We start from the raw sequence: 288,358 nt of genomic DNA on the forward strand, positions 1-288,358 counted from the left end.
TTGTATGCGGTGTTACACTGTCATAAGGGCTCTGACTGGAACGTGTGTGAGACTTGTAGCGGTGTTACACTGTTATAAGGGCTCTGACTGGCACATTTGTGTGAGACTTGTATGCGGTGTTACACGGTCATGAGGGCTCTGACTGGCACATTTGTGCTAGACTTGTACGTGGTGTTACACTGTCATAAGGGCTCTGACTGGCACATTTGTGCGAGACTTGTACGCGGTGTTACACTGTCATAAGGGCTCTGACTGGCACATTTGTGCGAGACTTGTACGCGGTGTTACACTGTCATAAGGGCTCTGACTGGCACATTTGTGCAAGACTGGTACGCGGTGTTACACTGTCATAAGGGCTCTGACTGGCACATTTGTGCGAGACTTGTATGCGGTGTTACACTGTCATAAGTGCTCTGACTGGAACATGTGTGCGAGACATGTATGCGGTGTAACAGTGTCATAAGGGCTCTGACTGGCACATTTCTGCGAGACTTGTACGCGGTGTTACACTGTCATAAGGGCTCTGAATGGCACATTTGTGCGAGACTTGTACGCGGTGTTACACTGTCATAAGGGCTCTGACTGGCACATTTGTGCGAGACTGGTACGCGGTGTTACACGGTCATAAAGGCTCTGACTGGCACATTTGTTTGAGACTTGTATGCGGTGTTACACTGTCATAAGGGCTCTGCCTGGAACATTTGTGCGAGACTTGTATGCGGTGTTACACTGTCATATGGGCTCTGACTGGAACATGTGTGCGAGTCTTGTATGCGGTGTTACACTGTCATAAGGGCTCTGACTGGAACATGTGTGCGAGACTTGTACGCGGTGTTACACTGTCAAAAGGGCTCTGACTGGCACATGTGTGCGAGACTTGTACGCGGTGTTACACTGTCATAAGGGCTCTGACTGGCACATTTGTGCGAGACTGGTACGCGGTGTTACACTGTCATAAGGGCTCTGACTGGCACATTTGTGCGAGACTTGTATGCGGTGTTACACTGTCATAAGGGCTCTGACTGGCACATGTGTGCGAGACTTGTATGCGGTGTTACACTGTCATAAGGGCTCTGACTGGCACGTGTGTGCGAGACTTGTACCCGATGTTACACTGTCATAAGGGCTCTGACTGGAACATGTGTGCGAGACATGTATGCGGTGTTACAGTGTCATAAGGGCTCTGACTGGCACATTTGTGCGAGACTTGTACGCTGTGTTACACTGTCATAAGGGCTCTGACTGGCACATTTGTGCGAGACTTGTACGCGGTGTTACTCTGTCATAAGGGCTCTGACTGGCACATTTGTGCGAGACTGGTACGCGGTGTTACACTGTCATAAGGGCTCTGACTGGCCCATTTGTGTGAGACTTGTACGCGGTGTTACACTGTCATAAGGGCTCTGACTGGCACATTTGTGCGAGACTTGTATGCGGTGTTACACTGTCATAAGGGCTCTGACTGGCACATTTGTGCAAGACTTGTATGCGGTGTTACAGTGTCATAAGGGCTCTGACTGGAACATTTGTGCAAGACTTTTATGCGGTGTTACACTTTCATAAGGGCTCTGACTGGCACATGTGCGCGAGACTTGTACGCGGTGTTACACTGTCATAAGGGCTCTGACTGGAACATTTGTGTGAGACTTGTACGCGGTGTTACACCGTCATAAGGGCTCTGACTGGAACTTGTGTGCGAGACTTGTACGCGGTGTTACACTGTCATAAGGGCTCTGACTGGCACATTTGGGCGAGACTTGTATGCGGTGTTACACTGTCATAAGGGCTCTGACTGGAACGTGTGTGAGACTTGTAGCGGTGTTACACTGTTATAAGGGCTCTGACTGGCACATTTGTGTGAGACTTGTATACCGTGTTACACTGTTATAAGGGCTATGACTGGCACATTTGTGCGAGACTTGTACGCGGTGTTACACTGTCATAAGGGCTCTGACTGGAACGTGTGTGAGACTTGTAGCGGTGTTACACTGTTATAAGGCTCTGACTGGCACATTTGTGTGAGACTTGTACGCGGTGTTACACTGTTATAAGGGCTATGACTGGCTCATTTGTGTGAGACTTGTATGCGGTGTTACACTGTTATAAGGGCTATGACTGGCTCATTTGTGTGAGACTTGTACGCGGTGTTACACTGTTATAAGGGCTATGACTGGCTCATTTGTGTGAGACTTGTACGCGGTGTTACACTGTCATAAGGGCTCTGACTGGAACATTTGTGTGAGACTTGTACGCGGTGTTACACTGTCATAAGGGCTCTGACTGGAACGTGTGTTAGACTTGTATGCGGTGTTATACTGTTATAAGGGCTCTGACTGGCACATTTGTGCGACACTTGTATACAGTGTTACACTGTTATAAGGGCTCTGGCAAATTTTATGTGATGCTAGTATTCGGTGTTCAGTCAGGAAAAAAGTATGAAAAATTAGTGATTCTCATGGCCTTTGCTCATACTGTAAAAAGGAGCTTTAATTTGCATTAACAACTGCAGCAAATACTGCAAAACCGCATGTGAAAATAGCCTAAACGATGCAGGTAAGTATGTAATGTGACTCTTTTTGTGCAGCAAGGCATAGGTGGTTACTACTACATAGAACTGAGACTTTAGACCCTACCAGTGGGAACAATGCCTTTAATTGTGCCATAAAAACCATTTGATTTCCGCGTTATTTCTCAGTTCCTGTCTTAAGGCCAAAATAGTCCCTGTAAGTGGACCACAATCAGCTTCGTCATCGCAAAGCTTTCAATTACGAGCCTACTGGGTGTATCCAAATAACTGTAAATGCCCCCCGTCTGTGAAGATCCCAGACTGAGCATCCAAGCTCATTAAACCTGGATTGTCCCATACTAAATGGAGCCTTTTGATTTATTGACTTATTAAAAGCTGTAACTAAATTACTGAAGCTGGAACTAAAGCTTTAGATACATGGCAAATCTAAAAGGAGACTTAACGGGAGGGTGGATGGGTGTGGGAAGGTGGTAGAGTTACTCTTGCACAATGTCCATTACCTTTAGAGATACGGCAGGGTGTTGTGCATGTGTCCCAATCCAGGTTCCTGTGCGGACCTTCAGTTATAAGTGGCACATCTTAAGCGCATTGGCCAAATTCTGAATTGTTAGGGTATATTCCCATTTAGCGAAAACGAAGCGGATCTTCCACAATCGAATTTCATAGTCCACCTTCTAAACAATGACATTCGCAGCACTAAGTATGGCTGCAGCCATCACTGTGGGTCCCCTCCACTGCGCTCTTTGGATGAAATCTACCCACTTACATTCGGGCTCTTTTTAGTCATCTCTTACAATCTAGATCAAGTGACTGCACCATCAATGGTCCCGCGCGTACCTTCAATGCAGATTCATTTCTTTTCCTGAAATTTATAGTAATCCAGATAAAAAATATAAATTACAAAACATAATGGGATAATACTGTGTTAGAAGAAATTCGCAGATCACTTAACAGGAATCTGTCAGCAGATTTTTGCTATGTAACCTCAGAGTAGCATGATGTACAGGTAGAAACCCTGATTCTAGTTATGTAACACTTACTGGAGTGGAGTGCTTGCTTTAGTTGATAGAATCCCTGCTTTTTCTGTTGCATAAGTGCTCATAATGCAGAGCTGTGTATAAACCCACCCACACCACTGATTGGCAGCAATTTGGACTACTTGGCACGGGACAGCTAGTCCTGCAGTGATAATCTCCTGCTGATGAAACACTGATTGTATTGAAACTAGAGCAAGCAGTTGAGCAAGTGACACATCCCTGGAATCAGGATCTCTGCCTTACATTATACTTCTCTGAGATTAAACAGCAAAAAGCCGCTGACCAATTCTCTTTAAATCATGACAAGACATGGTACACATTAGTTCACACACGTCTCCATTTTGAAGAATGACCTTTTTGTGTCCTCTTAATAATGGCGCTTACAAATACATTCAAGTAACAGCCAACTTACATCAGACATCTCGATAGAACGATCGCACTTATTAGGGACATTCTAATGTATAAAAGGGAAAACAAAAATGGGCGCAAATGTAAAATCTACATTTAATAAAAAACAAAACAATATAATCTTGCATGTATATTACACTTAGTATTAAGTCTGGAATGGCTTGAATGGGTAAAATCTTACACTTAGATAAGTGTACATAAGGGCATACAGATCCTCTGCAGACACGGTTATTGTGCGCTCCTGGTATAATATATGACTGTACTGAACTCCGATCTACAGCCAAGTGAGCCTAATAAATTTATACAGTTTACTGCTGCTCTATTTTGACACCTCATATAAAAATATACCTTTTTTTAATAAATAGTTTATACTTTTTTTCTTGAAAACATCTCTTAACTCTGGTATAAACTGCAGCAAACCTCAGTGCATTGCGAAGAAACTTAGACTGCTGTTTTTGGTTACTGTGGGGATGGAAAATGATGGAAAAGTAGAATGAATATGTAAAAAAATAAAAATAAAAAAATAATAACGTTTTAAAAGAACTATGGGTTAAGACTTAGAAAATGTAGATTCATGTGAAATGTGTAAGCATTATAGGAAAACAGGGTAAATATTTAAGTCGGTCTCCGCCCTCAGACGTTATACCACCTATTGCGGGGGTCGACAAGAAATGCAGTTTCTAGGTATGGGCCTGGGGGTCTCACTTCCTATGTAGGTACGCCTGTATTTACACAGGGTCCGGGAGGGGCTGGTACACCCACAGAGATCACATCAGTCACTATGGGTGTAGCCACATTATTGGACAACCCCTTGAAGTGTTAGGAGACCACATGGCTAAATGGAAGCGTCATGCTTGCCCTGGAATAATTCCATCCATTTCTGCACAGGCAAAGAGTAGATTTCCGCATGGTTTATTTCCCCATTGAGGTACAGATGGATGTACATGCATAGGATGCCTCATGTAATCGGAAGCCACCAGTAATGCCAACCCAGCCCAGTCTAATGCCCAAGGGGCAATTTTGGAATTTACCAATCTTCCATAAATACAAATCGACAATATTAGAGATGATAAATTGTGTGAAGAACGGAGAAATAATATATAAAAGAAATTAAACGGAGAAGGATCCCTGGGCATTAATATGCCATTATAAATGTACGTTCTCATGAATATAAAAATGCAAAATTCATTTCTTCAACGTCAAGGGATGTGCAACGTTTTGCATAAAGGCGGCGTTATTGTAGAGCGCACATGCACCAAGAGATTTAGGCAGGTAATTCATCCGGACGCTTCGTATGAACATCCAAGCCCTTGCTAAGTCCTTGCAGCAAGGGGAATATATAAGAATCAGAAGTTGGAGTCCTCTCATCTTCTTCGTGGCCTTTTGGGTTCTTGGTGGAGAAGAATTCATGTATTGATCTTACGTGTAACATATTGAGATAGCACTCCTGGTCATTAGTAGTATCGGTGGCCTTGCACAGTGTAGCCAGGTACATCACTGATATACGTCAATAGAAGACAGTAGAGGGTTCAGTTTGTACTCCTCCAATCTTATTCGGGAGAGGCACCCGTTCTCCACATTTTTGTAGGATATCAGCGTAGGCCGCTGGAACTGTAGATTCTGAAAAATACAAGTAGTAATAATTAGCATTCTTGCAATGCTTTACCGTTTAGAGGGAAATGGGATAATCTTTTGTTCTAGATATCCTGTGGCCCACTGATGAGTCCAAAAATGCCACTGATCAACAAACAGCTGCACCAGTATAGTGGCCTATCCATACGGATAGTGGGACAGGTTGTAAGGCAGATTGGTTTTCAGTTTAAGAAAACCTCTGTTCCCTAGGTTATTAAAAAAAAAAAATACTATAATAAACCTCCAGATCAAATTGGGCCTTACTCAAACTCCCCAGGACCAGTTCAGAGTCTCTGCCACTGCTCCCGGTGTCCGTTCTTTGCAGCAATGATGTCACGGTGACTGTGGCAATAGAGTTTAAGACGACGACACAAGCCTCTCAGCTCGTTGATTGATCGCAATGATGTCAGCACTGTAGACAATAACAGACACTGGGAGCAGCGGAGGAAACCAAGTGCAGGACCTGGGGAGGGTGAGCAAGCCTCACTTAAAAAAAAACAAAAAAAAAACTGCAGCCTGAAAACTCTTGGTTTCTGTAAAGGCACCCATATACATTAGATAGCTGTCAGTCGAAGCAACGACCTATACACAAACGCCAAGACGAGCGCTCCTGTGCTCTCAGGGAGAGACGCTGTTAGATTTCTCCACGCCAAAGTATCAGCAGCTGAAATTCAATCAGGTGGGATCCTTCTCACCCCTGACATGACCTATCGGGGGAGTCAGGAAGCCCCCATATACTTTATAGACAGTCAAGTGACTCTGCCGTTATCACCAGGTTCAGCAGACTTCAGGTCCTCGTACACATCAGACTGAAGAGTTGCAAAGCTTCAGGGCATGCCGAACATTACTATCTGATTTGTTTTGATTTCAATGGAGAAAACAATGAAGCATGGTTTTTAATGGAGCATCTCTTTTTTTTCAAGGGGTATGGACACCATAGTGAATATCACAACTGGCATGACACAAAGGTGATTTCCTTAGGCCTCTTTCACACTTCAGTTTTTTGCATCAGTTATAATCCGCCAAAAAGGTGGACAAGCGGATCCGTTCTCAACTGATGTGAACGGATGGCACAGGATCCGTTTTTAGACGGATCCTGAAAATGAAGACATTTAAAGGAATCGCGGGAGAGGGAGAGAGGGAGAGAGGGAGAGAGGGAGAGAGGGAGAGAGAGGGAGAGAGAGAGAGAGAGAGAGAGAGAGAGAGAGAGAGAGAGAGAGAGAGAGAGAGAGAGAGAGAGAGAGAGAGAGAGAGAGAGAGAGAGAGAGAGAATTTTTTTTTTTTTTTGGTCCGGCACCCAGAAAGAAATTCGGGTTAAATCAGTGTTTGCAGGATCCGCCAGAGAAAAAAACGTTACAAGCTCCGTTTTGAAATTTTTGAGGATGGTGACGGACAGCAACTTTTGGCGGATCCTCACAAAAAACGGATGCAACGGACAGCAATCCGTCACAATCCGCCATTAATGCAAGTCAATGGGAAAAAAACGGATCCTCAAAAAAAATTTGAGGATCCGTTTTTTTTCAAAACCTGGCGGATTGTGACTGATTGTAAAAAACGGAAGTGTGAAAGAGGCCTTAGAGACTGGCCAATTAGTCATGAGTATGCAAAGCATCAAATCAAAATGTTAAAGTGAAGCCATCATCAGAGAATGACTTGCATGGATTTTATTTTTTTTTTTTTACATTTGACAACTTTGTTTTCCTTCAGATCGTGATCTTTATACATAAAGGCATCATTTGCAAATAACCTTGCAATTGTCACACAGGCTACTGGGGCCTTTATTGACTGATATTTCCTGAAAGAGTTTTCAGCAGACTCCTTATCATCAGAGGCAAGATGATATTGACTGATAAAGGATAGACCAATCACAATAGGCAATGCCACAGCTGACCCTGCTCCAGCTCACTTTACAATGACCCACTACAAAACATTGTGTTGGGCTCTGTGGCTATGTACATGTATTGTTTCCAGACATAAGATGTTCCAGCCTATAAAGGCCATAGCGGACAGTATGAAAATTGCAAGGTTTCTATTTTAATTGAAATTGTGATGTGGTAAAGAAAAATTGCCAAAAATTAAAAAAAAAAAATATACATTTAAACCCAAATCCTGATGTAAACAAGAGGCTATTTTCTGATGATCGTTTCCCTTTAAGATCCCCAATCAGAACAACACACTAAATCGGGCCTCTAAAGCGATAATCACAGGCAATTATGTGATCATTTTTGGACAATGAGCAGGAAACCTTGTGATCTGTTCAGGAAGGCAAAGTTATGTGGCGTAAAGTAGATCTGCACATAAAACATATGTCTCAGTCTTCATTACACAGTGTGACAATGACACAGCTGTGACGTGTGCACGTGGATTGGAGGACGGTCCATGTGTCGCTTCATCCGCTTCTGTGTGTTGGGCTGGCTACACACAGTCTTGACTGTGCAATGCTAATAGATAGTAACAGCAATATAGAATCAACTGTTTAAATGCCTCCTGAACTCTGGCAACCAAAAGTTACTTACAAAAGCTACTAAAATCAAAAAAAATTAAAAAAATTGGCAGATAATCAAAAAATGTTACTGCCTGCAGCTCCTATTCAGACTGATGTGTCCCCATAATTTTAGGCTATGTAAACAAGCCTGGTCTCTTTCATTCGTCGCCTCTTATTGCCGACTTTCTCGCTCTAGATGGATGATCTGAGCAGCTCTTGTGGAGGACACACTTTTTTAGTCCGATTTGTTTAGTTTGCCTTTACATTTTGTGATGTTTCTGGGGTTGTTATTGTTTTTATTCACAGTTGAACTTTCTACAACAAAAAGGTTTACTGTGCTGTAGTTATTTCCTACAATTATAGTCTACACTACTTAGGTGTTGGCTCTTAAAGACAAAATACATTTATCACTTCCCCACAGACAAATGTTTGATCCCTGGCCGTCCCAACACTTGGTGCAATGATTGCAATGCTTTATACACTGACCGAGCACGCCAAAGAGCAGCACTGCTCATATGAATTCCCACTCTAGTTATTGGTGAGGGACTTAGCGCTCAGGAATTTATCATCATTCCCATGTCTTTTGTGGGAAATCCCTTTTAAAGACACTGTCGTTGCCACAAAATGTGCATAAGACATTAGTACAAGCAACTATAAGAAAAGTTGTTTTGTATCAATCAGGGAAATCTAATTCTTTCTCCACTTATGAGCCACTACTCCTACTTCTCACCATACACGCTGAAAAAACTGCAAAAATCCTTTCCGGCCATTATTTGACTTGTATCCTGCACTTTCACCAGTTTTCACCTCTGCAAGCTCTTTTACTAACTTGAATCCATCTCTTAGCTAGTATAGTGCTTAGAGAGCAAAGCATAGAGAAACAGATGGATTCTTGCTCTTTGTCCATTTATCACATGCTCAAAAGGCATTAACAGCAGCATTGAAGGCCTCAAAGCATTACTGAGCTGTGTGGCTGTGCATCGAGCACTGAAGAGAAATAGATTCGCTGAAAGGTGCAGCGCTGTGTGTGAGTGTTCTGAGAGATCCTCTCTCCTCCTCCCCTCTTAATAGAGTTTATTAGACTGTCACCTGACACCTCACTGTGCTTAGTGCTCCTCACTCCACCTCCCCTCTCCATAGGAGGAGTAACCTGTCACTCAACTGTGCTGAGTGCTCCTCAGTCCACCTCCCCTCTCCAAAGGAGTAACCTGACAAGTCACAGTGCCAAGTGCTCCTGACTCCACATCCCCTCTCCATAGGAGGAGTAACATGACATCCCACTGTGCCGAGTGCTCCTCACTCCACCTCCCATCTCCATAGGAGGAGTAACCTGACATCCCACTGTGCCGAGTGCTCCTCACTCCACCTTCCCTCTCCATAGGAGGAGTAACCTGACATCCCACTGTGCCGAGTGCTCCTCACTCCACCTTCCCTCTCCATAGGAGGAGTAACCTGACAAGCCACTGTGCCGAGTGCTCCTCACTCCACCTCCCATCTCCATAGGAGGAGTAACCTGACATCCCACTGTGCCAAGTGCTCCTCACTCCACCTTCCCTCTCCATAGGAGTAACATGACATCCCACTGTGCCAAGTGCTCCTCACTCCACCTTCCCTCTCCATAGGAGGAGTAACATGACATCCCACTGTGCCGAGTGCTCCTCACTCCACCTCCCATCTCCATAGGAGGAGTAACCTGACATCCCACTGTGCCGAGTGCTCCTCACTCCACCTCCCATCTCCATAGGAGGAGTAACCTGACATCCCACTGTGCCGAGTGCTCCTCACTCCACCTCCCATCTCCATAGGAGGAGTAACCTGACATCCCACTGTGCCGAGTGCTCCTCACTCCACCTTCCCTCTCCATAGGAGGAGTAACCTGACATCCCACTGTGCCAAGTGCTCCTCACTCCACCTTCCCTCTCCATAGGAGGAGTAACCTGACAAACCACTGTGCCGAGTGCTCCTCACTCCACCTCCCATCTCCATAGGAGGAGTAACCTGACATCCCACTGTGCCAAGTGCTCCTCACTCCACCTTCCCTCTCCATAGGAGGAGTAACATGACATCCCACTGTGCCAAGTGCTCCTCACTCCACCTTCCCTCTCCATAGGAGGAGTAACATGACATCCCACTGTGCCGAGTGCTCATCACTCCACCTCCCATCTCCATAGGAGGAGTAACCTGACATCCCACTGTGCCGAGTGCTCCTCACTCCACCTTCCCTCTCCATAGGAGGAGTAACCTGACATCCCACTGTGCCGAGTGCTCCTCACTCCACCTTCCCTCTCCATAGGAGGAGTAACCTGACAAGCCACTGTGCCGAGTGCTCCTCACTCCACCTCCCATCTCCATAGGAGGAGTAACCTGACATCCCACTGTGCCAAGTGCTCCTGACTCCACATCCCCTCTCCATAGGAGGAGTAACATGACATCCCACTGTGCCAAGTGCTCCTCACTCCACCTCCCATCTCCAGAGGAGGAGTAACCTGACATCCCACTGTGCCAAGTGCTCCTGACTCCACATCCCCTCTCCATAGGAGTAGTAACCTGTCACTCAACTGTGCTGAGTGCTCCTCTGTCCACCTCCCCTCTCCAAAGGAGTAACCTGACAAGTCACAGTGCCAAGTGCTCCTGACTCCACATCCCCTCTCCATAGGAGGAGTAACATGACATCCCACTGTGCCGAGTGCTCCTCACTCCACCTCCCATCTCCAGAGGAGGAGTAACCTGACAAGCCACTGTGCCGAGTGCTCCTCACTCCACCTCCCATCTCCATAGGAGGAGTAACCTGACATCCCACTGTGCCAAGTGCTCCTGACTCCACATCCCCTCTCCATAGGAGGAGTAACATGACATCCCACTGTGCCAAGTGCTCCTCACTCCACCTCCCATCTCCAGAGGAGGAGTAACCTGACATCCCACTGTGCCAAGTGCTCCTGACTCCACATCCCCTCTCCATAGGAGTAGTAACCTGTCACTCAACTGTGCTGAGTGCTCCTCTGTCCACCTCCCCTCTCCAAAGGAGTAACCTGACAAGTCACAGTGCCAAGTGCTCCTGACTCCACATCCCCTCTCCATAGGAGGAGTAACATGACATCCCACTGTGCCGAGTGCTCCTCACTCCACCTCCCATCTCCAGAGGAGGAGTAACCTGACAAACCACTGTGCCGAGTGCTCCTCACTCCACCTTCCCTCTCCATAGGAGGAGTAACCTGACATCCCACTGTGCCAAGTGCTCCTCACTCCACCTTCCCTCTCCATAGGAGGAGTAACCTGACAAGCCACTGTGCCAAGTGCTCCTGACTCCACATCCCCTCTCCATAGGAGGAGCAACATGACAACCCACGGTGCTGGCAATCAGCCTTGCTTTGTCCACAATAGATTTTGGCAGTTTTTTCAGAGTGGATGGTAAGTTCAAGAGGTAGGAAAAAGGGACAAAATATTTTTTTTTTTAAATAAAATATAAATACAACATTTCTTATATTTACCTGTACTATTGATATGTACAATATTTGTTGAAATGACTGACCACAAGCTATGTGACCACGATCCGGAAGTAGCAGCGCTTTCGACGCAGCACATGTTCGCAAATTCCAAATCGCGTCCTTCTATAGGAACGCAGGTAAATCCGCATGTATTCACTGAATCATGAGGAATTGCCACATCCAGTACATTCTATTGATGGTCCTGGAGGACCTAACCCGTTAGTCCCAGCGCTCATGCCCTATATCAGGACACCTCTTCCTGTAGGAGGCGCCTGATCATTGTTGTGCTTCCTTGCTAGGCCCCTACTTGGCCGCCCTCTGTACTCTGGTCCCCTGCCTTGTGCTTCTCAGCACACACTCTGCTTCTGCCCTGTACTCTGGTGTGCTCCTTAGCACATGCTCTGCTTTACCCTTGTACTCAGGCGTGCTTCCCAGCACGCACTCTACCTTGCCTCATACCCAGGCATGCTTCTCAGTGCCCGCTATTCGCATTATCCAATACCCAGCATGCCCCCGTATACAAGCCCTGAACCCTGCGTATCCCCGTGTACTCGCCCTGTACTATCCTGTACTCAGCGTGCCCCTGTGTCCAAGCTTTGCATTCTCTTGTATCCTGCATGTCCCCTCCCGCACCTTGCTAGACACACTCTCTCGCGTCTGTGTGCTGGCCACCTGGTTCTTTATCCCCCTGGGTCTGCCCCTGACACTCCCTGTATAGGGGATGGTCCTCACTAGGTCAGCTCGCCCTGGGTGGGTTGGTATCACGACCCAGAGGTTCCACTCCTCCAGGAGTCGTCACACCCATCCAATGTGCTGTAACATCTGGCTGCTGCGGGGTTGATGTTGCATAAATATGCAGTGAAATTACAGTGAGGTAGAATTGTAGTTCTAATGATGACTCGTGCAGGGAAATTAAGAATTCCTGTTTCTATATAGAGCTCAGAAGGATTCAGCTAGTCTGGTTTTTAATCATGTGTGGTCATAGACCTATAGACCAAATGTAAAAGAGAAGAATTAACTGGGTAAAGACAAAATGCGCAATTGTAAGTACACAGGGCTGTATAATATGGTGACTGGAATATATTAAGAGAATAAAAAAACTTTCATGGGGAGGAGGTCTTCCTTATGTAGTAAGCAAAATTTCTTTGCATAGTTCTATTAGCTCAGGTGAATTGATCCACCAGTAGCCACACTGTTGCTGCTGACAGCTAATTTAAATGCATAATCAGACCTACTACGTTTTTTTCTGCAGAGAAAACCTGCTCAAAGAAGCTGCTTACATAAAAGCAGGTTTTGTTGCGTATTTGCTGCATTTTTGTTGGCCCCCCCAAAAAAAAAATCAAGATGCAACTACCTTAAAGATTTTTGCACCAAAAACGCAGCAAAACCTGATACCTGCGTTTTTGCACGTCATTGCTTTGGGTGAAAAAAACACTGAAAAAAAGCTGAAAGAAAGTGAAATGCTGCAGTTTAAAAATAAAAATAAGCAGCATGTGTGTGCATGACATTTCTGAAATCTCATAGCCTTTACTGGTACTGTAAAACGCAGCATAAAATTTGCATTAAAAAGCAAAAAAAAAAAACCACGCAGCAAAAACGCCACGTGTGAACATAGCCTTAGGGTTGAGAAAATCTTCTACACGTCTGCAGCTCAGTCCCCTCAAGAATGCAGAATACCAAGAGGGGATTCTATTAAAGCTAGCAGAATGCAGGTCCTGCACACAGCAGCTTGTATTCTGTGAATGGACAGAGGGTAACATACCGTAGTCTCAGTGGCAATGAGACAAAAAAAACACCCCATGTTACCCCTATGTGCCAGGTGTCATACCTGGCTTCTAAATTCTAAAAAAAGGGCATTATGGTGGGAGACTTGAGATACTTGAATTTCCCAAGTCAGCCCTCCACTAAGCCCCCTCATAATGGGAGTTGAGATAAAACGGCCAATGATGCAATTCCCTAACACAATAGTTACAACCCCATATTTACCGGAGCCCCCAAGCGGAGAACATACAGTGGACGAATACCAGTGCTACTTATGACAAACAGAAGCCACTAGTAATAAGAAGCAGTCTTCTAGCTTTGCGGAATTAAATCATTGCTTTCTTTTAGCATTCCTACAGAAGAGTAAGTCCGCTTTAGGTTTATTTACATAATTGGAATCAGTTTGTAAATTCAGAGAAATAAATATATATTTAAAAAAAATTCTGGATTGTTCCATCTATTGATAGGAATGTGTCAGGTGCAGGTGGAAAACCCACACAAGCTGTATTCCTGAATCTGGACAGTTTGCCAAACCATAAATCTACTACCGTAATAGGTTTTGGGATTTAAAAAAAATAAAAAATTTACAGTTAAAAAAGGGAACATCAGTTCCAATTATGCCGACAAACCAAACCTGATCTTATTCTTCCGTGTGATAATTCAGCAGCGGTACACCAATCCCAAAATTAAGCGTCAATCAGGTAGCGGAAAGCGCATTGGGGGCGGATTGGTTTCGTGATGATTTGGATCATGGTGGTATACCTCTTATAGTACATTAGACTCATCTGAGAACGTTCGTAAAAGGAGAGGTCTTACAGTCGACCGGGTAGTCTCTGAACCAACTGTTTTGGTGCACATTTTCTTCTAAAACAGTGATACAAACAACATAAAAATAAAGAGTGAACATGATATATAGACGATAAATGAGGATATGTTAATGGCTTTATGGAGGTCGCTTATGTTTTATGACACAATTATACTATAAAGAGCTCACTGAAAAGAAAGTTAAATGTGAGAAATCCCATCAGACGTAAACTTTGATATGCTATAGTGCACATGTAAAGGAAGTCCCGCTGGTCAGGGATCTTGGACCACCACCCCCTTAATAGCTCAAACCCCAGTTGACATTGTCCAGACATTTATAAAAAGCAAGCGGAAGCAGTGTTTTCACTTAGTCTAAAACTGAGACAACCAGAATGAGATAAAAAGTGAAGTTACAAACCTTAAAAACAAAAAATAACAAAATAAATTAAAAAAAAAAAAAAATTTTGAAAAAAAAAAAAGTAGAAAATTTGGAATAAAACATTGTCATGGCTATTGGTTGGTCTCAGCCTGTGCCTAAAAGGTTGCGTCAGATGGTCAATGACAATTTAGATAAAAGCGTTCTATATACAGTAGATCTGTTCTAGAATCACTGGGAGGTTCTAGATCCCAGGCTTCTCATATAATCTGCTCACAGGCATCACTGACATACATTTTAACGAATTCCCTTATAATCCATTACACAGCCCACAGAAAAGCAGTTCAAGAGGATAAACTTTTTTTGTTACCAAGTGAACTCAAAGGGATGGTGTCATCAGATCAATGTCCTGCTGTTTAAATCCGAATATTAATGTTACGTCTTTAAAAAAACAGAAATATTGCAGTTTTCCAACAAGTCCTAATTCCTGTTTTTACTGAAGCCCTTTCAACGGTCTCTCGATCACCACAGACAAGATTACAATGCAAAGTTCCACCTGTTTATGCAGTGTATAACACAGGATCCAGCATTCACAATCAGTGGCATCACAGCTCACCTCCTCCCCCTCTCTTCGCTATGACCTTTACCCAAATAAAAGCATAAGTACTGGTAGTAAAACTTCTATGCCAATGAATAGTGCCAGACACAGTCTATTTCTGCTTATGCTTTCAATAGGAAGCTGGAATTGAATATTAGGCTTGGTTGCCAGTGTGAAAATGGAAAGAGTTTAGATTTTTCTTGTCTAAATATACATGGTTATATCAATGTACATAGTTATATCAAAAATTTAAAAGAAAAATGTAAATGGGTCATGTTCTGAGGACACATTTATTTTTATGTATGTGACAAAATCTCTACCTCACAAGCATCATGAATGAGTATAACATGCATTAGCTACGATCAGGAAGATAGTAAAAGGGTTCCCTGGTAACTTGTATTTCATTAATTTAAATCCTTAGTAATTTTAGGCTATGGAGTCCAGAGGGCTGTCCTAATCAGTAACCGACACGTACCACAGTATGCAATAATGGGAAAACTGGCAATCTTTACGTAGGATTGCGCCACTGACTCCTAGGACCAAAATGAAGAAAGAATAGAAGAATGTATTGTTCTTAAACTTGTATCTAAACCAAACTAATGCTTACTATCTAGAAGGCAAAATTATAATTACAAGAACATCAATCAGCAATTTAATGGAAAAAAAAACTGGGATGGAGTAACTGTCATCTGCTCCATTTTCTTATCCTGCTGTCTCACTCTGGTCATTGGGCTCAAACGGAAGAAGCGTTGAGGGAGAACGCACTTCAAAAAAGTCTTAAAACGGCGAAACTTCTCCAAACTGGTAATTTTGTATAAGCACATCCATGGTGTGATCTCCAATATCTACATCCGATCGATAGGCAGGGGGAAGTGACAGGGAGCACGTTCTTTGGGAGCCGGTCAGAACAATATCAATTTAGTATTAAATAACATTAAAAGGCATAAGCATTTAGGAGTGCGAGTATGGGTGCAGATCCTATTATCGGGTCAGCTCTAATGAGAGCTCCCCAGCCATCACATTATAGAAAGCAACTAACTCATTAACTGACATTGTGAAAAGTAGCGGCTTTAAAGGTATATCTAGTTACTGCAAACAGCAGAAGAATAGTTGATGGCGCTTTGCACAACTGATATACATGCCAAATGGCTTTATACCTAAAACATAAAAACATTTTATGCAATTTCAGCTGGATTAATGGGATTTTAACCAAATGTGATGCCACTAAATGCAGAGACCTAAAAAAGAATGCTGAATGACTCTCCCATAAAGCCAATAAAACCTATAGCTTAATAAGTGAGCCTAGTCTGATATTCTAACCACGTTATTTTCTTGGGTAAGAAATCTGAAAGACCATAGGCAGTATAGCACTAAAAACATGTATTATGGTCATTACTTCCTAAATGCAAAATTAGAAAATGTTTTCAATAGTCATTATTACAAATGTCCTACTATGTCCCTTCTGTACTGTCTGTGTAACTCCTTCACATAACTGGTTGTGCTGCGGTTTCAGATCCGACAGTACACCACTTGTGGCCGTGTCTGTGCTTTTTTGCTTCCTTCTCCTGGTGTTAGAGGTGGCCAAAGGGAGAAGAGTTTGTACATTGCATATCACAGTGTGGATAGGTAGTAAAGCACCCAAGTCTTATGGGACAGCAGATCATTCAGGATGCACTGCATCAATGTTTGTCAGCAAAAGGGAGGACATCGCTGATGAGCTATAGCGACAGAAGAGGCACAGGAATGAAGCGGTGTTAGTCCACAAGAGCTAGCGAAGACAGAAGCATCCTGAATGCACAGAGGTCAAGTCCAGCATGTATTACCCTGGAGGGGCACACTCGTATGTGAAACATCCGACGGTAGGAGTAGTTTACAAACCGATCCTGAAACTTAGTGCAACTTACTAACCCTATATGGAAATCCTATTTCTCATGTTAAAAGCCTCCATAACTTTTCAGTTTCGTAAGAAGTTACATCTAAAAACACTTATGAAATACTAATAAAATGTGGCTGTACTCGTAGAGCAAATGACCATTAAGGAGTTGAAGAAATGTTGCACATACAATTGTAAAGAAAAGATTAGCCATTCATTTAGAAAAATGAAAAGTAGTAAGCCAAATTCACCTTAATCACTCCAAGGGAAACTGTGAGTACTGGAGGTTTGAGAAAGCATGAAGATAGTGGACGTTCCTGAGGAAGGCAAGTGTTTTGTTACCTGGTCCGAAGCAGAGACAGGGGGCAGGGAGAGAAGGAGGATCAGTAAAAGGAAGACAAGATAGTGAGAGGTGAACAGTCAGTAAATTACACACATAGAAGGGGCAAGCAGGGAAAGCACATGGATAGAGTACACGTTTTTTCTAAACAGATAGTGAGTTAAAGGGAATAGACATTAATACCAAAGAGACTACAGTGTTAGTCAAGCTGGTTAACCATCCCTTTCGTGACAAAGACAAGACAAACAGCTTGGTCCACTAGCAAGCCAGCCCAACAAGTAACATGTAGGTGTCAGGACAACACAATCTGCATTGGGCAGTTGATAAATACTAGATTTGAGGTCTAAATCGCTGTCATCAATTTCTTAGCCCTCTTAACTTTGATCATGACTAAATATTCAGTATTTTAGGCAAAGAACTCCTGAGGTGTCCACTGGGCGTTCAGAAATACACGATACGTCCTGTGTCAAGAACGACAACCCCTTCCTAAACGCCTCCATTCTGCTGAAGACCCAATGTCTACTGAGGTAGATTTCGGATTACACTGGAAACCTCAAGAAAGTTCATTTTGAGCAGAAGGGAAAGGTTTGCCTCAGGTAACACAGGACCCTTCATTGTTGAAGTAACACTCAGCAGACACTTCAGGAGGCATTTACATCACGTTAGCTAAAGCTGGAGTCACACATAGCAACTTACCAGCGACCCCGACAACGATATCAACGTGTCAGGATCACTGGTAAGTCGCTATGTGATCGCTGGTGAGCTGTCAAACAGACAGCTTCACCAGCGATTAACGCAGCGATGCCGAGCGCGCGGCATCGCTGTTCGTTAGCGCTGATGCCATGGATCCATGTAAAAAATAGAATTAAAATAAAAAATATTGTTATTCTCACCTTCCGACGTCCCGCGCAGCATTCCCGCCTCTCTCCCTCTTCTCCACGCTCCGGTCCCAGTAATCTTTTGCGAGAATGACTGCAATGACGTCCGTTCTCGCGGGATCGCGAAGTCTCACGGTCATTCTCGCAAAGGATTACTGGGACCGGGAGCGTGGAGAGAGGCGGGAAGATTGCGCGGGACGCCGGAAGGCGAGAATAACAATATTTTTTATTTTTTATATTATTTTACAGCTGGTCACTGGTCTCCCGCAGCGATGCGTGCTGACCAGCGGGAGATCAGCGACGAAAAAAAATGTCCAGAGGTTTCTTGCAGCGATCAGTGATACTGGCAGGGGGCCGGTCGCTGATCGCTGTCACACACAGCGATCTCGCTGGTGAGATCGCCGTTGTGTCACAAAAGTTGTGACTAAGCAGCGATCTCGCTAGCGAGATTGCTATGTGTGACGGGGCCTTAACAGATGGTTGTCTATGGTATGCGTTATTAGTAAAGGTAAACTGAAACATTTGTACTTCTTTCACTACCAGCTATGAAGTTCTGCTTGCAGCCTTGAGGGTCTAAAATGATAATTGATTCCCTTTATGCCTCTCCCTTCAGTGTAGTAACTGAGTCATTAGTAAATTCCCCACCATTTAGCTACAGCAGAAGCCATGCCGGTAAATGATCAAGTGCCTAGGATAAAGGAGACTTGATGTAACATCCCGTTATGTCACTGTAGTCCTCTGAGTTACGATGTACCACCTACAAGCAGTAGAACCACCATGTACAATACAGAGTACGTCCAGCCCCTGGGTTTGGATCACACACGTGAGGCCCTTCCCTTGTGAGCAGAAGCGGAGAACAAATAATAGAGCAAGGAACTGAAGCCGTCAGGGACAACTTCAATCTGACAATAAGCTGCTATCGGACTGGCCACTATTGGTGAAACAAACAATTGCAACATTTCCCAATAAAAAAGCAAATTTCTAACAACCTCCACAAGATTTAGAAGACTGTATTCATGGCCATGAGCGATAATATTCACATGACATGCCTCTTTTCTAGATCTTTATTTGGCAAACCCATGTTTGTGTTCAATGAAAAGTACAAGGGATTCGGCTCCTCTTACCTTTTGGCCCGCACGCCTCACATTTCTTAGAGTGATGAGCAATATTTCCGGATAAAGGCTTATAAAAATCAGCAGAATTATGGCAAGCCAAACAGACACCGAAGTCAGCATGTGAGAAAACACAAAGTACATTCGCTGCTGTCTGAGGAATGGCCTAGAAGACAACCCAAAGAGAGAAAGGTTAGAGCAGCTCTATCAGTGACAAAATTCACAGTCGGTTGGTCCAGCATGCTTATGGTGGAATCGGGACAAAGCATGAAAGTAAATGCTGCAACCCCTGCTCTGCAGGCAGTCACAATCTATCCATAAAGCTGTTACATGAGCTGCCGATCTCAAGACGAATTCTCTTCATGGATCTTCGGGAGCACACCGCCCCCCAGCCTCCTGGCTGTACTCCTGATTTGTGGACCATTGAGACGAGAAGCTTGTTTTCGCCGCAGATCCACAAGTGCCCTGCGGGTTACATCTACAGTCCGGGCACGGCCAGTGTATACCTACACAGATGCAAGTGGTTCTGACTGTGGTACATTTCTCTTTTACACAATAGTTTAATACAATTTCTGCTGGTTATATTCCATTTTTTTTTTATACATGAAGGTTTTTGTGAAACTTACCAAATGATTCCTCCCCAAAATATTGAGAAGATCACATAAAAAGCCAAAGAGCCCCATATGACCAAATGATTCATCCATGTCCAGTATCGAGTATCTAATGCAAGCTGGAAAAGGTAAAAAAAGTTACCTTACTAAAAATCACAGATCAGTAGAAAATTTGAGTCAAATATATTAAGTACTAAGTACATAGAGTAATAGGAAGGTAACGACTGATTTTACCCCCTTAAGGAACCCCAAAATAAATGGTAAATCATAGACTGTGATAATGAGGAACTGAATACCTGCAAATCACCACTATACCGGGACGTGCACCGCCTGCTCTATAACCAACGTTCAGAATCCCATTAAACCCTACATTAGCATATATAGAAAACGGTGTCCTTACCTTTAATGTGACTGTAAACACTAATGTAGTGAACACAGTTGTCCCAAAAGACCAGTTTCCAAATACCTGAAAGATCACAATAATCACAATTCATTATTTAGGAACAAAAGTTAGGCTGAGACTAGTCATGAGCGTATGTGCATGGATAAGGTGTTATAGGAGCATGCTCGGGTGCTAACTGATGGTCTTCGGCGTGCTCAAAAAATATGTCCGAGTCTCCGCCGCTGCATGTCTCGCAGCTGTTAGACCGTCACAACACATGCAGAGATTATCTGACAGACAGACAAACCCTGCATGTTTTGTGGCTGTTTGCCAGCTGTGAGACATGCAGCAGCCGGGACTCCAACATATTATTCGAGCATGACGAAGTCACTCGGTTAGCACCAGAGCATGCTCAGATAACACCTTATCCAAGCACATACTCATCACTAGATGAGACCCAAAGAGAACAGCTTTACATAAAAACCTGGAACGGAGGTGAAATAAAACTATGGTAAAGCTCTAGTACAGCATCTACACCAAATGTACTGAATCCATCAGGATAATGTCGCCACCACACATGCAAAGATTGCTCACAAATAGCTGGAGTAATATAAAGACTTCAAGGTGATGACTTGACCTTCAAACTTCCAGATCTCAATCCATTTTAAGATGTCCCGAGGAAGGTCCAATTCATGGAAGTCCTGTTCCCCCCTCCCAGTATTTATAGGGAAAAAATTATCTGAAAATGACCTATTGTTTTAATCAGATTTGTGTGTTAAATTGATTTTTTTTTTTTAAATTATTTTTGGAATTTTTTTTTTTTTTTTACATATCACAATCTGTAATATTGATTTAAAAAAAAAAAAAAAAAAATGTGCTTCACACCGGCAATTGGTTTCACATTTGTGTCTGTGTGCACAACTTTTGCGTACGCATGCGTCGTTTTGCAGTGTGCAGCGAACGCAACATGTTGCATTTTTTGAGGCATCAAAAATCCATCAAATATACGCAGGCATGCGCATGTGTGCGTTAAAAAACGCATTACTGTTTATGGGAATGCATGCGAACTCAAGGACATGCGTACACATGCGTTACTCAAATACATATAGAAATCCCATGAGACACGCCCATTTTTGTCTGGTGTCATATCGAACGCATGCGCATAAACAACGCAAACCCATGCAAAAATGCTTACAAACGCCCATCATGCGTAAGATGATGTGCATAAAAACGCTGCATAAACATGTATTTTGCATGCGTTTGCGCATGCGGATGATACACTGCGGACTAAACCGCTAATGGGAACCTAGACTTATTTATAAAAACACATTCCCTTTAAACAATCAACATGTGTGTGCATAGCCACAATGGTTAGAACCTGACCCTAGCTTTTGTATTAAAGCATCTAATGAGCGTGTGTAAAGGTCATTGTGTAGGGAGGGGCAGTAGGGTCATCTTTGACATAGCCTGCGGTGATTGATGCTGAGTTATCAGCCGTGTAGAGGTGTTACCTATAATTGTTTGCAGGAATACAAGGACAAGAAAACTGTAAACTCGTCATGAAAGAACTCGAAGAACGAGTCTAAACATGCCAGGATGCAGATATTGAGGAATACGAGTATTTCTAGTGGATCATGTTGGATTGTATCCCATTATACGTGGAAGAGGAAATTCTTAGTTAGAAAAAAAGGATTAACGTAAGGTGGCTGCAGGTGGACTTGTTAAAAGGAATAAGTTATCAGGTTTTTGCTATGTAATCTGAGAGCAATAGGATGTAGGAGCTGTGACCCTTATTCTAGCGGTGCATCACTTACTGGACTGCTTGGTGCAGTTTTGATAAAGCTCTGTTTTCTCTGTTGAAGATCTGCAGAGCTCAGAATGCAGAGCCCTGTATAACCCCGCCCACATCCCTGATCGGAAGCTTTGTGTGTACAATGTGCATTGCCAGCAAGCTGCACATCGGTGGTAGGGGTGGGGTTATACATAACAGCCTCACTGTGCTGCACGTGAGACCTAGTTCTGCTATCAATTTAAGTAGCAAAAACCTGCAAACAGAGTCCCTTAAATAATTGGTTAAAAGAGGACAAAATTTAAAACACTACACAATTAGACGCTGCACTGGCCTGGTGTGTTTACTATATATATAAAAAAATAAAAAAAGACATTAACTATTGAGATGGGTATCGCCCCCTACTTCTAGTGGACGCAGTGGCTTCGGTTTAACAATTGTACCTGCAGCACCCCCTACAGTAGCCTCTTTTTTTTTTTTCTACCCAAGAAAAAAAAATAGCTTTGCACATTGAAAGCAGAAAAATAGGATATTCAACCACAAACTAATCAATCACCAACTTTTCAGACACATTTTCATTCCAGATCTTTAAAAAATAAAAAAAGCTTCAAATAACATCAGAGAGAATTTTGCTTGATAATCCTGCAACGAGTGTCTTTAAGACCGCTTATGATTACCTTGCAGTGTAACTGCATCTTTGGCAACTGCTTGACAAATACAGTTAAGGAAAAAGATATATTATACAAAACGGATTACAGAAAACCTTTCTTGGATTTGAGTTTTTTGAAAACAAAAAAAGCCTTATAAATTAGCACCGTGTAAGTTATCTCAGAGACATCTTGCTTTGTGCCAATGAGATGTTGAATGAATCTAATGAACAAAACCAAAAGGAGAAGTTTACCATGGAGCATAAGAAAGCATTATGTATATATGCTAGCCCAAATATACTCTACCTGACCATTGCCATCCAACGAGGGATTCTGGAACAAGAAATAAACTCCAAAGAAAAATACTAGTCCTTCAAAGGCTCCCAATGCGGTCCAGTATAGAAAAGGCAACCACTGCAGCATTGCGTTATCGGATATTCTCCTGCAATGGGTATGAGAGCTGCGTTACTACAGAAAACCTGCATAATCCTCTCTAGGGCTATGTGCACACAGAGGTTTTTGGAATGGAAACTAAGCGAATATCTTCCAAATCCTCTTCAAAAATGCATAACTTCAAAAACTTGTGAGTTTCTGCACAGTTTCGGCAAAAAAAAAAAAACTGTATGCACATAGCACAAGGGTACGTGCACATGAATTAGGAGTGGTTTGGAAGCAGAAAACCTTTGATTCGCCCTCTAAAAATGTTCTACTCTATTTCCATCTGAAAAAAGAATTAAAATGACAATTGGATGATGATTATGTTGATGGAAGCACGATTGGGTCATGCTGGAGGCACGATGGGGTCACGGACGATGGGGTCACGCACTAAGTACGATCAGGACACGATGGATGATGAGGATTCTGCATTCTGTTGTAGACATTGACTCCTATAGGTTTCATATAAGTCCTATTTTCCTTGCACTATCTCAGCTGTCCTCAGCAACAGATGGTCTGCAGATAAAATGTGATTGTAGGGGATACTACTTGCAGGACTCCCCATGATCTCTCTAGGACAGTGCTCCAAATGAACACGTATAAATATAGCATTACATTAGGACCAGTATGCTCAGTATGGTGGGTGGGACAGTTATACAGGTGCAGGTTTATACTTACATATATAACTTAGGATTTGCTACTAGCGTTTCAATTCCGATGTGTTGTTCTAACAGACTATAAGCCAGGATCGGCATGGAGGTGAAGCAGATGTTGTACATGGTCAAATATGCAGCATCATAAAGGGGCTGAAACAAAGAGAAAATACAACAGTTACTGATTTTTCATACATATTAGAAATATAGCTAACAGTGGTACATTCATTCAGTGTGAGGATTTTGCAATATTTCGGCTTCTTGGACCTAAATGTGTGACAAGCAGGAAGATATATTAGAGAGAGACAGTAAAGGACACGGTCACACACTTTATACTGAAGTCATCCAAACCCACAGATATTGGTAGATGATCCTTTGTGTATGAGTGAAGCTCGACCGTCCCTCAACGGCTGATGGAGAGCAAACCATGAATCCTTGTCCGATCACTGCCAGAAGTGAATGGCCGCTTATTCCTCCCTTCCTATTTTTTCTTAAAATGTGTGCCTGGTAAACACAGGCCTGCATATCTAAAAGGGGATTAAGTAAGATAGCGGACAGAATAAGTAGCACTGTGGCCTTTTTTTTTTTTTTTTTTAAATTCATTCTGTCACTGGTCCCCCAAAATTTAATTAAATCAGCTAGGTTCCCTTATTTAGCTGTCCCTTCCTTTTTGGAAATGTATGGTATCTCTTTCTTTTAATTAGGTCATGTGATGATGTAGTGACCCCCCCCCGGACAATTGCATGGCTTTATACTCTGTTCATATCAACTACCAGAGATGCCTATATGATGCAATTTCCAAAACTGTAGCACTGAAGGTTTCCATGAGGAGTGATGGAGAAGGATACGGATAGAAATTTATATATCAAAGATAATGATGATGACTGCACAGTGCCTTCACACAGGGATAGTGTAGAAGATGACAGCTCAGACTCCATTTCTGTATACTGACAATCTATTAGTTCACTTAGGAGAATATGGAAGTAGGGATGATCACAATGTCCTCCCAGCTGGCAGTCATGGTACTGCTTTGCAGATTCAACATGAGATTTACAGCAAAGCTTAGAGGAATAACATGTAAAGTTGGAGGTTGCATGAAAGAAAACAGAAGGCTTTACTACTTGGAAGTACATGCATGTTCTCTAAGAAAAGTGCATAGTGTGACAATCAGGTTGGGGGATACAGTTTTAGAAAATAAAACTGGGAGTGTTTCTTTAACATTCAGCCCAGTGGTATCAGATGTGTATGGCTGGCACGGATTATTATTCACTTGCTTTCCTAATGCAAAATTATACAATTTAATTCTACAGTCTTAAAGGAGGATGAGTCATTGGATTTTTTTTTCAATTTAATCTGAGTTCCTCCTACAATTGGCGCTGCTCCACTGACTGTGAAAAATTTTTTTTTTTTATCTTTGATGCCCAAGGAAATAATGATGCAATTTTACCTTCATATACCACATAACTTTTCTGCAATTGTTTGCTTTATCTCCTCTGACGATAGCGGTTCAAATCACGGGTTATAGGAAGTTTTCGCCCCCAGTAATTTGCCCCCAGGTACATTTCGCCTCCAGCATTTCGCCCCTGGATGTTTCGCCCCCGGATGTTTCACCTACAGCATTTTGTTTCTGGATGTGTTGCCATCTGATGTTTCGCCCCTAGCATTTTGACCCTAGATGTTTCACCCTCAGCTTTTAGGGTCAGCATGCAGGGAACAAAACATCTAGGGCTGAACATACCTGGGGGTAAAATATACAGGACCCTAATTGCTGGGGATTCCTGTGGCTGCCTTTTCAGCAGCTCACCCAGTGTTTCTTCTGGCTGGAAGATGGGCACAGAAGAAAGAAAAAAACCTGTTCCAGAATCAGCGAAGCAGAGACAATTGGAGGAGGTATTCATTTTAAAGAAACAAAATCCAATGAAAGGTCCTCTTTAATGAAATATGCCCTACCATTCAGAGAGGGCAAATATTACATTTAGTTGAATGGTCTGCAAAATCTGAGACAAACCTGTCAGAGGTCTGCTCAAGAGGTGACACAGATAGAAAAGGGCCCCTGTGCAAGAACATCATATGGAACCTTTGTAGCCCCATCAGTTCATCACAAGGCACAATTCCACTTATTTTGGAGGTGGAAATGGCCCCCCTTAGATCTTGGACCCCTTGTGCAGTTGCAAAGGTTACACCAATGGTATGTCCACCCCTAGGTCTGCTCCTGGCCGACTGTAGTCTGAGCTCAGGGAGGAGAGATTGTACACAGCAGAAGAAGAGAAGCGATTGAAGAAAACTCAATTCACATTGGAAGGAAGCTGTAAAGTGATCTGTTTACACGGACCTAACAGCGGCACTGACTGGTAAAGTTCTCCTGATTAGCAGATAGTTAAATGCCTATTTACACAGGCAGACCAAAGTAAACTACGTGCAAAAAGCGATTTGTAATAGATCGTTCCATGTGCCTGGGCCGCCATGGCTCTTGTCAGTGTGAGTTATGTTTACACAGGACGATGCATCACAGAGAATCATGATCTTTTGGGCTGCACAAAGGATCATTCCACACGATAAACAAGTGTTTTGCTCATTCTTTGGCAGCCTACTTACATGGAAAGCTATGGTGCAATGAACGTTCTTAAGAACACTTGGGTATGATAATCAGTATAAACGCACACTGAGACTGCAGATGGGAAAGCACAGTGATCCTTCATGAGCTGTGGAAGGAAAATCACTCCAGGAACGAAGCTGTACTAATGACACTAGAGCTGGTGAAGGCAGCAACACCATAAATGCACTGAACCAACAATAAGCATTACTGGGAGGAATACCACCACGTGCGACAAGTCTGACCGCAAAAGAAACCTGCAAACTGCATATAAGGGGAATGAAGAATGCAGAATAAAACTAAAAGGTAGCTACTAACATGTCAAAACCATTTTTTCCATGCCGGGATTGTACATCCGGTATTATTTGTATCACTAGAGGACACCAATGTTTGGCACCAGAAGAACTTTTTTTCTTTATTTTTACAAGTTGTGGAGCTAGTACTTCAGTGCCATGAGAGAAGAGGTTACTAGACACAAAGATGTTACTCCCCTGTAACACTTATTTTATTGGAAGTGTGAGAGCTTGAACACCAGCTTCATATTTATTCCTCCTTGCCTCACGCTTGTAAAACTTCTAAGGTGACGTCTTACAATCTTTAGATAAGTATAGGACTGCTGAAGACAACGCACATATCAAAGCAGATCCAAAGCAAATCCACACCTATACAAATCTCTCACCGCACACCCAATAACCATTACCGCACCCTGCTGCCACGCTTATCCTTCATCGGTTCTTACACAATTACAGAAGACCGGTCACCAGATCAAAAGCTGCCTGGGATTGCTTTTATTTTTGTTCCTGTTGTTTTCTTGAGTATTCCAATTTTAGTGGGTTTTTTTTAATCCAAAATATGGTTTAGAGAGATGGGCCTTTTTATTTAGTGCTGCTTTATGTAGTCTTTACCAAGGAGGCATGGCTCACAGGGTTCTCTGGGGGCATGGTAAAAATCTTTTGTTGGAATCAAAAGTAACCATTTTTTTAATCTTATTTTATTCTCTCTGCCCTCCTTAGTATTCCTTTTTTAATCTGCTATACGGTTCCAGAGATGGGGGCCATTTTATTTAGTGCAAATTTTCATGGTCTCTACTAAGCGGGCGTTGCCAACAGGATCCTCTGGGGCGTGTCTTTAAGATGATTTGCATAATGACACCATGAGCAACATCCCTTTGGTAAAGACCATGAAAATCAGTCCTAAATAAAAAAGACCCCCCTATCTTTGGAATCATATGGTGGATTTAAAAAAAAAAAAAAAAAAAATCGGAACACTCTGGGGAGGAACAGGAATTAAATAAGAGCAAAAAGTGGTCCCTTTGACCTGGTGAGAGGAGATCTTTAAGACAAACTGAGACTCGTCTATAAAATATTAGTGGAAATCAGTGCTTACCTGTTGTGAAAACCCACAAAAGAACTGGTATAAAAACTGTGGCAGGATGAAACACAGGTTCTGCAAAGAGAGGAGTAAAAAGCAAATTATTCTACATCACTGGTGCGGCCTACGGCAGTGTCTTCACAAGAGAGTGGTGATACTAATGATAGGAGGCTCATCCATGGTTCCTGTATGTAATACACAGGAATCCACCTTACCAAGATCACCCATCTCTACAGTAGCACAGTTGAGAGCTGCAGCCATCAATGCCGGAAGAGGTCTACAGACACTTTACCATCAAAAGCAAATTCAGCAAACTTCCCGTAACTTTCTTGAAAAGTTACTTTGCTCATTATCAGAGCTGAGCTAATGAAGCATCAGCGATTAAAATTGATTTTCAGAGAAACCATCCTGCACAGCAGACGATCCATGGCTTACTGGGATTGATAATGTTTTGGTTTTCCTTGGTAATATTATGTAGGTCTTACCTTATAAAAGAAATACTGTACAAGGTGCGCTATCCTGACGTAGTACAAATGGCCGTGAGCTAAGAGAAGTTTTTTTAAGTGCTTGAATTTTGGCACGGCATAGTCGCTGTTTCTCGCAGCTTGGCGACCTTCTTTTCCTTTAATACCTGGAAGAAAAAGACAGATTTCGTTAAATTCTAAAACAGGGGGAAAACTTTAAAAAGCCCCAAAAAATAGTGTGTGTAACCACAGACCCTTACACAGCCTACCAGACCAAAGGGACAACTCTCATAGCAGTCTTTACACATACCGGTAATGGTTTTTATAAGTAATTTAAAAAAAGTATTTGTTGCAGATTTACGGTAAGCACTTTTTTTTTTTTTTTTTTTTTGCTTTACAAGCAGATTATACAGCAGATTTTTTTTAATGGATTTTACCTTATTACAAAAGGTGCAGAAACAATAGACGTGTGCAGTAATTTTTTTTTCCTACACTGTATTTAAGAGATTTGAGAAAGGCTATTTCCTTCTTGTTAACAAAATGTACAGGTGAAAGCCATGCTGATAAAAGAAGAAGAAAAAAAGTTCCACTCTCCCCAGGAATCCGCTCCCCGCATTGCACCAGAAGCGATGACATGCCAACACCCAGTCTCCTGGTCCCGCAGGCATAGTGGGTGGGCGACTGGTGATCGTCGTCACTTGTAGTCTGGTACAGATTACTGGAGCAGGGACTCCCAGGGTGAGAACAGCTTTTCTTTTATCAGCATGGCTGTTCCTCCATATATTTTGCATAAAATGCTATAAATATCCCTTTAAATTCCTGTACTCCTTACCGCAACTGTAATACCTTGCAGATTTTCTGCCTACTAATCTGACTTGAAATGTGGATCCACTAAGCTGAGCCTTTAAAAAGGAAAAAAAAAAACAAAAAAAAAAAAACACAACACACAGGCCAGAAAGCAACACTTCTGGAGCGATGTCCTACGACTCTGTATTCAAGTTTTCTGGGGAAGAGTGCTGTATCCCTGTGACGTTTCAGAACCTGTCACAATTACAGGCTGTGTTCACAAACGGCATTTTTTGCCCTAAGGCCTGTTTCACAATTCCGTTATTTTGACGGAAGGCAAATCCGCGCGAGAGAGACAGAGATAATTTTTTGTTTTTGTTTGCACGGCTGTCCGGAACGCTACTCAGGGGTTAAAAAGCCCTGCTCCAGCGAATCTGCCGGGCATGCGCAATATAAATTAGCGGAACGTCGCTCGGAAAAAACGTTGCAGAGTCCGTCCCATCCTCCCGTGAGACGCTAAGATTTTGACGGATCCGTCAAAAAACGGGTTGGACGGACGACCGTCAGTCAAGATCTGCCGCTAATGTAAGTCTATGGGGGGGGAAACGGATCCGCCCCTTTTTTGGCGGATCTGTTTTTTTTTTCCGAAAATTGGTGGATTTTGACTGACGTCAAAAAACTGAAGTGTGAAACAGGCCTAAGTTGAATTTAAAAAAAATCATATTCAAATTGGAGAGGCGGGGGATTTTTTAAGCTCATCACACCATGTCATCCGATATTGGAGCCGGAAATTTGTGTCGGGTGCCGGTCCTGCTGATGAAGCTCAGCCAAAGGTTCAAGGAAAAAGAAATAAGAGGCACATCCATCCACGATATTTAAAAATTTAATTCATGCTTTATTCAAGATTCATTAAAAACATGGAATCCAAAAAATATATATAAAAACCTGACGCGTTTCTGGTGTCCAAACGTCCTTAGTCAATGGATATGAGGGAGTTTGGACACCAGAAATACGTCAGGTTTTTATATATATTTTTTGGATTCCATGTTTTTAATGGATCATGAATAAAGCATGAACTACATTTTTACATATCGCGGACGGATGTGACACTTATTTTCTTTTTCTTAAATCACATTCAACACAAAGTAACCATGATGTAGGAACACAGGCGAATAACATTTTGATTAAAGCATCTTTACAAGTTACTGTCTATTAAAAATACTCTCCATTCTCAAAATTGGAGGCATTTTTACGGCTATAGTGTACCGCTCATTTCTTAGCCTACCAGCCACTGAGCAGTTCCAGAGTGGCAGGTTACCCAGGCAAAAAATGAGCGTCACTTGTGAGCTCTATACTTTACGGCCTGATCGAGGTGCTCTGATACTAGTTGGATGAGACCGACCTCCATGACGCTTTGCTCCGCCGATGAAGGAGAGGAAAATCTACCTGTGTTAGCGGTATGAGAGAGTGCTTCAATCAGGCCAGCAATGCGATCATGCTGCTGGTCCGAACTGACAATCTTCAGAACCACTACTGCGAGCAGGTAGAGGCATATTCCTGAAAGGGACATTAGAACAACCCTTGAAAAGGAATATTTCCACCTACAAGATCCCATACCAATATGTAGTAGGAGAAAAATAATAGCAAATACATTAATTAGAAATGTAATATAGTTCTTCTGATTCGCTATGCCACTTACCTTAAGGGCAAAGCTTTGCAATAGCTTAGGTATTCATAGTTACGACCACTCATATACTGACAGATACTGAGTAAGCTTTTAGTGGTCACAATCAAGGATAATTAAGCTTCTGCAACGCACTGCACATGGTGTAAGTGACATAGCTAATTAGAAGAACTCTACTACATTTCTAATTGGAGGTATTTGCTAATATTATTACTACTACACCTCCTACTTATTCGGATAGGATCTTGCAGATAGGAATACCTCTAACTCCCAGTCCATTCCTCACAATTGCCATAAATAATATGTACCCTGCTGTACTGTCTATACAGGGAGGAAATCTGTGTTCAATTCAAGAATCACTCAGGGAAAGAACTTAAAAAAAAAAAAAAAAAACAAACAAAAAAGGTAATTTCATCATCATTTTAATTTACAGCTCCAGCTATGGCGTACCGATCCCAACGTGAGCTTCTAGTATCATACTGACATCATTTGCTCCATCACCCACAGACAGTGTGATTGGGTTTCCTTTAGTATTTTTCACCATTTTAACAATCTGAAAAAAAAAAATAAAAAATACATTTTTAATAAAAAAAAATATCAATTATATCTTCAACGACCACATTTTTCCAGGAAGAGCAATACAAGGAATCACCTATAAAATATATCAATTTTTGTTCCCCATAGAGTATAGTACTTAGAGAATTCTGTCCGTCTTGTGTCTGCTACACACAAGATCACGGTGTTACGTCAGTACAGACTACACTCCGAGCCATTGCACACTGCTCAAAAAAATAAAGGGAACACTTAAACAGAATATAACTCCAAGTAAATCAAACTTCCGTGAAATCACACTGTCCACTTAGGAAGCAACACTGTTTGACAATCAATTTCACATGCTGTTGTGCAAATGGAATAGACAATAGATGGAAATTATTGGCAATTATCAAGGCACCCTCAATAAAGGAGTGGTTCTGCAGGTGGGGACCACAGACCACATCTCAGTACCAATGCTTTTGAATGTTGGTTGTGCTTTCACACTCGTGGTAGCATGAGACGGACTCTACAACCCACACAAGTGGCTCAGGTAGTGCAGCTCATCCAGAATGGCATATCAATACGAGCTGTGGCAATAAGGTTTGCTGTGTCTGTCAGCGTAGTGTCCAGAGGCTGGAAGCGCTACCAGGAGACAGGTCAATACACCAGGAGATGTGGAGGGGGCCAAAGGAGGGCAACAACCCAGCAGCAGGACCGCTACCTCTGCTTTTGTGCAAGGAGGAATAGAAAGAGCACTGCCAGAGCCCTGCAAAATGACCTCCAGCAGGCCACAAATGTGCATGTATCTGCACAAACGGTTAGAAACAGACTCCATGAGGATGGTCTGAAGGCCCGACGTCCACAGATGGGGGTTGTGCTCACATCCCAACACCGTGCAGGACGCTTGGCGTTTGCCACAGAACACCAGGATTGGCAAATTCACCACAGACACCCTGTGCTCTTCACAGATGAAAGAAGGTTCACACTGAGCACAGGTGACCAACGTGACAGAGTCTGGAGATGCCATGGAGAGCGATCTGCTGCCTGCAACTTCCTTCAGCCTGACCGATTTGGCAGTGGGTCAGTAATGGTGTAGGGTGGCATTTCTTTGGAGGGCCGCACAGCCCTCGATGTGCTCGCCAGAGGTAGCCTGAATGCCATTAGTTACTGAGATGAGATCCTCAGACCCCTTGTGAGACCATATGCTGGTGCGGTTGGCCTTGGGTTCCTCCTAATGCAAACAGTGCCAGACCTGATGTGGCTGGAGTGTGTCAGTAGCTCCTGCAAGATGAAGGCATTGAAGCTATGCTTTAGTCCAGGTCTGGGTGGGCCATCCGCCGCCTCATCAGGAGCATGCCCAGGCATTGTACAGTAGGGAGTTCATACAGGCACGTGGAGGCCACACTCAATACTGTGCATCTTTTCCTTGTCATGGTGTTTCCACTGAAGTTGGATCAGCCTGTAATTTGATTTTCCACTTTGATTTTGAGTATCATTCCAAATCCAAAGCTCCATGGGATATTCATTTTGATTTACATTGATAATTGTTATGTTTTATTGTTCTGAACACATTCCACTATGCAATGAATAAAAATTTGCAAATGGAATATTTCATTCAGAGATAACTAGGATGTGGTATTTTAGTGTTCCCTTTATTTTTTTGAGCAGTGTATGTCCGTATGTGTACATGGTGCAATCAGTACATGTGACACCTACATACCTGTGCTTTCTGCAATGGTGCCATACGACAACATAACACGGCTGTACACTTCTGACAGATCTGTAGAAATATGTTTTTATAATGACTGGAGCTGCAGTTAGAATTTAATATTAGAGACAAGGTGAATCCGTCAATGATCAGCCCATAATCTTGGCTTCCTGTCCAGCTCCTGAAACAGAGGAAAGTGAGGCTTACTCATGTGACGCACGGTATATAAAGCTCTGGCAAAAATGAAGAGACCACTGCACAGTTTTACAAAAATCAGCTTCTCTACATGTCTGACATCCATTCCAGTGTCAGTTGAATTCCAACCAGAGTACACTTCATTCTACTTAATGTGCTTCTGATTAGGTTATCACCCGAACCAAATCTTATTTAATGAAGGAAAGTATAAAAAACCCTGCTGTAGTGTTCACAATCCTCTTGCAATAGGACAACATGGATGGCAAAACAAGTGCTAGTAATATTTCAAAAGTAATTGGCATGGTTAAGGTTAAAAGTTATTTTTTCATTCCTAAGGAGTTGAAAAGAAAAGTCTTGAGTGAGGAAAAGAAGGGCTCAATTATGGATTTACTAGCAGAGGGATAAAGTGAGCGTCATGTTGCCTCCATCCATAAAATTTCAAAGACGGAAGTCCATTACAACAAGGTCAAGCAGCAGACATTGGGGACAACAAAGCTACAGATTGTCAGAGGGCAAAAAAGACTCTCCACTGACCGGGATGACAGTCATCTTATTCGAAGGTCACTCAGAAACCACAGGAAGACATCAAGTGACCTACAAAAGGAATGGCAAATGGCAGCTGGGGTGAAGTACACGGCAAGAACAGTTCATAACAGGCTCCTAGAGGTAGGGCTCAAGTCATGTAAAGGTAGAAAAAAGCCTTTCATCAATGAGAAGCAAAGGAGAGCCAGGCTGAAGTTTGCCAGACCATAAGGATTGGACCATAGAGGACTGGAGTAAGGTAATCTTTTCTGAGGAGTCCAATTTTCAGCTTTGCCCAACACCTGGTCTTCTAATGGTTAGATGGAGACCTGAAGAGGCGACAAGCCACAGTGTCTTGCAACCACTATGAAATTTGGTGGAGGATTGGTGATGATCTGGGGGTGCTTCAGGAAGGCTGGAATTTGGCAGGTTTTCCTTTGGGAGGGATGTATGAATCAAGCCGCATACAAGGTTATTCTGGAAAAAAAAAACAGGATTTTTTAGGTTGCTTACCGTAAAATCTGTTTCTCAGAGCCTTCATTGGGGGACACAGAGACCATGGGGTGTATGCTGCTGCCACTAGGAGGCTGACACTATGCACAAAAAAGTTAGCTCCTCCTCCGCCGTATACACCCCACCGACCGGCAGGAAATTCCTCAGTTAGTGAGAAAGCAGTAGGAGAAGTAACGGAATAGATTGAAAACAGAACGAACAACTCAACTGTAACCAATCGACAAACATAAGAACAGGAGTTGTAGAACATGGGAGGGTGCTGTGTCCCCCAATGAAGGCTCCAAGAAACAGATTTTACGGTAAGGCTGGTTTCACATTTGCGTTTTTTAGCGCTGGAAAAAAACGCTAACCTGCGCATGCGTTTTTTCCCCTATATTTAACATGGGTGCGCATACCTGCGCGCTTGTAAGCGCATATATGCGATTTTCATGCGCTGCGTTTTTTTGGGGTGTGCGATTGGATTTTCCAGACGCATCATGTTGCATTTTTTGGCCCTGCAAAAAAGCGCATGCGCACATATGCGCACGTTTTGCGCTAAAAATGGCCATTATAGCCTATGGATGCGCATATGTGCGCACTGGCATGCTCATGTAAGCGTTTTTTTGCATATGCGTTTTTTTTTTTTAACCATGGAATTTAGGGGTTTGAGTTAGAGTTAGGGTTAGTTAAGGGGGTTTAGGGTTAGGGTTAGGGTCAGGGTCAGGGTTAGGGTTGGGTTTTGGGTCAGGGTTAGGGTTTAGTATGGTTTGGTTAAGGGTTAGGGTCAGGGTTAGGGTCAGGATTAGGGTTAAGTATGGTTTTGTTAAGGGTTAGGGTTAGGGTCAGGGTTAGGGTCAGGGTTAAGTATGGTTTTGTTAAGGATTAGGGTCAGGGTTAGGGTCAGGATTAGGGTTAAGTATGGTTTGGTTAAGGGTTAGGGTCAGGGTTAGGGTCAGGGTTAGGGTCAGGGTTAGGGTTAAGTATGGTTTTGTTAAGGATTAGGGTCAGGGTTAGGGTCAGGATTAGGGTTAAGTATGGTTTGGTTAAGGGTTAGGGTCAGGGTTAGGGTCAGGGTTAAGTATGGTTTTGTTAAGGGTTAGGGTTAGGGTCAGGGTTAGGGTCAGGGTTAGGGTCAGGGTTAGGGTCAGGGTTAGGGTCAGGGTTAGTGTTAAGTATGATTTGGTTAAGGGTTAGGGTCAGGGTTAGGGTTAGGGTCAGGGTTAGGGTTAGTAAAGTCATGGTTTGGGTAGTGTGAGGGGCCACCTAAAAATGTTGGAAAAAAACGCAAACGCGGTAAAAACGCGCTAAAAACGCATACAAACGCATAAAAACGCTGCGTTTTTTTCATGCATGCTCATAAAAATGCTTGAAAAAAACGCAGCAGTTGTATGCTTATGTATGCGTTTTTTCAATGCGTTTTTTTGCGGGAAAAACGCGCTGCAAATAAAAGCAAGTGTGAAACTAGCCTAAGCAACCTAAAAAATCCTGTTTTCTCGTTCGCCTTATTGGGGGACACAGAGACCATGGGACGTCCCAAAGCAGTCCCTGGGGTGGGAAACAAACTTCCATCAGGCCAGTGGACTCACCACCGCGGCCTGCAGAATCCTTCTACCTAGGCTGGCGTCCGCCGAAGCATAGGTGTGGACCCTGTAGAATTTCACAAAAGTGTGAACCGAAGACCACGTTGCAGCTTTGCAAAGCTGCAGCGCGGAAGCTCTGTGGCGCACCGCCCAGGAGGCACCCACCGCCCGGGTAGAGTGCGCTCTGATCCCTGAAGGAGCTGCACGATGCTTGACCCGGTATGCCTCCAAAATTGCCGATCTGATCCAGCGAGCAATAGTGGCCTTTGAGGCTCGGTGACCTTTCCTTGCACCGTCTGGAATGATAAACAGAGAGTCTGACTTCCGCAAGGAAGATGTCCTGGCTAGATAGACTCTCAATGCCCTGACCAGGTCCAGCTTGTTCAAGGATCGCTCCCGAGGATGAGCTGGGCTCGTGCAGAAGGATGGCAGAACAATGTCCTCATTGAGGTGAAACGAAGATACCACCTTCGGAAGGAAAGAGGGCGGAGGCCGCAGAACTACCTTGTCCTGATGAAGTACCAAGAAGGGAGAGCGGCAAGAAAGGGCCGCTAATTCCGACACACGTCGGATGGAAGTAATGGCCACCAGAAAGGCCACCTTCCAAGAAAGGAGGGCAAGGGAAACATCCCTGAGAGGTTCAAAAGGAGGACCTTGCAGAACCCCAAGAACGAAATTAAGATCCCAAGGATCCACGGGCGCTCGGTACGGAGGAACCGTGTGAGCCACACCCTGAAGAAAGGTTTTGACCTGGGGCCGGGAGGCCAGCGTCTTCTGAAATAATATGGACAGTGCCGAAACTTGACCCTTAAGGAACTGAGAGCAAGCCCCGCATCCAGCCCTGTCTGAAGAAACGCCAGAACAGAAGGAAGTGAAAAAACCATGGCCGCAATGTCATTGGCCTCACACCAGGAGAAATAGGCTTTCCAAGTACGGTAATAGATCTTGGAAGAGGAAGGCTTTCTGGCGCGGATCATGGTATGAATCACTCGATCAGAGAATCCTGCCCATTTCAAAACCTCGGTCTCAACAGCCACGCCGTTAAATTGAGCGACCGAGAATTGGGGTGGCAAATCGGGCCTTGCGACAGCAGATCTGCCCTGTCGGGAAGCTTCCAGGGGGCGTCCGCGAGAAGGTTGACAATGTCTGCGAAGCAAGACCTTCTGGGCCAATTCGGGGCGATGAGGACGACTGGAATCCCTTCTGCCTTGATTTTCTTCAACAGCTTGGGAAGAAGAGGCAAGGGAGGGAACAGGTAGGGGAGCTCGAACTGTGACCAAGGAACGGCCAGAGCGTCGGCGCCCCCTGCCAGGGGGTCCCGAGACCTGGACACGAATTGTGGTACCTTCCTTTTGAGGAGAGACGCCATGAGGTCTACGTCCGGGGTTCCCCACCGACGGCAGAGCAGATGAAACACCTCCGGATGTAGGGACCATTCCCCTGCCGCGAGACCCTCGCGGCTTAGAAAATCGGCGGCCCAGTTGTCCACGCCGGGAGTGTGAACCGCGGAAATTGTTGGAACAAAGGTCTCTGCCCATTGAAGAATTCTGGACACTTCCGCCAGGGCTAAGACTCTCCGTGTCCCCCCTTGTCGGTTGATATACGCCACCGCTGTGGCATTGTCTGTTTGAATCCTGACAGGCAGGCCCTTCAGGCGCCGTTCCCAGTGGACGAGAGCCAGAAGGATCGCTTGTATCTCTAGGACATTGATCTGCAGAGCCGATTCCTGAGTCGACCATCGACCCTGAACAGTGTGATTGCGGAACACTGCACCCCAGCCGATGAGGCTGGCGTCCGTTGTGACAATCTGGGAAGAAAAGACCGCCCCGAGAGAATGAGGGGAGACGTCAACCACCAGTTGAGAGACCGCTTGATCCGGCATGAAAGACGAACCGGACGATCCAGAGACAGAGCCGACCTGTTCCACCTGGACAAAATGGCCTGCTGGAGGGGCCTGGCGTGAAAACTGGGCAAAGGGAACTGCCTCTATTGCTGCCACCATCTTACCCAGAGTCCTCATGGCTGTCCTGAGAGATGAAAACCGTGCGATCTGTAGTGATCGGACGCCCTGCTGCAGGGAAAGAATCTTGTCTTGTGGGAGAAATACCCTTGACCGACGAGTGTCGAAAAGAAGGCCCAGAAACACAAGGCGTTGAGTAGGGATCAGACAGGACTTTTCCGGTTGACGATCCACCCAAAACTGGACAGGGTGTCTAGAACGATTGCCACACTTAGGCGGGCCTGATGAAAGGAGGGAGCCTTGATCAGAATATCGTCGAGATACGGAAAAAGAACAAGACCTCTGATCCTCAACAAGGCCATCAACGCCGCCATAATCTTCGTGAAGACTCTGGGAGCGGTGGCGAGCCCGAAAGGGAGCGCGACGAACTGATAATGTTCGTGGTGAATCGCAAACCACAGGAACTTCGGATGTCCGGGAAATATGGGCACGTGTAGATAGGCATCTTGGATGTCTATGGAACACATGAATTCCTGCTCCTCCATGGAGGCAATCACCGAGCGAACCGACTCCATCCGGAAGTGGCGGAGGCGAACTCTCTTGTTGAGTAACTTGAGATTCAAGATGGGTCGAACCGCCCGTTCCTTTTTCGGCACCACAAACAGGTTTAAATAAAACCCTGTGAATCGTTCCGATTCGGGAACGGGCACAATCACCCCGGAGCTGAGGAGAGAGGCGATGGCCGAACCGAACCCCGGGATCAAGGCAGGATCCCGTGGCGGACGGGATTGGAAGAAGCGATCCCGTGGAAGAGAAACAAACTCTATTTTGTATCCTGTCGATACAACCTCTCTGACCCAAGCGTCCTCTACTGAGGCGAACCAGACGTCGCTGAAGAAAAGAAGTCGACCTCCCAATTGGAAGGGACCCACGGAAGACCGATGATAGTCATGCGGACGTAGACCGTCCAGATCTAGATCTGGGTGGTCTTCCCTGGGAAGAGTGGGACCGCCAGGACGGAGTGAGCCTGAAGGAGACCTTCTTTCTTTCCTGACGTGCTTGTGGCCTTTGCTGGTTGGAAGGGTTTTCCGCCGCATTGAAACGGCGGAAAGACCGAAAGGGACGGAACTGACGCCTTGGAGGAGGTCTGCGAGACTTGGATTGGGGGAGAAGAGAACTCGTACCTCCGGTAGCGTCCTTAATAATCTGGTCCAATTGGGACCCAAAGAGACGCACTCCTTGAAAAGGCAGATTAGTCAGACTTTTTAGAGGACAAGTCCGCCTGCCAGGCCTTGAGCCAAATTGTACGTCGGATTGCCACGATGTTGCTTGACGCCTGAACCGCGCAAGATGCGGCATCCAAGGAAGCAGAAAACAGATAATCCCCCGCATGGGAAATCTGATTGGCGAGATCGGCCAAATGCTCCGGTTGTACCTTATCCAGAATGCCCTGCCGAAGGTCCTCTGCCCAAGCGGATATAGCCTTTGCTGCCCAAGATGAAGCAAAGACTGGACATACCGCCGCAGATGCCGCCTCGAAGGCAGACTTTGCTAGGGATTCTATGATTCTGTCATTAGAATCTTTTAGAGACGCTACACCCGACAGCGGAAGAACAGTATTATTAGAGAGTCTGGATACGGGAGGGTCCACTGAAGGAGAAGCGGCCCAGTTGTCCGTGAGCTCTTTAGCAAACGGATACAGCACGCCGAGACGCTTTCCTCTTTGAAAGCGTCTAGTCGGATCTTCCCTTTCCTTGGTAAAAATCTTCCCAAACTCGGAATGAAAGGGAAACACCCTGGAAGGCGTTTCCGCCCATCTGAACGAAACCTCCTGATCTGAGGATTTCGCAGGAGCGTCAGTGATGTCGAAGGTATGGTGAAACGCGGCAATGAGGTTCTGCACCGTAACCTTCATGTTCGCATCCTGATCTGAATCCAGCTCTAAGACCCCTTCAGATTCGGAAAGCGCTTCACTTGACTCGGGAGAGGAGGCCCGAGAGGGAGACTGCTGGGGAGTATGGGGTGAGGTAGGGCGAGGAGAAGACTCCGCCTGGAGATCCTGCCTGGGTCTCTTGCGACTGACACTGGCTGGCTCAGATGGGACGCCCTGGGACGTGCTAGGTCCCGCAGAAGCTCCCAAGGGCAACTTATCCAGAACGGCTACTAGGGACCGAGACACCTTGGTGAGGTCTGCCACCGACTGTGATAGGGAGGAGGCCCAACCCGGCAAGGGGGGCTCACTCACCCCTGGGGCTATGGATGGCTCCTGAGCGGCGTCGGGATGTGCAGGGGAGGGCCGAAGAGCGGGTACGATCAGCCTTAGGGATAGACATTGTGAAAAACCTGAGGTAGTGCCGGAAGGTTGGGGGACAGAGGGCGGAGAAGGGTCAGTCTGCCGTGCAGAACTACTCACGGTCCGGTGTCCCCAAAAGCGATGCTGCTCGACCTGTCCGGGGATGCAGATCAGGGAGAAGTCCGGCTGGCCGTCCCAAAGAGGCAAAAAGCTGCTTGCAGAAACTGCTCAGGGGCTGGGGAGCCTCTCCAGCTGCGTCCGGCTGGCAGGCTGTGAAGATGGCGCCTGCCTGTAGAAAAGCGCGGGTCCCGGGAAAGGGCGGTCCTCGCAGGGTTAATAATTGCTGCCCTCTAGCCATAATATGCTGGGCAGGAGAGGGAAAGGCGGGGGGAGGGCCTGTGGAGAGCGGGAGTGAAGCCCGCTTAGTAGAAAGGGGCGGGGGGCGTGGCCGCGACGCTGCGGTAGGCCCGTACACAAGCCGGGGCCTAAATTAGTTGCAGCGGCCGCCTGTCAGCAGGGGGTCGGCGCGGAAGACGCGTCGCAACACCGGGCCGCGTCCCTGCCCAGAACTGCTCGACTCCAGCGCTACCCCTGCCGAGATGGAAAAAAGGGGGAAGCACAGAACGAGGCCCGTGAAGACCCGGGGCCTGCATGGATGCGGTGACCGTGGGGGGATGCGGGGCGTGCAGGGACCCTAACGTGGTCCCCCGGCGACCGCTCCAAGAGAAAACGCCGGGGGAAGACTGACATACTCACCCAGGCAGGGGGCCTTACAATAAAGGTACCTGAAAATCCCACGCTGTCTGTCTCTATGAAATCCGAGCCTCATCCAACCTTCAGGCTCTGGTAGGCGAGAGGGTGGGAGGCGGGGGGCAAGGACCGTCCGTGCGGCTGGCACCTACTTGTGCGAGGCTCCTGGTCCTGCTCCGGAGACCTATGAGGATACAGGGTGGCAGTACACGCCGTACTCATAGTCTCTTTGTGGGAGTACGGATGTGACTGTTCACTCCGTATCCCTCCGGAACCTGCAAAGAAACGACGCACACTGAGGTAGATATGGGTCTAATAAAAGACCCGTGTCCACCTCCTACTGACACTAAGCTAAAACTGAGGAATTTCCTGCCGGTCGGTGGGGTGTATACGGCGGAGGAGGAGCTAACTTTTTTGTGCATAGTGTCAGCCTCCTAGTGGCAGCAGCATACACCCCATGGTCTCTGTGTCCCCCAATAAGGCGAACGAGAAATGGGCATTAAACCTACCGGTAATTATGTTTCCAGGAGTCCATCCTGACAGCACCAGGGAGGACGTCCCTCGCCTCCTTGCAGGGACAGGAAGAGCACACAAGAGGTTAAAACAGTCTCCACCCCCATTCCCTAAGTGTTTTTCCAAGTATCACACCGTGGATGATGCAACTGAACAGTTTATTTACAGAAACATATTAAGACATATGACATAATTAATTCGGAAAGGGAACTGTCCGTGCTGTCAGGATGGACTCCTAGAAACAATTACCGGTAGGTCTAATGCCTATTTTCCAGGAAGTCCCTCCTGACAGCACCAGGGAGAATACCAAAGTATCCCCTTAGGGTGGGATGACTGCCTGGAGAACCATTCTCCCGAAAGCAGTCTGGTTGGTTAGATCACACATCTAATTTGTAATGTTTGCAGAATGTGTCCAACCTGGACCAGGTTGCAGCCCTACAGATTTGGTTTACTAAAGCCGCTGCTCTTTCCGCCCAGGAAACTGATAAAGCTCGTGTTGAGTGAGCTTTTAACCCTTCTGGGGGAGGAACCCCCTGAGAGACATAGGCTAAACTGATTAGCGATGTTATCCATCTCGCGATGGAGGCTTTTGAGGCTTTTCTCCCTTTGTTTTTCACCCCCAAAGAGTAGAAATAGGTTATGGTCCTGTCTCCAACCCTGCGTGGCCTTGATGTAATCAATAACTGCCTGGCGTACGTCTAATTCGTGCAGGGCCCTTTCTTTGTCATTTGAGGGGTTCTCACAAAAGGAAGGTAAAATTATTTCCTGGTTTAAGTTTTGGACTGACGCAACTTTGGGCAAAAAGGTGGGGTCTAATCTCATGATTATTCGATCCTCCCAGATTCAGAGATATGGGTCTCGGATAGATAGCTCCTGTATCTCACTTATCCGTTTTGCAGTGGTGATTGCCCCAAGAAAGCTACCTTCATGGTTTGATGTGAAATGGGCATCTCCTGGCTCTGGATAAAGGGATCTGAGCAAAGGGACCGCAGGACAAGACTAAGATCCCATAGGGGGACTGACCTCCTGACTGTGGGACATAACCTCTGAATTGCCCTGATAAATCTTATTACCCAGGGATGGGAGGCCAAGGGGTAGTCAAGAAAGGTGCTTAATGCAGAGATCTGGACCTTCAGCGTGCTAGGCCTAAGTCCTTTATTAAAGCCTGTATAGATAAATGAATTACTACTGCGCTTAGAGTCACTGGCATCTATTGTCTTACTCAAATGGATTTTGCTGCTGGAGTGCCTATATATACTTGAGCGCCACTGAGGTTTTTATATTATATTACTTTATTAAAGCCTGCCTGAAGGAAATCCAGTATCTTTGGGATGTCTGGCTTTCCTTCCGCTGAGTCGGGCCTGCCACAATCCAGACAGAATCTTTTCCAAATTTTGTGGTATATCGCAGAAGTTACGGGTTTTCTGCTGGCCTGAATAGTCGATATGACCTGGTCTGACAGGCCTCGAGCCCTCAGGATCTGCCGTTCAGGATCCAGGCTGACAGGTGAAGTCTCCCTGGATCTTGGTGAAGAACCGGCCCTTGGTGAATGATGTCTTCCCTCTGTGGAAGCAGGAGTGGTCGATCTTCTGCCATAATCCCCAGGAGTGGAAACCAGCTCCTTTTCGGCCAATAAGGTGCTATCAGTAGCACTCTTGCCTGATCCTCCTGAATCTTCCTGAGGATGGCTGGAATGAGAGCTATCGGGGAAAAATGCATATGAGAGAGTCTGCCCCCACTTCTGGCTTAGGGCGTCTACCCCTTCTGGATTGTCCAAAGGATTCAGAGAGAAAAACCTGTACGTCTTGGTATTCTTTCTGGTTGCGAAGAGGTCTATCTGCGGTCTTCCCCAGTGCTGGCATAAGTTCTGGAAGATCTCTGTGTTCAGCTCCCACTCCGTGGGACAGATCTTCTGCCTGCTTAAATAATCTGCCACTGTGTTTTGCGACCCTTCGAGATGGACGGCTGTTACTGACAGAACCGTATTTTCTGCCCAGGAAAAGATCTTTTTTGCCAGGTCCTGGAGTGCCCAATGCCTTGTTCCTCCTTGATGCTGGAGGAAGGATACCGCCGTCACATTGTCCGATAGAATCTTGACGTGTTGATTTCTTAGTTTGTCCTGATTTCTTCAAAGGGTCTCCCATGTGGCGTAAAGTTCCTTGTAGTCGGAGGAGGTGGACCGCATGTTTGCCGGCCATTCTCCCTGAAAAATTCTGCCTTCTAGATGAGCCCCCCCAGCCCCATTTGCTGGGGTCTGTAGTGATTATGATGCATGGGGAGGTGATCCAGGGGACACCTTCCCTTAGGTTTTGTGGCTGCATCCACCACACCAGGGATCTTTTTACTGCTGGAGACAAGGCCATTTTCTTGTCTAGGGAGGTCTGGTGATGATCCCAAGCGGCCAGTACTTCTTTTTGAAGGGATCTCGCATGGAACTGTGCCCATCGGACACAAGGGATGCAGGATGTCATAAGGCCCAGAGCGCGCATGGCTATTCTGATGGAAACGCGGCCTTTTTGAAGTTCCTTCATGCTGTTCCGTATCTTTGTCTGTTTTTCTGGTGGTAAGAAGGAAGTTCTGCTTCTGGAGTCCAGTAGTACTCCCGAAAAAAAATCTTTCTTCTTTCTGGTACTAGGTTCGATTTTTCTTTATTATCCAGCCCAGAAACTCTAGAACCTCTATTGTCTTCTCCTTGTGTCGCCGCAGTTCTTCTGCCGATCTCGCCACCAGGAGGAAGTCGTCTAGGTATGGAATGATGATTATTCCGCCATTTCTTAGGAACACCACCACTTCCGCGATTAGCTTCGTAAAGACTCGAGTCGCCAAGGCCAGACCAAAAAAAAGACACTGAAATTGAAAGTGGCAGGTCCGATTCTGAAGCCTTACTGCAAACCTCAGGAATCTCTGTGACACTGGGTGAATTGGCACCTGATAGTAGGCACTTTTCGGGTCCAGGGTACACATCAGGGCATTCTTGTCTATCAGATGGACTGTGGATCTGATTGACTCCATTCGGAATTTTTTGTACGTGACCCAGGCATTTAAGGGTTTCAGATTTATAATTGTACGGGATTCTCCGGAAGGCTGTGCGATGGCAAATAGGGACGAATAGTGGCCCGCCCCAATTTCTGCCCGGGGAACCGGAATTACCACCCCTACGTTTGCCAGTTCTGTCACCTCGACCCACATCTGGGAGTCGTCTTTTATCCTGCGGGGAGAAATGGACGAAAATTCTATTTGGTAACCCTCTGCTATTGTCCTCAGTACCCACTGATTTTTTGTGATCTGAGACCACTGGGAACTGAATTCTCTGAGTCGACCCCCTATGTTGGTATAGTCATGTTCTCCTGGATCTAGTACGAGATCCAGATGGGTGGGCTCTAGGTCTTCCAGCTCTAGAGTGGGTGCTACCGTAGGAACCCCTCTGAGAGCTCCACTGGTACCTATAGTACTGCTGCCTTCTATATCCCCCCGGGTCTACGAAAGGGCTGGTCCCTAGGCTTCTTTTCCTCAGGGAACCCTTTCTTTACATCAGATGCTTTTTCTAATATATCATCCAATGCTGGGCCAAAGACCTTTAACCCAGAGAAGGGAAGGGCACAGAGCTTGTTTTTAGAGGCTCCGTCACCAGTCCATGTCTTTAACCAGATGGCTCTGCGTGCCGAATTTGACAAAGAGCCATTCCGGGCGGAAATTCTAACAGATTCCGCTGATGCATCGGCTAGGAAGGCTGTGGCTGATTTCATGATCGGAAGTGAATCTATAATTTCCTCCCTTGGGGTTTTATTATATAAATGTTCCTCTAACTGGCCCAACCATAAACACATAGACCTTGCTACCGAAGTAGCTGCTACGTTTGTTTTAATTAAAGCTGCTGATGTTTCCCAGGCCCGCCTTAGTAGGTTATCCGCCTTCCTATCCATGGGGTCCCTCAGACTAGACGCGTCCTCAAAAGGGATCGTTGTTTTCTTGGCTACTTTTGCCACAGGGACATCAATTTTGGGAACTAACTCCCATTCCTTAATGTCCTCGGGGTCGAAGGGGAGCCGTCTCTTAAAGTCCCGGAATATCACGAGACGTTTTTCCGCCTCCTCCCATTCCTCCAGGACCATAATATAATAATAATAATAATAATAATAATAATAATAATAATAATAATAAATAAATTTTATTTCTATAGCGCCGACATATTCCGCAGCACTTTACATTTCAGAGGGGATTTGTACAGACAATAGACATTACAGCATAACAGTAATCACATATATTATAACAAATACCAAGAGGAATGAGGACCCTGCTCGCAAGCTTACAGTCTACGAGGAAAGAGGTAGACACGAAAGGTGGGTGGTAACGGTTGCCCTGATTGTATGGACCAGCCATAATGTTAAGTGTGTAACAGTACAGACACAGAGGGCTAATGGATGCATAAAGCATCTGGGAACATGATGCGGGGAACCTGGTTAAAGTAAAACTTTTGGCTGTGCCACACAGGGAAAGATTAGGTTAATGTGTTGAGGCGATAGGCCAGTCTGAATAAATGCGTTTTCAGGGCACGCTTAAAAGTATGGGGATTGGGGACTAATCGTATTGACCTGGGAAGTGCATTCCAAAGAATTGGCACAGCACGTGTAAAGTCTTGGAGACGGGAGTGGAAGGTTCCGATTATTGAGGATGCTAACCTCAGGTCATCAGCAGAACCGAGGGCGCGGGTAGGGTGGTATACTGAAACAAGGGAGGAGATGTAGGGTGGTGCTGAGCCATGGAGGGCTTTGAGGGTGAGGTTAATAAGTTTGTACTGGATTCTGGAGTGGATGGGTAGCCAGTGTAATGACTGGCACAAGATAGAGGCATCGGTGTAACGATTAGTGAGGAATATGATCCTGGCTGCAGCATTCAAGACAGATTGGAGAGGGGAGTTTGGCAAGAGGGCGACCGATTAGAAGAGAGTTACAATAGTCGAGACGAGAATGAATAAGAGAAACAGTAAGAGTCTTTGCGGAGTCAAAAATAAGAAAATGTCGAATTCTAGAAATGTTTTTGAGGTGCAGATGACAAGAGCGAGCCAGTGATCGAAAGTGGGGGGGGCAAAGGAAAGCTCGGAGTCAAGTATGACCCCAAGACAGCGGGCATGTTGCTGGGGAGTAACAGTGGAACCACACACAGAAATGGCAATGTCGGGTATAGGTACATTTGTAGAGGGAGGAAACACAAGGAGTTCAGTCTTTGACAGGTTCAGTTTCAGATATAGTGAGGACCAACGTTTAGACAATCGCTGGTGTTTTCTAGAAAGGCTGGCGTGATGTCAGGAGAAGAAGCACATAATTGGGTGTCATCAGCATAGAGATGGTACAGAAAACCAAATCTACTGATTGTTTGACCAATAGGGGCAGTGTACAAGGAGAAGAGGAGGGGGCCTAGAACCGATCCTTGAGGAACACCAACAGTAAGGGGAAGGTGAGAGGAGGAGGAACCGGCAAAAGATACAGTAAAGGAGCGGTCAGAGAGATAGGAGAACCAGGACAGAACGGTGTCCTTGAGGCCAATGGAACGGAGCATAGTGAGGAGGAGCTGATGATCCACAGTGTCGAATGCTGCAGAGAGATCCAAGAGAATTAGCATGGAGTAATGACTATTTGATTTAGCTGTTAGTAGATCATTAGAGACTTTAGTGAGGGCAGTTTCAGTAGAGTGTAAAGAGCGGAAACCGGATTGGAGAGGGTCGAGAAGAGAGTTATCAAAGAGGTAGCGGATAAGACTGGAGTGGACCAGGCGTTCCAGGAGTTTAGAGATGAAGGGAAGATTAGAGACAGGTCTATAGTTAGCGGCACAGTTTTGGTCGAGAGATGTTTTTTTTAAGTAGTGGATGTATGATGGCATGCTTACATAAGGAGGGAAAGATACCAGAAGAGAGAGAGAGGTTAAATATTTTAGTTAGGTGAGGGGTGACAGCAGGGGAAAGGGACTGGACGAGATGTGACGGAAATGGGTCACTGGTGCAAGTGGTTGGGCGAGAAGATGCAAGGAGCCTGCTTACTACTTCTTCTGTGACTGGTTCAAAATCAGAGAGTGAGCTAGATGCAGTGGGGAAGGGAGGACAGTGCATGGTATGAGGTGATTGGGAAATAATTTCCTGTCGAATCTGGTCAATTTTTTCTTTGAAGTAATTGGCCAGATCATCAGCTCTGAGCTCCATGGTGGGGGCCTGTTCTCTTGGGTTGAGTAGAGAATGAAAAGTGTCAAAGAGACGTTTCGGGTTATTGGACAGTGAGGTGATGAGGGTGTTGAAATAGGTTTGTTTGGAGAGCTGAAGGGCAGTGTTGTATGTTCTAAGCATAAACTTATAATGGATGAAATCTTCGTGTAGATTGGATTTTCTCCACAGACGTTCGGCTCGCACATGGTCGTTCACTGGGAATACTACTTTCCTCTGCGCCCTAAGGCCCCCGAACATCATGTCCTGTCTGGACTGAGGTTTATGGACCTCCTCAATCTGCATTGTGTCTCTGACCGCCTGAACCAGATTGTCTGTATCATCCGAGGAAAAGAGGCATCTTTTCCCATACTTCGGTTTGCTAGTGCCCAGCTCGCCTCCTTCCTGATCCGTCTCCGAGGAGTATGAACCTTCCTCCGAACTAAGCTCCATCTCCTGTCTGGTTCGCTTAGCACTGGGGCCTGCACTGGCTGGCTGTGGCTGAGACAAGGTGGCCACGGAAGCCTGGACCTCCTCTCGAATCAGCGATCTCATCTCCGATAGGAGGGACGGCTGTTCGCCTTTCATTACTTTGGCCGTTCAAGTGTCACACAGCAACTTCTTGTGCTTGCTGGGGAGCTTAACTCTGCATACGGGACACTTATTGGGCTTCCCAGGGTCTTTCTCCGCCTGTTTGGTCGTAGGAATGGGCGCTGTCAGTTGTGCCTTTTCCTGCGTAGTGCAAGAAAGGCACAGTCAGGCCCTGAAAGCTGTGATTAAAAGTCATGGTTATTCCACAGCATACTGATTTCTGAACTCTTCCCGAGTTAAAACATTAGTACTGTTGATTCTAAAGGATTATGAACTTGTTTTCTTAGCATTATTTGAGGTCTGCACTGCATTTGTTTTGTTATTTTGCCCATTTTTCATTTTCTGAAAATAAATACAAAATGAAGTGCTTGGAAATTCGAAGATAGGTTGTCAGTAGTTTATAGAACAAAAGAGCAATTTACATTTTACTCAAAAATATACCTATAAAGAGAAAAATCAGACAAACTGAAAACTGTGCAGTGGTCTCTTAAGTTTTGCCAGAGCTGTTCATGTTTATATACATATATGTGTGTGCACACACACACACATTAACAGTTGAAGAGATTTCAGAACTGAAAAATAAATGAAACATCTGGTTTGTGTCGCCATTTTTCCACCCATAATCCTTTTAATTTTACCTTTGACAAAGATGTGACGGCTAGGTTTATTTTTCATGGTGAGCTGGCATTTATATTAGCACCATTTTCATAGGTTTTTGTTTGCATTTTTTGGGGTACAGTGTCTAAGGAAAATGGCAAATCTGGTGTTTTTTCTTCATGCCATTTATCATATTTGCCAATTTCATATTTTATTGATTGGACTTTTAGTGAAACCAAATATGCATTTCTTAATTTGTGTCGAAATCTGTTAAATATTTTTTAAAAATATGTAAAACATTATCACTTTTATTGCACATGACTAATTTTCTTAGTGAACTTAGGGGATCTGAACCTGTGATCATTTTATTGCTTGTACTAATAGTAAACTGCTGTGGCCCTACGACTGTGCTTCATAGATATATCAAGATGACAATTACAAGATCTTCAGAAGGCCCCCCCATTTCTATGGTAGCACATTGGCAGCCCTCAATGCTACAGTGCTGTGCAAATTAATTGGGATAATTAAAGTAAAATCATAAGTTGGTTACCAGTCAGTGATTCAAACTGGTTTTAACTGCTTTGAACAGGTGTGAGTGCCTATTCAAAGCAGTTAAAACTGGTTTGAATCACTGACTGGTAACCAACTTACGATTTTACTTAAAAAAAAATGCTTTGTCCCAATTAATTTGCATAGCACTGTACTTAGCAACCAATTAAATGCCAATATCATAGATTGACAGTGGCATTTAAATGGTTAATAAGCAGTGATCGGGTGCCAGCTCCAGCCGCTGCCGTTAGGTGGCGTCTGTGTAACACAGCTTGCTCCATCCAATCGCATCCAATGTGAGACGTAAATAAATGGTGTGGTGCAGGTAGAGATTGAAAGAAAAATTCAGGTCTCTCACATCCACCAGTAGGGGACGCTACATGCATAAACATTATGTTGTAGACTCGGTCTTGTTTTGTATGAGAACAGTAGGAATCCTAACACTTAAATAAATGGCTTCAAAAGAGGATATGGAGTTCTGAATCAGAAAAATGATGCTCGGACTCATATTAAGAAATTCATCAGTGCAAAGTCCTGAAAATGTGTTTTTTTTTTTGTTTTTTTTTTTAACAAACTCATTTGAATATATTGAAATCCTTACCTTTTAACACTCCCTTTTATTTTGGGTGCTTCCTGCACCAGCTTTCGGTGGTACTCTAGGAGAAGTTCCTGCAGGCGATCCTCTTTTCTTTCATATTCCTCCACACTTTTGGTTGTCAGCTCCAGCAGTTCAGTGGTATTCTGAAAAAGTCGGCAGGCGTAACATGTGGACTTGGCGGTCTCCATTTTGTCTCCGGTGAGCACCCACACCTTCATGCCTGCGGCATGGAGAGCCTCGATGGTCTCTGCAGCTTGTTCCTGGAGCCTATCAAATGCGTCAAAAACAAGAAATAAAATTAAAAAAAAAAAGATTAATTTCTGCTATAGAGAAAAAAATAAAGAATAAAAACTACATTCTATGCATGTTGTCAATTAATAAAATGTTCTTATTGATCCAGAAACAAATAGGTCATCCCAGAATCTTAAATGGGTAAAATTGCAAAGGACTTGGAAAACCAAGCAGCTTTGCAACTTATCTTAGTAAAAAAAACACAATACCCAAGAATGGAGGGATTTTTAATTTTATAAATTTACAGCTCATTGACTTGGCTACTGGTCACCTCTGCAATAAATCAGAGGTATTAGTATACATATACTATGTAATGAGTGCAATGAATACAATCTCTTTGCTGTAGAGCTTGAAAGCGCTGCTCTGAACTTAGCTGGATCTGGTTTGCTTTACTGCTCTTCTGCTTCACATATGCTGTAGATGTAAACCATTGGAGAGAGCACAGTTTGGACCAGAAGTGGAACCAAGCCGCTCATTTGAACTGTCAATTATCAGAAGTGCACAGTACCCCCAGCAAGGCAGCCAAGTGGCAGAAGAGGGGGAAGTTCCTCAAGTACAAAGAAAAGGACAACTTTTTCAATGGTCAATGTTATTTCACACAACTTGTCCTCATTTAATAGCATTGATGAAACTTTGAAATCACTTGTTGTAGGGAAAACGTGTAAAATCCATAAAGACATCTCCGGAGAGGGACATATCATCCACATATTGAAGATATGGGATTAATTATAACTGGGGAAGTGATAAAAAGTTGACAGTTCAACCTCCATTGAAGTAGGACCTTCTGTCATGAACAGTTAATTACAACAGTGGATCTGCTGAGATCCAGCCACCAAGTCTAGAATTCGTATACTCAGTGGTGAAGAAGTACAACACCCGAGGCAAGAGATTCCTCTGTTAAAAGTAAATATCTCAGACACTCTGGAGCCAGTGGTCAGTGAGGAGTATTGGGTTTGCATTAATCTGATATTTATGGGAGATATATTTTCAGCATCGTGGTGAGTGACTAACATAACTTATTCAAGCACATCACTGTAAGGCTGGTCTAACACCTCCAACTTAATATCACACAAATGGATGATGCTATCCATGCCACGTTTTATCTCTACAGAAAGATAAAATCGTGATAGGAAACTTGACAACAATATCTCCTCCCTGAGACCTCCAGGGGCAGAGATATCCTGAAAGTTTGGGATCTCAATCTTCTAAAGACCTAGACTTCCCATGACCAAGAGAAGGTATGTTGGCGTAACCTTAATGTAATAAAAAACAGATTTTGTAATTTCTCAGACCTGGAAGATACAGCTTGCCGTGGTTCTGTTTGTTTTCCTAAAAGGAGTGCTTTCCTGCGCTAAGCTCTGAGCTATTTCCGTGAAACAGGTTTAGTACTTTTCTTTTGTTTTCCTTTTTATTATATGTACTAGCTGAAGAGCCCGGCGCTGCCCGGGCATAGCAACTAACTACGGTTAGTTATAACAAAATATAAGGAATATTACACACACACACTAATATATATATATATATATATATATATATATATATATATATATATATATATATATACACACATACACACACACACTGTTCCAAATTATGCAAAAAATATTTCCTCATATTTTCTCTAAATTACCTATATGAATTGCAGTCATTGTTATTTTCCAGTCATCTAATATTCTAGTATAATTGCAATGTTTTTGAACAAACTGCCTATGAAAACAATATATTTTTAAAAATAAGAAACACTCAAAATGCATGTTCCAAATTATTATGCACAGCAGAGTTTTCAACCTTTTTATTTTGAACAAAAAAATGGTCAATTGTGAAATTATAAGCATTATCAGCTTATTACAAAATGAAATCAAACAGTTTTCAAGTCAAAACTTTATTCTAGGTGATGTTACATTTGCACATAGGACCTCTTGTTCGAAAGAAGCTTCTGAACTCTCTCGTCCATTGAATGTCAGTTTTTGGATGGTTTGTGCTTCAATTGTTTTGCATGTGGACAGAATACCCTCCCAGAGCTGTTGCTTAGATGTGAACTGAATCCCGCCATCATAGACACTCCTTTTGATGATGCTCCAGAGGTTCTCAATGGGGTTGAGGTCAGGGGAAGATGGTGGCCACACCATAAGTTTGTCCTCTTTTATGCCCATAGCAGCCAGAGATGCAGATGTGTTATTTGCAGCATGAGACGGTGCATTATCATGCATGAAAATGATCTTGCTGCGGAAAGCACGGTTCTTCCTCTTGAACCATGGCAGGAAGTGCTGTTTTAGAAACTCCACATAGATTATGGCGTTCATTTTTACCCCTTCAGGGATCCTAAAGGGGCCGACAATCTCTCTCCCCATGATTCCAGCCCAAAACATTACTCCACCTCCTCCTTGTTGGCGCCTTAGCCGTGTTTTCATGGGGTGTCCATCAACCAGCCATCCTCCACTCCATCCATCTGGACCATCGAGCGTTGCAAGGCACTCATCGGTGAACAAAACAGTTTGGAAGTCAGTCTTCATGTATCGTTTGGCCCACTGGAGCCGTTTCTGCTTGTGTGCAGTGGATAGAGGTGGTCAACAGGATGGCTTACGCACAGCTGCAAACCTCTGAAGGACCCTGCATCTTGTTGTTCGGGGGGACGTTGGAGGCACCAGCAGCTTCAAAAACTTGTCTGCTGCTATGACAAGGCATTTTTCCAGCTGCTCTTTTAACCTGACGCAATTGCCCGTTGGAAAGAGTCCTCAATTTTTCCTTATCAGCCAGCACACGTGTGTGCTGTGAATCAGCTACATACTTCTTGATTGTGCGATGATCACGATGAAGTGTCTTGGCAATGTTGATTGTAGTCATGCCTTGACCTAAATACTCCACAATTTGTTGCTTCTCAGCAGCCGACACATCCTTTTTCTTTCCCATTTTGGCAAAAAATGTAGGCTGCTTAATAATGTGGAACATCCTTAAGTAGTCTTGCCTTTATTTGGACACACCTGTCAAACTAATTTTCACAAGTATATGCAATTGCTTTCAGTGATATAAAGAGCCCTGACACACATCACCATCAATGAGTTTAAATGACAAACAAAAAAATTCTAACCTTATCACTCCTAAACTCTTTTTGCATAATAATTTGGAACACAGTTTATATAGCTGAGTGTATAGCCCCGCCCACTCCGCATAGCCACATTCACTATAATATCCCACATCGTCTTGTCAGCCAGAGGCACCGGACTACTACCCCTAATATCCCACATCATCCCATCAGCCAGAGCCACCGGCCTACTACCCCTAATATCCCACATCATCCCGTCAGCCAGAGCCACCGGACTACCACCCCTAATATCCCACATCATTCTGAGCCACCGGTCTGCTACCCTTAATATCCCACATCATCCGGTCACAGCCGACGGACTACAACCCCTAATATCCCAAAATCATCCCGTCAGAGCCGCCGGACTACTACCCCTAATATCCCACATCATCCAATCAGCCTGGGGTCAGAACCAGAGCGCTGAGTGGAACGGTCCTAACTTCCATATCGGGGCTCCCTTTAAGAGGCCTGGGGTCAGTACCAGAGCATTTGAAGGCAATTGCACTGACTTCCATATCGGGATACCTTTAAGAGAGCCTGGGGTCAGAACCAGAACGCTGAGTGGAATTGCCCTAACTTCCATACCGGGGATCCCTTTAAGAGAGGCCTGGGGTCAGAACCAGAACGCTGAGTGGAATTGCCCTAACTTCCATACCGGGGATCCCTTTAAGAGAGGCCTGGGGTCAGAACCAGAACGCTGAGTGGAATTGCCCTAACTTCCATACCGGGGATCCCTTTAAGAGAGGCATGGGGTCAGAACCAAAGCACGCTGGATGGATTTGCCCTGACTTCCACACCAATGATCCCTTTAATAGAAGCCTGGGGTCAGAATCAGAACGCTGAGGGATTTGCCCCATCTTCCATACTGGAGATCCCTTTAAGAGAAGGCTAGGGTCAGTACCAAAGCGAAGCGTGGATTTGCCCTCAATTCCATACCGGGGATCCCTTTAAAAGGGGCCTGGGGTCAGAACCAGAGTGCTTAGTGGAACTGCCCTAACTTCCATACCAATGATCCCTTTAGGAGACCCTGGGGTCAGAACCAGAGCTCTGAGTGGATTTGCCCTAACTTCCGTACCGGAGATCCCTTTAAGAGAGGACTACGGTCAGTACCAAAGCGCAGAGTGGATTTGCCCTCACTTCCATACCGGGGATTCCTTTAAGAGAGGGCCGGGGATCAAAACCAAAGTGCTGAGGGATTTGCCCTAACTTCCATACCGGAGATCCCTTTAAGAGGGAAGATGTGCATATGGAATGGAGGATGTGTGATGGGGATATGGGCAGGGAGGGGGGGGATTCATTTCTGTCATGTGCTCTCTGCTCCTTTTTGGGGGGCAGACAATGGCTGGGAGCTTATGTTTCCGTGGATGCTAGATTTCTCCCACCATGTCAGTGTCTGCTGAGGTGTTGTCGAGTGGGAAAACTGTTACTCATAGCAACCAATCACAGCTCAGCTTCTTTTAAAGAGCTCTGGTGAAATGAAAGACGCTTAGGTGATTGATTGCAAGGAAAACTGTTGCTCATAGCAACCAATCACAGCTCAGCTTCTTTTAAATAGCTCTGGTGTAATGAAAGATGCTTCGTGATTGGTTGGGATACACATATATACACACACACACATACATTCAATTTTATATATACTGTATATAGATTGTTTTGTTCCAATTTTTTATCATCTTTGTTTTGTTTGTTTTATAAACACTTCCTAACTTTATGGATTAAATATATAAAATTTAATACCTCCATTCCTTTTGCTCTGTAAACCGCAACCCTGAAGCCATATGTTGTCTGCAACAATTGGTGATGTCAGCCAGTTCATTTTGTTTGGCAGTGACCGTATCGGGTACATTTTATATATATAAATTTTCCATGCACTGGATTCAGAGGTGTATATACCATAAGCTTACTGTAAGTTCCCAATAACTGGCTAAGTAGTGAAAGCAGACGCTTGTCAGCCAATTGTGTAATTGCCTTGACGATTGGAGGCATTGCTGGTTCGTGAAGAACTGGCAATGGCGAGGAGATATCCGTGGGATCTACAGGCTGTTCCCTGGCATCTTTATTTAACCTCTTACTGACATAGGACGTACTAATACGCCAATGTCAGTATCCCCCGCTTTGATGTGGTCTCCGGCGATGAGCCCACCTCAAAGCCGGGACATGTCAGCTGTTTTGAACAGCCGACATGTGCCCGCAATAGCCGCGGGCGGAATCGCGATCCGCCAGCGGCTATTAACTAGTCAAATGCCGCTGTCAAGTTGTGGCAGCTTCTAGCCTCCCATGGAGACTACTGAAGCATGCGGAAAATAAAAAATATAGTTTTTAAAAATATGAAAAAAAAATATATATAAAAGTTCAAATCACCCCCCTTTTGCCCCATTCAAATTAAAACAATAAAAATAACATCAAGACAGACATATTTGGCATTGCCGCGTTCAGAATCGCCCGATGTATCAATAAAAAAAAGGAATAATCTGATCGCTAAATGGCGTAGCGAGAAAAAAAAAACAAAACAAAAAGCCAGAATTAAGTTTATCTGGTCACTGCGACATTGCACTAAAATGCAATACCGGGCGATCAAAAGATCGTATCTGCACAAAAATGGTATCATTAAAAACGTCAGCTCGGTATGCAAAAAATAAGCATTCATCCAACCCGAGATCACGAAAAAAGGAAATGCTACAGGTCTCGGAAAATGGCGCAAATTTTTTTTTTTTTTTTTAGCAAACTTTGTAATTTTTTTTCACCACATATAAAAAAGAACCTAGATATGTCCATTTATAATGACCACGGACAAGATAAAGATCCCCAACTCACATCAGGACTACAAGATCCCAGGTACTTTCACCTGCATTACATCTAATGTGGTGTACTTAATTATTTGTACTAAATGTCCAACTGGGGGTCTGTATGTGGGGGAGACAGGGCAAAAGCTTAGAACAAGGATGAATGCTGATCGTCACACAATAAGAGAAAAAAGAATGGATCTACCTGTGGCAAAACATTTCTGTATCCCTGATCACAGCAGCATGGATATGAAATTACTGGTATTGAAAGGTAACTTCACATCTCAGAGAGAGAGACGAGTTTGGGAGTACAAATTTATGACGAATTTTGACACTCTCAGTGCTGGAATGAATGTGTCGCATGGATTTATGTCTTTTTACATCAATTAAGGAATTTCCTTTTAAAACCTTGCGGGGCAACACAGAACTAGACCCCAATCAGAGGACCATAAAACATCCAGACTCCTTATCTATGAACTGGTCCAATGTTTATATTTATGTTTCTCCCTCTCCCATATTGATAGTTCTGCTTCACGTCACTTGTCTTATCTATTGCATTTTTTCTAGGCTGTATTGTGCATAAATATGTGACTTCAGATTTTGTATTAGTCTAGCCTGATGAAGAGACCTGAGTAGTCTCGAAAGCTTGCAATGTATTACCATCTTTTCAGTTAGCCATTAAAAGGTATCAACTACTGAGGACTCTCAATCCTGAATATTTAGATATGTTTGGTGTCTTTGAACTCTTAATGACCTGGAGAATCATAACGGCTGGTCAGTTTTCGCATTTAGTGAACCTAGCAAAAAAGCCAAACAAAAAACAAGGGTGGGATTGCACTTTTTGAAATTTCACGTTTTCTGTTAACACGACATGGTAAAACCAATGTACAACTCGTCCCGCAAAAAATAAACCCTCACATGGCAATATTGATGGAAAAATAAAAAAAAGTTATGGCTCTGGAAAGAAGGGGAGTGAAAAATGAAAAAAGCTATGGTCATGAAGGGGTTAAAAATACTGGTGGTTTCTCTAGTAACAGTGCTCTTGCAATTCAGGGAGGCAGGCTCCCTACCAAATCTCGTCCCACTGCTCAGGGAGGAAGGCTACCCCCATCACTCAGGGAGGCTAGCTCCCCCCACCACTCAGGGAGGCTAGCCCCCCCGCAACCGGTCAGGGCGCTAGCTCCCCCCCACTGGTCAGGGAGGCTAGCTTCCCCCCCTGGTCAGGGAGGCTAGATCTCCCCCACCCCACCCAGGAAGTCTAGCTTCCCCCCACCCCGGTCAGGGAGGCTAGCCTAGCTCCCCCCACCCCACTCAGGGAGGCTAGCCCTCCCCCCTACCGCTCAGGGAGGCTAGCTTCCTCACTACACAAGGAGGCAAGCTCTGCTACCATCATCTTTGCCGAGTTTAATGAAGGTTAATAAATCGTCACTTCTGTAATTGATCCCAGACTGAACATGACAGCGGCTTTGTGCAGGAATAATAGTCTACGGTACAACAGATCTGCATTCTCCAGATGGTGATTGATCGGAATATGGACGATAGACTGCAGTAAAACAGCTCTGTACCGTTGCCGAACAGTAAAGCATGTTTCTTAGAAGAATTTAATGTTTCTGTGGCTACAGATCTTACAATTGCATTCTGTCAGGACAACTTTCCTTAGAAAACTAGCAGCACGGCTGTATAGGCCCTAATACAACAATGAAAATATCTCTTTTGTAGTACTAATCCAAAACGCCAGTGCAGAGAAGTAACGCTTAGCAGGTATACACAAAATAGCCTGGAAATAAATTGGGTCATGTGCCTCTCCTCTGGATGAATCGGCCCGCCCCAATGCACTTCCAGGCTAATTGGAATGTGGCTTCAAAATCGTATTTCTCAGATCTAGCCCAACAGTATAAAAGCGGCATCAATTTTAGTGTTGCACCAGGACCTACACAGCCACGCCGATAGTCTCAGTAGTAAAATTATACAAACAAGTTCCCGATGAAAAAATGCAATGTAAGATCTTTAGCCACTGGAACACTGAAGACTTCCAAGTTTCCTGATAATAATGAAGGCTGTAGTGTCAGACATTGTGCAATGAACACGAGAGCATAAAAGGCCAGCGGAAAGAGTCCCGTCACCAGAAATGAAGATACGGCTGGAATTTACAGACGTTGTAACTGAAAGCAGCACAAGGGATTGGTAATAAACGGGAGTCATTACGCTGCACACTACCCCATGTAGAGCGCTCACGTTACAGAGCTCACTGACATGGACGCCTGACTCACACTTCTTGGCCGTGCACAATATGACGCTGGGGATGGATCTCACCAGCTGATTATCCGCATAAGCCCAATGCTCCAGACAGCGACCAGAGACCACCTCTGCCTCGCCCATGTTCTATCATAGATGTGCAAACATCCCGTCTCCATAAAAAGGAAGCCCACAATAACACTGATTGCTGTTGCGAAGACAAGCATTTACTGCATGGGAAACAATGGCGATTTATGAAAGTATTTTCTGTACGTCAGAGGGGTTTTATAGGTACGCACATCGTATGTGCACTGCAAATACAGTGTGAACAGAGCTTTATCAATGTGCTGCACTGAATTACAAAGAAGACAATTCTTGAAATGCCTTGCAAATAAAATGTGATTATTTATATTTTGTAGTTGGGGGGGAAGAGGGTTTTCTGAAACCAGAAAACCCCTTAAACCAATATTCTGTATGAGCAGCCCCAGCATCACCAGTAGAAGCTGATTTTACTTCTCATACCAACTCTTACTGACCAGACCCTCACTCTAGGCCCCCCTACCTTTTAGAATGGCAGGGCGCTACATACACACCCCAGAACCAACCAACGTCCCTGTGCCATCATCTTACAACCAAAGCTCTTACACCACGAGCTGTGTCCTCGCCAAGGCACATTATACAATTAAGTTTTCTTCTGACAGATCAGCTTTGTGCAGAATCGCTAACACATCAGAGAACCTTGCCCTTTAATTAAATGGAAAGTGTCATTGGAAAATTATTAACTGTTTAGATCAGATTTTTGTGTTACATTTTTTGTTTTTTTTATTCTTGATTTTTTTTGTATCACTATCTATATTTTACAATGAACAATATAAAAAGCAGGGCTGTGGAGTCGGAGTCGTGGAGTCAGAGTCGGTGCTCATTTTGGTGGAGTCGGAGTCGGAGTTGGAGTCGGTATAAAATGGACCGACTCCGACTCCTAAAATATATAATAAATTGGGTACAGTAATTCAATGCAGGATGTGCTGAATATTTTTTCATAGGAGTTTGCGAAAGTTATGAAATGTCATATAAATGGCTGTTATATTCCTGATCTAAGGCTACATTCACACACAGCGTTTTTCCTGTGTTTTTTGAGGATACGTTTTTCAGCTGCAAAAGCTGATCATCTTTTTAAAAAACTGCATCACCTGAAAGGTTTTTGAGCTCATAGATAATGTTTTCAATAGCAAAAGCAGATTAGAAATCTGCTCTATCTATATATCCATATCTGTCTATCCATATCGTATCTGTACCAAAAAGAATGAAAACCGGGTAGTACACCAATATACACTCACTGGCCACTTTATTAGGTACACCATGCTAGTAAGGGGTTGGACCCCCTTTTGCCTTCAGAACTGCCTCAATTCTTCGTGGCAGAGATTCAACAAGGTGCTGGAAGCATTCCTCAGAGATTTTGGACCATATTGACATGATGGCATCACACAGTTGGCGCAGATTTGTCGGCTGCACATCCCTGATGCGAATCTCCCGTTCCACCACATCCCAAAGATGCTCTATTGGATTGAGATCTGGTGACTGAGGAGGCCATTTGAGTACAGTAAACTCATTGTCATGTTCAAGAAACCAATCTGAGATGATTCGAGCTTTATGACATGGCGCATTATCCTGCTGAAAGTAGCCATCAGATGTTGGGTACATTGTGGTCATAAAGGGATGGACATGGTCAGCAACAATACTCAGGTAGGCTGTGGCGTTGCAACGATGCTCAATTGGTACCAAGGGGCCCAAAGAGTGCCCAGAAAAAATTCCCCACACCATGACACCACCACCACCAGCCTGAACCGTTGATACAAGGCAGGATGGATCCATGCTTTCATGTTGTTTACGCCAAATTCTGACCCTACCATCCGAATGTCGCAGCAGAAATCGAGACTCATCAGACCAGGCAACGTTTTTCCAATCTTCTACTGTCCAATTTCGATGAGCTTGTGCAAATTGTAGCCTCAGTTTCCTGTTCTTAGCTGAGAGGAGTGGTACCCAGTGTGGTCTTCTGCTGCTGTAGCCCATCTGCCTCAAAGTTCGACGCACTGTGCGTTCAGAGATGCTCTTCTGCCTACCTTGGTTGTAACGGGTGGCAATTTGAGTCACTGTTGCCTTTCTATCAGCTCGAACCAGTCTGCCCATTCTCCTCTGACCTCTGGAATCAACATGGCATTTCCGGCCACAGAACTGCCGCTCACTGGATTTTTTTTCTTTTTCGGACCATTCTCTGTAAACCCTAGAGATGGTTGTGCGTGAAAATCCCAGTAGATCAGCAGTTTCTGAAATTCTCAGACCAGCCCTTCTGGCACCAACAATCATGCCACGTTCAAAGGCACTCAAATCACCTTTCTTCCCCATACTGATGCTCGGTTTGAACTGCAGGAGATTGTCTTGACCATGTCTACATGCCTAAATGCACTGAGTTGCCGCCATGTGATTGGCTGATTAGAAATTAAGTCTTAACACACAGTTGGACAGGTGTACCTAATAAAGTGGCCAGTGAGTGTATATTCTGTTCTATCTAAATATCTTGATTATTGGATCATAAAAATGATTAAATGTCTGAGGTTGACATTGTACTACAATAAATTTTTCACTTAAATATAAGCAATATATGTCGGAGTCGGAGTCGTGGAGTCGGAGTTGGAGTCGGTGTAAGGGAAATTGAGGAGTCGGAGTCGCAGGTTTGGCTTACCGACTCCACAGCCCTGATAAAAAGGAGATTTTTGTGTACTCACCGTAAAATCTCTTTCTCTTAGCCTTTAATTGGGGGACACAGAACCTTGGTGTTATGCTGCTGTCCACTAGGAGGCGACACTATGCATAATCTGAAAAAGATTAACTTTGGCTCCTCCTCTGCAGTATACACCCCTGGACGGCGTCAGCCTTCTCCAGTTTTGTGCCAAAGCATAAGGAGGAACGTAACCAAATAACATAACCATGCCTGTAAGAAGGCTACTATGTACGAGCTCAAGAACAATATGAGAACTCAACAGGAAACAACGGCCCGTAAGGGCAACAGGGTGGGAGCTGTGTCCCCCAATTAAAGGCTAAGAGAAAGAGATTTTACGGTGAGTACACAAAAATCTCCTTTACTCTGTCGCCTAATTGGGGGACACAGAACCTTGGGACGTCCCAAAGCAGTCCCTGGGTGGGAAGCAGTGGACGAATATTGTGCTGACAGTCCCCTAGACTTGGGGTACTGCCGCCTGCAGAACCAGTCTACCCAGGCTCGCATCCGCTGAGGACTGGGTATGAACACTGTAGTGTTTCGTAAACGTGTGTAGGCTAGTCCAAGTGGCCGCCTTGCACACTTGTTGTGCCGAAGCCTGATGCCGAATGGCCCAGGAGGCCCCTACTGCCCGTGTAGAGTGGGCTGTGATACCGGCCGGAAGAGGGGAACTGTTAAGTCGGTAGGCCTCATGTATGGTGGACTTGATCCACCTGGCAAGGGTAGCCTTGGAAGCCGGCAACCCCTTGCGACTACCTTCCGGAAGAATGAAGAGGGAATCGGATTTCCGGAAAGGTGCAGTCCTGGACACGTAAATCCGCAATGCCCTGACTAGGTCAAGCGTATGCAGAGCCTTCTCCACTCTATGGACCGGAACAGGGCAAAGGGAAGGCAGTGAAATCTCTTCGTTAAGGTGAAAGTTGGACACAACCTTCGGAAGGAAGGATGGTACCGTGCGGAGAACCACCTTGTCCTGGTGAAAGGCTAGGAAAGGTCGTCTGCAGGAAAGTGCTGACAATTCCGACACTCTGCGTAACGAGGTGATAGCCACTAGAAAAACCACTTTCTGAGACAGAATGGAGAGTGGAACTCCTCTAAGAGGTTCGAAGGGTGGAGCTTGCAATGCTGTCAGGACCAGATTGAGGTCCCACGTATCCATCAGACGTTTGTAGGGAGGAACCAATCGGGAAACTCCCTGGATGAAAGTCCTTACTTGCGGTTTAATAGCAATGCGCTTTTGAAAAAGGACTGAAAGCGCCGACACCTGACTCTTAAGCGAACTTAAGGAAAGCTTGGCATCTAGGCCCGATTGAAGAAAACCTAGTACCTTCGGGAGGGAATAAGGGAGTGGGACTTGTCCATGAGATTCGCACCAAGAAAAGAAGGCTCTCCAGGTACGATAATAGAGCTTGGCGGAGGCAGGCTTCCTTGCCCTGATCATAGTTGCAATGACTGCCGGTGAAAAACCTGCCTGGGTTAGAATCCAGGTTTCAAGGGCCATGCCGTCAAATTGAGGGCCCCTGAATTCTGGTGGAAGAACGGACCTTGAGACAGGTCGTGGCGGTCGGGTAGACGCCAGGGGGCGTCTGCCGTAAGTTGGACGATGTCGGCGTACCAAGTACGTCTGGGCCAGTCTGGCGCGATGAGGATGGTCGGAACTCCCTCTTGCTTGACCTTCCTCACGACCCTGGCGATTAGGGGGAGGGGTGGAAAAATGTACAGGAGTCGGAACTGGGACCAGTCCTGGACCAGGGCATCCGCTCCGAGCGACCGCGGGTCGTGTGTCCTGGCCATGAAATTGGGAACCTTGGTATTGAGATGGGATGCCATTAGGTCCACATCCGGGGTTCCCCATTGTTGACAGATCTGGTAAAAAATCTCGGGATGGAGAGACCACTCCCCCGAGTCCATTCCTTGCCTGCTGAGGAAGTCGGCTTCCCAGTTTTCTACACCCGGAATGTGTACCGCAGAAAGTACCGACCTTGTGTCTTCCGCCCAGCGGAGGATATGAGCCACTTCTCTCATCGCCTGGGTGCTGCGTGTCCCGCCTTGGTGATTCACGTATGCCACAGCCGTGGCATTGTCCGACTGTATCCGTATGTGCGAGGCTGCAAGCAAGTGATGAAAGGCTCTCAGTGCCAAGAGAATGGCCCTGATTTCCAGAACATTGATGGGCAATGTCACTTCCCTCGGTGACCACTTGCCCTGTGCCCTGTGATGTAGGTGCACCGCCCCCCAGCCTGTCAGGCTTGCATCGGTAGTCAGGATCTTCCATTGTCCTGAGAGGAATGGCTTCTCTCGTGTAAGCGAGGTTGGTTTGAGCCCCCAATGCAGGGACCTCCTGGTTGATGACGTCAACCTGAACTCCCTGTCGAGGGAGAAGGGGTTCCTGTCCCAAGATCTGAGTATGGCTAGTTGAAGGACCCTGAGGTGAAACTGGGCAAATGGCACTGCCTCTATTGCTGCTGCCATCCTGCCGAGGATTCTCATGGCAAACCGGAGAGATCGAGGAGGACTGCGAAGGAGTGTGCGAACTCCCAGACGGATGGCCAGTGTCTTGTCCTTGGGAAGGAGCACCAGGCCCCTGGTGGTGTCGAATACCATTCCCAGGAATGTTAGAGTCCGAGTTGGGATGGTCGACGATTTCTGTAGGTTGACTAGCCATCCCAGGCGACTCAGAGTGTCTAGAGTGATTGAGACACTGACCTCGCAGTCTTTGAAAGTGGGAGACTTGACGAGGAGGTCGTCCAGGTACGGGACGACTAGAATGCCTCTTGAGTGCAGGACGTCCATGGTGGCCGCCATGACTTTGGTGAACGTTCTTGGAGCCGTGGCGAGTCCGAACGGAAGGGCGACAAACTGGTAGTGGTTTTGGTTGACCGCGAACCTGAGAAACCTTTGGTGGGCGGGAGCAATTGGTATGTGGAGATACGCATCCTGTATGTCTATGGAGGCGAGGAATTCTCCCTGCTCCATGGATGCAATGATGGACCGGAGGGACTCCATGCGGAAATGACGGACCCGTACGTAATTGTTGAGCTGTTTTAGGTCCAGTATGGGTCGGACGCCGCCTCCTTTCTTGGGGACTACGAACAAATTTGAGTAGAATCCTCGGAATCTCTCGTTCGCGGGAACCGGCACCACAACTCCTGATTGAAGGAGAGAGGAAACCGCTTGGTGAAAGACACGAGCCTTTTCTGGTGGTGTTGGAGGAACAGAAAGGAAGAACCGGTTCGGTGGAACGGAAGTGAACTCTATCTTGTATCCGGAAGACACTATTTCCCTGACCCACCTGTCTTCTGTAATAGGCAGCCAGACTTGCTGAAAGAATAAAAGTCGGCCGCCTACTGGTGGGGTGTCTACCGGAGGTCTCGAGTCATGATGAAGTGAAGTTCTGAGGTTTTCCTCCCTTGGGTTTCGCTTGGCCTGCTGTCGACTGCCAAGCCCTGTCCGGTCGCTGCTGCGTCCGTGGGTTGTCTCTGCGTGGAGAACGGTTGCGGTTTTGCACTGGGCGCGAAACGGACCAGCCCGAGGAATTCCGAAAGGATCGGAATCGCGTCTGGTTTCTTCGTTTAAACGTGCGTTTCGGTTTTAGTTGAGGGAGAGAGGTACTCTTACCCCCGGTGGCATTGGCTATCATGGTGTCCAACTTTTCGCCGAAAAGTCTACCAGTAGAATACGGAAGTCGCGTGAGGGACTTCTTTGAGGCCGCATCCGCTTTCCATTCTCGCAGCCAGAGGATGCGTCGGATCGTGATGGCGTTTGATGCTATTCCCGCTACACCTCTGGCGGAATCCAGGGCTGCATGAATCATGTAGTCTGCTACCACTGCCATCTGGACCGCTTGGTCCGAGAGTTCAGGATTTGAAGCCTGAAGACCCTCCTGTAGTCTTTTGGCCCAAGCTAGGATGGCCTTGGCTGCCCAAACTGAAGCAAACGCAGGGCCCAGAGAGGCACCTGCCGCTTCGAAAATAGAACGAGCCATGCGTTCTACTTGCCGGTCTGCTGCGTCCCTGAGGGTTGAGCTATCCGGCAGAGAGAGTAAAGTCGGCGCTGCTAGCCTAGAAACCGGAGGGTCCACTTCAGGTGGATCTGCCCATTGTTTGGTGTCTTCCTGTGGGAAGGGGTACTTCGCTTCCAGATATTTGCGATTAGCGAATTTTTTGTCAGGCTGCGCAAACTGTTTGGTAAGTATTTTCTCAAACTCATCGTGATTAGGGAAGACCTTAGGTGGTTTTTGAACACTTTCGAAGCAAATCCTATGTTTTGGGACTTCCGGGGGCGACTCTGGAATTTTTAGCACCCGATGAATAGAAGAAATTATGTCCTCAACTAGCGCTGTATTGCTAGGGGGAGAAGGTACCACGGACCTGACCGTTTCATTATCTGAGTCGGAGTCACAGATGCCCTCCGAATCCTGTGCCTCACTAAGGTGATCCCTGGAGGGCGACCTGGGGCGGGGGTCTTCTGTGGTGGGGGATCCCTGTGGTAAATTGCACTGTCTGTCTGTGGCAGGGGACTGCCCAGGAGACCTGGAATGACGCTGTCTCTCCCTAGAGGGGGACGACCTTGTGCTATAGTGCGACTCAGGTGATCGAGACCTGTGAGTCCGCTTACGTCTGTGAGAGTCGGAAGCAGCATGTTCCTGAGACAAGCTGTCCGTTTGCTGTGTACCGTCCATAGCCGGGGCCCGACTCTGCAGAGCTTGCAGCAATGTAGCAGTTAGGTTGTCTATGGACTGTGACATAGCCTGAGACATCTGAGTTGCCCATTCCGGCGTGGCCTGTGACACTGAAGCGTCAGTAGGGACTCCCTGGGGTTCTGACCCAGAGTTCTGGATGCAGTCCCAGCAGTGCGGATACGTGCTGCCACTAGGGAGCGTGGCTTTGCAGGCTGTGCAGAATGCATAGAAACATTCCTGCCTGGTTCTCTTCCTTGAGCCCGGCATAGTGCACAGAGGCTGGCTATAAGGGATCGTACAGGGGTGGCTACGCAGAGGGAACCCACAGAAAGCCTTATAGGAAGTATAGATTCACAGCTGAGTAATGAGAACCCAGCTGTGAGCTTACCCCACCGGTGTGCCCCTAGGTCCAGCGCCGACAGATCCAAGCTCTGTGCCCCCCGGAGACCGCTGTGATGCTTCTCTCCTGGATCTCATCCAGAAAAAATGGCCACCGGGGCTCTGAGGAGAGGGAGGAGGGGGCGGAGAGCTGAAAAGGGCGCGCTGGGCTGTGTAAAAACGCCCCCTTTCTGCCTCAATCCGCCCCTTCTATGACACTCCAGTGTGCCATTTTGGTCATTAAGGGGGCGGGGAAAAGGCGGCGGCTTCAGCTAGGCCGAAGCCGCGGTCTAAATTTGAAGCCTGATGCCCAGGAGGGCTCCAGAGCGGCGCGGTAGTCCGGGGGGGGGGGGGGCGGATTTGTACCAGACCCCCCCAGAACGGTCGACTGGATAGCGGTGGGGGTAGCAGGGGTAGCGGTTTTTGTATGGGGGGCCCCTGAAGGGCTATGGAGCCGCTGCTGCTGCAGAGACAGGGACGCAGCAAAAGCCCTGTTTCTGCTGTGCCATCCAGTCCGCACCCTCCCCCGGCCCCCACAGGATCCCTCAGCCGGCCTGGGGTCCCTGGAAGCTGCGGAATGCTGCCTGATCTCCGACCCTACCTGAGGCGTCTCAACCTAATACCCCCTGCGGGGGATTAGGGAGGGTGCGTCTGTCACCGTCAGGGGGTCTTCATCCTCGCCTCAACCTCAACCCAGACCCCTTAAAGGGGTTGGGGAAGGAGGGGGGTCTCGACCTCGAACCAGGACCCGAGGGACTGGGGAGGGAGCGACATGGGGAAAAAAACCACCTCGACCTCAACCGGGTACCCCTAATAGGGGACCGAGGAGGGAGCCATGCCGGGAGTCTCGCTGGAGACCCACTTTTCTTCATCTGTATTTCCGTGAAAAAAAGGAAAAAAAAAAAAAAAACGGAAGAAAAAAGGTGTGCCTCCTTGCGACACTAAGCAAAAACTGGAGAAGGCTGACGCCGTCCAGGGGTGTATACTGCAGAGGAGGAGCCAAAGTTAATCTTTTTCAGATTATGCATAGTGTCGCCTCCTAGTGGACAGCAGCATAACACCAAGGTTCTGTGTCCCCCAATTAGGCGACGACAGAGTAAAAAGCAAATTTTACACTTCTGCTGTATTCTTTTGTTTGTATATTATGCAGCTGGCTGTTTAGAGATGAGCTAAACTGAACAGAAAAGTTCAGAATTCATACCGGACAGTTAGTGTCCGGTGATAAATGCCGAGCACTGAGGTTTCTTAGGAGAGATAGAGAGAGTGAGACAGGGAAAGTGAAAGCGAGTATATTTTCCAGCTCTTAAGTTTGGGTCTCCATTGTTTTCAATGGGGTTCGGTTCGGGTTCTGGTTCTCAAACCAAACTTTGGAATAAAGAAAAAAGGGGAAAAAGTCAGCTCACCCATTTACAGACCATCGCAAGGATACCAGTAGTGCCACATAGAAATATGTTCAGAAAGGAGGAGCAATTCAGCGTAGCGATGTTCAGTAAAATGTAAACTTATATTAGTAGAAAAGCATTGCAATGAATAAGGATCTCTATCCGAAACACGTTTGCCCATAACTCCCTGGTGCGGTTGTGACATTGAATTATCCATTTTATGCTTTTCTACTAATAAAAATTAACATTTTGCTAAAGACCACTATGCTGGATTGCTCCTCCTTTCCCAAACTTCCACGATTCCACTCTTCCCTCCTCTTGGTCACCCTTACTTTATTCTGTTCCGAGGTGTATATATACACGTATATATACACAGGGTGGGCCATTTTTATATGGATACACCTGGGTGGGCCATTTATAAAGTTGGATCCAAAATGGCCGACTTCAAAATGGCCGCCGTGGTCACCACCCATCTTGAAAAGTTTTCCCCCTCTCAGATACTTAATGTGCCACAAACAGGAAGTTGATATCACCAACCATTCCCATTTTATTTAGGTGGATCCATATAGATGGCCCACCCTGTATATATGCTCTCTGATCACATGTTTGGTGTTCAGGATATTTAATGTTCTGTAGGACTATCTAAGCTACCATACCCCCTGAGGAAGCAAGAGCAAAACTTTGCATGGTGCATAACATTATGGGTAAGAGCATTTTTGCTATATACACAAAAAAATACAAATGGCTGAATTAAATAATAGTGTACTGATTTGATAAAAGGTAATTGTAAAAGCAGATAAAAAACAATTGTAGTAACCGAGTGTGTGTGTGTTTATGTATGTCTCTGTATATACACACACACACTCTCCGTTAATACAATTGTTTTTTATCTGCCCTTACAATGACTTTTTATCAAATCAGTAGACTATTATGTAATTCAGCGATTTAATCTGGCATTTTTGCACCCATTATACAGCATTCACTGTTAGGTTATCCAGTCCCCTGAGGGGATCATACAAGCCATTTACTGTATATAACAAAGTCCATGCTGCACGGAGAAGAATTTATATTTCCATAATACCAAATACAAGCCTTATGAAAATGTGGTTGTTCTGTTAACAGGGTTTTGGGATGATGATCATGAAATCCCCAAGATGTCAAAATCTGATGACATTCATTTGGACACCTTTTGGTTTAATAGTACAGTATGAGAGAAATCAAAATGGATAGCAGTATCTTATTCAATTAATTGGAAAATCAGCAGCCAGCAATCAATACACCATGAGCTTCACGAGTAACGAGTGAAAACAAGGGCTCGGCGGTGCAGCTACACCGCACTAGTACTGCAGTATCTCCGGCCACACAGGGCTTATTAATAAAGCCAATATCTGCTCAGCGAGTCGATCAGGAAACACAAAGCAGAGAGATGGTTGTTCAGTTTTTATTACTGAAAAATACATAATATATGATAAAAATATACCCTGACTTATGTGCATTAGTCATCGCTATGAGAGCCAAGACGCAGATCTGTAAGGAGTGACATCATGGGGTGTGACCCTCCGCTGGCCCAGATGTCATTAGTCTGATGAGGTCATTAGCCTGGCAGCGGAGCGGTGTGCCGCCCAGGAGAATATCCGGTCATTACACAGACACTGGAGAATATCAGAATGTAAGACAGAATGTGATTTGGTCAATTTGTCCATGTTCTAAATATGTGGGGTTGGAGAAACCCTTCAGAGTGGGACATCTGCACCATCTAACACTTTTCAACAAGTTCAAAGTACTGCACAGCTGAGAGCATTTTTATAGGAACAGGACGCCATTGCACTTAGAAATGAATGAGCTTAGGCAGCGGAAGAAGTAGGCATTTGGTGCACATATACACCGGGCTTAAATGTAGATTATAAGGGTATGTTCCCACGGGCAGAAAGCAGCAGCGCTTTGGACACAGCACATGTCCGCTCCATCCAAAGCGCTCCTGTCTATTGAACGCAGGTGATTCTGCATGTGTTCATTGAACCGTGCGAATCACTGTGTCCTATACATTGTAAGGGTGACTTTATCTTGCGGAGACAGAGCTTCTCTGCAAGATAAATAGACATGCTGCGGTCTGGAGAGACGTGCCACATGTGCGTATACGTAGGGAAGCTGGAGGCGTCCCTGCACGCACAGCGTACAACCGGCAGCGTTTACTGATCGTGGCAACATTCCCTTACAGCCGTCCATTTACATAACCTGTCACACAAACCACCTGAATCAGGAGAGAAATCTATGGCATGATCCTGTGTGAGCCCACCATACTTATTCATTTACATAGGAGCTGTGGGGGGAATTTAGCAATGGATCCAAGAAAAGTCTCTTTTTGCCATTTTGCGCTACACTTACCACTTTTTAGTAGTGACAGGGAAGGTATGCTGGATGAAATTAAAAGTAGCGGATACGCCCTTCACAGCTCAACTATAATTTATGCCAGGAATTTGGTACAAATACTCTGGTTTAGGGCTGGCATAAATTCCTACACTTTTGGCACACAGAACGACATAGCCGAGCTTCTGGGGTCTCATTTTGATTTATCTAGCCATCTACAGGGTGGGCCATGTATATGGATACACTTAAAGAAAATGGGAATGGTTGGTGATATCAACTTCCTGTTTGTGGCACATTAGTATATGGGAGGGGGGAAACTTTCAAGATGTGTAGTGGCCATTTTGATGTCAGCCATTTTTGATCAAACTTCGGTGTAAACTGAGGGTCCTGTTCCAATTTTTGCTTTGCCCATTCTGCAAATTCTGGGCGCAGATCTGACATCAGTCGAATATCCCTTCAGTGGATATTAGCTACTCACAAATGGCACCCTTACAAAATCCAGCTGCTGCAGCATTTCAACGAGGATGACCCAGATCGGCACCCTGAATGTGCAGAATGTTTGCACTGGCCATGGGTCCCACTGAGTCCCATGTCCTTTCTCTCCCGGAGCGAGATGAACTTTTTTGCCGGTATGGGCAACTGAATAAATTCTTTACCAAGTCTGCAGCCCGATCCTTCACTGCTCCTCCCACCATTGTGGTCTCCAATGAACTGTTTGCTCAGCTTGAGGCTGACATTCCTTAAGTTAAACCCCTCTCGGCGCCACCAAGATATCATGGGGATCCTGAGCAGTATCGTGCCTTCTTGGAACAGTGCTTATGGTACTTCCAATGGCATTCTCTCTTCTTTGCCACTGATCGGGTAAAGGTAGGACTGCTAATGACCAACCTAACAGGAGATGCCTTGGAGTGGCTTAACCCACTCTGGGAAGCAGGGGATTCCATCACCTCGAGTCTTCCAGCCTTCATGGTGGCCTTCTGCAAAGCCTTCCACAAGCCTAGTACCGTGCCTCCTGAGAAGTCTTCCCCCCCAAACTTCCAGAAACGGACCAGACAAAGAAAACCTGAGGGTAAATCGTTTCAACCCCCTGTGACTGTCCCCGACACTCCTGTTCCACAGCCTGCCAAGCCGGCCTCCATTGCAAGATCCAAGAGGTCTAATAAAAAGGGGCTGGCAGACTTGCAGTCGGAATCTGCTCTTGTGAAGGAACATCCTGACGGTCTATGCCCTGTGAAGCCCATGACGGTTTCTCTGCCCTCCGGGAGCTTTTGTGTGTTTAAGGCTACTTTCACACGTCCGTCGGTGGCATTCCGGCTCCGTGCGGCAAAAAGATGGAGTGCCGGATCCAGCCGTGAATGGAGGGACCGGAAGTATATGCGGCGCATCTTACGGCGCCTGACACAGCTATGTTGCGGAGTCGCCGGGGAAGAAAAGGATCCACGAGCCAGTGAACAGGGTATGAAAAAGAGAGAACGGGGTATGAAAGAGAGAGAGAGAACGGGGTATGAAAGAGAGAGAGAGAGAACGGGGTATGAAAGAGAGAGAGAACGGGGTATGAAAGAGAGAGAGAGAGAACGGGGTATGAAAGACAGAGAGAGAGAACGGGGTATGAAAGACAGAGAGAGAGAACGGGGTATGAAAGAGAGAGAGAGATATCCGGGCATGCGCACAGGGTAAAACCGTGCATGCGGTGGCCGGATCAGGTAGAAGCCTGATCCGGCGGCCGGAATGTGCCATAGCGTAACATTGTCCCGCAGAGCCGGGAGGGCCGCATCCGGCCATGTCCGGCTTTTTTCGCCGGACAAAAAAACGCTGCAGCACCCGTCCTGTCCGGCCGCCGGACAGAGGAATTCAGCCGGATCCGGTAAAAACCGGAACAAACGGAAGCACATGCGGCGCGATCCGGCGCATGTGCTTCTCAATGACAAAAAAACGCATCCGGCGGTAAAAAAAAACGGATCCGTTTTTTTACACACATGCCGGATTGTGCCTGACAGCACAAACCGGATGTGTGAAAGAGGCCTAAGCCGCCAACCCTGCGGAGTCAGTGTGTGGTCTCTGTCGTACAGCTCCCGAAGTCAGCGTGGGCGTTGTCTCGAGGTGGCTGAGCACAGTCTAGTCCTGTGTTTGAGAACAGTCTAGTCCTGCAAGGACAACTACAGCTCCAGGTCAGAGCTTTATACACAAAGAAGTTTTTTCTTCCACTTGCTGACTGGTATGCCCATGGGTCATTCTGAACCAGATATTCTAGTACTGATTTATGTCTGGAGACCCAGCAAGGTGCTTCGCTTGAAACAACCAAGTGACAAAAGGTGTCTGGTACCCTTGCATCAGAGTCAGTCAGCAGTCTCATCGTCTTCATCTAGTCTGCTGGACGCCGAGTCCAGGTGTGATGACTTCTCCGAAGAGGGGTAAGTGGAGGCATTCTCTTCACACGTCTCGAGCGACTATACCAGTGACATGCCCTCAGGATTGTTTTCCCACTGATAAAAGGTTGAAGATGGATCCTGAGTGTATGTCCTCGGCTCCTCTATGGCCAGTGGGTGAAGGTTCCAAGACTGAGCATTACTCTTCCACTAACCTCAAAGAGGTGGTCCAGTTTTTTCTTGAGTAACAGGCTGAATGGCTCCCTGTATGTACGCCTCCAGCTTCCATGTGGCAGGTGGATGAAGAGGTTAGAACAGTGGCCTACGTATCTCCGTTTTTCACCCACCTGGAGGAGGTGGTCAAATTTTCTGTTGGACTTAGTGAAGGTGTTTTAAGTTTCCGGCTGCCGGTTGATGTTGAAGTCAAGACAGAAGCTCCCAACTTACTGCTTTCTGTCTACCAGGTGAAAGAGATCCTGGCCCTTGTATCTTCAGTGTGGGAAGCTAACCTTGCTGGGCACCAAGAAACTTGGCACTATGATTCCTGCTGGCACGCCTACTCCACCCTACCTGAAGGATGTCGTGTCAGTCTGGACCGTGTGTGGTCCCACACTCCTTCTGCAAGTCATTTTTGCAGGCTTGAGGAAGAGGGGCCGTAAAGTGGGGGGTACTGTAACAACCGTGCTGGCATTGCTGCATGGCCTCCCATCCCCCACTCACCAACTTGCTCACTGCTCCAGGCCATGCTGTGATTTCTGTCTACTGCCAGCTCCATGTTCTGTGCCTCTTGTCTCCTCTCTGCTCTGTGCATGTTTCCTGGCTGTGTGTATAGGGGGGCGGCGCCAGAACTCTCTGGTTCATATGGAATGTGCACCTGCCTGATGGGTCCCTGGCCAATCACCAAGAGCCCTCTAGTATTTAGGGCAGCTGCTACCAATAGACTGCAATGTGTTAACTCAGTTTCTTGCTGCTGAGTAAGCCAAGCCCTGTTATTGTGAGTTCATTTTCCCCTTCACTACTGAGGCCCAAGGAACTCCCTCTTCTGGTGAAGAAAGGTAGTGAGCCTGATTGTCAAACACCTGGGGCTGATGATGATGACTGGCTGAGTGGAGTTAATGACTGGATATAAGGCTGCCGACGCCCTTCTGGCCTGCGGGTGATTTCTCTGTGGACTTCTAGGAAACCAGTCTGATTCCTGCTCATCTAAAGCTAAGATTTCTGCTTTGTCTTTTTGCATTAGTGTTTTGTTTTCCTTGCTTTTCTGGATTCTGCCATTCCCTGCTGGGGTGAGCTGAATCTCCTTTTGCCTGTTGCTCTGTCTTCAGAATATTCCTGAGTACTGACATAGCTTTTTTGAAGCCTAGCGTCTTCAGGGCCTTTTTTACTGTCAGTTTGTTGGCTCTTATTTTCATAGGGTTTTTCACGGATTGCAGACAGCAGCCTTCCTGTCCTTTCCTATCTAAGCTAGCGTGGGCCCCATCTTCAGTCTATCTTTCTGTCTGTGTTTTGTTCTTTCTTCTTGCTTCACCGTCATTATATGTGGGGGGCTGCCTTTTGCTTTGGGGTCTGCTCTGGGGCAGTTTAGATTTCCCTTTCTGTCTTTAGGCTATGTAGTCCTCCGGCTGTGATCGAGGGGCCTAGGGCATCGTAGGAGCCCCCCACGGCTACTGCTAGTTGTGTTGATAGGTTCAGGGGTCTGCAATCCGATAGCTGCCAACTTCTCTGGTTTTCTGGACTTAGCTAGCATTTCTATTTTTGCCTCCTACGGTGACTCAATCATAACACCCTGTCCTATGTCTCGCCTTCTCTGGAGGCTTTACTCCTAGCGTTGCCTAGTACCTCTCTGTCTACCCTCCAGGAGGCAAAATATCTAAGTCCCTGTGCTATTACTCCTTGCCTTGTCTTGGTCTAAGCCTTGCTTTGTATCGGAGTATACATCGGTCCCTGTACTTTGTCTCGTACTATTTCTGTCACGGGCAGTAGGAGGAAAACGGGAGACGTGGAACCTGGGCCCCTGAAGTGCCCCTCAGGCTAAGGGGGTGCCCTGACTCTCCTTAACTTGGGGGTACAATTGATGGTAGTGAGGCCCAAGTCCCCGACCTGTCCCTCTCTCCTGTTTAGCCCTGAGCTCATCCCACAACCCCCTTCCCAGGAGATGAGACAGGGAATAAAGTGAACTGCACCAAATAACACACAAGGAAAAATAAAACAGACGCCACGGGGTTAAAGCAACTAAAAACCCAAACTTAGCTTTATCTGCTGCCAATGCTCCAAGCAGCAGAGAAAGGCACCTGATCAGCGTCCAGCAGCAACTCCACTGCTCCAGAAAAGCTGAACCCCCCTTTCCACCAAGTAGGTCCAGTCTTCACCAAGGTTGGTTAGCAAATGACCAGTATTACCAACAATGGCCTACAGCACCTGATGACCTTTTATAGGAAGGAGGGGGGTGGTCATCACCTGCTGGCTAATTAAACATGTAGTAACACCAGCAGCCACGGAGGGGCAAACCAGCAGCAGAGCAACTACAGTTGTAGTAACACCAGCGGCCACCGGGAGCAAAAACTCATATTAACCCCCCAGGGCCTGAAAGGAAAAAGGTTTCTATAAGAGAATCCTGACTGCCACAGATCTAAAAATGGATCATGACCGTTTCCCTGTCTGAACTCTGTCCTACCTTTATCTCTGTCTCCTTGTCTGTGGCTTCTTTCCTTGCTGTGTCTTTCCTTGTGTCCTCCCTGTTTGTGCTCTGTACCCTCGCAAGCTCTGCCTGCTCTATAGCCTTGCAGGCTCTGCCTGCTCCGTAGCCTTGCAGGCTCTGCCTGCTCCATAGCCTTGCAGGCTCTGCCTGCTCCATAGCCTTGCAGGCTCTGCCTGTACTTTGCACACTTGCGGCCCTCCTCCTGTGTGAACAGGTCCAAACCTGTCCAGTCATACTCCACTCTTTCCTATCAGTACCCGTATCTGCACCTCCTGTGTGAACAGGTCCACACCTGTCCCGTCATACTCCACTCCCACATATCAGTACCCGTACCTGCACCTCCTGTGTGACCAGGTTCAAACCAGTCACGTCATACTCCTCTCTCCTTCCAGCCTGCTCCAGTACCTGCATCTGCTGTGTGAACAGGTCTCTACCTGTTCTTTCACACAAGACACCTGCCCAGTGTCTCAGCCGTGCCTGCCTGGGTACCAGTCGCACCTGTCCAAGTGTCTTGTCCCCAAGTGGGATCAGCAGCCACAGTCAGACACCACCCTGGAATGGCACCTGGCAGCTACCTGCCGCACAAGCCTGACCTCACCATCAGAGGCTCCACCGAAGACCGAGGTAGCTGACATAGTCACGCCCCTTCCAGGGAGTCTGGTTTGTGACACAGAGGAGCCACAACCCCCCAGCTCACGCCATCCTGCCCAGGCGCAAGCGTGACACCCATATACTAATGTGCCACAAACAGGAAGTTAATATCACCAAGCATTCCCATTTTATTGACGTGTATCCATATACATGGTCCACCCTGTAGATTTTTTTCCCCCTCAGGCGTCAAAATGTCAGAGAAACTGATGCAGGAATTAATCCCATTGATGTCAATGGGATTGATCCTAAAAGGGGCACATCAGTTGTTGCACCGGATGGGTTTAGATGAGAATCAGAAAATGCTAAACGCAGCTGTAACCGGTAGAGGTGTAAGTTACTGACATATGGACACTCTCCATGGCGGACTCCATTGCTGGACCTGCCAGATCCCCACACATAGTATAGTACATTGTTTGTCATGTTTCATACACAACTCACCTGTCCTCTACAGCGGTGGCTCCAAGTAAGTGCATGCCGTCTTCTATGTCATCAAACACCCGGGCCAACTTCTCTTCTCTCTCCTGTAATGCCATTTTCGCCTCATCCAGCTGTTTGTTCATTTTGTCATACTCCTCTTGGCTGAGTTCTTTATATGCTACACAGAGGGTCCGGTATCCTTCCTAAAAACATCACAAAACGGGGATTGTTCAATGGCGAAGAATGCACTGAATACAGCTGTCTGTAGTCAGCAAGTAATTGGAACTGCTTTAGAGAAGATATCAAAAAATGCCAAGTAATTCACTGACACAATGCCATTATAAGAAATACTTCTTCTAGCAATGTGCAAAGCTGTCGGCAGAATACAGGCTGCTGTTTACAGTCATCTATAGTCTGCCACTGAAATCTAAGTCCAGATTGCAGTAACACAGAATTTCCCTGAGGATTATCAAGGTCTGATGATCTGTCAAATGAGAGTCCATTGGAACACTCATCCCCGATCTCAGCCCGATGTAAACACGTCCATATCAAGTATGGTTTGTTGGCAGCACGTTCACTTGTATAAACAGATAATAGAAACTGTACGGAGACAAACGTCTGAACTAATGAAGAATCGAGAGCGTAAGGCTGTGTGCACACGCTGCGGATTTTCAAAATCCGCAGATAAACCCGCAGGTCAAAAGACCTGCGGTTTTACCTGCGGATTATCCTGTGGTTTTGCCCTGAGGTTTATCATCTCCACAATGGAGGAGATGGTAAACTGCTGCGAAATCCGCAGAAAGAACTGACATGTCAATTCTTTCTGCGGTTTAGAAACTGCAGAAATTCCGCGTGGAAAATTCCACAGCATCTGCACTGCGGTTTCCATTTCCCATAGAGAATAATGGTACCGTACACTGCAGCAGAATCCGCAGTGTTTGCACACACCTTTACTTTGCACTTTCACAAAGATTGCTCCATGTTAGTAGAGATGTAACAAGTGCCAATCGACATGTCACGGCCTCAATTGGCACTCATTATGGGCAGATTACTTGCCTGTGTATATGGACCATATTGTAACGTTACTGTCAGCATCTTATCATACAGAAAATGCACAGTAGCCAGCTGTCAATCACTGAGAGGAGTCCGCTCTCATAACCAAGCGTCCGGTGACTTCTCCAAAAGCTCCTTACACAGGACAGAGTCTGACGCCAGATCCACTTTTGCTCATTATTTTGGCAGTTTTCCTGACTCACACAAGTGACTGCTTCTTATATTCCTATCTACAGAAACTCATGAAATACCCTGTAGTTAATGCAGAAGCAAAAAAACTTTCCTGCTCACTTATTTTGGCTACCAACAGTAGGATTGGAAGAAAATAAAAAAAATATGCACTAAGGGGATGGATGCTGAAAAGGTGCTGTGCAGTAAGCGTGTGCTTATCTACAAAGTTACAATCCTGTCTAATACGCCTATAATATTAATACATATCTCAGGGCTGCGGAGTCCGAGTCGTAGAGTCGGTGTCCATTTATAAAATGAACAAGTTCCAAAAATACATAAATTAAATAAATTGGGGAAAGCAGTACAATACAGCGCTGTAAATGTTTTCATAATTTAGGAAAGTTATGAAATGTTCTATAAATGTATTTTCTGTTCCTGATCAAAGGATCTGGGCTTTTAGCTTATATCAATCTGTGCTGCACTTTATGTACATGCTCAGTAGTGACCAGTGCTGTGGAGTCATAGATGAGATGAATATGTGCTGCTCTTTATGCACATGCTCAGTAGTGACCAGGGCTGTGGAGTCGTAGATGAGATGAATCTGTGCTGCCCTTTATGTACATGCTCAGTAGTGACCAGTGCTGTGGAGTCATAGATGAGATGAATCTGTGCTGCACTTTATGTACATGCTCAGTAGTGACCAGTGCTGTGGAGTCATAGATGAGATGAATCTGTGCTGCACTTTATGTACATGCTCAGTAGTGACCAGTGCAGTGGAGTCATAGATGAGATGAATCTGTGCTGCACTTTATGTACAGGCTCAGTAGTGACCAGTGCTGTGGAGTCGTAGTTGAGATGAATCTGTGCTGCACTTTATGCACATGCTCAGTAGTGACCAGTGCTGTGGAGATGTAGATGAGATGAATCTGTGCTGCACTTTATGTATATGCTCAGTAGTGACCAGTGCTGTGGAATTGTAGTTGAGATGAATCTGTGCTTCACTTTATGTATATGCTCAGCAGTGACCAGTGCTGTGGCGTCATAGGGGAGATGAATCTGTGCTGCACTTTATGTACATGCTCAATAGTGAGGCAGTGCTGTGGAGATGTAGATGAGATGAATCTGTGCTACACTTTATGTACATGCTCAGTAGTGAGGCAGTGCTGTGGGGTCATAGATGAGATGAATCTGTGCTGCACTTTATGTACATGCTCAGTAGTGACCAGTGCTGTGGAGTCGTAGATGAGATGAATCTGTGCTGCCCTTTATGTACATGCTCAGTAGTGACCAGTGCTGTGGAGTCATAGATGAGATGAATATGTGCTGCACTTTATGCACATGCTCAGTAGTGACCAGTGCTGTGGAGTTGTAGTTGAGATGAATCTGTGCTGCACTTTATGTATATGCTCAGTAGTGACCAGTGCTGTGGAGTCATAGTGTAGATGAATCTGTGCTGCACTTAATGTACATGCTCAGTAGTGAGGCAATGCTGTGGAGATGTAGATGAGATGAATCTGTGCTGCAGTTTATGTATATGCTCTGTAGTGACCAGTTCTGCGAAGTCATAGATGAGATGAATCTGTGCTGCCCTTTATGTACATGCTCAGTAGTGAGGCAGGGCTGTGGGGTCATAGATGAGATGAATCTGTGCTGCAGTTTATGTACATGCTCAGTAGTGAGGCAGTGCTGTGGGGTCGGAGGTGATATGACTCTGTGTTGCACTTTATGCACATGCTCAGTAGTGACCAGTGCTGTGGAGTCGCAGATGAGATGAATCTGTGCTGCCCTTTATGTACATGCTCAGTAGTGACCAGTGCTGTGGGGTCGTAGATGAGATGAATCAGTGCTGCACTTTATGTACATGCTCAGTAGTGAGGTAGTGCTGTGGAGATGTAGATGAGATGAATCTGTGCTGCACTTTATGTACATGCTCAGTAGTGACCAGTGGTGTGGAGTCGTAGATGAGAGGAATCTGTGCTGCACTTTATGTACATGCTCAGTAGTGACCAGTGCTGTGGAGTCATAGTGTAGATGAATCTGTGCTGCACTTTATGTACATGCTCAGTAGTGAGGCAGTGCTGTGGAGATGTAGATGAGATGAATCTGTGCTGCACTTTATGCATATGCTCAGTAGTGATCAGGGCTGTGGAGTCGTAGATGAGATGAATCTGTGCTGCACTTTATGTACATGCTCAGTAGTGACCAGTGCTGTGGAGTCATGGTTGAGATGAATTTGTGCTGCCCTTTATGTACATGCTCAGTAGTGAGGCAGGGCTGTGGGGTCATAGATGAGATGAATCTGTGCTGCACTTTATGCACATGCTCAGTAGTGATCAGTGCTGTGGAGTCATAGGTGAGATGAATCTGTGCTGCCCTTTTTGTACATGCTCAGTAGTGACCAGGGCTGTGGGGTCGTAGATGAGATGAATCTGTGCTGCACTTTATGTACATGCTCAGTAGTGAGGCAGTGCTGTGGGGTCGGAGGTGAGATGACTCTGTGCTGCACTTTATGCACATGCTCAGTAGTGACCAGTGGTGTGGAGTCGTAGATGAGATGAATCTGTGATGCCCTTTATGTACATGCTCAGTAGTGAGGCAGTGCTGTGGGGTTGTAGAGGAGATGAATCTGTGATGCCCTTTATGTACATGCTCAGTAGTGACCAGTGCTGTGGAGTCATGGTTGAGCTGAATCTGTGCTGCACTTTATGTACATGCTCAGTAGTGACCAGTGCTGTGGAGTCATAGATGAGATGAATATGTGCTGCACTTTATGCACATGCTCAGTAGTGACCAGGGCTGTGGAGTCATAGATGAGATGAATCTGTGCTGCACTTTATGTACATGCTCAGTAGTGACCAGTGCTGTGGAGTTGTAGATGAGATGAATCTGTGCTGCCCTTTATGTACATGCTCAGTAGTGACCAGTGCTGTGGAGTCGTAGATGAGATGAATCTGTGCTGCACTTTATGTACATGCTCAGTAGTGACCAGGGCTGTGGAGTCGTAGATGAGATGAATCTGTGCTGCCCTTTTATGTACATGCTCATTAGTGACCAGTGGTGTGGAGTCATAGATGAGATGAATCTGTGCTGCACTTTATGTACATGCTCAGTAGTGACCAGTGCTGTGGAGCTGTAGATGAGATGAATCTGTGCTGCACTTTATGTACATGCTCAGTAGTGACCAGTGCTGTGGAGTCGTAGATGAGATGAATCTGTGCTGCCCTTTATGTACATGCTCAGTAGTGACCAGTGGTGTGGAGTCGTAGATGAGATGAATCTGTGCTGCCCTTTACGTACATGCTCAGTAGTGACCAGTGCTGTGGAGTTGTAGTTGAGATGAATCTGTGCTGCACTTTATGTATATGCTCAGTAGTGACCAGTGCTGTGGAGTCATAGTGTAGATGAATCTGTGCTGCACTTAATGTACATGCTCAGTAGTGAGGCAGTGCTGTGGAGATGTAGATGAGATGAATCTGTGCTGCACTTTATGTATATGCTCTGTAGTGACCAGTTCTGCGAAGTCATAGATGAGATGAATCTGTGCTGCCCTTTATGTACATGCTCAGTAGTGAGGCAGGGCTGTGGGGTCATAGATGAGATGAATCTGTGCTGCAGTTTATGTACATGCTCAGTAGTGAGGCAGTGCTGTGGGGTCGGAGGTGATATGACTCTGTGTTGCACTTTATGCACATGCTCAGTAGTGACCAGTGCTGTGGAGTCGCAGATGAGATGAATCTGTGCTGCCCTTTATGTACATGCTCAGTAGTGACCAGTGCTGTGGGGTCGTAGATGAGATGAATCAGTGCTGCACTTTATGTACATGCTCAGTAGTGAGGTAGTGCTGTGGAGATGTAGATGAGATGAATCTGTGCTGCACTTTATGTACATGCTCAGTAGTGACCAGTGGTGTGGAGTCGTAGATGAGATGAATCTGTGCTGCACTTTATGTACATGCTCAGTAGTGACCAGTGCTGTGGAGTCATAGTGTAGATGAATCTGTGCTGCCCTTTATGTACATGCTCAGTAGTGAGGCAGGGCTGTGGGGTCATAGATGAGATGAATCTGTGCTGCACTTTATGCACATGCTCAGTAGTGATCAGTGCTGTGGAGTCATAGGTGAGATGAATCTGTGCTGCCCTTTTTGTACATGCTCAGTAGTGACCAGGGCTGTGGGGTCGTAGATGAGATGAATCTGTGCTGCACTTTATGTACATGCTCAGTAGTGAGGCAGTGCTGTGGGGTCGGAGGTGAGATGACTCTGTGCTGCACTTTATGCACATGCTCAGTAGTGACCAGTGGTGTGGAGTCGTAGATGAGATGAATCTGTGCTGCACTTTATGTACATGCTCAGTAGTGACCAGTGCTGTGGAGTCGTAGATGAGATGAATCTGTGATGCCCTTTATGTACATGCTCAGTAGTGAGGCAGTGCTGTGGGGTTGTAGAGGAGATGAATCTGTGATGCCCTTTATGTACATGCTCAGTAGTGACCAGTGCTGTGGAGTCATGGTTGAGCTGAATCTGTGCTGCACTTTATGTACATGCTCAGTAGTGACCAGTGCTGTGGAGTCATAGATGAGATGAATATGTGCTGCACTTTATGCACATGCTCAGTAGTGACCAGTGCTGTGGAGTTGTAGATGAGATGAATCTGTGCTGCCCTTTATGTACATGCTCAGTAGTGACCAGTGCTGTGGAGTCGTAGATGAGATGAATCTGTGCTGCACTTTATGTACATGCTCAGTAGTGACCAGGGCTGTGGAGTCGTAGATGAGATGAATCTGTGCTGAATTTTATGTACATGCTCAGTAGTGACCAGTGGTGTGGAGTCATAGATGAGATGAATCTGTGCTGCACTTTATGTACATGCTCAGTAGTGAGGCAGTGCTGTGGAGATGTAGATGAGATGAATCTGTGCTGCACTTTATGTACATGCTCAGTAGTGACCAGGGCTGTGGAGTCATAGATGAGATGAATCTGTGCTGCACTTTATGTACATGCTCAGTAGTGACCAGGGCTGTGGAGTCATAGATGAGATGAATCTGTGCTGCACTTTATGTACATGCTCAGTAGTGTCCAGTGCTGCGGGGTGGTAGATGAGATGAATCTGTGCTGCCCTTTATGCACATGCTCAGTAGTGACCAGTGCTGTGGAGTCATAGATGAGATGAATCTGTGCAGCACTTTATGTACATGCTCAGTAGTGACCAGTGCTGTGGAGTTGTAGATTAGATGAATCTGTGCTGCCCTTTATGTACATGCTCAGTAGTGACCAGTGCTGTGGAGTCGTAGATGAGATGAATCTGTGCTGCACTTTATGTACATGCTCAGTAGTGACCAGGGCTGTGGAGTCGTAGATGAGATGAATCTGTGCTGCATTTTATGTACATGCTCAGTAGTGACCAGTGCTGTGGAGTCATAGCTGAGATGAATCTGTGCTGCACTTTTTGTACATGCTCAGTAGTGACCAGGGCTGTGGAGTCGTAGATGAGATGAATCTGTGCTGCCCTTTTATGTACATGCTCATTAGTGACCAGTGGTGTGGAGTCATAGATGAGATGAATCTGTGCTGCACTTTATGTACATGCTCAGTAGTGACCAGTGCTGTGGAGCTGTAGATGAGATGAATCTGTGCTGCACTTTATGTACATGCTCAGTAGTGAGGCAGTGCTGTGGGGTCGGAGGTGAGATGACTCTGTGCTGCACTTTATGCACATGCTCAGTAGTGACCAGTGGTGTGGAGTCGTAGATGAGATGAATCTGTGCTGCACTTTATGTACATGCTCAGTAGTGACCAGTGCTGTGGAGTCGTAGATGAGATGAATCTGTGATGCCCTTTATGTACATGCTCAGTAGTGAGGCAGTGCTGTGGGGTTGTAGAGGAGATGAATCTGTGATGCCCTTTATGTACATGCTCAGTAGTGACCAGTGCTGTGGAGTCATGGTTGAGCTGAATCTGTGCTGCACTTTATGTACATGCTCAGTAGTGACCAGTGCTGTGGAGTCGTAGATGAGATGAATCTGTGATGCCCTTTATGTACATGCTCAGTAGTGAGGCAGTGCTGTGGGGTTGTAGAGGAGATGAATCTGTGATGCCCTTTATGTACATGCTCAGTAGTGACCAGTGCTGTGGAGTTGTAGATGAGATGAATCTGTGCTGCCCTTTATGTACATGCTCAGTAGTGACCAGTGCTGTGGAGTCGTAGATGAGATGAATCTGTGCTGCACTTTATGTACATGCTCAGTAATGACCAGGGCTGTGGAGTCGTAGATGAGATGAATCTGTGCTGAATTTTATGTACATGCTCAGTAGTGACCAGTGCTGTGGAGTCATAGCTGAGATGAATCTGTGCTGCACTTTATGTACATGCTCAGTAGTGACCAGGGCTGTGGAGCTGTAGATGAGATGAATCTGTGCTGCATTTTATGTACATGCTCAGTAGTGACCAGTGCTGTGGAGTCATAGCTGAGATGAATCTGTGCTGCACTTTTTGTACATGCTCAATAGTGACCAGGGCTGTGGAGTCGTAGATGAGATGAATCTGTGCTGCAGTTTATGTACATGCTCATTAGTGACCAGTGGTGTGGAGTCATAGATGAGATGAATCTGTGCTACACTTTATGTACAGGCTCAGTAGTGACCAGTGCTGTGGAGTCGTAGATGAGATGAATCTGTGCTGCACTTTATGTACATGCTCAGTAGTGAGGCAGTGCTGTGGAGTCATAGATGAGATGAATCTGTGCTGCACTTTATGTACATGCTCAGTAGTGACCAGTGCTGTGGAGTCGTAGATGAGATGAATCTGTGCTGCACTTTATGTACATGCTCAGTAGTGAGGCAGTGCTGTGGAGTCATAGCTGAGATGAATCTGTGCTGCACTTTTTGTACATGCTCAGTAGTGACCAGGGCTGTGGAGTCGTAGAGGAGATGAATCTGTGCTGCACTTTATGTACATGCTCATTAGTGACCAGTGCTGTGGAGTCGTAGATGAGATGAATCTGTGCTGCACTTTATGTACATGCTCAGTAGTGACCAGTGCTGTGGAGTCATAGTTGAGATGAATCTGTGCTGCACTTTATGTACATGCTCAGTAGTGACCAGTGCTGTGGAGTCATAGCTGAGATGAATCTGTGCTGCACTTTTTGTACATGCTCAGTAGTGACCAGGGCTGTGGAGTCGTAGATGAGATGAATCTGTGTTGCACTTTATGTACATGCTCAGTAGTGAGGCAGTGCTGTGGGGTCGTAGATGAGATGAATCTGTGCTGCACTTTATGTACATGCTCAGTAGTGACCAGTGGTGTGGAGTCATAGATGAGATGAATCTGTGCTACACTTTATGTACAGTACATGCTCAGTAGTGACCAGTGCTGTGGAGTTGTGGCATCGGAGGTATGGCTTACCAACTCCACAGCCCTGACATGTCTGGACTTGAGCAAGTATAAAAGTCAAACATACCAACGCATTCTGCTCAACGTGAACCTTAATGCGCTGAACCTCATCCCGGGTCACTCTATGAAACACCGACGAGTCGGCTCCTTTGCAGAAAAGGAAAATTTTGCCTGAAATAAAAAAAAAAAAAAAAAGTGAACAGATCACAAATGTGACTGTAACCAGGATTGTGACACCGAGTCCTAGTGTAAACAATGCATTAAAGGGGTTTTCCAGACAGTTTTGGGAAACTCCTATCCCTCAGCTGCAGTTTATACTGAAATAAAAACAAAGTGATTTATTCACCCTCCTTGGGTCCAGCATGGAGTCTCTACCGCTGATGGCTGCAGCGCTGCAGACAATAATGAGCTCAGTAATTCTTGCCTAGTTGACAGCACGAGCTGCAGACAGCCACCGGGTTCACATGATTAATAATTTTTTTTTTTTTTTAATACACTATTTTATTAAAAATTGTAGAAATAAAGACTAGAATAAAGCACAAGATGAACTGCTAAAAACCTAAGGATCTGCCAGGATCACACCGTAATGCAAATCAGAAACATGGGAAAACATTTAGAAAGCCAATAGCCAATAATATAAGGATACACAATGCTGTAACCCAGGGGGGGAAGTTCTCCAGGAATTTCAAGTGTACCTCTCCTATCACATAAAACCTGCAAAAAAGCATGGTCTCGCTGTCCCGGCCCCACGAACACAGCAAAACTGCTTCTGAGGCACAGTGTCTAATGTATCCAGCAATATTCCTGATTCTCGTGCTCTGTAACCTTTCACTCAGAGAGTGGTTCTTCCTCATCAGCATTCTGTTAGTACTATGGGTGCTGGGACTTCTTTTCCCATCAGATCCCAGCAAAAGTTCCCCTTTTTGGTGGTAGGGGTCTCAGAGGACCCCACTGTCCTGGAAGTTATCACCTGCCATGTGGACAGTTCTTTAATTGCCTATGGCACTCTTTTAGCAGAAAGTTCCATACAACAGACAATAGGGAAATTCATACAGTGCTTTTATTTCTACATCAATTATAATCTGCCATTTTCGTGAATGGGGTCATCAGCGGCCGTCCTGCTTTGCTGGAGCCAATACAGCTCACCTACTGACTCCTCTGTAAGGCGAAGGTCAGAACTATGAGGGAAACACCATGACACAAGCGATTGATTGCCTACAGTCACTGAAGCATTTTAAGTGCTGAGTTGTTTGCATTTTCTATCTTGTGGATAGGCGACAGCTTCTCATTACTGGAATATCCCTTTCAGGACTGGTTGCTGTATTAAAGGGAATCTGTCACCCCTTTTTTGAGATATCATATAATGCTATCATTCAGTTGTGTGTCACATAAGGATTCTCTTAGTACTTTTGCTTCCCCCTGACCCAGCACCTTTCATGCATAAATACCTTTTTTATATCGGTTCAGATGTATGTAAACTGCCGCTGTCCTGTCCGATGGGCGGGGCTTATTCACCTGCTCCCCCCCCTCCCTGTCTTGCTCTACACAAGAAGAAATGCGCAGAGCAAGACAGGGAGGGGGGGAGCAGGTGAATAAGCCCCGCCCATCGGACAGGACAGCGGCAGTTTACATACATCTGAACCGATATAAAAAAGGTATTTATGCATGAAAGGTGCGGGGTCAGGGGGAAGCAAAAGTACTAAGAGAATCCTTATGTGACACACAACTGAATGATAGCATTATATGATATCTCAAAAAAGGGGTGACAGACTCCCTTTAAAGATCTTTCTTAAGATAACACAATCATTTTTTTTTTATTTTAAAGCAACTATTATACATCTATAGGACCCAAAAAAAACCAACCCAACCTGGCAATGTGGTCAGCTGAACACGTGATCAGGGCTGTTTGTATTGTGCCAATCCCTATGCCAATGTTTGATTAACAGAAGAGTTTCCTTCTCCATAATGATGACGAGTATTACGTGCATTGATACTCCCCAGATCTACCTGTGTTTGTCCTAACGAGCACACTCATTCTCCGCCTCACCGGATCAAAGTTCAGCACGTGCAGAAGCTCGTACCTGGTAATAAAAGCAGAAACATTTATCAGTACAGGCAGAGGTTATACAAAGCAAACATGTCAACCTTCAAGCAATGCAGATATACACTGTCTAGAATTTAGGGGGGTTGTCCGAGCATATAATATTGATGATCTATCAATAGATTGGCGGGACTTTGACACCTGATGCCAGTCTGCAGCTTTCCCATAGAGAACAAAGGAGCACTCAGCCGCACGAGCGTCCCTGTGTATAGGAGTGAAGGTCGAGGTGGCTGAAGCATCGATTGTCCAACAGCCATCTAAATGTGTATCGCCAACTTTAGACCTCCAGCGATCTGATACTACGTCTACTCTGTTCAGAAAACCCCTTTAATTTACTGTGCAAGTTTTAAAGTTAGCTATGTTTTTGAAACTGGAGAAGTTGACAAAGAATGGAGAGGTGGTGAGCATACCCCACGGCCGCTCCAATCAGATAGGCACTGCAGGGCCCCGTTCTTTGGATCAGTGCTGGTCCCAGAAATGGAGCCACAGGGATACGTGATGACTGGAAATCTACATGCCAACCCTTAGAGCTCTCCAACATGCGTTGTGATTAAATTACTTGACATTTTAGGATATTTATTTCCTGTTAATAAATTAGGAAATACTGAGTGTATGGACGGGGCTTCCTGCGTTCTGCTGAGATGTGGATGCCGTTACATCCAGTACATGCAAAGCTCATTCAGATGAAGAACCTGGACCTCAGACTTGTATGTCGTGGCTACAGATGATATATGTCACTCACATAAATAATTATCCTGAAAATCGAAGGAGTAGAAATTGGAACGTCATAGAATTTATCATTATTTCCACATTGGAAAATCCCCCTTGTAAAGTTATATTTAAAGGTTTATTCTCATAGTTATAGATGTTGTCAGATGGCTCTTGTAAAAACAGGCACTTCTGCAATTTACTGCACTTAAAAATTTATAGGTATTCTTGAGATATTAACATTTTTCTTTTTACCTAGGAGACCGACCACTGCTGTTCTCTAGCCTGTATGCACAGCACTTAAGCTGACCGGGAATAAGTAGGTAACAGCGTGCTCCAGTAATGTTTACCAGCTGCAAAAGCGTGCTAACAAACTTAATACGAAAGAAGCTAGCAAGCACAGTGCTTATTCTGCTGTCTAGTAGAGGTGGTCTGTCTCCAAGGCAACAAGCTGTAAACAAAAAGTATTAATATTTCAAGAAAGACTAAAAATGTTAATAAGCAGTAAATGGCATAATTACTTGTATTTACAATTACTATCGAACAATATCCAGTGGTGAAAATGGGAATAACCATTAATCATATACCATCAGTACCATATATGCTGTTGGGGCTCTGACTAACATGATGACCCCTGTCCACCACTAGAAATGGCTGCAGCACTACGAAAGCAGAGTATACATACAGATAGTCAGCGACTGACCATATGGCCTGTGAAACAGCTGCTCCTGTAAGCTCTGCCTATGTGCTAAAGCGAGGAGAGACACTGTGAGGAATACTGCCTCTATGTCACTCTGTTTGCTCCTTGGGTTCCTCACTCATCTCATTACTATTTCTTCCTTTCACTCGCCATCCATTCGGCTCATTTCCCCTTCAAAATCTCCATCTCCGTCCATTTGTGTCCCACCTTACCATCAATCTGTCAGCTGTCACACTTGTCTCAATAGGTCTGCCTTATAATGATGACTGAGCACTACAGGAAACGTAAAGGAGCCAGTGGCCATCATACTTACACCTCCATCTCATTATTCTTATTTTTCACCCTCATGACATCATTTTCCGTTCCCATGTATGTGAATCCAAACCTGAAAGAAATGTAACGTAAACCAAATAATCAGGATCTCCATACGTCACACAGATTAGGCATGTAGAGTGAGGATCAGCCCTATCAATGCCTTAAAGAAGCGACCAAAGACAACGGACAGGGCAGCCCAGAGGAGGTGGAGGACGACATACAGGGCATCCCAGGAGGAGGACGACAGACAGGGCATCCCAGGAGGAGGACGACAGACAAGGCATCCCAGGAGGAGGACGACAGACAAGGCATCCCAGGAGGAGGACGACAGACAAGGCATCCCAGGAGGAGGACGACAGACAAGGCATCCCAGGAGGAGGACGACAGACAAGGCATCCCAGGAGGAGGACGACAGACAAGGCATCCCAGGAGGAGGACGACAGACAAGGCATCCCAGGAGGAGGACGACAGACAAGGCATCCCAGGAGGAGGACGACAGACAAGGCATCCCAGGAGGAGGACGACAGACAAGGCATCCAAGGAGGACGACGACAGACAAGGCATCCAAGGAGGACGACGACAGACAAGGCATCCAAGGAGGACGACGACAGACAAGGCATCCAAGGAGGACGACGACAGACAAGGCATCCAAGGAGGACGACGACAGACAAGGCATCCAAGGAGGACGACGACAGACAAGGCATCCAAGGAGGACGACGACAGACAAGGCATCCAAGGAGGACGACGACAGACAAGGCATCCAAGGAGGACGACGACAGACAAGGCATCCAAGGAGGACGACGACAGACAAGGCATCCAAGGAGGACGACGACAGACAAGGCATCCAAGGAGGACGACGACAGACAAGGCATCCAAGGAGGACGACGACAGACAAGGCATCCAAGGAGGACGACGACAGACAAGGCATCCAAGGAGGACGACGACAGACAAGGCATCCAAGGAGGACGACGACAGACAAGGCATCCAAGGAGGACGACGACAGACAAGGCATCCAAGGAGGACGACGACAGACAAGGCATCCAAGGAGGACGACGACAGACAAGGCATCCAAGGAGGACGACGACAGACAAGGCATCCAAGGAGGACGACGACAGACAAGGCATCCAAGGAGGACGACGACAGACAAGGCATCCAAGGAGGACGACGACAGACAAGGCATCCAAGGAGGACGACGACAGGCAAGGCATCCAAGGAGGACGACGACAGGCAAGGCATCCAAGGCGGACGACGACAGACAAGGCATCCAAGGAGGACGACGACAGACAAGGCATCCAAGGAGGACGACGACAGACAAGGCATCCAAGGAGGACGACGACAGACAAGGCATCCAAGGAGGACGACGACAGACAAGGCATCCAAGGAGGACGACGACAGACAAGGCATCCAAGGAGGACGACGACAGGCAAGGCATCCAAGGAGGACGACGACAGGCAAGGCATCCAAGGCGGACGACGACAGACAAGGCATCCAAGGAGGACGACGACAGACAAGGCATCCAAGGAGGACGACGACAGACAAGGCATCCAAGGAGGACGACGACAGACAAGGCATCCAAGGAGGACGACGACAGACAAGGCATCCAAGGAGGACGACGTCAGACAAGGCATCCAAGGAGGACGACGACAGACAAGGCATCCAAGGAGGACGACGACAGACAAGGCATCCAAGCAGGACGACGACAGACAAGGCATCCAAGGAGGACGACGACAGACAAGGCATCCAAGGAGGACGACGACGACAGACAAGGCATCCAAGGAGGACGACGACGACAGACAAGGCATCCAAGGAGGACGACGACGACAGACAAGGCATCCAAGGAGGACGACGACGACAGACAAGGCATCCAAGGAGGACGACGACGACAGACAAGGCATCCAAGGAGGACGACGACGACAGACAAGGCATCCAAGGAGGACGACGACGACAGACAAGGCATCCAAGGAGGACGACGACAGACAAGGCATCCAAGGAGGACGACGACAGACAAGGCATCCAAGGAGGACGACGACAGACAAGGCATCCAAGGAGGACGACGACAGACAAGGCATCCAAGGAGGACGACGACAGACAAGGCATCCAAGGAGGACGACGACAGACAAGCCCAGGAGGAGGACAACGGACAGGGCAGCCAAGAAGGAGGAGGACGATGGACAGGGCAGCCAAGGAGGAGGAAGACAGACAGGGCAGCCAAGAGGAAGAGGAGGATGACAAAGGACAGTGCATCCCAGGAGGAGGACAACAATGTTAAGGGCAGCCCACAGGAGGAGGAAGGCGGACAGGAAATCCCAAAGGAGGAGCATGACGACAGAAAGGGAAGCCGAAAGGAAGGAGGACGATGGACAAGGGAGTCTGGAGGAGGACAGGGTAACCTGGGAGAGGAGGACATGGGAGGCTTGTGAGAACAGAAAAGCCTGACAGCAGCCCTCTACAGAACACAGGAGAGCTTGGCTGACAGCTAGCTAATGTATCTGTGGTTAATGTAGTATAAGATCAATACACAATGAAACAAATGAAGCTGTATGTGATAAAGAATGAGATCCTGGAGGGTATCCTATATACAGTATATTATACTATAATACAGTTGGGGGGGGGGGGTATTTAGTCAGCCACCAATTGTGCAAGTTCTCCCACTTTAAAAGATGAGAGAGGCCTGTAATTGACATCATAGGTAGACCACAACTATGAGAGACAAAGTGAGAAAACAAATCCAGAAAATCACCTTGTCTGATTTGGCAAGATTTATTATTATTTACATGGCCCAATTCATTCTTTCATGTACATGGATTAGTCGTCCTGGTCCCTTTGAAGAGAAACAGCCCCAAAGCATGATACTGCCACCCCCCATGCTTCACAGTAAGTATGGTGTTCTTTGGATGCAACTCAGCATTCTGTCTCCTCCAAACACGATGAGTTTTGTTTCTACCCAACAGTTCTACTGTGGTTTCATCAGACCATATGATATTCTCCCAATACTCTTCTGGATAATCCAAATGTTCTCTAGAAAACTTCAGACGGGCCCGGACATGTACTGGCTTAAGCAGGGGAACACGTCTGGCGCTGCAGGATCTGAGTCCCTGGCAGCGTAATATGTTACTGATAGTAGCCTTTGTTACGGTGGTCCCAGCTCTATGCAGGTAATTCACTAGGTCCCCCTGTATGGTTCTGGCATTTTTGGTCACCGTTCTTGTGATCATTTTGACCTCAGGGGGTGAGATCTTGCATGGAGCCCCAGATTGAGGGATATTATCAGTGGTCTTGTTTGTCTTTCATTTTCTTATTATTGCTCCCACAATTGATTTCATCACACCAAGCTGCATGCTTTTTGAAGATTCAGTCTTCCCAGCCTGGTGCAGGCCTACATTTTTTTTTCTGGTGTCCTTCGACAGCTCTTTGGTCTTCCCCGTAGTGGAGTTTGGAATGTTAATGTTTGAGGTGATGGACAGGTGTCTTTTATACTGATAAGTTCAAACAGGTGCCATTACTACAGGTAATGAGTGGAGGACAGAGGAGCCTCTTAAAGAATTTACAGGTCTGTGAGAGCCAGAAATCTTGCATGTTTTTAGGTGACCAAATACTTATTTTCCGCCATAATTTGAAAAATAAATCTTGCCAAATCAGACAAGGTGATTTTCTGGATTTGTCATCTCATTTTGACTCTCATAGTTGTGGTCTACCTATGATGTCAATTAACCGCATCTTTCATATTTTTAAGTGGGAGAACTCTTCACAATTGGTGGCTGACAAAATACTTTTTTCCGCACTGTGTGTAGATAGATATACAAGTTCTTCATTGATTGATATAGTTATGAAGTAATACAGATAACATTACAGTTTTTGATTGTGACTTCTACAGCCTCATCAGTATTATAAGTGCATGAACATGTCATACACTGGGTCCTAAAAGTTTGTTCTCTGCACCATAGACAGGAGAATGTGCCCATCACAGCAGTTTCTGCCTTATCTGCAATATAATGGTGGTGCATTTCTTTTTTCCTCTCTAAAGCATGTTTTCTGGCGACAAAGTAAAATATAATATCCTACTGCTGTACAATGTGTCTTATAAAAAGGTGTTCACTATATTTTATGCTTTACCAGTAAGAAATGGTCTGTAGTTTTCTCTGAAGTGACCAGCAGGAGGAGCTACCACACTGCAGATTACCAATCCCCTCCCATGAACTATAGTAACCAGAGGTCTGACCAGGATTGTGAAAGCAGACAGCTGCTCCAGAAGCAGCATTGTGAGGACTGCTGACAGCGCTAATGACCCCACTAAACGGAAGCGAGTGCTCTTAACACCTCACGGAAGTGCTCATAAAGTGCTGCAAATGCATGTGACATAATTCCACTATACTTGGAGAATTTATAGAGGAGGCAATAAAGGCACCTGGAAATCCACACAAAAGACAACAGATCTGTACACATACAGCGCAGCTACTCTGAGGACCTCCTGCACGGAAACCACTATGGACCTCTACCACGTCCTCCATATACGTGTTATAGGACCTCCGCCACATCCTCCACATACTTCTCACAGGACCTCCACCACCTCTTCCATATACATCTTACAGGACCTCCACCACATCCTCCATATACAAGTTAAAAGACCTCTGCCACATCCTCCATATATGTCTTACAGGACCTCCGCCACATCCTCCAGGACCTCGGCCATGTCCTCCTTATACATCTTACAGGACCTCCGCCACATCCTCCAGGACCTCCACCACATCCTCCACATACATCTTACAGGACCACTGCCACATCCCCCATATATATCTTTCAGGACCTACATCCTCCAGGACCTCCGCCACGTCCACCATATACATCTTACAGTACCTCTGCCACATCCTCCACGTACATCTTACAGGACCTCCACCACATCCTCCACATACATCTCACAGGACCTCCACCACCTCTTCCATATACATCTTACAGGACCTCCTCCACATCCTCCATATGCAAGTTAAAAGACCTCTGCCACATCCTCCATATATGTCTTACAGGACCTCCACCACATCCTCCAGGACCTCCGCCACGTCCACCATATACATCTTACAGTACCTCTGCCACATCCTCCACATACATCTTTTACAGGACCTCCGCCACATCCTCCACATACATATACATATTACAGGACCTACATCCTCCAGGACCTCCGCCACGTCCACCATATACATCTTACAGTACCTCTGCCACATCCTCCACATACATCTTACAGGACATCTGCCACATCCCCCATATACATCTTACAGGACATCTGCCACATCCCCCATATACATATACATCTTACAGGACCTACATTCTCCAGGACCTCCGCCACGTCCACCATATACATCTTACAGTACCTCCGCCACATCCTCCAGGACCTCTGCCTTGTCCTCCTTATACATCTTACAGGACCTCCGCCACATCCTCCATATACATCTTACAGGACCTTCTCCACATCCATCTTACAGGACCACTGCCACATCACCCATATACATCTTACAGGACCTCCACCACATTCTCCACATACATATACATCTTACAGGACCTCTGCCACATCCTCCATATATATCTTACAGGACCCTCCGCCACATCCTCCAGGACCTCGGCCATGTCCTCCTTATACATCTTACAGGACCTCCGCCACATCCTCCAGGACCTCTGCCTTGTCCTCCTTATACATCTTACAGGACCTCAGCCACATCCTCCATATACATCTTACAGGACCTTCTCCACATCCATCTTACAGGACCACTGCCACATCACCCATATACATCTTACAGGACCTCCACCACATTCTCCACATACATATACATCTTACAGGACCTCTGCCACATGCTCCATATACATCTTACAGGACCTCTGCCAAATGCTCCATATACATCTTACAGGACCTCTGCCAAATGCTCCACATAGACCTTACAGGATCTCCGCCACATCCACCATATACATCTTACAGTACCTCCGCCACATTCTCCATATACAGCTCTGGCAAAAATTATGAGACCTCTGCAAAATATTCGTTTTGTCTTTTTTTTCTTTATAGGTATATTTTTGAGTAAAATGTAAATTGCTCTTTTATTCTGTAAACTACTGACATGTCTTTGAATTTCCAAGCACTAAATTTTGTATTTATTTTCAGAAAATGAGAAATGTTCAAAACAACAAAAAAATGCAGTGCTTGCAGACCTCAAATAATGCAAAGCAAACAAGTTCATAATCAATTAGAAACAATACTATTGCTTTAACTCAGGAAGAGTTCAGAAATCAATATTTTGTGGAATAACCATGATTTTTAATCACAGCTTTCATGCATCATGGCATGCTTTCCACCAGTCTTTCACACTACTTTTGGGTGACCTTTGTACCAAAATTTAAGCAGCTCTTTGTTTGATGGCTTGTGAATATCCATCTTCCTCTTGATTACATTCCAGAGGTTTTCAATGGGGTTCAGGTCTGGAGATTGGGCTGGCCATGACAGGGATTTGATGTGGTGGTCCTACATCCACACATTGATTGACCTAGCTGTGTGGCATGTTGCATTGTCCTGCTGGAAAAATCAGTCCTCAGAGTTGGGGAACATTGCCTGAGCAGAAGGAATCAACTGTTTTTTCCAGGATAACCTTGTATGCGGCTTGATTCATGAGAGACAGAGAGAGACAGAGACAGAGAGAGAGAATTTTTAGCGGCTCCCGGGACAGCATTTCAGAGTTAAAACTGCTCCCGGCTTTCACCTATCAGGCATGCGCAGTTAAATACAGCGGACCGTCACCCAAAAAAAAAAGTTGCAGTGTCCGTCTGGTCCGCCCGGGAGCCGCTAAAATTCTCACAGATCCGTCAAATAACGGCCCCAACGGACGACCATCAGTCAAAATCCGCCACTAATGCAAATCAATGGGGGAAAAAAACGGATCTGCCTCTTTTTTGGTGGATCCGTTTTTTTATAAAATTGGCGGATTTTGACTGATGACCAAAAACGGATGTGTGAAACAGGCCTTAGATAACGGTCATCCCGGTCAATGGAGAGTCATTTTCGCCCACTGCCAGTCTGTAGCTTTGTTGTCCCCAGTGTCTGCTGCTTGACCTTGTTGTAATGGACTGTAATGGACTGTCGTCTTAGAGATTTTAAGGATGGAGGCAAAATGATGCTCACTGCATCCCTCTGCTAGTAAAGCCAGAATGGAGCCCTTCTTTTCCTCACTCAAGACTTTTCTTTTCAACTCCTTCGGCATGGTTAAAAGTTATTTTTTCATTCCTATTACTTTTGGGATATTACTAGCACTTGTTTTGCCATCCAGCTTGTCCTATTGCAAGAGGCTTGTGAACACCACAGCAGGGTTTTTTATACTTTCCTTCATTATATAAGATTTGGTTCAGGTGATCACCTAATCAGAAGCACATTGAGTAGAATGAGGTGTACTCTGGCTGGAATTCAACTGACACTGGAATGGAATGGCTGTCAGACATGCAGAGAAGCTGATTTTTATAAAACCGGTCTCTTAATTTTTGCCAGAGCTGTATACAGGACCTCCGCCACATCCTCCAGGACCTCTGCCACATCCTCCATATACCTCTTACAGGACCTCCACCACATCCTCCATATACATTTCACATGACCTCCACAAACTACCAAATTTACGTCATACAGGACCGCCATCATGTCCTCCATATACATTACACAGAACCTCTGCCACTTCCTCCATACAGTACACATGATTGACCACTGCTGCATTTACATAGACTTTTTAGAGCCCTGATTCTTGAAATTGGTGGGAGTCCCAGGGGTCGGATCTCCAGCAATTGGCAAGTCATTCTCTGTTCCATCGATAGGGTATAACTTCTAAACTTAAAGGGATTATCCAGATTTGAGAGCAAAGTTTTCAATCACTTATGAATGATTACAGCGTACAGTGTGTGCACTGTCAGGTTTTCCTGGTACTGAAGGTACGAACCAGCGGCTACATGACTGCACATATGCGATTTGTCACATAGTGCTTGCAGACTTTTACTCTCAACCCTAGACAACCCCTAATAGGGGTATTAGGAGCATACTTACCAACAGTCAAGCCAACTGGCCCACAAAGTGGATGTGGCTGAGCTAACTTGCATTTTGGGGCGTTCTCGTGCACTGGGGGCAGGTTTCAGTGGTGCTTTAACTAGTCCTTTTTTATGTTGTAAATACTGGTAACAATAAGTGTAAAGAACAACTTATGGAGCTTATACTTGGACTTACTTTTTGGCTCCGTTCACGAGAGCGATTTCATCAGGAGAAGAGGAGATGTAAGAACACTGGTTGTCTGATGACACATCGGGACCGTCAGCCTGACACTCGTCTTTCATCTGCACTGTATGGCACAGACACAGCGCCCGGAGGAACAGATCTTCCCTGTCCTGGAGGGCATCAAAAACATCAGCGTGACACAGTGGCAAAACATATAAACTGTGTTCCAAATTATTATGCAAAAAGAGTTTAGGAGTGATAAGGTTAGAATTGTTTTGTTTGTAATTTAAACTCATTGATGGTGATGTGTGTCAGGGCTCTTTATATCACTGAAAGCAATTGCAGATACCTGTGCAAATTAGTTTGACAGGTGTGTCCAAATAAAGGCAAGACTACTTAAGAAGGCTGTTCCACATTATTAAGCAGCCTACATTTTTTGCCAAAATGGGAAAGAAAAAGGATGTGTCGGCTGCTGAGAAGCAACAAATTGTGGCGTATTTAGGTCAAGGCATGACTACAATCAACATTGCCAAGACACTTCATTGTGATCATCGCACAATCAAGAAGTATGTAGCTGATTCCCAGCACAGACGTGTGCGTGCCGATTAGGAAAAATTGAGGACTCTTTCCAACAGGCAATTGCGTCAGGTTAAAAGAGCAGCTGCAAAAATGCCTTGTCATAGCAGCAGACAAGTTTTTGAAGCTGCTGGTGCCTCCAACGTCCCCCGAACAACAAGATGCAGGGTCCTTCAGAGGTTTGCAGCTGTGCGTAAGCCATCCTGTCGACCACTTCTATCCACTGCACACAAGCAGAAACGGCTCCAGTGGGCCAAACGATACATGAAAGAGTATATGAATTCCAGGCTCTACCACACACTGAAGGTGCTCTAGGGGTAAAGAATCATAAGTAGACAATAAAGTAAACCCCAGCACTCAAATGAAGAGAAGAAGGGATGTATATGCAAAAGTGAATTTATTAATTGACACACTGCAAAGGGAACCTAACCAGAGCAACAGCACCAACGTTTCGGCATAGAGCCTTTCTCAAGGTTGTTGCATCACTGGTCAGAGCAAGGAAACATGGGTCTCAGCTGCAGTCGCTCCCCCTGCCACCCTCATTTGTCCTGGACCTCCACTGCAGGCGTCCATTCACTCTCCATAGTGACCCTATCACATCTCTCACCCATGCACACTCTGCAAATCGTATGGAACCTCACCTCTATTTGAAAATCCGGTAGTCCTTTGAGACCCATGCTCCTTGCTCTGACCAGTGATGCAACAACCTTGAGAAAGGCTCTATGCCGAAACGTTGGTGCTGTTGCTCTGGGTAGGTTCCCTTTGCAGTGTGTCAATTAATAAATTCACTTTTGCATATACATCCCTTCTTCTCTTCATTTGAGTGCTGGGGTTTACTTTATTGTCTACAAACGATACATGAAGACTGACTTCCAAACGGTTTTGTTCACCGATGAGTGCCGTGCAACGCTCGATGGTCCAGATGGATGGAGTGGAGGATGGCTGGTTGATGGACACCCCATGAAAACACGGCTAAGGCGCCAACAAGGAGGAGGTGGAGTAATGTTTTGGGCTGGAATCATGGGGAGAGAGATTGTCGGCCCCTTTAGGATCCCTGAAGGGTTAAAGATGAACGCCATAATCTATGTGGAGTTTCTAAAACAGCACTTCCTGCCATGGTTCAAGAGGAAGAACCGTGCTTTCCGCAGCAAGATCATTTTCATGCATGATAATGCACCGTCTCATGCTGCAAATAACACATCTGCATCTCTGGCTGCTATGGGCATAAAGGAGGACAAACTTATGGTGTGGCCACCATCTTCCCCTGACCTCAACCCCACTGAGAACCTCTGGAGCATCATCAAAAGGAGGGTCTATGATGGCGGGAGGCAGTTCACATCTAAGAAACAGCTCTGGGTCGGTATTCTGTCCACATGCAAAACAATTGAAGCACAAACTATCCAAAAACTGACAAATTCAATGGACGAGAGTTCAGAAGCTTCTTTCCAACAAGAGGTCCTATGTGCAAATGTAACATCCCCTAGAATAAAGTTTTGACTTGAAAACTGTTTGATTTCATTTTGTAATAAGCTGATAATGCTTATAATTTCACAATTGACCATTTTTTTGTTCAAAATAAAAAGGTTGAAAACTCTGCTGTGCATAATAATTTGGAACATGAATTTTGAGCGTTTCTTATTTTTAAAAATATACTGTTTTCATAGGCAGTTTGTTCAAAAACATTGCAATTATACTAGAATATTAGATGACTGGAAAATAACAATGACTGCAATTCATATACAGTGCCTTCAAGTAGTATTCAACCCCCTGCAGATTTAGCAGGTTTGATAAGATGCAAATAAGTTAGAGCCTTCAAACTTCACACAAGAGCAGGATTTATTAACAGATGCATAAATCTTACAAACCAAAAAGTTATGTTGCTCAGTTAAATTTTAATAAATTTTAAACATACAAGTGTGGGTCAATTATTATTCAACCCCTAGGTTTAATATTTTGTGGAATAACCCTTGTTTGCAATTACAGCTAATAATCGTCTTTTATAAGACCTGATCAGGCCGGCACAGGTCTCTGGAGTTATCTTGGCCCACTCCTCCATGCAGATCTTCTCCAAGTTATCTAGGTTCTTTGGGTGTCTCATGTGGACTTTAATCTTTAGCTCCTTCCACAAGTTTTCAATTGGGTTAAGGTCAGGAGACTGACTAGGCCACTCCAACACCTTGATTTTTTGCCTCTTGAACCAGGCCTTGGTTTTCTTGGCTGTGTGCTTCGGGTCGTTGTCTTGTTGAAAGATGAAATGATGACCCATCTTAAGATCCTTGATGGAGGAGCGGAGGTTCTTGGCCAAAATCTCCAGGTAGGCCGTGCTATCCATCTTCCCATGGATGCGGACCAGATGGCCAGGCCCCTTGGCTGAGAAACAGCCCCACAGCATGATGCTGCCACCACCATGCTTGACTGTAGGGATGGTATTCTTGGGGTCGTATGCAGTGCCATCCAGTCTCCAAACGTCACGTGTGTGGTTGGCACCAAAGATCTCGATCTTGGTCTCATCAGACCAGAGAACCTTGAACCAGTCTGTCTCAGAGTCCTCCAAGTGATCATGAGCAAACTGTAGACGAGCCTTGACATGACGCTTTGAAAGTAAAGGTACCTTACGGGCTCGTCTGGAACGGAGACCATTGCAGTGGAGTACGTTACTTATGGTATTGACTGAAACCAATGTCCCCACTGCCATGAGATCTTCCCGGAGCTCCTTCCTTGTTGTCCTTGGGTTAGCCTTGACTCTTCGGACAAGCCTGGCCTCGGCACGGGAGGAAACTTTCAAAGGCTGTCCAGGCCGTGGAAGGCTAACAGTAGTTCCATAAGCCTTCCACTTCCGGTTCATGCTCCCAACAGTGGAGACAGGTATGCCCAACTCCTTGGAAAGGGTTTTGTACCCCTTGCCAGCCTTGTGACCCTCCACGATCTTGTCTCTGATGGCCTTGGAATGCTCCTTTGTCTTTCCCATGTATGAGTGCTGTTCACAAGTTTGGGGAGGGTCTTAAATAGTCAGAAAAGGCTGAAAAAAGAGAGAATTAATCCAAACATGTGAAGCTCATTGTTCTTTGTGCCTGAAATACTTCTTAATACTTTAGGGGAACCAAACAGAATTCTGGTGGTTTGAGGGGTTGAATAATAAATGATCCTCTGAATAAACTTTTCACAATTTAAAAAAAAATTAAACAAAGAAATAACATTCTTTTTTGCTGCAGTGCATTTCACACTTCCAGGCTGATCTACAGTCCAAATGTCACAATGCCAAGTTAATTCCGAATGTGTAAACCTGCTAAATCTGCAGGGGGTTGAATACTACTTGTAGGCACTGTAGGTAATTTAGAGAAAATATGAGGAAATATTTTTTGCATAATAATTTGGAACACAGTGTATAGCGCTATGCCATGTCACCCAGGACTGGCAGATCCTGGAGATTATAGGAGGCTATTAAGCTCTGGTCACAATACAGAACGGGAAGTCAGGTCCTACAAATGCCCATTACCATTATGCCATCATATTCGGAGAATCTCACTTCTGTATTTACACCCTGAAAATTCTGCTGAACGAGTGAGATTTCCAGATCATGTTCTAGGGTCATGTTGCCTTATTGTGCATCCATTATTACACATCAGTGGTGAATACAATTTACGAGACTGAATTTTTTTTTTGATTCAGATATTCTGTCTGTGTTAAGACCAGACCCATTGAATAAAATTAGTCCGATATACGATCATGTGAATTTTTGCCTGACAATCTTTTACATTAGTCCTAGAGACCTGTCTTATGGGAATACAACATAGGAGACATTTCTGAACCTGTATCAACAAGTCCCGGCCATGGGTTTAATGACCCAGCTTCCACTATTATAGATCTCTTGATGCCGCTGGTTTAGGGTCAATAACGCAAACGAACTGGTGTTATTATATAGAAGATCATTACCTGTGAAGCTTTTCCATATACTCCAGCAGGACCATCGGTTACAGAGTGCCCGTCCACAGCATCGCTGTACTTGTAGCCATCTATGCAGCATTCAATAAACTCCATTGAGTTTTCGGTGAGCGTGCCAGTCTTATCGGTGAACACATACTCCACCTACGGAAATGGAATGAGATCAGTAGTCTTGCTAATTGTATCGTTAGGGTACAAGCAGTAATATATATATATATATATATATATATATATATATATATATATATATATATATATATATATATATATATATATATATAGTCAGTGTGGGGTCCCTTACTTAGGGAAGAGATCTGCATAGCGACGATCATCTCCTGCACCAGCCATTTTGGATGGACTGCGTCACAAGATCGCTTTTATAAACTGGACACTCACTTTAATGAATGTGGAAGAGGAAAGATGAACCTTTTCTCCGCATTTTACAGCTTCTACCATACCTGCCCGAGCTCTTCATTCAGGTCGGAGGTGTTCACCAGCGCTCCCTCCTTTATTTCCTCGTCGTACATCTCTTTATCCCATGCAATGAAAAACGATCCCAAAAACTTTTGCATTTCCACAGTGACATACATAGACACAGGAATGATGAAGTTGAACAGAACCATGAAGGAAAGAAAATCTGTAAAAATCTTCAATATCTGTAAACAAGGAGAAAAAAATACATATTAACCAGCGCTGTATGGTGCCATGTCAAAATATCAAGACTTTCTGAAATTCTGAAACCACCTGCAAATAAGCCCCCAAGTGCCCGCTTTTCTTAATTTATAAATGTTACCCTTTTGTAAAACCTTATGAGTTTAGCACAAATAATAGATATATCCACAACATAAGGGCGCACACATCGTTAAATTATCCACGTCAACAAGTTGTTGTTTTAATTAATTATTAAATTTACTTTAAAATTCCTGATGTGTGACCTATGGAGCCAATGTTATGTGGGATGGGATTTTTCATAAGTTAAAAAAATAAAACGCGGACTTATGTGTACAGATGTACAAAATGCTTGTGATGTAGAAAGGAGCAGAACTATCCGTCTTGCGAATGGGTGGTCCTACAGGATTTGTATGGATCCTCATCACCAGGGATCAGAACAATCCTGGCAAACCACGGAAGTGCCCCCTAAATCAATACTGGTACACCAATGATGTGCCCCCCTCAATCCTGGGAAACCCGAGTGCCCCCTCAAATCCATAACTATCCAGACCGAGATGCCATTCGGTGCTAATACACTATAAAAGGATACCTTAAAAGACTCCTTTTCCTTGCGAGTTTTCTCGTTGTACCATGGCTCGTCGTTGGCAGGATTACTCTGCCATACGTATTTCAACGTGGTACAGATGGACGCTTTGGAGACCAGGATGAACAGATAAACTATTAAAAAGGCATTGATTGATCTACATTACAAGAAGAAAAGAGGATTATTTTAGATAACCACTAAGTATAAAATAGACAAGTAAAACAAGATCATGTAACCTTCTATGTGGAAGCAGCTGGACTAAGAGGTCCGGCTTTGAGACAGCATAGGATAACCCTAAACTCTGTTGGTCACATATTGTGCTGACATCTCTACACAAATAGGAAGAACAATTATTATTATTTATTTATATAGCACCATTGATTCCATGGTGCTGTAGATGAGAATGGGTTACATACAAATTACAGATATCACTAAACAAACTAACAATGACAGGCTGATAAAGAGGGGAGAGGACCCTGCCCTGGCGGGCTTCCACAGTTTCCTCCTGTGTCAAGAAAGAAGGAACTACAAAAATCCAATTCCTGAAATATGGGGGAGATACATTTCTTCTGACGTTTTAAAAAAAAGGAAAATTACAAAACAGGGAAGTTTGTGTACTCACCATAAAATCCTTTTCTCCAAGCCCCTTATTGGGGGACACAGGACCATGGGTGTTATGCTGCTGCCACTAGGAGACCGACACTAAGTAGACACAAAAAAGATAAGCTCCTCCTCTGCAGTATACACCTCTCACAGCCAAACCAGTACCGTGACAAAGCAGTAGGAAATCAAGAATGTTATATAAGAGTATCCAAGCGTCAAACCAAAGAACATACTCAAGCCGTTAGGCCAACCGGGTGGGTGCTATGTCCCCAATGAGTGGCTTGGAGAAAAGGATTTTACGCTGAGTACACAAAAAAACCCGTTTCTCCTTTGCCTAATTGGGGCGACACAGGACCATGGAACTTCCTAAAGCAGTCTGTCGGTGGGGAACCGAAAGGACAGACCATCCCTCACGCACCAGCTGCCTAGAGATGCGCTACCGCCACCTGCAAGATCCGTGTTCCCAGGCTCACATCTGCTGAAGCCTGAGCGTGAATGCTGTAATGTTTCAAGAAGGTGTGCAGACTAGACCAAGTCGCAGCCTTACAAACCTGTTCCACCAATGCCTGGTGCCAAATGGCCCAGGAGACCCTCACCGAATGAGTTGAGTGTGCTTTAATCCCCGCTGGGATAGGCTTGCCTCTGACAAGGTAAGACTCTTGCATAGCCGAACAAATGCACCTGGCTATTGTGGACTTAGAAGTGTCGAGTCCCTTCCTGTGACCCTCAGGAAGAACAAATAAGGTGTCCGTCTTCCGGAAAGATGCCATCCCTAAGATGTACCGTCTGAGAGCCCTCAACAGGTCCAGAGTGCGAAAAGCCCTCTCAAAACTGTACTGGTGTCGGGCAAAACGAGGACGGACAATGTCCTCGTTAAGGAAAGTGAAAGGAAGAGACCACCTTGGGCAAGAAGGACAGACGGCCTGAGAACCACCTTGTCTTGGTGAAACATTAGGAAAGGAGCTTGACAGGACAGGGCAGCTAACTCAGATACTTGCATGATTGATGTCACTGTGGCAAGAAAGATCACTTTCCATGAAAGGTGGGTTAGGGAGACATCCTGCAGCGGTTCAAAGGGAGACTCCTGTAGACCACCTATGACCAAATTAAGGTCCCAGGCATCCAACTGCAATCTATAGGGAGGTACCACATGGGAGTCCTGAATGAAAGTCTTCACCTACAGCTTGGAAGCTATCCTGCGCTGGAGCAAAACAGATAAGGCAGAAATCTGACCATTGAGAGAACTAAGCACTAGGCCTGAGTAGAGACCAGTCTGAAGGACCTCCAGAATGGATGGAATGGAGAAGGCGAGAGAAGAAACGCGGTCCCTGCACCATGCAAAAAAACGTTTTCCAGGTACGGTGATAGATGCGCACGGACGCATGTTTCAGAGAGCTAATCATGGTGGAAACCACTTGTTGGGAGACCCCAGCTTGGCTTAGGACCCAGGATTCAATGGCCATGCCGTTAAACAAGGGGCCCCCCCGAGTTCTGGTGACAAATCGGGTCCTGGAAGAGCAGATCTGGACGATTCTGTAGTTGCCAAGGAACTTCGACGACAAGATTCACCAACTCCGCGTACCACGCTCGGCATGGCCAGTCCGGTGCGACTAGGATCACTGGGATCCCTTCCACCTTGATGTTCCTGATGACCCTCGGGAGTAACAGAAGCAGGGGAAACACGTACGGAAGGCGGAATTGCCCCTACGTAAGGACCAGTGCATCCACCTCAATGGCCTCTGGATGCCGGGACAGAACTATGAACTCTGGCACCTTGGCATTTAGTCTTGATGCCATCAGGTCCACGTCCGGAGTCCCCCAGAGATGACAAATCAGTTGGAAGATCTTCGGATGAAGAGACCACTCCCCCGAAGTGAGACCCTGGCGGCTGAGGAAGTCTGCCTCCCAGCTTTCCACCCCAGTATGTGAACTGCCGAGATGACTGAATGGTTCATCTTTGCCCAGCAGAGAATGTGCTTCAACCTCACACATTGCTACCCTGCTACGGGCGCCACCTTATGGTTGATATATGCCACAGAAGTGGCGTTGTCTGATGGTATTTGGATGGGGTGATGGAACCGCCACAGGTTCAACCGAATCACCCGGATTTCCAGAATGTTGATCAGGAGAAGTGCCTCCCGAGGTGACCAACACCCCTGAGCAGCGTGACGTCAAAAGACAGCCCCCCAGCTGAGAAGACTCGCTTCGGTGGGGACCACCAGCCATTGAACCGAAAGGAAGGATTTCCCCTGGGTGAGGGAAGACCGCAAAGTCCACCACCTGAGGGCTTGCTTGACCTGCGGAGACAAGCGTCACAGCTGGTCATGAGAGAACGGGTTAAAGTCCCAGCCTGCTAAAAGCGTGTGCTGTAGAGGCTGAAGATGTAGCTGGGCAAAGGGAACAGCTTCCATTGCTGCCACCTTCTTGCCCAGGACCCCCATGCCAAATCGGATGGAGTGAGGACATGGGAGACAAAGTGCTCGGGTTCCCTGTTGAAAAGCTAAAACCTTGTCTCGAGGGAGAATCACGAACCCACGGGAGGTGTCCAGAGTCATTCCTAAAAAGGAAATCTGCTGGGATGGGACAGGAAAAGATTTGTTTATGTTTATTAGCCAGCCCAGGTGGAAATGTGTATCCAAAGTGATCCGGACGCACTCTGTGCAGGTTTAGAAAGACGGGCCCTTGACTAGGAGGTCATCTAAGAATGGCAAAACGACCACGCCCCGAGAGTGCAGAATGGACATGAGTGCCGCCCTGGCTTTTGTAAACACTCTGGGATCGGTGGCGAGGCCGAAGGGCAAAGCTGTAAACTGGAAATGTTCCACGTGGTCGGCAAAGTGCAGGAACCTTTGGTGAACGGGAAAAATCGGGATATGAAGGTAAGCATCCTGCATGTCGATGGATACTAGGAACTCCCCTTTTCCATCGAAGTGATGACAGAATGGAGGGACTCTATCTTGAAGTGCTGGACCTTGACAAACTTGTTGAAAAGCTTCAGGTCCAGAATGCGCAGCACCGTTCTGTCCTTCTTCGGAACCACAAACAAGTTTGAGTAGAACCCCTCAAACCTCTCATTTTCTGGGACCGAAAGAATGACTCCGTTTTGGCGTAGCGAATCGATGGCTCAGTCGAAAGGCTGTGCCTGCGGCCTCTGTTTTGGGGGGGCGAGAGGGGAAGAACCGTGCCAGAGGGCTGGAATAAAATTCTATTTTGTATCCGGAAGACACCAGGTCTCTGACGCATTTGTCGTGAATGACAGATAGCCAGGCATGACGAAACAGGAGTAGGCGACCGCCTACTCTGTTGGTATCGACCAGATAATGCCGTGCGTCATTGAGCCGAGAATCTATGGGACCTGGACTCCTTAGATCTAGTTTGCTTGGATCGACTCTTCCATGGCTGGTTGGTCTTATACGAAACCTGGGAACCCCTGCCCCCATAGGGAGAGCCCTCCGATCTGGAAGAGGTGGTCACAGTCGGCCGGCCAGAGTTGCTGCGAAAGGACCGGAAATGCGTTTGTTGCTGATGGCGAAAAGGTCGCCTAGTCTTCCGCTGGGGGAGAAATTTACTTTTCCCTCCTGTGGCATCAGAGATAAGCTGATCCTGCTTCTCTCCAAATAAATAACCACTCTGGTAAAGCAAAGACATAAGGAACTTTTTGGACAAAGAGTCCGCTCGCCATTCCCTGAGCCAAAGTGCCCATCTGATGGTGAAGGCATTAGAAGCTGCAAGTGCAGCACAGTTAGCTGCGTCCAGAGAAATGCGTACTAAGTAGTCCCTGGATTGGCCAGATCTGCTGCTTCCGGGGGAAGGTTACTGTCCTGAATGGCTTTGGTCAGGGTATCTGGCCAAGAGACCATAGCCTTAGCAACCCATGCCGCGACAAAGAAGAGAGAGAGTGCCGAGCCCGAGGCTTCAATAACTGAGTGGGCAAGATTTTCTATCTGCTGATCCGTGGGATCCTTAATCGAGGATCCATCTGGTAAGGACAGGAGGGTCTTGGTGGCCAAGTGAGATACAGGTGGATGATCTGGAGGGGATTCAGAACATTCCTTCTGCAGATCCGGTGAAAAAGGGTATCTCGCCTCCAGAGGCTTCTGACCTGTAATGCGTTTGTTCAGTCGCTCCCTATGCCGCCGAACTATGTCCTGAAACTCTGCTCCAGAGTGCCGGCGGCAGTGCCGGGTATTAAGTGACTCGTCCGAGTTTCTCGCATGTGTGATCCAGGCCTAAGACAGGCAGACGAATGCCCTGACCTGTGGAGGGATCTTGAAGGGAATCAATCGCTTTGGCTAGTGAAGCCATGGACTGTGACAGTGATAAAGCCCACTCGGGGGACTAGGTGCACTGGGTTCTGTAGCGGCGGAGGGCTCCTGAACGCATTTGGGATCACAGGCCTTGCAGAGTGGCGTACTCTGTCCCTGGGGCAATGCAGTCTTGCAGGTGGTACATGAGATGAAAAACACTGTTTTGTCAGCCTTCTTGGATGTCTTACAGAGTAACATGTTGTACCCTAGAAAGTCCCTGATTCTGCTGATAAGCCCCAATAGGGTTAGTGAGCCCTATAGACTACTGCAAAGAAGGGCCAATAAGTGTCGCAGCTCAGAGAACTCACCCAGGTCCTGTGGCACGGTGGGGATGTTGCTCCTGGTGTACTGCACTCCTCTGTGGTGAAGATATCTGGGAACTGCCGATGGAGCTGCGAGAGAAACTCACAGCGTGCAGTGGAAGCCGGCTGCACGTGTAGAGAGGCGGCAGATAGAAAAAAGATGGCCGCCGGGAACTATGACAGAGAGAATCTCACCGAGAGATTAGAGCCGCTGCCACCCATCGTAAACAAGGTGGAGCTTCCAAGTTGCAGCCTAGCATAGGCTGAAGCCGGGGCCTAAATTTCCGAGGCCGGTCTGACCGCGCACAGGAGGGAGAGAGTGCCGTGGGGAATGTCGCTTAAAGCATGCCTACAGGAGCCTTCCGCCAGGGTTGCTGACCCATTCCTAAGTGTCCCATGCCCACGCTTACCTGCAGTGTGCGTCCCGGTATGGAACCACTGCAGGAGAAGATGAAGTGCAGGAACTGGGCTGCTATGACAGGTCAGCTGCTGTGAACGGTGCAGAAACCCTCCATCTTAGGGGTTAACTCACCCAGGATGGACAGGGCCGATTGTCTGGCTGTAAGAAGCCTGGATGCAAAGGGGGGTACATGAAGGTGACACTCCATGTTCCCATCTGTTGTTTATGTGGGGAGAGCGGTGCCCTGAAGGGTCCAGTTGCCCTTAAAAAGATCTCAAGCACACCGTGGTGAACGATACAGGAGGGGGTACGTGGAGGCGACACCCCAAATTCCCGCCTGTTGTAGGATTGGGGAGAGCGGAGCCCTTAAAGGGAACCTGTCACCTGTTTTGGCCGCTATAATATGCGGCCACTGCCTTGCAGGGCTTATCTACAGCATTTTAGAATGCTGTAGATAAGTCCCGGTCCTAACTGAAAGAGAAGAAAAATAAGTTTTATTATACTCACTCGGGGGCGGTCCGGTCCGATGGGTGTCGCGGGTCCGGCGCCTCCCATCTTCTTGCGACACCACCCTCCTGTTCGCTTCCTTTCTCCGGGCCTCGCACTTCTGCGCAGGCGTACTTTTCTGCCCTGTTGAGAGCAGAGCAAAGTACTGCAGTGCGGGAAAGGTCAGAGAGGCCCAGCACCTGTGCGCTGTAGTACTTTGCTCTGCACTCAACAGGGCAGAGAAGTACGCCTATGCAGAAGTGCTGGGAGCGATGAAGCAAGCAGGAGGACTGCGTTGCAAGAAGATGGGAGGCGCCAGACCCGGACCTGCGACACCCATTGGACTGGACAACATCAGACCACTCTCCCGGGTGAGTATAATAAAACTCATTTTACATATCTTGCAGGTCGGACCAGAGGCTTATCTACAGCATTCTAGAATGCTGTAGATAAGCCCTGAAAGGCAGTGGCGGCATGTTATAGCAGCCAAAACTGGTGACAGGTGCACTTTAAGGGATCCGTCGTCCCCTTAAATCCTTGAAAAAAAATTTGGAAAAAATTTAAAATACAAAGTATAAAACTATAGATGTGTTCTGAACACATGTGCCTCCTACTGACACTAAGCTTGAACTGGCTCGACTGGAGCAAGCATGTGGGTGTATACTGCAGAGGAGGAGCTACTGTAATACTTTTATGCTTACTTAGTGTCAGCCTCCTAATGGCAGCAGCATAACACCCATGGTTCTGTGTCCGCCAATGAATCGAAGGAGAAAAAAGTTATTTCAATAACTATTCTGTTCACTGGACAACCCCTTCCAACTGTTTAAGAGTTCTCCTTTAACAAGTACTGTAAATAATTTGGGAATCCTTCTCTTTACATCTCGTTCCACAAGGACGCTGGGCTTTGTGCAGTTCCACACCTCTTGCTTGAAAATTCACAAGGGGATACAGGCTGCGCTTCTAAAGACCACCGATGGTCCTCCATGGGGACAGGAGCCAGATATAATATTCTTCAAAGGACTTAAGTTCCCTTTTTTCCGTTCCGTTAAGTTGCATTTTTGCGGAAGCGCTTAAAAAATGCTTTAAAAACGCATCCCCATGTAATCCTATGGGATTCCGCAGTTGCTGTGCCAATGCTGCAGATTTTTCCGCTGCGGAATCGCATAGCGGTAAAATCTGCAACATGTCCATTCTTACTGCGGAATCACGGCGATTCCGCTGCCATAGGATTGCATTGAAACGCTCACTTTACGCATGTGGCTATGCCCACCATGCGTAAAGTGAGCGATTCATGTGTGGATGGTACCCAGAGTCTGGAGAAGAGGAGACTGTCCTCCATGCCCTGGGTGCCATATCCCTGTAAAAAAATAGAATTGAAATAAAAAAATAGGCAGCATCAATAGTAAAAAGTTGGTCACACTTGTCAAACACTATGCTTGACAAGTGTGACCAACCTGTCAATCACTTCTCCAAGTGATGCTTCAAATTTCTTGGAAAAGCGCAAGCATTCTGCAAGCTAAAAACACTTGCATAACGCTTGTGTTTTACCCGCGGCAGGGAGTTGCGGAAATGCTGCGGACAATTCCGCAGCATTTCTGCAACGTGGGCACTTAGCCTTAAAGCGTTGATGGGTTGTCAGCAGGATTGTGCACAGTAACCTACAGTGTCAGGTCGGCACTGTTATACTGATTAAAATATCTTGGTGATGAAATCTTGTGGTTGTTGTTTAATCTTTACTGCCAGCTTTGAGTTAATGATATGATCGAGATCAGGGGCAGCCTGTGGTGATTAGATATACATAAGACCACCCACAGGCCGCCCCAGAGCACGACCATATCATTAACTCAAAACGGAAAATAAAGATTAAATAACAAACACAAGATTTCATCGCCAAGGTATCATTGTAATCAGTATAATGGCGCCGACCTGACACTGTCTGTACGTTACTGTGCACAATCCCACTGACAGGTCCCCTTTAAGGGAGTGTACCATCAGGAAATGGCTAGTTGTTTAAGTCAGGTTTTTGTGTTACATGGATCTTTAAAATAAAAATGGCAATGATTTTTTTTTCATGCTTCGATCTTTAATTTAAAAAAAAAAAAAATATATAATTGTAACCCTGCAATTTTCACACTGACCACTGGGGATTTTTTTGACTCAATTCCTGTCCTTTCAGCAATAGTTTACAGCAGGGTCATTATCAGCAAAGGCAGGGTTATAAGGACAAGTAACATCTCTACACACAGAATCCACCAATCACAGTGTGAAATTTCACACCTGCTCCCCCTGCATTACAATGACCCTTGCACACACTCAGTAGAAAGTTCAATTCAAAAGACAGGGTCGGGGTCTGAGCATTGAAAATTGCAAGTTTCTTTTTTATTATTAATACAGATTGTGACATGTAAAAAAGATAACATAAAACATTGCAAAAAAAAAATAAATACATTTAACACAAAAACCTGATTTAAGCAATAGATCATTTTCTGATAACACATTCCCTTTAAAGTTGGTGCAACATAAATACAGGGAAACTGAACACTTGATCATTTCTGAGGGGCTGCACCACCGGACCCAGATTGCTCTCAAGGACAGGTCTCTGGAGTGTTTGTTATATACAGTAAGGTTCCCACTTCTCTATTCATCATCCATAGGACTGATGGAAAAAGAGTGCGGTGTTCGGTCCCAAGGATATGTGATAACTTGCATTTATGATGGACGTTCCTGACAGCTTGCATGCTTAGCACACTACTACTTATCCTTACTACTTGTCCTTGAGCTAATAAACAAGACAGAGGGAAATCCTTTAATTAGAAGTCTCCCGGAAGATTATATTGAGATGTCTGAAAAGAGAAAAAACCTTATCCCGGTCAGCGTTCACAGGAAATGCACAGGACAGCTTATCTGAGCAGATAGAAGGCCGGCGTCAGCAGCCGACACGGGAACATATTCTATAAAGTGCGCCAACGTGTCCCTCATACGGAAGCACACTCACTTCTCCACCGCCGAGCGCTTCTGGGACTTTCCTTGGTAGTTTAAAGCCATTTTGGTCTCCATGCCAGTGTACACTGCGACACCTGAAGAACATAAAAGGCACGAGACTGAACATAGGCCAAAATGCTGCAGAGCACAGATAAGAGGGCATTAACGCCGGGCGATTCTCCGACGCCTCCAGTACCAGCAGAGAACATATAAACCGTGCAGGGTGTGTTCCCAAGGGCAGCGTTAACTAAAATACATAATTACTTTGGTGTGACGGCTACAACGTTTTATTTTCTTCAGTTCTGATTTTCAGATTTCATTGCTTCTTGCAGTGATTGGGCTACAGAGGAAACGCCACCCAAAACATCTGTGGTGGCTCTGTCACCATTTCTTCATTTGACATCTTTAAAGGGGTATTCCCAAGATTGGAAGTTATCCGCCTTCTATGGGATAGAGGATAACTTCTAGTGATGAGCGAACGTGCTCGTATAAGGTGTGTTATCTGAGCACGATCGTGTGCTAAACTATGGCGCTCGAAAAATATGTTCACTTCCCTGCAGCTGCATGTCTTGTGGCTGTTTGACAGCCGCCACAAATACAGGAAATGCCTGTTTACTAGGCAATCCCCTGTCTAGAAGCTGCAAATCATGCAGCTGCAGGGCCTCAAACATATTATCCAAGCACGTCCAAGATGCTCGGATAACACCTTATCAGAGCACGTTCACTTATAACTTCTAGATCTCCTAGGGTCCGACCCCTGAACCACCATCAACCTGGGGACAGGGGATTTGTGTACCGACTCTTCATTCGTTCTTATGGAGTGCCGACATTCTTTCGACTGCAGCGCTTGGCTATCTTTGTCAGGCCCATCATGAATGAGTGGATCGGCAGAGCACATGTTCACCACCACTCTATTCACATGGGGATCGTTAGAGCTCCGGTTCTGAGGATCACTGGGTCCCAGTGAGCAGACCCCCAGCATTCGGAAAGTTATCCCCTATCACACTGATAGGGCACAACTTCCCCATTAAAGGTCCATCACACTCACAGGTGACCCATCACTTTGCCTGGCTCCTTATGGTGAGGATTCATCCATTGTAACCACTATAGCCTCTGAACGGCTGTAGGGGTACACATGAGACGAAGAGGTGCGATGAATGCAGCAGAGGTGATCAAGGGTTGAGGGGTTTTCTCTCCTTTTCTGGGACTTTATGAATTGGCAGATGTTGGGGCAGACTAGCGGGTAATCCGATAAAATCCTCAAAAAAATAAAAAAGGGGGGGGCTTTATTGTATGTTTTGACAGGGAAAGTTCTGCAATAAAACTGCATTTTTTTCGGAAACTGACATACTTGTGATGAAAAATATACCTGTACCACAGGGCAATTTCTGCATAGAAAATAGACACCACCGATCATCTTTGTGCTTTGGTGGCAGAAAATTGTAACCAATGAACAGAGCTGCAGCTTTATAGTGTAGCAGCCGCTGCTCAGTACTGCAGATCAGCTCCTATTGTATGAAAAGCTCTTATTCTATAGAAGTGGAGCTGTTCTACAGTACCCAGTAGTGCACCTCACAGCGCTGGTCAAAGTTTACATCCAGCCCCTGCCAGGACATATCACAGATGATTGCTGGAGACACAGGTTGCAAGACCCCATCAATCCGGTATTGATGATCGATCATCTGGACAATCCATTCAAGTCTTTTTTATTATATACATATAAAATATATATATATATATATATATATATATATATATATATATATATATATATATATATATATATATATATATATATTTTGTGTCCAATAATTCATTTGTATAAGCGGCACCTGGCTGAATTTGGGGAACATTTGAGTATAGTCTTCTCAGTAGGAAATATACTCTTGGGTGTAACTAATGCACTAATAAAACTCTCATTTTTGAGCAACCAGAATAGGCGAAAATTCTTTACACTTACCATAAATTCTCTTTGTATTTTTTAACGTAGCTCCTTTCAGCAGCAAATTTTCAGGTCCCAAAGATCTAAATAAATTGAAATAACAGCATGGTATTACGGAAAGGACAACAGTGAGTTACTGAAGTGACGGCACCATCTTCTAGGAAATTTAAAGGGGCCTTCCCATGATATCCATAAATGTCAACGACATGAGGCACCTGAGGCATACCCCTTCAGAACTATCACCTACTTAACATGAGGTAGTTATGTAGTTTCCATAAAATCACAGTTTATAACGTGAAACACAGCACACCGGAGAGGGGCGTCTGACCGGACCTATCAGAGGACTGACTGACATGGAAGACTGACTACTGCAAACAAACACTAGATTGACAAGAAAGGCTAGGGTCACATTTGAGGTCGACTCCGCAGCGTATCGTTCGCAACCGCAAACGCATGCAAAAACGCATGCATGCATTTGTGGTTGCGGACTATAGGCAAGTGCTATTTTCCCAACGAATTATCGAATTTACAGAAGCCACGCCCAATGGGCGTGTCTTATGTAAATTCTTGTGTACGCAAACGCAAAGCGTACGCATGTCGTTGTGCACGCTTGCGTTTCCATAGCCAGTAATGCATTTTTTTAATGCACGTCATCCGCATGCGGATGACTGCAGATATTTGATGCAGCAAAAAAATGCAACAAGATGCGTTCGGCGTGCCTCGCCGCATAACGCAAGACGCAACCGTACGCAAACGCACCCTAACGCATACAAACGCATGTCCCTGCCTACCCCATGTTAAGGACAGTCATGCAGAACGCATGTGGATGTATGCGCATCAAACGCAGCGGGGACTAAACCACAAATGTGAACCTAGCCTAAGTGGCATCCCACTGATACTATGTTTTCTCCAATTTGTGGGGCGGCATAAAACCGCTGACATATCCCCTTTTAGTGCTTTAAAAGTACAGTCTTGAACTGCCAGTTATGTCATCAGCATCACGAAAGGGGGGACCACATACAGTCCACGTCATTCGAGACCAGCAAGAGATTAGGCAGCGCATTAGGTGGGCACTGTGGGCTTAGTAGGAAAGTTAAGTTTTGTGGGTTTTTTTTTTTTTTTTTAATTATTTCTTACCACTGCCCAGCTTTTCTAAAAAAAAAAAAAAAAAAAAAAGAAAGAAAGCAAAGTATAACCCATATAAGAAATCAAATTGATCCCTCAGTCAACAAGGAGTTAACATCACCGCTATAATAATCATATGACAACCTCCAGAAAAGAAGCCTGGCCACATAATGCATTGTACCTCGCTTTGACTTCCTGATTAGTGTGGATGTTCATCCGACCAACAAACCTGAAAAAGAAAACAAACAAAAAAAGATTAAAGCTCAATCCATTAATACACTAACACTTTTTTTTTGTCTAGTTTGCTGTGGCTTTTTTTTTATCCATTTTCTCATTTGTGCCTAATTGCTCTTTTAATAAGGTGTTTTCATAAATTGTGCCTTTTAAAAACTTTTTCCCTGCAAATGCGCTCCCAAATCAGTCATCCTCTTCCCCAAGAGTGATTTTATTTTATGCAGGTCTGAAATTTTTGAGCAAATTTTGTGACCTTTTTGAGCAAAAAATAAGGTAAGAGGCAAAACTAAAGAAGCACTTTTGATTTTACGGAAATAATAATAATCTTTATTTTTATATAGCGCTAACATATTCCGCAGCGCTTTACAGTTTGCACACATTATCATTACTGTCCCTGATGGGGCTCACAATCTAAATTTTCTATCAGTATGTCTTTGGAATGTGGGAGGAAACCGGAGTACCCGGAGGAAACCCACGCAAACACGGGGGGAACATACAAACTCCTTGCAGATGTTGTCTTTGGTGGGATTCGAACCCAGGACCCCAGCACTGCAAAGCTGCAGTGCTATCCACTGACCACTGTGCTATCCACTGACCACTGTGCTGCCCGTGCATGCACTACGCGCGTCATTTTAAAAAATTGGGTTAATTTCATAAGGCTCTGAGAAGCTGTCAGATCAAGGCAGTCGGACTGGGACTTGTACCTAAAGACAAGTTTCAGAAAAGCATGTGGCCCATTTTTCTGCACCAGTTTTCTTGGTGGAGCAATCTAAGCGGCGCCAAGACTTTTGCTGTAAGATGCCCTTATCCTTGCATCACGCCTCCGGTCTATAACGCCACTTATTACTGGCTTATTCCCCTTGTTACAGGACGTGCATGTCACTCTTCATCCGTCCGGACTGTGCCGTTCTGACGTCACTTAGATCAACAATAACACTCTCGATATGACTGCCATCTGACTCACTGCTACTGTATCTCTGCAAATCCAAACCCAGCGTATCGGACCAGAGCACACACCCAACGCTGCGCTCTGGATAATCACAGACAATACGCGCTGATTTGTTTGCAGGCAGCTCTGGTATTATAGAGGACGAGGCTTGTAGTAAAACTGTGATTGGGACCTCGTAGAAACAATTCATCTGTTTGGGAAGTAGAGATTTCCCCAGAAGCAAAGCCTGGAAACCATGTACTTGAAACCGTCAGAAAATCAGAAGATTGTGTAATTAAAAGTCCACGAAACTGTGTAATTGAATGCTCTAGTTATTTTAATTAAGACAGGATTCTTAATTAAACGCTTTAAGACACAGTATTGTAATTTCTTGGGGAAAAAAAAATCTTGATGACTAAGGATTCAGCATTGAGATGGGAACCAGGGCACCAACCAAAATCCTACAAATCTAGGTTATGAAAGATTTCACATAGGAGATCTAGGGGATTTTGGAAAATTTGTTCAGCTTTCTGAACTTGTATTTACACTCAATATTGCATCACATTACGGCTTGTCCTTCTTGGTGTTGACATTTCAAAGTGAGGACATAGCAGGTGTTGCCAAGTTCTGAAAATGACGACATTTCAAGGAACCCAGCTCCAATCTTCGACAAGTGGAAGGGGTATAATAGCCAGGTGATAAGCAAATTTGTTTTTAGCGACATGAAAACAAAAAAAATAGTATCAAATTTTGGGGATGATTGTGTGCTGCTTCCTGTCCGTCGACTTGCCAGTCATCACCACTTGTCACAAACTTAAGGGCCCTTTACACATAGTGATATCGCTAGCAATATCACTAAAGCGTCACGGATTTTGTGACGCAGCAGCGATATCGCTACATGTGATACTTACCTCTGACCGGCTCCCCTGCTGGCTATCGCTCATCACGCGAGATCATCCACGTCCATTTCTCGTCGGCTGCTTGCTGCTGGTGCCGACGAGCGACGCGTGGACGCGGGCGGGAGGATGTCATCATCGCCGTGTCTGAAAGGTAAGTAATGACCGCTGCTGCGTCGCAGCATCGCTGTGAGATCTGCCTGTGTGGCAACTCACTAGCGACCATTTAGCGATGCACCAGCGATCCTGACTGGGTCATATCGTGGTCGGGATCGCTGGTGCATCACTAAATGTTAAGGGGGCTTTAGAGACCTTGGTTTATCACTCCGGCAGATCGCAAAATGTGCATGAAGAGATGTTAGCACCTCTCAACTTTGACTGTCCCATTAGTTGGGAGAACAAAGTGGAATGAATGAAAGAGGTGCACAGAGGTGAGCGCCTGCACAGATGGATCATCAGATTAGAAGAATGGTGAGACATGAACCATTCTGTACTGCAAGTGAAATTAGATGTTACACATCAAGGCTAAGGCAATCAAGAATGCACTGGAGGCTGGAATGGAGGTCTATCCAACGTTTGACTTGTACGCAATTACAGCCTGAGATTGATCTGGAAAGACCTTCACTGGTGATATTCCCCTGACTATGGTGTTGTGTAACAATGTATCATAGACTAAGGGTCCCGTTACACATAGAGATGCTCCAGCGATCCCGACAATGATACGACCTGGTAAGGATCGCTGGTACGTCGCTACATGGTCGCTAGTAAGCTGTCAAACAGGCGGATCTACTCAACGACGCAGCAACGATCCGGCGATCCGTGTAACGACCTCAGTAATCGTTGGTACCTTGTCACACAGCAGCTATTCTGATGACACAGACCCCGATAGGAGTGCTTCAGCGTTGCCTTTTCCACGTTCCTCTGCTCCGATTGGTGGGCACTACTGCACTATCACTACACAGTTTGCTTCTGAGTCGCTAGTGCACTATTTATTCATGGATCCACAGTCACTGACACGGGGACACGCGATTATAATAACTGTACATGTTAAATGTTATGACTGCATATAATTGATAGCTGACCTATAAAAGGAAACGCTACATAGATCTTAATGTGAGACCACCAATCGGAGCTGAGGGGGCGTTGAAAAGACAAAGCAAAATCACGCCTGCGTCCCTGAGTTCCGAGTCGCCAATGAGGGCGCTCGTCGTTATGGCGCCAAACACAGCGATGCATGCTGGCCAGCGGGACACCAACGATCAAAAAATGGCCTAGGACATTCGAGCACAATCGGCGATATCGCAGCGGGGGCCGGTTGCCGCTATGTGTCACACGTAGCGAGATCGCTGGCGAGGTCACTATTGCGTCACAAAACCTGTGACGTTTCAGCGATCTCGCTATGTGTGAAGTACCCTTAAATCTTCCCTCCAGGTGCACTAACAGTGTTACATTGATTTCGTCATGGAACCAGTGGTAAAACCATTTCTCCAAAGTGGCTCAGGAGACGTTTTTCAACATAACCATGCCAGGACATTTCCCGTGCTACTGACAGCAGCCAGAGCGGTTTAAGCCCGAAAAAAAGTTTATGACTCTGCAGATTATTTATTCTAAAGATCTGCAAATTGTGGTTATGTGAATTTGTTTACACATACAGTCATATGTAAAAGTTTGGGCGCCCCTATTAATGTTAAACTTTTTCCTTTATAACAATTTTGGTTTTTGCAACAGCTATTTCAGTTTCATATATCTAATAACTGATGGACTCAGTTATATTTCTGGATTCAAATGAGGTTTATTGTACTAACAGAAAATGTGCAATCTGCATTTAAACAAAATATGTACTGTTCGATAGTGTTTTACACAGATCTCCCGCTATAATTTCAGTCATAAATGATTTATAGTATCATTGTGGATTATCTATTGTATCTACTACTGTTCATCGATTTCTCCAGTTCCCACCGGTCCGTGCACGCAACACAATTGCAAGTTACTGCAGATGGTTGGGCTTCGAGTACCCTGTAGTATATAAGCGCTTATTTGTTGCTAAACTGGTTAGTGTTTGCTGCTATTTTATTATTCTTATTGTTATTGTTTATTTATATAGTGCCATTTTTTTCCACAATGCTAATTTTACCTGATGAAAGTCGTGAGTGTCCATTATTTGGTAAGTTGGAAAAAATATGGCAAATTGAGTCCAGTGCGTGAAGAGGAAATGGAAAAGTCTGCCAAAACCTCATATTCAGAAGAAGATATCCAACTGGAGAAAGCGCCCGAAGATGAAGACTACATACCATATAATTCGGACTATAACACGCACCGGACCATAAGTCACACCAAAGTTTTAGAGGAGGAAATTAGGAAAAAATTAACTGAAGCAAAAAATGTGGTCAATTCTGTACTGAATATCACCTATCTTGGTAAATATGGTCACCTCATCCCCATCCTGATACACATGGCCCCTCAGCCCTATCCTGGTATGCATGGCCCTCATCCCCATCCTGGTATGCATGGCCCTCATCCCCATCCTGGTATGCATGGCCCTCATCCCCATCCTGGTATGCATGCCTCCTCAAACCTAGCCTAGTATGCATTGCCCCCTCATGCCTATCCTGGTAGGAATGGTCCCTCTCATCCTTGAAGGAACGATCGCCTTCATCCCTATACTCTTATGCAGGGTCCCCATCACGTCCTAGCATGCATGGCCCCATCTCTATCCTGGTATGCAGAGCCCCATCCTTATCCTGGTATGATTGGCCCCATCACAGTCCTGGTATGCATGGTCCCATCCTTATCCTGGTATGATTGGCCCCATCCCGGTCCTGGTGTGCATGGCCCCATCCTTATTCTGTTATGATTGGCCCCATCCTGGTCCTAGTATGATTGGGCCCATCCCAGTCCTGGTATGCATAGTCTCATTCTTATTGTGGTACAATTGGCCCCATCCCGCTCCTGGTATGCATGGTCCCATCAGAAAAGATTAAAGAAAAAAAAAAAAATTACACTTACCTTCCTCCGCTCCCACGCAGCGTCCTTCTCCGTTGCCAGCAGCTGCTTAAAGCTTGTAAGCAGCGCATGGCAGGGACGTCATGCACTGCTCACAAGCAGAGCACAGCTGCCAGAATACTTGCCGGGACTGTGCACGCAAAGAGCAGTGCGTATTCGTTGCTATTCAGTAGCGTACAGTGTCAGCCACCAAATTCCTGCTGCTGCCAGCGGTAACGTATGCGATACTGAAATGAATATTCTGAATATTCATTTCTCTTAAGTACTGGCACACGTGAATGATTACTGATTATATTCAGACATTTATGACTAGATCTGGTCTTCAGGTCTTGGGGTTTTTACAAGGAAAGCACATCAAACTGATTTATTTCTGTAAACTGTAGACAAAATATGCAACCAAAAACCAGATAGTAAAACAACATAAAACTAGTGAAACTGCGATTATATGATTCAGTCATAACTGCAAGGTCAAAAATGTCTCATGTACACACGCCCTAAAGTACGGCCTTTTTCTGCAAAGTTTTAAGTATGTCTGATTCCTTTTCCTTGATTTTGTGGTAATGTCGATGGTAAGGACTCAAAGGAGACTTGAAACTCAGGACTTGGATGATAGGCTTGTGCACTTTGGCCAAAATATTCACTTTCATTTTTATAATTTTTGCAGAAAGTGGTCTACCCTTGTGATGCTGTGCTGTCAGTAAATAGTATGGGTGTCAGTAATGGGTGGTCAGTTACAATGAGTACTTCAGTTAATTGCGCTCTCCCCTTGTACATTCTTCATATATCATTATTTCTCATGCACTACTGGGCCATTTTTATTTTATTTTTTAAATGTAATGTATTTATTTAATTTATTTTTTAAATATAATTTTTTTTTTTTTTAACTGGTAGATATTGACAGCCTGTGTCTTCAATATCACACTAGTGGGGGTCCGACGATAGGAATCTCAAATGACCAGCTGCTTGGAGGTGTCGACAGGATGTAACCAGTGTACAGAGTCAGAATAACATGGCTCTATACACTTTGTAGAGGCCAACCTCTATTAAAGTGAATAGGAGCTGAGCTGCAATACCTGGGAATGGCCGCTACACAGTGAGCCACGGTGTTATTCAGTTTACATCTGGACAGCAATGCAAACAGTTGTGGGGTCCTCACCAATCTGATATTGCTGGCTTCTTGTAAAGGTCCATTTACGCTGCAACATTGTTGTGACCAACAGTTCCAAGCAAGGCTAGTTTCCTGATATTGTGTAGTCTTAACAGGTTGCCGATCACTGAGCAAACGCACATTTGTCGGATTAAATGACCTTTTGTGCTTCCCAAAAGATTATCATTTGCAGCAGCGCACCGTCCTGTGTAAACAGGACCTATGCTGCCAAGAACAATGGCATCCTGGGTGATATATAATAACCAACCGCCGATCAGCAAAGCAGAAGCTAATCGGTGAGACATTAAAGGCTAGTCTGAACGGACCTTAAGCCATCAATATCTCAATAGTGGAGAACATCTTACTGTGATACCTAGACTGCAGCTTACTTGTAAAGGTCAGGCTGGGGCTGTTCACATTCAATAGTGGCTGTGAGACTGTCCACTGCTTCATCATTACACAAAACGGACGTTTCCCGCACAGCATAATAGGTCTAATAAAAAGAAAAAATATATATAGATAATTAAGTGCACGTATACAACAAACGTATCAGTACTATGGGATAGTGAATTTATGTTTGCACTGCAGTTCTTTTCCCTGTGCACGAATCTTGCAGAACAGTGTTACTGGCTTTTTTTCCCCAGAAATACAATATATTGGACTTTGAGACTATTTATAGGACTGGTCTCACTTAATTATCAGCAGTCCTGTCAATCCTGCTAAACCCAAACGCTAAGCTTCCCTTCTATTTATAGGGCCGGCTGTGAATCCAAATTATTTTGGTTGCCAAGATTTTTTTTTTTCCAATGTGCCATCATTATTCAGGTTCCTGCCACGGAGAGCTGCAATGTACCGCTCTGCAGAGAGATGAGCGCGCTGCAGAGCTGATGAATTGGACACAACGGAGTCGCTTGGTAACTCGCTGACCTTTTAATAAAACATTTTGGAAAGGTGTATAGTGTGGAGCATCCAGGAAGAAAGAAAATGCTTATCTGCTCTCAAAAGAGTAAAAAGTTTTGCAGCATTCAGCATCATCACCGACATATGGACAGGACATCTGTCACTTTATTACCACCTGTATAAAGAGTCATAATATAGCTACGGGTCACATTATTAATTTCCTATTGATATGCATATGTTTTATTATTAATTTATTGGCTTTAATGAACAGATTATTTTCTTCTATGCATAATGCAATGTCGCTGGCTCAGGAAATGCTTTCAGATGGACAGCAGAATTTAATTTGATTAATACTTTGACTTGTCTCCAGAAGACCCACTTCTTTAGGGTCTGTCACTTAAGGTACTGTCACACTTAGCGATGTACCAGCGATCCCGACCAGCGATATGACGCGGTCAGGATCGCTGGTACATCGCTAAGTGGTCGCTAGTGAGCTGCCACACAGGCAGATCTCACCAGCGACATCGCTGGGGACGGGGATCGCTACTTACCTGTCACACCAGGCGATCCTGCGTCCTCCCGCCCGGCTCCACGCGTCGCTCGTCCTCACAGCAGGAAGCGCCACAGGAAGCTGACGACGAGAAACAGTCCTGGACGTTCTTGCGCGATCAGCGATAACCAGCGGGGGAGCCGGTTGTAGGTAAGTATCACACACAGAGATATCGCTAGCAATATCGCTATAACGTCACTAGTTATAGCGATATTGCTAGCGATATCTCTTAGTGTGACATGCCCTTTACTCAAAAACTGCATTAAATACCTTGAAAAAATCCCCAACCTCCCCCTAACCCCCCAGATTCTGCTGCTCTATTCCATTTTGCCATGCATCACTACAGTGTATAGATATTCACATTCATTGCTCTGGAGTGCAGTATGTGAAATCTCTGCTTGTAGTCTTCTCTTGGGGCATTTTCTTCAGAGTCTTCTGATAGGCGTGCGCTTTCACCTCTCCCTCTCAGACACTGCCAATAGCAGCTGATCCATTAGTCCCAGACGCTGTGAATGACAACGCATGGGAAGGAGGGGTGAAAGTGCTCCTTCCCAGAGAAGTCTCTAAAGAAACACACAGTTGATCTACAACCAGAGATTTCACATATCATGCTTCAAAAGTAACATGTGTGAATATCTCTGCAATGAAATGACACAGCGCAAAACAGAAATGTGCAACAGAATCAGAGGAGCTCAGCGACTTTTACAAGGTATTTAATGGTTTTGTTTTTAACAAGTGGCAGGTCATCTTTAAAGGGTTTGTATCAAGTTTTGTAGCTATTATCTATCCACAGAACAGCTTCACGATCACTGTGGGTCCAACTGCTGGGATCCTCAGTAATCCTGAATACTGGGCTCAGAAGAATCACATCTGAATGGCATGGAGGTCAACCATCTATACTCTACTCTCTATGGGACTGCTGGAAATAGCCGAGAACACTGCTCCATCACTGGCTACAACCGCTATGCAGTAATAGTACCTTGAAGTTAGACTCTCCGTCCAGACTCGCTGTAGTAACTGTACAGGTGCCATCTCCACAGCTGGAGGACAGAAGGATGAGGTCACATGGGAAGGTCTCGTTGTCCATCACTTCTACTATGTCACCAACCTTTAAAAGAAATAAGACAAACTTTTTTTTCACAGAAAATATCGAAAACAATTGCACTCCTGCCCTAACCCACTTCAGCAGCGAGACCCTAAAATGTGTCCACTCATGTCTGCAGTTATGTACATCTCTGAAGGCTACATGGAGCTGTCTTTTCAAGTCCGTGTGCAAATAATCAGATTCAGAAAATTTCCAATAATAGCCATAAAACTTTTTCACCCAGCCTGTCCTGTATGTTAGAACTTGTTACTTCCCCATCAGGAAGCGCTATTGTATGTGGCATCTGTCAGCAACTTGTCGGGTCTCTTGCCGGGCTGGTTGGTACCTGTCTTTATAAGATACCTGTGGATACTTGGTAAATGGCCAATGGATGCCATGTCATTAGCACCTGAAGTTGGATAACCTCTTTAGCTCAAGCCCAAGGACATCTTCATGAGTGAACAATGAGTTGTATTAGGAACTCTCTTCAAGGCTCCAGCAACCAAGACACATTTTATGGAGTCTATTTTTCAGCCCTTTAAGCACCCAAGATTTGCCTACATAAAAGATCTTTATTACACCTAAGCATATTTTATTCAGTATAATACGTCATAAGGGGAGAGAAAAAAAATATATTAAATCACAGGTTAAGGAAAACTTGTATCTCCAAAGCGTTGGAATTCTGATGGCAGAAAATTGCCAATTCAAAATTTTACAGCCAGTTATGCTCTGAGCAGAGGGATTTTGATTCACCGCTGAATAATATATGATCGAGAAATACATTATTAAACAAAGGGCAAACTAAAAATACACGTTCTACAGCAATAACTCATCTTTGAGATTTTCAGTTCTATGTTAACGTCAAAGTGTTCTACAGCTAAAGAAGGACAGAAAATAAAACAGGGGACATCTAAATCCGAGATCAGCCACCTGCGGCGCTCCAGCTGTTGAACTACAACTGCCAGCATTCCTCGCCAGAAGCAGACTGTGCATGTAGGGAGTTGTAGTCTGAACAGATGGAGTGCCACAGGCTGCTGATCACCGATCCAGAATACATCTGTATAACTATAAACTACCATGCAGCTCCCAGATGTAAAGCTTGGGGTCCACATACAGAGCCTGGAATAAAGCTAGAGAGGATAGGAGCAGATCATAAAAAAAATCCTTACCAATCAGTCACCTCTCAACCAATTAACAGACCAAGGCCTACATACACATGAGATAAAAACTGGCAGAGCCCGCCGACCATCTGATGTGTATAGGGGGCTCCTAACCGGTGATACTCGGGGAGAGACTGATCAGCTTGTTGGAATTAATACCCGATCCTTTTAGTCTCCACCAGCAGTGTTCTCCTCTTCCCCGGTATAAGCACATGGGCAATCGGCAGAGCCACCACTCGAGTAAGTGGGGACAGACGGCTAGCCATTTGTCTGGCTGACAGTGCCCTCATGGTTATGGCCAGCCTTACTGATGGGCCTTTATAGCGATTACCAGTGATGCTCTTCTCATAATGTATATTTTCATCTGCACGCCTGACTTTTTGTTAATAAATTCCACAAATAACTGGTGGGAATTTTTTTTCAACAAATTACTAATGGAATGAAGTAATAAAATTTCACAAGTGAACATCTTAATAGGGTTGTCCCATAAACAACTTTTATGACCGAATAACAGGAACTGGCTAAGTTAGCTGAGAATGGGGGGCTCACAAATCAGTGTGCAAATAACGTTACTGAGCATGTGTGACCACTGCTCCTTGTAATGTCTATGGGACTTATACACAGCTAATGGGATTGTTCAGCCTTAAGGCCCTTTTACATTTAGCGATGCACCAGCGATCCAACCAGCGATCCGACCCGGTCAGGATCGCTGGTGCATCGCTAAATGATCGCTAGTGAGCTTTCATACAGAAAGATCTCACAGCGATGCAGCAGCGACGCAGCGCACGATACTTACCATTCACACACAGCGATCCTGCGTCCTCCCGCCCGCCTCCACGCGTCGCTGGACGTCACAGCAGGAAGTCTCAGCAGGAAGCAGACGACGAGAAATGGAGCCGGACATTCTCGCGCGATCAGCGATGGACAGCGGGGGAGCCGGTCGCTGGTAAGTATCACACATAGCGATATCGCTAGCAATATCGCTATAACGTCACAAAACCAGTGACGTTTTAGCGATATTGCTAGTGATATTGCTTAGTGTAAAACCCCCTTTAAGGTAATTGCAAATCTGCAAATCCTCCCAGCGTGTGGCCTGCACACTGAGGATTCTCTGATGCCGACAGCAGTTGGCCGCAGGACCGCTAGTATGTGATTTGCATATAAGCAGTTGGGCTGACTAGACGTGCCTGTCCTAATTCAAGGCAGGTATCTTGAGCGAGGCCGGACACATCTAGTCTGAATGTTGCCAGAAGCATGCAAAATGCATACTCGGGGTCACATGACTGCCCACTCCCGGCACTGGAGAATCTCGGCAGCGAAGAGTGCACACAACAGAGTAGCATAAGGTCAGACGACCCCTTTAACCAATTGTTTCAAAAGCTCAGTAGTACTTCATTCCCACCACCCCAACAATCTGACGATCAGTGGGGGTCTCAGCAGCCAAATGCAAACTATCAGACATTTATAATGTATCCCGCAATTAGGTGATACACATTGTTTATGGGAAAACCTCATGTAAAGCCAGTCTTCAGTTACGTAAGGGAAAAAAAAAAAACCCAACACTTTATCTGCAGCGTCATCCTCTGAAATCACAGCACCTTCTAGTTCGTCTTCCTCAAGGCAAGGCGTTGTCTGTTCCCTGTGACGGTAACTTGCTTCCAGATCAATAGCGGACATGCTTATTTTTGCCTCGACTGCTACTATAGCATCAAACTAAAGTAGTAAGTTGTATTAATTTCATTTTAAACCCATCTAGGGGAAATATTATCCAGCAGGAGATCCAAAATAAAACTTTAATCAATAGGTCTTTTCCAGATAACGTATTCCCTTTAAAGCCGCAGGTAACTGTGCCTGCAGTTCAACTGTACAGCAATCAGATATGTTGAATACCTTGATCTTCTCGCTTTCTTTCTTGACTCGCTTTGAGTTTTCAATGATGTACACCGTGCTCTTATTGACTTCATTGTCTGCCCGATGACGAAGCCAGTCTTCATAGCCCTAATGCAAACAATGCAGCATATTCTCACCAACACGTCTCATGGAAGGACGCAGACATCACAAACCATCCAAGATAGAGTATGAAGAAAGACCACAAGCTTTACACTGGAATCACACACGCATTTTAATATTTTTTTGGAGGGAAGGGGGGGCGGGGGCAGATTATGATGCAACTTGAGTCAAAGCAATACATGGAGACGTAGAAGACTCTCCTATTTATTTATCTCATTACTTAGGAAACTGATTGGGGCTTAAGCGAAAAAAAAAAAATCACTTCTAAAAATGGCGTGCGATTCCAGCTTTATGTGGTCTTTAGAAATGAAAGTCTCCTGGTTTTGTGATTCACTAGTTAATCTCCTGCATAGGTTTCTGGATAATCACTATAAAGTCCTGTACAATCAGTAATAGGGTCCATTTTCTCTGAACCATTATTGTGAACAATTATTTTTGGGAAAGCATAAGAGATTATCATTCTCGGCAGTGCATTGTCCTGTGTAAACAGGACCACTGAACCATCTATTACAGATCATTCAATGCCCATCTAAAGCATGGTTGACCTGTGTCAATCGGCTATTAAATGGCCATAAAGCATGTTGCTGGTCTGGGGTCATAACAGTGTAGTGTAAATGAACACTTTCTTGCAGCTACAAAGTCTGGCTGTTTCAGGCCTCTTACCTGTTTGATAGCAGTAACTGTGATGACAAAGAAAAGAGGAAGGCCACTTGTTACTGGGCTTGTTGGTGTATCAACAATCGCCTGTGGGGGAGAAGACAATAAAGTCATTGTTCTACAGGATTATGCAAGCCAGAAACACAGCAAACCAGAAATGTGACCATAGACAGAATAATATACATAGATAGAGGTTACAAATGCATACAATCAGTAGTGGATAGCTTGAACAATAGCAATAGGTCCATGGTACTAAATCAGGACTGTTAAGCCCCCGTTACACATAACGATGTCCCAGCGATCCCACCAACGATACGACACGGATGGGATCGCTGGGACATCGTTAGACAGCGGCTCCAGCGATCAGGACCAGCGAGCAAGCTGGTCTCCAAGGTAAACATCGGGTATCTAAGAGCCACATCGCTGTGGCGTCACAAAATCAGCGATCTCGCTAGCGAGATCGCTGTGTGTGACAGGGCCTTAAGGGTCCCGTTTCACATAGCGACGCACCAGCGATACCGACAACGATACGACCTGGTAAGGATCGCTGGTGCGTCGCTAAATGATCGCTAGTAAGCTGCCAAACAGGCAGATCTCTTCAGCGACGCAGCAACGATCCGGCGATCCATATAACGACATCGGCGGTCATTGTGACCTTGTCAAACTCCAGCTATTCTAAAGGATTCCAGCCTGAGTCCCTGAGTTCTGCGTCGCCAATGAGATCGCTCGGAGTCAAACACAGCAATGCATGCTGGCCAGCGGGACGCCGACGATGAAAAAATGGCCCAGGACATTCCAGCACGATCAGCGATATCCAGCAGGGGGCTGGTCGCTGCTGCGTGTCACATGTACCGAGATCGCTGTTGCGTCACAAAATTGGTGACACTTTGGCTATCTCGCTAGCAATGTCGCTATGTGAGACGGGGGAAATCGTCGCTGATGCGTGCCATACACAGCAATATCGCTGGTGAGATTGCTGTTGCATCATAAAATCAGCGATCTTGCTGTGTGTGAGGGGCCTTAACTCTCCCAGAATGACAATTCTGCTTCATGTCACTTGTCTTATCTATTGCATTATTTCTGTATATCAACCTTTAAATTGCCAAATCACAGAACATGTAAGCTCATAAATACAAAATCTTAATCAACCAATTGGTGGCTCCTACACAGCCCCCAGCAACATGAGCATAAACCAATGATTCAAAAAGTATCAAAAATTCTTTATTAATTACCATTAAAAATATTTGCATAATTCAAAAGTACAGTACAGGAACAAAAACTTGACATCAACCAGCTCCCCACAAACAATATTAGTTGCTGCTTAGCATGAGACAAAGCGCCATTACAACAATCGTTTTTCAATTTTCAGTATGGAGATTTTGAAACTGCCTATAATAAATGCCATCCCCCTGTTCATTGCTGTGTCAACCAACACCTGCACAATAAAACCACTAGGGGATATCACAGTAGAAATCAGGCCTTCAAAACCACTACACAACTCCTCTACACATGGAATCCCAACTAGGGTATTAACCCATAGTGAAGTAAACTAAGAGGAGAATGTGCCCAACTTTAACAAAGTATAAATACAGTATAGGCACGGGACTATGGGATGGAGGATATTTATGATGGGAATATGGGCATGGGACTATGAGATGGAGGATGTATGATGGGTATATGGGCACTCGACTATGGGATGGAGGATAAGTATGATGGATATATGGGCACGGGACTATGGGATGGAGGATATGTATGATGGGTATATGGGCACGGGACTATGGGATGGAGGATAATTATAATTTGCTATAACTAACCACAGTTAGTTACTATGCCCGGGCAGCGCCGGGCTCTTCAGCTAGTAAAGTATAAATACAGTTGTGGCCAAAAGTATTGACACCCCTGCAATTCTGTCAGATAATACTCAGTTTCTTCCTGAAAATGATTGCAAACACAAATTCTTTGGAATTATTATCTTCATTTAATTTGTCTTGAATGAAAAACCACAAAAGAGAATGAAGCAAAAAGCAAAACATTGATCATTTCACACAAAACTCCAAAAATGGGCCAGACAAAAGTATTGGCACCCTCAGCCTAATACTTGGTTGCACAACCTTTAGCCAAAATAACTGCGACCAACCGCTTCCGGTAACCATCAATGAGTTTCTTACAATGCTCTGCTGGAATTTTAGACCATTCTTCTTTGGCAAACTGCTCCAGGTCCCTGGTATTTGAAGGGTGCCTTCTCCAAACTGCCATTTTTAGATCTCTCCACAGGTGTTCTATGGGATTCAGGTCTGGACTCATTGCTGGCCACCTTAGAAGTCTCCAGTGCTTTCTCTCAATCCATTTTCTAGTGCTTTTTGAAGTGTGTTTTGGGTCATTGTCCTGCTGGAAGACCCATGACCTCTGAGGGAGACCCAGCTTTCTCACACTGGGCCCTACATTATGCTGCAAAATTTGTTGGTAGTCTTCAGACTTCAGTCCAGTGCCAGAGGCAGCAAAGCAACCCCAAAACATCAGGGAACCTCCACCATGTTAGACTGTAGGGACCGTGTTCTTTTCCTTGAATGCCTCTTTTTTTCTCCTGTAAACTCTATGTTGATGCCTTTGCCCAAAAAGCTCTACTTTTGTCTCATCTGACCAGAGAACATTCTTCCAAAACGTTTTAGGCTTTTTCAGGTAAGTTTTGGCAAACTCCAGCCTGGCTTTTTTATGTCTCGGGGTAAGAAGTGGGGTCTTCCTGGGTCTCCTACCATACATTCCTTTTTCATTCAGACGCCGACGGATAGTACGGGTTGAGACACTGTTGTACCCTCGGACTGCAGGGCAGCTTGAACTTGTTTGGATGTTAGTCGAGGTTCTTTATCCAACATCCGCACAATCTTGCGTTGAAATCTCTTGTCAATTTTTCTTTTCCGTCCACATCTACGGAGGTTAGCCACAGTGCCATGGGCTTTAAACTTCTTGATGACACTGCGCACGGTAGACACAGGAACATTCAGGTCTTTGGAGATGGACTTGTAGCCTTGAGATTGCTCATGCTTCCTCACAATTTGGTTTCTCAAGTCCTCAGACAGTTCTTTGGTCTTCTTTCTTTTCTCCATGCTCAATGTGGTACACACAAGGACACAGGACAGAGGTTGAGTCAACTTTAATCCATGTCAACTGGCTGCAAGTGTGATTTAGTTATTGCCAACACCTGTTAGGTGCCACAGGTAAGTTACAAGTGCTGTTAATTACACAAATTAGAGAAGCATCACATGATTTTTTGAACAGTGCCAATACTTTTGTCCACCCTCTTCTTTATGTTTGATGTGGAATTATATCCAATTTGGCTTTAGGACAATTCTTTTTGTCTTTTTTCATTTAAGACAAATTAAATGAAGATAATAATACCAAAGAATTTGTGTTTGCAATCATTTTCAGGAAGAAACTGAGTATTATCTGACAGAATTGCAGGGGTGTCAATACTTTTGGCCACAACTGTACTACATATTGTAACCGTCCGTCATGCACACATTACCTGGATCCCTGCAGCATCAAAACCAGTAAAAAGGAGCCTGTGTCACTAAGCCCCGACGCGCACGTTTCGCCCTGCTTCCTCGGGGGACGTGTGCATCAGGGTATTGGTCGGAATCCCTGAAAGTTGAGATTTCGACAGGATCCCAGACACGGCTTCATTTAAGCAAAGGGCTCTGTCGGGGCTATGGCAGGATTCCACTTGGAATCCAGTAGTTTGGTGATTCCGGAAATGGACGCAGTGCTCGATAGAGGCATGTTTAAAGCAGGGGTGGGAAGTCTCTTTTCAGCCAAAGGCCATGTGGATATTTATACCATCCTTCAGGGGCTGTACAAATTGCTGGCCAATTATCCCGACAAAGTAGGTCCCGACGCTGGCACTGGTGTCAGGATGTAATCTTTCATTGCATGTCCCTTAGCACTCAGGAGGGGACAGAGCGCGAGCATGCTCACACAGCAATGAACGGGTAGGAGGCAGTCAAAATACAGCTGCGGTCCCCAGGGGCCGAATAAAAGGTCATCAAGGGCCTAAGGTTACCCGCCCCTGGTTTAAAGGGAGTCTGGCAGCACAGAATGCTTGTTAAACCAAGTACAGGTGGTCGGTGCACCCTTGGTTTGGTCAAACATTTAAGTGCACCTTATCTTCTTTGATTGACAGCTCTGGCTTTATAGAGAAGGGCAGATAAATGGAAAACCAGTATGTGGGAAGGTGCACATAAATGAAGGCCACGCCATGTTGCACTGAGTGCCTGAGCTTGGTTGGTACAGTCATTCATGCTGACAGAGTCCCTTTAAATGTGCATCTAATCATATGTCATAATTTTGTCCCAGATTGTGCAAATTAACAGTGTCTCATCCATGAGGTGTGGTCCTAAAGTGTGAATACCTCATGTGCTGTGAATAAGTAAGCTCTAACAGATGGCTAAAATTATTGTGCACAGTTTCGGAATTTGTTGTTGATAGACAGAATAATGGATGATGTGATAAATCACACAGACCGTCGGATACTTCTAAACTTAATTACGCTATTTAATCAGTTCATGTACCAGAGAACTAAAAAAAAAAAAAAATACAAAATATTGGCTACATTCACAATGTTTTATATAGGCCATAAAGTAAAGTGTGAAGTCAGCATCTGCCAACGCCAAAAATTAGTTGTCAGTGTTATAGTGTAAGCGCTAAGATTAATTAGCAGATTGCAATCAACACCATTCCAATTCACAGCACATTCATTGCTGCCATACTGAGAGGCAGCAATAAGATACTTTATTAATGAAGGAAATATACTACATGTCAAGAAGACATGTCATAATGAGACTGCTGGGGGTCAGGCACCTGGTATCGCTTAGGATCTACAGAACAAGCAAACTCCAGCACCTGGTTCTAACATTCATGTGCATGTATGGGACACAAAACTGCCATAACAGCATGGCATTAATAAAAAATACTGCATAAATTAAATGGAGTTTACCCTACTATTTTTTAACAGCATAAACCTTATGAAAAACAGAATAAGCCTTACTAGCCCCTGCTGCTCCAGCACTTCCTATGTGACCCTGCCTCCCAGTTTTTGCTGACAAAGCTGCAGGTAGTGTCACAAAATTAGGCATGTGCCCACTGCAGCCAATCACTGGTCTCAGCGGCGATGTCCAGGTAGATGACGAGACACCACAGAGTCCAGTGATTGGCTGCACAGTCATGTGCTGCAGCCATTTCAATAAGCACCAGAGGCAGGACAGAGTGGAAGTGCTGGAGCAGCAGAGGGTAGGTAGCACTGATTTAATTATTATTAATGAAGCATGCACATGGAATAAAAAAAAAATAAAATAAAAAGTAGACAACTTCTTTAAAATGACAACTGGTTTCATGTAAAGAAGTTATTGCAAAACTGACTTTTTATGAATTTAATTATTTGTTGCATTCTCTATTGAAGCTGTGAAAATAGATTTGTGTCCTGGACTTGCACTCAAGAGAATTACTGTGAAATAATTAGGATTAGAAGGTCCATGGGAATGTAGGCATCATGAATTAGGCTACCACAGCGCCCGAGATTATAAGAGTATGCTATTAAGAGCTCCGAACTCATCTAGTCTGAGCTCAGATCTGCTACCTTATTACACCTGCTGTAAAGAAGCCTCAGAGTTATTCTAATAGAGGAGAATTTACATTACAAGGAAAATGTGATGAAATGTAAACCCCAAGACAAGAGACCACAGGCAGAAAGAACAACATGGATGTCCTCTCCCCAAGAAGCCAAGTCTATAATAATGGCCATACACTTTTGCTGACTTGCCCATGTGATCAATAATTTTTGAAAATGTAACACATGCATTGCCCCATTTTATGACTGTAAAAAACAAGGGGGTGAATATACCAAGGTCTGTTATGTTGGGTTTTTTTTTTCTTCAGTGTTATGCCACACAATTCTGTGCAAAATGTTTCACCTATGCAATTTTCCACATTTCAAAAAAGTGTAGGAAATGTAGCGGTATGAGTTGCCCAAATTTACTATAACTTAGCCCAGTAATAGCTTTAAAATAAATGTCATATGTAGACCTGCTGATGCTGGGTGTAGACTTTAATTTCTATAAAATGAACATGCAAAATTGATCCAAAGTTATTAGCAAGTATGTACATCTGCTAATTAATATGGTACAACTTAAGACACCTATACACATTAGACTAAAAGTTGTCTGAACCTGCCAATACTGATGGGATCGGGGGAAAGTCTAATGTGTATGGGGGCCTCCTGTCTACCCCCCAAATTCAGACTATCAATCCTTTTCTTCTCTTAGGGTGTGTGCACACGGTGCGGAATCTGCTGCGGAATTTTCCGCGCTGATTTGTCTAAATCTGCAGGTAAAACTGCAGGTCAAAAGACCTGCGGTTCATCTGCAGATTTTTTGCGGTTTAGCCTGCGGGTTTCTCCTGCGATTTGACACCTACCATGGAGCAGGTGCCAAACCGCAGCGGAATCCGCACAAAGAATTGACATGCTGCGGTTTTGAAACCGCAGCAAATCCGCACGGAAAATTCTGCATCGTGTACACTGTGGATTTCATTTTCCATTGATTGTAATGGTACGGATCCGCAGGACAGAATCCGCAGGACAGAATCCGCAGCGTATGCACACACCCTAAGGGTCCCGTTACACATAGCGACGCTCCAGTTATCCCGACGAAACGACATGGTAAGGATCGCTGGAACGTCTCTACATGGTCACTAGTAAGCTGTCAAACAGGCAGATCTACTCAACGACGCAACAACGATCCGGCGATCCATATAACGACCTCGGCAGTCATTGGGACCTTGTCACACAGCAAGTATTCTGACGACTCAGACCTTGATAGGAGTGCTTCATCGTTGCCTTTTCCACGTTCCTCTGCTCCGATTGGTGGCCAATACTGCGCTATCACTACGCGGTTTGCTTCACCATCCCTGTCTGAGTCGCTAGTGCGATATTTATTCGTGGATCCACAGTCACTGACACGGGGACACACGATTATTATAACTGTACATGTTAATGTTATGATTGCATATAATTGACAGCTGACCTATAAAAGGAAACGCTACAAAGATCCTAATTTGAGACCACCAATCGGAGATGAGGGGGAGTTGAAAAGACAAAGCAAAATTACGCCTGCGCCCCTGAGTTCTGAGTCACCAACGAGGTTCGTCGTTGTTATGGCGTCAAACACAGCGATACATGCTGGCCAGCGGGACACCAACGATCAAAAAATGGCCTAGGACATTCGAGCACGATCGGCGTTGTCGCAGCGGGGAGCCGGTCGCCGCTATGTGTCACACGGAGCGAGATCGCTGGCGATTTCGCTGTTGCGTCACAAAACCGGTGATGTTTCAGCGATCTTACTAACGATCTAGCTATGTGTGTGAAGTACCCTTAAGGGATCAGCTGCAGCCAGAGATATTGCTCTCTCACAGAGAACATAGCATTTTTAATTTCCCAGAGGAGCATTGCATGGCCTATAAGTCTCCTTACACTGGCACTCCACAAGGGGAGACGTTAACCCTTATATCCCACAGAGAACACAGAAATGCTCAGTCAGCTGAAGACTCTTGATTATGGGAGAGCCAGAGGAGATCGCTGTCGGCCAAACCATTGCTCAGCTGTCACCTACTAAAGTGCATGGACAGATTTGCTCTACTGTGGGATTGCATATGAAATGCCAGCCTTAATCAATTCTCCCCATTCGTTTTTTTTTTTTTTTGGACAACTGATTTGCTAATTGCCATCCTCTCTGTATCCAAACTGAAGACTCGTACTAATGTAGACAGGGTTGAAATTGGTGGAGGAAATATCCAGGAAAGATCTCCTGCATTTTTCCTGCGGATTTCTTCCTGTTTTTTTGTGGTTTTCTTGCGGTTTTTGTGCGGTTTTCCCCCTGCGGATTTGTAGAATGGAGCAGGTGGAAAGCCGCACAAAAGCGACATGCTGCTTTTTTTGTACCGCGTGGAAAAAAAACGCAGCGTCTGCACGGCGGTTTTTTTTTTTTAAATTGACTTACATTGTACTGTAAATCACTTTGCGGATCCGCAGTGTTTCTGCGCGGTAAAAGCCGCTGCGGATCCGTAGGAAAAATGCATCGTGTGCACATGGCCTAACTGCTCCCCTACCATATCATAGGTAGTTGATTTTTATTAGTGCAAGTATCAAAATCTGCAAAGGTAAACTTAACTTACCTGAACCAAAAAAATGATGAGAAAATAAAAATTTGCAATTCTTCTAAACTGCTCAAACAGATTTTTAGGGATGAAGTTCCACACGGTGTACTGCAAAAAAAAAAAAAGAGAAAAAGATAAAAAAGTCATTTGACCGTATCAACTCACAATTCAATAATAATCAGCATCACGTAGAGAATTATTGAAAGTCTACAGGAAGAGTAAGGGATTTCCAGAAATAAGCGTCTGCGCCCCTTCTCCTGTGTGAGCAAAAGCAACGAGCTGTGGTGCGGCACCTACATGACCGGATGAATCTATGGGATCAGAGACGACTGGCAATATGGACAGGACTAGACACATCTAGATCAGGGGTCAACAGATACTAAATACCCCCCCATTTTCTGCTGGTTTCTCTGTGTAGGGGTGTACAATGGGAGTTGCCAAGATTCCTTGCATTAATGAATCTACAGAACTTATTCATTATCCCAGTAACCAAAAGCTCTTACAAAAGACACCGGTTACAATGCAGCTCCTCCTCCTGTATAATGACTGATAACACCTCTATAAACAGTAGATAACACAGGATCAACCATTCACAATAAGCGATGTCACAGCTCACCTCCTGCCCATCACTCCCAATGACCTTTGCCAAGATTTGAGCATGCTCAGATAATGCTTCTATGCAGATAGGATTGGTCTGTTGCTGCTAGTGTCCAAGTGCTCAGCAGGAAGACAGAGTCTAATACTAAACTCTGCAGTTAGTGTGAAAATAGCAATTTATTTTAAATCATTTTTTTATTTTAAAAAATTGTGATCATCATCAACATTTAAAAAAAAATAAATAAACCTTTCACAATCAAACCCGATTGAGGCAAATCAGTCATTTCTGATGAGCGCTTTCCTTTAAAGCAACACTGAAAAGATGTGAGGATCTTGCCAGCCTCATGCGGAGTATTCGTCTCCGCAGACCTTTTTGTGACGTTACAGCCTTTATGTTCTCGCACTGACGGGCCATCATTGACCATTATACATATTTGATGGCCTCTTAAGAGCAGAGTGCCCCGGTCTAATGTGTCATGTGATAGACGCTCAGTGAGCTTACATGTGCCATCGGAGATGTCAGAGGGACGTGGCCTGCAGATGATGGAGATGTACCATTACACTCATACTGGCATCTAATGCACTTGGCTTTTACAGACCAAAGCTCTCATCCCACGCTCTACTTCACCCATCCTGTCACATGCATCAGCGCACAGAGATGAACGGCTCAACACGGTACCAAGAAATACTGGCTGTACATGTAACCATGCGGCCCCATGTAGGCGCACAGCTTAGCGCCCTTCTGGTTCCCCTCGTTTATCTAATGCCGGCCTCCCCAAAACGAGCTTCTCCTAACAGTACTGAACATTTCTCGAATACATGAAGACTGATGACAAACAGGACGACATAAAAACATAAAGGGTAATAAGAAGGGCAAATATGGCCCCACGCAGCTCCTGACAGGTTCGTGTTAAAGGGGTATTCCGGCTCTTCTCCTTATGGTATCTGGAGAGAAGCGGGGCCTGTAAAGTCTCATCTGCTCATACCTGCTGGGTCACGGAGATCCAGAGGTGCCGGTATCGGTAAACGAGGCGTCAGCGGCCCCACTCACGTCCCAAAGTGGAGGAGAGCAGAGACAGAATACACATTTAAGTGCTTTCTACAGGGGTTTTCCTAGAATAGAAATGTTTCACCAATCCACCGCTAGGCCACTACTAAACAGTAAACCAGGAATCCCGAGCAACCACTTCCTTTCACTCCACCGCCCCCAAGAATTGAGGAGGAACCCAAGAGGAGCAGCGTCATCATACTCCATACTGTCTGTGGGGCCCACAGAAGTGGCTTCCTGAAGAAGTGTGTGTCACTTCGACGCGGTGAATAAAAACCGCATGTTTAATAAAGTCCTGATAACCGACTTCTTCAATAACCGGCAGCGAGGAAAGAATCCACAAATTCGCCATATGTTCATTTCATGGGCCCACAGAAAGAGCGGAGGTTTCATCCTAACCATGAATGGAGCAGAACTCCATCGGTTCTCGCCCATGTGACTGTACGACGAGAAGGAGCCAGACACCCTCGCTAAAGATCAATGTGTCCCAGGGGTGGCCCAGCAATCAGCCATTTACCACCTACCCTGTGGACAGGTAATATTGCACATATTGGAATTACCCATTTAAAAAGATATGGAAGAATTAAAAGGCTTGTCGCACATTTACAACTTATAAAGAGACAGGTCTCTGGGGGGTCCCACCACTGGAAACTCCCATCTATGACAAGAATAGGGGTCATCTGTCCTGTTTGAAAGGAGTGGTGGTCTCACTTTATTCATTGTCTATAGGACTGACGGAGATTCCCATAAGTCTCAGACAATGAATAGAACGAAACCCAAAATAACCTACCATCAATCTAGTCTATATTTATAGTACTCAGCAATCAGATACATATTATTGAGAGGGGGGAAATGAAGCCCTTTACTGGAAGAGACACTATTATTTTGTTTATAAAGATAACTATCTCACTGGGTAATTTGGAGAATATGAGATGTCGGGAATTTGAAAGACACATAAAAGGTTCTAATTTACCACTTTTCAGAAAGTTCATCAAAAAGTTCATCCAGCTGATCAATAATTCTAGAAACGACTAGTGATTGGGCCAAGAAACGTTAGTCGGGAGGTTTCCCCATCATAATTCACAGGAGGTTTTGTCTTCTCTGCCGCCAACCTTCTCTAGGACACAATAGAGACGAGCTTCTGCCATGCGCCTATTGTGTCTTTGTAATGCTCCCATCTAATAATAAGAGGCAACGCAAACGATTCATCATGTCTGGCAGACACATGGTTAATTATGTATAAATCCTATTCTATGGCTTTCTATACCCGAGCGAGTGCACTATGGAGCAGAACGCACCAGAATAATGTCCTGGACGCTGCAGAAGAAAGGCAAAACGTCCCTAAATAGAGGCAGCCGGCCCCATAGTGATCACACACTTCCTCCACCTGGACACCGTTTATAGGAAAAGAAAAACGAAACATCCTACATTCCGGAAAATCGATATTTAGTAAAGGACAAGTCAAAAACGTCCCCAAAAAATACACTTTGTATTACCTCACCAGGTTACCGCTGGCGCGGGATGAGTGCGGACAACACTATAGGAACGTTATTTTTGTGAACATTGCAGGCAGTAGCGAGTTAACCGAGAAACTATCAGTGAGCTCTGTCTGACAAGGACTTTGTAACATTGTATCTGTTTTTTAATTAACATTTGTGCTGATTTATGACCACATTAAAGCTCATGCAGATGAAAGTATAAATGGGACAGCACGTCGACTCATGATATTCGATAGTACTGTGCAGATTAATTCCCCCCCCTGAAAGAGGATTGGACAAATGGATGACATATGGATGCAAACATGATGAAAATATATTTAAAAAAAACTGGTCTGAGTGTGGGATGAAACTAGGACAATTTGCTTGTGAGCGAAACTTTAATGTGGCCACAAATCAGCTGTAAAAGGAGCCGAGAAAAAGAACAGGTAAAATTGTTAAAAGCTCACCTGTGAGAACAAGCTCACTGACAGATTCTCAGCTAACTCCCTGAACAGACTGCCATTAGATGCGCTAAATCCACAAGGTTCTAAAACACAAGCGCGAATGTAGGACCTAGAAAAAATATGCTACCTCCAGAACACTACTCCTCCTGACCGTGGGACGGTTATTTTAGCCCTAAATACATGCATTTAAGGGGGAAAAAAATGACTCCGAAATGATGCCCCCATCCTGGAAGAGACATTTAGAGCATGTGCACACTAAGCGTTTGATGCAAACAGTTCTGCCTCAAAAACGTGTCCTGTCGCAGAAAAAAAAACCCTGCACAAACAGGATGCGCTTTTGATGCATGATGCACGGTAATTAGAAGGGGAGAAAACCGTTGAACGACATGAAAACTGAGTCAGATCTGTAATGAAAAAAAAAATAAGCAGCATGTCCACAAGATTTCAGAAATTTAATTCACTTTGATAGTACTCTAAAAGGCTGCGTTTTTATGCGGCAACACCACCTGAGAAAATGCACTAAAAATACGAAGTGTGAACGGATCCTAACTCGAGCATTGGCAGCAGATTTTTCTCTAGCAAAAACCAAATCAGTTCACATAACCCGGAAATTCAATGCTGACCCAGATTCGGAACAGTGACCCAAGAATGTTAGCAGGCCGAGCCTCACTAGCTCAGATCAGGCCATTAGGTGGGAAAGCAATAAGCTGATGACTATACGCTCTGCAGAGGGGGTCCCGGCCCCACATGGCGCTGCACCATGTAAAGCAACAGTGCTGGCTCCAGGGGTTTATGGGGTTAATTTCTATAAAGCCATGAAGTACCTGACGACCAGTCATCTCTCTGTATATATAAACCCATCGCTCTGTCCATAGTATACAGAAACTCCTCTCCCTGTATATAGTATATATAAACCCATCGCTCTGTACATAGTATACAGAAACTCCTCTCCCTGTATATAGTATATATAAACCCATTGCTCTGTCCATAGTATACAGAAACTCCTCTCCCTGTATATAGTATATATAAACCCAATGCTCTGTCCATAGTATACAGAAACTCCTCTCCCTGTATATAGTATATATAAACCCATCGCTCTGTACATAGTATACAGAAACTCCTCTCCCTGTATATAGTATATATAAACCCATCGCTCTGTACATAGTATACAGAAACTCTTCTCCCTGTATATCGTATATATAAACCCATCGCTCTGTCCATAGTATACAGAAACTCCTCTCCCTGTATATTGTATATATAAACCCATCCCTCTGTACACATTATACAGAAACTCCTCTCCCTGTATATAGTATATATAAACCCATTGCTCTGTACATAGTATACAGAAACTCTTCTCCCTGTATATCGTATATATAAACCCATCGCTCTGTCCATAGTATACAGAAACTCCTCTCCCTGTATATAGTATATATAAACCCATTGCTCTGTACATAGTATACAGAAACTCCACTCCCTGTATATAGTATATACAGTGCCTACAAGTAGTATTCAACCCCCTGCAGATTTAGCAGGTTTACACATTCGGAATTAACTTGGCATTGTGACATTTGGACTGTAGATCAGCCTGGAAGTGTGAAATGCACTGCAGCAAAAAAGAATGTTATTTCTTTGTTTAATTTTTTTTTAAATTGTGAAAAGTTTATTCAGAGGGTCATTTATTATTCAACCCCTCAAACCACCAGAATTCTGTTTGGTTCCCCTAAAGTATTAAGAAGTATTTCAGGCACAAAGAACAATGAGCTTCACATGTTTGGATTAATTATCTCTTTTTCCAGCCTTTTCTGACTATTTAAGACCCTCCCCAAACTTGTGAACAGCACTCATACATGGTCAACATGGGAAAGACAAAGGAGCATTCCAAGGCCATCAGAGACAAGATCGTGGAGGGTCACAAGGCTGGCAAGGGGTACAAAACCCTTTCCAAGGAGTTGGGCCTACCTGTCTCCACTGTTGGGAGCATCATCCGGAAGTGGAAGGCTTATGGAACTACTGTTAGCCTTCCACGGCCTGGACAGCCTTTGAAAGTTTCCTCCCGTGCCGAGGCCAGGCTTGTCCGAAGAGTCAAGGCTAACCCAAGGACAACAAGGAAGGAGCTCCGGGAAGATCTCATGGCAGTGGGGACATTGGTTTCAGTCAATACCATAAGTAACGTACTCCACCGCAATGGTCTCCGTTCCAGACGAGCCCGTAAGGTACCTTTACTTTCAAAGCGTCATGTCAAGGCTCGTCTACAGTTTGCTCATGATCACTTGGAGGACTCTGAGACAGACTGGTTCAAGGTTCTCTGGTCTGATGAGACCAAGATCGAGATCTTTGGTGCCAACCACACACGTGACGTTTGGAGACTGGATGGCACTGCATACGACCCCAAGAATACCATCCCTACAGTCAAGCATGGTGGTGGCAGCATCATGCTGTGGGGCTGTTTCTCAGCCAAGGGGCCTGGCCATCTGGTTCGCATCCATGGGAAGACGGATAGCACGGCCTACCTGGAGATTTTGGCCAAGAACCTCCGCTCCTCCATCAAGGATCTTAAGATGGGTCGTCATTTCATCTTCCAACAAGACAACGACCCAAAGCACACAGCCAAGAAATCCAAGGCCTTTTTCAAGAGGCAAAAAGTCAAGGTGTTGGAGTGGCCTAGTCAGTCTCCTGACCTTAACCCAATTGAAAACTTGTGGAAGGAGCTCAAGATTAAAGTCCACATGAGACACCCAAAGAACCTAGATAACTTGGAGAAGATCTGCATGGAGGAGTGGGCCAAGATAACTCCAGAGACCTGTGCCGGCCTGATCAGGTCTTATAAAAGACGATTATTAGCTGTAATTGCAAACAAGGGTTATTCCACAAAATATTAAACCTAGGGGTTGAATAATAATTGACCCACACTTGTATGTTTAAAATTTATTAAAATTTAACTGAGCAACATAACTTTTTGGTTTGTAAGATTTATGCATCTGTTAATAAATCCTGCTCTTGTGTGAAGTTTGAAGGCTCTAACTTATTTGCATCTTATCAAACCTGCTAAATCTGCAGGGGGTTGAATACTACTTGTAGGCACTGTATAAACCCATCGCTCTGTACATAGTATACAGAAACTCCTCTCCCTGTATATAGTATATATAAGCCCATCGCTCTGTACATAGTATACAGAAACTCCTCTCCCTGTATATAGTATATATAAGCCCATTGCTCTGTACATAGTATACAGAAACTCCTCTCCCTGTATATAGTATATACAAACCCATTGCTCTGTACATAGTATACAGAAACTCCTCTCCCTGTATATAGTATATATAAACCCATCGCTCTGTACATAGTATACAGAAACTCCACTCCCTGTATATAGTATATATAAACCCATCGCTCTGTACATAGTATACAGAAACTCCTCTCCCTGTATATAGTATATATAAACCCATTGCTCTGTACATAGTATACAGAAACTCCTCTCCCTGTATATAGTATATATAAACCCATCGCTCTGTACATAGTATACAGAAACTCCACTCCCTGTATATAGTATATATAAACCCATCGCTCTGTACATAGTATACAGAAACTCCTCTCCCTGTATATAGTATATATAAACCCATTGCTCTGTACATAGTATACAGAAACTCCTCTCCCTGTATATATAAACCCATTGCTCTGTACATAGTATACAGAAACTCCTCTCCCTGTATATAGTATATATAAACCCATTGCTCTGTACATAGTATACAGAAACTCCTCTCCCTGTATATAGTATATATAAACCCATTGCTCTGTACATAGTATACAGAAACTCCTCTCCCTGTATATAGTATATATAAACCCATCCCTCTGTACACATTATACAGAAACTCTTCTCCCTGTATATAGTATATATAAACCCATCCCTCTGTACACAGTATACAGAAACTCCTCTCCCTGTATATAGTACAGTGGGGCAAAAAAGTATTTAGTCAGTCAGCAATAGTGCAAGTTCCACCACTTAAAAAGATGAGAGGCGTCTGTAATTTACATCATAGGTAGACCTCAACTATGGGAGACAAACTGAGAAAAAAAAAATCCAGAAAATCACATTGTCTGGTTTTTTTTTCATTTTATTTGCATATTATGGTGGAAAATAAGTATTTGGTCAGAAACAAGCAATCAAGATTTCTGGCTCTCACAGACCTGTAACTTCTTTAAGAGTCTCCTCTTTCCTCCACTCATTACCTGTAGTAATGGCACCTGTTTAAACTTGTTATCAGTATAAAAAGACACCTGTGCACACCCTCAAACAGTCTGACTCCAAACTCCACTATGGTGAAGACCAAAGAGCTGTCAAAGGACACCAGAAACAAAATTGTAGCCCTGCACCAGGCTGGGAAGACTGAATCTGCAATAGCCAACCAGCTTGGAGTGAAGAAATCAACTGTGGGAGCAATAATTAGAAAATGGAAGACATACAAGACCACTGATAATCTCCCTCGAACTGGTGCTCCACGCAAAATCCCACCCCGTGGGGTCAGAATGATCACAAGAACGGTGAGCAAAAATCCCAGAACCACGTGGGGGGACCTAGTGAATGAACTGCAGAGAGCTGGGACCAATGTAACAAGGCCTACCATAAGTAACACACTACGCCACCATGGACTCAGATCCTGCAGTGCCAGACGTGTCCCACTGCTTAAGCCTGTACATGTCCGGGCCCGTCTGAAGTTTGCTAGAGAGCATTTGGATGATCCAGAGGAGTTTTGGGAGAATGTCCTATGGTCTGATGAAACCAAACTGGAACTGTTTGGTAGAAACACAACTTGTCGTGTTTGGAGGAATACTGAGTTGCATCCATCAAACACCATACCTACTGTAAAGCATGGTGGTGGAAACATCATGCTTTGGGGCTGTTTCTCTGCAAAGGGGCCAGGACGACTGATCCGGGTACATGAAAGAATGAATGGGGCCATGTATCGTGAGATTTTGAGTGCAAACCTCCTTCCATCAGCAAGGGCATTGATGATGAAACGTGGCTGGGTCTTTCAACATGACAATGATCCAAAGCACACCGCCAGGGCAACGAAGGAGTGGCTTCGTAAGAAGCATTTCAAGGTCCTGGAGTGGCCTAGCCAGTCTCCAGATCTCAACCCTATAGAAAATCTTTGGAGGGAGTTGAAAGTCCGTGTTGCCAAGCGAAAAGCCAAAAACATCACTGCTCTAGAGGAGATCTGCATGGAGGAATGGGCCAACATACCAACAGTGTGTGGCAACCTTGTGAAGACTTACAGAAAACGTTTGACCTCTGTCATTGCCAACAAAGGATATATCATAAAGTATTGAGATGAAATTTTGTTTCTGACCAAATACTTATTTTCCACCATAATATGCAAATAAAAGGAAAAAAAAACAGACAATGTGATTTTCTGGATTTTTTTTTCTCAGTTTGTCTCCCATAGTTGAGGTCTACCTATGATGTAAATTACAGACGCCTCTCATCTTTTTAAGTGGTGGAACTTGCACTATTGCTGACTGACTAAATACTTTTTTGCCCCACTGTATATATAAACCCAACGCTCTGTACATAGTATACAGAAACTCCTCTCCCTGTATATAGTATATATAAACCCATCAATCTGTACATAGTATACAGAAACTCCTCTCCCTGTATATAGTATATATAAGCCCATCACTTTGTACATAGTATACAGAAACTCCACTCCCTGCATATAGTATATATAAACCCATCGCTCTGAACATAGTATACAGAAACTCCACTCCCTGTATATAGTATATATAAACCCAATGCTCTGTACATAGTATACAGAAACTCTTCTCCCTGTATATAGTATATATAAGCCCATCGCTTTGTACATAGTATACAGAAACTCCACTCCCTGTATATAGTATATATAAGCCCATCGCTCTGTACATTGTATACTGAAACTCCTCTCCCTGTATATAGTATATATAAACCCAACGCTCTGTACATAGTATAGAGAAACTCCTCTCCCTGTATATAGTATATATAAGCCCATCACTTTGTACATAGTATACAGAAACTCCACTCCCTGTATATAGTATATATAAACCCATTGCTCTGTACATAGTATACAGAAACTCCTCTCCCTGTATATAGTATATATAAACCCAATGCTCTGTACATAGTATACAGAAACTCCACTCCCTGTATATAGTATATATAAGCCCATCACTTTGTACATAGTATACAGAAACTCCACTCCCTGTATATAGTATATATAAACCCATCGCTCTGTACATAGTATACAGAAACTCCACTCCCTGTATATAGTATATATAAACCCATCGCTCTGTACATAGTATACAGAAACTCCACTCCCTGTATATAGTATATATAAACCCATCGCTCTGTACATAGTATACAGAAACTCCTCTCCCTGTATATAGTATATATAAACCCATCGCTCTGTACATAGTATACAGAAACTCCTCTCCCTGTATATAGTATATATAAGCCCATCGCTCTGTACATAGTATACAGAAACTCCACTCCCTGTATATAGTATATATAAGCCCATCGCTCTGTACATAGTATACAGAAACTCCACTCCCTGTATATAGTATATATAAACCCAATGCTCTGTACATAGTACAGAAACTCCTCTCCCTGTATATAGTATATACACTCACTGGCCACTTTATTAGGTACACCTGTCCAACTGTGTGTTAAGACTTAATTTCTAATCAGCCAATCACATGGCGGCAACTCAGTGCATTTAGGCATGTAGACATGGTCAAGACAATCTCCTGCAGTTCAAACCGAGCATCAGTATGGGGAAGAAAGGTGATTTGAGTGCCTTTGAACGTGGCATGATTGTTGGTGCCAGAAGGGCTGGTCTGAGTATTTCAGAAACTGCTGATCTACTGGGATTTTCACGCACAACCATCTCTAGGGTTTACAGAGAATGGTCCGAAAAAGAAAAAAAATCCAGTGAGCGGCAGTTCTGTGGCCGGAAATGCCTTGTTGATGCCAGAGGTCAGAGGAGAATGGGCAGACTGGTTCGAGCTGATAGAAAGGCAACAGTGACTCAAATTGCCACCCGTTACAACCAAGGTAGGCAGAAGAGCATCTCTGAACGCACAGTGCGTCGAACTTTGAGGCAGATGGGCTACAGCAGCAGAAGACCACACTGGGTACCACTCCTCTCAGCTAAGAACAGGAAACTGAGGCTACAATTTGCACAAGCTCATCGAAATTGGACAGTAGAAGATTGGAAAAACGTTGCCTGGTCTGATGAGTCTCGATTTCTGCTGCGACATTCGGATGGTAGGGTCAGAATTTGGCGTAAACAACATGAAAGCATGGATCCATCCTGCCTTGTATCAACGGTTCAGGCTGGTGGTGGTGGTGTCATGGTGTGGGGAATTTTTTCTTGGCACTCTTTGGGCCCCTTGGTACCAATTGAGCATCGTTGCAACGCCACAGCCTACCTGAGTATTGTTGCTGACCATGTCCATCCCTTTATGACCACAATGTACCCAACATCTGATGGCTACTTTCAGCAGGATAATGCGCCATGTCATAAAGCTCGAATCATCTCAGATTGGTTTCTTGAACATGACAATGAGTTCACTGTACTCAAATGGCCTCCTCAGTCACCAGATCTCAATCCAATAGAGCATCTTTGGGATGTGGTGGAACGGGAGATTCGCATCAGGGATGTGCAGCCGACAAATCTGCGCCAACTGTGTGATGCCATCATGTCAATATGGTCCAAAATCTCTGAGGAATGCTTCCAGCACCTTGTTGAATCTCTGCCACGAAGAATTGAGGCAGTTCTGAAGGCAAAAGGGGGTCCAACCCGTTACTAGCATGGTGTACCTAATAAAGTGGCCAGTGAGTGTATAAACCCAATGCTCTGTACATAGTATACAGAAACTCCACTCCCTGTATATAGTATATATAAACCCAATGCTCTGTACATAGTATACAGAAACTCCTCTCCCTGTATATAGTATATATAAACCCATTGCTCTGTACATAGTATACAGAAACTCCACTCCATGTATATAGTATATATAAACCCATTGCTCTGTACATAGTATACAGAAACTCCTCTCCCTGTATATAGTATATATAAGCCCATTGCTCTGTACATAGTATACAGAAACTCCACTCCCTGCATATAGTATATATAAGCCCATCGCTCTGTACATAGTATACAGAAACTCCACTCCCTGTATATAGTATATATAAACCCAATGCTCTGTACATAGTATACAGAAACTCCTCTCCCTGTATATAGTATATATAAGCCCATCGCTTTGTACATAGTATACAGAAACTCCTCTTCCTGTATATAGTATATATATAAACCCAACGCTCTGTACATAGTATACAGAAACTCCTCTCCCTGTATATAGTATATATAAGCCCATCACTTTGTACATAGTATACAGAAACTCCACTCCCTGTATATAGTATATATAAACCCATCGCTCTGTACATAGTATACAGAAACTCCACTCCCTGTATATAGTATATATATAAACCCAATGCTCTGTACATAGTATACAGAAACTCCTCTCCCTGTATATATATATATGCCCATCGCTCTGTACATAGTATACTGAAACTCCTCTCCCTGTATATAGTATATATAAACCCAACGCTCTGTACATAGTATAGAGAAACTCCACTCCCAGTCCCTGTATATAGTATATATAAACCCATTGCTCTGTACATAGTATACAGAAACTCCTCTCCCTGTAGATAGTATATATAAACCCATTGCTCTGTACATAGTATACAGAAACTCCTCTCCCTGTAGATAGTATATATAAGCCCATTGCTCTGTACATAGTATACAGAAACTCCTCTCCCTGTATATAGTATATATAAGCCCATCGCTCTGTCCATAGTATACAGAAACTCTTCTCCCTGTATATAGTATATATAAACCCATCGCTCTGTACATAGTATACAGAAACTCCTCTCCCTGTATATAGTATATATAAGCCCATTGCTCTGTACATAGTATACAGAAACTCCTCTCCCTGTATATAGTATATAAACCCATCGCTCTGTACATAGTATACAGAAACTCCTCTCCCTGTATATAGCATATATAAACGCATCTCTCTGTATACAGCTCTGGCAAAAATTAAGAGACCACTGCACAATTTTCAGTTTGTATGATTTTTCTCTTTATAGGTATATTTTTGAGTAAAATGTAAATTGCTCTTTTATTCTATAAACTACTGACAACATGTCTCCGAATTTTCAAGCACGAAATTTTGTATTTATTTTCACAAAATGAGAAATGGTCAAAATAACAAAACAAATGCAGTGCAGACCTCAAATAATGCTAAGAAAACAAGTTCATAATCATTTCGAAACAACAGTACTAATGTTCACAGCACAAAAAGAGTTCAGAAATCAATATTTTGTGGAATAAGCATGATTTTTAATCACAGCTTTCATGCGTCTTGGCTGCTTTCCACCAGTTTTTCACACTACTTTTGGGTGACCTTATGCCAATCCTGGTACAAAAATGTAAGCAGTTATTTTTATGATGGCTTGTGACTATCCATCTTCCTCTTGATTACATTCCAGAGGTTTTCATTGGGGTTCAGGTCTGGAGATTGGGCTGGCCATGACAGGGATTTGATGTGGTGGTCCTTCATCCACACTTTGATTGACCTAGATGTGTGGCATGGCGCATTGTCCTGCTGGAAAAACCAGTCCTGAGAGTTGGGGAACATTGCCTGAGCAGAAGGAATCGACTGTTTTTCCAGGATAACCTTGTATGCGGCTTGATTCATACGTCCTTCGCAAAGATTAACCGGACCAATTCCAGCCTTGCTGAAGCATCCCCAGATCATCACCGATCCTCCACCAAATTTCACAGTGGGTGCAAGACACTGTGGCTTGTACGCCTCTCCAAGTCTCCGTTTAACCATTAGATGACCAGGTGTTGGGCAAAGCTGAGAAGATTACCTTACTCCAGTCCTCTATGGTCCAATCCTTATGGTCTTTGTCAAACTTCAGCCTGGCTCTCCTTTGCTGCTCATTGATGAAAGGCTTTTTTCTACCTTTACATGACTTGAGCCCTACCTCTAGGAGCCTGTTACGAACTGTTCTTGCCATGTACTTCACCCCAGCTGCCATTAACCATTCCTTTTGTAGGTCACTTGATGTCATCCTGCGGTTGCTGAGTGCCATTCGACTAAGATGACGATCATCCCCGTCACTGGAGAGTCATTTTCACCCTCTACCGGTCTGTAGCTTTGTTGTCCCCAGTGTCTGCTGCTTGACCTTGTTGTAATGGACTGCCGTCTTAGACATTTTAAGGATGGAGGCAACATGACGCTCACTGTATCCCTCTGCCAGTAAAGCCAGACTTGAGCCCTTCTTTTCCTCACTCAAGACTTTTCTTTTCAACTCCTTCGGCATGGTTAATAGTAATTTTTTCATTCCTATTACTTTTGGAATATTACTAGCACGTGTTTTGCCATCCAGCTTGTCCTATTGCAAGAGGATTGTTTACCCCACAGCAGGGTTTTTTATACTTTCCTTCGATAAATAAGATTTGGTTCAGGTGATCACCTAATCAGAAGCACATTGAGTAGAATGAGGTGCACTCTGATTGGAATTCAACTGACACTGGAATGGAATGGCTGTCAGATATGTAGAGAAGATGATTTTTATAAAACTGTGCAGTGGTTTCTTAATTTTTGCCAAAGCTCTATAGTATATATAAGCCCATCGCTCTATACAGAAACTCATCTCTCTGTATATACACACATGGGCAAAATTGTTGGTACCCCTCGTTTAATGGCCGAAAAACCCACAATGGTCACAGCAATAGCTTGAATCTGACAATAGTAATAATAAATCAAAAATCCATGAAAATGAACAAATGAAAGTCAGACATTGCTTTTCAACCATGCTTCCACAGATTAAAAAAAAATAAAATTCATGAAATGGGCCTGGACAGAAATGATGGTACCCTTAACTTAATATTTTGTTTCACAACCTTTTGAGGCAATCACTGCAATCAAACGATTCCTGTAACTGTCAATGAGACTTTTGTCAATGTGCACCATGGAGAGCTCACCAATTTTTCTTTTTATGCTTTTGAAAAGATCCACAATCCTCTACGGGATGGTAATAAACAGAAGATGTTAACTACAAGAGAAGCATATTGGATCCTGAAAATGGACACACGCTTTCCAAAAGAAATGAACTCAAGAAACTATTTGTTTTACATCTATTGTAGCTGTTTCTCTAAGTGTTGTGTTTCTCACATCTTCATACATATCCTAGTAATTGTTAAGTGATTGTGATTGGTTGCTTGTCTCTATTTAATGTGACCATTGTTTTATCTGTGTATCCTATGACTAAGGGTGTGTTTTTTGCACCTGAAACGCGTCAGGTTTTGAATGGTGTTTTAATTATGGCTTGAGTGCCGAATAAAGTTTTTTTATCTTTATTTTGGTATGCCACATCCTCCTTTTTGCTCCTATGCAATGCTGTGCTTTCCAGCCTGTGTGTGCACCCATCTGCTCTGCTGATTTGGTTCAAACATATGTGGTTTCATTCTGGATCCCATGGAAGCTCCTACACTCCTCTCTCCTGCACAATTTTTGTCTCATCTGTCCATAGGAGATTCTCCCAGAAGCTTTGTGGCTTGTCAACATGTAGTTTGGCAAATTCCAGTCTGGCTTTTTTAGGATTTTTTTTTTTTTAACAATGGTGTCCTCCTTGGTCGTCTCCCATGAAGTCCATTTTCGTTCATACGACGGATGGTGCACTGACACTGATGTTCCTTGAGCTTGAAGTTCACCTTTAATCTGTTTAGAAGTTTTTCTGGGCTGTTTTGTTACCATTCGTATTATCCGTCTCTTTGATTTTTCAATTTTCCTGCTGCGGCCACATCCAGTGAGGTTGGCTACAGTCCCATGGAGCTTAAATTTCTGATTAATATGTGCAACTGTAGTCACAGGAACATCAGGCTGCTTGGAGATGGTCTTGTAACTTTTACCTTTAACATGTTTGTCTATAATTTTCTTTCTAATCTCCTGAGACAACTCTTTCCTTCGCTTCCTCTGGTCCATGTTGAGTGTGATACACACCATGTCACCAAACAGCACTGTGAGTATCTGTAGCCCCCCATACAGGCCTCTCACTGATTCCAAGATTGTAGACCCCTGTGATGCTGATTAGTGGACACACCGCGATTTAACATGTCCCTTTTGCACATTATTTTCAGGGGTACCATCATTTCTGTCCAGGCCTATTTCATGAGTTTTATTTTTATTTTTTTAAATTCTGCGGAAGCATGGTTGAAAAGCAATGTGCGACTTTCATTTGTTTATTTTCATAGATTTTTTTATTTATTATTACTATTATTAGATTCAGAGATTCAGGTTATTTCTGTCATCATTGTGGGTTTTTCTGTCATTAAACGAGGGGTACCAACAATTTTGACCACATGTGTATAAAGCCATCGCTCTGTACATAGTATATAGAAACTCATCTCTCCATAAACAGCAGGTATAAATTATTTAGTCTGAGCAAAACACTAAAATATCTTCCTGCAAAATGTAAAGTTCAATACAAATTCAGTTAGTATATGGATAAGCCATCAATCAATAAGCTGCTCGGTAATTGAGACTCCTGGCCAGATTTCAGAAGCTGGTTTATTTTACGAAACTAAACATAGCAGCCAACAGATTCTGCTCACATACCACACCCCATGGAAATCTCTCAAAAGGTTTTTGCCGTGTAATCTGTCAGCAATATGATGTAGGGACAGATACCCTGATTCCAGTGATATAACATTTAGGCTACTGGCTGCAGCAGTTGCAACAGAATCACAGATTTCTCTGCAGCAGATGTAGCAGAGCTCGGAATGCTAAGCTGTGTATAACCCCGCCCACACCACTGACTGTATATGATATGTACAGAAAGCTGCCAATCAGTGCTGGGGGCGTGGTTGGACCAGGAGGGCAGGAGACAGCTACGCCTCTTGTGATAATCACCTACTGCTAAAACACTAATTTTATTGAAACAGCAAAATACAGCCTAGTAAGTGACACATTGCTGGAATCAGGGCTTCTGGCCCTACATTATACTACTTTCAGGTTACATATAAAAAAAAACTGCAGACCGATTCCTTTTACGTCTGAAAAATAACAGTATTTAACAATTCCATGATGCTGGAATATTAACACATTTTAATTATTTTTGATAGTCTTCATAGGAACGAATCACAAATGAGCCAAAGCTCAAACCTCCAGTTACACAAGGATTTCTAGGTCATGTTCAAACTGCATATGGATTCACAAACCTCCAGTATTTGACAGTAAGGGCTCATAATCATCTGCGTATAAATCAGACGAGTGAAATCAGATTTAAAAAAAAAAAAAAAAAAAAAAAAAAAAAAATCGGATTGCACTTCGACCAATGTTAATCGCTGTTTCAGTGCTCGTCTGCGATTTTTTTTCTCAGCTGGAATCTGGATGGGAAAAAAACTGCACGTGGTGCAAGTGGCCGCAAACATCTGACGATACTCACCAGAGCAAGTCAATGGGTGTGAGAAAGACGGACAGCACGCGGACCCATCCGTGTGCCGTCCGATTTTTAAGGACACATTACCATTCCGTAGAATAGAACACTGTAAATGGTCCAGTAAATGATTGCAGAATAATAGTTAGAGTAAAGAAAAAATGCATTGCATACGCATGTCATATGGATGCTATGTGAGGAAAATTGTGTTGTACGCGCATGACACCCGCCCGACACTCGCCCTACTTTTCTGGATCAACATTGGAGCGGTGTTTTAAACGCAGATGAGTGTGAGCCCTAAAAGTGAAAATTTAGGCTTTGTCACAGATTCTAAGCTAAATCCAGAGTAGACAAAGACTATGAACTTGAAGTAATCAGAAGTCACTGATATATTTAAACAGCCATGTAAAGTGAAATGTAAAGTTTATCAAACTTCTAAACAGCAGTCATTAAAAATGTATATCACTTTCCTGCTGCTGCATGTCTTCAAGCTCTTTAGTTAAAAGGGTATTCCCTTCCCCAAGAACATCTCAATATGCAGTAGCTGTAACAATAATATTAGCAAATAACTTCAATTAGAAATGTAGTATAGTTCTTCTGATTCGCTACATCGCTTACTCCATGCTGGGCAATGCAGTAGCTTAGGTATCCATGGTTATGGCCACTAATATAGACAATAAGTTGTTAGTGGACATAACAATAGGTAGATACCCAAGCTACTGCAATGCCTGCACATGGGGTAAGCTACACAGCGAACCAGATGAACTATACTACGCTTCTAATTGGAAGTATTTGCCAATAAAACTGTTATTACACCTACTATTTACCGGGATAGGATCTTGGGAGATGGAAATACCCCTTTAAGTCATGTTACAACCCTATCAGAGCTTCTGATACTGGTTCTGACAGCTCTATGCTTTCTTTCTTCTCTCAATGATCGGGATAGCAGCAAGGAAAAGGTTGAACACAGATTTCCACGTGTGGGAAAAAGAGGAAGCATGTGCAGACTCAGGGAGGGCAGAGAAAACAGGTTATAGAAAAGGAGGAGAGCACATGACAAGGCAATAAGAGCAATAAATGGGAACAAGTTGTGATATATTAGCAAATGCAGGCAGCAGCACCCTGGATATACACAGACCTCACATCCAGCCTATATTACTGGGAGAGATAATCCCATGAGAGGAAAACCTGAAACTTTGATCAGGCTGCAAACTGCACATCAGGGGCCAAAAAATGAATACATGAATGAAGATTGCAACCTGAAACTCAGTACAAATTTTATTCACTAAAGGTAACCACAACCATATGTGAAAAATAATTTTCCATGTCAAAAGACTCCAATGGACAGTAATGATAATTAAGTTAACTAGGAGTTCTGGGAGAAAAGCAGAAATATAGACTACGAATCATAAAAGCGCAATGCTCAACTTAAAAAAAAAAACAAAAAAAAAAATTAAATAATAATTTGCTAAAATACACATCCCCCCCCCCAAAAAAAAACCAAAAAAAAAAAACAAAACAGCTTATGTAATGTAAGAAGCTTTCCAACCTTTGATGAGACAATTCTGTTATCACAGAATTTGGGCGCAATGTAAGCATCTGTTTCTGAAGTTGGCCTATGTCCAACATACACAGTCCGGGTTCCTACACGATTTTCTTCTCCAGGACACTGTCAAATACAAGAAAAAAAATATAACATAAGTCCAAGCCTTCATCATCACCAAACCTTTGTGACAGAACACCCCAGTGTCATTACATCCATATCTCCTACAGGACAGGGGAGCAGTGAGCACTGTCACACATGGTCTCAGGCTGTAGTCTACTCGGGAACACAAGGCGATGTTTAGTGGAATAACTGGAGACGATCCATTTAGGAAATCGCATGTTTATCTGATCCTTCTATTTCTGCAGAAAGTGTTTCACATCAGGAATACAAAAACAAAAGTTTTTTTTAAGGCTGTTGGGAAATATCAAGCAACACTTGTCTCAATGCTATTTTTAAGGGAAAGCTGGCATACATCTAGTGTCCTTGTCTTGAGATGGATTATAGTAGTGTCCACTTATATCATAGAGAATGGGTCCATCCAGGGACCGTGTAGTGCTCCAGTTCACAAGCTCTTCGTACCTCCTAGGTGCGCCTCCAACTTCACGTGCTCCTCGTACCTCCTAGGTGCGCCTCCAACAACATGAGCTCCTCGTACCTCCTAGGTCCACCTCCAACATCATGAGCTCCTCGTACCTCCTAGGTCCACCTCCAACATCATGAGCTCCTCGTACCTCCTAGGTCCACCTCCAACATCATGAGCTCCTCGTACCTCCTAGATCCACCTCCAACATCATGAGCTCCTCGTACCTCCTAGATCCACCTCCAACATCATGAGCTCCTCGTACCTCCTAGATCCACCTCCAACATCATGAGCTCCTCGTACCTCCTAGATCCACCTCCAACATCATGAGCTCCTCGTACCTCCTAGGTCCACCTCCAACATCATGAGCTCCTCGTACCTCCAACTTCACAAGCTCCTCGTACCTCCTAGATGCATCTCCAACTACATCTACAATGTCTGAAAAAGCAACCACAATGGTCGACCTCCAGAAATCATGGTTGCAACGACTGAAAACTCAGTTGAGCTGCACTTGGGAAAGGAAGTACACCCCAGAATAAACCATATTTTAGAAAAGTGAGAGTTGATACAGAAAATCCTATGTTCCGTAGGATAATTCTTAAAATTAGTTGACAGCGATTAGAAGACCTTTTTTTTCTCTTCACTCTTGGCCATGGTTGTATAAGGGCCAATTCAGCTCAGTAGAGTGGAGCTGCAATAATACACAAAACCTGTGACCACGTGTGCCGCTGATTTGTTTGTTTGTTTTTTTGTTTTTTTTTTTACAGAAAATAGTTTTTTTCTAATCCTGTACAATCCCTTTATTTAAATCAGAATATCAAGTGTCTTTTGGAGCTGAAATTTGCGTTCCTTATAGCCACATGTAGATAGATCTCAGTGATGCTAAACAATCTGCACTTGTATACATGAGCTCCCATGGAGAGATTCAGCTATTGCCACGTTTCCTGCTCACAAGACCGGTCCTAACTCCGTGCCGCAGCCGGGCACCAAGTAATCATAATTTTACATCAGAGAACAACTCTATAGCTGTGTTCCCAAACTTTCCGAAAAATCGACTCACTTTGGTTGACACAGCAAGTGCATAAATATCATGAAGAATATTTCAGAAAATCCCTACTTATCGCCTTACACAAGGTCAGGTCTCCTACATACAAGCCTTTGTTTTCCTGACAAGACCATTAGGATTTCTCCATAGACAGAGATTTTAGTATAGATCAACAGCAACAAGACAAAATCAGACATCCGGCTGAGCTGGAATACGACAGATCGGGACTGGCAGGAGAACGGCTCCAGCTCGGCTATGTAGTAAGCGCCTTTGCCACAGCTTACTACTAATTTAAGGCAGACAACTAGTGACAGATGGAAATTGGTGGGGATTTATGAGCTTCTGTCTATGGCTTCCCTGGTGCTGGTCTGTAATGGAAAGTTACTTGTCACAGAGCATAGAAAAGCAGAAGCATGGAGGAAACTCTTCCACCAATTCATTCTTGACAAAAGCTCGTGTTTGTCATGTAACTGATGAAGGTTTTGCTGGATCCGTGGAAAAGTCCACATTCCGCATACTGGCTCCTATCATGCCCATAATGACAGCTGAGGAACTGCAAAGTAACCATGTCTTTCTTACATAGCTAGGAACATGGAAGGGCAAAAAAACCATAGTTATGATTAGAGAGACTCTCCATAAGAGCTGAATAGCATCAAAGAAAAGTGTGTGAGCTTATAGCTCTTCAAATAAGTCAATCAAGATGGGAAAAACAAAGTATATGACAGTCCCGTTATAGTCAAAAATATAAATATCTTTATTGAACATTAGACAGGACATAATAAGATATTAAATAACACACATTACAAAAAATGATTAAAGGTATGTGTAAAATCGACATCAAGCAGGCAGTGATACAACCGTGTTAGCAGCACAGAGAATATTTAAAAAATGTAATAAAATGTGAATACTGGGAACAGGAAAACACACCAAGTGATGAATGTTAGACAATGGTAAAGGGAAATGCATGGAGGCACCACCAACATGAATGTGACAAGCTAATACTATTAAGACTCACAATAAACAAGGGTCCTTATGTAGAGAACCCCCCAAAAAATTGGCATAACAAGTGCCAAGAGTTCCTTAACAATAGTACAAGTGTCACCGTACCGCACTGAAGCCCCGACGCGCGTTTCGCACCTTGCTTCCTCGGGGGGCAGTCTTCATGTTGGTGGTGCCTCCATGCACTTTCTGTATATATAGGGGTTCATTCCCTTTACCATTGTTTAATATCCATCACTTGGTGTTTAATATGTGGTTTTCCTGTTCCCAGTATTCACATTTTTTTACATTTTTGACATGTTCTCTGTGCTGCTAACACGGTTGTATCACTGCCAACTTCACGTCAATTTTACACATACCTTTAATCATTTTTTGTAACGTGTGTTATATAATATCTTATTATGTCCTGTCTAATGTTCAATAAAGATATTTATATTTTTTACTATAACGGGACTTTCATATACTTTGTTTTTCCAATCTTGATTTATTTGAAGAGATTTAAGCTCCCACACTTTTCTTTGATGCTATTCAAAGTAATCATGTCTGACAAGTGAGGATGTTCATAAAGGCTGAACGTTTCTTTTTTAATCTTCTTCCATTACTGTGTAGGATGTGAAAAGCTACAATCTGGGTTATTTATGACAGCGCCTAACCATGTAAAGGAGCAAGTACAAAGAATGAGGGTAAATTAGGAGAATACTGTGTACATAACGGATCACATACACCGGCATCAGGAAATAAATATTTATCACACTGTGACCTTAAAATAACCAAGATGTTCCAAGGTTATTAGCCGTTAGTCACTGTTATACACAGCGCTGTGCGGTTTATACAAGGACAGAAGTGAGATGAAAAGTTTGGTAACTTTATTAACGCATGACATTAAGGCTTTTTACTGCATTTTTGTCAGGGTACACTTGTCTCTTTGTGCATGGTGAGAAAGTTTAGCGTTTTAAAACAAACCTCATTCAACTTCATTAGGTTTTGGCAGCAAAAATGCAGCAAATACGGATACCTGCGTTTTTGCCGCAATTTTTGCACTAAAGCAATGGCAGATGCTGAAAAAACGCTGAAACAAGTGACATGCTGCATTTTGCAAAAACCAAGCTCTTTGACAAAACAGTCAAGAAAAAAAAAAAAAATAAGATGTGTGCGTGAGATTTCTGAAATCTCAGACTGGTACTGTGAACCGCAGCTGAAAATTTGCATTAAGAAATGCTGCAAAAAACACAATACAAGAACATAGCCTAAGATATCAGGAAACACTAGTTCACCGGCTGCTCGGATCATTTATGTGGGCAGTACATTATTGACCGGACATCACCTGGTGCAGATCAAAGATGAGCTGCAGACAGGTGACTGGGGAGAGAACGATTCCATTAACCATATTTAAGAGACTGAGAACGTTCCTTAAATACGGTAAATGAAAATTGTCGCGTTATATGGCGACTGCAGTTTGGTAGGAGCAGAAAGCTACGTACGTACGGTATGTAACCTAATCTGACAACCAGAAATCTTGTGTCCTGCCGCTACAGTCAAAGTCTATGACAATGATGAAGATAAGGTGGCATGGCGGCTCAGTGGTTAGCAAATGCCACAAAGGACAACATCTGCAAGGAGTTTGTATGTTCTCCCTGTGTAGGGTGGGTTTTCTCCGATTCCCTCCCAGACTACAAAGACATCCTGATAGGGAATCTAGATTGTGAGCCCCAATGGAGTCAGTGATAGTGATGTCTGTAAAGCGCTGCGGAATTAATGACACTATATAAGCAAAGCATAATAAATAAAAGATAGTCAACTCCTGGGCCTGGCTACCCTCAATACTACCATACAGAAGGAATAAGGGTGCTTTCACACCGAGTTCTGGTCCTGCTGGGGTTTCCTCCGAACCCCCCACAAAAAGGGATTGGACGTATATGCAGACGGGGCCATAGACTATAATGGTGCAGACACAGTCACCGTTCATCATTTTCAGGCGTGTACACCTACTGGAGACGAACACCCAGACGCAGTCTACTACTTCAGCAGGAAATTATCACTGAGAGGACTAGTAAACCAGAAGAAATGTGGTCCTTGCTAACTATGAGCGGTCATCCCCACCACTTTCTGGTAGCTTTCTGCCTATGCACAGAGAACTGCCTATCAATGATGTGGTCAGGTGTTGTACAGAGCTCATCAATAGCAGAGCTGTTTTGTACATGACAAAGTCCTGGAAACAAACCAAAGGTTTTTTTGCCCTTGTATTAAGCTGCTCTCAGATGGGTCAGCAAAAACCCGGCGACAGATTACCTATTACTGGGTTTCTACAAAACGATTTCCCATCCCTAGCACTCAGTCCCAGCTCCTTTCAGGACAATTACTATATTGCTGCTCGAGTTCATATATAAACTTTACAGCAGACGGCAGCGCTGACCCCAATGTTCTTAGTGCGTCAGAGACTGATGGCGCCATGTACCTCCACGGTGGAGAACTAACCCATGACAATTATAACTTTTACCACCCTGTGCAGAGACACCCCTCCTAATATCTTGTTCATGTGTAAAGCCCCCGCTACACATAACGATGTCCCAGCGATCCCACCAACGATCCGACATGATGGGATCCGCTGGGACATCGTTAGGCTGATCGTTGGGTGAGCTGTCACATAGACAGCCCCTCCAGCGACGCTGGTTTCTAATGTAAACGCCGCAGCTCCTGGATACCCGATGTTTACATTAGAAACCAGCGTCGCTGATCGCTGGTCTCTCGCTGCCACACGCAGCGATGCGCGCTGGCCAGCGGGAGACCAGCGATCGAAAAACAGCCCTGGCCGATGCTGCACGATCAGCTATAACCGGCAGGGGGGCTGGTCGCTGATCCCGGTCACACACAGCAATCTCGACGGTCATACACAGTGATCTCGCTGGCGAGATCGCTGATGTGTCACGAAATATGACGGGGCTTTAACTCCTAGTACCAAGTAAAGGCCCCGTCACACACAGCGATCTCGCTAGCGAGATCGCTGATTTTTTGACGCGCCAGTGAGATCGCTGTGTGTGACGGGGATCAGCGACTGGCCCCCCTGCCAGGTATCACTGATCGTGCAGCATCGGCCAGGGCCGTTTTTCGATCGCTGGTCTCCCACTGGCCAGCGCGCATCGCTGCGTGTGGCAGCTAGAGACCAGCGATCCTGGACACTGGTTTCTAATGTAAACATCGGGTATCAAGGAGCCGCGTGGCTCTTAGATACCTGATGTTTACCTTGGAAACCAGTGTGTACGCCGGTTTCCAAACAGCGGGTATCCAGGAGCCGTGGCTCCTGGATACCCGACGTTTACATTAGAAACCAGCGTCCAACGTCGCTGGTCCTGATCGCTGGGGCTGTCTATGTGACAGCTCACCAGCGATCAGCCTAACGATGTCCCAGCGATCCTATCATGTCGGATCGTGGGTGGAATTGCTGGGACATAGTTATGTGTAACGGGGGCTTAAAGGGAATCTGTCACCCCTTTTTTGAGATATCATATAATGATATCATTCAATTGTGTGTCACATAAGGATTCTTAGTACTTTTGCTTCCCCCTGACCCCGCACCTTTCATGCATAAATATCTTTTTTATATCGGTTCAGATGTATGTAAACTGCCGTGGTCCGGTCCGCTGGGCGGGGCTTATTTATCTGCCCCCCCCCCTCCCTGTCTTGCTCTACACAAGAAGAAATGCGTAGAGCAAGACAGGGAGGGGGGGAGCAAGTGAATAAGACCCGCCCAGCGGACTGGATAGCGGCAGTTTACATACATCTGAACCGATATAAACAAGGTATTTATGCATGAAAGGTGCGGGGTCAGGGGGAAGCAAAAGTACTAAGAGAATCCTTATGTGACACACAATTGAATGATATCATTATATGATATCTCAAAAAAGGGGTGACAGACTCCCTTTAAGTCACTGGTTTGTGTGATGACCAGGCATTTTCATAGCACTGACACAAGACTGCATAGCACTCCGGTACAGGGAGATGGACCCCCGCTGCTGCCAAGGATCAAGTCTGTGGTGTCCCGCTGTCTAGCTCCCCTCAGTAATCAGCAAGTTATCAACTTGTCCCGTGCATACAACATGCTTTTTGGTAACTATGTGAAATCCCTCTAAGCAAAACACTTGTGATTGTTAGGGCCCCGTCACACATAGCGACTCACCAGCGATCCCGACAACGATATCAACTTGTCAGGATCGCTGGTGAATTGCCACATGATCGCTGGTGAGCTGTCAGACAGCTTCACCAGCGATGCCGAGCGTGCGGCGTCGCTGTGTACTTTAGTTACCAGCGCGCTGATGCAGGGAGCTGGTAACTAAGATACACATCGGGTTTCTAAGGGGCGTGCGCCACTTAGAAACCCGATGTGTACCTTGGTTACCAGCTCCCTGCATCAGCGCGCTGGTAACTAAGGAACACATCGGGTTTCTAAGCACCGCCCGGTGCTTAGAAACCCTGCGTTTACCTTAGTTACCAGCGCGCTGATCGCTGGTCTCCCGCCTGTCACACGCAGCGATGCTTGCCGGCCAGCAGGAGACCAGCGACCAAAAAAATGTCCTGGCTATTCCATGACGATCAGCGATAACCGACAGGTGGGCCGGTCGCTGGTCAGTGTCACACACAGCGATCTCGCTGGTGAGATCGCTGTTGCGTCACAAAAGTTGTGACTCAGCAGTGATCTCGCTAGCGAGATCGCTGTGTGTGACGGGGGCTTTAATAGCCCCTTTTTTTACCGAGCTGCCAAAAAGCTACAAGATCAAACTTTAACTGCCATAAAGATAAAATTACAAGAAAGAAGTCAATTATTTTTGAAAGTTGTCCTGGAACAAAATAACAATACCCCGGAGTATATGTAGTCAGCCATCACACCACAATGCACTCCACACTGCTGTACCTCCATATATCCCATCCTCATCTCTATACAGCCCCCCAGACACCAATGACAGCTGTCTCTGATGACATGTAGCAGCGACATCACACGTGACCGTTGCAGCCAGTCACTGGGCTCAGTGACACTGCTGATGTAGACAGCACAAGCCGAGTGCAGTGATTGGCTTCAGCAATCGCATGCTGTGTAATTCAGACATCACTGCTGCAAACTGTCAACAACGAGCAGGGCAGCCGTGGACCTGGAGAGGGTGGGTAACACCTGAGCTGAACAACAGCTGATCAATGGTTTGCCAGGTGCTACTGCTGACATATCCTTTAATTTAAAATAATATCTGGAGACAGATTATCAGGGATCTATGTCCAGCCCATAGATCTTAACAGCTCATTTACATATTAAAAAAGTGGATTTCTATGGAATAAGTAATTGGATTGGACATATCAAGTAATGATTTTGTTCCATTTCCTATGACTTACATGCCCTACAGATGGCTTAGGAGGGTAGATTCTACTGACAGGTTCCCCTGTCAGGGATATTCTCATCTTTTTTCTTTGCATGGGAGAAGCATGAGGAGCTGACGATTACCAGATGCAGCAATAACACTCAATTGGGCCACCTTGCCCAAGTAACTGACCACTCTTACTTCAGCAGTGGCCGATAACCTAGGCAATAAGCTGTGCACAACAGAATTAAAGAAAAAAAAAAAACCTCTGTTCTTGAGAAATGAGAGAATTTTTAAGGAGGTAACTTGTGAAAGTTGCTTATTGTTTTTTTCCTCATTTTCCAACTGTAACCATTTAAAAACTGGAAACCACTCCTTAAAAAGAACATTTGTATGCTCGTCTCGTCCAGCGCACCTTTCATAAGCCCTGCAACAGCATAACACAATCAGTTTTGTGCTTCTTTAAGACCCACTCAAAAACAGACAAAGGAAAAACAACCATCCATCAGCACATCCAAGCTTTGTAACTGAATCGAGCGTCTGAAAAGGACAGGACAGACACGTCAGCAAAGCGAACAGAAAACAGGCGGCCATAAAAGATGCCTTTTAGGAAAAAGTCTGAAAAAAGTTCCTACTCCATGGTCACAAGAGAACTCCGATTAGTTCTCAAAAACGGATTCCCACTGATTAAAGAATATGTACGCATCTGTGAAATATAGCGAGAAGGACTGTTTTTAGGGGAAAAAAAAAAAAATACAGCACTGTACAAGTTCTACAAAAAAACAAATGCTAATGCTTCAAATCACCAAAATCCTGTTATCTAGTTTGGAAAATGAAGAGTGCCACCTTACCCATGGTGGCTCCAATGTAAAGCCAGCCTCCTCGTTACTGGATGCATACATTACAGTCAGAGCCAAGGTCTACGGCACAGGTCCCCAGCAAAGCTGTACACAGTCAGCAGCCGGTGAGCCTTCTAAAAAGCTGCGGACAAAGGTCGACAGAAGAATTTGGACAGAGTTAACATTAAGGCCACGTGCACACGTTGAATATTTGGGGAGTTTTGTTTTTTTTTAATATCAGTATTTGTAAGCCAAAACCAGGAGTGGAACAGTCAGAGAAGTATAATAGAAACCCGTCACCACTTCTGGATTTGTCCGCTCTACCATCATCACTACATAGAAACGGGGGAATCTGGGCCGGTTCTAAGAGAACGTTTAACATTCCACACAGAGGTTTCTTCTGCTCAGCTCCATCCATGTTCTTGATATCCTAAAGCTTCATCTTAGAAGCTGAGCAGCAGTGCCGAGTCCATCACATGGTAGATACCGGTGGTGCTAGATGGATCCTACTGACATTATTGGGTGTAAAACACAAGCACCGGATAAAGTAGAGTAACACCCCATGCCAATTCACCATGTGCCTTTGACCGGACCTGTGATGGAGATTCTGCTGACGTCTACACCACGGATGTGAGCCTAAAAGATATCTGTGTGTAGGAAAACTGGGTGATGCCAAGTGCCGTCACCGCTTCCAGGAAGGTGCAGTCAGTAGACTCCTCATTTATCATTAGGGAGGGATTTCGGGACGGAGTTTTATTACTGTGTAGCAAGACAGATTTGCCTTTCACGAGTCTGCTGAATGGGAGCTGTAATAACATGGACACAAGTATTTGGACTACTCTTAATGTCTGAATTTAGGCTTTCCAGTCAGTCACATTGTCATAAGCTTCAACTCAAAAATATTTCACGCATCCGTTCATTCCTCACCCAAAAATCTGCAAAAACCCTAGTCCATGCCCTCATCATCTCTCGCCTTGACTACTGCAACCTCATGCTCTGTGGCCTCCCCTCAAACACTCTCGCACCCCTCCAATCTATTCTAAACTCTGCTGCCCGACTAATCCACCTGTCCCCCTGCTATTCCCCAGCTTCTCCCCTCTGTCAATCCCTTCACTGGCTCCCAATTGCCCAGAGACTCCATTACAAAACCCTAACCATGACATACAAAGCCATCCACAACTTGTCTCCTCCATACATCTGTGACCTCGTCTCCCGGTACTTTCCTGCACGCAACCTCCGATCCTCACAAGATCTCCTTCTCTACTCCCCTCTTATCTCCTCTTCCCACAATCGCATACAAGATTTCTCTCGCGCATCACCCCTACTCTGGAACTCTCTACCACAACATATCAGACTCTCGCCTACCATCGAAACCTTCAAAAAGAGCCTGAAGACCCACCTCTTCCGACAAGCCTATAACCTGCAGTAACCACTGATCGACCAAACCGCTGCACGACCAGCTCTACCCTCGCCTACTGTATTATCACCCATCCCGCTGTAGATTGTGAGCCTTCGCGGGCAGGGTCCTCTCTCCTCCTGTACCAGTTATGACTTGTATTGTTTAAGATTATTGTACTTGTTTTTATGTATACCCCCCTCACATGTAAAGCGCCATGGAATAAATGGCGCTATAACAATAAATAATAATAATAATAATAATAAGCGTATAAAACCAAGACCGTTTTCCCTCCTAGACATTTGTGACTGAATAACTTGTAGCAATGAGCTTGCAGACTCCACTGCTGGTAGTAAGATGCCATATATTTCTACGTTCACAACTTTTCCTTTCTCCTAAATATTCCCCCCATCACCTAGATCATTGAAAACTGGAAAGAACTGCAGCAACTCAGCCAAAGTGCAGACCACAAGGTTACAGAGAGGGGTCATCAAGTGCTGTGAAGCAGAGGTCAGAAATGTCACCAACGCTCTGCTGACTAACTGCAGAGACCAGACCTCTTTTGGCACTATCAGCAGCACAAAAAGTGTACACCGGGAGTTTCATGGCCAAGCTTCTGCAAACAACCCTTACACTGGCTTAAAAAAAGTATTCGCCCCTTCCCTTTTTACCTATTTTGCTACATTACAACCTGTGTTCAGATATTTTTGTAATCCGATTTGTGTGTGATGCATCAGCACTAAATAGTCTAAGGTTACCGTTACACCTAGCGATGCACCAGCGATCCCGACCAGCGATATGACGCGGTCAGGATCGCTGGTGCATCGCTAAGTGGTCGCTAGTGAGCTGCCACACAGGCAGATCTCACCAGCAACATCGCTGGGAACGGGGATCGCTACTTACCTGTCGGACGCGGCGATCCTGCGTCCTCCCGCCCGGCTCCACGCTTCGCTCGACGGCGCCACAGGAAGCCCAGCAGGAAGTGGCCAACGAGGAATGGCCCAGGACGTTCTCGCGCGATCAGCGATAAGCAGCGGGGGAGCCGGTCGGAGGCAAGTATCACATGCAGCGATATCGCTAGCAATATAGCTATAACGTCACAAAATCGGTGACTTTACAGCGATATTGCTAGCGATATCGCAGTGTGTAACGGGGGCTTAAGTGGGTGAAGTGACGAGAGAAAAATATAGGCATAAACTATGGGATCAAATAACTAAAAATTGGCATGTGCACATGTACTCACCCCTTTGGAGATGAAGTCCCTAAAAATTTGTGGTGCAAGCAATTACCTTCATAAGTCACATGTTTAGATTGTACACAGGTGGCCTTCCTTTTACTAACCATCACGTGGTCTGTCAGTATATACACACTTTTTCTGAAAGGCCACAGAGGATACAACAACATTAAGCAAGAGGCACCATGAAGACCAAGGAGATCTCCAAACAAGTCAGGGACAGAGTTATTGAGAAGTAAATGTCAGGGTTGGGTTAGAAAAAAAAATCCCAATCTTTGATGATCCCCAGGAGCACCATTAAATGGAAAGAACATGGTACCACAGCAAACCAGCCAAGAGAGGGCCGCCCACCAAAACTCAGCTCAGGCAAGGAGGGCATTAATCAGAGAGGCAGCACAGAGACCAACAGTAATCCTGAAGGAGCTGCAGAGTTCCCAAACAGAACTGGAGTATCTGTCCATATGATCACAATAAGCCGTACATTCCATACAGGTGATCCTTATGGAAACGTGGGCAGAAAAAAGCCTTTACATACATAAAAATAGTAAGGCTCATTTTAAGTTTGCCAAAAGACAAAATTTGAGAGACTCCCCACATGTATAGAGGAAGGTGCTGTGGTCACATGAGAACAAAATTGAACTTTTAGCTACCAAGGTAAACGTTATCTCTAGTGCTAAGCCAACATGGCTCATCATCCCAAGAACACCATCAACACAGTGAAACATGGTGGTGGGAGCATCATGCTGTGAGAATGTTTTTCAACAGCAGGGACAGGGAAACTGGCCTGAGTCGAGGGGAAGATGGATGGTGTGAAATACAGAGATATTCTTGAGCAAAACCTGTTTCAATCTGCCATTGACTTGAGACTGGGATGGAGGTTCCCCTTCAAACAAGACCTTGACCCAACGCATACTGCTAAAGCAACACTCAAGTGGTTTAAGGGGAAATGTGTAAATGTTTTGGAGTGGCCTAGTCAAAGCCCAGACCTTTTATCCAATTATTTGCAGCCAGACTTGAAGATTACTGATCACCAGAGGAAACCGTGTAACTTAAAAGAGCTGGAGTAGTTTTGCCTTGAGGAATGGGCAAACATCATCAAGGCAAGAGGTGGAAACCTCATAGAGACTTATCCAAAGCGACTTGCAGTTGTAGGCACATTCTTTACATGAACCGATGCAAATATGCAAAAAAGACATGGAAATTCCAGGTTGTGAGGAAGCAAACAATGCCAAGAGGGTGAATACTTTCGCAAACCACTGTACACTACCAAGCACAAGCATCGGATGGAGTAGTGGAAAGCTGCCATCACTGGACTCTGAAGCAGTGGAAACATGTTCTGTTAAGTGCTGAATCACACTTCAAGTGACGAATTAATTTGACGAACGAGTCAGCGTTTGGTAAACACCAGGAGAACATTACCTGAATGCACTGTCCCAACGGTAAAGTTTGATGGATAACTGTATAAGTTTTGTTTTTCAGGGGTCGGACCTTAGCCATCTTGTTCCAGTAAAGAGAAATCCTAATGCTTCAGGAGGCCAGACACTTCGGACTTCCAACTTTGTGGCAACAGTTTGGGGAAGGCCCTTTTCCTGTTCTAGCACAATCATGAACCTTGCTTTCGCACTACGGCACAAAGATAGTTTGGTGTGTATGGGGTAGAGAACTTGACTGGAAGCACAGAGCCCTGACCTCCAAGCTCTCTGCTCCAACATCAGTTCCTGACTTTACAAATGCTCTTCTGGATAAATGGGTACAAATTCTCACCGACACCGAGAGGGCTGTTATAGCTGCAAAGCGGGGACTAACGCCATATTAATGCCCATAGATTTAGAATGAGACGTCATAAAAACCCCTGGATTCTGGACTAGCGGTAGAAAGGTGGTTGTCAGGAGAGTACCTAATCTTAAACCCTAGAAGGTCTGGATTTGCACGCTGCAGATGCAATGCTTTTACCAACTTTGCCTGTAGGTGCCATGAAACTGTAAGCCACATGCAGATTTGTTGTGTGACTCTCGGCCACGTAGTCCACTACTCCTAAGTCATACAATGTGCCAACCCGACCCAAGATAGGGTGCTTCTTTTCGAGATGGCCTCCTGCAGCGCTTATACTGTACTTCCCGCTGTCAGGACTCGGATGTGTACCATGAGTGCAGTCGTAGAGACCGTTTTGTGTGTACACAAGAGAAAGGAATAATGCTATTTATAATATCCAGAAAGTCCAGGAATCCATCATACGGCAGCAAAACGCTCTGGAGACAAAACACCAGTGTGTTCAGATGTCTGAGGTCAGAGTACAGGGCTGGGAATTACATTAATGCCTATGGGAAAAAAAACGGAATGTGATCTATGAATAGCCACATGTGCCAAGAACGTAACATATTTGCAATTCTTTATCAAAAGTAGAGGTGGAGGAGAGAAACCAGGCAGAAGGTGGTGAACACCATGGAATTGGAGGCTGGCACCAAACGTATCTGTTATTGGAGGCGCTGAGCTATAACGCCGGCAGTATTCCGTCCAACCCCAGATTTGACCACTTATGAGTCACCTTGTTGACCTAAACCAATTACTACAGCTAAGTGCCACATAGGGCAGGGGCAGACGGCTGTCTAAACTGGACCGAGCTCGGAACACAGTGCACGGACTAGCTGGCGGCTCTCTCTCCCCAGGCGCGACAGCCTTATAGATATACATGAAGTTGACATGCTCAGGTAGGTAGAGCCGCCAGCCAGTCCGTGCATTGTGATACGATCTTGGTCCGATTTACACGTCCATCGGACTGTGTCCTTAGACAGGCTGATTTAAGGCCATAGATGATCGAATTTAAATCTTTCGTCACCATGGAGTCATTCCCAAATCCTTCTAATTCAGTTTTACGGACTCCCTAACACTCCCTAACACAAGATGCATCCAATTTGGTAACTATGTAAAAAGGTCATCTCATAAGGACATCATGGTGCTTAGGAGAACCCCCCCAAAAAAAAACATATGCAGCGGTCAGTAAACTCAGCCAGTCACCATTTATGCCAATTTATTTCCACTTTGTGATGAAAGGAAGCGAAAATGACGAGTGAAGACGACTTGCAAATAATAATGGATTCAAGCTGCAGCCTCCCAGCAGTAGTAAAAAGGATATACAAGAGGACTATAAAACACCCATTATACAGAGAAGAAAATGCTGCTTGCAGCTTTGAATGGAAGAATGGGCCTGGGTATAATTGCCATCTTCCTGTTTGAGGTTTCCAAAAATACCAATTAGAAAATCAGGGTAGATAAAAAAAAGTCTCTAATTATAGGGAGGAGCACATTATAATGTATATAATATGCATAGGGTGAAAGTCCCAGGCGAATTGTTAACACATTACAGGCTGGATTCACAAAGCGAGGTGCATATGCCAAAAATGAAAGGTCAATGGACAATGAGGACAATGAGCAGTGGGGAAATTCAGAGCCTTCATCTTTATGTGTAACGGAAACAAAGATCATGAACTAACAGGTAAGTGGCACAGAGGGAGTACAAAGGTGACCACCCTGCGGCAGATCCAAGAGTGGTCATTTATGGAATTCAGCTATGTTCGGGCCATGTTTGGGGCGAGCACCCATGGGTTTCATTACCCAGGTGTATTGCTGTGTGGTTTGTTGGTATAGTCTTGCCTCACCTTTGTGGGCTAAGCTTTCAGTATAAAAATGTCACCCACCAGGGAGGTGATCCAGTGTAATTGTGGGGTCAGCTCTCACATACAGCCTAGCTCCAGAGTCCATTACGTTTTTGTAGCAATACCAAGGACGCATTCACACAGCGTGATAATCATTAGTTACTTGTAATACAAAGTTATGAAAAAGACCAACAATTTTTTCCTTTTAATAATTTGGTCCAGCATGGAAAATTATGGAACTTTGCAGGTCACTTTATTAGGGAATTTGTCTTCAGTCGTGTAAAAACATATGCATGCAGGCAGCTTCCTGACCCCGGCTTTTCCCCAGTCTATCTGCCGGCTTCAGCTGCACTGATATCACAAAGTTCTAAATTGGAGTACAGATGATGGCAGTGATGGGTCAGTACCTGTCTCCACCTGAGTGTTGTGCTTAGGGCTCGCTCATACTGGTGTAGATTCTCTCTTGTGAGAGATTCGGGCCAATTATGCGAATGATGCTCAGCTCAAACTCTGTCAGGGTCAGACCCGAGTGTTATCTGACCGTGCTCCTATTCATTCACCTGAGAGAATCGCAGCACATGAGAATGCAATTTCTCCATCTTCTCCATTGACTCTGTGTGAGTACACAGACTGCACTGGGATGACATCAGAGTGCAGTCCAATATTTCCCACACACCCATACTCTTGTATAGGTGTGTGTGTGAGCCGAGTCTCACTGCTGTTAGAGCTCTCTGATGCCTAATCGGCATGAGCAAATAGTGGCAGATCAGTGCTACCCCATAGCGTAACACCGGGCCGAGTGCCATCTGATAAAACATCACGCTCAGCCATGTTATACGCCAGTATGAGAGAGCTCTTATCAGCATAATCTCCTGCAGCAGCTTATCCCCATAGTTAGTGAGACACAGTTGCAGAGCGGGCCCTTTCATTGCCATCATCTGTACCCCAAATGAGTACATTCTGATACCAATGTAGGTAAAGGCAAGGAAGCAGACTGGGAAAAATCTGGGGTCAGGAATCCACTTTCATGCATCATTATAGGAATGAATACAAAACACCTAATGAAGTGCTTTGCAAAGTTTCATAACTTTCCATGATGTACAAAATAAAAAAAAAAAAATGAAAGTTTAATTACTCTTTGAGTACATCAAATGTTATATTTTATTTTTATAGTACGCAGCCTGACTTTTAAAAGGTGGCCCTAAATATAATCGCGGGCAAGTTTATACAGGCTAATGTGTGGGAACCAGCGTTGGTACAGCTGCGGAGATGCCGTGGCAATTTTGGCAGTGGCATTTGCCATTGTGCAGAAGGAGAGGAGGAGCAGCATATGTCACCCTAAGCACAGCAAGGGGTGAGACTCGCATGTAGACCTGCAGCATCTCAAACCCACAGCTCCTGTGGATCTGTGCTGTACAAATACTTTGAAGCATGTGCGCGATATTTCTTACAGTCTCATGCACGGTTTTGGCACTAAGATGTAGTGAATTTGCTGCAAACGGACAAGCTCTGATTGTGGCTTGGCTTCGGGGGGGGGGGGGGGGGGAAGAAAAAATAAAAAAGAGTGGACTTCTAAAATTAACCTTCTCTTACCTGACATCACCTGTACGCAAAAGAAAAGTTTTTCAAACACTCAACTTTAGCAGGACCAGCTGACATCTGTGGGCCTCCCAGATAGATGACAACAGGGAAAGAGGAATCAGGCACGTTACACCACCAGACCTGTCTATTCTCCCAGGAGACGTTCCATTATCAGAGCTAACTGATGGTGGATTGAGGCCCTCATACACATTTGACTAATGTTGACCGAACCCGACAATATCAGACCACAGGAGCACAAGGCCCAATGAGTGGTCCCATTGTATGGGGGAAAGGGCCGAGATGGCTGTCGGACGAAGTATCTCCTCATTCAAAACAGGGCTGTGGAGTCGGTAAGCCAAACCTCCGACTCCAACTTCTCAATTTCCATGACACCGACTCCACCAAAATGTGCCCCGACTCTGACTCTACAGCCCTTGTTCAAAACATATGTAGGCTCAACCCAATACAGCACTTGTATGGGGAGTAAGGAAAAAAATAACGGTTGCATTCTCGTTTAGTTGACAACTCAAGGCCCCCTATACGTTCGGCCACCAGCTACCGTCTCTCTCCTGACTCCCCCATACAAGGAATGTTTAGCTCAACTGGGTGGTCGCGTGTCTTCTACTAGAGAGCTGCTGACTCCTCTTGCATTGACTTATCTCCTCGGAGAACAAGAGGAGCGGGTGTTGTAATTATATAGGCCAAATCCTTCTCTTCTTGGGGGGGGTCCCAATATACATTATACTGTTGAACGATCCCACCGATTTTGGGCAACGTCAATCTAATTTGTATCTAAAACAAAATACAAGACAACATTTTTTTCCTTCAAGATTTTTTTTGACTGTCCAAGTAAAAAAAATTAAGGAAGTAACCTTGCACCCATCAGATTAATTTAGCGTTTCCTGCAAATACTGCAACAACTCATAAAATAAGTTGTACATGTAGTCAAAGATTTTGTAGTAGGAATGTGGAGGATACGCAATCATTAGCATCAGGGTTGTCCGATTCTTCAGAACAAGCTGAGGCAGCTCCAGTAGAGCCACACTTCCAGTAGTCATTTATACCCGTCAAGGAGATCATGAAGCAGCAGTACAATTGTCTGCTCCATATATTCCCGTGACGTTCAGTTAGAAGAAAACAATGCTGCTATCTTGAAGGCAGTAGTCGTCTCACGAGACAGTCTGCTTTAGAGTTCATATTTGGAATTGCCAACTATTTTGTTAACAAAAAGCAAGCCAAATGGGCAATTCTGAATCTTAAGCACGCTCATCAATCTAAGGGAAATCCTGTATCAACGCCGGCACCAGTCAAGTGCTTTATAAAAAGAGGATGCTTCCGATGGGGAAGCTCCGGCCAAGAGCATTTCAGCCTCTGAAGTCTTTTTACCAAGTCCCATGTCTGTTAATAATAGAGTAGAAAAGAAATGTGTACTAACAGCTCTGAAGTCATCCAGGATGTGAGTGGTGCGGGAATGTCAGCTAATGCAGATCAGAAGGACATTCAATCGCTCTTAATCAAACGAAGTGCTGGTTCCAGGCAGGATCCATAACTTCCATATAAAATAAAGAGTAGACAACCTCTGCCAACTAGATAAACCTCTCAAGAAATAAATATATTTAGCTCTTACTCAGCTGGACACAAATAATGTATGTAAATGGAGATGAGCACAAAGCAGGGCTGAAGGCCACCATGAACAGAGATCACTCCTGGAGACCAAGATTTCATGTCCTTCATGTATTTGGTGGTCAGTTGCTTCTACCTGGTCCAAATACACAAACCTGGCTACAGTCACAGCCCACTCAGAGAACATTGGGAACAAAGGGGCTGCTGGTGCTTCTACTACAAGTGTGCGTTGGGGGCTGATTATCTCTGGGCTTAAAGAGGTAGATAATTTACAGTACAATTCTAACTAATGGGGAGAGGAACAAAAATGTAAGGAGAAATATGCACATCCTGGGCTGCAGAGCATCAACTAAAAGGGGGTAATTCCATTAGAGTAAATATGGAAAGTTGTGGTCCATGCACAAATCTTTCCATGAGAGCCGTCCATATGCAACCACCTTTCCATTCTTTCACTGAGCCACGATATGGGGATATACTCTTGACATAGGTGCAGATCTGAAACGTGGGACCCACAACCAGCAGATACTTCTAGCGTAGCCTGTAGATCAGTCATTTGTCTGAGATGGGAATACCCCTTTAGCATTAATGATAACTCCACCTGTGGTGAGAATGCAAGCACTCCCAACTTCCCCATTGGCCAAATGATATGACCACAGCACTACATAGTGTCCTTCCAAGTCTCTAAGCTCATATCTTGGGATACTTCACGTGTTGGAGAAGGACATGGGGTTGCAGGCTTTAGAACATGGTCAGACATGAATTTATGATTTTGGAGAGGACTTGCTGGCCACGCTCAGTTCTGATGCCTCAAACTATTCTGCAAACCAAGCATGTAATAGATGTGAAATAGAACGATTGGCCAGCTAACCAAATTTATGCTTTCTCCCATTAGACTGAGAAAGAACAAAAGTAATGCCAAGCTATTCTGGAGAATTTACAGTCTGTAAAGTTAAGAGCTGAAATATTACAGAGACTGGTCAAGTCACTGAGCAATGCATGGTGTTAGAAGAGGAGAACAACTAAGATGCACCGGGTACAATCGGCAGAAATAAGTTCTAGGACGGAAAGCTTTGGCTTTTGCCTTTCGGGCTATTTGCCAGTAGTTACACTTGCCGCTCACAGTGTGATCAATCCCACACTTATCAGGTGTTTCATGGCCTTGTGTCGCACACATACATCGTACTGGATGTGGGACTGTGTAATGAGGGTATAATCCAGCAGAGCACGGCTTTCCAGAACAATGTGAAAAGTGATATCAGTGCAACACACTGCAGGTGAAACTCTAGGATTAATAAGAGACTATGGCCATATGAGATCGCTATTATTTGCCACATTAAGCATGGTGACCACATACTGGAGGAGCAAGGCTTAGACATCACCTACTGTACTTACTGTATCATCATAAATTTCATTTATGCTGTAGCCAGGTTTTTTTCTTTGTTAACTTTTTAAAAACTTCTCTCAACACATATAGTGATGCACCCGGGCTGCAAAGCGCCCCAAAGTGTCTGGGTGTGCGGTGATACTGGATGACCGACTATTTATAACTGGATATGGCATTCTTGTATAACCTACACAGCGTGCAGTTTCCGGATTGAGCAGAAATGCTCTTTAGGGAAGATCATTCACAATTTTTCACAACTGACATGGGTTCCTAAGGCTGGTTTCACACTTGCGTTTGTTAGAGCTGCGCCTTGTGCGCATGCGCATTGCTCCCCTATATTTAACATGGGTGCGCATAGTCTAGCGCATGCACGCGTTCATATGCGTTTTCGTGCACATGTGGTTTTTTTGTAGTGTGCGCCTAGGCGGGCCGGACGCAACCTGTTGCATTTTGGGTCTGTCCGACCTGTCTCAAAAAAACGCATGCGCACATTAGCGCACGGAAGGCGCAAAAAAACAGCATTACAGTCTATGGGAACGCACGCGTGCGCTAGGACATGCTCACGCATGCGTTTAAAATCGCATGCGTTTTTTCAGTTAACATGGTGACAAACTGGTTAAAACGCATGCGCAAAAAAAAAAGAAAACGCATGCAAAACGCATGATGCGTTTTTTGCATGCATTAGGTATGTGCACGAGGCGCAGCGCAAAATAACGCTAATGTGAAACTAGCCTAAGCCAAGTGGTTGGTTGCAGCAGTTACATGCACTGCAGTTGAGCATCGGTGTTTTTGCTATTTTTCACGTCTGCAACCCTATAATTAAAAAATAAAATTCATATTCCCAGACATCCCTCGTTAAAAGGAATTTTTCACGAGGCGTATGCTGGTAATCTGAGGGCAGTAAAAAGCTGCAATAGAGACCATGAATCCATCAATGCATCACTTATTGGATCTCTTGCCGCTCACAGTGGGTCCAACACCTAGACCCAGTATTCATGAACCTCCTGGTGTTGATTCACAACTGTTATCCTATAGTGTGCACAGGCAGAAAGCTGCAAATCAACATCTGGGAGCAAAGAGTGCCGGGAGCAGGGAGCGCATGCAGAGGACTCTGGAGTGGAGAGGACTAATGGTAAAGGCTCCATAGCTCGGCACCAGCGCCAAGTAAATTTTGTGTTTTAGACAAATATACAGTACAGACCAAAAGTTTGGACACACCGTCTCATTCAAAGAGTTTTTTCTATTTTCATGACTATGAAAATTGTAGATTCACTCTTAAGGCATCAAAACTATGAATTAACACATGAAGAATTATATAATTAACAAAAGAGTGTGAAACAACTGAAAATATGTCTTATATTCTAGGTTCTTCAAAGTAGCCACCTTTTGCTTTGATTACTGCTTTGCACACTCTTGGCATTCTCTTGATGAGCTTCAAGAGGTAGTCACCGGAAATGGTTTTCACTTCACAGGTGTGCCCTGTCAGGTTTAATAAGTGGGATTTCTTGCCTTATAAATGGGGTTGGGACCATCAGTTGTGTTGTGCAGACGTCTGGTGGATACACAGCTGATAGTCTATTCAGTAGGACTGTTAGAATTTGTATTATGGCAAGACAAAAGCAGCTGAGTAAAGAAAAACGAGTGGCCATCATTACTTTAAGAAATGAAGGTCAGTCAGCCCGAAAAATTGGGAAAACTTTGAAAGTGTCCCCAAGTGCAGTGGAAAAAACCATCAAGCGCTACAAAGAAACTGGCTCACATGAGGACCGCCCCAGGAAAGGAAGACCTAGAGTCACCTCTGCTGTGGAGGATAAGTTCATCCGAGTCACCAGCCACAGAAATCGCAGGTTAACAGCAGTTCAGATTAGAGACCAGGTCAATGTCACACAGAGTTCTAGCAGCAGACATCTCTACAACAACTGTTAAGAGGAGACTTTGTGCAGCAGACCTTCATGGTAAAATAGCTGCAAGGAAACCACTGCTAAGGACAGGCAACAAGCAGAAGAGACTTGTTTGGGCTAAAGAACACAAGGAATAGACATTAGACCAGTGGAAATCTGTGCTTTGGTCTGATGAATCCAAATTTGAGATCTTTGGTTCCAACCACCGTGTCTTTGTGCAATGCAGAAAAGGTGAACGGATGGACTCTACATGCCTGGTTCCCACCGTGAAGCATGGAGGAGGTGAGATGGTGTGGGGGTGCTTTGCTGGTGACACTGTTGGGGATTTATTCAAAATTGCAGGCATACTGAACCAGCATGGCTACCACAGCATCTTGCAGCGGCATGCTATTCCATCCGGTTTGTGTTTAGTTGGACCATCATTTATTTTTCAACAGGATAATGATCCCAAACACACCTCCTGGCTGTGTGAGGGCTATTTGACCAAGAAGGAGAGTGATGGGGTGCTATGCCAGAACCTAGAATATAAGACATATTTTCAGTTGTTTCACACTTTTTTGTTAATTATATAATTCCACATGTGTTAATTCATTGTTTTGATGTCTTCAGAGTGAATCTACAATTTCCATAGTCATTAAAATAAACTCTTTGAATGCGAAGGTGTGTCCAAACTTTTGGTCTGTACTGTAGCAAGAAGCCAAGCAAGCAATACACCGCTGGAATCGGTGTCTGTCATTCCTTACAAGGTTTGTACTAAGTACGTGTGTTATCTCATTGATGGGGTATAACATACTGATAGATGGGATCCAATTGTTCGGACCCCCACCGACCGTGAGACTGGGGGCACTAGATAGCCATGAACAGAGTGAGGGTTGATCACGTGCATTTTGCTGCATTCAGTCTCTATGTGACGGCCAGAAATTGTCGAGAGCTATGCTCAGCTTTCTTTCCCAGCCACATAGAGAATGAATGGAGGGGAGGTGTGTATTCTCAACATAATGCAAGTCCCAAAAGTATTCCCCAACTAACTTCTAGAAAAATGGGGGTCAGAGCGCTGAGACCTTGCCCCATACCTAGAATCCGCCGCATATTTACAATGCAGATTGTGGATGTACACGATTACGGCTCCAGTCACTTGCACGGTACTGGTTTTTATCACAGGATCTTGGAAGGAATATGTGAGCATGTTATTATTTTTCTGCAGTTTTATACCCAGGAATAAACACAATGCAGGTAATGATGAGAGAATTTCTGCCTTCCACGGAGATTTGTCTGTCAACAGTAAATGGAAAATCCAATGCTCAGCAATGTGCTTTTATTGCTACAAGACTTGAATTTCGGCTTTTTTTAAGAACTTATTTTTATTCTTCAATTAAAATTCAATGTTCATCTCTTTCTTCACATAAAACATTTGTGCAGGGAGAACTGGCTGGAAATAGGACGTTTCTTAGAAAAAAAGGTTTAAAATGATACAGATAGAATATAGTGGCCATTCTGCCTGGGGCCTGCAATCATCCATCTAGTTGGCCAAAAGAGCACAACAACCAAGTATTGCCCGATATGTAAACCGCGTTCCTCCTGGCGTCAGTATGGACAGCTTTGGACAAGAATCCAGCAGATAGCGCTGGGAAACAGAGGTCAGATCACATTATTGGCATCAGATACCATGGGGTCTGACGAGAATGTTTTCCGATAACTTGTCAAATGCCAATATCGGATTCAATGAATCAAGAGCACAAAGAAGAATAAGCACCCCATTCCATCATGGACTATACATTACTGACATCTCCCCCACTGGAATCACAAGATGCTTACAGGATTATGTAGTAGGGCAAAGGTAACAGCAGAGGAAAAGATGTGCCCTCAGCGTGCACAATGCAGCACAAGCGAGTCTGCGTCACGCCAGCTCATTCATTGTTCGTCTAGGAGAAAACCTTCTGCAACTTGTATGTTCACTCTCCCATGACGGTGTTGATTTTGTAGCTGATCATAATGTGACAGGACATTAGACACTTCGTTTCCATATTAGCTATGGCTGCCTGACCATCAAAGACATTTCCTGCACTTCCCTGGAAAACTAGGGAGCATCTTCTTCTGCTTTGTATTCAGGTTATATGGCCCAGTACTACATAGAATAATTTTGCCACTCTCGTGGAAGGAATATAAGGTGGCTTTGGGTGCTTTCACATTACATTTTGGCACTCGTTCAGTGGCCCCTTCGGGGTGGACGTCCAAACCCCCAGCAGAATGGGATTTGGACTTATGTGCCAAAGGGGCCATAGACTATAACGGTGGCGGCAGAGCAAACGTGTGCTCTGACGTGCATCGTTTTTGGGCGTGTACTCCTACTGGAGACTTAGGTCATATCTGTGTTGGACATTGGTCTGCTTTGTAATAACAGAAAAATTATACTAAATTTTATCTGTCAGCAGGTTTTTGCTACCCAATCTGAGAGCAGCATGATGTAGCGACCCCGATTCCCGTGATGTGTCACTTACTGGGACCCGTGCTTTCTTTAGTTTTGATAAAAGCCTTGTTTTCTCAGCTGCAGATCTACCAGTTCTGAGCTCTGTATAACCCTGCCAACACCACCATTTATTGGCAGCTTTCTGCCTATGCAGTGTTCACACAAAGCTGCCACTCAGTGGTGGGGCAGGGCTATACAGAGCTCATGAATATGGAGGACAGTAGGTTTACTAGTTCTCTAGTGATAAAATCACAGTTTTATCAGCAGAAGATTATTCAAACTATAGACAGCAGCCCAGAAAGTGATGCATTGCTGGAATCAGGGTCTGTGCCCCTACATTATGTTGCGCTCAGATTTGAGGGCAAATCTGGTGACAACTTTTATTTAAAGTGAAGCTGTCATCAGAAAATTACCTAGTGTTTAAATGGGTTGTCCACTATTAAGACAACCCCTTCTAAATCCGAGTGCTTTCTTCCATTATGTGGATTGAGGTGCGGATTTGGCCGCGCGGATTTTGTAAAATACGCAGGTAAATCTGCAGGTCAAAAGACCTGCGGTTTTACCTGCGGATTAGCCTGCGGTTCTGCCCTGCGGTTTTTCATCTCTTCAATGGAGGAGATGGCAAACCGCCGCAGAATCCGCAGAAAGAATTAACATGTCAATTCTTTCTGCGGTTTCAAAACCGCAGGAAAACCGCGCGGAAAAATCCGCACTGTCTGCACAGCGTTTTTTTATTCTCATAGGGAATAATGGTACTGTACACCGCAGCAAAAACTGCTGCGGACCCGCAGCGGCCAAATCCGCTGCGGAACCGCAGCAGAATCCGCAGCGTGTGCACACACCCTTATACTTCCCTCCCATGCTGGAGCTGCTCTAGCGGTGTCGGCACTTGCTCTCAAAAGCCGTTGAGAGCCGTTGTCCGTTCACTTCCTGTTACTTACCTATTTGTCTGAAGGCGAGGACAGTGAAGCCGGCACTGACTGAGCACAGGACTCACGAGAGTCCTGAGAGTGCGAGTGCCAACAACGCTAGAATGGCACTGGAAGGGGAGAATAAGCTTTTTATTCTAATGGTGCCAAACATGGGGAATGAGGATGGGTTGTCAAAGTAGTGGACATCTCCTTTAAATTAGACTTTTGTGTTTAATTTTTAAACTTTTTTTTTTTTTTTTTTTTTTTTTTTTTAAAACCTCACAATCTATATTGAAAATAACAGAAAATCTTATAATTTTTACACTGGGGCTTTATTAGGCTATGTGCACACGTTGCGGAATTTGCTGCGGGTCCGCAGCGTTTCTGGCCCTGCGGGTCCACAGCAGAATCTGCTGCATTGTACAGTACCATTTTACTCTATGTAAAATGGAAACCGCTGTGCAGATGCTGCGGAATTTTCCACGCGGTTTTGCTGCGGTTTCAAATCCGCAGAAAGAAATGACATGTCACTTCTTTTCTGCGGATTCCGCTGCGGTTTACCATCTCCTCCATTGTAGAGGTGATAAACCGCAGGGCAAAACCGCAGCCTAATCCGTAGGTCTTTTGACCTGAAATTTACCTGCGGATTTTGCAAAATCCGCGGGGAGAAACCCGCAGCACGTAAAAATTACGTGTGTACGTACCCTTAGACTGACATCCTGTTCAGGAAACAACACATGTTCATTAGACCCTTGAAATACAGACCATTGTGGTAATGTACAAGTGCAAAAGATGGAAGGGGGAGCTGTGACATTATTTTGATTGGTGGATTCTGTGTCATCAGCTGTGTCTAGAAACATTACATGTCACTGTAGCCCTGCCTCTGATGATAATGAACCTTGCTGGTGGCCAGCGTGAAAATTGCAAGATTACTAACATTTTTTAATTTAGTCACATAGGTTGAAAAAAAAAAAAAAAAAAAGAACCGAGTCCATCAAGTTCAAGCTCTCCAAGATCATGTTGTGTTTATTATAAAAAAAATCCCATTAGTTATTTATTTTTAATACACATTTAAACATTTTTCATTTTCTGATTGCATATTCCCTGTAACAGAAGTGCGAGATCCCTGACATCACAAAAAGTGCTTGATGGAGCCAATTAAATATGTTTAATGAGAAAATGAACTATTGTTTAAAAGAGGTGTTTATGTATTTTTGTTTTAATACAAATATTGATATGGAAAATTCTAGTAAACAAATAATAAAATATATTTAAAATGAAAGCCTGGTCGATACACTAGATCATTTTGACAACAAATTCTTATTAAATACAAGAAATATAAGAGTGAATACAACGCTCATCTAAAACAGCATTTATTGGCTAAATCTTCCTTTATTACAGAATGCCGATGCTCTTTGCTAATCTGTCTTGTTAGATTTAGTAGCTGTAGTCATCAACCATATTTTTATAAGCAAAACAGGAAATTATGAGACCTTCACCTAGGGAGGCTTTCACAACATTGCTCTTTTGTCTGAGGTCACTTCCTTTGTGGCATTATTGTAAGTCAAAAGCGATAACACTCTTAAGGCCCTTTTACATTTAGCGATGCACCAGCGATCCGACCCGGTCAGGATCGCTGGTGCATCACTAAATGATCGCTAGGGAGCTGTCACACAGGCAGACCTCACAGGGATGCAGCAGCGACGCAGCACACAATACTCACCTTTCACACACAGCGATCCTGACGTCCTCCCGCCCGCCTCCATGCGTCGCTCGTCATCACAGCAGGAAGCCCAGCAGGAAGCAGACGACGAGAAATGGAGCCGCGCGATCAGCAATGGACAGCGGGTGAGCCGGTCGGAGGCAAGTATCACACATAGCGATATCGCTAGCAATATCGCTATAACGTCACAAAATCAGTGACGTTTTAGCGATATTGCTAGCGATATCGCTATGTGTAAAACCCCCTTAACACTCTCGCACCCCTCCAATCTATTCTTAACTCTGCTGCCCGACTAATCCACCTGTCCCCCCGCTATTCCCCAGCCTCTCCCCTCTGTCAATCTCTGCACTGGCTCCCCATTACGCAAAGACTCCAGTTCAAAGCCCTAACCATGACATACAAAGCCATCCACAACCTGAGTCCTCCATACATCTGTGACCTCGTCTCCCGGTACTTACCTGCACGAAACCTCCGATCCTCACAAGATCTCCTTCTGTACTCCCCTCTTATCTCCTCTTCCCACAATCGCATACAAGATTTCTCCCGCGCATCCCCCCCTACTCTGGAACTCTCTACCACAACTTATCAGACTCTCGCCTACCATGGAAACCTTCAAAAAGAACTTGAAGACCTACCTCTTCTGACAAGCCTACAACCTGCAGTAAACACCAATCCACCAAACCGCTGCATGACCAGCTCTACCCTCACCTACTGTATCCACACCCATCCCTTGTAGATTGTGAGCCCTCACGGGCAGGGTCCTCTCCTCCTGTACCAGTCGTGACTTGTATTGTTTAAGATTACTGTACTTGTATGTATCATGTATAACCCTCCTCACATGTAAAGCGCCATGGAATAAATGGCGCAATAATAATAATAATAATATAATAATAATAATAGAGATCCTCATATCATCTCTGAAGTATAAAAGGAAAAACACCCAAACAATAAAATCCCATTTCATTTATCTGAATTAGCTCCGTATGGAGCCTGCAGCAGATCCCAAGCAAAGGCTCGATCATTTGTCAGGTATCCAATTACCTAGCAATACAATAGTCCTTGGAGAAATGTAATAAATAAATCACAATTGTGGCACTTATCAATGGTTTCATTAATAGCCAAGCAAGACAATTAGGAGAAAAAAAAACCATAAAACTGTGTGGAGGCGGCCATACATATTAGACAAATGTTCGTCAACCTGACCAGAATATTTATGGAAACATCAGACTTTCTTCCAATGGCAGTTGCCGAGAAAAACAAGGCTTAAAGCTAAAGATGGTGCAAATTGCTTTGCAGGACCCAGTTCAGGGGCCACGTGAGTGATGTGTGGTCATTGGCCAGGAGCCTTGTGAGCCGCCTTTTACCAGACAGCATTCGCGGCTCGTCTTTTGAGTAGCTGGCCTGGTGTGAAGTCATTGTGGCAAGATACACATGCGGCCTCAGACCAGGCTGGGTAATCAAAAGAAAAGTTGCCAATACCAAATAATAAAGCCATTAACAGACTGCCGGACTGTCTACCGATCGGTGGTCATCAATGCAGTCGGTTGATCAGTGTATACAGAACCTTCTTCCCTTCTCCTTTTGGAGCAGAGCACGCACCTTTACCTGTGGAGATTGGTAATAAACGCACTGAAGGTTCAGCCTACAGTATCTAAGTATCAGCTATATCAGGACTACGGCCAGCACTAATGCATAAACTTTGCAGACCAAAGGCAATGGAATTTTACTAATATCTACCAATAAAACAGGGATCCATCACAGGTCCTGAAACGACTGAGTGAAGTACTGTAAATCATCTAGCATAGTTTCCCTGCAGAAGTGCAACTAAATGGACCATCTAAAGTCATAGGTGTTATGAATAGGTCACAGAGGAGGATGGCAGGAATAGGCTAGGCCTCCAGGAAACCAGAAAGGTTGGTAACTTAGTGGACTGCAGACCCCTAATCCTAACAACACAACTAGCAGTAGCCGTGGAGCGTACCTACGATGCCCTAGACGTCTCGGCACAGCCGGAGAACTAACTAAGCTTAAAGCAAGAAAGGTGAAATCTAAACTGCACCGGAGTAGAACCCCAAAGAAATAGATAGCCCCCAAACATATACTGTCGGTGAGACAAGATGAGGCACAAACACAGGTAGAAAATAGACTGAGCAAATGATGGGGCCCAAACTGTCTAGATAGGATAGGAAAGGAAAGACACTGTCTGCAATCACACAAAAACCCTAAAAAATCCAACACGTCTGATGCACAAAAAACACTGAGGTCTCACGACCTCTCCCCCACTATATCAGCATTCTGATGTGAACTGGCAGCAAAGCAAAAGAGACTAATATAACAGGGGACTGAACAAACTGACAAGCTGTAACATATGGAGCGGGGTCCAGCACAGCCCCAGCAGAGAGCACGCTGAACCCTTTCAGCAAGGCAGAAAGAGGCAAAACCAGATCAGATGGAAAGGATTACCAAATGAACAACTTAACTGAAAAATGCAGGATCAGGCAGGAGACAGCAGACCTCAAAATGCACAGTAAGAAACAAATCATCAGCAGCAACTGAGGGAAGCCTGCTCACTTATATCCTCCCAGTCAGTAACCCGATTTCAAATCGTCATCAGGTGGCAAACTTCTGTCAACGCGGCCAGCTTCACTACCCGCAGTAACCACCAGAGGGAGCCCCGACTCAGAAGTCAGATCAAGAGAATTCACAACACATAGGCTTATTTTAGGGAAGTGGACCTCACTAAAACACAGAACAGGTACTCGCTCTCCCTGGTGCCAGCATCAGTCTCTGCCACCACTGGAGTCTCATTGTTTTAGCATCAGCGTTGACGTCAAGTACTTAGAGTGCATCACCACTGCAGACAGACAATCACTTAGCTCAGCGGTTCAGCTGAGGTAGAAAAACTTATGAGCTCAGTGATCGATCGCAGCAGGGATTCATGTTATCGACGTCAGGTTGTTGCTGCATCCAAAACACCAAGACCTGAGCTGCAGTGGGGAGTTTCCCCTGGATCTGTGGAGCGAGTACTGGCTCGGCTTGTTATATTAGGTACACGGGCTTCTGAGGTCCACCTTCCATAAAGTAGAAAATGCTTTTAAGTCAAGACAAGACAATTCCCAGATGATGGAAAATCCAAGGCTAACACTGTCTAAACAAGTCCAATCTACCATCAACCTGAACCGTAAATTTGCACATGCAAACTTCCAAACCAACTGGTAGAGACTGTGCAATCACATGACCTGCATGGGAAGATTTATGAAAATGTCTAAGCGACCGGCTATTCCGAATAGCAATCAATTACAGAACAGATTTTATTTTTTATAGGACTTTTACAAAAATGACAGCAGTCCCGTAATTGGGAGTTATGAGTAACAAAGTCCATTTATCTGGCCCTTTATGATCGCTGGGACAACCACAATAAGCACAGGCTGTCTTTCCAAGGAATATTCTCTCATATTATCAGAACTAGATGGCCATGAGCCTAAGAAACGTCAGCTGCTATTTCTGGAGCATGACTAGCCACCTTTTGGCAAAAGTAAACACTGGCCAAACGAAGTCTTCTTGATAAAATAAAAGATCTTACCGCATAGAGGAAATTGCTTATCGAATACATTACTTGGTTTTATGTCATGAACCAAGTGGCAGATAGTATTGATCCAAAATACAAAATAGCTATAAAATTTATAAAAACGGGATGTCCACCCTAAATCTTATTCCTGGAGATAGCAGACTGACTATACTGGTGTTCTTCAATGAGACAATATTCCAGAAATACGGTCACGCATCTTCAGAAATACATTCATAATTAGGCCTGAATTACATCCCCAACGTTTCCCCAATACGTGTGGCGCAGCAGACTTATCACCCATCCACAGGAAATCTGCCCCCAATAATTAGTATTTTGGTCCAGAGTCCACCATAGTGAGGAGGAGTTTGGATGGAGCGGTGGTCAAGTATAACCTATAGGTGTGATGGAGAGAGCAGAGTACTGCACCATCATATCAGCCTATAAGCGGTGGTTGTGCACTGAGGACAAGGAGGGTACTCAGGGTCTCAGTGATTGGAAGTAGGGATGAGAGGACCCATGGAAGTTCGGGTTCTAATACCCGACCAAAACTTTATTCCAAAGTTTGGTTCGTGTACAAGAACCTCCTTGAAAAAAATGGGGACCAGAACTTTTGAGCTGAAAAAATTCTCTCTCTCGAAACATCACAACGGGCTTCCAGGAAAAGTCAGTGTTCGCTAAGTAGCACCGGAAACTAAGGGGCCCGTTACACGTAGCGATATCGCTAGCAATATCGCTGTAACTTCACTGATTTTGTGATGTAGCAGCGATATTGCTAGCGATATCGCTACATGTGATACTTACCTCCGACCAGCTCCCCCGTGATGATCGCTGATCGCGCGATAACGGCCTGGGCCATTTCTCGTCGGCCGATTCCTGCTGGGCTTCCTGTGGCGCCGACGAGCGACGCGTGAACGCGTGCGGGAGGACGTCAGGATCGCCTCGTCTGACAGGTAAGTAGCGACCCCCGACCACTGCTATGTCGCTGGTGAGATCTGCCTGTGTGGCATCTCACTAGCGACCACTTAGCGATGCACCAGCGATCCATATCGTTGTCGGGATCGCTGGTGCATCGCTACGTGTAACGGTACCCTAACTGTCTGGTACGAACCCCAAACTTTTAAGTTCGGGTTAGCCCATCTCTAATGGTGAGGTCCTAGAAATCAGACACTTCTCAACCATCTGAAAGAGAATCTGTCACCAGGTTTTTGCCACCTAATCTGAGAGTATCATGATGTAGACTCAGAGACCTCGATTTCAGTGATGTGTCACTTACTGGGCTGTTTGCTGTAGGTTTGCTAAAATCAGTTTTATTAGCAAGAGATTATAGATGACTAGTAAACCTGATACAATGTAGCCCTCCATATTCATCAGTTGTGTAACCCTGCCCCCACCATTAATTGGCAGCTTTCTGCCTATGCGCAGTGTATACAGAAAGCTGCCAACCAGTGGTGTGGGCGGGGTTATACAGAGTCAGCATTCAGAGAACTAGTAAATCTGCAGCAGATAAAAGACTGAATTCTACAGAAAGCAACCCAGTAATTGACATATCACTGGAATCAGGGTCATAGCCCCCTACATCCTGCTGCTCACAGATGGGATAGGAAAAACCTGGTGACAGCTTTTTAGCCCCTTTCTGACGTTGGGCATAAATTTACGGTAAAGTCAGACTCCCTCCCTTTCAAGCGGGCTCCAGTGCTGAGCCCACATCTTTACCGGGACGTCAGCTGTTTTGAACACGTTCCTCCCACAGCTTCGGTTGAAATCACAATCCACCCACGGATATTAACCCGTTAAATGCTGCTGTCAATCGCTGATGGTGGCATTTAACTCGCGCTTCTGGCCATCGGGTCAAAATCCGCCCACCGGTGACCCCCGTCATGTGATCGTGGGTCACCGGTTTGTTGGCATGACAATCAGAGGTCTCCTGGAGACCACTATGGTTGTCAGTGCCGGCTTGCTGTGAGTGTCACCCGATGGTCAGCACTCATAGCACGTGAGTAATTCTGCTATATAGAGGCGATCTGATCATCTCTATGTAGCAGAGCTGATCGGGCTATGCCAGCTTCTAGTCTCCCATGGAGACTATTGAAGCATGCCAAAAGTAAATAAAAATGTTTTTAAAAATATGAAAAAAAATTTAAAGAAAAAATAAAAGTTCAGATCACCCCCTTCGCCCCATTCAAAATAAAAAAAAAAATAAAAATAAAAAAAAACAAAAACAAACATACACATATTTGGTATCGCGGCATTCAGAATCGCCCGATCAATGAAAAAAAAAAATAAAGATTAACCTGATACCTAAACGGCGTAGCGAGAAAAAAAAATTCAGAATGCCAGAATTATGCTTTTTTGGTTGCCGCGACATTGCATTAAAATGCAATAACGGGTGATCAAAAGATCGTATCTGCACCAAAATGGTATCATTAAAAACAACCCCTCACCCAACCCAAGATAACAAAAAAATGGAGACGCTACAGGTATCAGAAAATGGCGCATTTTTTATTTATTTTTTTTAACAAAGTTTGGATTTTTTTCACCACGTAGATTAAAAAAAAGTACCTAGACATGTTTGATGTCTATGAACTCGTAATGGCCTGGAGAATCATAATGGCAGGTCAGGTTTAGCATTTAGTGAACCTAATAAAAAAGCCAAAACAAAAAAACAAGTGTGGGATTGCACTTTTCTTGCAATTGCACCTCACATTTAATTTTTTTTCCTCATTTTCTAGTATATGCCATGGTAAAACCAATGGTTTCAGTCAAATGTACAACTCGTCCCGCAAAAAACAAGCCCCGCGGCTTTCAGACTTGCGTTACGAGGCACAGCACAGGGCCGCCGCTAAGCTTCGCCCCGGCCGCGCCTCCTCCGGTCAGCTCCTCCTATGGGCGCATGACGCTGCATGCAAACAGTGTACCCTATAGTGTTGGGTATGCTGGCCGTGTGCTGGTATGATTTTGCCGGCGCATGCTCCCTTTTGGCGCTGCGCCGAGTGCACAAAAATGCAACGCGTGCGTTTGGCGCATGTCAGCGCAGTGCCAAAAGGGCGTACGAGCCGGCAAAATCATACCAGCACACAGCCAGCATACCCAACGCTAAATACAGGGTACGCAGGTCGCATGCAGCGTCATGCACCCATAGGAGAAGCTGACCGGAGGAGGCGCGGCCGGAGGCGGAGCTTACGCAAGTCTCAAAGTAGCCTAACATGGCCATATTGATGGAAAAAATAAAAAAGAAGTTATGGCTCTGGGAAGAAGGGGAGCAAAAATTGAAAAACGGAAAAAAGCTCCAGTCATGAAGGGGTTAATGCATGTAAAATGAGTTCTTGATTCTATTACCTATTGTTTGTTTTACAGAAGATACCTGATGTGTTTCCATGGTAACAGACCGCAAATAACTTCTACCTAGTCTGATCCTTCAGCCATGCTCCCTTATATCTGCCCTCTGCTTCTGGCTAACCCTGCACATGTACATTAGAGCACAACAGAGTACAGATGAAAAAGTATGAGAAGATTGCAAGATTAGGCTACACAGTAAGTGGTTGCCGACTGTTACCACGGAAACAATCTGCCAAGGAACGACAGAAGCAAAACGAAGACATTTTTCATTAAGATCTTTGAAAAAAAAAAAAAAAAAAAAAAAAGTTTAATTTTAGATGTACTAGAACAATAAAAAGGTTTAGAAGGTAGACAAGTTATTCACTGCCATAAAGGGGTTTTCTGGTGGTAAAAGATGAACTCCTGGCATTACTTTCTGTAAAAAAAATAACAAAATGCCCTATAGTCACCCATGGAATATCCAGCAGCACCTCTTTATGATATCAAGCTGCAGCGGTGACATCACGACTAGCCCACGTGACCACTGCAGTCAATTACTTGGCTCAACAGTGTGGTTGGCACGAGAGCGATGAGCATTGTGAATAGGCTAAAATAGTATGAGACTTCGCTAAAGTCAAAGGGCCCGGTTCATCAAAGCTTTTATGCCAGTATTCTCTTGTAAAAAGGCTTGCAAATGTTGCGACTTGGCTTATTCGTGGAATTTTTGCCCAACTTTGACAAAGTGGGTAGAGATGTGGCAAGGAGGGGGGGTCTCGACCACCGATCATCAAATTCATGGTGAGCAGCGGCATTCGTTACTCCAGCGGGGATTGGAGTAGGATTTGTGGTGAGGTGCACGTCACTTGTCCAACGCTCCTGACTCATTAAAAGGTGTACGTATCCTTAGGGTGGGCCATCAATATCGGATCCGTTCTTAGGACAGACATTATTGGTTGCTGCCGGAACATAGCATTTCTATAGCAGCCACAGCCAGGTACCACAGCCACTATAGAAACGACAGAGCTGCTATGTTCCAGTAGCATCCAACAACTTCCGCACATGATGGTAAAAGCTGATCAATGGGTGTCTGGGCGTCAAACTCCAACGGATCAGAAAGTGATGGACTAACCTGAGGATAAGTCATCAATAAAAAAAAAAAAAAACGTAGTGGCTAATCGCTTTAATATGATAACTATTAATGACTTTGAACATTGCAATTCTCAACATAAAGGCCCAAACCCATCACTCTTTTTGCACTTTTCTACTCTGGCTTTTTAGGTCTAATTTTTGGCTTTGAGGTGGTTTTCATTATTACTCAGAAGTTTTCAACCAATTCGTCATTTGCTACTTTTTCAAAATTAGGGTAAGCTCATCAATACACTTCAATTCATCAAACAGTAAGACAAGACAGAAAAATGATTTATTACAATCGATGAATCAGGGCTTTAATCTAAAGAAAATACCACCGTGACGAGAAATATGGAGCTTTCCTATATCTTCTAGCTACACTCCAGAGGATATTACTTCTGACCAAGTTATTTGCTGGCTAGAATAAAGTAATGTCTTTGTTGAGCTGCTGCTCCCGCACAAGCTATCTGGGTGTGCGTCGAGGCAAAGTGGCCAAGATCAACAGCGAAGATAGAACCAAGCTCAGCAATCAAACAGCAGCTGCTCAGTCAAGGTGTAATGCAGGAACATTCGGGTGGTTTTTGGGGAATATTATATGCTACAATCAAACTGATGCCATTCGCTTGACTACAAAGAATTAAGACAAAGTTATTATAAACCTAATTAAATCCTTATAATGAGTAGCTGGCACACCAAAACAGTCAGGATATTTAGCCCCCAAAAGCTGAAAATACACAGACTGTAGGCATAGGAAGATAATAATCTTTATTTTTATATAGCGCTAACATAGCGCTAGCAAGATGAACCTCAGGCAGATACCTCTCTGCTGCTAATATGGCGCAGAAAACAAAGAATCCAGCAAGTCAAAATTCAATGTTTAGTCCTTTATTTTGCGTTATGGGCCTATAATTGGCTGAGAAGGTTTGTTTCCAAAAATTAGCACATGTGAAGATGGCATTAATTAGTGTACATATCCCTTTGTATAAATGGGGGATATGCTGTGGACAATGCATATTCCTTATTGAATACTAGTCATTCATTATTTATCCCCGAAGAGTTGGTATTCGGCTGTGTGAAAAAGTCTCTAAAGCACCACTCCAGATTTTTTTTTTTTTTAATCAACGCTGGTAGTGGTTCTATAAACCTGAGGTCCCTTCCCCTACTTTTACCACTCACTCTCCGGCGTCTTCACCTTTTTCCCGGCGCTATCTTGGGACCACAACTTCCGACAGTCCGGAAGTCAGAAGCTCTCAATGCAAGTCTGTGAGAACCAGAACGAGGGCCTCATACACTTGTATGGAGTGGTGCCCTACGGCTCTCTCCATGGAACACTAGAACAGCCAGCAGGTCCCATACTTGACGGGAGCGGCAGTGATAACAGAAGTCGATGTCGGGTAATGAGTATAACACAGGGGGTAGGGGACTAGACTTGAAGCATCACTCCAGGAACGGTATGTGGTTCTGATAATATTGAGTTGGGTAATAGGATAACGTATAACAATATACATTGCACTGCTTGTATTCGATTTTATGGGATCAAATATCTCAAGTCAATCCCTCAAGAGAGTGTGTTTTTTATTTTAATCTTTCTAAAGAGGAATGCTTGAGTAGATGTTTTAACAGCATAATGTAAAAAATAATCTGTACCTCTTTTGCATAAAATGTGATGTATGTTAACAGATCCTTCAGATATGTTACATTACCTCGATGGACTTGATTATCATTTTATAAGACTTATCTATATACATGCCCATGGTCAGAAGGAATGTTATAGAAATTTCTTAAAATTATTTACTAAAGAGGTTGCCAAGGCGTGGAACAAAAGTCATCAGTCACTATATGTGACTGTCACGATTTAGCACTGTGCAGAGTATGGTGCGACGAATGGACCAGTTACTTCTTTTAGTCGCTATACAGCTTTCAAAGCCAGAAGCGATTAAAAGAAACTGAAAAATACAGAACATATGCACAGCAAGTTGTTTTGACATTGCAACCTACATGCTCAGCCTCTTTAAGGTTTATTGAGTGCTTATTCAGACGGCTTCCGGCGGAATCCAACTGAAAGATGTGCACACAAACCCTTAAACACGCCAATAGTCTTCCATTATAGACAATTAAGCTATCATTTCCTTATTTAGTTGTTTATTCCCATCTGAAATTTCATGGAATACTTCTTGTACATTAGCTCATGGTGATTTCATTCTGACACCCAGGGAATTACAAGTGCTTAAGCTCAATGAATGGAAGCACCATTTCAGTCGACAGAAGTTGATGAAACTGCATGGACTGTACCATTGAAGTTCTCCACATAAGGAAGACACAGTCAATGATAGCTGTACAGCACCTGTCACACAGTTACGTATAATGAAGGAGATCACAGCTCAGACTCCTTGACTACATATTGCAATATATTACCGTATTTTTCTGACCATAAGACGCACTTTTTTTCCTCCAAATTTGGGAGGAAAGTGTGGGTGCGTCTTATGGTCGGAATGTAGCATGTGGGGAGGGGGCAGCAGTGGAGTGAGACCACACTGGGATTGCAGGAGGCAGGAAAATGTTGCCTGCTGCAGGAATCCAGCCGCTGGGGAAACCACATGGTCCCGCTACTTAAAGTGAAGTGAATATTTATGAGCCGCTTCCCCGCTCTCCTGTCAGCTGAGCAGTGAGCAGCAAATGACAGACCCACCTTGTTTCCCCAGCGCCCATTCCTGCAGCAGCTGGGGAGATCTGTGTCTGGTGGTGGAGGGGGCAAGGGCATGAGCAGAGTGCAGCAGGAAGGATCGCATACCTGACAGGCAGCACAGCCAGGGCTGTGCTGATGCGATGTGGAATGATCCTGTGGAGGACCTGTCGTGAGGTCATGAAGAGGGCGGGCTGGAGCATCACATGACCGCACAAAGCCCTGCCTATTCATGATGTCATCACAGGTCCTGCAGACACACCGCACTACAAACAGTGCAGCATCCTCTTGCATGACCTGTGGTGAGGACATTAGAGGGCCATGGGATGCTGCATGACCTCACCACAGGGTGGCTGGCTGGCTGCAGGACCTGCACTGAGCACAGTGAGCAGCAGCCTGTACAAGAATGAATTATAAGGTTAGTAATTGCAACACATAAAAATCACTCTGACATCCTGTGGTGAACTATAACTCCCAGCATGCCATAGGATCTGCAGGACATGCTGGGAGTTATAGTTCTCCCATGGGATCTTAAAGCAGCACCCCAGTGTTATTTTTCAGTGCTGGAGTGGTGCTTTAAATGAAAGCCCTGTGCCCCCATTTTTATACTCGCCCTCCAGCGTCTTCATACAGTACTTTACAGACAACACACTAGTCCCACAGCACCATCTTCTACCTGTAGCTCCCAACATAACATATATATTTATTAGCACCACATATAATAGTATGTTATTTATTTTATTATATATTTTACCACTTTTCTTTGGTTCAAACATATTTTTCCCCTATTGTCCACCTCTAAAACCTGGTGCGTCTCATAGTCCGAAAAAATACGGTAACTCATTTTGGAGAATATGGGGGGAAACTAATCACACTGATCACACTGCTACAACAGAAGGTAGAGACTGTATGGCTCTAGCTGTCTATGTGATCTGGGAATCAAGAGAAGGAGCAAAGAGGAGGATAACCAGCAGTGTATTGTAAACATTAGTTTATTATAAGTACTGTGCAAAAGTCTTAGGGAGAGGGAAAATGCAGCAAAAATAGATGCAGTAATAGTATTTTAATCAACTAACAAAATGCAAATTGAGAAAGAGAAATGTAAATCAAAGTTTGTGTTACCACACTTTGTTTTCAAAACAGCATCAAACCATCAATTCTTCTAGGTACATTTGCACACAAGTTTTGTAAGGAATTCAGCATGGAGGTTGTTACGATCATCTCAAAAAACTAACCACAGATACAAATCCTTCTGTTGCATTTTTAGCAAATGGAGATGGGGATTTGGTCAGGATTAATGGTGTCCACAATGCTGAGAAATACAGGTAGATACTTATCCATCATGCAGTATTTATTCTGCAGCAAGACAAACACCCCAAACATGCAACCAATGCCATCATGAAAGCTCTTCAGTGTAAAGAAGAACAAGGAGTCCTGGCAGTGATGATACAGTCCCCACAGAGCCCCGGATCTCAACATCAAGTCTGTCTGGGATTACATGAAGATACAGAAGGATTTATGCAAGCATCTTTCACTTAGACCAGACCCTTTCTCCCCAGACTATCCCTCCCCAATCTTTTAGACTCTCCTTATGGAGACCCTCCATCAACAGTAAGTGAAAAATCCCCTTACTGATTATACAATGGCAGGCCTGGAACAAAACAAGGACACTTATAAAATTAGCCTCTCTTATCTTTATACAAAACCGATGTGGGAAACTGACTTCGAAGACCTGTTATCCCCATACAGTCTTTGACAATTGGCACAAAAGTCGTAGTTACTCACCGGTTAACGGTATTTTTTGGAGTCCATGACAGCACCACCTGAGAGAGGGGATCCGCCCTCCAGGAACAGGAAATCCTACAGATACATAAGGGCGGCACCTCTCCCACGCATCAGTTGGTTTACAGAGCACAAGAGGACCACAATGGTTAATTGCATAATTTATATACAATACTCTACACGACTATTAATTACCCGTGTACATATAAGAGGAAGAAGTGCACACCCAAATTTAAACTAAAGGGAGGGAATATACGGGTGCTGTCATGGACTCCGAAAAATGCCGTTAACCGGTGAGTAACTACGACTTTATTCGGTCGTCCATGACAGCACCACCTGAGAGAATTACAGAGAGTAATAATTACTTTAGGGAGGGACTACAGCCTGCAGAACCCTGACACCAAAGGAGAGGTCTGAGGAAGCACCCAGGTCTAGGCTATAATGGTTGTAAAAGGTGCTCGGAGAGGACCAAGTAGCTGCCTTACATATCTGGTCAATCGAGACCTCCGATCTCTCTGCCCAAGAGGTTGCCATGGCCCTTGTGGAATGCGCCCTCAGCTTGCCAGGGGCCCGTTTGCCTTTTGAGGTGTATACTAAAGAAAAGGCCTCCCTAATCCATCTCGCTAGCGCACTTTTTGAAGCCCTAAGGCCCTTTCTAATGCCCTGATAGGAAATAAATAAGGCATTATCTTTTTTCCAGGGGTCAGTAACTGTCAGGTACTCCATGAGACATCTCCTAACGTCTATAGTGTGTAATTTCCCTTTTTCTTCCCCCCCCGGTAATCTGGGTTCACAGGCGACGTGGCCAGGGGCTGATTTTTGCCCCCCTCCCCCATTTTCCCAGACGTCCATCCCTCTGCGTGCCGCGTCCCCCCCCCCCCCACCGCTCTGCCGGCGCCCGCACCGCCGTGCCTGGCGACGCACGGGGAGAAAAAACCGCCAGCACCTGACTTCCGGTCCGGCGACGCTGGCCCCGCCACTTCCGGTGCGGGCGCGCGCGAGGATGCACAGGCCACCAGCGTCACCGGCCCCGCTGCGTCACTTCCGGTACGAGCGCGCAAGAGGACGCGCAGGCCACCGGCCCCGCCGCGTCACTTCCAGTCCGTACGCGCGCGACGACGCGCAGACCACCAGCGCTACCGGCCCTGCCCCCCGCCGCATCCTTTCCGGTACGGGCGAGGACGCGCAGGCCACCAGCGCCATGGCGCCCGACAAACAGCGCCCCCCCCCGGACGCCGAGGCGCAGCCGCACGCCCCCGACCGCGATTCAGGCTGAGGGGGACCGCACCGGCCAGAACAAGGACCGGGATCAGGGGAGGAGAGGCCATACTTACCTGCCGGCGCAGGAGACGGGCATCCGCCGGACCCCGCTCCCACCTGCCCTGCACACTGACGTGGAACCCTGCACGGGCCACCGTGGCACTTCCAGGGGACTCCGCAGTGCCCGAGGTAGGAGACTCCCCCCCGCTACCTGAGTCGGACAGCCGGCCTGGGGATTCCTCATCCATGATGGCATGATCTGTAGGGAATCCTGTCCTCCAAGAACAGGAAACCATCTGATGCGTGGGAGAGGTGCCGCCCTTATGTGTCTGTAGAATTTCCTGTTCCTGGAGGGCGGATCCCCTCTCTCAGGTGGTGCTGTCATGGACGACCGAATAAAAAAGGATTTTGCTCAATTGGTAATTTTGTTGACCGAACCTCAAGAGCTGTTCCCCTCACATCATACACTCCGTGAAAGGCACCTAGAAATACATATTTTTTGCTAACTTGCAGGTAACAAGTTATGTGGGTAGATGCCTCTGATCCCTCTCACTTTCCAAATGCCAAATGGGACCAAACATTCCACAAGGTCAGGGGCTCCTCAGTCACCACAAGAGGCCGTATCTGCTCTGTACAGATATCTCCATACACCCATCAAATACAACTCAACCAACATCTTCCATGTTGGAATCTCTCAATACCTGACATTGAGATCTACTTAATAACCATGCTTAACTATTCTGTAAAAGCACTTCTATTGGCCAGAAGTGTCAAAATGACCCTAAGGATTTTCAATAGATCATATATCTCCCCATTCAGGTTTTATAAAAATGGCTATTTACCCAGCTGATACATGCGTGAAATGTGCCCCCCCCCCCCCCAAACAGATATCACCTATCGATTTTGGTCGTGTAAGGTAATCGTATTGGCTGAGGATCAGAGAGTTTGTCATAAAACACCCGACTACCCTCTCTGCCCTTGAAAATATTCTGGGGCTTGTTTAACTGGGTAGATCCGAAAAGCCTCCGCCCCAGAAGGGTTAACCTATTTGGTATGGATTAAGTGGAAGTGTCTATCCTTAAAGAACCAAGAGTAAAAAAAAAAAAAAAAAAAAAGTATTTTAATACACGGGAAAACGGTTATTACTTACCGGTAATAGGATTTTACAGAGTCCACGACAGCACCCACAGAACGAGGGGATCCACTCACCATCAGGACAGGAACCTACAGGTTAAAAAGTGGGGCAGTCCCCCTAGCCGCCTCAGTTTGTGTTTCAGTGTATAGAGGAACCGCCCATGAGTTAGTACATAATAATCACTATTCTATTAACATTTGCAATATACTGTCACCTCTCCAGAGTGAAACCATTCAAAACTCACTTAGGCTAGTTTCAGACTAGCGATTCCGGGAGCAGGGCCGCCGCTAAGCCCCGCCCCCGCCGGTCAGCTCCTCCTTCGATCGCATGACGCTGCATGCGATCAGCGTACCCTATATTTAGCGTTGGGTATGCTGGTCGTGCGCTGGTACACATTTGCCGGCGCATCCGCCCTTTTGGCGCTCCACCGAGCGCACAAAAATGCAACACGGTGCGTTTGGCGCACGTCAGCACAGCGCCAAAAGGGCGGATGCGCCTGCAAAAGTGTACCAGCACACGACCATCATACCCAACGCTAAATATAGGGTACGCTGAACGCATGCAGTGTCATGCGATCAGAGGAGGAACTGACCGGAGGGGGCGCGGCCGGGGGCGGGGCTTAGCGGTGGCCCTGCGCCCGGAAACGCTAGTCTGAAACTAGCCTTAGAGTGCAGGAAACTAGTGAATAATTATAAAGGGGGGGGAGCGTGCGGGTGCTGTCGTGGACTCTGAAAAATCCTATCACCGGTAAGTAATAATCGGTTTTCATATTGCCACGACAGCACCCACGGAGGGACTTACAGAGACTATTATTTGGGAGGCACCACAGCACCAAGTACTGAACACCCAAAATCTAGATTAGTGGCGGATGATAGGTCAAGCCGGTAGTGCTTATAAAAGGTAGAAGGTGACGCCCATGTTGCCGCCTTACAAATTAGATCAATGGAGACGCCCACCTTCTCTGCCCACGAAGAAGCCATAGCTTGTGCTGAATTTGCTTTTATCCCTTATGGCAGCAATTCTCTTTTTACTGAATAGGCCAGGCCGATTGCATCCCTTATCCATCGGACAATAGAATTCTTTGTGACACCTGACCCTTTCCGTTGCCCCCGAAAAGCAACAAAGAGTGCCCTACTCTTGCTCCAGCTTTGAGTCCTTGCTAAGTACTTTAGTAGTACTCTTAACATCCAGGCTATGGAACTTTTGTTCCTCAGGTGTGACTGGGTTATCATAAAAGGATGGCAAATAGATTTCCTGACTTCTATGAAATTTAGGAGGAACTTTCGGTAGATAAGAAGAGTCTGGTTTTAAAACTATTTTGTCTTGATAGACCATTAGAAAGGGAGGGTCTACTGATAATGCTTGGAGATCACTAACCAGTCTAGCTGAAGTTAGAGCTACCAACAGGGCAAGTCTTTAAGGTTAATACCTTCATTGAAGCTGAATCTAATAGCATAAAGGGTGGACCTGTCAACGCTTCTAATACCATTTTTAGATCCCATAGTGGTAGTCTGGAAATGTGTCCTGGCTTTGTTCGTTCGCAGGCTTTAACAAACCTAGTCACCCATCTGTTACCTGCTATATTATAGATACAGTATATACTCGTGTATAAGTCGACCTGAGTATAAGCCGACTCCCCTAATTTTGCCACAAAAAAAAAATGGGATACTTTTTTGACTCGAATATAAGCCTAGGGTGGAAAATGCAGCAGCTACTGGTAAATTTCAAAAATAAAAATAGATACCAATAAAAGTAAAATTAATTGAGACATCATTAATTGAGACTCAATGAATAAAATCACCTAATCACTTATACCACACGAGGAACGGCGTAAAAAATAAATAAACCAATTCTACACATGCTGTTTGGTTTTCTAATTCTGCCTCCCAAAGATCGCAGTAAGGATCGGCGCACATTGATCCTGCGCGCTGCGCTGAGCGCTTACACCAGGGTTTCTGTGTAAATCTCTGAAATAGATGATTCAGACGTAACCCACGGCGGAAAATTCCCTATAATAGGCAGATGAAGACACTGTGGACGCCATAACACCTGTAATCCGGCGGTGTCAGTCTTTTTAGTTGAGAGATCAGTAGGTTAAAGGTTTTTGAATATCCATATTGAATCAGGAGCTCCATATACAGTTCATGATGGGCCCCATAGGATGCTCCATACAAAATAAACCTCATATAATGCTGCACAAAGGTTAATAATGGTCCCATAAGATGCTCCATAGAATAATATGCCCCATATGCTGCTCCATAAAGGTTATGACCCCATAAGATGCTCCATAGATTATGCCCCCATACAATGCCCCATATGCTGCTGCAAATAAAAAAAAAAAAAAAAAAAAAAAAAAAAAGACATACTTACCTCTCAGTCGCTGAGGGCCAGGTGCCGGTGTCACCACCAGCTCAGGGCCCGGCACCTCAGATATTCACCTGTCCCCAGTCCATCGCTGCTCGCCACTGTATGCTATGCTGGGTCCTCTGTGAGTGACTGTTGAGACAGCAGAGGGCGCGGCACGCACTAAACACATCATCGCACCCTCTGCTGCCTGAACGTCACTGACAGAGGACGTGGCAGACAGCGGCAAGCAGCAATGAGCCGAGGACAGGTGAATACTGCATATACTTACCCCCTCCTCCTGCAGTCTCTGCAGCCACCCCACTTCTTGCACGGTCTCCCTTCCTTCAGTGATCACGTGGTACAACTCATTAAAGTCATGGATATGTGCACATTCATGACTTTAATGAACAGTACCACATGACCGCTGAAGGAAGGGAGATCGTTGGGGGGAAGCGGGGGGGCGGGGCTGCAGAGACTTGCCAGGAGGGGGTAAGTATGATCCGACACCCCCCGCTCCCCTCCCCCACCACGACCCCATGGCGTATAAGCCGAGAGGGGGATTTTCAAAAAAATGGGCTGAAAATCTCAGCTTATACGTGAGTATATACGGTATATAAAGCCCCTAATGAGGATATTTGCACTTTAAGTGCTGACTGACAATCCCAATTCCCGACCTTTCTGTAAAACTCCAAAATCTAAGGAATTGGTATAGAATTTGATAAGGGAGCCAAGTAAAACAATACGAACTTCTTCCACGTTTTACAATAAATCTTTGTAGTGATCTCCTTCCGGCTTTTTAACAATGTAGCAATTAGAGGTTCTGAGAACCCCCTACTCCTCAGTGGCTCCCTCTCAAATTCCACACCGTCAAGTGGAGACCCTCCACTTGAGGGTGACGGAATGGTCCCGGAGAGAGGAGCTCCGGGCTCATTGGTAATATCCAGGGGTCGGTCACAGACATTGCCTTTAGCCATGAAAACCATGGCCTTAAATGGGGTTATCAGTATTACTCTTGCCCCTTCTTCTCTGATTTTCCTGAGAACCAGAGGGACTAGACACAGAGGAGGGAATGCTTATGCCAGGCCAAATTCTCACCGGGACTGAAGGGAATCCACCATCTGCGGCCGAATCCTTCACCCAGAGATGCAAATCTTTTGACCTGCCTGTTTTCTCTTGTGGCAAATAGGTCTGTCACGTGTAGGCCCACAACCTCACTATTTTCTTGAAGATTTCCCTGCTCAAGGTCCATTCTTCTTGGCTTAGAAAATGTCGACAGATAATCCGCCTGCATGTTGTGCTCCCCTCTTATAAGGAGTACCGACAAGGAGAGGAGTTTGGCTTCGGCTAGGGTCAATATCTCTTCTGCGGTGCTCATCAGGGGATACAGACATGTGCCCCCTTGATGGTTTAGGTAAGCTACTACTGTCGTATTTCCATAGAGAAGAAAGCGGATAGGCACATACCGTTCAAAATCCTGTATTGTGGCATCATCACACCAACAGCAGGCAGATAAAACAATTTTTCTCTTAAATGGGCCATAACTTCAGCAACGACTTTAGTAAATACTCTCGGTGCCATGGAGAAACCAAAGGCATAGCAGTAAATTGGAAATGTCTAACCTGGTTGCTCATCTGTACTGCCACTCTGAGATATTGTTGATGGGGTGGTGAACAGGCAGATGGTAATAGGCAACTTTTAAATCCAGAACTTATAGAACACCTGGGGAATAGAGGTTTAGTTGCAGATTTAACGGATTCCATTTTTAAGGCCTTATATTGGAGGAATCTATTTAATTTTAGTAAATTTATGATGGTTCTAAAGGAACCATCTGGTTTTGAAATTAGGAACAAGGGGGAATAAAATCCTTCCCCTTCCTCACCTCTTGGTACCTCCACCAGGACTTTCTTTTCCTTTAACTGCAATATTTCCATTTCTAGGGCCTGTTGTTGGTCTGGGGTCCACATAGTTGTTAACAGAAAGGAATTTGGAGGAATCCTCCAAAACTCCAATTTTAGCCCAGATGATATAATCCCCAGGAGCCAGATGTGATATTAGCCCACTGGTCACAAAAGTAACTTAATCTACCCCCCACCGGGAGGGTATGACTAGCGATAGTTGCGTCTCTGGTTCCCAGTCTTTTTCCGTATACCTTCTTCGGAAGGAAGATCGTTTCCTGAAGGAATTCCTAAAAGCAGGGCTAAACATTTTAGGGAAACCCTTCTTCCTATCCCTTGCTTTAGTGAGAATGTCATCCAGCACGGGCCCAAACTGGTACTCACCACGGCATGGAATGGCACATAGTTTTGCTCTAGCATGAGCATCCCCTTTCCAATTTTTTAGCCAAAGTGCTCGACGGACTGCGTTTGACATGCGCGCAGATCTAGCTGCCAGCCTTAGAGAGTCCACAGAGGCATCTGCCACGTAAGCAGCTACCCCACGAATCTGTGGGAGTGAGTCCAACAGCCTTTCTCTAGGCACTTTTGAACGTAATTGTTCCTCCAGTTGATCCAACTATACTATCATGGACCTAGCGGTGCAGGTACTTGCAATTGCGTGTTTAAAGGCTCCAGCTGATGACTCCCAAACCCATTTAAGGAGCATATCTGCCTTCCTGTCAGATGGGTCTTTCAGTAGGCCCCCCCATCTTCTAGGAGTAATACTGATCCTCTAGATGTGGAGGATATAGCCGCATCCATCTTAGGAATCTTTACCCACTCTGCTAGTATATCATCATCAAAAGGGGAATCTCCTTTTTGCCGTGGAGGACAAAAATCCCTTATCCTGCTTTACCCATTCCCGCATAATGAGGTTCTTGACTGAGTCGTTTACTGGAAAAACGGCTTACAACTCCTCTGACACAGGCCCACAAACAACTGGTCCTGCACGGATTTGGGTTCCTTATTGTCAATAACCCCCATGGTTGCACGTATTGCCCTAACTAACATGTCCATATTTTCTACAGGAAGAATGGCCTACCCTCTTTGTCCGAGGACGATGATGAAGAGGATTCTGCATAATCAGACTGTAGCTCCCTGATAGAGGGACTAGATGCTGAGCTCATTACATCAATGTTAGCAGTTCCATAACTCTTCCCCCTAAGAGAGCTGTTAATTTCTTCTCTAAATTACGGCTCTTAGGTCTGATGCCAGAAGGGGAGCTTCTTGTTCCAAAGTCTGGCATATACAGATTTGGCAAAGCTTTTTGCTATAATTGTCAGGTAAAGGTACTTTGCACAAGGCACATTGCTTGTGCTTAGATTTGGATGACTTTTTGGCCTGTAACAGAGCAAATAAGGGGAAACAATTATAGCTACTGGATGTCATATCACACTTACCATCCATGGCTGTGTCCTCTGAGGAGTACCGATTGCTGAGGAGGGGATCCTGCAGATGACCTAGGGGCTTCTGTCTGCTGGCATCCCCGCTCATCTCTGCCGCTTGTCTTGTTATTTGATCAACTGCTGCCGCTGCGTCTGCTGCCGGCTGGTGCTCCATGTCCAGAGAGGCTTCCATGCGCACACATGGAGTCTAGCACCACGCCGGACTAAGAAGGACTTGGCCACGCCTCCTCCCCGGAAGTCCTCCTGGTACTTCCGGGTCATAGGCGCTTCACACCGCCGCTGGCATACTGAGTTCCGGCGGCCCCCAGGATGAGCGCAGAGAGCACCGCTCCACCAACGCTACGCCCGTGCGACCCAGGGCAGCCTCCCTGGGACCCTGGGATCGCGACATCCACGGTTCAGACGAGGAGAGGTCTGCGTGCAGAGCACCCCAGATGCTGCTTCTGGCATCCCAGGCTCTGCCGTTCCCGCAGACACCGCGCACAGGCTGCTGGACCTGGGTTCGTCTTCTTTCCCACAGGTTCCCATCCAGACAGGAATCCAAACTGAAGAGGTAAGGGGGACCGCCCCCCTTTTTAAACCTGTAGATTCATGTCCTGATGGTAGGCGAATCCCCTCTATACGTGGGTGCTTTCGTGGCGATAGGAAAAGTTTTATTGCTATTCTGCCCTATAACATCCAGAGTAAAATCTAGACATTTCTGCAACACATCCTGGTGCTCAGAAAGGGAGCGACTTGAAGACCCAATCATACAACCTACCCAATGAGTCTTAAAATACTAGACCCTGCAGAGATCCACAAACCATTCCTTCCCTCCCCCAATCAACTTCTTACTGCTCCCCCTCCGTTGTTTTTCTCTTTTTGACTTTTTTGTTTGGTTACTTATCTGTTTATATTTACGATAGTTTTACATTGTCTAACTTGTAGAAATGTTTTATGAAATTCTCTGAACATTTCAATCCTAGGTTGCCAGATTGTTTTTCTTTTGATAATTATAGTCTTAAACTTTAATAACAACAAGTTTTAAAAGAAAACAAAAAAAGAACAGAACTGACGCTTAAGGATAGATTCAGATGGGTGGATTCACTGCAGAATACCGCCTGAAGTTATCTGTATAAGGGAGGAAGAACCGACCCTTCAACATTTCTCCCATACTGCTGATGGCAAACTACAAGTCTGTACAAGTGGCAAATTACCTGTACATACCTAGTACAGAGTACAACCACCCTGAATAAAGCAAACGTAACATCATGGGTCAGTGTACAGAATGGAGTTCTACAGTCCACTTTATTATAGGAGAGAGAAGAGAGCAAAACCATTGTAAGGGTATGTGCACACGCTGCAGTTTTGCTGCGGTTTTGGCCCTGCAGAACTGCAGCAGTTCCGCAGACATGGTACTTTACCATGTTAGCCTATGGGTTTTCAAAACCGCAGTGCTCACGCTGCGGTTTTTTACCTGCGGAAAAGCTGTGGGTTTTTTTCCGTAGCATGTCAATTGTTTCTGCGGATTCTGCTGCGGTTTGCCACCTATTCCATTGTCCAGGTGTCAAACCGCAGGGCAAAACCGCAGGCCAAACCGCAGCAAAACCGCAGGTCACTTTACCTGCGGTTTTACCTGCGGTTCCGTGGGAAAAAACTCGCAGGTGAATCTGCAGTGTGTGCACATACCCTAATAATTCTGTGCTACCTTACATAGCAGCACTTACAGGTGGATACGTCCGTTCGGGATGCTTTTATTTTGTAGATGATTGAGGGTAGAGCACCCAGGAGCGAACGTAGTTTACTCAGAATTTAGTAAAAACAGCAGATTGCATAAAAAAGTAAAATTCTATAAAGGGGTAAAAAAAAAAGTAAGGTGTTTCCAGAAAACTTTGCAATACCTTAGGGATTTATTTTTTCTTTGCTGTTTTTTTAACCTGTGGTAAATAACTATCTATAAAATTGCAAAGTGCTTGTAAAAAAAAAAAAAAAAAACAGCTTTGCAATAAACCTCTTACTAAAAATCCTCTTTTTTTTTTTTTTTTTTTTTTTTTTTTTTTTTAATGTTATCTTTTACTTCTCCTTGCCTAGGTTACTGGCCACCTCTGCAGGCTATCAGCAGTGGCCAGTCTCCTAGGCAAGAAGTGCAGTGCTTACAATCTTCTCTTTCATACATCATGTAAACCAGCAGGTTGGTTCCCAGCAGTGTCACTGGCCCAGCTCCTCTTCTACTCGCAGCATTTGAGAGTTTATGGTTCGGGCAGGCAGAAGTATAATGAGGAGAACGCTGGTACAAACTGTCAAACAAGCAGCAGACACTATCCCCCAGCCAGCCGGGAAGGCAGAGGAGCGATGCAGAAGAGGAGAACCCTTTAAAGCAAAATGTGCGGAATTTAAGAAAAACTGAAAAATTAAGCACTGTAGTATTCATAAGATCAGGCCTATAATTTTGAAAAAACTGCTGGTGTTTTGGACTGAATCCAGGTCAAGGGAATCTGACAGCAGATAAATGCTGCACGATCCAAAGGCACCAAGTAAAGACACCAGCTGCAGCATTTCAGAGAAAAACATACTTTGATAGCTGCTGGAAACCAAGCCACATGGGTAACTAGTTGGAGAAGTGGGTCACCAGTGTTTTCTAATATCCAACTAATCTCCAGGGCAGCTTGGTCCCTGGCGGCTATTAAATTGTTTTTCTGAAATGCCGCGGCTGAACTGTGGCAGTGCCGGATATATGCTGCCTGATCCACGGGCATCTTGTATGAGCTGTCAGGTTCACAAAGCCTACATGAACAAAGTTATTGTAAACAGCTCCTGCCATGACAGACCCTGCTGAACACTTTGCAAAAAGCTGTTGTAAGTATCTGAATAGAAGAAAAAAAGTATCCACTTTTAAATTGCAACTTTTTAAAGTAAAAAAGCTGACAAAGTCATTCATAAATTCCCCTTAATATAGCCAAGTCAAGTCCTGACCCTTAGCTCTGGGTCACACACAGTTGCAAGATTGCGGCCTTGAAGAAGTTTGGGCATCATTATTTCAATCATATTAGTGTATACCCATGTGGGTTGTGTAATGGTGGACTGTGTTACCGCATTCCTACCTCTGAAGACAGTCGCGCTATGTGTTGCATTGTAGTGTGAATAAAGTCTTGCGTCTTTTGTATATATTGTGTAGTGTGAATTGTAATGTATTGTGATATGATTACATAACATGTGTAGTAATGTAAGTTACCGTAAGTAATGTTAGTAATGTGTAGTATAGGATATATAGTGTTATAGTACAGGTAGATAACTGACTGTAGCATAGGTGGTGACAATAAGGTAAAATAAAGTTAATGCTTGGAACTAACCCACAAGGGTGGGGTTACAGTTAAAGATAGCACTGCTTTTTGTTTGGTAGTCAGATAAAGTCTGGAGTGTGAAGTGAGGAGAGCTGCATGAAAGGGTGACCTTGATTGAGAGGAGACTAAAGGCAGGGATAGTGAAAACCTGAAAAAAAGTGATCAAAAGAGACAGAGTGGCCTTCCGGAGAAAGGTCCTTGGATAGGACGATGAGTCATGCACCCCAGAACTTGTAACGCAGAAGGTAAAGGCCTGACAGGACTGAGTACATGGGACTAATGGAGGTCCCGAATGCAAGTGTTCCAGGGCGACAGTAGTGGAAGAAATACGATGCAGAACGGCTTAGCGAGTAGAGACTTGCTGATCAGTACTGTAGCGTTGAAGCTGGGTTGTGGAGAAGTAGGGGGAAACAGTGTGCCTCACGAGCCCTGGAGTAAACTACTGAGGAAGGATAATGAAAGCTGAAAATACTTTATGCTGTAAATGAAATGTCCGTAAGACTTCGTACCCGCTATCTCTTGTATATAACCCTTACCAAGTTACCATTCAGTACAGACTTTATTTTTGATGGTCGGTCTCCCTCATTGAACTATGAAACATTCGGTCCTGGCAAGCACACATCACCGGCTACGTGCTGCTTCCAAGTGCATAAGGCCCTCACAACATAAGTCCACACACCGTCATGTAACACGCTGTCATGTAACACGCTGAGAGTGCTGAAGTTGAGTGCCTTGCCCACAGCTACCACCCCGTACAACGTTGCAGTTGGATACGCAGAGAATTTTCTTATGGAAATCCTGGCATTACACTAGCAGCATTGCGGATACGATTTTACTCTGCACACTGCAGATCCAAATGCATAGTATAAATGGGCATCAAGATGATACAGTACAGCAACGACACTAAGCTCATTAGGTGTGCGACCGTACAGCACGGGGTCCCATCTGGCCAGTGTGTGGGAACCTGCTATTAATAGCTGAACCTTAGGAACCCAGGTCTTAGGAGGATTAAGTGACACCAGATACAAGTGCCAGGCAGCGTGGGCAGAGATTTACATCCAAGTCATTTCTAATCAGACAATAATCTTTCATTCAATGCACTAATACTACTGCAAGCGCTCTCTCTATAGGTTAGGGCACTCCTACACATAAGATGCATGCAGGGCTGTGCAGTCCGGTAAGCCAAACCCCCGATTCCTCAATTTCCCTGACTTCCGACCCCACAGCACTGCCTCACTACATCTGTCCTATACATAAAGTGCAGCACAGATTCATCTCTACTAGAAGCCTTGATCCATAGATCAGGAGCAGAACAGACATTTTTAGGACATTTCATAACTTTTCCAAATTCTTATGAAAACAGTTACAGCACATCCTGCACTAAACCCAATTTATTATACAATTAGGCTGTGTTCACACACAGCGTTTTTTTAGCGGTTTTTACCGCGGTTTTCACTATAAAACCGCTAAAAATAAGGTGCACAGTCATTTCTATGCATTTTGCACTTTGTGCACATTGATGCGTTTTTTACCGCGAAAAAAACCGCATCGCGGTAAAAACCGCAGCATGCACATTAATTTTGCGGTTTTTTCCGCGGTTTAGGCTTCTCCCATGCTTTTAGAAACCGCTGCGGTAAAAAACGCATCAAAAACGCGCAAAACACGCCGCGGAAAAATAGGTGCGGTTTCTGGGAAGGGATTCAGGTTTTTGTGCAGAAATTTTCTGCAACGTGTGCACTTAGCCTTAGGAGTCAGATTTCCATTTTATGCAGACTCCACAGCCGTGGGTGCATGTTGGCTGGACCCATTGATGAGAACATCCATTTAGCTAAGGACCCCGAGCTCCAGGCGCCACTCTACCGTGCATGGAGCAAATGTCAGGGGAAAGGACATGATGGCTTTCAACATGTCTGACTTTTTGTTCACATGTCAGACAAGCAGAGATGTTCAGCAAACATTGATTTCCACACTATTCAAAACACAAGAACATACATCTGAGCATATGTATGGAGGAGTGGGAACGAACAACTGTCCAAATAACTGCTATTTTAAGCCATATGGGGGCTTCAGTCCTGTCTATGCACAAAATGCTTGTTCGTCAGTAAAAATGATTTTTTTTAAACAGGTTTAAACCTGCAGCACATCATCCAGTGTAAACAGGAAGACAGAACGATCATATTAACAATTGTTCTGTGCATTTAGAATATAGGTTGGTCTGGTCTAAAAAGGCTAGAACACAACTGCTGACAATCTCCCATGTATCTAAGTGGCAATCATTTAAAAGACTGGAGTGGAAGGTGTAAATGCACCATAATAGTCACATGTGAGGAAAGCGCATGCAGCTCAGGCCAAACCAACATACTACACATTATAAGGAATCTGCTGAGTTTTTCTGCATCAGGCGCGATGCGGCGAAAAATGTAAAAGCCGGATCCGGCGCCGGTTGCCACCGGATCCGGCCTTTTTTTTTGCCATAGACTAGCATTATCGCCGCATTGCGCCTGATGGCCATGCGGCGTATCCAGCTTTTGCCGTATACGGCAAAAAATGCCTGTCCGGCGTCTGCAAAAAACGTTTCCTGCAACGTTTTTTTGACAGCGCCGGACCGCTTTTTTCCACTGCGCATGCCAGAAGACTCTCTCGCCCTCTCCTGCACCGTCTCCGGCCTCAGATGATCCGGCGGGTTTAGAAAACGGAAGTCCGAGTTTTTACTATGTAATCTGAGAGCAGCATTATATAGAGGTTGAGACCCTGATTCCGATGATGTGTCATTTACTGGGCTGCTTGCTGTCGTTTTGATACAATCCATTGTTTTCTCTGCACATCTAGCAGTTCTCTTGAATGCTGAGCCCTGTAAAACCCAGCCCTCACCATTGATTGGCATCTTTCTGTGTACTCTGTGCATAGGTAGAAAGCTGCCAGTGGGTAGTGAATCTCCTGCTGATAAAATACTGATTTTATTTAAACAGCAGCACACGGCCACTTAATAAGTGACACATACTGGAATCAGCCTCAGCTCCTACATCAAGATGCCCTCAGATTACATAAGCAAAAACCAGAGCACAGATTTCCTAGAATCTGATATAGAAGGGTTAATGTTTTTCCTCCTTTTGCTAAAATTTGTTGTTATATTGGTAGAAGCCTTAGGCTGTGTGCCCACGTTGCGTTTTTTTTAGCGTTTCCGTCATGTTTTTGCGGCCGCGGAAACGCTTAAAAAAACGCATCCCCATGTAATCCTATGGGATTCCGCAGTTGCTGTGTCAGTGCTGCGGATTTTACCGCTGTGGAATCGCATAGCAGTAAAATCCGCAGCATGTCCATTCTTTCTGCGGAATCGTGGCGATTCCGCCACCATAGGACTGCATTGAAATGCTCACTTTACGTATGTGGCTATGCCCACCATGCGTAAAGTGAGCGCTTCATGTGCGGATGGTACCCAGAGTCTGGAGAAGAGGAGACTGTCCTCCATGCCCTGGGTGCCATATCCCTGTAAAAAATAGAATTAAAATAAAAATAGGGATATGCTTACCCTCTGTTGGCCCTCAAAGCCTTCCCGCCTCTCAGCCGGCATCTTCTTTCACCAGGGATGCATTGCGCGAATGCCCTCTGATGACGCAACGGTCTCGCGTGATGCTACGCCATCAGAGGTCATTCGCGCAATGCATCCCTGGGAAAGGTAGATGCTGGCAGCTTGGCTGAGAGGCGGGAAGGACTACGGAGGCCGCCAGAAGTTGAGTATATCCCTATTCTATCTTTTACTATTGATGCTGCATAGACATTTCCGCAGCATTTCTGCAACGTGGGCACATAGCCTTATAGTCTCCGATTCAAGAGTTTTACACTTATCTCATACGCAATGTTTTCAAGAGTCTGCAATGTTCTGGGTACATGGTAAATAAAGGTCAGCATGACCTGGGTAACAGGGGGCTACATGAGTTGCATTGCGCTACATTGCTGTAAATGGTATAAAATACTGCCTCTTGTGTGAATAAACTAGGAAAGTGACTTGCTCACAACCAGTGTGCATTCTTTCCTCCATGCCCTCATTATTTGAGGGCCTAATCTCTTCATTCGGCCTCACTGGTGATCCGACATATCTGACTTTGTGTCAGAAGAAAAACAGCTACAACAAATCCAATGGTTGCATACAGGGCAGAAAGTGCCATTAGAAAGCAGAGTAACATTACTGAAAATGTCACTGAAAAAAAGACAGAAGATGTTTATACGTACGCAGGAGACATGTCCACTTCAAAGTACAAGTGCAGGATGTGGTGACTTGTGAAGACAGAACACACGTACTTCCTCCACTCTGGTCAGCTAACATTACATTCTTTCATCAATCTGCATTAATTCTTATTTTCCCTATCCAAGACTCAGTACATGTGAGAAGTGTACAGAAACAAGGTAAAAACTAGTGAGTGTATAGCTGAGGGCTCTCCGAGAAGCTCTGCATAAAGGCATTGCAGAGAAATCTGTGCTTTAAAAATGGCAATCAAGGCATTCTCAAAAGCAAAAAGGCTTTTTGCGCTTTCATTGTAAATGGAAATAAAGACAAGACACGATGAGTTATTGTAGTGAGGTATACCGACGATCAGACCAGCACAACATACACAGAGAAATAATGGTCAGGCAGAATCTTTTATCCTGCAATTAACACGTCCAGCCCTAATTCCCAACAGGCAGCCAAACGTGCGTCTTATACAGGACGGGCAGCCGCCATGCACCTCCGGAGCAGATCATCTCAAGAGGAAAACAGCAGAGATCTGTCCTGACAAATGCATCACACCTTACCATATCTCACCTTGCATCATATCTCAACATCCATCATCCCTTACCATGCACCATATCACCATAAATCATCCCTTACTATGCATCATCCCTTACCACACTTTACCATATCTCTTCCACCTGAGGGGTCTGGTGTCTCACCCTGATGCACCACTGTTTCCCATTAGAGGCATGTTATTGGCAAACACTCATTAAACTGGATAAATCATTTATTCTAGTCTCATCCATTTTGTGTCCAAAGGTGCAATATGTCGAGGGTCACGAGAAGACCTGGTTGTAAATTATTAGATGCAATGCGTCACAACAACCAGCGGACCCTTATTACCTCCCCGAGTCCACTGACTTAAGACAAGATGTTTTATAAGGGATCATGCAGCCGTCCGTCAAACTCAGTCTGAGCACGCACCGCAGGGGATGGACTGTTCAGGGGTCTACTCAGCTGAACTTGACACCCTCATAAATACCTCTGCAGCTGTCACGTTTGGGAGACCCCCGGTCTGTGCTTGGACAGAGTTTCTCAGATGTCCAGGCCGTAATAACACGGTGCACGTTCACATTTGTTTGATCACAAGGGTGATGAATGGCTGTCAAAGGTATTTGGCAGCAACTTACTCTGCTCTCCCCATTAAAAACACATGCAAGCTCTGCCGAGCAAAGTGTACATGTTTATGGGATGGTTGGGAGGGATGGACCACACACATCCTGTCTTTGGCTTGAGTTTACCTGGGAGAATTTATTTTGTGCTTTTTCATTTATTACAAAGGCATAAGCATCAGATAGACAGCACCAAGGAGACACAATCATCTCCACCATCGACATTACTGTAGGCATTTTCAATGGTGCTTGCTCTGTCTTGGTGCATTCATTGCCTACTGAATAGTCAGTCTGTATAGACATCAGATCAAAAAAGATTAATAAATCTCCATGGCAACATCTCTCCATCACATAGTCACTGTCTGCCACCAAAGCAAAGAGCATCCCTGATGGGCAGGAAAAAAGTGCTGCAGAGCTGGGTCATAGGAAGTATACCTGTTCCCAGCACTACTGATAAAATGCCGAGAAGAAAAGTGTGTCAAGAAGTAAAGATTCCCCACCTCCCCCCATGAGGTCACAATGAAGATTATGCATTATCAGCAGTATATAAGGCATTATGGGAACCACTCACTTTACAAGCAGGAGCCTCCTGACAAGGATTCACCATGGCTGGGGGTCAGATCCAATTCCCAGCTGTTTCCATGCAGTCGCAGTCAGCAAATACATTTAGAAACCTGCGGCACTCGAAGGAAACTTATTGGAGGTGCTTCATAACACTTCTTGGACAATCCTCATGACGGCAAGCCACTTCCGGGACAAATCAGAGCTGGTTGTGAAAATTGTTTTTCTGGCCAGCAATGCCGGAATTAAAAATGGCACCTCCGTCATCTGACAGATTGCTCTCGGTCACTCTCTGGGATCTGGACAGGGCTTCTATAGATGAAGGCAAGACATGAATTTATTGACCATGCCCTGTGGTGAGCACCTGCCGATATCATACCCAACTTACAAATTATTCTGCAGAAGGACCCCCCAAATAATGTGGCAGGAGTACAAACCCTAGGTGTATGGCCAACCAATAGTCCTTTGTGATGAGTAGGGGAGGAGTGGACCCTTGAAAATTCGAGTTTGACCGAACTTTAGTCCAAAGTTCGATTCGGGTGCCAGAACTTTACCTCAACTTGAACCCAATAGAAATCAATAGGTACCCAAAATTTGGAGCTGTAAAATCTCTCTCTCTCCCAAAAGGAGAGATATATCTATTCTGACTTGGCACTGTATGTGGAAGATGAAATGTCAGGTTTTCAAGGACAAGGGTGTGTAAAAATCGGACAGCACGCGCATTGTTAGAATGGCGTGCTTTCCGTCCCCTCCCATCCTCATTCTGAACTGAGAAAAAAAAAAGAAAAATCGGAGCTGAGCAGGGACTCATAGATTAACAGTGGTGAGAGTGCAATCTAATTTTTTTTCAGTTCAATTTATTACTAAATTACATGTACAGTAAGCTACACATGCAAAGCACCGATTATATATCGCACTCACACAAGTCTCATTGTATACAGACTGCATTTGCATGTGATTCGAATGTCAGTTGAATGCTGTGTGATAAAAATCAGATTGTTCTGGCATGAAAACTGCATGTCACTTGCACGATACTCGTCTGACTTTTCAGGAACCACATAGGGCTGTTTTTTTTGGTTTGCTTTTTAACGGTGTTGGGTATGAACCCTTCCAGGAGACGTCCATGTTCGGAGTTCAGGAAGGTATGAACAAACCCCGAAATTTACAGTTCAGGTTCGCTCATCTAAAGTGAGGAGCAAAGCATTAAGATGCAAAGGATAAATGCACCGATAGTCTACACGTGGTTAGTTACAGACAACACGGATCTTGGAATAAAGATGGCACAGCGATTAAAGGGTTGTTTCATCTTGTGAAATGGGTAAAATAGCAAAGGACTTGTTAAAATATGCAACTGTGCAGCTTACTTACTAAAAATCCTCTCCGTTTTCAAGAATGGAGGGATTATTATTTTACTCTTTACTGCTGATCGTCTAGGTTCCTGGCCACATCTGCAGTATGAGAGCTGCACTTATAAGTGTTGCTTTGAAGCTGGCCGTGGCCAGCCTCCGTGCCCACACGCTCACCGCGTCAGCCTCCGTGCCCACACGCTCGCTGCGCCAGCCTCCGTGCCCACACGCTCGCCGCACCAGCCTCCGTGCCCACACGCTCGCCGCACCAGCCTCCGTGCCCACACGCTCGCCGCACCAGCCTCCGTGCCCACACGCTCGCCGCACCAGCCTTCCGTGCCCACACGCTCGCCGCGCCAGCCTTCCGTGCCCACACGCTCGCCGCGCCAAAAAGCTGCCTCTGATTGTAAGAGAGCGCTCAGTTCAGACCAGTGACGCTGCCATGCCACTGGTCTAAAATGTCCATCTACAACAGCATACTGACCTCTGGCAAGCTGGATGCCAAAAAAGGAGAAAACCCATTTAAAGGATTTGTCCTGTAGAATATTTACACCCCAGCCACAGATTAGAGAATAACTATGATCGAGAAGGTTGGCCCACTATCAGAACACCAACGATCACTAGAAATAGGTCGCAGTGAGAAGGAATGCAAGTGAAGTGAGGCCAAACATGTGAAGTGTCCGTCCATTCCAAAACAGACATTAAAAGGGTACATACATGACCAATCATTATGGTAGCATAGTGAGTGCTTGAGGTCCCAGCATTACAAAAGTCTATTTATTATGGTAGCATAGTGAGTGCTTGAGGTCAAGCATTACAAAAGTCTATTTATTATGGTAGCACAGTGAGGGCTTGGGGCCCCAGTTATAATGAACAGTGAGGGTCACAGTAATCAGACATACATCACCTATCCAGTAAATCAATGTTAATGATCCTTTGTGGGATGACCCCATAATAAGGTTAGCGCTATTCACAGAATAATGCCAGCACTCTAATGTGCATGGGGGTACCATCAATGGCCAACTGATCATCCGGGAAAATGTCAATTACAAATGTCCGAATTCGGACTGTCGAATGCTTTGCTCTCCCGAATATAAGCCCCAGGCAGAGATGTCTGTTGGCAGCTTTCTCATACAGAACACAGGAGCACAAGGTGGAATGGACTCTCCTGTGTACAGGAAACGGCCAAACGATCGGCCAAAGCTTCCCTTGGCTGACAGTCATGTAATGTGTATGGAGGCCTTTAGTATTGGCATTAAAATTAGAGCGCTAACCACAGAATAAGTGAGAACTTTGTGATCCATGAGAGTCCATCCATGAGAGTCCATCCGTTAGGACCACCCGCAGATCCTGAACACAGGTATTCAAAATATACACCACCACTTCATTCATGGCCTATGGGATACCACTCCACTTGGATGGGGCATTTTAGAGCAGCTACTGTACCAGCAGAGGATAGGGGCCAACTTTTAAGGATAATAATCAGATTAAAAGGATTGTCCGGTCTTCTAATAAAAGTCTGCAGAAACCTGAATCCTGGTTGTACGGGGCATACGCTGTCAGGATTTTCCGGTATTGCTGGTGAGAGCAAGCGGTCTGTATACATGCGGTCATGTGCAAAATAGACATTCTCAGCTTCTGTTAATTCACTAGTAGTCAGAGAAGAGAAGACAAGACACGTTTAGTGGTAATATGTCTGGAAATGTGCAAATTGCATAGTCGTGGTCACGTAACCGCTTGCTCTCACCGGTAATACCAGAGAATCCTGACAGTGTGCGCCCCTGATCATTGTTAGGACTCAGAAGTCTGCAGTCTAAGAGTCACTGCACACTTATTACAAGCTCAAACGACCCCCTTAAGCTATACTTTCATGAGACTGGAACCCTTAATGCTGGCTGTACATGTGTGTTAATTGTCAATAAAACTTGAGAAGTTTCACGTGTGTGTAGTCTTCCCCCATGAGCCGATGTTGGGGGAAGGCAGGTTCAGGCATGTTGGACTTCAGTATGCCCAATTCTTTATTTCTGCACGAGGTAAGCTGCCAGAGTTTCAGCTGAAAAAAAGTGTGTATGGTAACTGGATAAATCCATAGATTAATGTTAGAAAAGACCACCAGTATATTAAATATAAGAAATGCCAACCACTAGCCTTCAAGCCTCACATCTCATCATGCAGACTGAGAAACTAGTGTACAAGTCTCATCCTGGTGATCAGATCTCACTGATCGCCACCTTTGTGTTCAGCTTCCAAGCAACATGGCATCAACTTTTATTTAAAGTGGTTGTCTGTCACTTCCGCATCAGAAAGTGTGTGACATCGGCAGTTACCTGCAGAGATGTGTGCATCTCTCCTATTCTAACAGTATGGATGCATACCTGAAGACGGTGCGTGCCCGCTCAGAGAGGCCTGCCGACGGTGCGTGCCTACTCACACATCACCTGTGCCGCTCACCTACTGGTGCAGAAGATCGTCTTTACTGAAAGCGTTAAAGCAATTGTGATAGCTTTCTTGGAAATGGCTATGGGCCAGCTCCTGTCACTGCTACTAGAGATCCCAGAGGTTGTCCCCCAGTGATTCTTACCATCAAAAATGCTGGAACACCGATAGACCCCAATAAAGTCAATGGGGTTAATCAGTTTCCACTAATGTAGCCATAAGCATAGAAGTCAGCCAAAACACTAGTGTGAACAGAGCCTAAAGTTGGCCATACATATATGCATTGGGATGCCCAACTATGGATCAGGCATGTCTGCAATTAACATGTTTGATCTGGTTTTCCTCCAGTACATGTGCTGAAGTATAGTACAGCGGTTTACTCCTCTCTATTAAAGTGTACCATCTGCTTATCCGAGTATAAAAGTATGGGCTAGGCTCCCATGATGAGTTTTAGGTGAGTTTTTTAAACTGTGTATTTAAAAAAAGCTAAACTCAAGTAACCTATTTCGCTTAATAGGTGCAATAATGCTGCAGAAAATCGGCAACATCAAAAACTCATAGTGGGAACGTAGCCCTAGACCGGGGTCACACTAGCGCTCAATACGGACGAGTGCTATGCGAGAAAACATCACCTAGCACTCGGACCATCTATGGGGCAGCTCCCAATAGTGTTTTATCCTCGGCCATATTCTACGTGCGAGTGCAGTTATTAGAAACTAATCCAGTTGTATAATGATGCCAGGGAAAACAACACCACGTGGTGAGTCTCCCTATAAAAAGGCTACACCAACTCCAATGAACATAGCAACACCAGAGAATAAAGGAGTACTAGGAGAAATTGATAATCTAAAAAGGTAATCAATTTTATTCAAATAGAAAATACATGTATCAAAAGACATAGTAACAAAGTGACCATAGTGCACCAAAGAACATACAGACAAAAGCAGGGACAACCCCTCTGAAAAACTATCCCCATTCAGTAGAAGCAGCCCAGGCCGAATGACCCATACAAGAGCGTACTAACACTAAAGTGAAAACTCAGCCAGAGACGCCAGTAACTGGGCTTACCAGGGTAGTGGGGGTATCAGAGAGGGGATCCCGGGCCAGATGTCCGCTGCGAGAGAAACCGCATCATGCTGCGATTGTCACCGACACTCGGCCGAGTCTCGGCTCACTCGCACCCATATAAGTCTATGGGTGCGAGTGACACAGCGCGCATCACTCGGATATCATCTGTGTGCTGTGGGATATATGCTGACCCCGGCAATGGAGGAGATGGAGAAATTACTTTCTCCACCTCCTCCACAGCTGTGCTCTGATCCTCTCTGTGTGAGAGGCTTGGAGCACAGTCGCATGACACTCGGCTCCCGCTCGCAGCAAAGCAGGAGCTGAGGGCCATTAGCATATCGCGTCCGCTGCCATACGCTAGTGTGACCCCGGCCTTGGGGGGGATATACTTTAGTAGCCAAGGCATCCGTTCAAAATGTGTCACTTTCTTCATTTGTGCCTTGTATCAAAATGCTATTTTTTAATCTATGATGGAATAACGTATAAAGAAATGTTACCAGGAGCTGGAAATATCCTTTTTTCTCTCAATGGCAAGATTTGACTGTGGAACATAACTTTGCATAAGTGGATGACTCGGGGTCTTATGAAACGTGGCGGATTTCTACAACTACGTCGCTCATGACAGGTGGTATGCTGTACAAACCGTATTGCTCCAAAGACAGAAAACACAATCTCGGCTCTGCTGCATCTATGCTCGGCTCCAAAGAAAAAAACCTGCAGTGCATAGGATATTCATTACCGTGTACGAATGACAACAGTGCCATGTGTCCATAGGAGAAGAACAATAGTGTATACAGGGAGGAGCGGGCGTCTGCCAGCACCTACTGTGTGATGTGAATGGGGGGAGCTGCAAACATAATACATGGCTAATGTGTGGGGACAGCCTGCAAGCGTGCCACTGCTGCGGGCACTCACAGGTAGCTGCGGCCCCTAATGGAGGGGCGAGGATGGACAGATATATATATATATGTGATCATGTCACTCACGGACCGCCGTTTACTCCATACAATGAGGTTTCCTGCCTGGATCACCCAATCATTCCAGACATATTTCCTGGGAATCACATATGACGGCAGCTGATCCTACTGGTGACACAGACGCGATCGCTCCTTTACCATCACCCAGTGGCGGTGTGTATGCCCAGTGGCGGGCACTGCAAGGTATACGCTATACCGGCAATGGGCACGATTATTGCACAGCGCCACCGCAGCCAACACCTGTCACACGGAGGGGGCGATACCACGCAGAGTGGTCCTGTGGAGGGGGCACGACAAACGTCAGCCTTTTCTGTAGTATCCAGCTATCTGTATATAATGGGAGCCAATAATGACAGGCAGTAATGTGGAGTATAAGAGGAGCCGGGTTCTGCCGTGCTGGCAATGAAAGACATCAACGCTGAACTGTCAAAAGAGCAAAACAACATCCACTCTCACATGTACCCATCCATCACAATGCCGGGACTGGCCAGCAGCATGGCCGGGCACTCCGGGTACTCACCAGGCGGCTGCAGACCTGGCGCAACATTGCTGTCTCCCTCCTCTCTGTCACCAGGGCATGGGCAGCACGGAGGGCATTCCCTTGGCATCAGGCACCGGGGTAGGGTCTGTCCAGGGCTGTGCAGGCAGAGCCCCCATTACGGCATGCTGTGCCCCCCGCCGGCTGAGGAATGAATGATGAGGAGAGTAGTGGGGACTGCAGCATGCACACAGCTCCCGCCTCCTCACTACCACCATGGCTTCCTCCCCGCCCACACTGCTGGGACAAGGAAGTGGCTATTGTGTGTGTGGAGCCCCGCCGCCATGCTGCAGGGAGCCGGCCACACAGGAGGAGGACGTCCGGCGCCTCAGCTGTGCCCGCCTCTCCGAGCATGCTGGGACTTGTAGTAGGAGCGGCGCGCACAGTCAGGAAGTCACCGCACACACAGACTACGCGGCGCCAGGAGTGACGGCCTGCAGCGCTGCAGAGTATCGCCCGCCCCGCTGTTATCGCTGCACACAGCAGTGCTGAGCCGATATCAGGGCCCGCCATACTGTGTCCCTCTGGTGGAGGAGCGGTCATGTGTGGGGGGGAAATGGGTTATTTGGGCCTTCTACTTAAAGGGGTTCTCCTGTTTAAAGGGGGCTCTCCCGCAGTCACCTAGACCAGAAATAAACGGTTTGCCATTTAATTGCATAGTATGGCGCCACCGGGTGTTTATGATGTGTACTGAGCTGGGGTCTCATGCTCAGGTATAAATTATTGAGGCTCCTCTTCGCCTTCTGGGGCCAAGTTCACACCTTACATTTTTGATCAGTTTTTGAGGCTCCACTATTTCTGCACCCATTAAGTACAATAGGTTACTTTCATTTAAAAAAAAAAGTAGCGTAAAAAACTCATTGTAGGAACGCAGCCTTACATGTTTCTATTTTGCTGTTATACAGTTGTGTCCTTACCAATGTGGTAACTTTCTCTTTTGTATTCCGTTTTTTTGGGAGACAGTGGCCAACAGGTAGCATATCTGCCATTGGTTTTTACTCTATTTTAGGGCACATGGTCAGTAATTGCCGCGGTTTTGACCCTATATATATATATATATATATATATGCAGCATCCAACCCGCAACGCCCAGATGTTACAGCATAGTGGACCGGATTTCAAGAACTCCCATGTCCACTATGCAGCCACAGATGCCCGCGGAGACGGACATGCGACGCCTCTCCAGTGTGCAGCATGTCCATTTCTCTTGTGGAGACTAGTCACCGCTACAGAAATCTCACCCATACAATGTGTTGGAGACGGTTCAGTGATCACATGCAGATTCACCTACGTTCCATAGACGCCAGCACTCTGGACACCGCGAACAAGCTGTGCCTCCAAAGCACTGCTACTCCAAATCATGGGCACCCGGCCTTAATGTAATTTTCGGTCCTAAGAGAAGCACAGGTTATTGCTTTTTATTCGGTCGGTTTATTCAGACAGCACCACAATAGAGGGGATCCGCCCTTCAAGGACAGGAAACCTACAGATACAAAAGGGCGGCACCAATGTCACACATCAGTTGGTTTCCTGTCCCTGACGGGGATGCTGTTCCTACAGATACCTGTTAACGAGTTGACGGATCCCAGGCCCAGCCAGTCGGTTCAAGTAGCGAGGGTCCCCTGCCTTGGCCGGCGCGGAGATCCTGGAAGTGCCACGGTGGGTCCAGGGTGGACTGAACGACACGGAGCGGGCAGTTGGAGCGGTGTCTGGAGGATTACGCCAGAAGATATGTCACCTTGGATCTGTGTGGCTTCCGGCGTGCTGCCGAGGCTCTGGGTTTCCAGGGGCGTGGCCAGGGACTCGAACAGTGACGCGTCCTGGGCGGTCCTCTGACGCGGTCGACGTTCTCTGCTGAGGTTGCCATGGTGATGGGGCCTGGGGATGCGTCCCGGGTGCCGGCCGGCTCTTGGATAATGGCGCCGCAGTCATGCATGGGACCTGGGACTGCAGCTGGGGTCAGGAGCACGGGGTCTGGAGCAGTAGCCGATGTCCTGGTATCCGGTGAGGAGCGGGACTGTATGTGATGCTGGGGGCGTGTCTGTTTCGGGAGGAAGGGGCGTCCGGACCATGACCTGCTGACCGGGATATCCAGGGGTAGGCAGATAAGAAGAGACCTTGCACATGCATCCTTGCTTTTGAGCCCATTGGTTGCAATGGAAGTAGGTGAGCAGCACCAGAAGAACACTGCACAGCAGCACACTACTCAGAAGTCCCGTACTGCGCCACGAAAGTCCCATGACAATACGGGAAGTGGACAGGCGAGTGGTTGGTTCAGCCGCAGGAGCGTATCCAGAGTAGACGAGTCAGCAGCGTCGGCTGAGATATGCCCCTATCGTGATCCGGTACCTGCTTACTGCAAACACTGGTAAGTGATATCCAGAGTGGACGAGCCAGCAGCGTCAGCTGAGATATGCCCCTCTCGTGATCCGGTACCTACTTCAAACACTGGTAAGTGATATTCATGAATGTTCACTCAGTGATGCAGTCTTCCCCATTCTATGCAGGACATCATGTTTGGTGGACTAGATCAGAGGAAGAGTAGGTCTTTTCCCGTAAAATGAGAAAATTCAGAGCCTGGTACACAAGGAATGGAAGAGGCTGGAAAAAAGGGGCTCCTTGTCTCCAGCATTTAAGCAAAGGTACCCCTTCGAGGACCCCGTAGAAAATACTTGGGATAAAGCCCCGAAACTGGATGCAGCGGTGGCCAAGGCATCAAAGAAGGCCTCATTGCCCTTTGAGGATCTGGGGACCCTGAAGGACCCTTTAAATAGGAAGACTGACACGTTCCTTAAAGGGGCATGGGAGATGTTGGCAGGAACCCGGAGGCCAGCAGTGGCGTCCACTTGTACGGCCAGGTCATTGATGGTCTGGCTAGACCAACTAGAGACTCAGTTGGAGGAAGGAGCCTCTCTTGAAACTACTGTATCTTGGGTGCCTTACCGGTGACTCAGGGTGCCGCAGCGTTTTTATCCGATGCTTCAGCAGATTCAGTCATGATGGCTACTAGAGAAGCAGGTCTTTCTAACGCAGCTCGGAGGGCATTATGGCTAAAGTGCTGGCCAGGGGATATCCAACCAAGGTCCAGACTTTGTTCCATCCTGTGTGAGGGAGAGTACCTCTTTGGTCCGATCCTGGATGAGCTTCTGGAGAAGGCAGGGGACGATAAAAAGAAATTCCTAAGCTTGTTGACCCCTCCTACCGGCGTCCATTCAGCAGAAGGTTCAGTCGTAGGAGGACGTCCAAGGACCGAGCCAAGTGGGATGAGAGGAAGAAAAGAGGTACAGGGTTCATGTTTGGAGGCTGATCCTGAGAGCATAAGAAGCCATCCCAAAGACTGGCGGTTCCCGTGAGGAGGGGGGGTAGATTGTCTGCCTTCTACCCAGCCTGGTCACAAATTACCAATAGTGACTGGGTGCATAGTCTAATATCGTTAGGACTAAGATTGGAATTTTCTTCTGTTCCACGGGAGAAATTTATGATAACCCCTTCCCAGTTATCCATCTCAGAGCAGGCTGCCCTAGAGGCTGAGGTCTTGTTGGAGGTTTCGGGGTCGGAGAGGGGTAGATGATTCTAAACCCCCCCCACCCTATTTTTGGTTTGGAAACTGGATGGCCCCTTCAGTACTATCATTAATCTTTGAGCCGTGAAAACATTTTTGATAGTGTACCCCTTCAAGATGGAATCGATTGGCTCGGCAATAAAACTAATTTTTGAAAACTGTTTTATGGCAGTGTTGGATCTAAAGGTGCATACTATCATGTGCCTATTCACGCAGATAATCAGTGGTTCCTCAGGGTGGCAGTAATCATGGGGGGCGCAGTCTGACACTTCCAGTTTAGAGTTTTCCCCTTTGGCCTTGCGGTTGCCCCTCATGTTTTTGTAAAGATTATTGCCGTGGTCATGGCCAACCTCTGTGAGACCGACATCCTGATTATTCCTTACTTGAACAACTTTCTTATTGTTGGCAGATCGTGGTCTAGTTCAGGTAGAGAGGACAATGTCTACTCTGGAACACTTGGGGTGGTTACAAAACATTAAAAAATCTCGGCTGCAACTCTTAAATGTGCAGCAGTTTTTGTGGCTAATTTTGGACTCAGGCAGAAGTGTCGGCTACCATCTGACAAGTTGATTCGCCTTCGTCACCAGGTTTTGAGAGCATCAAACAATCCAACCATGTCCCTTAGGCAAGCTATGTCCCTGTTGGGTTCCCTAACTTCGTGCATCCCGGTGGGCGCAATTTCATTCAAGGATCCTACAAAGAGACATCTTAGTTAATGATACTGCCCTGGGGGGGGGGGTCCTGCATGGACGTCTGACCTTGTCCCCAGCTTCTATACATTTCCTTAGGTGGTGGCTAGAAGACTGGGGTAAACTGTTCAGGGGGGCTCCCTGGGGGAATCGCATATCCCAAGTAATCACCACGGATGCTAGCCCTATTGGTTAGGGGGCACATTTAGGAGAGGTCATAGTCCAGGGCCTATGGGATCAACAGGTAGAGAATTCATCTAAGAACAGAGTAAAAAGTGAACTGCACCAGGATGGTCTTATTCACAATTTGCATTTATTGCCGGATCCTTTATGTAAACTGAATGTATACACTGTATACACAGCATATTCAACTGGTCTTCGGTCCTCAGCAAAGAACATTACTATAGTCAATACAAAAAAGAAAGGCTTACTGCACTCACCACCACATTGAGAAAGATATCAAAGTTTTTTTTATTTCATCTATATGACAAAAAACTGTGAGGACATGCATGCGGGGAGTGTAAGGATAGACGATGGCCGTTTCACGTAAATCGGTTCTGCATGTCTTTATGAAAGTTTTTTTGTCGCATACAGTCATGGCCAAAAGTTTTGAGAATGACACAAATATTATATTTTCACATGATCTGCTGGCCTCTGGTTTTTATGTGTGTTTGTCAGATGTTTTTATCACATACAGAAATATAATTGCAATCATATTATGAGTAGCAAAAGGTTATATTGACAGAATGAGTTAATGCAGCAAGTCAATATTTGCAGTGTTGACCCTTCTTCTTCAGGACCTCAGCAATTCTCCCTGGCATGCTCTCAATCAACTTCTGGATCAAATCCTGACTGATAGCAGTCCATTCTTGCAAAATCAATGCTTTTATTTTGTCTGAATTTGAAGGTTTTTGTTTGTCCACCCATCTCTTGATGATTGACCACAAGTTCTCAATGGGATTAAGATCTGGGGAGTTTCCAGGCCATGGTCCCAAAATCTGTATGTTTTGTTCCCTCAGCCATTTAATTATCACCTTTGTTTTATGGCAAGGTGCTCCATCATGTTGAAAAAGGCATTGTTGATCGCCAAACTGCTCTTGGACGGTTGGGAGAAGTTGCTCTTGGAGGACATTCTGGTACCATTCTTTATTCATGGCTGTGTTTTTAGGCAAGACTGAGAGAGAGCCCATTCCCTTGGCTGAGAAGCAACCCCACACATGAATGGTTTCAGGATGCTTGACAGTTGGCATGAGACAAGACTGGTGGTAGCGCTCACCTGGTCTTCTCTGAATAAGCCGTTTTCCAGATGTCCCAAACAATCGAAAAGGGGATTCATCAGAGAAAATGACTTTACCCCAGTCCTCAGCAATCCACTCCCTGTACCTCTTGCAGAATATCAGTCTGTCCATGATGTTTTTCCTGGAGAGAATGGCTTCTTTGCTGCCCTCCTTGAGACCAGGCCTTGCTCCAAGAGTCTCCGCCTCACAGTGCGTGCAGATGCACTCACACCTGCCTGCTGCCATTCCTGAGCAAGCTCTGCACTGCTGGTAGCCCGATCCCGCAGCTGAAACACTTTTAAGAGACGGTCCTGGCGCTTGCTGGTCTTTCTTGGGCGCCCTGGAGCCTTTTTGGCAACAAGGGAACCTCTCTCCTTGAAGTTCTTGATGATGCGATAGATTGTTGACTGAGGTGCAATCTTTCTAGCTGCGATACTCTTCCCTGTTAGGCCATTTTTGTGCAGTGCAATGATGACTGCACGTGTTTCTTTAGAGATAACCATGGTTAACAGAAGAGAAACAATGATGCCAAGCACCAGCCTCCTTTTAAAGTGTCCAGTGGTGTCATTCTTACTTAATCATGACAGATTGATCTCCAGCCCTGTCCTCATCAACACCCACACCTGTGTCAATGGGGCAATCACTGAAACGATGTTAGCTGGTCCTTTTAAGGCAGGGCTGCAATGATGTTGAAATGTGTTTTGGGGGATAAAGTTCATTTTCTAGGCAAATATTGACTTTGCAAGTAATTGCTGTTAAGCTGATCACTCTTTATAACATTCTGGAGTATATGCAAATTGCCATTAGAAAAAATGAAGCAGTAGACTTTGTAAAAATTAATATTTGTGTCATTCTCAAAACTTTTGGCCATGACTGTAGATTAAATAAAACAACTTTGATATCCTTCTCAACGTGGTGAGTGCAGCAAGCCTTTCTTCTTTTTTGTATTGACTAGAGAATTCATCTAACAGCGGTAGAACTTGCAGTTAAAGGACTTATTATATACCTGCAGGATCATCACATAAAGATCCTCTGACAACCAGGTAGCAATGGCCTACATCAACCACCAAGGTAGAACTGGATCCAGACCCTTAATGGAAGTAACTGGGTGCTTATTTCAGATAGCAGAGGAGCATTTTCTATCTTTGACAGCACTGCACATAAAAGGACAATACCAGGGCAGACATTTTGAGCCGCAACTTGCTATGGCAGGAAGAATGGACGCTAAAAAGTGCCATCTTGACATCTTTGACCAGATTATGCAGATGTGGGGTCGGCCGGACGTATACAGTTGTGGCCAAAAGTATTGACACCCCTGCAATTCTGTTAGATAATACTCAGTTTCTTCCTGAAAATGATTGCAAACACAAATTCTTTGGTATTATTATCTTCATTTAATTTGTCTTAAATGAAAAAACAAAAGAGAATGAAGCAAAAAGCAAAACATTGATCATTTCACACAAAACTCCAAAAATGGGCCAGACAAAAGTATTGGCACCCTCAGCCTAATACTTGGTTGCACAACCTTTAGCCAAAATAACTACGACCAACCGCTTCCGGTAACCATCAATGAGTTTCTTACAATGCTCTGCTGGAATTTTAGACCATTCTTCTTTGGCAAACTGCTCCAGGTCCCTGATATTTTAAGGATGCCTTCTCCAAACTGCCATTTTTGGATCTCTTCACAAGTGTTCTATTGGATTCAGGTCTGGACTCATTGCTGGCCACCTTAGAAGTCTCCAGTGCTTTCTCTCAAACCATTTTCTAGTGCTTTTTGAAGTGTGTTTTGGGTCATTGTCCTGCTGGAAGACCCATGACCTCTGAGGGAGACTCATCTTTCTCACACTGGGCCCTACATTATGCTGCAAAATTTGTTGGTAGTCTTCAGACTTCATAATGCCATGCACACGGTCAAGCAGTCCAGTGCCAGAGGCAGCAAAGCAACCCCAAAACATCAGGGAACCTCCGCCATGTTTGACTGTAGGGACCATGTTCTTTTCTTTGAATGCCTCTTTTTTTCTCCTGTAAACTCTATGTTGATGCCTTTGCCCAAAAGCTCTACTTTTGTCTCATCTGACCAGAGAACATTCTTCCAAAACATTTTAGGCTTTTTCAGGTAAGTTTTGGCAAACTCCAGCCTGGCTTTTTTATGTCTCGGGGTAAGAAGTGAGGTCTTCCTGGGTCTCCTACCATACAGTCCCTTTTCATTCAGACGCCGACGGATAGTACGGGTTGACACTGTTGTACCCTCGGACTGCAGGGCAGCTTGAACTTGTTTGGATGTTAGTCGAGGTTCTTTATCCAACATCCGTACAATCTTGCGTTGAAATCTCTTGTCAATTTTTCTTTTCCGTCCACATCTAGGGAGGTTAGCCACAGTGGCATGGGCTTTAAACTTCTTGATGAAACTGCGCACGGTAGACACAGGAACATTCAGGTCTTTGGAGATGGACTTGTAGCCTTGAGATTGCTCATGCTTCCTCACAATTTGGTTTCTCAAGTCCTCAGACAGTTCTTTGGTCTTCTTTCTTTTCTCCATGCTCAATGTGGTACACACAAGGACACAGGACAGAGGTTGAGTCAACTTTAATTCATGTCAACTGGCTGCAAGTGTGATTTAGTTATTGCCAACACCTGTTAGGTGCCACAGGTAAGTTACAGGTGCTGTTAATTACACAAATTAGAGAAGCATCACATGATTTTTCGAAGAGTGCCAATACTTTTGTCCACCCTCTTTTTTTATGTTTGGGTTGGAATTATATCCAATTTGGCTTTAGGACAATTCTTTTTGTGTTTTTTCATTTAAGACAAATTAAATGAAGATAATACCAAAGAATTTGTGTTTGCAATCATTTTCAGGAAGAAACTGAGTATTATCTGACAGAATTGCAGGGGTGTCAATACTTTTGGCCACAACTGTACCTCTTTGCCAATAGGAGAAACGGGAAAGTGAAACAGTTATGTTCTCTGGACCCCAGAGAGAGAGAGTCCTCTGGTGGTAGATGCCGTCCTGATAAAGTGGGACTTCAACTTGGGCTATGCCTTTCCCCCCTTAGCGCTTTTGCCTCTAGTGGTGAGGAAAATCAGGGAAGACAGGGCAACGATTAGTAATTGACCCCTTTTGGCCAAGTAGGGCGTGGTTCTTATGGCCATCTCGGTCTCCAACGCATGGGTGCGACTGAAACATCCGGATCTCCTCTGCCAGGGTCCAGTCTACCATTCACAAGTGGCAAGGCTCCACCTGATGGCGTCAGCATGGAATTTGAAAGGTCATTAGTGAGAGATAGAGGATTCTCCCCCAATTTAATAGGCACTCTTCTAAAAAGTAGGAAGGTAATTGCGACCATGATGTACGCTAGGACCTGGAGGAAATTCCTAGCTATTTCAGAATTTAGAGCCGGGGAGGGGGTGCCAATAGGCCATATTCTGAAGCTCCTTTAGAAGGGTCTGGAGAGGGGTCTTTCCACTAGTACCCTTAAGGTGCAGGTGTCAGCCCTGGGGGACTTATTTAGCTGCGACATCGCTAGTAACTACTGAGTCGCCAAGTTTATTAAAGCGATGGGCATATCTAGGCCCATACATGGAGAAAGGTTTATGCCATGGGACTTGAACTTGGTGCTCATGGCCATGACTGAGGCCCTGTTTGGGCCCATTATATCTGCCTCAGCAAAAGTGCTCTCCCTCAAGGTAGCCTTCTTAGTCACATTTACATCGGTGTAGCGGGTGAGTGATATTCAGGCTCTTTCTAGACTCCCTCCATATACGCAGTGCCTGGATGACAGGGTGTTGCTTAGGCCATATCCAGCTTACTTGCCCAAGGTTGCCTCAAGATTCCACAGGTCGCAGGAGATAGTTCTTTCTTTTTCTCCACAATCCTACTAACCAGAAGGAAAAGAAGCTCCACACTTTAGACATTAGGAGATGCCTGCTAGAGTACCTATCAGTCACTAATCCTTGGAAGAAGGACAATGCCTTGTTTGCATACTTCCAGGGCATCAGGAAAGGCCTTAGAGTGTTAAAGAGCACTTTAGGTGGAAGAAGAAGGCCATTTCTTTAGCATATACATCGAGTGGCAGGCCTGCGCTGGAGGGGCTAAGGGCGCATTCCTCTTGAGCCATGTCAACCTCATGGGCAGAGAGATCTGAAGTCTCCATTGACCAGATATGTAAGGCAGCTACATGGTCGTCTTCCACCTTTATAATCATAGGTTGGATATGGGTGCTTCTTCAGATCTCACCTTTGGTATAAGGGTGCTGCAGGCTGTAGTCCCTCCCTAAGGCATTTATTACCACTGTGAGGTAGCGCTGTCATTCACATAGGGGATCACTCGCTTGGCAGCCAAATAATCACGTCCGGCACGGGTTTTCCATAAAACAATAACTCCATGCGGTTTATTCAGGCACCATAAACCCACAGCCATAACATAAAGTTCATTTAAACAGCATAGCGTCCATGCCAGAGCTCCACTCTGTTACCCTGTAGTCATACAGGTTATGCAATGTTCAATATGCAGGCTTTCTAGCCACCAAGTTATCTCACCCTGTCAGGGTCTCCTCATGGCTGCTTCATACTCCAGAAATTCGTTCCCCTGGGAACTCTCAGATGCTGGCAGCCATTACACACAGCCACTTCACATGCTGTTAGCCAGGAAGCCCCACCTCCCAGCGGGACCTTCCACAACGGACCAACCGGGTCCCTGCATTCACCACATGTGACCTACCCTGGCCACCTTATATGGTCTGTAGCCACGCCCACCGGGTCACATGGCCATGACCTCATCACAGGTCCTTGAACCCTTCACACACACTTTGCAACAGCGTTCTTATACACACCCCCTGGGTGGGTTTGTAGGTAACTGGGCCGTCTGTCTCCCCAGCTACCTGGAGACTTCTCCCTGACACATTGACACAACATGTCAGCAGTATCACTGCTGATCCACACACACATCAGTCTCCATCTCAAGGCCACCCACCTTGAGATACATAATGGTCATTCATGACTGCCATTCATCCTCTCTCCTTGGACACCCACCCAGCGCCCTGTTGTGACTTCATTCTCTGGTTCACCAGTTGTGAGTTCTTCCAGACTCCCTCTGGTGGTAACAGGAGGTAGAGAGGCTGATTTGATCGGTGGAGATCTGCCACTTGAGAATGAGGATGACGACTGGATCTCAGGAGTCTCAGATTGGATCTAAGACAGCCGACGCCCTATTCAGTTGCTGGTGATTCCTTCTGGCTTGTCAGCTCTTGGTTTTCAGCTCTGTTCCAGTCATCTAAAGTTTTTATGCTATTGTTCACACTTGATTTTGTTGGTCTATTCAGTTTTTTAGTGTGGTCAGCCAGCCCCTGCTGGTGGCTGTGCTGAATTTCCACTCTTATTTATCAGTATTTTGCCAATTGGCTTTTTGTCCCATACTAGTTCGGTCTGTTTTTGCTCTGTCTCAGAATATTTCAGAGTGCTGATATAGTGGGAGAAGTCTAGTGACTTCAGGGTTAATTTTGCTATCAGAAGTGTTGTACATGATTTTTGTAGGGTTTATTGCAGGTTGCAGACAGTGTCTTTCCTTTCCTGTCCAGTTAGTTTGGGCCCCATCATTTGCTCAGCCTATTTTCCTGCCTGTGTTTGTGCCTTCATCTTGTTTCACCGTCAATACATGTGTGGGGGCTATCTATTCCTTTGGGGTCTGCTCTGGGGCAGTTAGTTTTCCCTTTTCTTGCTTTAGGCTTATTTAGTCCTCCGGCCATGAGGAGGCGTCTAGGAACATCGTAGGCACGCTCCACAGCTACTGCTAGTTGTGTGGTAAGATCAGGGATCTGCAATCTGCATAGTTACCAACCTCTCTGGTTTTCTGTGACTTAGCTTGTTTTGCTTTTTTCTCCTCAGTGACCCATTCATAACAGACTCACCAGCCATACCGTAGATTCTAGGGTACTCGAAAGCAGGAAAAAGTTGTTAAAAAAAAAAAAAAGTGTCAGAATTTTTTTTTAGATATATTTTTTACTCTTTTTTTTCTCTGGGGCCGTAGGAGGATTTTTTTCTTTTTCCTAATGGAGATTAAGCAATTGTGTGATCGTGTGGAGCAGCTGGCTGCTGAACTGCAGGGAATTTCCACCTACCTCATTCAGTCACATGCTGCTGAACCTAAGATCCCTACTCCTGATGTGTTTTCTGGGGATCGGTCTAAATTTCTGAATTTTAAGAATAATTGTAAATTATTTCTGGCCTTGAAGCCTAACTCATCGGGGAGCTCTGTGCAGCAGGTTAAAATTGTGATCTCCTTGCTGCGCGGCGATCCCCAGGATTGGGCTTTTTCTCTGACACCTGAAAATCCTATTCTGACTAATGTGGATGCATTTTTTCAAGCCTTGGGGTTGTTGTATGATGAACCTAATGCTGTTGATCAAGCTGAGAGAACCCTGTTGGCATTAAACCAGGGTCAGGATTCTGCAGAGTTATACTGTCAAATATTCTGAAAGTGGGCGGTCCTTACTACATGGAATGATAGTGCATTGGCAGCTCTCTTTCGGAAGGGTTTATCAGAGACCGTAAAAGATGTTATGGTGGGATTTCCTGTTCCCTCTGGTCTGGATGATTCTATGTCATTAGCCATTCAAGTTGATCGGCGTTTACGTGAACGTAAAACTACACGGGAGGCGCTGCCACCTTTTGAACAAACGTCTGAACCTATGCAATGTGATGGGGTTTGTCTAGGGCGCAACGTCAGGAGTTTAGAAGGCATAATAAGCTGTGTTTTTTCTGTGGAGACGCCGCTCATATTATTTCTGTCTGCCCAAAATGAGAGAAACGTTTTGCACACACATTTGCTGTGGGCAGTATACAACCTAAGTTTCTTTTGGAAATTACTCTGATCTGCTCCTTATCCACATTTTCCACGAAGGCTTTTGTGGATTCAGGAGCAGCGTTGAATCTGATGGATTTGGACTTTGCTGAACGTTGTGGTTTTTCCATGACGCCGCTGCGGACGCCTATTCCTTTGAGGGCTATTGATGCTACTCCTTTGGCGGAGAATAAACCTCAGTTTTGGACCCAGGTGACAATGCGAGTTGCCCCAGACCACCAAGAAAATTGTAAATTTTTGGTGCTGCATAATGTGCATGATACTATTGTTCTGGGTTTTCCTTGGTTGCAAACTCATAATCCAGTTTTGGATTGGAAATATGGGTCTGTGGTGAGTTGGGATTGTCAGTGTGTTCTTAGGGACGCTCCTGTTTTCTCCACCTCTCCTCAGTCTCATGATATTCCTGATTATCTAGCCGATTTTTCTGATGTATTTAGTGAGAGCAAGTCTGCGTCTTTGCCTCCTCATAGGAGTTATGACTGTGCAATTGAGTTGATGCCTGGGTGTAAATTTCCCAAGGGTCAGCTTTTCAACTTATCAGTACCCGAACATGATGCTATGCAATCTTATATTAAGGAGTCATTGGAGAAGGGTCATATTAGACCATCCTCGTCACCTTTAGGTGCTTTGTTTTTTTTTTTTGTGGCCAAAAGATGGTTCATTAAGACTGTGTATTGATTATTGTTCCTTAACAAGATGGCGGTTAAATATCAGTACCCGTTACCGCTGATGTCTGATTTATTCTCCAGAGTTAAGAGTGCCTGCTGGTTTACTAAGCTTGACCTCAGGGGGGGCGTATAATCTTACTCGCATCAAGCACGGGGATGAATGGAAGACAGCGTTTAATACTCCGGAGGGACATTTTGAGTACCTGGTGATGCCTTTTGGGCTCATTAATGCCCCTTCTGTCTTCCAGTCCTTTATGAATGATATTTTCCGTGACCTTGTGGATAAGTTTTTGATCATCTATCTGGATGACATTTTGATCTTTTCTAGTGATTGGGATTCTCATGTGGAACACGTCCGGACTGTGTTCCGGATTTTGAGGGAGAATTCCCTGTTTGTTAAGGGATCGAAATGCCTCTTTGGTGTACAGAGGATTTCATTTTTGGGATTTATCTTATCTCCATCGACTATTTGAAATGGACCCGGCCAAGGTACAGGCCATTTATGATTGGGTTCAGCCTACTTCTTTGAAGGCCCTCCAGAAGTTTTTGGGTTTTGCTAATTTCTATCGTAAATTTATAGGTAATTTTTCTGGTATTGTCAAACCACTGACTGATGTGACCAAGAAGGGCGCTGATGTGCTAAATTGGTCTCCTGAGGCTATCTCAGCATTTCAGGAGCTTAAGCAGAGATTTACTTCAACTCCAGTTTTACGGCAACCTGATGTCTCACTTCCATTTCAGGTGGAGGTAGACGCTTCTGAGATTGGTGCAGGAGCTGTTTTGTCCCAAAAAGACCCTGTGACTTCTAAGATGAATCCCTGTGCCTTCTTTTCTCGAAAGTTTTCCCCATCTGAACGCAACTATGATGTGAGGAATCGGGAATTGTGGGCATTTGAGGAGTGGAGACATTGGTTGGAGGGAGCTAGACATCAAGTTGTGGTCCTCACCGATCACAAGAATTTGATTTATCTGGAGTCGGCCAAACGCTTGAATCCTAGACAGGCTAGATGGGCCTTGTTTTTCACGCGTTTTGATTTTGTGGTCTCTTTTCTTACGGGCACTAAGAATGTTAAGGCAGACGCCCTTTCTAGGAGTTTCTTTGCCGATTCTCTTAGTGTGACCGAGCCTACTACCATCCTAGGTGAGGGGGTAGGTCTTTCTGCCATTTCGTCCGATTTGAGACGCGCCCTGGAGAAATTTCAGGAGGATAACCCTGAGCGTTGCCCTATGGGAAAATTGTATGTTCCTGACCAGTGGAGAAAGAGAGTGATGTCTGAAATTCATTGCTCCGCATTGGCTGGTCATCCAGGTATTTTTGGTACCATAGATTTGGTGAGTTGGTCCTTTTGGTGGCCTGCCTTATCTCGTGATGTCAGGAATTTTGTACAGTCCTGTGGGACTTGTTCTCGGTCTAAACCCTGTTCTCGTTCTAGTGGGTTGCTGATGCCCTTGCCGGTGCCCAAGAGGCCATGGACCCATATCTCAATGGATTTTATTTCTGATCTTCCTGTCTCTCAGAGAATGACTGCTATCTGGGTGATTTGTGATAAATTTTCGAAGATGGTCCATCTTGTACCACTCCCAAAGTTGCCATCTTCCGCTGAGTTGGTGCCCTTGTTTTTACAACAGGTGGTTCGGTTACATGGGATTCCTGAGAATATTGTGTCTGACAGAGGAGTCCAGTTTGTTTCCAGATTCTGGAAAGCCTTTTGTTCCAATCTGGGAATTCAGTTATCCTTCTCCTCCACGTTTCATCCCCAGACCAATGGACAGACTGAGAGAACAAACCAGACCTTGGAGTCTTATTTGAGATGTTTTATATCTGCTGATCAGGATGATTGGGTCTCATTTTTGCCCTTGGCCGAATTCGCACTGAACAATAGAGCTAGTTCTGCCACTTTGATGTCACCCTTTTTCTGTAATTTTGGGCTTCAACCTCAATTCTTTTCAGGGCAACTGGAATCGTTGTCCTGCCCATGTGTGGACACTGTGGTTAAGAGAATGCAGCAGATATGGGACCAAGTGGTGGATAAGTTGTCACTCTCTCAGGAAAAGGCCCAGCGATTTTCCAACCGGCATAGGACCATTGGTCCCCGGTTTAAAGTGGGTGATATGGTTTGGTTGTCGTCTAAGAAAATTCCTATGAAGGTTGCATCTCCTAAATTTAAGCCCAGATTTATTGGTCCTTATAAGATTTTGGAAATTCTTAATCCTGTTTCGTTTCGATTGGCTCTTCCAGTTACGTTCAAGATCCATAACGTATTTCACAAATCTCTGTTGAAGACGTTTGTTGAGCCAGTGGTTCCTATGGCAGCACCTCCTGACCCTGTGTTGGTTGAAGGCAATGTAGAATATGAGGTAGAGAAAATATTGGATTCTAGTTTGGTTAGACGGAGACTCCAGTATTTGGTCAAATGGAAGGGTTATGGTCAGGAGGATAATTCTTGGGTCTCTGCCTCCAATATTCATGCCAATAGATTGGTTCGTGCTTTTCACCGGGCCCATCCTGATCGGCCTGGTGGCGTGGATGAGGGTTCGGTGACCCCTCCTCAAGGGGGGGGTACTGTTGTGAGTTCATTCTCTGGTTCACCAGTTGTGAGTTCTCCTTCCAGACTCCCTCTGGTGGTAACAGGAGGTAGAGAGGCTGATTTGATCGGTGGAGATCTGCCACCTGAGAATGAGGATGACGATTGGATCTCAGGAGTCTCAGATTGGATTTAAGACAGCCGACGCCCTATTCAGTTGCTGGTGATTCCTTCTGTCTTGTCAGCTCTTGGTTTTCAGCTCTGTTCCAGTCATCTAAAGCTAAGTTTTTCTGCTATTGTTCACACTTGATTTTGTTGGTCTATTCAGTTTTTTGGTGTGGTTAGCCAGCCCCTGCTGGGGGCTGTGCTGAATTTCCACTCTTATTTATCAGTATTTTGCCAATTGGCTTTTTGTCCCTTACTAGTTCGGTCTCTTTTTGCTCTGTCTCAGAATATTTCAGAGTGCTGATATAGTGGGAGAAGTCTAGTGAGTTCAGGGTTAATTTTGAAATCAAGTGTTGGACATGATTTTTGTAGGGTTTTTTGCAGGTTGCAGGCAGTGTCTTTCCTTTCCTGTCTAGTTAGTTTGGGCCCCATCATTTGCTCAGCCTATTTTCCTGCCTGTGTTTGTGCCTTCATCTTGTTTCACCGTCAATATATGTGTGGGAGCTATCTATTCCTTTGGGGTCTGCTCTGGGGCAGTTAGTTTTCCCTTTTCTTGCTTTAGGCTTATTTAGTCCTCCGGCCGTGACGAGGCGTCTAGGAACATCGTAGGCACGCTCCACGGCTACTGCTAGTTGTGTGATAAGATCAGGGATCTGCAATCTGCATAGTTACCAACCTCTCTGGTTTTCTGTGACTTAGCTTGTTTTGCTTTTTTCTCCTCGGTGACCCATTCATAACAGCGCCCCCTAGCGGACACAGTGGTTACTACACCACACCACTCTGTAATTCTCTTGTGGTGCTGTCATGGGAGACGGAATAAAGTAAACAAAAATTAAAATTTTTATTTAAGAAAATAGAAATTTCAGTGTAATTTTTAAAGTAATAGCCTAAGAAGATCCTACAAATTTATGGGAGTGTGTGTTAGGCGTCGGGTTCCGGTCACTGCACAGCAGGAATCCCGAGCCTTGCATTCAACAGTCTCCCATTCCTCTCCGGCCGCGCAGGAGGCTGCTCAGCAGACTTGTCGATCCAGGCGCTCTGCTCAGACCAGCTCTATAGTGTCACGGTCATGTTTGTCTGGACGCAGTGAGTACCGCAAGGCGAACCCATATGACACACGTGACCCTAAATACACCGCCTCCAGTTGGGCGAATTTAAATAATAAGACATGCAGCTGGATACACCGCCTCCAATTGGCGAATTTAGGTATTACACGTATTTATACAGTACAATAGTCTGGAAACCCCGCCTCCAGTAAGGCGAATTTAAATAATAAAGGGGAACCTGGGTAACATTAACAATGGTGGTCAGTCAAAGAAAAAAGAAGCATCCGGCACTGTCCCTGAGAAAGAAATACCCGCAAAGCCACTTATAACCGCTATCAGTGTGACACCTGTAACCCTTGCTGAACGGGTGCTCTATCCATGTGAAGAAAAAACATGAAATATCATAGTAGAAAAAGACAGCAGGATGGCACTCACCGTTCTCTTGAAATGATTCACTTTATTTCATATTAATAAAGCATAGGCATCGGCACGGGAGAAATGCAAAAAGACGGACGACAGCCGTTTCGTGCACAATGCACTTCAACAGGTCCCATGCTCAGGCTCAAGGAAACACTAACTTATACCACATGTGTGAACAAAAGAAACTCCACCCTTTACCTGACCGTGTCTTAAAACCCCCCCAAAAAAAATAAATAAAAACAAGCTTAATATGCATACAACATATGCAATAAAACTAGCAATCATAACCGCTTCAGAGAAATACGGACATATCCACTTTTTCATTTAGACCCAAAGGACCTGTGGCTTTTGTATGGAGGATCCATTTAGCCTCTATTTGTAAAAGATGTTTTTTATGGCTCCCTCCATGCTGCGGTGTAGACACCCTTTCAATGCCAGTAAAAGGGGAACCTGGGTAACATTAACAATGGTGGGCCCTGCGATAGGGAATAGGGACGTGGAGACCTCCTGCACTCCCCTGAGCCAGAGTCCCTGCATTCCTAACGTTCCCTATGCCGGTTCCACACCGGGCGACGCACAGAAACCTTAAAACCCTGACTCGCCCTGACCCTAAACCCTCACTAGGGAATTGGTCGGTGTGGAAACATCCCACCACTGCACTAAACACACACAAGGGAAAATGACAATACAAGGAGAACACCACTTAGCTTTGCTCTGTTGCATATGCTCCTAGCAACAGAGCCCACCACCTGCGTGCATCTTCACCCGGATCCATCACCATAACTGGATCCATCACCATAGTGCAGCCTTGGAGCAGAGTCCACCACCAGTTGCAGCTGCCCAGTAAACAGAGTCCCAAAGATGAGTCCAGCTTCTGCCAAAAAGCCCAGCATGCTTGAGTCCAGTTTTCAGCAACCAAGTCCAGCATGCAGAGTGCAACTCTCACCATCGTCGCCACTCCACCAAGCCATGCAAGCACCTCCTGCTGACACCATAATCTGCGACTCCACCATGCCAGCCCTCCATGCAGACTCCATAGCTGACTCAACCCCTCTGGCTGGGCTGCCCAGGACTCTCATTCAGCTCCTTCTTTCACCCAGGCTTCCTTGAGAATGACTAACTCACAATATCACCAACAGTGAACAAACACACCTGACTCTTTTATAGAGCCTCACACCTGATTTATAATTACGTGTACATTAAACCAAAGAAACTAAAGTGCACTACCGCTCACCACCACCGCGGCAACTTAGAATGAACAACACCACGTGTAATAATTCTAATGGCCACCGGGGGCAATCAACCCACTTTGGCAACAAGCCAAAGGAAAAAAAGTTCACTTTGTCCATTTACTTGTCAGATCCACCTTTAGTTGCTGCTGCCACCGCTGGTCCAGCTATAGCAACGCAGGCTGGTAAGCAGCGAGCTACTCCAGGGACTCAGTCCTCCTTTCGGTCCATTGAGCATGCCCTTGGGACAATCTCTCATTGGAGATCGGAGGTCACATGCTCAGGTCCTTCAGCTCGGATTGGACCGTCAGGAAGGTCTCGGAAGGACGCTGCTATAAAAGAGTCGCATGGCCACACAGCCATGCGCTAGTATAGACAGAGATTAGACCATGTGGAGTGAGTGTTGTATGCATGTGTGAATGTCTCTGGTGAAGGACTCATTGGAAACCCCTACCTTTGGTACGCATGTGTTGTGCAGCCTAGCCTGTCAAGCGCCTAGGTGTAGGTAGAGGATGAGTCAGACTAGAATCAGTGTCCACCGCTGGCTCTACACGCCAAAATGCTCGACACTTCTCCAAGGTCAGCGTCTATAGTGGTGTCCGCAGGTGCGACGCCTCATGCTCAGAAGGTCTAGAGGGACTCTGACGCCGTGTCCTTGGGGCAGAGTTCCATGACCACATTCTGAGCGCCCCCTTGCCGAGCTCTGTGAGTGCTAACAGACTCCGGCATTTAAGTCTCGCGGTACTGCGGCTCATAACATAACAGACGGCTCCTGTTCACACTGGGTGACGTTAACCCACGTATGACCTTTGTATACCGCTATATACATCTGCCATTACTAAGCAACAGTTTACCACCTCTGCACGGTGGACCCCATTCTGCAAACACACCTACTATCATTATATTATTTGGTGCGTTCCACCAGCCCATAACAGTGTGAGTAAATCCTATAGATACTCCCAAAAGGGAATCGACTGCAAAGTCATGTCACTGGTAAGTATAAAGAAACTCTATTATTCACAAAGTTTAAGCACAATTTCTCAGTATGGACCCATATTTAATTTAGTGTGTTATGTTCCAGTTAATGAACGCTTCATAAATAATAGTTTGTTTACACTTCTCAGCGATATGACTTTGCAGTCGATTCCATTTTAATCTTGTTTTTATGGTTGTTGTTCAAATATTTGTTAATAAAATTAATCTTTTAATTATTCTATATGGGGAGTGGTATCTCTTTCGGCTATATAATTTATGAAGGAAGCAAGAAATGCCAAAAATTAGGGACTCAGATACACCGTGTATTAGACATAAAGGAGAGCCTCATACCCATTCTGTTCAAATTGTCACGTATTGGTACTCCTAGTGTTACTGTCACGTGCCCCGTCCTGTGTGACACGGTCAGCAGGCCGGTAACAAATACAACAGGACACGGCACGTGTAATTGTCAAGTGTGACACGGCCCGCAGGCCGGTAACTAATACAACAAGACACAGTGGATAGGGAAACATTTACAACGGTGGGCCCTGCAATGGGGAAAGTGGAGACCTCCTGCACTCCCCTGAGTCAGTGTCCCTAACACTCCTAATGTTCCCTATACAGGCTCCTCACCTGTCGCCGATCAGGATACCTGTCACCCTAGCAAACCCTACACCTATTCCTTACTAGGGAGCTGGGTGGTGCAGGCACTGGCCCCACCGCTGTACTAACGCCAACATGAGGAAAAGTGACAAACAGGGAAACACTTAGCTTTGCTCTGATGCACTTGCTCCTGGCAACAGAGTCCAACACCTGAGTGCATCTTCCTCCCACCGTGTCCAACACCTGGGTGCAGCTTTACAGCAACAGCATCCGAGTGCCGCCATGGAGCAACAGAGTCCAGCACCTGAGTGCAGCTGTCCAGCAACAGTGTCCAGCACCTGAGTGCAACTGTCCAGCAATGGAGTCCAGCACCTCAGTGCAGCTTTCAGCAACAGAGTACAGCAACTGCGTGCAGCTCTACACCATAGCTGCCACTCCACCAAGCTTTGCAAGAATTCTTCACTGACACCATAGCTGCCACTCCACCATGCTTTACACGAACTCCTCGCTGACACCATAGCTGCCACTCCAGGACTCTGACTGAGCTGCCCTGCACTCTCCTCAGCTCCTTCCTTCACCCAGGATGGTTGGAAAAGACCAACAATATCACCAACGTGAGTGAGCACAACTGACACACCTTTATTGAGTAAACATACCTATTAGTGATTCCTGTGCAATTACACTAACCACCACCAGGGGCAAAACTATCTCTAAAAACACCAGTGCAATGACCATACTGGCCACCGGGAGCAAAACTATCTCTAAGCACAAAGCTTAGAGAGAGAAAAAAAAAAGGTTACCAGTGCTCTTATCTGACATGATCCAAAATGGATCATGACAGTTACAGGCTGGCAGAACGCACTAAATAATAAAGAAGGTAGAAGGTGCGTTCGCAGCCCGGGGTCCACCGTGCAGAGATGGTGACTGCTGCTCGGTAATGGCGGACGTTATATGGAGGTACAATAGAGGAACACATGGGGTTAACTCCACCTAATATGTACAGAGGTGGACTCTGTTACCTCACAGTCGCCCAACCGCCAAACACAAATGTCGCAGCCTGTTTATGCTCACAAAGCTTGGCAATGTGAGCACTAGTGTATAGACACAGAACTCTACCCCTGAGACACTGGGTTGGAGTCCCTCTAGTAACACTTGTGCTAGGCACCACAACTGTGGTGCCAGGAAGGCCTTAAATTAATAAATAAAGTGCACTATGTGTGAACTGCACCGCTCTAGCGGATACCACTAACCACTCGAACAAGGGAGGAAAGCGCTAGACTTGCGCACGGCATCGCACTGGCAGATGCAGCTGCTAGGTGCGATACTGAAGGTGCCCAGAGCTGGACAGCACCATATGGCGCTGAGTGAGGTTCGGAGATGTAGAAGCACCGTGGCGCAGACCAAGCCACTAGTAGGCGTGGACTCTAACTCTATAGCCCTATAACATGCGTATCCAAGGGAGGGGAGTCTTAATGAGTCAGTCACGTGTTTCATGCATCCATCATCACTGACACAAAATACAATTAGAGTCTATACTAGCACATGGCCAAGCGGCCATGCGAACCTTTTATAGCAGTGTCCTTCCAGGACCTTCCTGATGGTCCAATCTGAGCTGGAGAAGGACCTGAGCATGTGACCGATTTCCAATGAGAGATCGTCCCACGGGCATGCTCAGTGGAACAAAAGGAGGACTTAGTCCCTGGAGTAACTCACTGCTGACCAGCATGCATTGCTATAGCTGGACTGGAGGTGGCAGCAGCAACAAAACCCATAGTGCTAGTCTGAACAGAGCGCCGGGATTGACGAGTCTGCTGAGCAGCCTCCTCTGCGGCTGGAGAGGAATGGGAGACCGCCGAAGGAAAGGCTCAGGATTCCTGCTGTGCAGTGACAGGAACCCGACACCTAGACTCCTAAAGGTTATGCACTAATCGCAAATCCTGCCAAATATTACAACAGGGTCATCCATACACCCTTTCAGGCACCAATTTTAGGTCAGGTCAGGATCGCTGGTGCATCGCTAAATGATCGCTAGTGAGCTTTCACACAGAAAGATCTCACAGCGACGCAGCGCACTATACTCACCTTTCACACACAGCGATCCTGACGTCCTCCCGCCCGCGTCCAGCGTCGCTCGTCGACCCAGCAGGAAGCTGATGACGAGAAATGGAGCCGCCCAATCTCGCGCGATCAGCGATGGACAGCGGGGGAGCCAGTCGGAGGTAAGTATCACACATAGCGATATCGCTAGCAATATCGCTATAACGTCACAAAACCGGTGACGTTTTAGCGATATTGCTAGCGATATCGCTATGTGTAAAACCCCCTTAAGGCTGTAGTGCCTCCCTGAGTTGGAAAATCTCTGGGGTCTCAGCTACAGTGAGAAGCTAAGACCCTGAAAAACATGATCAGGACCATCTGCTATCCCCTGGGCCCTCCTGTTCTGCTCTCCACATCATCTTCCTGAAAAAAACAAATGGGTGCACCCGCCAAGATCTGCCAGCTGTTCCCGGGCAACAATAGGGCGTTTTTTCCTATTAGTTACCTTTGATCATTGTGATAGGGTCTATCAAAGTGATAAAAATAACAAAGTAAATCAAATCCCCCTTTGTCAACCCCTTAGTTAAATAAAAATTGTAAAATTAAAAAAAAAAATCCATTCTAGGCAGTTGGGGATGGGGTTAGAATTGAGGGTTTTTCAAAAGGAAAAAAGTGACGATCCGATGGCTAGTGTTGAGCGCAAGTGCTCTCTATTCAAGTTTGCTTCGGGTGCTCGAGTATGCACGGATTATCGCGGATCCCCCATGTTTTTGCTTGAGTGTCTTAACAGCCATGAAACATGCGAGGCAGGGACTCGAGCATGTCATAGAATCATAGAATCGTAGAGTTGGAAGGGACCTCCTGGGCCATCTGGTCCAACCCCCTGCTCAAAGCAGGATTCGCTAAATCATCCCAGACAGATGTCTGTCCAGCCTCTGTTTGAAGACTTCTATTGAAGGAGAACTCACCACCTCCAGTGGCAGCCTGTTCCACTCATTGATCACTCTAACAGTCAAAAAGTTTTTTCTTATATCTAATCTGTGTCTCCTCCCATTCAGCTTCATCCCATTGCTTCTAGTCTTTCCTTGTGCAAATGAGAATAAAGATGATCCTTCTAGAAATGTGACAGCCCTTCAGATATTTGTAGATAGCTGTTAAGTCTCCTCTCAGTCTTCGCAAAACATTCCCAAATCCTGCAACCTTTCCTCATAAGACATGGTTTGTAGACCGGTCACCATTCTGGTCGCTCTTTTCTGAACTTGCTCCAGTTTGTTGATGTCTTTTTTAAAATGTGGCGCCCAAAACTGGACACAATATTCCAGATGAGGTCTGACCAAAGAGGAGTAGAGGGCAATAATGACTTCACATGATCTAGACTGTATGCTTCTGTTAATACATCCTAGAATTGCATATGCCTTTTTTGCTGCTGCATCACACTGTTGACTCATATTCAGTCTGTGATCTATTAGTATACCCAAGTCTTTTTCACATGTGCTGTTGCTTAGCCCTATTCCTCCCATTCTCTATATGTTTTTTTCATTTTTATTGCCCAGATGTAGTACTTTGCATTTTTCCCTGTTAAATACCATTCTGTTAGTTGCTGCCCACTGCTCCAGTTTATTTATATCTTTTTTAATCCATTCTCTCTCTTCTCTAGTATTAGCAATCATGAGCAATCCCTCCTAGCTTTGTGTCATCAGCAAATTTAATCAGTTTACCCTCAATTCCTTCATCCAAATCGTTGATAAATATGTTGAACAATACAGGGCCCAGTACAGAGCCCTGTAGTACCCCACTTGAGATATTCTTCCAACCGGATGTGCAGCCATTTATGACACTCTTTGGGTTCGATCACTAAGCCAATTATGAATCCACCAAACAGTTGCCTTGTCCATTCCATACTTAGCCATTTTTTCTATAAGGATTGTGTGAGATACTTTGTCAAATGCTTTGCTGAAGTCAATATATACTATATCTACAGCATTTCCCTGATCCACCCAATCAGTGATTCTGTCATGGAAGGAAATTAAGTTAGTCTTACATGACTTATTAGTTACAAACCCATGCTGACTCTGTTTAATCACTTAATTCTTATCCAGGTACTTACATACATGTTGTTTAATAATTTATTCAAAGATCTTTCCTGGTATAGAAGTCAGACTCACCGGCCTATAGTTGCCTGGGGCCATCTTTTTCCCCTTTTTGAAGATAGGAACAACATTTGCTCTTCTCCAGTTTTCTGGAACTTCTCCTGTTCTCCTTGAATTTTCAAAGATTATGAAGAGGGGTTCAACAATTTCTTCTGCTATCTCCTTCAGTACTCTGGGGTGTAGTTCATCTGGACCTAGAGACTTGAATTCATTTAGGTTAGCTACGTGTTTCCTCACTATATTTCTGTTTATAGATATCCTGGATTCTTCTATTCCCTTAATAGGACAGTGAAGAACAGTTGATGTTACATTTCCTTTCTGAGAGAAAACAGATGCAAAATAGGAATTTAAAAGTTTGGCCTTCTCAACATCCTGTCTTACCATTTCATCATTTTCATCCTGTTAAAATCCTATAGCATCTTTTACTTTTCTTTTACTTTTGACATATCCCCAAAATCCTTTATTATTGCTTTTGATGTCTCTTGCAGGCCTCAATTCATTGTCAGCTTTAGATAATCTAATTCGTGCCCTGCAAGCTCTGCAGACAGCATTATATTCTTCTTTAGATATGCCTCTCTCTTTCCATTTGATAAACATTTCTTTCTTTTTAGCATGTGCTTAAGTTCTGTGTTCATCCATCCTGGTTTCCTTAAATGCTTAATATTCTTCCCTCTTTTCGGAATTGATAACAATTGTGCTTTGAGAATTTCATTTTTCAAGATTTCCCATCCTTCCTGGACATTTTTGCCCTTAAGGATATCCAGCCATTGGATCCCTCCAATTCTCTTTCTGAATCCCTTAAATTCTGCCTTTCTGAAATCTAACCTTGATGTCTGAGTCTTCAAAGGTCTTCCTCCTCTAGTTATCCAAAATTCTAAAATAGCATGGTCGCTACCTCCTATGGTCCCAGACACTTTTACCTCCTCAACCATTTCCTCCCTGTTGATAAGGATTAGATCCAAGGTAGCAGATCCCCTTGTTTTCTCCCCTACCTTTTGGAAGATAAAGTTGTCAGCAAGAGAGGATAAGAATTTCCTTGACCTGTTTGTTTTGAGAGAGATTCCCAACAAATGTCTGGATAGTTGAAATCTCCCATGACAACTATGTCATATTTTTTGGAGAACTTGGCCATTTGATGCATAAAGAGTTCATCCATATCTTCAGCTTGCACAGGCGGCCTGTAGTAAATGCCTACAATGGTGTCCTTTCCATTGTTCTGTCCTTGTATTCTTACCCAAACAGTTTCCACAGAACTCCCAGTCTCTGAAGCTTGGATCTCTGTGCAGATATACGCATTTCTAACATACAATGCGACACCTCCTCCTCATTTATCAAGTCTGTTTCTAGCAAATAAGTTGTATCCTTCTAGTCTTGTATTCCAATCATGTATATTGTCCCACCAAGTTTCAGTGATTCCAATGACATCATATTTCTTTTCCTGCGTTAGTAGTTCCAGTTCTCCTTGTTTGTTGCCCATGCTTTGTGCATTAGTATAGAAACATTTTAGTTTGATTGGTTTCTCTTTCTTCAATATTTGTATTTGTCACGATCATGTGTGTCTGGACGCAGCGAGTACCGCAAGGCGAACCCATAAGACACCCGTGACCCTGGATACAGCGCCTCCAGTGGGGTGAATTTAAATAATAAAACATGCAGCCTCCAACTGGCGAATTTAGGTATTACACGTTATACATACAGTAGTCTGGAAACCCCGCCTCCAGTAAGGCGAATTTAAATAATAATGGGGAACCTGGGTAACATTAACAATGGTGGGCCCTGCGATAGGGAATAGGGAAGTGGAGACCTCCTGTACTCCCCTGAGCCAGTGTCCCTGCACTCCTAACGTTCCCTATGCCGGTTCCGCATCGGGCAACGCACAGGAACCTAAAAACCCTAGCTCGCCCTGAATCTAAACCCTCTCTAGGGAATTGGTCGGTGCGGAAACTAATCCCACCACTGCACTAAAACACACATGAGGAAAAATGACAATACAGGGGAAACACCACTTAGCTTTGCTCTGCTGCGTAAGCTCCTAGCAACAGAGCCAACCACCTTTGTGCATCTTCTCCACCCGGATCCATCACCATAACTGGATCCTTCACCATAGTGCAGCCTTGAAGCAGAGTCCACCACCAATTGCAGAAGTCCAATAACAGAGTCCCAAAGATGAGTTCAGCTCCTGCCCAAAAAGTCAAGCATGCTTGTGTCCAGCTCTCAGCAACCAAGTCCCGCATGCTGAGTGAAACCCTCTCCATAATCGTCACTCCACCAAGCCATGCAAGCACTTCCTGCCGACACCATAAACGCCATGCCAGCCCTTCTTACAGACCACCTAGCGGCCACTCGTCCCCTCTAGCTGGGCTGCGCAGGACTCATGTTCAGCTCCTTCATCACCCAGCCTTCCTTGAGAATGACTAACTCACAATATCACCAACAGTGAATGATACACCTAACACTCATTTATAGAGCATTCACACCTGTTACCTAATCACGTGCACTTAACCAAAGAACTAAAGTGCGATACCACTCACCACCATCGGGCAACTTATAATGAATGACACCACATGTAATAATTCTAATGGCCACCGGGGGCAATCAACCCACTTTGGCACCAAGCCAAAGGAAAAAAAGTTCAATTTGTGCATTTAAACTGTCAGATCCAGCCTGGATCATGACAGTATTATTTAGATTCTTTTGTCTTTGTTCTTCCTTTCCACTTCTAATAGCAGAGTTCTCAATAGCATTTGTCAGGTGTATGGCTTTTTCTGGCCTTTTGCTTCCCTTCCCACATGTCATTCGAGCACCCGTGATATTCAGTGCATACCCCAGCATCCGATGCAAACTGGAGAAGCGAGCACTTGCGCTCAACACTAATGACGACATATTCAATATGACGACCTAATGTTATCAAATTCTGTGTCATACTTGTGGGTTGAAAATGCTCACTATACCTCTGATTAAAATCCTTGAGGGGTGTGGTTTCCAAAGTCAGGCAACTTGTGGGGGGTTACCACTGTTTAGACACATCAGGGACTTTTCAAACACGAGATGGCATCTACTGATTATTACTGCAATTTTTACATTAAAAAAATCAAATGGTGCTCCTTCCCTTCCGTGCCTTGCCGTGCGCTCAAACAGTAGATTTCCCAAATGGGGTATCCGCATGCTCAGGAGAAATTGCACTTCAAATTTGATGGTCCATTTTCTTCTGTTACCCTTGTGAAAATAAAAAGTTTGGATCTAAATTAAATTTCTTGTGAAAAAAAAATGTTTATTTTATCCTTCCACATTGCTTCAGTTCTATGAAGCTCCTGAAAGGTTAATAAACTTCTTGAATATGGTTTTGCGGGATGTAGTTTCTAGAATGGTGTCACTTTTGGGTATTTTCTATAATATAGGCCCCTCAAAGTCACTTCAAATGTGATTTGGTCCCTTAAAAAAATGGTTTTGTTTGAAGAATTAGAAATCGCTGGTCAATTTTTAACCCTGCTAACTTCCTAACAAAAAAATTATGTTTCAAAAATTGTGCTGATATAAAGTAGAAATGTGGGAAGTGTTATTTATTCACTATTTTGTGTGACATGATTCTCTGTTGTAAGGGCCTAACAGTTAAATGTTTTAAAATTGCAAAATTTTCAAAATTTTGGCCAAATTTCAGTTTTTTCACAAATAAATACAATTCATATTGAAGAAATTTTACCACTATCATTAAGCACAATAAGTCACAAAAAAACATTCTAAGAATCAGTGAGATACATTTCAAGCATTCCAGAGTTATAGCCACATAAAGTGGCACTGGTCAGAATTTAAAAATTTGGCCCGGTCATTAAGGTCAAAATTAGCTCGGTCACTGTTTAACTCCTTAATCTTATATTAACCTGATTTAGTTGTGTATACACAAGATTTCAGTAACTTATACATCCAGCTTCTACAGGTCCAAGGGGTCATCAGACCGGGAAAAAACACAGATAAGGAGGATTTGAGGATAATCTGTGCTGCTGGTGTCCCATATAATAAATTTCAATCTAGACTCAAAGTGCATGCGGTTATCCTTTAATTAGTCAACGTGTTTCGAAGTACTGCAGACTTCTTCATCAGGACAAGGAGAGCATCTTGCTTTTCTTGGCCTCATGAAGAAATCAGTAGTACTTCGAAATGCTTGGACTAAATAAAGGATAACCACATGCACTTTGGTGTCATCCACAAGTCCTTGCACATATGTATTTGTATATGTATTGTGATAAAACACTCCGGGATCGCCTTTGCTGGGGTCAAAGGTCACGTGCGTTCAGCATGAAACTCAGGCGCAGAGCTGGGATTCGGGTGTAACTGACCCTGAGTCAGGTTTATTAACGGTGAAAGCAATGCAAAAAGGAAATAAAACATAAAACAAATCCTTGCCTGTCCGGCACTAACTAAACAATGGACAACCTAACTACCAACTGGAGGGCTTCTCCCGTCCAGCCAAACCACAGTTGCAGTGGGCACTGCTTCCACTCATGTGTGTCTCTCACACAGACAGGCTCTCTGTGTTCCCAGGCTGAGACACTCACACAAACACCTGGCATCCTTTTATATCCACCTCCCATTATTCATTAGCAAGCAGGTGCGATACTGACCAGACTAGGCCACATAGGAAAGGAATCTGGGCAAGATATACCTGCCCTCATCCACTATTCCCACATGATTCTCACATATCCCCCCCTCTGCTCAGACCACTCCGGTCGAGCAATGACACCCGCCAAACAGTGCACTCGGGACAGGGCATCTGCATTTCCCATCTGTACGCCTGGGCGGTGCTCCACCGTAAAAGTGTAGGCCTGCAGGGCAAGGAACCACCGGGTCACCCGGCTATTCCGTTCCTTGTTCAAGTGCATCCACTTGAGAGGGGCATGGTCAGTGATCAGCCTGAACTTTCGGCCCACCAGGTAATATTTGAGGGCCTCTAGAGCCCACTTAATGGCGAGGCACTCTTTTTCTATGACTGCATACCTTTGCTCGTGTTTATTCAGCTTCCTGCTGAGATAGAGGACTGGGTGTTCCACTCCGTCCCTCACTTGTGAGAGTACGGCCCCGATACCGGTATCAGAGGCATCTGTTTGTACCACAAACTCGCTGCAGAAGTCCGGAGTCACCAGTACGGGCTGAGAACAAAGTGCCCGTTTTAGGCAATGGAAGGCTTCTTCAGCCGCTAAACTCCATTTAATCATGACGGAGTCTTTCCCTTCTGTAAGATCCGTCAGGGGGGTAGCGATGGCTGCAAAATTAGGTATGAACCGGCGATAATAGCCGGCGATCCCCAGGAAGGCTTGTACCTGCTTCTTGTTGACAGGTTGCGGCCAGTCCTGAACTGCCTGAATCTTATCAACCTGGGGTTTAACAACACCCCTCCCAATTACATACCCCAAATACCGGGCTTCTTCTAGCCCGATGTGACATTTCTTGGGGTTCGCGGTTAGACCTGCCTCCCACAGGTCGTCAATCACAGCTTGTACTTTCTGGAGATGAGTCTCCCAGTCCAAGCTGTAAATGACAATGTCGTCCAAATAGGCCGAAGTGTACCGCCTATGTGGCCTCAGGACTCGATCCATCAGTCTCTGGAAGGTCGCCGGTGCTCCGTGCAGTCCAAACGGCATATACACATACTGAAATAGACCTTCTGGGGTAGCAAATGCCGTCTTTTCTCTGGCAGCCTCCGCCAGAGGGATCTGCCAATACCCCTTTGTTAGGTCTAGGGTCGTAATATACCGGGCTTTTCCTAAGCGATCTATTAACTCATCGACCCGGGGCATACGGTAGACATGAAATTTTGAGACCGCATTCAGTTTCCTGAAGTCATTGCAGAACCGGATGGTGCCGTCCGGTTTAGGAATTAGCACAACCGGGCTGGACCAAGCACTGTGCGATTCCTCAATGACACCTAACTCTAACATTGCCTTCACTTCTCGGGAAACGGCTTCACGGCGCGCTTCCGGGATTCGGTAGGGCTTTACGTGAACTGTGACACCAGGTTCCGTTACAATGTCATGTTTCATTAGCGTAGTCTGCCCGGGTTTTTCTGAGAAAAACTTTTGGTTGTAAAGTAGAAACTGCCTGACCTCCGTCTTTTGCCGCTCCGAGAGAGTCTCTGCAACCCGTACCTCCGGTACGGTATGTGAGCAGACGGGACGGGCCAGCTCCGCTGACAAGGCAGACCGATCTTTCCAGGGTTTTATCAGATTTACATGATAAATCTGTTCAGGTTTCCGTTTACCTGCCTGGTATACTTTGTAGTTTACTTCACCAACTCTTTCCTTAATCTCAAAGGGGCCCTGCCACTTTGCCAGGAACTTACTGTCCACCGTGGGGACCAGGATCAACACCCTATCTCCGGGTGCAAACATACGGATCTTGGCGCCCCTATCATAGATTCTTTTTTGGGCTCCTTGAGCCTGTATCATGTGTTCTTTGACGATAGGCATAACAGCCGCAATACGGTCCTGCATTTGTGTGACGTGATCTATCACTGTTTTAAACAGTGTGACCTGACCCTCCCAGGTTTCTTTTGCAACGTCTAACAGTCCGCGAGGACGTCGGGCGTACAATAACTCGAAAGGCGAGAATCCCGTGGAAGACTGGGGTACTTCCCTGATGGCAAAAAGCAAATACGGAAGTAAATAGTCCCAGTTCTTCCCATCCTTGTCTATCACCTTTCTCAGCATCTGCTTCAGAGTTTTATTGAACCGTTCGACCAACCCGTCTGTTTGAGGGTGATACACGGATGTGTGTAACGGTTCGATTTGTAACAATCGGCAGAGCTCTTTCATTACCCTGGACATAAAGGGGGTCCCCTGGTCGGTGAGTATCTGTTTTGGTATGCCGACCCGACTAAACACATGCACCAGTTCCTTGGCAATCGTCTTGGTGGCCGTGTTACGCAAAGGGATGGCCTCCGGGTAACGAGTGGCATAATCCAAGATGACCAGGATATGTTGGTGTCCACGTGCAGACCGTGGAAGGGGCCCAACTAAACCCATCCCAATCCTCTCAAACGGGACTTCAATAATAGGTAGGGGTACCAAAGGGCTACAGAACCGGGGCTTAGGTGCAGAGGCTTGGCAGTCAGGACAAGACTCACAATATACTCGAATATCGTGATGCATGCCTGGCCAAACAAAACAGTGTAATATCCTTTCGGTGGTTTTCTGGACTCCCAAGTGACCTCCCATCACATGTCCGTGGGCCAGGTCCAGCACCTGCCGCCGGTAGGGTTTTGGCACGACTAATAGTTGCACCGTATCTTCCCCCTTTTTCTCTATCTGATAGAGTAAATCATTCTCCAGAACCATGTAAGGATATGCCAGCCTAGAGCCAGGTTCTACGGGTACCCCATTTATCATTTTTACATTTGTCCTAGCTTGAGAAAGGGTAGGATCCTTTATTTGCTCGCTTTGGAAGTCATCTTTCTGAACTTCTAAATCCAGCAAACGGGGAGGTGGACGACTGTCGGCCTCCTCCTCTTCCCCGGTCTCCTCCGTATCACCTGCCATGACTGAAAACGGGAACTGCAGGTCATCTCCCGCAGACTCTTCCCCAGAGTCTTCCGGGGAGACCTCTTCCAGGGGTTCGGGACCCACACGCGCCCTGGGAGAAGAATCATGTACACTATTACCCTGGGGTATCAACTGATTCTCCCACAATTGCCAGAAGTGGGGAAAATCCCGGCCCAGGATAACATCATGCAATAACGCCGGGACGAGTCCCACTTTATGTTGCACAGACCCATAGGAAGTAGTAATGCATATGACCGTGGTGAGGTACGAACAGGTGTCTCCATGCACACACGTTACAGAAAATTTGTCTGATGGTCCAGTTGGGGCTGACACCAGACTGGCCTTCACCAGAGTCACCACAGTTCCCGAGTCTAACAATGCCACCACCTTTTTGCCATCAACAGTTAAATCACACAAGTGTTTTTCCACATCCTTTTGACCGGCATTCACACTCACTACCCGTGCAACCATCGACATGCGGTTTTTAGAGTCTGTGAGGTCGCACTGCACGGGTTCAGTAGTGACCGGACAGTTCGCAGCCATATGTCCCATCTCTTGGCAGCGGAAACACCTAACGGGCCCCTTGCTTAGACCATAGTTCGTTACTCTCGGCCTCGCAGTGCGGGCAGTCCCGTTTTCCTCCCCCACTGTCTTAGGGATTTTTCCTTCTCCCCTACTCCCTGGAACAGTCTTACCGGTTCCCCGTGGAGATGATGAAGAACGAGGTGGGGTAGCGTCGTCTCGGAGTCCTTCCGCCACGGAGTAACGTTCAACCAGATCCACCAGTTGATCTGCCGTCGTAGGATTTCCATGGCTTACCCACTTCCTCAGGGCTGGCGGTAGAGCTCTCAAGTACTTGTCCATGACGACTCTCTGGATTATCTCTGGCGCTGTCAACACCTCGGGTTGTAGCCACTTCTTCGTCACGTGGATCAGGTCGAACATCTGTGACCGCGGTGGTTTATCCGGCTGATAAGTCCATTGATGCACTCTCTGTGCACGGACAGCGGTCGTCACTCCCAGCCGGGCCAAGATCTCAGCTTTCAGTTAGTCAAAGTCCTGCGCGGCTTCAGGCTCTAAGTCATAATAAGCCTTTTGGGCCTCACCGGAAAGAAACGGGGCAATCAGGCCGGCCCATCGTGCCTTCGGCCATTTTTCTCGCACCGCCGTCCGTTCAAACGTGGTCAGGTATGCTTCGACGTCATCTTCAGCCGTCATTTTCTGCCAGTACCGACTCACGTGAATCACTCTCGACTCGGCTTCCAGGTTAACCTCATGTAGGCTTGCCAGGCGCTGCGCCACCTGCTGGAGAAGCGAACGATCGGTAGCTGTCATGTCCACCAACTCCTTCAGCTGGGCCATCATCACCCGATTAGCTTCTTGCTGGACGGCGGAGGACTGTACCAGCGCTTTCACCACGTCCTCCATGCTCATGCTTGCAACGTGATGCCCGCATTCTCCACCACAATGTGATAAAACACTCCGGGATCGCCTTTGCTGGGGTCAAAGGTCACGTGCATTCAGCATGAAACTCAGGCGCAGAGCTGGGATTCGGGTGTAACTGACCCTGAGTCAGGTTTATTAACGGTGAAAGCAATGCAAAAAGGAAATAAAACATAAAACAAATCCTTGCCTGTCCGGCACTAACTAAACAATGGACAACCTAACTACCAACTGGAGGGCTTCTCCCATCCAGCCAAACCACAGTTGCAGTGGGCACTGCTTCCACTCACGTGTGTCTCTCACACAGACAGGCTCTCTGTGTTCCCAGGCTGAGACACTCACACAACCACCTGGCATCCTTTTATATCCACCTCCCATTATTCATTAGCAAGCAGGTGCGATACTGACCAGACTAGGCCCCATAGGAAAGGAATCTGGGCGAGATATACCTGCCCTCATCCACTATTCCCACATGATTCTCACAGTATACATATGTACTTGTCACTTTTTCTATGTGCATTATGACATACTACCTTTCATATTTGGGTTAATTATACTAAATTGATTTTAAATAATTGTCTACGTAGCCCTAATTCTCATGTGTGCCATTATAAGGCATCATAGGTTGAGAATGACGAGTGGGGGCACCACATGCGCAGGTCTATGGTGCCATCCTCCGCTGCAAGGTAGGATAAGATAGCGCTTTGCTAGGGTAAAATAATAGTTCCTCCCCATTATAATTAATGTGATTTATTGTTAGTTCTCCGAATGTTTTCAGATAAGTATTAAAGATTTAATTTTACATTATCTGGCAACAGTGAATGTTTTTGAGGTAGATTTGCATTGCATCTGTATAAGACAGCCGTCATCAACACAGTATAAAGTGGGTGTTGTACATGTATGGTAGAACCTCATGCTTTCCATCTTGCACTTGTGCCTACCCCTCCATACTGGCAGTTGCACATTTACAGTTGACTAATGTCGGCCATACTCATGAGCTGGCTTTGAGGTGCGCACAAGGGTGGAAGGTAGACAGCGTGATGTGGAAGATGTAGGGGACATCATCCACATCAATCAAGACAAGAGGCTGTACTTTATGATCAAACCTAGAAACATATCAAAATGAGTAAAGTTAACAGTAATAGTACATGTAAATAACATAAGGCACTTAGTTGATGTTGTTTTAATCAAAAGAGGGTATATAGGCCATCCCACTGCGACAGGGTGTGCTCAGTCAGCAAGGACCCTAACTCTTGCAGTACACCTCACTATGTTTAAAATTGATGGGAGCAGAGTAGGACCCAGACCTGACTGTTTTTGCCCCTGCACCTGGAAAGCTATGGAGTCAAGATGCCTAGCCCAAAAAGCCGAAGCCAGATCCCTGTGTGTACAATGTACAAAAAAAAAGCAAAACCAAAGAAACAACTAAGAACACACAATGCGGTGAACTGCAAGAGTTAGGGTCCATCCTGATGGGGTCCACCTTGTCACGGTGACCTTTACCCTGTTTTGATCAATTTTGTGTCAACTATGTTATTTACATGTACTATTACTATTAAAGGGAACCTGTCACCCCCCCAGGCATTTTTAACTAAAATAGCCACCTTGTGCAGCACTAATGCTGCATTCTGTCAAGGTGACTCTTTTAGTTGGGGTCCCTTCCACCGCTGAAAGAATCGTTTTGATAATTTGTCACTCATACCTCTAATTTGTCCGGGGGGCAGGTCTTTCCCCCTGGACACAGTTGCCTCACAGCCATCAGTCATTTCCTCCATTCTTCTGGGAGCCGCCTCCTCAGCGTTCAGTTATTTACCCGGCGCCTGCACTGTAATGTTTCTTGGGCATGTGCAGTTAGCGCTGCCCGTCCACTGACATCACATGATATCTTCCTTCTCGCGCCTGCATGGACGCACGGCCCAAGATCCCGCACTTCAGTGTGAATAAATCAGAAGAGACTGCGGGGCGGGATCTTGGGCCGCTAAACGACAATGCTAAGGCGCAAGCGTAATGTCGGACGATAGCAGTTGTGGATGTTGCAGCAGAGGAGCGCTGGAGCTGATTCTAACTCAGTCCCTAACCACATACGTAATATCAGAGGGAAGGGGTTTTATAATGAGTCATTCACCGGAATCATACATCCGTCCTCATACACACAGCAGCAAGTAAGTCTATACTAGTGCATGGCGGAACATAGCAGCCAGGACCTTCTGCAAGCTTTCAGATGTCTGAGATGGTGATGGACCAATGAGATCTGGAGCAGGACCTGAGCACATGACTCCCGATCTCCAATGGGAGATCGTCCCATGAGCATGTCCAGTAGGAGGACTGAAGGACTAAAGGCCCCGTCTCACTAAGCGATCTCGGTAGCGAGATCGCTGCTGAGTCACAACTTTTGTGTCGTAACAGCGATCTCACCAGCGAGATCGCTGTGTGTGACAGCGATCAGCGAGCGGCCCCCCTGCCGGTATCGCTGATCGCTGGAAGAAACCTCTGGACATTTCTTTGGTCGCTGGTCTCCCGCTGGCCAGCACGCATCGCTATGTGTGACAGCTGGAGACCAGCGATCAGGTGTAAAAAAATAATAAAAAAAAATAAAAAATATAGTTATTCTCACCTTCCGATGTCCCGTTCAGCCATCCCGCCTCTCTCCACGCTTCGGTCCCAGTGATCATTTGCACGAATTACCGCGAGACTTTGTTATCCCTCGAGACCGTGACATCTCGCGATCATTCGTGCAAAGGATCACTGGGACCGGAGCGTGGAGAGAGGCAGGATGGCTGAACGGGACGTCGGAAGGTGAGAATAACTATATTTTTTATTTTGAAACTATTTTCTACAGCGATAGCCAGCGATGCCGGGCGCTCGGCATCGCTGTGCTGATCGCTGGTGAAGCTGTCTGTGTGACAGCTCACCAGCGATCACATAGCGACTTACTAGCGATCCTGACACCTTCATATCGGTGTCGGGATCGCTGGTGAGTCGCTTAGTGTGACGGGGCCTTTAGCCTCAGGAGAGATTTGCTGCAAGGCAATCTCCTCTGCAGTAGATAAACAGCAGGAGACTGCAGAATGCGAGGGTCTGGATCCCTGTGGAGTAAACGCAGAAATCCGACACCTAACATTACCCCCCTCCTAGGGCCCCCTCCTCCCTGAGCCTTCTGATCCACCAACTTGTGCCCATCAGAGATATAGGCCTCAGACTCGTCCGAAGGCAAGTCTGATGTCCCGGTAGGTGACAGGGAGACCCGGGACAAATGGAAGGCATCAGGGGTGGCAAGATCGCCAGGTTTGAGAAGGGACCCGTGGGAGACAATGGGAGCAGAAGTTAAAGTGGAACGCTACCTGTGTCAGCAGGCGTCTCCACGCTTCGTTTAAGGAGGCTATTCCGAGCACAAAAGGCGCAGGACCGAATATATTTTTTAACATCCCGAGCCCGGTGTGGCCACCAGTAAGACCCTGCCAGGAGTTTTGTGGTCTGCATATAGCCACAGTGACCACCCCTCCTGGACGCGTGTTCCCACGCGAGAACCTTCGGCCGAAGGCGGGGAGGAACAAGGGTCTTGCATGGCGGCACAGAATTTGGTCGTTGCGGGGCAGGTCGTTCTGAGAAACAGCAGGTTGACAACTATAACCGCAACTGGATTCTTGTGCCGGACGCGCCTGGAGAACGGCGCGAGACACCTCCATGGGCTCTGGGGGTAGAACCTCTGGCTCGGGTAGTTCCAGAGGCTCAAAAAAATTGGGAGCCGAGGTAACCTTCCGTTTGGATTGAGCACGCTCCATACCACGCTCCGAAAACGGAGGTCAATGCGGGTGGAAATGGCAATCAGCTCTTCCAAACTTGCAGGGACCTCTCTGGTAGAGAGAGCATCTTTAACATGCTCTGCCAAACCTCTCCAAAATACAGGGATGAGGGCTTTATCAGACCACTCCAGCTCGGAAGCCAGTGTCCGAAAATGGACGGCATACTGACTAACCGAGAGAGAACCCTGAGTCAAAGCAAGAAGCTGAAGAGAGGTGTCGGGCGTGACCCGTGGACCGGGGAAGACCTGCTTAATAGCTGTTAGAAACTGAGCAGCAGTCTGAACCTCTGGGTCACCACGCCCCCATAATGGCGTAGCCCACTCCAACACCTTGCCCGACAGAAGGGAAACAATAAACTCCAACCTGGCCCTCTCCGTAGGGAATCGTGCAGCCAGTAGCTCCAGCTGAATAGAGCACTGGCTGATGAAACCCCTACAGGAGGCGCCATCGCCAGAAAATTTATCGGGCAACGGGAGGCGGGTAACTGTTGGCGCGAGGGAGGACGTGGACATACGGGAAACCGCCTCTGTGATTGCCTTTACAGCAGCTTCGGTGGATTGTGCAACTGAGAGAGCCCTCTCAAGAGTGGCCAACCGGCCCTCAAGCTGCCGAATACACTGTAACAGTTACTGCTGTTCTGCCATCACTAGCCAGACCCTGGTGCTAGTATAATGTTAGGAACGGCGGAACGCACTAAATAAAAATAATAATAAAGTGCATTCGCCGCTCGGGATCCACCATGCAGTAGGTGATATAACCGCTGCTAAGTGGTGGTAGGAGCAATATGGCGGAAAGGCGCACAGGGTTAAACTTCACCCAGGTGCGCAGAGCAATCTCAGTTAATTCACAGAGATGCCAAATAAGTACAAACACAAAAGACTGAGCGTGTTGAGGTCACAGTACTCAGTAAAAACGCACACACGGTATCAGGTGACAGGAGTAGCCCAAGACGGCGGCACTACGTCCGTCTAGACCTACCGTGTGCGGAGCGTCGCAACTGCGGATGCAAAGGGGCTGCTACTGCAGCGCTGCGTGGACACTGACGCTAAACGACAAGGCCAAGGCGCAAGCGGAGACTGCAGAATGTGAGGGTCTGGATCCCTGCAGAGTAAACACAGAAATCCGACGCCTAACACTTAGCTCTTTAGTATTTTATGATAGCAGGATATCACGGTCGTGGTTTGTGGAACCACGGTGCCACAGACTGCCACAGACTGCGGAGAGCCAGGAGGGGCCTGACTAAGTGATCACCCGTCTATTCAGTAGAGCTTCTGATGGTGAGGATAGATTTGGCTCCCGATGAACGCCAGGTGCCACTCCATGGCAGACGAACGGTCGCACAGCAGCTGGACCCGAAGGACAGACTGGATGGAGCAACAGGCAAAGCTTGTATCAGAATGCAGCAGACAGAGTTTGTGTCAGAGCGCAGCAAGTGGGATTTGCTTCAGAGTGCAGCAAGCAGGATTCGCTTCAGAGTGCAGCAAGCAGGATTTGCTTCTGAGTGCAACAGGCAGGATTTACTTCAGAGTGCAGCAAGCAGGATTTGTACTTTGAGTACAAGAAGCAGGATTTGTACTTCGAGTACAAGAGGCAGGATTTGTACTTGGAGTACAACAGGCAGAACTTGCACTAGTATTGCGACCTTACATAACATAGACTGAAACAGGAAGGTTGCTCAGGCTCCTCCCCAGTGGAGAGGAAGCAATCTATATATATAATTGCCTTTAATTGTCCATCATCCATTTCCGTCTGGATGTCCCCGAATCCCACAATCCACAGCGCCGCACCGGAAGTACGCCGACCGCCATTTTAGAACACCCAAGTGATGCCGCTCGATCCAGGATGTAGCTGCGATCCCGAATGCCACTGCGATCCCGACTGCCCGTTAGGGTGCCCGAGGGTGAACCCACTGGACCACGGAAACGAACATCCCCTGGGCGAGTGGACCAGGTGGACCACCCCCTATACAGGGAGTGTTAGGGACAGGCCCAGGGAAGACTATTACCGCGGCAGCTGGTACCCAGACAGCAGACGACACAGGGCAGAACGGCCAGGTGACCGGATACTGGACCGGGGTAGCACGGCAGGAACACAGGAGACTGGACCAGGGTACGACGGTAGGAACACAGGAGACTGGACCAAGGTAGGACGGCAGGAACCCAGGAGACTGGACCAAGGTAGGACGGCAGGAACACAGCAGACTGGACCAGGGTAGGACGGCAGGAACACAGGAGACTGGACCAAGGTAGGATGGCAGGAACACAGCAGACTGGACCAGGGTAGGACGGCAGGAACACAGGAGACTGGACCAGGGTAGGACGGTACACTGAAAACACAGGAGATAGAAGGTAACAGCGCCGGGAGAAGGTAGGCAGGCGCCACACAGAGGAATCAGAAGAGGACGCCAGCAAGCGTGGGGCCAGAGTTACAGGGAGTAGTACCAATGACGATCAGGCAACATCACTAGGGAGCGACGGCCTGATGTAGGAGAGTGGGGAGGGCTTCCAGGTCAGGAACCTCCTACCAGCAAGAGAGGCGACGGTTCAGAGAGGCAGTGCGCGTGCCCGTCGGGACCCACGGGGAGCATGCGCCCGGGAGGCCGCAAGCGGCGCCAGAGAAGCAGAGGCACCGACGGGAACGCACCGGGGAGCGGTGGCCCGGTGAGACGGATGGGACGCGGGCGGTGGTGAGGTGACACTGCCGCTGGGATCCCAGCTGCCGCTTGGATCCAGGCCACTGCTGTGATCCCAACAGCCGCTGGCATCCCAGCTGCCGCTCGGATCCAGGCCACCGCTGCAATCCCGAATGCCACTGCGATCCCGACTGCCGGGCAGACATCTAGAATATACAAAATGCCTTAAAACAATTGGCTGGAAAGGTAATAGCAAGTGCACGCGCTAGCCCTTTAAGAGGGCGGGATTGCTTGTGCCCTTAGAACATGGTCAGAGTCCCGGCTGGAAGTGCTGGTGGGAGCATGAGGAAGAGAGGAACCAACTGCAGCGCAGGTGAGAGAACTGATACGTCGGGAACCCGGCGTGGTGCTAGCACATGTACACTCTGCTGTTCCCATAGTTCTAATCACCTATGGCCACTGGATACATACATAATATAACCATGACACAAATTGAAAAAAAAGTCAGTTTTGTTTCCTTTTTTTTTCTTTAAACAAATTTCTCACTTTATTTTTGTTGTTACCAAATATCTTACATTTCCTAAAAACACAAGTGCAGCTAAGAGGACTGTGAAAAATGTACCAAATACATTTTCAATGAGTGTCCCCAAATGTCTTTAGAAAGTGTAACTCCAGAGAATGTGAAGGTTTAACCCATTTGCATACAAGGACGTACATGTACATCCTGGTGAGTAGTGATTTACTGCTCCGAGACATAATGTACACATACTTCACAGAGATGGTGACAGCTGTAATGTCATGATCCATGCTGGATTATGACAGATAAAAGCACTAGTAACCTTTTTTTATTCCTTAAGCTGTGTGCTTAAGTTTGGTTTTGCCCCCCCGGTGGCCATTAGGGTCATTGCACTTTGGTAGTTTCAGTTCTAGTTTTGCCCCCGGTGGCCATTAGGGTCATTGCACTCTGGTTACTTTAATTTAGTGCACGTGATTATGAAGCAGGTGTGATTGCTGGCTCTTACCTATAAAAGAGTGTCAGGTGGTTGCAATCACTGTTGGTGATAGTGTTCATTTCAACCATCCTTGGTGGAGGAAGGATCTAGAGAGAGTTCCTGGCAGCTCAGTCAGAGCCCTGGTGTGGAAGGAGCTAGAGTGAGTTCCTTGCAGCTCTGACAAAGCTTGGTGAAGCAGCAGCTATTCTGGAGGAAAGCTGTACTGAGGTTCTGGACTCTGTTGCTGGGAGCAAGAGCAACAGAGCAAAGCTAAGTGGTGGTACCCCTGATTTGTAACTTTCCTTTTGTGTGTTTCAGTGCAGTGGTGGGATTAGTTTCTGCACCGTTCATTTCACTAGAAAGGGCTAGGTGCAGGGCGAGCTAGGGTTTTTAGGTTCCTGATCGGCGCCCGATGTGGAACCGGCCTAGGGATCGTTAGGAGTGTAGAGACACTGACTCAGGGGAGTGCAGGAGGTCTCCACATCCCCGTTCCCTATCGCAGGGCCCTCCATTGTATCAGTTTCACTGGTGTTTCCCTTTATTATTTAAATTCGCCCTGCTGGAGGTGGTGTATCCAGTTATACGTGTAATTCTGAAATTCGCCTGCTGGAGGCGGTGTATCTGGCTGCACGTTATATTATTTAAATTTGCCCTGCTGGAGGCGGTGTATCCAGGGTCACGTGTGCCATAGAAAGTCGCCCTGCTGGAGGCGGTGTGTCCAGTCACATGTTGACCATCACATGTAATACACAGTTGTGGTCTCTGTGACTGCTGGGAATGGAGACTGGTCAGGGGTGGGCAATTACAGGTGCTTCTCACAAAATTAGAATATCATCAAAAAGTTAATTTATTTCAGTTCTTCAATACGAAAAGTGAAACGCATATATTATATAGAGTCATTACGAACAGAGTGATCTATTCCAAGTGTTTATTTCTGTTAATGTTGATGATTATGGCTAACAGCCAAAAAAACCCAAAAGTCATTATCTCAGTAAATTAAAATATTTTATCAAACTAGCTTGAAAATGATTTTAAAATCTGAAATGTTGGCCTACTGAAAAGTATATTCAGCAAATGCACTCAATACATGGTCAGGGCTCCTTTTGCATCAATTACTGCATCAATGCAGTATGGCATGGAGGCGATCAGCCTGTGGCACTGCTGAGGTGTTATGGAAGCCCAGGTTGTTTGATAGCAGCCTTCACCTCATCTGCATTGTTGGGTCTGATGTCTCTCATCTTCCTCTTGACAATACCCCATAGATTCTCTATGGGGTTAAGGTCAGGCGAGTATTATGTCTCCACGCATGCCCTTTAGGTCACGGTATAATGTCTGCACACATGCCTTTTAGGGAACAGTATTATGTCTGCACACATTACCCTTAGGGCATAGTACTATGTCTCCACACATGCTGATTAAGGCACAATATTATGTCTGCACACATGCCCCTTAGGGCACAGAATTATGTCTGCACACATGTCCCTTAGGGCACGGTATTTTGTCTCCACACATGCCCTGTAGGGCACAGTATTATGTCTGCACACATGCTCCTTAGGGCACAGTATTATGTCTGCACACAAGCCCCTTAGGGGACAGTATTATGTCTGCACACATGCTTCTTTAGGGCACAGTATTATGTATCCACACATGCACTATTATGTCTGCACACATGCCCCTTAGGGCGGGCACAGTATTATGTCTGCACACATTCCCCTTAGGGCATAGTATTATGTCTGCACACATGCTCCTTAGGACACAGTATTATGCCTCCACACATGCCCATTAGGGCACAGTATTATGCCTCCACACATGTCCCTTACGGCACAGTATTATGTCTGCACACATACCCCATAAGGCACAATATTATGTCTCCGCACATGCCCTTCAGGTCAGAGTATTATGTCTGCACACATGATTATTAGGGCACAGCATTATTCCACTAGACATGCTCCTTTAGGGTGCAGTATTATGCCTTCACACATGCCCTTTAGGGCACAGTTTTATGTCTCCACACATGCTCCTTAGGGAACAGTATTATGTCTCCACACATGCTCCTTAGGGCACAGTATTATGTCTGCACACATGCCCCTTGGGGCACAGTATTATGTCTCCACACATGCTCCTTAGGGCACAGTATTATGTCTGCACACATGCCCCTTGGGGCACAGTATTATGTCTGCACACATGCTCATTTAGGGCACAGTATTATGTCTCCACACATGCTCATTAGGGCACAGTATTGTGCCTCGACACATGCCCCTTAGGGCACAGTATTATGCCTCCACACATAATAATAATAATAATATAATAATAATAATAAATTTTATTTCTATAGCGCCGACATATTCCGCAGCACTTTACATTTCAGTGGGGATTTGTACAGACAATAGACATTACAGCATAACAATAATCACATAGATTATATCAAATACCAAGAGGAATGAGGACCCTGCTCGCAAGCTTACAGTCTATAAGGAAAGAGGTAGACACGAAAGGTGGGTGGTAACAGTTGCCCTGATTGTATGGACCAGCCATAATGTTAAGTGTGTAACATGACCCTTAGGGCACAGTATTATGTCTGCACACATACCCCTTAGGACACAGTATTATGTCTCCGCACATGCACTTCAGGTCACAGTATTATGTCTGCACACATGATTATTAGGGCACAGAATTATGCCACTAGCCATGCTCCTTTAGGGCACAGTATTATGTCTGCACACATGCTCCTTGGGGCACAGTATTATGTCTCCACTCATGTCTGCACTCATGCCCCTTAGGGCACAGTATTATGTCTGCACACATGCCCCATAGAGCACAGTATTATGTTTCCACACATGCCCTTTAGGGCACAGTATTATGCCTCCACACGTGCCCCTTAAGGCACAGTATTATGCCTCTACACATGCTCCTTTAGGGCACAGTATTATGTCTGCACACATGCCCCTTAGGGCACAGTATTATGTCTCCACACATGCTCCTTAGGGCACAGTATTATGTCTCCACTCATGTTTGCGCACATGCCCCTTAGGGCACAGTATTATGTCTGCACACATGCCCCATAGAGCACAGTATTATGTTTCCACACATGCTCCTTAGGGCACATAGTTATGTCTGCACACATGCCCCATAGAGCACAGTATTATGTCTCCACATATGCTCCTTAGGGCACAGTATTATGTCTGCACACATGCTCCTTTAGGGCACAGTATTATGTATCCACACATGCTCCTTAGGGCACAGTATTATGCCTCCACACATGACCCTTAGGGAACAGTATTATGCCTCCACACATGCCCTTCAGGTCACAGTATTATAACTGCACACATGATTATTAGGGCACAGAATTATGCCACTAGATGTGTTCTTTTAGGGTACAGTATTATGCCTCCACACATGCTCCTTAGGGCACAGTATTATGTCTCCACTTATGTTTGCACACATGCCCCTTAGGGCACAGTATTATGTTTGCACACATGCCCCATAGAGCACAGTATTATGTTTCCACACATGCCCTTTAGGTCACAGTATTATGTCTGCACACATGCCCCTTAGGGCACAGTATTACAGTTGTGGCCAAAAGTATTGACACCCCTGCAATTTTGTCAGATAATACTCAAGTTTCTTCCTGTAAATGATTGCAAAAACAAATTCTTTGGTATTATTATCTTCATTTAATTTGTCTTAAATGAAAAACACAAAAGAGAATGAAGCAAAAAGCAAAACATTGATCATTTCACACAAAATTCCAAAAATGGGCCAGACAAAAGTAATGGCACCCTCAGCCTAATACTTGGTTGCACAACCTTTAGCCAAAATAACTGCGACCAACCACTTCCGGTAACCATCAATGAGTTTCTTACAATGCTCTGCTGGAATTTTAGACCATTCTTCTTTGGCAAACTGCTCTAGGTCCCTAATATTAGAAGGGTGCCTTCTCCAAACTGCCATTTTTAGATCTCTCCACAGGTGTTCTATGGGATTCAGGTCTGGACTCATTGCTGGCCACCTTAGAAGTCTCCAGTGCTTTCTCTCAAACCATTTTCTAGTGCTTTTTGAAGTGTGTTTTGGGTCATTGTCCTGCTGGAAGACCCATGACCTCTGAGGGAGACCCAGCTTTTGCACCTACATTATGCTGCAAAATTTGTTGGTAGTCTTCAGACTTCATAATGCCATGCACACGGTCAAGCAGTCCAGTGCCAGAGGCAGCAAAGCAACCCCAAAACATCAGGGAACCTCCACCATGTTTGACTGTAGGGACCGTGTTTTTTTCTTTGAATGCCTCTTTCTTTCTCCTGTAAACTCTATGTTGATGCCTTTGCCCAAAAAGCTCTACTTTTGTCTCATCTGACCAGAGAACATTCTTCCAAAACGTTTTAGGCTTTTTCAGGTAAGTTTTGGCAAACTCCAGCCTGGCTTTTTTATGTCTCGGGGTAAGAAGTGGGGTATTCCTGGGTCTCCTACCATACAGTCCCTTTCCATTCAGACGCCGACAGATAGTATGGGTTGACACTGTTGTACCCTCGGACTGCAGGGCAGCTTGAACTTATTGGATGTTAGTCGAGGTCCTTTATCCGAAATCAGCACAATCTTGCGGTGAAATCTCTTGTCAATTTTTCTTTTCCGTCCACATCTAGAGAGGTTAGCCACAGTGCCATGGGCTTTAAACTTCTTGATGACACTGCACACGGTAGACACAGGAACATTCAGGTCTTTGGAGATCGACTTGTAGCCTTGAGATTGCTCATGCTTCCTCACAATTTGGTTTCTCAAGTCCTCAGACAGTTCTTTGGTCTTCTTTCTTTTCTCCATGCTCAATATGGTACACACAAGGATACAGGACAGAGGTTGAGTCAACTTTAATCCATGTCAACTGGCTGCAAGTGTGATTTAGTTATTGCCAACACCTGTTAGGTGCCACAGGTAAGTTAAAGGTGCTGTTAATTACATAAATTAGAGAAGCATCACATGATTTTTCGAACAGTGCTGTCACGCGGGGCTTAGTTCAACTAAGGCTGAAATACCCGGGGCCCCTGTGATGTCCCTCTAACTAGGGGAAACCCTGTCTGACCCTCAACCCAGGGTTTTTGCTGATGGTGCAAATGCCTGAGCCTCCAACCTTTCCTTATCTCCTGCTCAGCCCTGCACTTAACCCTCCACCCTCCACCCAGTGAGGAGACACACCACCAAAGCCCCCACACAAATTATGACAGACAGGGAGAACTTAAACTGCACTGCGCCGCACGCACACAGGAATATACAGTAATGTGAACAGGGCACAACTAAACACAAATATGGGAAGGAGAAAGGATAACAACGGAACATACGCCACCAGATACGAATCTCTCTCTCTTCAACACCTCCACTCCAGACCGGAACCACTTGGTATGAAACACAAGCTATAATCGGCGACGCCCATAGGCCAGCATGACTATTTAAAGACCGTGGGCGTGACTAAACATCCAACCTGGTCTCCAGCAAGATTAACCCCCGAGAGCCTGAAGATCAAGCCGGCGCCACTGAGGCTATAGTGGACGGAGGTGGAACTACCTCTGCCTGCCGGACGCTGTGGTGTGAACAGCGTCCGACATGACAAGTGCCAATACTTTTGTCCACCCCCTTTTTTATGTTTGGTGTGGAATTATATCCAATTTGGCTTTAGGACAATTCTTTTTGTGTTTTTTCATTTAAGACAAATTAAGTGAAGATAATAATGCCAAAGAATTTGTGTTTGCAATCATTTTCAGGAAGAAACTGTATGTCTCCACACAAGCCCTTTAGGTGACAGTATTATGTCTGCACATATGCCCCTTTGGGCACAGTATTATGTCTGCACACATGATCATTAGGGCACATCATTATGCCTCCATACATGCCCATTAGGGCACAGTATTATGTCTGCACACATGCCCTTTAGAGCACAGTATTATGTGTCCACACATGCCCCTTACGGCACAGTATTATGTCTGCACACATGCTCATTAGGGCACAGTATTATGTCTGCACACATGCACCTTAGGGCACAGAATTATGTATGCACACATGCTCCTTTAGGGCACAGTATTATGTATGCACACATGCTCCTTTGGGGCACAGTATTATGTATGCACACATGCACTATTATGTCTGCACACATGCCCCTTAGTGCACAGTATTATGTCTGCACACATACCCATTAGGGCACTGTATTATTTATCCACACATGCCTCTTAGGGCACAGTTTTATGTCCACTCAGAACTCCTTTGCACAGTATTATACCCACACATCGCCCCCTTAAACAATATTATGTTCCCAAACAATGTACTTTCAGTTGCAAAATAAAGCTATTCATCTAACTCCGTTTCCCCCTCTGCTCCAGTCTGGGCTGTGTACTGAGGTACAGTTGGCACAATGTAGTGACGTCACTGCGCCTGCTGGACTCTTAGGAGCAGAGGCTAAATGATGCAAAAAAGATCTGATGACTCCCTGTTCCATCATTGCTTTCACCATTATCTTTACCTGTTCCAATCCGTGGCTAAGTATTTTTATGATGATTGTGGATCGCCCGCTAGGGCCGTGGGGTACCGGGCCAGTCCTTAAAGGGGATGTGTCACGGTAGAGGTGACCCAGTCCGTGGCACTGGGCGTCCAAATAAAGGGATATTTACAAGGAAGTAAAGTTTATAATAAAGTGTTCGTGACACCACCTGTGGTATTCCGTCAGGGGACTGACGCCACTATGCAGATCCTCTGGGATGGTAACAGGGCAGCAGAGATGGTTAAGCTCTCCACAGGTAGATCTGTATCCCAGGGCAGTTTGGATGTAGATGGTAAAGGTGAGGTTGGTGAATGTGGCTCAGGGCAGGTGACGCAGGAATAATTAGAGGACATAGCTGGATGCGGCTTCCAAAGCTTTACTCACAGTTCTTGTGTACACGTGTGCCTGCTTGGTGCCGTGTCCTCCAGGTGAGGGGTCCAGCAAACTCCCAGGTAGATCAGGATACACCTTCATAGGACTCCTTTCTGTATATGCCTCTCCTGGCCGCCTCACTGTGCTGGCTTTCCGCCTCTCCTGCCCAATATTTCACAGTCAGTGTCCCAGGCCAGCAGCTGCGGACCTTGTTGGGTGATGTCCTCTCTGCCTCCCCTTGCTCCAATATGGCTGCCTTTCCGACAAAGATAACTGTGGCTTGTGACTGATGCACCTACAGGTGCCCCTGCCTCCGGCTTGCTAATTGAGTCTGGTGATTTCTCCACTAGTCTCGGGGGCTGGTACCCCCTTGCAACCTGGTCCTTCCATTTGATGATGATCAGAGTGGATATGGGCCCCACAGGTGGACTTCTCACTACCCATGCCCCAAGGACCCCTTCTGTCTTCCAAGAGCTTCCTTAAAACTGTTCTTTTCGGCAGCTCCTCCTGCTCCACTAAACATCTCTTCACTTTCCTTCCACTCACTGAACTCTTCTGGGAGCTTCCTTCTGTCTCTCCCTTTCAGCTTTCTCTCTGCAGCTCCTTCTGACAGGTAGCTGCCTCACAGCATATCTGCTTACTTTCACTTTCTCCTCATGTCTGACCCACTCTCTCTGCACTGTTCTTTCCAGCTGTGTTAGATCCTCCTCTCTTTTCCTACAATCTCCACCCACTCCCCCAACACCCTTTATTACCCAGCCTGGGATGAGACTATCCTCCTTTAGGGTACATCCAGGGTGCCTTGCTGCAATAGTCTGTGTTGGGTGCAGGTGTTAGAGTCCTGGGTGGTGCTCCTTCCTTACCTGAGGGAGGGGTACCACACCTCTGGATGAGATGCAGTACCTCTGTGGCGAGTGAACCCTCAGGGGCACCACAAATATCCAGTATAAATGTGTATTTCTGGCAGCTGTCATCTCAGCACCCACTAGGCTCTGCTCTATGGTGACAGGAATCTGCAGATTTCAGATTTCACCTTTCAGCCAATAAAACTTTAGCGCTCACTTACATTGAAAGATTATTGTCAACTAATGCTCCTATGAATGCTGATTTTACAATAATCTTTTATCCGCTGATCACCTGATGACATGCTTGTTCATCTGGTGTAATTATTTTTAAGCTTACTTGAACATAATTATTCTTGGCAGCATATCGTCCTGTGTAAACTGGATTGCGCTTCTGAGCACAATGGCAGCCTACGGTATGTGCACTAAACGACCTATTACATGTGCCTGTGTTAACTGGTTCTTAAGCAACCACCGTTCGGTAAATAGTCACCGATTTGCAGTCATTTAGGAGTTGGTAGGTTTGGGTAAATGGACCCTTACTTTCGACCAATAAACATTATGAACTTAAAAACGTCTACAAGACATGTAATGCAAATAGCTTAAAAGTTGTTTTAGGGACTTTTACATGTGCTAGATAGAACCTCACAGCCCTTTAAGTCACCAGACAGGCTAATCTTGTTTCCTTGAAGAGCTCTGGTTTAAAAACAAGACCTTTAATCCTACATTTTTTTCATTGTTGTGAAATAAAATACTTCTCTGATTTTTGCTTATTCATGGAAAACAAATGCTGATATAAACGCTTTAACACTCTTCCATTTAACATTCTCTGCTAGACAATGTAAGTCACTGTGTAGACTTAGGGTCTCGTTACACATAGCGACGCACCCGTCAACGATATGACCTGGTCAGGATCGCTGGTGAGCTGTCAGACAGACTCAACAGAGATCAGGACCAGTGAGGACGCGGGTAACTAAGTGCACGCTTCGCCTAGTTACCCACTCTGTACCCTGGATACCAGCGTGCTCGCGCTGGGAGCTGGTATCCAAGGTACACAGCGGGTAACTAAGCGACGCACTGTAAACAGACGCTGGTAACGGGGGCTTCAGTCTACAGGCCCCTGTGCACATTAGACTAAAGTCGTCCGTACTTGCCAGTATCGGCTAGCTCGGCCTACAGGCTAATATGTATTTAAGCTTCCCAATTCTACCAACAAGTCGTGTTGAGGAAGAGAAAGATCTGACCCGAGGAGCGGAAACACCAAGGTCGTGAGGATTTATGGTGCCAACCTCTGCTGATCAGCAACTTCAGGATAGGGAATTTATAGAGTGAGTATATCTATAGGGACCGTCACCCATCCTTGTCCTGCTTTTCATTGTTAGGATCTGCTTGTCGGTTTGGTTATAAATTTATCAATGGGGGTGTGACTAATTTGTATTTAACTAGGGTTGATATGTGTTCTGTTTTTAGAAACATATAATAAAAATGTGATATTATAGGGTGTACGTGACACAATTGAATTCCCTGATTTGACTATTATTGTAAATTGTTTTCATTTTTCATGATGACAGATTCCCTTTCTACACATTAGATAAATGTTCCCAAAACTCATCCAACTCTCCCCTACCGTCAGATATCAGGATAAAGAATGATCAGACATTTCAAGTTATCCAATTCTTTGTCCTCAAGAGACAAGTGTTGTCCATCAGCAGCTTACATGGGGAGCGCGGTGGCTCAGTGGTTAGCACTGTTGCTGTACAGTACTGAGGTCCTGGACTCCAATACCACCAAGGACAACATCTGCAAGATATTTGCTCAACTTTCCTCCATGTTCTCTGGTTTTCTCCTACACACCAAAGACATATTTATAAGGAATATATAGATTGCGAGCCCCAACAGGGACAGTGATAATGATGTCTATCAAGCGCTGTGAAATTAATGGCTATAGGTAGAGAGTAAAATAAATATATAAATACTTGCCCAAATTGAATGTGCATGCTCATGATGAGGAATAGTTGTCCACCCTAGTCGAACCTCACAGGTGACACTTAGAGTACATCTATTGGACATTTATGGAATTTCTCATGATTTTGCATCTATGCTGAGAATTCCCATTCAACACTGTCATCCTCCCTCACCTTGTTAATTACCGTAGATCTTTCAGTACCAGCAGTAATTAGTAATCATCTTCCGTTAAAAACAATGGCTCAGTTGTAGAGTTGGTGCAAACGTCAGGATTACCAACAGTAATGGGTAATCATCTTCTGCCACATCTGCGGCTTGTGTAATGTCAGATGTGCGTCACACCGTAACATTGACGTGGTGCCAAACTGGCTAATCAAATACTGTAGATGCCGTCAAAACACTTGTGATTGATGGACATTGCTGGTTGCTCTCCAATGTTTGCCCACTCTATTCAGGCTATGTACCGAGGTATGCAGAAAATTCCTGACTGAAAACCGGACTCCTTGCCAGAAGATACGCGGAAAAAACGTGCGTTTTCCGTGCATTTTTTGAGCAAAAAAGTGTGTTTTTTATGAGTTTTTTTTCCGGAGCGTCCCCAGTCTCACAGAAAATAGTTAGAAATGTGGGTTTTTCCGCGAAATTAATGAGCATGCTGCGTTTTTTACCGCTATGCGCTTTTTTGCGGAAAAAAAAGCATCAATATGCACAAAAAGTGCAGAATTTATTAAAATGAATGGGATGCTTCTTGTAAGCATTTTTTAAGCGTATTTGACTGTAAAAGCGCTTAAAAAATGCAAAAAAACCGTTTACGTGTGCACACACTCTCAATATAAAGTACTATGCTGACATTTACTCATGGAAATCCTAAGGTGGGTTTACACCACCCGATTTGGGGGATTAGACAACCACCAATCAGTAAGCATTTACTGATATTTGGTGGTATAATACCTGGCTTGCACAGGCAGACCGTGCGTAATATGTAATGCAGGGCGCGTAAGCTGCCATTGTTCTCAGCATCGCCAGCCGTGTTTACGCCGGTCAATGCACTGCCAAGAATGATGATCTTTTGTGAGCGCTTTTCTCATTCATTGGGTGACTGTTGTCCTGTTTAGACTGCGCCATTACCTTGAAACTAGGAACGCGCAAGTGATCACGAGAGGGTCTTGCAGTATAAATGCACCTTTTATACCTTCATCTTGGGACATTGTCACGAAAGAGAAGCAGTAGTCAGGATTTAGAAGAGGAACTGTTGGAGAATGAAGAAGTGAATATTGAATCTTCTATTTTTCATCTCCTGCGAGTAATTAACGCACGCCATAGGGACCTAACATCCTATTTGCATTGCTATTAGAAAATCCATTTGGTGCCTCCATTGGGAACCCAGTCAGAATTAATGAGTAGCATAACACTGTACATGACACAGTATCTTGTCAAAACAACAGTCTCCATGATGGACCACGTTATCGGACACCAGTGGCATCCATAACCACACAACATTTGTGAACATAATCTAAGGGGTTAATACACCTGGCAATGATTTTGTCTGCTTTAAACAGCAGATCTTGTCTGGCATAAGGTATTATCTCCGAATGCAGATGTCCGCTGATACTCGCAATCTATTGACCTGATCCTGTGCTTCATAAATCAATGTGAGTGAAAGGGATTGTATCTCCAGCCATCTCTATCTAGAAGGGTCATCACCTCTAATTATTTATGGGGCCAAGTGATCATTGTAGCAAATCAATTTGTCCTCATTTCATTGTTTTGAAAAAAAAAAAAAAAGCAATGAAAAGGGATGCTACCGCCAATTAAAGGGGATGTTTCATCTTGTTAAATGGATAAAATTGCCAAGTGATTGTAAAAACAAACAGCTATCATATTAAAAATCCTCTCGGTTTTGAGGAACGGTGGGACTTTTTCATTCCATAGATTACTGCTCATTGCCTAGTTTACTGGGCACCTCTGCTGTCTTTCAGAGGAGGCAAGCAAGACAGGGAGCAATGTGCTCTTGAAGAAAGAATTCATAAGTCTGCAGTCACACAGAGTGATTGATTATTGATTTAGACCGGTTAGCCCCTTTAACTCAGATGTCACATTGTCACCTTAGCTTTAGATTATTAAATCCAAACCAATGTTACTACTTTAATTCGAGTAGTTATGATTTTTTTGTAGTATTTATTTTGGTAGGATTGCAGAATAAACATGGGGGTCTCAAGTCCTATTGGTAATTTTGAATGCCCTTGCTGCTTATGGAAAGGCCTCACCTAATAAGTCCATAACTGTGAATTTCTGTTTATGCAATTCCCTAATGTACTCTTTAAAGAAGATGGAAAGATAAGGTTGAGTCTTTTATGATATATTTAATTTACTGGAGTATGTAAAGTGCTGAATGTAGAGAAAAAAGGACAAGCAACTCAAAAAGCAATTTCATCCTTCAGTGGAAGCTATAGTGCCAAGTCCACCCACAATTTGGTGCAGATCATTTATTGTGAATATTACATTTACAGCAGATTGTTAGGGTAAAGAAACGTGTCATTTTCCTTTTCCCACCTAAGGCTATGTGCACACGCTGCGGTTTTTGCTGCGGATCCGCTGCGGTTTTGGCCGATGCGGATCTGCAGCAGTTCTGCAGACAGTGTACAGTAGCATGCAGAGATAGAAGGAAAAATGGAGTAACCATACCACAACACAAGAGTATGAAAAAAGTAAGAACAACTTTTTATTATTTCACATTAAAAAAGTATTAAACATTCATAAATACATATGAGGTGAAAATAGGGAAAAGGCAATCCTGACTTCAAAGAGGGCAATCACCCCTACCTTAAATAAGAGTGACAATAGGCCAAAGAACCACATACATATGTGTAATTAAATAAATATCTCTATAATATATATCTAGCCCAAAGGCACTACATGCAGTATCAGTGCCATAAATGACAGCGGTATGTGCATACAAAAAAAGTTTATCTATTAGTACCAAGATCACACCCAATGCCCAACTGCCATAGTCACTCACCCATAATAGCGTTGTAAAGGCGGGGAGACAGCCCACTCGACCCCGACGCGCGTTTCGCCACGGCTTTCTCAATGACATGTCACTTCTTTTCTGCGGATTCTGCTGCGGTTTACCATCTCCTCCGTTGTAGAGGTGATAAACCGCAGGGGAAAACCACAGGCCAATCAGCAGGTAAAACCGCAGGTCATTTTACCTGCGGTTTTACCTGCAGTTCCGCAGATACAAATCCGCAGATCAATCCGCAGCGCGTGCACATAGCCTTAATGAAAGGGAAAAGAGGCTTTGTCCAAGTCCATGCAGACAATGTGCAGGTAGTTTAGTTTAAGCCAGGGATGGGGAACCTTTGGTCCACAAATGGCCCATGGGGTTCATTTCTGCTGCCAACGAGCAGATTCTCGCAGTGCTTGGGTCAGCGGCCGCGTTTTCCCAGCCGTCGGCCCATTAATTGCTGTTGAAAAAGTGAACAAGCGCAGGCAGCATTCAGTACAGAACAAATCATGGAGTCAACGTGCACTGTTCTCTCTCATCCAGTCCCACCAACGACAGCAGCGGCAGCCCCAGCTCTTCCTGTGATGTCTATATGCCCCTAGCCCAACCTGTGATGTCTATATGCCCCCAGCTCATCTTGTTATGTCTATATGCCCCAGCTCATCGTGTGATATCATAGAATCATAGAATCGTAGAGTTGGAAGGGACCTCCTGGGCCATCTGGTCCAACCCCCTGCTCAAAGCAGGATTCGCTAAATCATCCCAGTCAGATGTCTGTCCAGCCTCTGTTTGAAGACTTCCATTGAAGGAGAACTCACCACTTCTCGTGGCAGCCTGTTCCACTCATTGATCACTCTAACTGTCAAAAAGTTTTTTCTAATATCTAATCTGTGTCTCCTCCCATTCAGTTTCATCCCATTGCTTCTAGTCTTTCCTTGTGCAAATGAGAATAAAGTTGATCCTTCTACAATGTGACAGCCCTTTAGATATTTGTAGACAGCTATTAAGTCTCCTCTCAGTCTTCTCTTTTGCAAACTAAACATTCCCAAATCCTGCAACCTTTCCTCATAAGACAGGGTTTGCAGACCGGTCACCATTCTGGTCGCTCTTTTCTGAACTTGCTCCAGTTTGTTGATGTCTTTTTTAAAATGTGGTGCCCAAAACTGGACACAATATTCCAGATGAGGTCTGACCAAAGAGGAGTAGAGGGAAATAATGACTTCACGTGATCTAGACTGTATGCTTCTGTTAATACATCCTAGAATTGCATTTGCCTTTTTTGCTGCTGCATCACACTGTTGACTCATATTCAGTCTGTGATCTATTAGTATACCCAAGTCTTTTTCACATGTGCTGTCACTTAGCCCTATTCCTCCCATTCTATATATGCTTTTTCCATTTTTATTGCCCAGATGTAGTACTTTGCATTTCTCCCTGTTAAAAACCATTCTGTTAGTTGCTGCCCACTTCTCCAGTTTATTTAAATCTTTTTGAATCCTCTCTCTCTCTTCTCTAGTATTAGCTATCCCTCCTAGCTTTGTGTCATCAGCAAATTTAATCAGTTTACCCTCAATTCCTTCATCTAAATCGTTGATAAAGATGTTGAACAATACAGGGCCCAGGACAGAGCCCTGTGGTACCCCACTTGAGACATTCTTCCAACTGGATGTGCAGCCATTTACGACCACTCTTTGGGACCGATCACTAAGCCAGTTATGAATCCACCTAACAGTTGCCTTGTCCATTCCATACTTAATCATTTTTTCAATAAGGATTGTATGAGAGACTTTGTCAAATGCTTTGCTGAAGTCAAGATATACTATATCTACAGCATTTCCTTGATCCACCCAATCAGTGATACCGTCATAGAAGGAAATTAAGTTAGTCTGACATGACTTATTAGTTACAAACCCATGCTGACTCTGTTTAATCACTTCATTCTTATCCAGGTATTGACATACATGTTGTTTAATAATTTGTTCAAAGGTCTTTCCTGGTATAGAAGTCAGACTCACCGGCCTATAGTTACCTGGGTCCACCTTCTTCCCCTTTTTGAAGATAGGAACAACATTTGCTCTTCTCCAGTCTTCTGGCACTTCTCCTGTTCTCCAAGAATTTTCAAAGATTATAGAGAGGGGTTCAAAAATTTCTTCTGCTATCTCCTTCAGTACTCTGGGGTGTAATTCATCTGGACCTGGAGACTTGAATTCATTTAGGCTAGCTAAGTGTTTCCTCACTATCTTTCTGTTTATAGATATCCTGGATTCTTCTATTCCCTTAATAGGACAGTGAATAACAGTTGATGTTACATTTCCTTTCTGAGAGAAAACAGATGCAAAATAGGAATTTAAAAGTTCAGCCTTCTCAACATCCTGTCTTACCATTTCATCATTTTCATCCTGTAAAAATCCTATAGCATCTTTGACTTTTCTTTTACTTTTGACATATCCCCAAAATCCTTTATTATTGCTTTTGACATCTCTTGCAAGCCTCAATTCATTTTCAGCTTTAGCTAATCTGATTTGTGCCCTGCAGGTTCTGCAGACAGCATTATATTCTTCTTTAGATATGCCTCCCTCTTTCCATTTTATAAACATTTTTTTCTTCCTTTTTAGCATGTGCTTAAGTTCTGTGTTCATCCATCCTGGTTTCCTTAACTGCTTCCTATTCTTCCCTCTTTTCGGAATTGTTAACAACTGTGCTTTGAGAATTTCATTTTTCAAGATTTCCCATCCTTCCAGGACATTTTTGTCTTTAAGGATATCCAGCCATTGGATCCCTCCAATTCTCTTTCTGAATCCCTTAAAATCTGCCTTTCTGAAATCTAACCTTGACGTCTGAGTCTTCACAGGTCTTCCGCCTCTAGTTATCCAAAATTCTAAAATAGCATGGTCGCTACCTCCTAGGGTCCCAGCCACTTTTACCTCCTCAACCATTTCCTCCCTGTTTATAAGGATTAGATCCAAGGTAGCAGTTCCCCTTGTTTTTTCCCTTACCTTTTGGAAGATAAAGTTGTCAGCAAGAGAGGATAAGAATTTCCTTGACCTGTTAGTTTTGCCTGAGAGAGATTCCCAACAAATGTCTGGATAGTTGAAATCTCCCATGACAACTATGTCATATTTTTTGGAGAACTTGGCCATTTGATGCATAAATAGTTCATCCATAGCTTCAGCTTGCAAAGGCGGCCTGTAGTAAATGCCTACAATGGTGTCCTTTCCATTGTTCTGTCCTTGTATTCTTACCCAAACAGTTTCCACAGAACTCCCAGTCTCTGAAGCTTCAATCTCTGTGCAGATATACGCGTTTCTAACATACAATGCGACACCCCCTCCTCGTTTATCAAGTCTGTTTCTTGCAAATAAGTTGTATCCTTCTAGTCTTGTATTCCAATCATGTGTATTGTCCCACCAAGTTTCAGTGATTCCAATGACATCATATTTCTTTTCCTGTGTTAGTAGTTCCAATTCTCCTTGTTTGTTGCCCATGCTTTGTGCATTAGTATAGAAACATTTTAGTTTGTGATTGGTTTCTCTTTCTCCAATATTTTTATTAATTAGATTCTTTCGTCTTTGTTCTTCCTTTCCACTTCTAATAGCAGAGTTCTCAATAGCATTTGTCAGGTGTATGGCTTTTTCTGGTCTTTTGCTTTCCTTCCCATGTTGTTCTAGTTTAAAGCTCTCCTTACAAGTGTAGCAAGGCGACTTCCAAATACATGCTTACCAGTCTTCGTAAGGTGCACCCCATCTCTAGCAAGTAGTCCATCGTATAAGTAGTTTACTCCGTGATCCAGAAATCCAAATCGTTGCTGACGGCACCATCGACGTAGCCAGTTGTTCACCTGCAGAATCTTATTCCACCTCCTTGTTCCATGGCCATCCACTGGGAGGATGGAAGAGAAGACCACCTGCGCTCCCAGTTCTTTCACTTTCTTGCCTAAGTCTTCAAAGTCACTGCAGATGGTTTCCAGGTCGTTTCTTGCAGTGTCATTTGTCCCCACATGTAGTAGCAGGAATGGGTAGTCATCTGTAGGTCTGAAGAGTCCTGATATCCTGTCAGACACATCTTTAATTTTTGCACCTGGAAGACAACACATTTCTCTTGAAGTTATATCCGGTCTGCAGATAGCGGCCTCTGGTCCTCTCAACAGGGAATCCCCCATGACCACCACTCTCCGTTTCTTCTTCACAACATTTTTCTTTCTCCATCCAGGAGGACTCTGAAGGCGTACAAGGTTGCTGCTTGTTGGCAAAGTCTTATCCTGATGTATTTCTTCATTGTTTTCCTGCGTGAGAGCCTGGTACTGGTTTCTGAGCAGTATGGGTGCTGACTGCCTCCTGATCCTCCTGCTTCTCTGGGTCACATGTCTCCATTCCTCTGTTTCTTCAGGTGCACTTCGAATTTCTTCTCTTTCTGTAACATGAAGAGATAATTCTGCTCTGTCCAAGAACTCTTCTCCTTCCTTAATGATCTTCAACGTAGCTAACCTCTCTTCGAGATTTTGCAACTTTTCCTCCAACAGGGACACAAGCTTGCATTTGTGGCATGTGAAGTTTGGCTTTTCCACTGGTAAGTCTGTGAACATGTAGCAAGAAATGCAGCTCACCAAATGGCTCCTGGCCTCTTCCATCTTGAGATTTCTTAAAAACGATGAAAGATGAGCCCAAATTTTCCGATTTCCGATTTCCTCTTTTCAGCTGCAACGGCCAAAACCCAGTGATCGTTGAGCTCGCGGAGACTCTTCACTTATCCCAGAAGGCACTGGGAATATGCAAATGATCTCCTCAAGACTCTTCCCCTGGTTTATCTATAACTAGTAGTTATAGATATCTATATGCCCCCCAGCTCATCGTGTGATGCCTATATGCCCCCAACCGATCCTGTGATGTCTATATGCCCCTAGCTCATCGTGTGATGCCTATATGCCCCCTACCGATCCTGTGATGTCTGTATGCCTCCAGCTCATCCTGTGATGCCTATATGCCCCCAGCTCATCCTCTGATGTCTGTATGCCCCCAGCTCGTCCTGTGATGTCTATATATCCGTAGGACATCCTGTGATGTATATGTGCCCCCAGACCTTACTGTGCTTTCTATATGCCCCCAGCTCATCCTGTGATATTTATATGCGCCCAGCTCACTCTGTGATGCCTATATGCCCCCAGTGCATCCTCTGATGTCTGCATGCCTCCATCTCATCCTGTGATATCTATATACCTGTAGGACATCCTGTGATGTATATGTGTCCCCAGACTTTCCTGTGATTTCTATACAAATTTATGAAAACTTTCAACACATTCAGTGCAGGAATGAATGTGTCGCATGGATTTATGTCTTTTTACATCAATTAAGGAATTTGCTCTTCAGACCATTTGGTGTCATCACAACACAGAACTAGACCCATCAGAGGGCAATAAAACTTTCAGGCTCCTTATCTATGAACTGCACCAATATTTATGTTTAACCCTCTCCCATAATGACTATTCTGCTTCACATCATTTGTCTTATCTATTGCGTTATTTCTGTGCTCTCTTGTGTATAAATATGTGACTTCAGATTTTGTATTAGTCTAGCCTGAAGAAGAGACCTGAGTAGTCTCGAAAGCTTGCAATTTGTTACCATCTTTTCAGTTAGCCATTAAAAGGCTCTCAATTCTGAATATTCTTCTATCTACTGGCTAACACGGTACAAAGATATATATATCGTTCCTGTATATGCCCCCAGACCTTGTTGTGATGTCTATATGTCCCCAGCTTGTCCTGTGACGTCTATATGCCCCCAGACCTTCCTGTAATATCTATATGCCCCCAGTCCCACCAGTGATGTCAATATACCCACAGTGGATCAGCTCCAAAATCCACAGTAAAAAAAAGTGTTTCTGGAACATACCCTAAATCTAGACATTCCCTACCTACTCACACTGAAGAATCAGAATCATTTTCTTCGGTGGTCCCATTAAACGAGAAACTTAAAAAACTGAGAAAAGAAGCATGCTGGAGCGCTGTTTGGCATAAATCAAGGCTGAGATCTTTTATTTATTTCTTAGGACGATGCAAAATACAACTAATTGAGTATTATTGGTCATAGATTAGAACAATGTTAATGTTTGTACAGTGCTGCAGAATATGTAGTGCCATAAATATACAGGTATGGAGATGTAGGAATGATATTGTTTGCCACGGTTACATGAGCATGAGACCTAATGTCACAACGTTCCCACACTGCTTCTGACTAACATCCTTTTATGTCATTTCCAGGAACTAACTTTTTTTATACGTGCATGTGTGCCATCTAGTGTGCTTTTGAGGTAATGCAGCACCAAATGCAAAAAACTAAGCAATGTAAACCTGCCATACGGAAAATTATCTTCATTTAGGTCTTGTTGACAATCTTGTTTTCTTTTTTTATTTCATTTTCGTTTTTTCCTCCCCTTCTTCCAAGAGCTATAACTTTTTTATTTTTCTGGCTATGTAGCCATATAAGGCCTTGTTTTTTTTGTATTATGAGTAGAGATGGGCGGACCCCTGGATGTTTGGGTCTGGCAGGTATGGCTGAACAGTTAAAAAAAAGTTTGGGTTCAGGTACCAGAAGAGTACACAAACCTGAACCTCATTCACTTGACAGGGGGCTCAAAAATCCAGTGTTTACCATGGTGTCATGTGCATGACAGCGTGGAAAACCCTACCTGTGATCAGCGATCAAATGGCCTGCACTGAGAGCAGATGTAAAAAATTTACCTCCGGTTACTGGCATGAGCTGATGGGACTAATACTCCCATCAGCCTACACCTGCTGCCGTTAATAACAGCGAGAGCAGGAGCGGCTGATGGGAGCATTCATCAGCCCCCACCTGCGCCATAAATAGATAATCTTAAAAAAAAAAGGCATGGGTTCCCCTGTATTTTTGATAACCAGTCAGGAAAAACTGACAGCTGTGGGCTGCAACCCTCAACTGTCAGCTTTTTCATGGCTGGTTATCAAGAATGGAAGGGTCCTGGCACCGTTTTTTTAAATTATTTAAATAAATACTTTAAAAAATGGCATGGGGTCCACCCATTTTTGACAACCAGCATTGCTAAAGCAGACAGCTAGGGGCTGGTTTTCTCAGGCTGGTAAGGGGCCATGTATATTAACCCCCCCCAGCCTAAAAATGTAGCCCGCAGCCGCCAGAAAAGGCACATCTATTAGATGCGCCAATTCAGGTGCTTTGCACGGCTCTTCCCACTTGCCCTGTGGTGGTGGCAAGTGAGATTCATATTTGTGGGGTTGATGTCACCTTTACATTGTCCGGCGACATCAAGCCCACAGCTTAGTAATGGAGAGGCATCTATAAGAATTAAACCAGAGAGTGTATACTTCAGTTGCATCTCAAGTAGTGGCATGCAGAGCCCAAATCGTGAAGATTCTGTTATTGTCCAAATAGTTATGGATCCAATTGTACCTCTATACCCCCAACTGTACCTCTCATATTATGGTCATTTCTATTAACACCAATGTCCTGCAGTGACATGTTTTGCACTAAACTCTCTTGCCACCTTCGTGTTGGTGTGGCACTCATCAGTGACAGTCACATTTAAAAAGTTGGAAATGGGTTGACTATCTCTTATTAGACCAGTCAGCATCCCCTTGCCTATTGGCACGGTCATGGCAGCTGGTGGCTTCTGATGGTCCCTGTTTCTGTCATACCTATGTAGACTAGGCTTCATAAGTGATCAGTAATTTTACAATAGTTTGCAGTACTGAAGTATTTCAATATTTTGTGCAAACATTCAAGTCCCCTGGAGGGATTTGAAATGTAAAAAAAAATGTATATTTACAACAAATAAAAAATATATAAAATATGTATAAAAGTTCAATTAGTCTCACTTTACCCAAAATGTAAATACCTAAATTTACAAAATTAGCAATTTAGAAATTGCAACATGCACAACTGTCCAGATGCAGAAGGACAAAACGTGCTTTGTAGCCACAGGGACACACACCTAAACCAGAGGCTATGTAAATTAACATGGTCAGCTCATAGTTAGATATTTATGACATTTAAGATATTTAAATCACTGAAGGGGAGCTTGCTCATCTTCTCTCCAAATCACACCTCACCACTTATGCACTTGACCCCATCCCATCCCACCTCCTCCCCAACCTCGCCACCACTCTTATCCCATCTCTAACCCACCTCTTCAACCTATCACTAACTTCCGGTACCTTCCCTTCAGCTTTCAAACATGCATCAATCACTCCTATCCTCAAAAAGCCAACCCTTGACCCAACCGCTATGTCCAGCTATCGCCCAATATCGCTACTCCCATTCGCCTCCAAACTCCTAGAGCAGCACGTCCACGCTGAACTTTCCTCCCACCACTCATCTAACCTGCTCTTTGAGAATCTACAATCTGGTTTCCGCCCCATCACTCCACTGAGACAGCTCTGACCTAAATTACTAACGACCTACTTACAGCCAAAGCGAACGGAGAATACTCTATACTCCTCCTTCTAGACCTGTCCTCTGCCTTCGACACAGTTGACCACTGCCTCCTACTACAGATCCTCTCTTCCTTTGGCATCAAAGACCTTGCCCTATCCTGGATCTCCTCATACCTCTCCAACCACACATTCAGCGTCTCCCACTCCCACACTACCTCCTCATCCCACCCTCTCTCTGTTGGAGTCCCCCAAGACTCTGTTCTAGGACTCCTGCTCTTCTCAATCTATACACTTGGCCTGGGGCAACTCATAAAGTCACACGGATTCCAGTACCACCTTTTTGCTGATGATACTAAGATCTACCTCTCTGGCCCAGACATCACCTCTCTGCTCTCCAAAATCCCAGAGTGTCTATCAGCCATATCCTCCTTCTTCTCCTTCCGCTTCCTCAAACTGTATGTGGACAAATCTGAACTGATCATCTTTCCCCATCTCACAGATCTTCCTTACCTGACCTATCTATAACAATCGACGACATCACGCTTTCCCCCGTACCGGAGGTCCGCTGCCTCGGAGTAACCCTTGATTCTGCCCTGTCCTTCAAACCGCACATCCAAGCTCTCTCCACCTCCTGCCGCCTCCAGCTCAAAAATATTTCCAGAATCCATCCCTTTCTCAACCCTCACTCTACTAAAATGTTTGTGCATGCCCTCATCATCTCCCTTCTCGACTATTGCAACAACCTTTTCTGTGGCCTCCCTGCTAACACTCTCGCACCTCTCCAGTCCATCCTTAACTCTGCTGCCCGACTAATTCATCTCTCCCCTCGCTACTCCTCCGCAAATCTCTTCACTGGCTCCCACTCCCTCAGTGTATCCAATTCAAATTACTAATACTGACCTACAAGGCCATCTATAACCTGTCTCCTCCATATATCTCTGAACTAATCTCCCGATATCTTCCCTCACGTAATCTCTGATCCTCCCAAGACCTCCTTCTCTCCTCCACACTTATTCGCTCCTCAACCAACCGCCTCCAAGACTTCTCCCGAATATCCCCCATCCTCTGGAATTCTTTGCCCCATCACGTCCGGCTATCAACCACAATCGGATCCTTCAGACGGAACCTGAAAACCCACCTCTTCAGGATAGCTTACAGCCTGCAATGATCCCCACTGCCTCCTCACCACTACTGGAGCTACTGCCTCACTATCACTGGAGCTGCTGCAACGCCCCAACCTACTGTCTCCTTCCCCACCATCCTGTAGAATGTAAGCCCGAAAGGGCAGGGTCCTCTCTCCCCTCTATATCAGTCTGTGATTGTTAGTTTGTTTACTGTAAGTGATATCTATAATTTGTATGTAACCCCTTCTCATGTATAGCACCATGAAATCAATGGCGCTATATAAATAAATATTAATAATAATAATAATAATAATAATATTTACCCCAACTTTAGGGTCATGTTTAGCATGTGGTATATTCGGTACCTATATTATTACATTTGGTTGACTGGTTTTATAGCATTAGTAATTGCTTGCAAACTACAGCACCTTGGTTTGGCGTACTTAGGAATATTTCTTGGACATTTGTTTTTCTACCTTTAATAAATCATTTATTATTGGGCATAATATACTCTTGTGTCTAGCTTTTTGTATGGCCTTTTTGTTGTTCTCAGCAATATTCAAAGTAGAATGAAGACCAACAAGCTCCTTAACCTGTTCAGAAGAAATCAGCATTGGGTACTTAGAACTTATTTACAAATTGCCAATGGCTAATAAACCCTAACTAAAGTAAGCTATTAAAAAGTAACTTTAATTCGTCATTTTAATAAACTTATGTGCTTATTAAAACCACAATGTTTGTTTTCGTCTCTGAGTTAATGTCTTGGGAATCCTTTTGGACATCCCTTTATAGGTTCATTGATGGGATAATGTTGTCTTTTTTATATTTAGGGTGAATAGTACACCACCGAGGTATAGCTATGTTAAAAAAGTAAAATTAAATACTATGAGTGATAGAATATCTCTCAATATCATTCCAGTTGTGGTTGTTATTACTGGTTTGTTGTTACTCCCTGAACAGTGTACCACAGCTATGGACATGGATAGCGTCCATGGTTACTGGTGATGATGCATCTCGGATCATCAATGGTGGCACCAGAGCACATGCATTGATGCTTATCATGGCTTCAGTTGCTTAATACAAGACAGGCATGGAGGCAGTCTGCTCCCATGACAACAGGCGGTGACTCATTTCTGGTCACCGCCTGCTGCCAAACTGTACATGTGCCGGCGTCTATCATGGCGCTTACTGAAGTTAATGTACTCCTTCCTCTCCTGGCATTGGGTCAACCAGCGGTAATTAATCCCACTGATTATGCTAATCTATACCCTGCCGACATTTCCTCCTGCATTTACCCTGATGAAGTTGTGTTCCACAGCGATACATGTTGGGTTTTTAGGCTAATACACTACATGGTCCTTTATGGGTAATATTCAGTAGCACAGCTACCAGGGGGGCAGAGTGTGCAGTCGCCCCAGGCCCCGTGCCCAGAGGGGCCCACCTGGAGCTATGCTACCCTTACCTATATCAGCGTGCACAGCTCGCTGATATAGTTAAGCTCCATGGTAGAGCAGGGAGAAACACAATCTCCCTGCACTACCACGGTTTGTTCTTTAGACCAGGTGGCGGGCTGTGTCAGGAGCATAGGAGCATATGCCCCCCAGACACTGGATGCCGGCAATATATCTGTGACAGATGCTTCCAGTACACTGCAGACTCGCCCAGTCAGGACGCACCGTGATGCTGCTTCTGTTCAGAGAGGGGTAGGACAGTACACAGTGGTGCTGTAAGTAACAGCTCAGACTTCTGCCTGTACTGGCTGGAAGTGTCTGCACTGTGCAGTGAGAAAGTGGCAGGATGTTGCTCCCTCCTGATAAGACCCAGCCGGAGTCTTGTGCTGTATTTGCAATCTCTATCTTAGGTACAATAGCTTTTTGGCGACTGCTTGAGCTTTAACAAAGATCGGGTCATTGTCACCGCAGCATCACCCGATCCATAAAAGACTTCAAAGCAGCTACCATAAATCTCATGGTCGCTCAGATAGAGACTGATATACACTGCTCAAAAAAATAAAGGAAACACTTAAACAACAGAATATAACTCCAAGTAAATCAAACTTCTGTGAAATCAAACTGTCCACTTAGGAAGCAACACTGACAATCAATTTCACATGCTCTTGTGCAAATGGAATAGACAACAGATGGAAATTATTGGCAGTTATCAAGATACCCTCAGTCACTGGTGATCTGGCATGCCTGACTTTGGGTCAGAACGAAAACAGCTACAACATTTGTAATTATCAAGACACCCTCAGTAAAGGAGTGGTTCTGCAGGTGGGGACAACGGACCACATCTCAGTACCAATGGTTTCTGGCTGATGTTTTGGTCACTTTTGAATGTTGGTTGTGCTTTCATACTCATGGTAGCATGAGACGGACTCTACAACCCACACAAGTGGCTCAGGAAGTGCAGCTCATCCAGGATGGCACATCAATGCGAGTTGTGGCAAGAAGATTTGCTGTGTCTGTCAGCGTTGTGTCCAGAGGCTGTAGGCGTTACCAGGAAACAACCCAGCAGGAGGACCGCTACCTCAGCCTTTGTACAAGGAGGAACAGGAGGAGCACTGCCAGAGACCTGCAAAATGACCTTCAGCAGGCCACAAATGTGCATGTGTCTGCAGAAACGGTTAGAAACCGACCCCATCAGGATAGTCTGAGTGCCCGACGTCCACAGATGGGGGTTGTGCTCACAGCCCAACACCGTGAGGCCCTCCAAAGAAATGCCACCCCACACCATTACAGACCTACTGCCAATCCGGTCATGCTGAAGGATGTTCCAGGCAGCAGATCACTCTCCATGGTGTCTCCAGACTCACATCTGTCACATGTGCTCAGTGTGAACCTGCTTTCATCTGTGAAGAGCACAGGGCACCAGTGGCAAATTTGCCAATCCTGGTGTTCTGTGGCAAATGCCAATCGTCATGCATGGTGTTGGGATGTGAGCACAACCCCCATCTGTGCCCTCCTACAGCCTCCTCCATGTCTCCTGGTGTACTGGTCTCTCTTCTGGTAGCTCCTCCAGCCTCTGGACACTATGCTGACAGACACAGCAAACCTTCTTGCCACAACTCGCACTGATGTGCCATTCTGGATGAGCTGCACTACCTGAGCCACTTGTGTGGGTTGTAGAGTCCATCTCATGTTACCACGAGTGTGAAAGCACAACCAACATTCAAAAGTGACCAAAACATCAGCCAGAAAGCATTGGTACTGAAATGTGGTCTGTGGTCCCCACCTGCAGAACCACTCCTTTATTGAAGGTATCTTGATAATTGCAAATGTTGTAGCTGTTTTCATTCTGACCCAAAGTCAGGCATGCCAGATCACCAGTGATGCCAAGTTAGGAGTTTATGCCCTTAATTTACAAGCACACTTGGAGACAAAGGAGACTGCACACAGGTCGTGGGCAAATCACTTTTTCTGATCTACTGAAAATACAAGGCAATATTTTATACCATTTACAACAAATATAACTCTGTGCAGCTCATGTAGCCCCCACCGTGACCTAGGGTCATACTTTATTTACCATGTACCCAGAACATGTTGTGGCTGACTATTGAGAACATATATGATAAGAAGTATAGTCTCCTTGAGGAGGAGACAGACAGACTGCTGTGTCGTGAGAATAAATTCTAGCAATGAGAGGTGAAAGGCAATTAAAGGCAAATAAAGGCAAACAATTAACCCTTCTATATCAATTTCCCCCTTTTGTAAATGGTATAAGTATAACCTTTTCCACGGGGTTAGCTGATGTCCACAAAGGAGCTACTGTCTCATGGGTCTAGTAGCCATAAGGGGGCTTTCTACCTGCTTCGCCCATCCACCCTCAGTGTGGACACTCACTTTCCCAGTCAGCAATGGCTATCTGGGGTCTATTATACACTACGGAAGGTTCAGCCTTAGATTTTCTTTTCACACATACATTATTCAATAGCTTAGGTAATACATATATTAACGCTTTTATGGCTGCATAAAACAATAAACAAAACAACAAAATTTGCATACAAGTCTGTACAATGCCAAAAATCCATCCTGCTAGGCCATTAACCCAATTTGCTGGATTTAATAAAAAAGAGAATGTGTTACCCCACCAGGAGTCTCAGTTTGTACTGTTGTTTTAACCATTGGTCTCTAAGTTCACCTATTTTGTCTATACTGGCCCTGATCTGAAGATTGCCAGCAGAGTCGATATAATTGCAACAGGTGGGACCAATTATTTTGACACATTCCTAATTCTTTTGCTGTCAGGTAATCTAGTACTATAGTATGTTGGTTAGTAACTATGATTAATTGTCTCTGTATTGTATTAGTTTCAATACGAACTTCAAGATTCTGGAAAATCGAATCATCCAGGTAGTCGGTAGCTTCCACTAATTTATCCCACATTTGTGTTATGAAGGGGTATATTAGCATACTACTGAATATTTTATTTGTTATCCCCATTTCTACTAGATGCGGCCTACCATTTGGCCGGGGCTTATTGTCTGCAGCCCTTCTATACAAGGTGTGAATTGGGACTGCTGCTGTGTCTATTTTACTATGAGGAACTATGAAAGTGGCTGGTGTTAGTTTGGCAAGAGTGCAAACCCCTCATGTCTGGGCTCACCCACCTGTAGGCACGATGTTCACACACTAAGAATACTCCTTCTGGGAGAACAAAAACGTGACCAGGGGTCTGCATACACTGGTATAAACTCAAAAGTCACAACATAGGCTTATGGGCACACCAAGTATTCATTTGTTTTCCGTATATACCAGATGTACATTTACCCCTTTCCTTCCTTACTATTTTACCCGTAGATGCTTTACAGCCTTCAACGCCATCTTGGTACACCATCTCATTATCCTGTGTTTGATCATGAGTAGTGTTGAGCGATACCACCCGATACTGAAAAATATTGTATCGGAATGGATCGGCCGATCTAAAAAAAGTATCGGGTATCGCCGATTCCGATCCCGGAAGTCCCATTCAAGTCAATGGAACAGAAATATCGGAATTAAAAAAAAACCTTTCTTTCCCTGTTGGTTAATTCTACATGGAGAAAAACAACTAATAATAATGTAGAATGTATTGTGGGAGGTGTAGGAGACATCAAAGCCATAGAGCTTTAGCCCAATCAAATGGAATCGCAGTATTTTTTTTTTTTTAAAGACGTTCGTAGTTACAAAGATATTGACTATGTTAAAGTCTTTAATTTTTTGTCAGATATGTATGTTTCACTACTTCCATGCTCTTCACCTTCTTCTTTACTTCTCCCACACTTTCTCCTTCATCATCTTCAGCAGCAGCAGTATCTTCTTCTTCTTCTTCTTCTTTTATTCTTCTTTTATTCTTCTTCTTTTATTCTTCTTTTATTCTTCTTCTTTTATTCTTCTTCTTCTTTTATTCTTCTTCTTTTATTCTTCTTCTTCTTCTTTTATTCTTCTTTTATTTGTTCTTTTATTCTTCTTCTTTTATTCTTCTTCTTATTCTTCTTCTTTTATTCTTCTTCTTATTCTTCTTCTTTTATTCTTCTTCTTCTTATTCTTCTTCTTTTATTCTTCTTCTTTTATTCTTCTTCTTATTCTTCTTCTTATTCTTCTTTTATTCTTCTTCTTCTTCTTCTTTTATTCTTCTTCTTATTCTTCTTCTTTTATTCTTCTTCTTCATCTTCTACTTCTTCATCTTCTACTTCTTCATCTTCTTCTTCTTCATCTTCTACTTCTTCATCTTCTACTTCTTCATCTTCTTCCTATTCTTCTTCATCATATTCTTATTTGTGTCAGGCATTCCTGTAGTTGTTATCTATAAAAGTTTGAAGATGACACCTTCCGTTCAGCCTGTCACAAAAGATTTACAACAGGATTTGTCCGCGTTCAGTTTGGCCTGCAGCAGCAGGCCTTTTCCAGGGGCACCATGAGGAGGAACAGACTCACCCCCATACACTGCTTAGTCTTCTTCTGCTTATAAATTAGATAATATCATTTGCTCTGATTGTTAGTCTTATGCTTCATGTTCTTCTGCTTTTGGTTTTTATGCTTCTTGGTCTTCTGTCTTTGTTCTGCATCTTGGTGGTTGTCTTCCTGTTCTTTGTCCTCTTGGTCATCTTCTTCAGGGTCACCTTTTAGGTATTCTTCTGTGTGGTCTTCAGGGTCGTCGTCTTCAGGGTCATTGTCAGGGAGATCCAGAGTGAGAATCAAAAACCATTTCCACAAGCTTGAACTTGGAAAAGTAGCAGAAGGTACAAGAAGGCTGAGGAACTGCCGAGAACCAGCTGACGGTACTGGAACCCGGAGGGGCAGCAGAAGTAACAAGAGCCAATGGCACAACCGTGGACCAGCTGACGTTGCTGGAACACGGTTACTAAGCAGGAGGTACCTGTGCTCCAAAGCACTACCAAGGACCAGTAGATGTTGCTGGAACTCGGATACCAAGAAGGAGGCACCTAGGCCAAAGGCACTGCCGAGAACCAGCTGACGGTGCTGGAACCCGGATGGGTAGCAGAAGCTGCAAGAGCAAATGACACTAGCGAGGACCAGCTGACGGTGCTGGAACCCGGTGGGGCAGCAGAAGGAACAAGAGCCAATGGGAGAACCGTGGAGAAGCTGGAAGCTGACGGTGCTGTAACACGGTTTCTAAGCAGGAGGTACCTGTGCTACAAAGCACTACCAAGGACCAGCAGACTTTGCTGGAACTCGGATACCATGAAGGAGGCACCTAGGCCAAAGGCTCTGCCGAGAACCAGCTGACGGTGCTGGAACCCGGATGGGTAGCAGAGGGTACCCAGGAAAAAAACAAAGTTGCAAGGCCGTGAGCCGGCCGCCGTTACCGAAACCCACAGTCCTACAGGGGGTGCTTGTCCTATTGGCACTACGGAACCAGCCTTTATTACCAGAACCCGCAGCCCACATAGGAAGCACCGAAACTGCAGGCACCATAGACTCGGCTAACCCGACCGCAACATGACAGGACAACGTATCGGTGGCAAATTGACGTTGACACTACCCGGAAACAGCAGGCGTGCTGGAACCAGGCTGGGCAGGAGGGAGTACCCGTGCCAAAGACACTTCCGAGAACTAGCCTACGGTGCTGGATCCCGGATGGGTAGCATTAGCTACAAGAGTCAATGGAACTACCGAGAACCAGCTGACGGTGCTGGAACCCGGAGGGGCAGCAGAAGGAACAACAGCCAATGGCACAACCGTGGACCAGCTGACGGTGCTGGAACACGGTTACTAAGCAGGAGGCACCTGTGCTCCAAAGCACTACCAAGGATCAGCAGACGTTGCTGGAACTCGGATACCGAGAAGGAGGCACCTAGGCCAAAGGCTCTGCTGAGAGCCAGCTGACGGTGCTGGAACCCGGATGGGTAGCAGAAGCTGCAAGAGCAAATGACACTAGCGAGGACCAGCTGACGGTGCTGGAACCCGGAGGGGCAGCAGAAGGAACAAGAGCCAATGGGACAACCGTGGACCAGCTGACGGTGCTAGAACACGGTTTCTAAGCAGGAGGTACCTGTGCTAAAAAGCACTACCAAGGACCAGCAGACGTTGCTGGAACTCGGATATCATGAAGGAGGCACCTAGGCCAAAGGCTCTGCCGAGAACCAGCTGACGGTGCTGGAACCCGGATGGGTAGCAGAAGGAACCCAGGAAAAAAACAAAGTTGCAAGGCCGCGAGCCGGCCGCAGTTACCGAAACCCACAGTCCTACAGGGAGTGCTTGTCCTATTGGCACTATGGAACCAGCCTTTGTTACCAGAACCCGCAGCCCACATAGGAAGCACTGAAACTGCAGGCACCATAGACTCGGCTAACCCGCCCGCAACACGACAGGACAACGTATCAGTGGCAAAGTGACGTCGACACTACCCGGAAACAGCAGGCGTGTTCTAACCAGGCTGGGCAGGAGGGAGTACCCGTGCCAAAGACACTGCCGAGAACCAGCTGACGGTGCTGGAACCCGGAGGGGCAGCAATAGGAACAAGAGCCAATGGCACAACCGTGGACCAGCTGACGTTGCTGGAACACGGTTACTAAGCAGGAGGTACCTGTGCTAAAAAGCACTACCAAGGACCAGCAGACGTTGCTGGAACTCGGATACCATGAAGGAGGCACCTAGGCTAAAGGCTCTGCCGAGAAACAGCTGATGTTGCTGGAACCCGGCTGGGCAGGAGGGAGTACCCATGGCAAACACACTTCTGAGCAGCAACATGCGATGTTGAAGCCCAGGGGTCAATCAGGCAGCAGGCTGAGGCCAACTTGGAGCGAGTTTTATATTGGTTGTACACAACTACTGATTGTAACCGTGATACACTTTGGCCTCTGGCTCTACTGTCTCTAGTATTTCCCCTGGCCTCCAACCACGGCAGTTGCTGCTCTGCAGAGTTGTCTGCACAATCCACACTTGTTCCTGAGTTACTGGGGCTCAGTCACGTCAGTTGATCCCCTGATGTGTGTCCGGCAAGGTGTCCTGCTCTGTCCACATTCCCACAACTATTAATGGGAATGGGGACAGAGCAGGAGACATTGCCGGACACACCACAGGGGATCAACTGACGTGACTGAGCCCCAGTAACACAGGAACAAGTGTGGATTGTGCAGACAGCACATCAGAGCAGCGACTGGAGGGGTTGGAGGCCAGGGGAAATACTAGAGACAGTACAGCCAGAGGCCTAAGTGGACCACGGTTAAAAGTCAGTAGTAGTGTGATGTTGGAGGCAGCAGGAGACTTTGC

At 45.2% G+C, this 288,358-nt stretch overlaps 1 protein-coding gene across 3 annotated transcripts; it reads right to left on the reverse strand.

Moving 5' to 3' along the window:
• Positions 1-4,050: 4,050 nt before the first annotated feature.
• Positions 4,051-217,131, reverse strand: ATP11C (ATPase phospholipid transporting 11C (ATP11C blood group)). Of its 3 annotated transcripts, XM_073543578.1 has the most exons (30): positions 162,749-162,814; positions 153,935-154,054; positions 135,280-135,369; positions 127,066-127,146; positions 126,283-126,390; positions 123,128-123,256; positions 121,088-121,191; positions 114,672-114,719; positions 113,384-113,448; positions 111,437-111,518; positions 102,350-102,500; positions 101,547-101,744; positions 101,080-101,232; positions 96,583-96,740; positions 88,345-88,416; positions 86,530-86,603; positions 84,590-84,693; positions 75,932-76,113; positions 49,807-50,070; positions 32,986-33,154; positions 31,182-31,284; positions 28,283-28,428; positions 27,813-27,872; positions 23,859-23,986; positions 23,052-23,187; positions 20,328-20,393; positions 19,943-20,046; positions 19,329-19,482; positions 14,098-14,199; positions 4,051-5,592 (listed from the first exon to the last, which is right to left on the reverse strand). In XM_073543578.1, exons 1-29 carry the CDS (start codon positions 162,797-162,799, stop codon positions 14,101-14,103), a joined length of 3,399 nt encoding a protein of 1,132 aa, XP_073399679.1. In that variant the 5' UTR covers positions 162,800-162,814; the 3' UTR covers positions 4,051-5,592; positions 14,098-14,100. The 3 variants fall into 3 exon arrangements, with proteins under 3 accessions (XP_073399679.1, XP_073399678.1, XP_073399677.1); XM_073543577.1 differs by lacking the exons at positions 14,098-14,199; positions 162,749-162,814 and adding an exon at positions 216,777-217,131; XM_073543576.1 differs by lacking the exon at positions 14,098-14,199.
• Positions 217,132-288,358: the final 71,227 nt, after the last annotated feature.

Source organism: Dendrobates tinctorius, unplaced genomic scaffold (genome assembly GCF_039654945.1).
Source record: "Dendrobates tinctorius isolate UK_male_01 unplaced genomic scaffold, ASM3965494v1 ptg000133l, whole genome shotgun sequence".
NCBI classification, from domain to species: Eukaryota; Metazoa; Chordata; class Amphibia; order Anura; family Dendrobatidae; genus Dendrobates; species Dendrobates tinctorius.

Excerpts from the sequence above, each read along its gene's own strand:
- ATP11C (XM_073543576.1), bottom strand. The coding sequence starts at position 162,799 with ATGTATGCATCCAGTAACGAGGAGGCTGGCTTTACATTGGAGCCACCA. Across the intron at positions 31,285-32,985 it reads CACCATTGCAGAAAGCACAG|ATTGTTAAAATGGTGAAAAA; the intron begins GTATGTAGGTGT and ends TTTTTTTTTCAG. Across the intron at positions 19,483-19,942 it reads TTTTGGGGAGGAATCATTTG|GCCATTCCTCAGACAGCAGC; the intron begins GTAAGTTTCACA and ends GTTGTCTTCTAG.